The sequence below is a fragment of the Rhyacophila brunnea genome, unplaced genomic scaffold, assembly GCF_057557595.1.
Source record: "Rhyacophila brunnea isolate RB1 unplaced genomic scaffold, BYU_Rbru_1.0 scaffold_12, whole genome shotgun sequence".
Taxonomy (NCBI): Eukaryota; Metazoa; Arthropoda; class Insecta; order Trichoptera; family Rhyacophilidae; genus Rhyacophila; species Rhyacophila brunnea.
In genome coordinates, this window is record NW_028232774.1 from 18,791,298 (window position 1) to 19,079,655 (window position 288,358).

General features: G+C 31.8%; 5 protein-coding genes across 10 annotated transcripts in view; 4 read left to right on the forward strand and 1 right to left on the reverse strand.

Annotated features, from left to right (window-relative positions):
- Positions 1–90,410: 90,410 nt before the first annotated feature.
- Positions 90,411–217,028, forward strand: TfAP-2 (transcription factor AP-2). Its single transcript, XM_085940088.1, has 9 exons — positions 90,411–90,650; positions 157,586–157,828; positions 158,483–158,656; positions 165,279–165,440; positions 173,085–173,139; positions 187,264–187,459; positions 212,088–212,206; positions 213,038–213,357; positions 216,921–217,028. The coding sequence occupies exons 1-9, from the start codon at positions 90,411–90,413 to the stop codon at positions 217,026–217,028; spliced, it is 1,617 nt and encodes a 538-aa protein (XP_085796214.1).
- An 11,284-nt stretch (positions 217,029–228,312) lies between these two features.
- LOC147077865 (nuclear transcription factor Y subunit gamma-like) lies at positions 228,313–242,870 on the reverse strand. The gene is made up of 8 exons (XM_085960899.1): positions 242,629–242,870; positions 241,335–241,467; positions 240,795–240,980; positions 240,208–240,345; positions 238,549–238,638; positions 235,119–235,367; positions 232,136–232,252; positions 228,313–228,857 (listed from the first exon to the last, which is right to left on the reverse strand). Exons 1-8 carry the CDS (start codon positions 242,649–242,651, stop codon positions 228,801–228,803), a joined length of 993 nt encoding a protein of 330 aa, XP_085817025.1. The 5' UTR covers positions 242,652–242,870; the 3' UTR covers positions 228,313–228,800.
- A 651-nt stretch (positions 242,871–243,521) lies between these two features.
- Positions 243,522–268,248, forward strand: LOC147077866 (zinc finger protein ubi-d4-like). Of its 5 annotated transcripts, none has more exons than XM_085960902.1 (10): positions 243,524–243,588; positions 243,750–243,859; positions 245,101–245,194; positions 248,942–249,140; positions 249,995–250,252; positions 251,444–251,525; positions 251,812–252,111; positions 252,664–252,963; positions 264,518–264,630; positions 265,895–268,248. In XM_085960902.1, the coding sequence occupies exons 1-10, from the start codon at positions 243,533–243,535 to the stop codon at positions 266,024–266,026; spliced, it is 1,644 nt and encodes a 547-aa protein (XP_085817028.1). In that variant the 5' UTR covers positions 243,524–243,532; the 3' UTR covers positions 266,027–268,248. The 5 variants fall into 5 exon arrangements, 4 of the variants coding, with proteins under 4 accessions (XP_085817026.1, XP_085817027.1, XP_085817028.1 ...); XM_085960903.1 differs by having other exon boundaries at positions 251,812–252,081; XR_015072248.1 differs by lacking the exons at positions 264,518–264,630; positions 265,895–268,248 and adding an exon at positions 256,607–257,618 and having other exon boundaries at positions 243,522–243,588; positions 252,664–254,112.
- Positions 268,249–278,363: 10,115 nt separating this feature from the next.
- LOC147077867 (uncharacterized) lies at positions 278,364–284,885 on the forward strand. The gene is made up of 3 exons (XM_085940089.1): positions 278,364–278,367; positions 281,574–281,814; positions 282,016–284,885. The coding sequence occupies exons 1-3, from the start codon at positions 278,364–278,366 to the stop codon at positions 282,116–282,118; spliced, it is 348 nt and encodes a 115-aa protein (XP_085796215.1). The 3' UTR covers positions 282,119–284,885.
- Positions 284,886–284,909: 24 nt separating this feature from the next.
- LOC147077868 (S-adenosylmethionine mitochondrial carrier protein homolog) overlaps positions 284,910–288,358 on the forward strand; it is a 13,957-nt gene continuing 10,508 nt past the window's right edge. Inside the window, exons 1-2 of one of the 2 annotated variants that reach the window (XM_085960905.1) lie at positions 284,910–285,034; positions 287,688–287,954. In XM_085960905.1, the coding sequence (XP_085817031.1) occupies positions 285,017–285,034; positions 287,688–287,954 (285 nt within the window). In that variant the 5' untranslated portion in view covers positions 284,910–285,016. Of the gene's footprint in view, positions 285,035–286,619; positions 286,800–287,687; positions 287,955–288,358 lie in introns of those variants that run through there. The other variant, XM_085960904.1, reaches the window with a different exon arrangement.

The following is a 288,358-nucleotide window of genomic DNA, read 5'->3' on the forward strand; positions in this document are numbered from 1 at the left end:
ATTTCAGCGTGCTACTAATTCGGTATCTTAACGTTTATTTCAGTACCATAACTTAAATATTAAGTAATACAACGTCAACCGAATTATAAAAAAAACATTATAAGGTATAATAGATTTTTATTTTTTTTTAATTTGTAAGCTTTTGATGTGATATCGGCCAAGATTAAAACAATCTATGGCATGCCACTACTCCACGAAGTCTCTTGCGGCAATTACGGACGATGATAGAGCAGTTGTTACCAATATATTTTAAATAAATAGTATACAAATTAAATTTATCACCACGTATTATTAGCTTGATTATCATCTCACTTTACCATTATCTCTACACTATATTATGGAGAATTTGGTATTCCTACAACAAGAATCCTTCTGAATTATCTTGGATAGAAATTATTGGATAGAAATATGCTAAATTTTAATAGTATACTAAAACTATGAAATTAATACGCCAAAAAAGCCTAAAATCATCTAAAAGTATGTAGGTATAATAGTTAATTATCATGTTACCTTTAAAATGTATCAATCGTTGAAGCATTGCCGTAAAAATTCGATTCAATAATAAAGTTAAATCAAACAATAATATTAATATGTTACTACTCCTTTATGTTGTGTACTTACGAGCACAGTTTCAATAAAGTTCATGTATAGGTACTGTCATACTTTTTACTGAAACACTTGAATAAAATGGGCCCTAGTAATGATCGTGCCCATAGAAATCTGGATGTCCTCATACAGTATTCATTATTTCATATTTGGATGAATAGGTACAGACGACTAACTATATTTGAAATTTACCTTATACCTACTCCACTAAATGTACTTTAATCCTTAAATGCATGATGTATAGTCTTTATTGTACATATTAAGTACTTTCGTAATTGATTATATTTAAGTAATATTTCATATTATTATAAATTACAGAGTGGCACATGTGGATAAAAACTAAAAGTTGGTACACTTGCAGAGAACTTCATGTTTTCAAATAAAATTTCATTCACACACAAAATATAAAGAACAATACTGATTGTTACTGAAAAGCACCGCAATTCTTCTTATGAGTTCATTTAAATAAACAATGCCACATAGTGGAAAGATATAGTGGAACCGTTTAACCACAGAACAGTTAACCATGCACGCAGGGAATACATCAATAATTTTATGTTCTCTGTGCGCATATTATGTGATTTCTTTCCATGCGCTAGAAGAGGGCAAAGCTAATGTGATTATTGTCTATGGTTGCTATCGTAGAATTACATCGCTTTATCTTGATCGGCACCTCTCCTACTAAACCCTGTTTTGTGTCAAAGCAATCAACTCTTACGATAATGTTATGGTATATTTATACCTATATAAAAGTTATTTATGTGATTTAAAAAATCTACATATAATATTATACGCGGGAATATTTCAAATTTTCTTTAATGTCGTTGGTCTATTCTGTTTACGTATTGAAGATTAATATTATAAAAATGTAACAAAGAGTATTATATAAGTTAATAATCACGTTTGAAAAAGTAGATCACAATATAATATACCACTATCTCTCAAATATTGAATTGAGTTGCATGATTATTGAACATTGACTGGTCTCCGTTATATTATTTTATTTTACTTACTCTGTGGCCATAATCCTACTTACATATTCATTTATTAAGATTTTTTAAATTTAGATTGAGAAATATCCTGTGGAGGTATGTAATTATATAATTAAGTACATTTGTTTTTTTTAATAAATTGTATAAAGTAGAATATTTGAGTTCCTAATATCAATGATGTTTAAAATGGTTATTGAGAGTCAATAGTGATAATTTATAAATTTTTCAATGATATTTTATGTTTTTAAAATATTTTTGTTTTATTTTATTTATTTGACATCCACTGACGCGATGTCTGCCGGGTGGGGCGGCGGGGCGGGGCGGGTCGCGGCCTATCGACATCGACATCGCGTGCATCGACACGACACCAGACCAGCAGTGGCGTACAGCCTCTAAAAATAAAACAGCTTCTTTAAAAAAAACACAATTAGATCCACCCCTTTCAAACATTTTAATTCTTCTAACATACACTTTTTTTAGTTAGCTACTTGCTCAGCCTATTCGGTCCATACTCTGACTCCAAACACAAATTGAAAAACAATATGTGTATTTGCCAGACCCACTTTTTCAACCTGGGATTCACGACATTATAAACTGACGTGTAAGCCGCTCGGCCATTGTGGTCGTGTAACATATACACTGCATTATAGACTTATCTACTGCAAAATAATATTTGACCACACTCCACCAAACCCAACGGCGATTTTTTTTCGACGCATGTAGGTACCCATATGACGCAGTTGAAACCAGTCGAACAATAATTATTAAATTATACCAAAATTAACAAAAATGGCCCTTTCCATAGTCTCTATAGTCATAGGCTCGATTCAATGGCTGGCTAGGTTAAAATATTCATACTTACTATTTTTCCGATATATTATATAATATGTAATCTAGTATAATAGGATGATGGGTTGAGAGAATGGGTAACAACCGTTCATCATAAAACATTTATAAGATTCGCAGTAAAAAAGATGTTCTATTGAATTATGCATAGATTATATATTTCGCTATATTAACCAAAAGTCGTTACTATGTTATTTTGTGAGAGAACGGCATGAGTCAGTGTATATTTAAGGAAGTAATTTTGTAAAACACCTTCGTCTTTTGGTGCTGTTTATTATCGAAAGTTATCGACCAAATTGCAGTAGGTACATATTATTTTTTATCAAATCATGAACGCCCTGGACATTGAGCATTATGGAAATTTCATTAGCAAGAGAATCTGTTTATACCTACGCATCTGGTATCATTTTCTTCTCTTTTCATTTTGAGTTGCAGTACATAATAATTCTCAATGCAAAAAATGTGGACAATGGATGCAGCTTTTCTACGTTTAGTGGGAACTATAAGTTTTCTGTGCCAAGATGTCATCCTAAAACCTCTCATTTGTATGTATTTATATAATTTTAGACACCCACGATGTCCGCGCGGCTTAAGCGTTGGTCTATTGCGTCGTGGTTCGAATCCTGGGTCTGACAAGTACACATATTGTTATATTGTTTTTCAATTTGTATATGAGTCAGAGTATGGACCTAATAGGTTGAGCAAGTGGCTGACATCCATTTCTCGTAAAAACAAAATCGGTCAATACAAACCTCCACTCTGTGGAGGCCCATATGATCATATTAGGATCGGACATGGCCGAAAGAAGAAGAATATAATAATATGATGTTACCATCGTAATAATACATCAGTATGACATGTAAACCGATGTATTGTTGTAATCATGTATAATTGTGAGATTGGTTTTGTTTGAAATTCGCCCCATTCAGCGCATCAGTGAAAAAGACGCGATAAAAGCAGTTAATCAGCTGTTAACAGAACCACATTTTCTCTTTTTTATCAATTGTTAATTGACAATTAGAAAGCACCCAAATAATGTGGATTTTCCGGGCTTATTTTTGAGACTAGAAAAAGTGTTGTAACCTCGAGCTCCTATCAATAATTGAAATTAATTATATTATCTTTTATAACCATCATATAAATTTGATTCTGTTATTAATTATCTCCCACTCCACATCCTTGACATTAAATCATGAGGAATAGTTTTCTGCAATATACCATAAAGTAGGCACAATATATCATAATGTTACAATAGGTGTTTATTTTGTCGGGTAAAACTATTATATTTATTATGTATTTAAATAAAAAAAAAATAGATAACTGTATTTTATGAAATTGTTTGCTTTTTACTTTTTTAAAACTAAATCCTATGATTTAAGTTTTGAGTTGATATCACCATAACCAATAATTACATACCCGTTATATATCTACAACTATATTTTAAATGAGATATATTTTTAACTAAATAAAAAATAAATATCTCACCCTTTTTTGAGTAGGTACGTCACTGGAGCTTAACCACAAACACAACAAAGACGACTAAATCCAAGCAAAAAAAGTAAAATAAAAAACTGAAACAAAGCGAACGACCAACAAATCCCCATCAGGAGAACAAAGTCAGAAAAAAATAATAAATTGGACCGCGTGCCGTCATTATGGGAAGAGCTGGTCAACCATTTGTTACAATTAGTGAATTACTAAATCTAAATATACCTAGATGGAATCAAACCTATTTTAAATGTATATTCCATAATGATTACTTAAATCGACTCCAGGTTAATACTTTACAAAATACTCCATGTGACTGAGTTGGCTGAACACAGGCAGCAATTATGGCATCAAAAATGTCAGTTGCTCAAGGCATACATATTATGGCTGTGACAAACTTCTCGGCTTTTTAGCTTTGTAAATTGATATTTCCGAATCGTAGCCCCGTCGCACATTGAAAATCGTCTCGTCTGGGATAAAGTCATAGATTAAAATTGGGCACAATATGGAAATTTTCTATTTAAAGTTGATCTCATTAAACTTAGTATTCTCTCACACACTCATATGAAGTATAGGTACCCGCATAATACGTACATGTCTACCTATACTTGTATGGAAACGTTATCTACACAAAATGATATGTACCGTACCTATCGTGCAATAAACTGTGAAAAAACTATTATTTATCACCTAAGTGCTAGAACGCAGTGGTCGGGCGGGCGGCGGCGTGGCAGCGGCTTTCGCAACTCAAACGTATAACCGTGTGTGAAATATTCGTAGACAGTATCTTTTTTAAGCATATTACACACAGTTATACGTTTGAGTTGCAGACGCCGCTACCGCACCGCTGCCCGCCCGTCCACTGTGGCCAAGCACTAACCTAACCAACATTTAATTAATTATATAGGTAAAACAATGATTATTTTTATAACTAGTTTTGGAAATTTGCGGAAAAATGACCGCTGCGGAGTAATTGAATGCAAAATAAAAACTACCTAAGCTATAATTTAATTCCAGTAAGTGTTTTTTTCATTGTATTTGTTTATTTTATGGGTACCGTATTAATCAAGAATGGATAAGAAGAAAAATTCACTGGAGCTACATATTAAATTAAATTTAATGTTAGCTTGAATTATAGTTTTACAAGATTCTAAAGGACACACTTCAATCTTTAGAAGACATTAAAAGTTATTTGTGCTGAAATATAGAGGTAAATAAAAATATCGATGTGTATTGTCATAGTTATTATTGATTTTCTTCAATATAGCAGTGATTATGTAATATTCTTTTAAATAACCTAGTGGATTTGTCCGTTGGCGCAATATCCGGGTACGCTTTCGGATATCTACGAAATATTTTGGGACCAAAGCCATAAGTATATAGTAGATACGTCTTGTACAAAATCTTGTGATTGTTTCATAATCTGAACGATTTCATCAAAATCAATAGCTAATGAAGTAGACTAATAATAATTATTTTAAATTTCTATTGTAATGTACTTCTTCTTCTTCTTTGGCCATATCCGCCCCTTAATTGGGGCATATGGACACCACGTGGAGCCGCCAAGAATCCCTGTCGCTCGCCAGTCTTCTTGCTTCGTTCCAGGTCAAACCAGCATCCCGTAGCTCCGCCGTATACACTCTAATGTACTTATGCAATCTTTATTATGTATTGTCAGAAAACAAAAAATAAACTAATAAAAAAAACTTGAAACTGAACAGTAAGTAAAGCTTAATGTAGGTATCAATTTGATTTATTATTTGTGTTTTAGAAAAAATAATTACCGGGTTTGTGTCTTGACCGCCCGTTGAAGTATTTAGTGTTATATTGGAAAACTCTACTTATAAACACTCGTGTCTTGACGATATAATATTTTATTATTTTCAGTGAGAGTAAATTTCTTATTGCAACAATTAACAAGTCTTCAAGCTTTAAGAAAACTTATGTAGGTGTGTAGATACATAATATATAATTAATTAGTATAATAAGGCAGTTCGACATTTTTTATCTGTCCTAATCAACATTAAAACTTATTAAAGCGACATGAAATATAGGCAGGCAATTAAAAGAAATTTAAAAGTAGGCTCTTACTTAATTAATGTTTTTCAGTGATATGGTAGTTGCTACAAAACTATATAACTGCGTTTCGGAAGGTAGCCCGGGGCTTGTAATATTTTACTCAACCATGATTTACTTGCAGGAATAAATTTTAGAATCAGGCAATATTTTATTGTTCCATCTATCATGTCGAATTTAAATATATATCTACTTACAGACTTATGCAATGCTAAAAAAATAACGATCGATTAGGTAGGTACATATATACAGTAACAGTAAAGTTTGGTATTAATAAATTCTATTATGTTGTGAGTACATTTACCTACCGAATGTTCTAATTAAAGATTTGTTCAATCTAAATATTAAATTTGTTTATTCTAAATTTATTCAAAATTTCTAACTAGAATTTACCTAAACATTAGGAAGATTATTATAATAGAGTTCAATATTACGAAGATTAATTAATTGTTAGCCATCTATTCAATCTATTTGGACTGTGGATCTAAACACAAATTGAAAAAATAACATTTAAAGTTGATCAAGTTGTGGGTTTTGACTCAGTAACTGATGAATATTATCCAATGCTCCTGTAGTAAGAATATAAATAAATATACGTATACATACTTAAGTACCTTTATATATATGTTTGATGTAAAATATCCCTCCATAAAAAATAAGGCTAAAAACATACTTATACAGATTTAAGTAAAATTATTTCACATCAATTATAAGAATGTATTTAAATGACTTATAGATATGTTATGCCCACGATGGTCGAGCCGCTTAAGCATCGGTTTGTAATGTCATGGGTCCCAGGTTCAAATCCTTGGTCTGGGAAATACACATTTGTTTTTCAATTTGTGTTTGAAGTCAGAGTATGGTCCTAATAGGTTGAGCAAGTGGCTAACATCCATTTCTCGTAAAAACAAAATCTGTTAATACAACCTCCACTCTGTGGAGGCCCATATAATCCTCGTAGGATCGAGCATAGAGAAGTGGTAGTATAGGTAGTTAGTATTTTTGTTAGTTTGAAAACAAAGTGTTTTTTAATTAAGCCTTAATAATTTATTCAGTAAAAAGGATTTTTAAGAAAATCAAATAAAATAAGTAATTAATTGATTAAACTATAAGGAGGAAGGTATTTATTATGTAATTGATTAGGACAGTTTTGATTGTGACATACAATCTTTGTATAAGTATTACTACATCGAGATAATAATATATTAGCTACCAAGTTGAAGTAGGTAACTATCAAAAATGTAGGTAGGTACCTATAACCTATGTTCGGAAAAGATAATATTGTGGTAGGTTTATATACTTATGTACGTAAAAAGCATTTATGTAGATACCTACTCGTATTCTTGGGTGACAAATTACGAATTGCTATTCCAGTTTTGGTTAATAAATTTAAAATTTTCGAATAGTAGCTAGGTACCTAAGTATCTATATAGATATATACCTAATACTATAGATTAAGTTTAGTATTTTATCACTGCTAATAAAAAGTAATAAGATGCAGGTATTTAATATAATATCTGGAACTATCAATTATTATCGATGCGATTCAATTAAAGGGCTTCATTAGACTAGTTGAATCACAAATATGTATGCATGCATACCCACATGAAATTAAATTGTATCATTTCAAATATAAATTGTTAAGTCAATCTAGTGTATTAATTTATACCTCCCTTTATAAAACAAGATTAATCATGGAACATATAGAATAGATATATTATAGATGTAGGTAAGTATTTAATAAATCAATAAACTAAAATAAAATTATCATTCTGGAATCATAAAATGAAATTAGTAATAAAACCGGTGACGACGATCTTCAAAGAAAAAAATCCGATGCAATAATTGATTCCTCGACACCTCGTCCACCCACGCGGCAGTGTCAATTGAAAGAGCGTCGCGAGATCAACAAACCGCTGCAGGTTCGTAACGCTGACACAGGTGAGGAGCCCCCCGCTGCCGGGCCAAGCGGGGGCGTCTTAGCCTGAGGTCCAGCCCACGGCAGCCCGGGGACTGCCCCCAGAGAGCCGCCAGACCTCGGCAGCGCAGCCCCGGGCCGCGGCAGTAGCACGTCGGACCTTACGAAGCCCGGTAAGAGGCTCTTCGAACCCGCGAGTGAAAATCCGCCGAACCTTCTCGCAAACAACCGCGCGTATACAACTTTATAATGTCACGTGACGTGTGATGACTGTAAGAATACCCCCTCCCCCGTCTTTACTCTCGGCTTGCAGCTTTTCTCGTTTATTGACCATGAAAATATCGCTGATGGCAAGCGTCAGATAAATAATAATTGATTTAATTTATTGTACGGCATGTGAACTTTATGACTAAATCGATTTATTGTCGGCGGCATATGTATGTAGTAACAATAAAACGACTAGAAAAAAATAACTATGGAAAACAACGGTTTTTTCAACATGAAAATTGATCACACTAATTTGTGGCTTTAAATGAAAAATAAATGCTGAAAAGTGTAGGTAGATGATTGTTACGAGACAACGTTCTGCTTTTGGATAATAAACGCTCATAACAAACACTGTTTTTATCCCACATTCACCCAAAGTAAGTTATTTAAATATAAGTAATATGTTAATTATTGGATCATAATATACATTGAATTATAAATGACAAGCACATTAAAATATCCATTACGTTAAATGGATACAGGAAAATATAATATATACCTACAACATCATTTATGAGAGCTATGAATTAAGCAATATCGTCAAGTTTATAATGTTTATACGCACATTTAAATCGTACATTCCAAACGAACGTCGCTTACTCCAGACTCGAAACTCTAAAGATACCTATTAATTTTAAATGAATTTACTTTAAAAGTAGGAATTTACTATTATGTTATGCTTTATTAATATCATAACGCTTTAAGAACTTCATTCAAAAACGTAGAGAATGTGTAAGTAAACGTTGATTTTTGTATTTTCTCAAACAGGGTAAACGATTTTTTAACCCTGTTTTAAAATAGGTAAATATGTAATGTAAAGTATAATAATATTATCTAACCATCTGCATAGTAGAAAATAATGTATACCTACTTACAGTATGTTAAAAAATCAGTCGGTTATTTCGACACCGCGCCTGGAAAAATTTCCTTATTGTTTTTCAATATGTGATTGATCCAGAGAAACGTCTCATAAAATAACCTTAAATATGTAGATCGCATAAATGATCTAGTTAGGTATAACTAAATAGTGTTTTTTTATCGTTTATTAATTAAAATTAATGTTCTTTGGCTATTATTGATAGTGTGTGTATTATTATAGAATAAAATTTCGCTAAAATGACATGTGACATGCCCAGTTTTGTTCGTTGACTACTGAAATAAATAAAACCCTACATTCTTTGATTATTAACATACTATTTAGGTAAGTAAATATTTATCTAACAAGAATATCTCTCATTGTACCTATCTTTTGACTCTTACTGAGGATTCACATCATTGCAATTATAGGCATTAGTTATCAACAATCTCCTTCCGTATAGAGTGATACTGCGCTGATCTATTTTTTCAGTCATTTATTGTTAATTCAGTTGCTTTCTTGATAGTGTCGCCCATTTGGAAGACGCACTCCCTCGCAACTTACTCCCTTCGAGAATAATATAGCGTGATAGGATATTGTAATATTATTTACGAGCATTAATTATTAAATCAACATAATAAATATGCACACATACTATGAAAATATAGCAATATATCTAATCAATTGTATTAGTAAGTAAGTATATATATAATTATTAATAATAATATGATTTCATTTGCCAAAACTAACTTGGGCAGAACACAAGTCGTGCCATGAAAATACAAATAAAGGCATTCAAGAACTATAGCTAATTTAAGCAGCCAAATATTCGGCAATAAAAACTGTCTAAGCCGCATTTTTTCACGCAAGCATTAGCACATTGCGTGCGTGGAGAAAAGCATGCGAACAGTTTTCCCCGGGTTTCGCGCGTGAAATCACCCCGCGCGTTGAAATACCGGCGACAAAAGCAGCCGCAATTCTTCGCCAGACCTATATTATATTAAATCCATCGAATTAGGTATATGTTATATACCCTGGAGACAAAACGATCCATCATATTGTTATGTTGTCCTTCTTGTAGGTATGAAATATTCGCCTGGGGCCCGTGTTGAATTACTATGAATGCGGTGGAATGACTTTTTTCCATTCGCGGGTTTCGCGCTTTTGTTACCTCGGGCGTTTAATGCTCCGCTATCGCGCAAGTGATCTGTTACAATTGAATTAATTGAAAAACAACGTGTAATAGTAATTTGTTTACTTTTGGGGTGTTTTTTGCTACATTTAATTATCTACCATTTCTATTAAATTAAAATGTAATTTAATTTGGTGTGGGTTATTATTTAAATTTAGTTTGTAATAAATAATTTTAATACATGTGCATATGTACCTACATCTTGTTTGTAGATAGGTAATAAATCATAGCATATTCATACGTACATTCTTTAAAATAATTTTTGAAGGTAACTTAGGTAGGCAGGTATGTCTAATAGTAAAATAGGTACTAATAGTAAAAGTAAACTGTAACAAAAGCAAACATTTCAGGAGAAGAATTTCAAATTTATAATCTGTAATACCTAAGTGCCTAACCAAACCTTAGGTATTTAAATATGATAGTAAGAAGGTATATGTATATTTTAATTATTAAGATGAAAAAATTCTGCCAACTTAAACTTAAAAGAATCTCCATGTGATTTATTGTGTATGTATATATTGACGCACTCAAAAATCTGGAGATTACCGATTTCTCTCATAAATTATTATACCTAATCATGATTTTTTTTGTTATAAAATTTCAATGCAGAGATTTTTAATCCCAAATTATAAATTTTATGTCTTGAATTTTCTAAAAAATGTAATTTTTACGTATATTTGGGTACCCACTTACAGTACCTAAGTCAAATGATAGATGTTAAAATTTATAATAATGTAGTTTGAATGTGTATGTAGATACACACTTATTAATATAACATAAAGTTTACAATACTTATTTTATTTTTAAATATGCAAATAACTACCATGTTTTAGTTATATAAAGCAAACCCACCATATTTACTTGTCTTGACCTTAGGTCACTAGAAATATTATGTCTTTATAATAATAGGGAGGAAAATAAATTTTATCATAAATAAAATAAATGTATAAACTATTGTTTGTTGATACGTTTTGTACGATATTATGTTATATTTAAAAAAAAATGAGAGCGTGAGACAGTATATCTGAATGCGATCGGTGATATTACTTAGGACATTATAAATAATGCATATTAAACATTAATTAAATATAAACAATAAACATTGCATATTCATGAAAATATATTATTTATTAATTGAACTAGCAATCACCTAGCAGAACTCTATTCTAATAATTTTGAAAAAAATAGATGTAATTCTCTACAATATTTGAATTATTTATGCCGACATTGTTGTTTTGGGCAATAAATTATTCATACTCAGAACGGTGTAGATATAGGTAGGTAACTACAGTTATCTTTTTAATTAAAAATAAAATGTCTAAAAACATTTTAATATGTTAAAAGTTAAATGCTCGCTACCGAGTTTCAAATATTGCAAATCAGTTATTTTTAGTTCAGCTCAATTTCTATATCAAATTACTTTTAAATGTTTTCATAAAAAAAACTCTAAAAGCAAACACGTAAAAAATAAAAAGTACCAAATATATATTAAACACTCTTTTTACCGGTACGCATTATTTTTTGAAATTTCTCACATATTATTAAGCAATTTTTCTTTCCCAAAATTTTCGCATTGTTGAAACGCATACATATTATTAAATTCATATTATTATACCAATAAATTGTACAAATGCCCCCACAGATATGTCCGAGTGACATAATAATCCACTGTAATTTCCCCTTTACTTCCACATTTGCTTTACGATGTAGTCGAACCTGACCTGACGTATTCAGTGGCGGCCATTATTCACAATTTCGGGTGGGAGTAACTACATAATATCTTCCATATCTGTGATTTTAACTAACGTCTAATTTTATTGTATTATTAATATGGATACGTATTATAAATAAATAATCATTTATATCAAGTAGGTATTACATGAAGATTTTTTACGTAGTACCATATCTACCCAACAATTAATTAATATCGAGTTGTATTAACTTATATCTACATATTATCAGCGCATTATTACACTACGTCATTTATAATATGACAAATACGATTATAGGCGGCTCTCGTGGTGCACTGCGTACGGCGGTGGCCTTCCACCCGAGAGTTCTGGGTTCGATTCAAGATGAAGACACAAAAGTTCATGTGATTTTCTCAAAGCCTGGGTGTTTGTAATTGTTCAAAAATTACTAACAACCACCTTGTACGAAAAAGAAAGGACATGGTTATTAATAATTTAAAAAAAATACAATTATAAGAATTGTTATCACCAATTAAATTTGATATTTATTTATTTATTTATTTATAAAAAAGAGTATTACGGCATTACAGCTTTTGGCCAATGCGCCATAATACATACAAATATATAAAAATATCTTAATTACAAATAACAACTAATATGACAAGAAAGTGGAAAAGACAGCATGTGTAAATATTAAAGAAATATGATAATATATACAATTATAAATTTATCCTATTTAAAACGTCTACAAACATTATATAATTAATAAAAAACAAATCAACCTTTATGGTGCCATCAAATAAGCTAATTGCACGATACACAGCATCATGAAACATAACATCTGTCTGGATAAAAGCCTCTCCTTGCTCCTTACACAGGTCAGTCCCTAGCTTGTCGCTATTTCTCACAAATTTTACCAATTTATTTGTAGGCATATCACTGTATAAAAACAGTTATATAGCTAATTATCCATTCATGTTTAGTCTATTGACAGTTCAGCAGTTTATCTACAACTAGCTAAATGAATACCTATTTTTCTGCTTTCTTAAATTTACATGTTATACATAAATTCATTTTGGTATTACTTGGTTCATTAGAAAAGAGTCTTTTGACAAGAAAAGTAAATTGCGATAATTATACGTAGTGTAGGTATATTTCAAATTAATGATATGTCTATTTCAATTTGTTTCTGACAAATACAGAAAGTTAAGTTTAATATTATTTTTTCCGTGTTGTCTTCTAAACCAGCGTAGACTATCATCGATCCTATTATCGTCATTTTTATTATGGCTCTGCATACTTTGTATTGTGGACGAACCCGTAGGTACCACTGACATAAATTCTTTAACTAAGAAATGTGTCTACTTCTACCATTTTCTGTATAATTTCATAAAGTTTTATATAATCATTTTTAACTGATAAGCGTTGGTATTGAAATGTATTATAATTAAAAAGGTGTATTAAATTTACTACTCAAAACTTAGGAGGCATATTTTAATCTAACCCAACCTTTCAATCGCTATCGAGTGTTATAATATAGCATAAGCTAACTATGTTTCTTTAATTAAAAAAAAATCTTTGATTGCACTCAGATTGTAAAAAATAGACACAATTCTAAGATTTTGTTGCTTTCTGACAATGTAACCAACTCAACTTCATGAGAAATTACTATTACACTATTTAATTTAATGGCATGCGATATGAATTTACACAATAATTAATGTATGAATGCTACACACAAGACGTATACTATTAAATAATATATTTTTATTTATAATATAGGCAATAATAGTTACATATAAGACTAAGATTTTCACCGGTTATAACGAATATGAGTAGATATGATTTGAATATGATTTTCAAGAAAACTTGACCAAATAAATAAATAATAAATTCAAATGTAAGTAAATATCCAACAGAAGTGCCCCTATTATGATATATGCAACCGACTGTCACTGTTAAGCCAGACACACAGACGTAAATAAATGCAGTCCCCCCATGGCAAAACGGCGACTTGCAAATAAATATCTAAAAATCAGTGAACATAATAATTGACGTACGAGATCTAATGCGAAACATTTATTATGTATGATATTACACTCACTGCAAAGTTTCATGTTTACGAAACTTAACATACCAAGCGGTTGGTAAGAGTATATATTTTTACCACATTAATAACATTTGATTAATCATTCGTTCATCCACCTCATAGGAATTGCAATTATGTATTTTAATCTTAATGGATTTATTTTCCTCTACTAACAGTTGCGCGTCTAGTAATGTAGAGGCCCAACACGCCTTTAAGTCCCCCTACGATAAATAAATAAAAACTTCGTGTAAATGAAATCTACTATAAAATAATATGTAGTAATAATTATATAGTTATTACAATTTCTCCGCTAGTTTTCTTTCTCTTATCAACGCATGAGCCGCATACTCTCACAAAATGTCGTGCAGTACGTAAGGCACTGGCCTCCCATACCGGAGATCTGGGTTCGATTCCCGGTGAGGTCAAAATATATTTAAATAAAAAAATGGTTAAACGTTTCTACTGTGAAATTTAAATCGATATTATTATCAATTTGTAAAAAATACACAACTTTTACAAATGTTGGTATAATGCAATGATTTTATGACTGGTTTGATCTGTTTAGAGGCCCCCTTTTAAATTTTCTGACGAATTGGTTGCGTCATTTGCGTAAAATAAAATCGCCGCGGTCTACTAACTAATATTTCCAAACTTATCTATACTTACTGTTAGTAATTAATAGTGTTAAATATTTGTTATTTGTATTCAAATTTTATTTGGATATTAATACATTTTTAGCATTGCGATATTTTTTTGGATTCAAATCGATATTGTCAAAGTATCTAAGTATATCGTTCGTCTGTCCTGTATACCTCAAATTTTGATTTAGAAATAATGATTTTTATGAAAAACTCTAGTATTATCGAACTAATAAATCTGTGTAAGATGTTTGCACCCAGAACACATCTAATCATTTTTTAAGCCAATCCATAAAGACTGAATCGTGTGACAAAAAAAAATGAAAAACTTCTACCTAAATAACAGAAATGTCTAGTAATAATTATTCGAATTGCTAAAATAATGAGATTGAAACAGAATGGGCAAAAATGGGCCAAAGTGGCATATACCTAAGTAAGAAAGAATATCGAATTTATGCTAAAAATAAATTCTTATTTAAATTGAAAATTGGTATTTTTATATAATAATGTATCAACAATTCTTTAATAGGTAATACTTACTAGGTAAAATTATAATGTACGTATTCAGGAATATTCTACATTCAATGGTTAATTACCAACATTTCAATGTTGGTAATTAGCTTGATACCATCGTTCAAATTGACGATGGTTAAGAAAGAATTATTTCAGGTAGCAACAATATGATTGGTTTCGTAATTTTGGCCAAGTACATAGGTATTTGATGTCTAATCAGTCAGTCAGTTTTGGAATTTGCTCAGGGCATGTCGCCGGCGGCAATACTTCATCACTTAAATCAATAATATTGACACTAAAGCAGGAATACTTATTTTATAATAAAATTTCTAAATAACATTTAAATATTAAAAATAATACACTTACATCATTTTTTAACCATTTAATAAATGTAATCAAATATAATATGTCATTTATTATTTAATTTTATAGTGATAATTTTTTGTTGTTGTTTTAAATATAGATTTTTTTGTTAAATAAGTCAATACTGAATTTTAAAATATTTATGGTGCTGTTTGTAATTTTATTTACAAAAACTTATGTGAATACAAAGAATATTAAGTCTTTTTGAAGATTTATTTTTGTGAAGTCTTCAAGACTGCAAGAAGAGTGACTGTGAATATGGTAAGTCTTTATAAATTTATTTATGCATAAGTATGTTTAATAAATATCTATATATTTTTAGATTTATATGTATGTATATGCAACAAACTAAATAATTCTGTACTACGTGTATATAGATACCTAATATTACTAATGCACACAGTTAAATGATAATTTATCGTAAGTATGTATAACGCATTAATTCTATGGTTTCGGAGTAAAGGTGCTTAACTTAGTTTAGTTGAAGCTGAAAAAATCGTTTTTGAAATAAATCACAGTTTTCAAAATACTCTTGCTTAGAAGTTTGGTGTATCTTTTTTATTTCCTTTACATTATTTATGTATAATTAAGTTGTTGATATTGTGTTAAGTATATTTAATGTATAGCATAAGTAATTTTACTCAGAGTTAAAAATAATTTTCTCAATTTAAGCTAAATTAAATTAAAATATCGATTTATTTTGCTTACACGGACAAAATCTATGATTCACAAAAAAGAGCGCAATTACAGCGTATTTTATATTGATAGATTAATACTATTTATTACTTACCTAATTATAAACATGTAAGTATGTAATAATTTTGACTAGGTACTTTTAAATATAATATAGAAAAGAGAACTGTATTACAATTCGAAATTGGATAGTATTCACAAAAAATAATGTATGAATGTGAAATTTAGCTGAGTTGATTATAAAACAAAATCAAAAAACTGCTTTTTATTAATAAATCATGACATATTATTTTTAGTAAAATTATATCTTTAGAATAATCATTTGATTGAAAAAGAATTATAAACAATTATTTATAATAATATATACTTACGTTTGTTAATAATCAATACCAACATTGAGTTTGTTAGTACCCGCATTCTAAGAGATACGTGTTTAGTGAGACCTTTACATTGTAATATAATTATATATGAAACTACTGTTGGCTAATGATGAAACATATTATTATGACATCAATAATTCACAGGTAGACAATACATACTTTTCTGATAACGATCACGTTAATTCAGGTAAGTAATTAACATTCTAATAATACAAGTGCGTCATTTGCCAAATGCAGTTTTAATGAACAACTTTCACAAGCCCTTCCTGGTTGGCAACTCAATTAAAGTCAGTCATTCATAATGGTTACTATAATTATTAAATATTATGCTGAACTTCGTTGATTATATCAGATTTTTATCTGTGCATATTTATTTTGTAAACTTATATTAATATGTTAACATATTTATAAATGGAGGGGAAAAACTTTACCAATGACAGTTTTGGGAGAATAAACAATTACTGATACCTAAGTAGATATCTACATCAAATTTATAAAGTTTTCAGGGACATTTCTCATCAACACCACGTCTGAAATAATATTAAACCAAATAAAGTTGTCTTACAATAATCTTATGTACTTACAATGTTTTACAATAATATTTGTATTAAAGAATACACACTTTGGTTGTCACAGTATTGTTATGATTAACATAGTTTCGTATAGATGGCATAGGTTTTCACAATGGTGTTACAACCAAAATAGCTGTTGAATAAAAAAAATACATAAATACAGTATTAGTCTATATACCTACATTACTTTAAGATAATACGTAGATACATTAACTTATATATATTTATATGACTTTAATTCAAATTTATTAATTTAGATAATATTATAAATAACTTTACAAGTTACAAAATTAAAATGTTCACAACATGACAAGAAAAAACAAAGAAACAGTAAATATGTATTAAATATATACCCAGTACTATTTTATATTGGAGAATTTTTGTGTATTATTATTCTAATATATCACATCATTATAATATATATATATAATATAAAATCGTATAATATATTACATTGCGTTTATTATTACAAAATTAAAACAAAACCTTACACATGAACTGACTTATTTCAGTTATTATAAATATTAATGACTTACCTGTCACATAGGTATACAGTATACCTGCTTTGTAGTAGATATCTACTTAACCTGAGTAGTCGTTTAACTAATAATAGCCACGAATAATATTGCACTTCCTGTTTTTATTATTAATATTATTTTAGTTAATGATACGATTATCATTTCCTTGTATTATCACTCTCACTTTTGCTAAGTACACACTTAATAGAAAGTATTTCTGATTTTATTTTCAAACTTATATTATCTCAAAGTGAATATGTATAATGAATACAATTAATAACATTAAAACATTTTGTAACTTTTTATCATTCTTTCAAAAAAGGTAAATTGCCAGCAATAAGTTGAAGAATCTAGTAAATGATAATACTTGTTATGTTCACATACTTACTATATAGTTGTTAACAGCCTATCACTATAAATCGCTCTCTATCGATTTTGAATGTGCCTATATATATTAATGTGAAGCGAACTTAGCTTATAATGCAACAGATAATATGAAAATATAAGTAAATCCATAAAATAAAACCTAAAAGAAAATAACGTCAAAACATTCATTTAAATCATAAACACATCTTCACAATGACCGTAGCGATTTGGTTGATCATAGTCGTTGATTTCCGAATTGACATTAGCATTAACTCTGATCCTTGAGAAATAAATTAAACAACTCATATATCGGTTTCTATTATAGTTATCAGGTACACAAAGGAACAACAATGACACAGTTCTCATTTATATCTCGTATTACTCGGAAAACATAAATATATTATATACTAAAAATATATAATTTTATTACTATTAACCCATTGGAGACAATGTTGATTTTGTAGGATCACTTAAAAAGGCACACTGATTACTAAAATTGATATAGACAACTCGTTTATTATTAATTTTATTAAAACAATTTCTTTAAATAGTGATAGGTATTGAATTCTAATATTATTTAATTATATTTTAAGTTAATTTTGTGTATCAGTGGAACCAAGAAAATATATTAATATAGCTTTTTGTGTTTTTGAGTTTTTTTATACAAAATGATAAAGGTGAAAAAAAGTCTATGATAGAAGTAAATTATAAAAAAAGATATACTAAAACTGGAGCTAAATATAACACTCTTCAAGATATTCAGAAGATAGAGTCATTATAATATTTTATTTGCTCTCTAAAATACCTCATACCTATTGAACTGATCAATATTTTGACATATTTACATTAAAATCGATTTTATAAAATAAAAAAATACTTGAAAAATATATCGGACTTTATATAACTAACATAATAAAATGATAGCTACGAGTACTTTTATTATATAGTAATTTTGAATTAAAAAAATCAAACAGCAGCGTCAAATTAGCGCCGATTGTTTCCAATAGCTTAAGTATAGCTGCATAGGTAATATTTGAAATGGAACTCTATGGAGTATACGACATCTCATTTATTTTTAATTGGGTGAAAACACACTAACGCCTGAGTTATCTTTGGTCTGACTTTTCAAACTCTGCTCGGCATAAATCCAATAAGTCTCAGTTATTATGCGTTTTGTTTTACGCTCTTAAAAATCGTCGGCGTCGCCATAAATCAGTGATGATTGAAGGATGCTACACATCGCGTGATGATGCCAGGGTTTTACTTCTGTTGTAAAATCCTCAAGAATAAATAAGACAAATTATAATTCAGCGAATGCTATAAATCGCCATAAAAACCTGGCATATCATTGTTTTCACACTTTTATTTTTACTAGCTACTCTAACACGCTATGTCTTAATATTTATTATTTGATAAAATTCAATAAAACAAAATAATTAAAACACTTATATACCGGTTGTTTTTTGCAACCAATGTTTCTTTTTAATGCATATTGATGTTGTATGTAGGTAGGTACCTACATTCAAGCTCAATAAAATAATTTCTTAATTAAAATTAAAGAATTTTAATATTTATATTTTTACTTATTGTACATTTTGTTATTATAATCAAGACCTTACCTTATCTGTCAATATAATTGCCAAATTAATGTATGTTTGATAAACAAAACCGGTCAAAATAATTTTTGAAATTCTTGAACGTCAAAACTAGATAGTTTGTACCCTGTATATTCAGTATTTGTTTGCCGGTTGAGCACATAATTTTCTGCGTTTTAAGAAACATTTCGATCAAACCTGAACTTTGAACCCAGTTATGTGGCAAATAGAAAAAAAGTAACACAACAAGAAGTAAAATCCAATACAATCAATAGTAGTTATAATTAGGTTTATTAATCAGTCTTATCTTAATTACGCCTAATACTTTACGTATTATTTTTTTATATATGTATACGAAAATAATCTCAATATTTGTGATATTTTACACAAGCCATCGACATATTAAATTTATATTATCATTATAAGATATTCTGCTCAAAAGTAAAGGTATTTAGTATTAGATACATAGATAGTTACTATAATTTGAAATTATAACATATATATAGCAGGCTTACGTTATATGCGAGTTAATCATATTAATTAATTTTCGTTTGTACGTTTAAGGGTAGTTCATGTAATTATATCAATATTTAATTAACCGTTCAAATTTAATTATCTAAATGTATTAAGCCGGAAGTATATAAAGCACACACTGACCATCGTTTAATTAGTAACCAGGGACCGTAACCAAAATAATGGGAACTGAAATACACAACGGGTAAGGCGATAGCAGGTAACCGACTCGAGTAAAAATGAATCCGGGTTAAACTTACACATGTGTCTAGAATACGTTTAACGTCGAATACTGAAAACTGCTCTCGGTTTATGCATTTACGCTCATTTGATGTTGGTGTATTACACACACTATTGCACGTGCATAATGCGTGCTTCATTTTTGTAGGACACTCACACATTCAAAAGCCTGCTTCACCATGCGGCGTATTGAATATAGCCTATTGGTATTATATTTATTATCTGTTCTGTGTTAGTAACATTGTGATAAATTAATATACTTAATAATAATATTAAATAGTAAGAGAGAACAAATAAATACCATCTAATCAATAATATTATTCTTGTAGGTATGAGAAGATCCTGATGACGTCTATAAATTAAACCAATGTTTATTAAAACCCTCGTTGACCAATGATTTGCTTATCTATAAGACATTTCACACTGTAGATTGATTTTAGTAAGGTTTGTACATGTACTTTCATATGTATTTGCCAAAGCATATAATGTTATAATTATCTATATATATAAAAGTGTAAAAAAAACCATTATTTAGAAGATCGGTTAAGTTAAATTCCTAATAATATTAGTACTTCAGTACTTAATCAAAGAAAGACATTAATAATAGGTAGATATTTTTATTTTTTATTTAAAACCAATGCATTCGAATGCTGCCAACCTAGAATTTTTATAGTTAAAAAATCAACAATACTAGAGTCGTTTTCAAATATAATGTTACTAAAAGTTTGACCCTCTCGCTCTTAAATTAGGCTTGCTTTCAATAAATCTCCATCTCTAGAATCAGATAAATATGGTTATATTAAGTTATGACCTTTATAATAGTATAAAAATAATGGAGTGAAACTTACGTAGATTTCATTGATGTATTAGAATAGAATAGAAATGTATAAATAGTCAGCAAAAGAAAGTGGATATTCTCTGTTCAATATGAATTTCAATTATAAAGGTACTTTTATATATTACTTAGGCACTCTTGTTTCGTGTCTATGAATAATTTCATGTTAAATTTATGAATTTGCAATAAAGTGACTAGGTACGTAACTATATGAAACTCGTTTTGCAATTTGAAATATCCTCATCTCCCATAAACTCACAACGTTAATCGAAATTGCCTCCAAAGCCCTGCAATTAATTACAGACCAGTTGTAATAATCACAATAACAATAAAAAACGAAATAATTGCGTGCATTTGTGCATCCATCTCTTGATAAAACCTTTATATTCTTCCATTTTATGCTTCAAGTGATTTGAAAAAAGTTAGTCTTTACTAAAATACCTACCAGTTTGTCAATCTACTACTCACTACATCTCAAGCTGGACATATTGCATAGCGTAATAAGGATGTCACAGTTATTAAGAACTTGTGTTCACTAAAACCAGGAATACTTTCTTTATACTCAGCAGGGCAGAGTAGTTGGGACTGGTCACTCCAATCACGCATATTAAAGTGACTATAGAATAGTGTTCGTCTATCTGAAAACTGTCATTCTTCTTCATCTCTTCTCATTGTTAATCTCAAATTGCATGTGATTTTTTTCCCCTCTAATACTGTACATTATCAGTTCTCCAAGGCTATATTGTAATAATATTGCAAACTTTCATGGCTTTACAATTATTACGGCATACTTATTGTAGACGTTAAAAAAGCCAGATACCTACTTTAATTATATTTTTAACGAAGTATCCATCATTATTAACCCGGATTAATCCACTGCGAGATGAAAGCGTCTCTAAGCTGGTTTAATTCCTTTTAATCATACGTGACACGTATTTACACATAACTACTTTCTATATATACATATATCTTGACGGCTTAGAAACCTAGAGCTTTACTTTTCTGACATGTTCTACCTCGATTTACCATCATTTGAAATGGTACCAAAGACTACATATTTATATACCTCATACGTTATTTACTTATTAATTAACAACTTGAGAGTGTCAGCGTCAGATCGTCCTTTTTGGTGGAGACAAAGACCCGTCAAGGGTTGTAGTGTTATAAATGATAATGATGTTATTAATTTATCTGCAATAACTTAAAAACGAGATATTGTTGAGGACAAAATTTTTAAACTGGAGGTTTAAAGATGTCACTGAAGGACATTTTTAAAAAAATCAAAATTACCATGAAGAATAATTGATTACTGCGCAAAGCTTTATCGTAATATTTCGTAATTAATGAACAATTTTCGTCATAACTTTGTTTGTTATTCAAGCATACGTAGCGTAATTCAAGTAACTCTTTCAGCATAATCGCAACTTGCCATTGCGTTTTCGCGGCAATGTGAAATCATATTCCATATCCGCAGGTAGTCCCCCCAGGTTAATTGCATAATCCAATATGGACACTGTTTGTTCCCCGTCTGTACAAGCGGAATCTGCCCTGCATGGGGCGCCCGCCCCCTGCCGATAAAAACATCGCTTCTTTGTGATACCGTTATCGAGATCCGTAGGTTTTTATTCCTGAAATATAACATGCTATTTTGTAGAGTATAGAAAATTGTATTTCAAGGTATTTGTTTTAAATTCAAAACAAACCGCGCGTCATACAACATGCAAAACGTTTTTTTTGGCAAATTAATTATTATTAAACGATAAAATACAATGACCTTAAATACATTCTAATTATTAAAAAGTACATTTTTGTATTAGTAAAATAATTGATGAACTTTAGCGACTTGAGATCTGATTTCCGATGATAACCTAATTTTACAAGAATTATCAAGTGAAAATGACGTGAAATTTTATTTATTCAGACTAAAATTAAAAAATATTTCAACAACCAAATCAAGAACTCATAAATAATGAGAACTAAAATACCCAACGGGTAAGGAGAAGCAAGCAACCGATCTCGAGTAAGGAAGAATACGGGATAAATTTTAACACGTGTCAAGAATTCGTCATACGTCGAATACTGACAGCTGCTCTCGTTTTATACATTGACGCTCATTTAATATTGGTGTATTACACACACTATTGCACGTCTATAATACGTGGTTCATTTTTGTAGGACACTCACACATTCAAAATCCTGCGTCAAACTTTACTGTATTGGTATATAGCCTATTGGCAGAGCTGCTGTGTCGGCATTCGATATAGTATATATTCGAGTCGGCATGTAATTTAAATGTGGTAATTAAGTAGTAATTAAATGATCCGCGGTGAATGACACGTAATGACTATTGTTGTACGGCGTGGCGGTATCTCAAAAAAAATGATGAGCGGTATCAAACTCAATATAAACATTTAGTGATACTCAAGTTGTCGCCAAAATGGAACAGTATATAAAAATATCACCTGGTTTTGGCAGGGTTAATAGTAATTGACTGTTAAAACAATGAAATTATTTGTTTCAAAAAATTAACATGAAAGTAATCGTGATAGTATGGCCGTCGCTGATTAAGTTATTAGTTATCCGTGTTAATAAATCGATGCGTTAATCAACCGGGGTCATCAGTTCAATCGGAACCTGTTACCAAGATCATTTACAACGTTAAATTCTGATTTATTCATTCATCATGTTGGTAGACTTGCATATTATGAAGATGTTTAAGGATCCGAAGCCACTGGAACGGTGATCGTCACCTGCTGCGAAGGTTTTTGTAGCTGTATTTAAAACACATGCATGATTATGCTATGAAACAGAAATATGTATTTATAATTCATTCGTGAAGCTACATAATGACGTATGCACTAGTCTAGAGGTTGAAGCATGTACAAATAAAAGTCCCCTCGTGAATGACCCTGTAAAATGCTCACCTGGATCTTCTCATATAGATTTCAATCTTTATTAAACATAAATAATTAAGATAAAAATAACTTTTTATATATCACGTTTTTAAATTTTCTGTTGAATCATATAAACTTTACAATTCTTTGTATAAATAATTTAGGACAAATAAGACAATTGTCAACAAATCATTTTTTTTTTGCTATTTTGCAACAAACAAACAAATATAGAATACTGAAATGTCATTTTGATTTCCATAGTAACGCACCTATATATTAATAATTTAGTTGCTAGGACCATCCCCTTAGCAACCAATAATAGTAGATTGGATTACGGATTTCTTCCGAAATAACTTTTCATACAAAACTAAATTAACTGAAAATGAATTCAATTCTACTTAAAGATGGCTAAAAGTATTAAAAGAATGCATTGGGACCGTGTTCTGATATATTCTAAAAGTTTCAAATGTCTAGATAGTCGGGAAGTTAGTTAAAAATCGATTGCAAGATTTCTACTAGATAAACAACCACCGGACAAACAAGAATACGAGCTAAGAAAAACGTGGTAAAATAGATAAACGTGGTTTAAAAATTACCGCTACGTAAATCTATATTTACGTGTTTACAAAATCATTGTTTTTTTTCATTATAACGTATGAGTAATTGTTCCGGGCCGTTGAAATCTACATACACCGAGATCGCAGCGGCGATTTTCTTTGACGCATATAACGCAATGGACTCGTCAAAATATTTTAAAAGGTGCCTCGAAACAGTTTCAACCAGTCATACACATATTAAATTATACATAAATATTTAAATGCTGCGTACTGATCACAAATTGAGTACACAATATTAGCCAAAGCTTAACAAAATCACTGACACCACCTTAGACAGATACGACACAACTAACATCAAATGGGCACCTAATAACGCAAGTCAAAATAGATACGTACGTCTAAACAAAATAATAAACCACGCGGCCAACGCATCGGCTTTCAATTTAGTGGGTCCCAGTTTCTAATCCTGGGTCTGACAAATGGTTCCACGATAAAACAGAACAGTGACAAAACAGAACATGCCAAAACAGAACAACGATAAATATTACTATGACCTTTCAGGAAAAATATAAATTTGATATTGAAATTGTCCTTATCTCTATTATGTTGACAAATTTTTAATTGCACAGATTTTCAATACGCCATAATAAATCAAATTATGTACATAATTTCTGCATTCCTAATCGCTAGAAAGCCTCAAATAAACGGGCCTTTGCCGGCAAACTTAGGATATCTCATCTTAATCAATATAATATGTTCAAAATGATTGGGTGACTAGGTACAACGAAATAATGACCTAACCTAACCTAAGCTAACCTAACCTAATCTAACATAACCTTACATAAATAGATTCCACAAAAATTAATGTTTCATTTTTCCCCTGGCTGTTCTGTTTTGTCCGGTCACCCTGACAAATACACATATTGTTTTTCAATGTGTGTTTGGTATCAGAGTGTGGATCTTATAGATTGAAAAAGTAGCTAACATCGAAGAATCGAGCATAGTAAAAGAAATCATGACGTGTCATCCCTGTCCCCTTCGATAATAATTATTTTTAGTTACAAGATGTGATTCTTGAAGAGAGATTCATTGATGTTTCTACTAGGTACGTTGATAAGTAATTGAAATTTATGATTTTATTTTTTTATCGTGGAGGGCGTCAAAATCAGTCAGTGTTTCAGGCCTCCAAGTCTCTAAACACACCATTGCTAGATTGCAATAAGATTACAAATTTTTATTCCTAATATTTTACTAAAGTATCTACTTTAATGTTCTGTGTTGTACATATCTGATGTATTCATTGTCCTGGCAATGCCATAACAATAATAGAGCTGTGTATAATAATAGTGTGTGATAGATGACCAAAGATAATAGTGCACACTGGGATAGTCATCCTTATGATAATATTACTAATATGATATTAATATTATTAATGGCGCTACAGCCCAGTATCGTCCTAGGCCGCTTCCAGAATTGCTCTCCACCATTTTCTCTCCCTTAGCCTGGATTCAACGTCAGTTAGACACACAATAAAAAAAAGGATTTTAAATTACATAAGTATACATTTTTTTTTATATAAACATAAATTAATCAAAAATCTTTTCTACACATTAGAGACAACTTAATAAACTAAATTTTAATAATAAACATGACCATAAAATAATATTAGGTAAGTATGTAATAATAATATGAGATCTTTTAATGATTTCACATTTTATATTGTTTTTTTAATAATTTTAAATTTATCTTTGACATTAAATAAACAAATATTTTTCTTTTTAATGTTCATAAAGATGTTTTTGTTATTAATTATAATACTTTAAAATGTATATTATCAGAAAATGTCTCCAATTGAAAACTTCGTATTTTCCGCTAGGTGCATCTGGTAAATAGAGTTTTCACCTTGATTTATAAATGAATATAAAAAACAAAATGATTACTCGTACTTATAGTATTATTACAAGTATATAGTAAGTATACAAACTTAAAAATAAACTTTTAATAAACCAATTTGTTATTGATAAATATACGTTAAAGGATTTTATCGTTTATTTAATTAACATATTGAATAGGTAACTATTCGATAAATCAGCAATAATGTGGAACGTTAAAGGTGTATGTAATGAATAAAATATTTTGTGAATTCACACATTATCCGTAACTAATCGCTCACCATTTGTTATGAAATTCATACATTATCATCATTCGTAGGTAGGTATATACGGTCAGTTCAGCACCTGTGGTGCTATGTGCAACCTTGCCCTGAGCTTTCGGCCAGATTCAAACCCCAAAATATTTGTTATACATAATAATCATTAAATTAAGCGAGAAGCTTTTAGCCCAAGGTGTCGAAAAGCGAGTTCATTGGTCGAATCCACAATTCCAATTATGAATGTAAACAATAGTATTCATTTTACTACAAATTTATTTCTATATCGGTAGCAATAATAAAATATTTGAATAGTAATTTCGATTGTTGACGCTACATATTGTATCAATATCTAAGCTAATACTATGACACTATAATAAATTAATATTCTTTGCTTTATATCTTTATAATAAACCGTCGTCATTTTTGTTGAAAACAATAATTCAAGAATATCTCTGATCGTAACCAATGATTTTTTTTCTTGGTATAGCACTTTTGTGATTTTACTATTAAATCGTCATTTTTACAATTAATATTATTTGTATTTAGTCTACTGCAACAAGAATATTTCATAATCATTGTATCAATCGTTGGCTTTATTATTCAACTATTACTGGTGATCGGAAACTGCTTGTCAAATCTTTTCGACTCAAAGTAATATTATAAGAATACGTTTGCCTGTATTTCTTCTAAATATATTTATTATATTTTTAAATTATTATCTAGCCTATACACTGCTGTGAGAAAGTGAATAGTTTTTTTTTTATTAGCGACACAATGATTTTGTTATGGTTGACTTCGTAAAAACGACGGTTACTAAATAATGATGGTTCATTGTATAAAACAAATAAATTTTAATTCATTCCTAGTTATTTATATCCAGCTCATTGCATTTTGTACAGTATTTTTAAAACATATTATTAATTTGCATAGAATATTATATAGATACTAATGTTTATTTCATAACTCATAGGTTTATTTTTTGGCCAAAGCCTACTATTGCCAGACGGTGCCACGAAGCTGCAAACTTCGATAGTATTGCTAGTTATTGCTCATACTTAAATTAAAATATGGTAAACTGTTTGTAGAAAATGATGATTGTTGCATATTCAAATAAATGAAATATAAAATAAAAAATTACTTAAGATTCCACGTTGCATTCGAAGCTAGCACTACAACCTTAATTCTCAATCCAGTACCACGGCCTGAATATAGGCTTCCTTTTTGTATCACTAAGTCCACTGTGAATCTATGTACCTTTTTTTATTTCAACAGTTTTTTTACATTTGTCAAATAAATAAATAATAAATATGTTTAAATTGAATATTTTAACAATCCAATTATTATTAAAATGCATTTCAGTTTAATGTCTATTAATATTTTATAAATATCTAATAAGTACTATTTCCCCAAAACTTTATCCTGGATAGATACGAAACCCCATAATTATATTTATCGTTTTATATGACAATATTTCTAAGAACACGTTATAAAGTTCCAAGCTTCAATAATCTAAGGCAGAGCGCGGTTAGATTTTTTTTGTTACCTTGGCAACCATTATCAACAATAAACCGTGTAATTATATAGTCCCAAGTGATGGGGAATTAAGGGGGTCAATTAAACCCAAAAAATATTATATTTATTTCATAATTGAACCAATTATTTTCATATTTACAGCTAATGTGAATTCAGGACAATGCATTCTGACGGCCGGTGTAAGTTTAGAAAGGAAATTGATCATTCATAAAGAACCACACGCAAACACGTTGTTCATATGTGATGTTGTGAAAGGCCTTCATTGGTCATATACTTAAGAATAGATATCTCAACATTGTCATTTTAATGATAGTATTGTGGCCTCTAAAGTATGTATAGAGATATCTTCTTTCCGTTCCATGTCCTCCCTATCTCCTACTTCTAAAACCATTCGCTTTAACTGCACTCGTACTAACAACGGAGCGTCTTAAGCCACAAAATGCGGTGTCGTCTTCTGCCACGTTTAGCGTTGATTAATCTTTGGATAACGAGTTGAGGAATGCTGTAATTTTATCATCTGATAATGTCACTGAGGTTTTATAGTTTCTAGTCTTATTTTATTAACTTAGTGGTTTATTTGGAATTAACATAAACGAATATAAAATCCTTGACCAAAAAATCTCCGTTATTCTTAGTGATTCGTTCAATGCACGGAGAAAATCCACTATAAGATATAAAATATAATAAATACTTGGAGTAGATATATAGACATAGTAGTCCTGGTTGGCAGAGCGGCTTACGCGTTGTTTTCAATTTGTGTTTGGAGTCAGAGTATGGACCTAATAGGTTGAGCATATGGCTAACATCCATTTCTCGTAAAAACAAAAATCTATTAATACAAACCTCCACACCGTGAAGGCCCATATGGTTGTATTAGGATCGAACATGGTCAAAAGAAAAAGGAAACAGATATAAATTATGGTGCTTTAAGAATTCAATAAAATGCAGTCGAGTCATGAAAATTAGTACAGAATGTTGATAAGTTGAGCCCATTGTTCGTATCAACAGTTTTCAGAGGAACTATATTGTTAAGTCAAATATTAGCTCAAGCATAAGCCAGGTAATCGGTGATGGAGGGCCGTACCGAAGCACAAAATTTTAAGTAGGTACCTCATTTAGATTTCAGGAAGAATTTATTAATCTGACTATCATACTTTTATATAAATTGATAGCGCGATTAGCAGGAAAGAAGTAGTCAACTAAAATGAAATTAACTTTCGGTTAGCGATATAAGATGTCATAATATGGAGAAGGAGACATAATATATTAAAAAGAAGGTACTCCCGGATGTGGGTAACGGCATTAAAATAAAATTTTAGACTATTATAATTAAGTATGCATATTTATAAGGAGCAATATTAATAGTAAGAAGATCATTATATTTTTCAAACAGACCCTAAAATTAAATGTGATATTATTAATTGTCAAAAAAACACAATAAAGACGATGAAAAATCAAATAGATAAATACTTTACCCACCTACTTACCTTTTGTTAAAAACCGCAAAGTTCGACGTTAAAACAAACCAATTTATGCGCCGCTCTGTGGCCACAAAGAGAATTAAAAAAAAACTATCTGTCCATAAAGTGAACGCAAAAAATGGCGGCAAACCAAATACGTCAAAATGACGTTTTGTAGGTGGATAATGAAAAAAGCGGGAATCGGACGTCCCGCTGGCAAAAAGGCGCGCTTCTTTGATAAAGTGATACTTGGTTGAATGAAATGGGATTCTATTTTTAATTTAAATATGCATTTAATATATTTTATGAATGAACTATATAAGGAAAACATTTTAAAATAACAATTTATTTGTTTAATTTACATAATATTACTCTAAGGGAAAGGTCGGGTCATTTATGGTTTTATTTTTAAACTTTCACATCAACATTTTGAATTCATATTATCCCTTAAATGAAATTCATTTTGGCCATCTCTACCAGACACCTCTAATGCTTTCTTTCTACTCCTAGATCATTGATCCCCAGCGTTTGGATGGTTTCTGGATATATAAAATATACCACTAATATTATTACGTGTCATCATTTTCGCCATCAATAAAAATTGAATAAGGAATTGTTCGGAGATTTTTTTTCGCGAAAAGCACCCCAAAACCACGAACTTTTAAATCCACAGACCAGGTTTGTTTGATATCAAATATGTTTGATATTTTAGAGATGCCAGAATTGGTCTGTAATTATTTTAAACTTTTTATTGATTAATTTGTTAATTTACATATTATTGGAAAATGAAAGATTATTTATTTATTTGAATTTATGAAATTCCTTAAAAAAATGGAGCTTTTATGGTATTTTCAAAGCATGATCCTCGACGTTCCTTAAACGTTGTAGATAATCTATGTATATAATTTTAAAGCCTTAATATCCCTTATATCTATTTTAAACATTTGATGACTCCATAAAGTATTTTTATTACATAAATTAGTATTCTGTTAAACCTCTCGATCTAATGTTTTAGAATATAGTCATATTTCAGTACATCCATGTGCAGTGGTGTTAAGATTTCTTGGATTTATTAATTTTTAAATGCATTTATAAAACCATTAGTAAAATTAATGTTAACATTATATAGTGAAATATTTACGATAAAAAATTATATTTTATAATCCCAAATTTGACAAGAATTAGACATTTTATTATTCAAAAAATGGGCACGATTAACACATTTGAAGTTAATTCTAAAGATACTGATTATAAGCTATGTCTTTGACAATTCAAATGTGATAAACATCATACGAATAATGATTGTTTTATAATAATTATTGACCTATGCATAAGACAGTATTTTTTTGAAATACGCTATTTCTATTGGCATTTCCCAGTGGTTAAGCTACAACATACGGCCGTAGCCATAAATTAACAAACGATAATTAATGAAGTAGGGAGTAAAATCATGTTAACGCGCGTGTTTAAACATGTATTTCGAACTAAGTACTTTTTCGAAGTAAGTACCTACCTATAGTTTTGATGTGTTTTCAAATTATATAAATACATAATTATATTGCAGGGTTGCTGACAAAATATGGTAAGTCGATAATTTAGTTATTTCGAGCAACGGATTATTGTGTCTATATATAAATATGTATGAAAAATCAAGGAATGGAAGAAAGAAGGAAGAACATATCGGATATATGTAGAATATACACATAAAGCACAAAGAAATTGGCATTGTGCCTGCATTTTAGAAGACATGTCAAACTTTCAATTTGCAATTACTCCATATCAAGATTTCGATAATTAACAACTTTTGGCAGTAACCCCTCCTAATAGTATTATACTTAAGATGTCAATACATTTTAGCGAAGCGAATATCTCATAGCGTCGTGAAAAACTACACTGAGCAAAAATTGCGTTAAAAGTTGATTGGAATGAATTAAAATTTGCATGGAATTGGAATACTTATTTAATATTGAATTTCATCCTGTGGATTCCCAGGCCAAAACAACACAATAATTGCAGACCTCTCTATTATTTTTGTCTGATTCAAAAGTTGCTAACATAATTTGGAACAACAAAACCTGTCTTTCAAATTTCGCGTTTCACATTCCTCTGCGTTGATAAGGCATCAATAACTGCTATTTGTGTTCGCCAATTGTCAGGAGAAGATAATCAGACCTTCTGTTTGAATGATTGTTACCTGTAATTTGTAGATGCCTAATTTAATGGGGCGCAATTTGATTTCTGGTGGCACGATTTCACAATATATATTATATACATAATTAATAATAATGTATTAGTTACAGAGTAGGTTTGTTTGCATCCCTTAAATAAAATGTATAACTAATTAGATATACTGTTTTACTAACTTACTTCACCATGTTCGATCTAGCTTTTTTTTGTAAGTATTATATTTATAATTAAATTCATTTTCTCTTATGTTGGTTCTCCGTGCCTTTCTCTCCCATGGCAATTTTTATTAACCTAGCAAACTCAGTCAAAGTTCACTTGAGAGCATGGTGACCTCAGTTTTGGGTATCTACTCCTGAGACATTACCAGGCGTAAAAATTTGCTGATGCTTTACTAATAATACGCTCGATTAAGACCGAGTGTGGTGCAAGGCGGATTGGTTTGGAGGGGTGTTTATTTGTGTTGTTCAATTCACTCCATGATTTTTCTAATTTGTCTGTTTTTGAGGTTTTTACAAACTATTTACGCCAATGGCCAAGCGGTAGCGTGTCAGTCTATAATACCGTGTACAACTTGTTTTTTTTTAATGTGCTTTTGGACCGAGATTATGGACCTCATAGGTTAGGCAATTGACTAACACCGATTTCGGCAATGCAAAAAATGCTTTAATTATTACATCTACTAATGCTTAGAGAATCAAGATGCAGGTACACTTGTCAGTACCGCAGGTGAAAAAATCTCATTACTTAGCAATATTTTTATTAGCTACTTCCTATATTAATTGCCGCTCATAAGCAACGTATGACTTACCTTCCCTCATGTTACGTCACTAATAGTAAAATTGTAACAAACTTTCCACAATAATCTACAATGAATAATTTGAATTACTTCTTTTTCTATATTATGTAATCGGCGACACCTGATCAAATCTGGAGAAAATAGAATTAAATCTCAAATTATAATCTGTATATTATTATGAAATACTAAAACTCAGAATTATCGATAAAAATAATTGAATAGCAATTATATTTAACGTATGTTTTGTATAATACGTACCTAGATACTCGTATGATTGATATTCCAAATAGTTTCAATATCACAAGTGGTTACTTTTTCATGAACTGTCCGAATCGCCGTACCCACACACGATCACAAAGCGCAAGTATTAATTAGCGATTCTTTCATTGTGTTCGTGAAATATAATTATTGTCGACCAGCGCCGCAACCCCCCAATTTGTGGAGAAAGGTAGACAGTCTTCGGACAGAGGAGAGAAAAAAACAACAAGCCAAACTAAACTTAAGCCAGGGTTGCTCCGTCTCTCTACTGCGTTACGTACAAATTACTTTGGATATCTCGGCCGTGTCGAAAAATAAAGGCGAGCAGTGGGCGTGTACCTTTATCTTTTACTTTGGACATTAAGTAAGACGGATTTTGTTTGTAGAAAAAAAATGCAGTTTTTGTAGAATGTATTTTTTGTATGTTATAATGAATGATTGACATTTTGAATCCTAACTAAAAAACGACGTAAATATCGATGTGGAAAATTGCAACTCTTGGCTGTAAGTTATTTTGCTAGCATTCGGTTCCATATATTATATTCGGATCTATTATACCCCGTTTACACGTGCATGGATTTACTGCTAAATGTACGTATTATCGCGGCTATAACAATAAAATGCACGTGTAAACATGTATTATCATGCAAGTTGCAAGACTGCATGCATGGATCAAAAAAGTTCGGAAGCTTCTGAATTTTCACGTGGCAGTTGAATTTGTTCGATATCTGCGCCCGCGCAGTCGAACGACAGTGGCAAACCTGCCGGTAAAAAAACAACCCTGTTAAATAGTAGTATAAAATGACAACATCGCGTCTCGCTTACTCTTGAAGAATGAGATTGGCGAGACAATCGGCACTTTTCATGCAACCACAAATCCATGCACGTGTACAGGTTCTATAAATATAGCTTCTTAAAGTCCAAATTTTTAACGGAATTTGCTCTCATAAGATAAAGTCAATAAATAACCTGATTAAAAAACATATCTTCGGCCATGAGTGTGACGATGAAGCAGATAATTTAATTAGATAAGTGCTGAATAATGTATTTATATATTATATTTAAGATACAATAAGATACTGTCAAAATTTACAATATAATTACCTAAGTATATTAACTGACATAAATAATAAAATTTATACTTAAATTTATGGTTACCCCATTTCTTACGAATCTTGAACAGCCACTCAAATTACTCAGGTAATTAAATACAGGTAATTTACCGATGTCCATTAAATATTTATGACAAAAAAGTTTAATATAGTGATATAATCATTAATGTAAAATATGTATAATATTCAGTAAAAAACAGTAATTAAAAACAATACTAGACTAACTCAACCACAATCATGTAAATCCGTTCAGAAACAAATTAGTCAAAGACGTCTTGCTGTATATTATTTATTCTCTATGAGTTCATTATGAAATTTTTAATTATCCTTCTAGTCGATGGCTTGGCATAAATCACAATAGACAATAATGTAGCTTCATTGGTTATGGTTTAGATTTTAAATTATAATGGGGTCTATATGCGATCGGACACCATAACGGCAAAACGACCTTTTCAAAACGATTTAGAATAGGTACGTAGGTATATTCATTATCACACATCGTATTTTGTAGTTAAAATAATAATGGATTAGTAGGCAGTTCAAAATAACATGACCAGTTAAAGTTAATAGCAGGGTATAACTACTATTTTATATAAATTTATTGTATCTCCGATGTCATCATCATCATCAGGGGCGCGACAACCCGATGTGGGTCCTGGCCTCCTCCAACAGCTCCCTCCACCTGTCCCTATCCAGTGTGGCCGCTTTCCAATTTGGTACCCCCAGAATACGGTAGTCACTGGCAGCTCCATCTGACCAGCGAATCTTTGGCCTCCCTCTTCTTCTACGTCCTATTGGATTGCTGGACATCACTCTCTTTGTCGGTTCATTGTCATTCATACGGTGCACATGACCTAGCCATCGCAGTCTCCCAATCTTAATTGATTGAACTGCGCTGCAATCTTCGTACAGTCCGTAGAGCTCAGCATTATATCTTCTCCTCCAATTGGTGCCATCCCTGATCGGTCCATATATACGGCGGAGAATTTTTCTTTCAAAGATGTTCAGGGCTCGTTCATTTCGCAGAGTTAATGTCCAGGTTTCCGATGCGTAGGTGAGCACTGGCTTTACAAGTGTTTTGTAAAGAGTGCTTTTAGTTCGACGAGATAGTAAGCGGGACTTAAAATGTCTTAACAGACCAAAGTAGCAGTTATTCTCCGATGTGCTTATATATTTTGTCAATTTTAATAAATAGCTTGAGACTTTCAAGACTATTATTTGTACCTAATTATTGTATTGTATTCTTAAACTATGTGTGTCAAAAAATGTTAGTAACAGCTGACAGCGAACGTTGCTTGGAGTAATTATTACATTTGCCATGCTATTTCTTGACAATAGCCTCTGCAACGAGTCTGAAACATCAAAGAAAGGAAAGATAGAATAATTGTATGGTGACATTTCATAAGCAAAATACAATTTGTAAATTACATTTTGTCAGCTGTTTATGCTGTCATTGAGGACAGTGTACACACATTTTCCTCGTCGTTTCCATCATGACTAAGATTGTGATCACTTCGGAATAAGTACACCTGGACTCTAAATCAACCTTTTCAACTTTCTCTTTTCTCTACAAGTCTTGTAATAATGGTGAAAATTTTCTTGGCTAACCGAATTCCCATAGTATTATGTTAAATTGTTAAATATTATATATAAGGGTGTTTTTATTTATAAATAAATAAAGCATAATTGTGTAAATATAATTACTAGTTATATTCTCACAATGTTGTAGAGATTGTAGTAACATGAATTTTAATGTTCACATCATAAAATAGATAGTTTATGATGTTTTTGTAACATATACTATTTAGGAGACCTGGATATTCTCCTCTTGACCATTGTCCGTGGGAATAGATCGCAAGTACAATAAATCTTTATTCAGTATTCAACCTATATATTGAGTATGTAGGCAATGTAGAAAAGACTTTTTTGGTAGACGCCATACCGATATTATTATTATTCGATCATGTCCGATCCTAATAGGATCATATGGGCCTCCACAGAGTTAGAGGTTTGTATTAACAGATTTTGTTTTTTTACGAGAAATGGATGTCAACCATTTGCTCAATCTATTAAGTCCATACCCTGACTTACACACAAATTGAAAAACAATATGTGTACTTGCCAGACCCAGGATTCAAACCTGAGACCCACGGCATTATAGTCAAACGCTTAAGCCGCGCGGCCACCTTAATACAACATTTTCTCTGCGGAGGCAATGAGGCAAATATGATCCTATTAGGAGCGAACATGGTGATGCGTGATTTATCAATGAAGTGATTTTACAATTATTAATAAGTTTAATCAAATACAGTATTTTAATAAGATAAAATCATAAATTACTTATTTTGGATATTTATAGCAGCATGATTAAACCGTGATATAACAACATTTATAAAAAAACTTATTAACCATATTTTCAGGCAATATAATCCAATTAAACATGTCAAAATTTGATCTCAATTACTGACATTGATTCTCGTTGACTAGCCGATATTTATTTTTTCAGTCTTGCATCTTCGGATAAGTCCGGTTTTGAACTAGTGTAGATACTTACAACAAAATCATTTACGGACACTTCACCGAAGGAGCCGCGATAATTGGCTCTCCGTATTTTTAATTTTACTCCCGACCGACGTGACTGCATAAGTTATAACGAATCCGTCAAAATATAAGTCGAACGCTTTATGTCCAACAAAAAACAAAAAATAGCCAGATCCCATTAATATTTTACTGGTTTGGTTAGTGACTGACTGACTGATCGTCTGTAAACAAATGCTTGAGCTTTTTAACGACTTGTTGGTTAATGCTTTGAAAAATTGGTTATCGCTTATCCAGGAGAGAAATGAATTTTTATGGTACCCACCTAAGAAATGTTTAAACCGGATATAGGTATTTAAATAAAATAATTAAAAACTTTTCATTATATAATATGCTCATTATATTATAGATATGTATATTCATAGATCAGTAATTATGAATACAATAATTATGTTATTCACCAAACTGTATTTCCTTAGTCAAATTGAAATATCTTCTTTCGACCATGTCCGATCCTAATAGGATCATATGGGCCTCCACAGAGTAGAGGTTTGTATTGACAGATTTTGTTTTTTAGGAGAAATGGATGTCAGCCACTTGCTCAACCTATTAGGTCCATACCCTGACACCCACAAATTGGAAAACAATATGTGTACTTGCCAGACCCAGGATTCGAACTTGGGACCCACGGCGTTATAGTCCAACGCTTTAGCCGCGCGGCCACCGTGTAACTATTTTCATGTCAATACTACTTACGACTTATATCATTGAACAAAAATCAAATGAATATAGGTATTTGCTATTTACAGTGTCATGATTGCTGAAAACAGTATATATTTTAAGTGTCATTTTAGTTACATGTAAGTTTTTCGTGTATTTAGTGTAATTTTGTATGTAACCATTTCTTGGTGTAAACTGAATGATCCACAAGCCGCGTCCGACCCATCGCCTTTCGTGGGTTCTGCAGTTTTAGAAGACGTTGTATTTTCGTTAAATGGTCGCGCCGCTCCAAAATTGTCGCACGCGCATCGCCCTGCCACCTCCTGTGAGCTATCCACCGAAAAAGAAAAGTCGTTCATATTAGACGACAATCACAGTTATCATCCGTTGAAAATGCCTTCTTGAGCGGGCGAAAGAAGCCCTTTTCCACCAAGATTCATAAATGTCAATTTACAGCAATAAATAGATATTTTGACTATAGAATCTCTTTCAGTTTAATATAGTATAATATTATATAAGATGGCATCGCAATGGAAAGATGTTTTCTTTATAATATAAGAATATATAAATATGTTTTAAGTACACATTTTCCTCTGCTTGCATCGATAATAATAATATGTTAAGCATTAATGAATTATAGTGGTTCAATTTATTTTTTTCAAACAGTAACCCATAAAATATGACAGTTGGGCTTTGAACAAATCGGTGGCTTCAAATTTTATTTATTTATTACCGCCGTTCTATACTTACAGGCCTCTATGATTCGCCCACGAAACCGTTCGGAATTTAAATTATTCCAGACCGCGTTCCAAAATTTCAAATTCGAAATTTGTATTTAAATCATCACTGTTTTGTTTTACGGACGAATCTGTTTTTTTGGCGTGTTAAGTTGGTAGCCTTTTTCAGTTTTAACCCTTCCGAACATGTGTACCTCTTGTGGCAATTTGAGGCCTCCAAATCAAAAATATTTACCACGAACCTAATAATATTTAAATTAGATTATTTCTGTCAACATAATATAATAAACTGAAATATAAAATTCCGCTACATAACCGATATTTTAGTAATTTCGGCATAGATCAACCCTATACTTAAATTATTATATAATACAAATTCCAAGTGTAGAAAATTTTGTACTATCTTAATATAAATCGGTTTTAACAACCCGAGTTTTACCTATCAGCATCTTCAGGCTCTATGTATATATTTGGCAAATAATATACTTATAACTGATATTGATTAGAGTTTCTTACTATTTATATATTATGGTAGGTAATTCCTTAGTAATGGTTTATTTATTGTAATATCTAGGCTCACAAATCGACTCACAAATGGTTTATATAATATCTTCGAGAACAGTATCAGTAACAAAAAAGAATTCCCAAAAAAAGCGTTTCACAATACCTCTTAAAAAAATTATGACTTAGAACATCATTTCATCACTCTTATACATAGTTACATATTTATAATAAAAGCAGACTTTTATTATCCACAATAAACATAATAGTTTTGTATTTATTAATCATTTAAACAAGTACATATTTAAAATATTAATGGCTAGTTCAATTGGAACCTGCGCCTATCACATGTTGATTGCTAGGATGCTACTTCATCACATAGCAGATTAATCTTACTTCACCAATTTTATTATTGAGGTACCTACTGAAGGATTTTTCAGAATAAGATTTTTTTGTTATTATTCTTTTTGATTTATTTTCAATGATGAATGGTACATTACAAATTTTATTCAGTTTTTAATCTACGCCGAGATTGTAATCGATTTTTTTCCGCTTAAAAGAACACTATCAATTTTGATCTAGATCGTTATAAGTTTCTGTATTATTTTATTTGTTATATATTATACCATTTAATGCCATGGCTTTCAATCAATAATTGACTACTAAATGTATTGTTATAATTAAAAAATATCTTCTGAAAGTACTTAGCGTCAACAATTACGTTTATTTATGTTATATTGAGCTAACCTCTTTTGTTTTTATATCCATGACGCTTTGTACATATTTATTGAAGAGACAGTTTAGAAAATTGACGACCCCTGTAATATAATAACCACGTTACGAGTATGGGTAGCACAATTACGTTGGTATGAAGGAATTCAACGAATGTCAGATTGGGCGTATAGGATCAATATATTATTATTTATTTTTAATAACAATATTTAGAATTTGAATATTGGAGATGTATTAGTCCCCGATCGTATTATAGAAATTCCTAGACAATAAAAATAATAGCTTCCAAAATTTCGGGTGCATAGAAGAGAGTTGAATAATTATTATGTATGGATCAATCAATTTTTTATTTATTCTGAATTGTTTGATAATTCTTGGAGAAACCCCTGAGTTTTGTGGTATTTCAGTACAAATCTTATTAATTTTATTGGTTCTTGTGTTTAGTGGAAGCCAGCGGCAAACAAATTTTTAAAATAGCCAATATACTGGATTATTAAATTTGTTAGGATAGGTTAAGGTTATCATTCTTGAAATTATGAATTTTGGCGAAATCGGCAATGAAACTTGCCGCTGTTCCCGCCTGGCTTCCAGTAAACAGACTTGTACCATTTTATTTTATACTTTCATAAAGTATACTTACCTTATTACATATATTTAATAGGTTTATTACGAGGACATACCCTAAAATAATATTATGTACAGTACATAACATAACATACTAACAATACAATTAGTGTCCCTGTGTGTCCGCTTGTTCAGTTTTAACTCAACAACTATTGTAGATCAACTTTTACAGTTGAACCATTGGCGCGTTTAGTTACATAGAAGCCTGAACTAATGACTAATTTTAAGGCCTCCTATGATTAAAAAAATTACATTATAATCATTTTGCATGAAATAAGCATAATTTAAAAATAATTCAATATAATTAAAAACTATGTGACTCGTTTTAACTCGTCGGACTTTCTGAGGTCCCATTTGAAATTTTCTGACGAATCATTTGTATTATTTGCGTCAAAGAAACGTGCCTGAATCAATTTTGACTATAATTATTAATAAGATTGTATCAATTTAGTGGATTTTTATTTTAATTCTCGATATTTCAAAAGACACACGAAAATAAAGCGTCTGCAATAATATAGGATAAGGCTCGGATATATATAAATAGTATAATTAATACTATGATGCAGTTTATTTTGTCTTTTTGTCGTTTAAGTAATGCGTAACAAATATTAGTACATGCATATGCTCGTATGTCATGAATATGATACGTATTCAGTAGTTTTATCTACATATTATTTATCAAGCATGCTAAAAAATGGCCAACTATTATTATACTACTAGCTGACCCGGCAAACGTTGTTCTGCCATATAAATTATTTCTAGTGAATATTTTGGTTGTTAAATAAAAAATAACGAATGTATCGTAAGTGTGTGGGGATGGGATCTATGACAGAAAGAGGAATAGAGCGCTGTAGACGATGACCGCCGATAAAAACAAAAAAACATCAACCATTCATTTTCTCAATTCAAAATGAGTAATGATGTTCATAATGAATGAATTACCTGTGACAGGATCTCGTTATTTAATGTTTATGCAATATCCGTCTTGTCCCTTCCAGAAAATTAGTGGATATTGGAGAGCGTCGTATGAACGGTGTGTGTCAGCGATGAACTCCAGATTATTGTTTCTTCTTCGAATCACGATTTCTCGCGTCGATGTGCGGTCGCCAACCATGATTCCAGCAATGTCGTCAACAACAGGCACATTGAATCGACGCACGTGCTCTCCAGCTGGTGTTTTATCAGTATTGATGACAATAGCGTGATTGTCACTTTGAAATTCGTGCATGTGTGCTTTGAAGAATTTCAATAATTCATTGTGCTTATTCAACAGGGCGTCCAGTTCGCCGACGATGCGCCTGGCATTAGGCGAATTGAGGCTATTGTAGCCGCAACGTGCATCCACATGATTGATGTCCTCACCGCCCATGAAGTAGATTTGTAAAAATTTATGTGGTTCCTTTGGCATTGGCAGCAATGAGCCTACTTTGTGGTATACTTGGCCTTTGATTTTGAACGTAGAATGGAATTGTTGACCATTTGCCGCAGTATTGTGAACTATTTCTGTTGCTCCGAACGAAGTCATTTGGAAGCATGAATTGAATGTGCGAATGGACTTCAGGAACAGGTTTGAATCTGGAACTGTGCCGATGAGCAAGCCGTTCAATGGTTCTGGTGGTATCTCAATTTCTGGTAGTTGCACTTTTCCTGATGCGCAACACATCCCGGCTGACTCATGTTTGAATTTGAGCGCATGACAATGGGGACATTCTTTGTCCATAGCACCAGTCAGCACTTTCGGATGAGCGGAATATTCAATATCTGGCTCGTACTCGAATGCGAGACGAAGGAACGAAGCGGATATAAATGTTCGATGTACTTGTTGGCGTTGTCGGTCATTTGCTCTGCGTGTGTTAACTACGAACCGGCGCGCTTGGCTCCGTTCCAATTGTCGTTGTTGATTTCGTTCAGCTCGTGCCTCTTGTGATTGAGATGCACGCAATTGCGACATGCTTACATGCACATTTTTGTTATCTTGTTGGATTTGTTCGTCTGTTCTTTCTGCTCTACTATTTCGCATGTTTGTTGCTTTATTCGATCGACGGCCCAAAAGGCCCCCCTTGCGTCTTGCTGGCATTGTGACTTTGATACACGCACATAAAAATAGATAAATTAAAATAAATCGTACAAAATTTTGCACGCACTGCGTTGTGATATGCCGAATGAAATGTCAAAATGACGCGACGCTTCTCTTAAATTCTTCTCGGATGTAGCGCCATCTGTCATTCAACAACATAAATAATTTCGTTCTGTTTGAAATACGAACGACGGTTAAATTTGTTCATACAAAAATAATATAATCGCGACTAAAAAATGGGAGGGTGGGGGTAGGAAGGTGAAAATTTGGAGTTATAGGTATCTTTTTATGCCAAATAATAAAAAAAATACAAAAAAAAAATTGTCGAAAAAACAAAAGAAAAATTTTCTGGATAGAGATACCCTAATCACTTAGCGGTATGAAATATACTTGTTGACCTATTCTCATACCTAACAAATATACATAAAAAAATTCATAAAAATCGGTCGAGCCATTTCGGAGGAGTTCGACCACAAACATCGTGACACGAGATTTTTATATATATAGAGATAATCTTCTTGCTATAAATAAAAAAAAACTACCAGAGTTGGACAGATCGGTTATAGTTATCAGAATATGATATGCTTGATTTTTCATATTAGCCATCACAACCTCACGCACTTTTCAAAATAATCATTGCACTTTCGAACACACTTCTATATTATTCCAAATTCAAATGATCCCTCAGAAAAAAATGCATTATTATTTGGTTCGTTACAATTCCGCCGATTCGTCACACTCCAATCGATTAACGAAAGCTCTAATGCACCGTCGATTCGATGGGAATGTATCAAAAATCGTATTCACAATCCGATGATTTATCGTTCCGAATAACAAAACGCATTAGCATGGAGTTATATTGTTAACTCGCGCGAATTATGCAATAATTGCGGATTGAATTATAACATTCCAAACGATTTTGATGTGGAATAGAACGCAATGAGAATGGTACCTATTAGGCTATAATAAAACTCTTGGACACCCATGTAGGAATTCAATGATCATTATCTTCATCAGGAGAGGAATGCAAAACTTTCATATACCTATCTCTATCTTCAACTTCATTACCACTATATTCTCAGGTGGATATATTCCAATACATTTACATGGCGACAATTCATGACTTAAATGCTCAAGTTTATTTATTTGACTCGTTTATTTTGCTTCATTTATTATTTACCAATTGATTTCTATTATGATCATTCTGCGTTATACCCAACATGCACCTTTCCATGGCACATTGTGCAGCTCTTAATTTGAAGATCCACATATTGAAAATCCAATACCTACCTTATTTTGCATATTGTAAACAAGTTATTATACATCTAAGTACTATTTTCTCTCCTAAGCGGAGTATATATCTCCACAGAGTTAAAAATATATGAATATTATTTTTTTTACTGGGAACGGTTATTAGCGTCCATGAGGGCTTTGCTCTGGATTAAATACATATTGAAAACAATATACCTATATTTGTCAGGTGCGAGATTATGCCTGCACTAGGCTACTAAAACTAAGGATAGAGAGAAATAGCTAAAGGACGCCTTCATCTATTAGTGGTCCATACAGATAATGATGATGGCATTACTATTACCAGATGAATCCACTGTCAAGCTGCAAGCTGTATGAATTTTACTTAAATGGTGGTTAAGCTATGTACATTTTCAAAACTCGTAGTCAAGTACGTAAGGCGATAGCCTCTCATTCGGAAGCTCCGGACTCGATTCTCGTAGAGGTCACAATATAATATGTATGTGATTTTCCCAAAGTCTGAGTGCTTGCGATTGTTTCACCTATATTACTGATTTTATTACTGTTTCACTACACTACTGTCATTGGGTTGCATGGTCTATTGTAGTGGTAAAAGATAAATTCTCAGTAATAAATGAATGAATAAATATATAGGTAGGTACCCAAGCTTTCTAATTATTTGTGTAGCCTAATTTTATCCATTGTCATACTGTATATTAAATTTATAAATGTAAAGGAAAAATTTAATATTTAATCACACATTTTTTTTAAATCTTCAGTCTAAAATCAAAATATTGCAACTTGATCAATAAAATCAAAATAAAGTTTGATGAATATTGTATTGAAGCATGTATTATAAATTAACAATTTATCACACACGTAAGCAGTGATGTGCAAACATTATTTTCTTATTATTGCTTTATTAAATAAATTGTAATAAAACTCATTTTTTTCCCACTTTTAATCAATAAATTAGGACCGGTTTCATCCCCCTCAGAGGGACATTTACAACTAATTATTTTCATCATTATTTTCCTGGAAAATACCAAAAGAATTATATAATAATTAACTACAAGATCAATCAATTAACTCTGTCAATATAACTCTTATTATATAAGGGGTTTCGTTAAGAACTGGTGCCAGGGAACTCAGAATCTGTTCTGTGACTGGTGCTCTTTGACCGTTTCGAGATTTTTCGTGTGTGTTTCGAGTGTGGAAGAATATGGGATAAACTTAAACATGTGTCAAGAATACGTCATTCTAAGCGTGTCCTTTGTTCTGACAACTGCTCTCGGTTTATGCACTGACGCTCATTCAATATTGGTGTATTTGAAAGTTGCAACTGTTGCACGTTCATAATGTCTGTTTCATTTCGTAGGACACTCACACAGTCAAAACCCTGCTTCAAAATGTAGCTTATATGAATTGTATGTATTAATCTATTATGTGGTCGTAGAGCACCAGTTTCATATTAGAAGAACTACGGGGTAATGATACCAGCAGATCAAAGATATTAACTTTTTTAGAATCCAATGGATGATCATGGATCTTTTGAGTATTTTCACTACCCTAGATTCGACAATTTTAATGAGTCTAGTCACTAACCACGAGTGTGTCAGTACGTTGTTGAACTGTATGCCGGATACATAGAAAAGTATTTCCTGACCTCACCATTTATTAACAAAATGACAAACACAGATGAATGGAACTATCAAAACATGGCGGTAAAGGTTTTTAATACATAACCTCAATCAACTATCATCATTACTGATACCATATTGAAATAAAATCCTTTATTTTTAACACTCATTGATGGTTTGATATCAGTTTTTCACACAAAAGATCGGTTTTGTGAGTTTTATAAGGTGAGGAAGGGTTGTATAGTGTCACGGAATTGGTGCATCAGCGCAATAAGGGCTCAGAGTGTTGCACTCTTTAGCAGTATCTAATGCACATAATAATATTATCTAAAATAAATGATAAGCGTACTTGGTTCAATGAGCAATGATTCAACATATTTCTGCCTTTGATTACTTTGAAAACGTGTATTATTTTTTTCCGTACTTATGACATACTTCGGCACGCATGCGGTGGGTTTCTAATAGCTATTGTAAAGGGTTAAAATGCGATGATCTATAGATCATTCCGATCCATGATCTACTGCAGGTCTTATCCCGTCAACTGTTTTAAATTTATGCCCCAGTTCTAATTATTTTTCGATACCTGTTTTTTGAGCGCGCACAAAAAAACTAACAATATTTTCAATCCGTTTCTGATTTTGATAAATCATAATTTCGGCGGATATATGGCTCATTTAGGTTTCAATTTTATATTGTAGAATAAAAGTTGTTCATTCAGCGATGATTTTGATTTAGGGGGTCTCTTTCTGACGATCGCAATTATTAATCACAGGTATCATATGCTATTAAATTATTTTATAATAATATTGGGAATATTACTTTAATGTTATCTGATAATTTAATACCATATTTGAGATATTTTTCTGTTATTTATTTATATATATACTTATATAATTGCAAATCGCAACTTTCCATATATCAGAAGCGAAAGGAGATCGCATTTTCATTGTATTCTTTTATCACTTGTTGTTTTTTTCTTTATAAATATATTGATTTCCATTCAAACACAAAGTTGATTGGCTATTCAGATTTTATTTCAATGAAATAACACTATAAAATCAAAACATTTTGAATTAGTAATATTTATACAATAAATTTATTGATTACTGTCTTCATTTACTTTCTGATTCTAAATGATACGTTTGCACTATTTTTTACTAAGTAGATGGGAATCAAGTCATGCAAATTTCCACGGAATTTATGATTGAATTTAACATTAATTACGGAAGACAAAGGTCGCTAAGGTGATTGATTGGCAACGGGTTGGACATATCGCTCGATGAGTGGATAGCACGAGTGGCCAATTGCAGTCATACAGTGATAGCCAAGTAGCATTAAACGACCATGGAACCTCCCTAAAACCAGCTGAATTAACAAACTCATCAAGTTTTATAGAAGTACCTACGTTACAGTCAAAAATTATCGACCGAAAAGACTTGAATAGATTAGTGGAGGTCTGTATGTAGCAGTATATATTATTTGAATTAGTTTCCACTGTATTATCAACGTTTTGTTTTATGAATAAAAACTTTTTATTTTTTAAATAACGTACATTAAATATTAACATGGTAAAAGCAATGTAATAATTTATTGACCCTGCATAATTGCCCTTATTAAAAATAGTTTTTATTTAATGATATTTAGAATATAGAAAAATAATCCGCGATTTATTGAGCAACTCCCGACAACAGAACAAAAAAAACGCGCAACGATCAAAAATCAAAATAATAAAGCGTACACATCTGAAAGATAATATTATTTCTCACATGGAAAAAAATAAGGCACGTCAAATTTTGATGGTGTAAAAATTTATGGGGTCCAAACGGACGTGTGCCATGACTTATGGGTGCCTGATTGCCTTATAATTTGGCGTCCAGGGTTTTCAAAATTGCCGAAAGATTTTTTTGAATTAGGGATACGGTGAAATTTTACGCTCTTGTGATATCATAATGTTGTTTTGATTTAGATAGATGAATATGTAGGTAATATTTAATATTTTTTGAATTTTATATGTTTCTAAAATAAACCTATTTTTGTATTATTATCATGATCACCAACCTGTATGGAAGGTCACTGCTGGGTGAAGTCTTCTTCCAGCTTTTTTTACTTCTATCGATTGCAAAGTGTCTGCTGTTACATCTTTATCAATTTGCCAAAGCAGCGGCGTTTATAGCAACATGTTTTGTCACTTTACTATACACTTTTCAATATAGGTGGTGTCGGTACTGAAATACATTATTTGTTTATTTTTATTATATTATATGTATCACTAGGCGTTTGTTTTATTTTTCATTCGCTTCCACAGAAATTACGTTGTTTAGTATTTTTAAAAGAAAGTTTATTCTCTTATATTCTCCTCCAATACGTAGATGTAATATGTTATTGACTTTTGTTATTAAAAACAATAACATATTATTATCTTGTTGTCGTGAAAATACTTAAACCACGAGCGTTAGGTACTTACGATATTCTATGGAAATTGAAGTGAAACGAAAATTGCAACCACGGAGCTTGCTATGGTGAGAACAGCGCACAGTTGTCTTTCAGTCACACTTGCAATATTAGTTGGTTGAAGAAATGACTAATTTCTGCATCAGTTGTTCTCAATGACATTAATATGGACGAAGTATCTGGAAAAAATGACACTCACTTTTTTGTCGGGTCTACCGAATGGCATAATTTGTTCTAACGCCATTACAATAAAGGTGATATTGCTATAAATTCCCGATGCTTTTTGTCGGGTCTGGCGTATGGTTTGGTTCGAACGGGTTCGCTCATATGAACGTTGATACTAGAAACACTGTTCTAACGCCGTTACAACAAAGGTGATATTGCTATAAATTCCCGATGCGTGATATCCCATAATGGAAATTGCGTGTCGCGCGAATTTACTTGCTAGCTACTGTATTGAGTGCGTTGTCCATTAATAATGTCATTGGTTGTTCTATACGGTTCGAATGAGGTGGACTATGATTTACACACGTTTACTATATATTTATAACAATTACAATCGGTAAATTATTTAGGTATCAAATTTTAGATAAGTAGGTACCTATCATTAATTGATAATATAATTGATATTTTTTCTAACAACATATGGATAACTGTGTATTAGAATTTAATTTACATTTAATATTAACGGCATGTGCCACTATTTATGATTGTTACACTATACCAATTATTTTTGTTACAAATCGTGGTACTTTAACAATTACCTATCTATTATAATTCAAGATATACTTACTATGGAATGCAACAAGCTAATGCCAAATGCAATGCCAAACTCAAGCATACAACGCATTAAAAAGTGATGTGATCAGATTTATAAGTTTCACTACCACCATGCGTGTTAAACACACAACATTTTATTTTAAAATTACGATGGTCTTCCGCCGTCCACTACCTAATTATTAACAGTATACAAAATTAATTATAAGTAATATATTAGGTACATACATATAACAATATATTAATTTATCGATAATATTATTTATTATCCACAAACCTATAAGTACATCTTTTTAGTATGTATCACTAGGTACGTACCTTCCAGAATAATTATAGAATATTGATTTAAATTTAAATGTTAATGAACATATGCAGATTATTAACATTTAAACTGTTGCGTCGTGAAGACCTACTTACCTCTAATACAAAAGGCCAAGTGTTTGCTGACAGACTCATTTCCAAGGGAGAGATCTCCTTCTACCTTATTATCAGTGGCGTCCGTATTATACAATAAGGCTAGTAGGCGGGTTTCAATTAATCACAATTAATTTAACTATGTCGCAGTCGCAACAGTCTTCACATTGTTTAATAGTTTTAATTAATTTCAATATAATATTAAGATTCGTGAATTCATACCGTCAACTGGTAGCAACTGCAAACAATAATTTTCCATTGCAATTATTTTAGCTTTTAACTCGTACGTCCTAGAGAAAAGGCGGACAAGAATATTTTGGATAAAAAATACGTTTTGATCCAAATAACAGAACAGCATGTTAAGAAACACAAGTCAAAATTAGAACGTATTGTATTGTATACAAAAATGTTGTATTGTAAAAATGTATTGAATTCAAATATTGTGTTCCAATAAAAACACTAAAATAAGAATAGATTAATAATAATTAGCATTAGGTATTAAGTTAGTGTGTTATTATGCTGTTTATACGATAGTTTCTAATAAATTCTTGTGATTATATTATTACCCTCATAAAAATGTGACCTTGTCCTGCCACTGGCTGGACCACCGTTTCATTATTACACTTGGCGCTTGCGTCCTAAATTTCAATTTATTTTCAAATTTCAAAATAGTTCTTATTTTGTTTTTGTTTCAGATTTGTATAATATAATATTTGAAACGAAGCTTCACTTGTTTAATCCCCGGCCAGTTTTATATTTTATAAATCTATGACGTAATGATTTGAATTTTTGTAAATCTAAAACAAGGTACTACGTATAGAATAAAAAATAAATCATTAGGTCGTTGTAATGATTAGTTTCTTAAGACTACCATTTAAATCATTTAAATATAATCTGCAGTAATGGTGATTATGTCAAAATTGATTAGTTACAATTTTAGTTCAAAATGGAGCTTATATTATCAGACTTTTAACAAGAAAAGATTTTCAGCTATTCGTTTACTTTAACACGGATGGTTTTTGCTCATGAATTTGTATACGATCACGAATCCGGTCTTTTCACCACTACTCTACCGCAGGCGCTATTAGAGGTAGAGGGTGGAGGTTTGAATAGAAGTCCATACCACCAAAAAGTTTTGATTACGCGTAGAAAATTTGACATATTGTTACAAGAAGCGAACGACAAAAAAAAAACCACGCAAAACAATTAAGAACGGTTAATTTCTTTTCTCGATTTCATTAAAATACCAATTTCAACTGTCCTTTATCCCGGGCTAGAAAAAATAATGAATGAACGAAACGTATTATAAATAATTAAAAACAAAACAAAAAACACGGACGGGCAACATGTCAAGTAGAATGCGATGCCTAATTTAAATTTTGATTTATATGCATTGTTTCTCTTACCACCGCAAGATGGCAGCTAATGAGATATTTTTTAACACGTTGGGTACATTATAATATCTTCTACTTAATATATTTTATGCTATAAAGTAAATTTTTATAATACCTAAATATACGGAAAATTGCAAATTGTTGGGTATTAAAATAACAATACGGAATATATTTTCAATTAAAATAACTGTTCATATACCAAACATAATAATATTATATACATGACAGAACTCAAAATGATTAATTAGTACGATTTTTTTCATAACTATAAATAAAAAACAAAACGTAAAACAAAACAATTAATTTTTAAATCACTACCAATTAGGTACCTACTAATAAATTCAAATTATAAACAAGAGAACAATAAAATTTAAATGCAATACAATGCCAGGATAATATAACCCAAAGAGATATTATTAAGGTGAAGCCTTTACTGAGCCGTTTTTAAAGAGGCACCTAGCGGAAAAATACGAAGCTTGCAATTTGAGATTTTTTTTGTGATAATTTACAATTTCAACTCTATTAATTAATAAATATGTATCTGAAAAAATTAAAAAGAAAAATATTTTTTATTTTAAGTTAAAGATAAACTTACAATTGTAAAAAATGTTATAAAATGTGATTTTTTTGAATCGGACCGCACCCTATTATTACATTATATTTTATGGTCATATTTATTATTAAAATTTAGTTTATTAAGTTTTCTAAGCATCACCTACGAGATTTTTGACTAATTCATAGTTTTAATATTTTTTATATCTATTTTAAAAAACATCGATTTTTATAAAAAATATAAATGTGTATAACTTGAAATCCTTTTTATTTCTTTTTAATGTTTTCAGATACATTATATTTATTAATTGATACAGTTGAAATTGTAAATTATCAAAAAAAAATCTCAAAATGCAAGCTTCGTATTTTTCCGCTAGGTACCTCTTTAAAAAGGGCTCAGTAAAGGCTTCACCTTAAAGGCAATAATTAATAATACAGCGACATTTTCCAGAAATTTAAATAATTAATTAATTGTCTTCTAATTTCTTAATAATGTACTTATACAATTGGCGATATGATGGCTATTTAATTGTTTATAACTCAGTCTAAAGTGTAAAGGTTCTACGAAAATTCTAGAAATGCATAAAGACAACTTTTTTTATATCCGTCAAATATCATGTCTAAACCCATTTTAAAATACATTTTTACAGAATAATCTTTTTTGTTCACATATTCTATTGGTACTAATTTTAAAGAATGCCTTTCGGAATTTTTGCATACAACTTTACTGTAACACATTGGTCGTACGAGTATATCAGATACTTACTCTTAAATAAGAATAAAATACTTATATATATTAATTATAAATATATTTCGGGTTATTTGCCGCCCCCTGTGAGAAGTGCAGCAGGCAACATGGTAGATACTTCATATATTTTAATATAACATTCAGTTTATATAGGTACCTAATTGAATTTCAAATAAGTAAGTAAGTAGATACCTATTATTTATAATAAAATAATTAAAAATATTTTTCCGGCCTTCCTGCCGTCACTTGAATTCTGCCGCTCTAATTCGCACCTCCAACACCCCCGCTTGACACCCCCTTGCTATTTATATAAATATATGAATAAGTATCTTATTTTTATAGTTTGGTGATTTTAATTTTGACATTTTCTCTGCATTATAAGTAAATCTTATACTGTCTTTTCGGCAATTGATTTCAATGTATACCCAATCGCAAAGATGGCAGTCTTTCATAGAATAATATGACAGCTTAGAAGATGGCGGTGTATCTATTACTAGTAGGCATCATCACTAGCTTACGTACCTAAATGAATAATCTATCACTCATGTCTCGAAGTGTTGAGAAAAGTCGTATAATAATATTATGGCTGTTGAGTGCACGCTTATGCGGCCAGGTGTCTCCCGCCTGAAAATGGATTGCCATGAAACAAAATCGTATCAATCATCTCCGTAGCGATTTGATATAAAACCTCCGTAATGACTCGCGGCTAATGTCACATTGTACTTTCCACTCGGTTCAGTTCTATTAATTTGTCGTGTCATGTTGACAACGTAATGCTGGCGGGAAATTTGTATGTCTAACTGTCAAACTGACAGAATGTAATACAATATGCACGTATTGTAATAAATTAATTTAATTTACCATTTGAATAATTGATTGATTGTTGTTCAGATAATATTGTGTGGGATATAATAATGGCTTTGGTACAAAATTGTATCTACAGATAACTAATTAGATTAGATAATAGTTTGTGTTGATAAAACTAGATTATTATTACCTAGTACAATCGTAATTTAGTTAATTTTTAATTATAGTGTATATAATTGTATGGCAATAGCAAGACAAAAAAGCAGGATTGAAGCACGTAAGGTCCCATTAAATTATGTAAAATATAATCATGCCTAGAATGTCCACACCGGATTTGGTTCTTATAAAAGATATGTCTAAAACTAGGAAGCTTGTCGAGTATATCAGAAATTGCGATAGAAGGGAGTACCTCACGCCCGATACTACTTGTCATGCATGTCGCCAGGCATCCCCTGTTCGTTATCGGTCTAAAGAAACTTCTCTTATGTAATCCATAAAGGATCTCTCGAACGAAGACGTATCTTTGGTGGATAGGTATAGGGCCATGCGTTGCTTGGGGGCTGAAAATTAACGAATGAATGGATCATTAGGTATTACTTTTGAAAGGAGTTGCGATTGGCAAGTGGCAATTTACTAGTCATACAATTATTAAATTAAACAAAAATCTTTAAAAATTGTGTATTTCTTACAAATTGATTAGGTATAAGTGATTCCACGAAAAAGATACATTCGTATGTTTTATCGTAGGGCGGCTCAAATTCGGTCAGTGAATCGGATTCCGAAGTACCTAAATCCACCATTAATTATTATAGTATCAGTCAAAGTCCCTTAAACTAAAATTTATTATATTACGTTGTACCTATTTTCTTAATTAATGACAAGTCTTATCATAACGCTATTATATAAAGAGTAAAAAGAGTATGTATATCAAAACTCATTATTTATGAAGTTTTGGTTGCAAGATTATATTCTACTTTGACTGGTATTAGCAGCGACGTCCCTAGGCAAAGTGCCACCCTAATTCAGACTTTGAATGCCGACTCCTTTCATTTTTAGTTTGAAATTGTAAGCAAAATTGTTAGGTACATACACACATACTTATTTTTATGTCTTAGAGGCCATCCATGGACTGAAACCGTATGCGGTTTCGATTCGTGTGCCATGTTAAACTTATGAGTTTTGTTCATGAAAATATATTTTCACTAAATTTGTAAGTGTAAGTGTATAGTATAAACGGATAGGATCAGATGTTTATAATATACTTTGTGAAAATATATTTCCATGAACAGAAAAGATAAGCTCAGTATGGCACACAGTTCGAAACCGCATACGGTTTCAGTCCATGGATGGCCTATTAAACTGACAACTGCAACAAAAATTTTGGAAAAAAATGAAGTACATATTATCATCACCCGAGGATTGGAGCATTTCTACAAAATCTACTCACATACAGCGATGGTTTTAGATATGCAAAGGTACTGACAAGTTTGGAGACCCCCTTGTAATTTATTCATAATAAGATATCAGCACTTTCTAATGAAGCGGCCGCATCGTCTCCATTGCTCTCAAATGTTGTAATATTTATATTCGTTCCTTCATTCGCTGTCCTTTATAATGTGCCGCCCCTATGGAACGCATGGTCTGCTTACCCCTACGGCAGGTCACTGCTTTTAACGGCCATCTTTTAAGATGCACATAATATTAACTATTCCAATATAACAACCACTTCAACTCAAAAACTTGCCGCAGTCGTTCAAACACTTCAGCCCTATACCTACTAACATTTTTATGTTAGTCCGTTTGATAATAAACCTATTGTAAAACTATTTTTAAACATTTGTTTTAATAATTAGTTAATTATTCTACTTTCATTTGGTGAATTATCTACCTACTAATTTTCTAGTTGAAGATTCATTCTGTAGTATAATATTATTTTATATCACAGTTACGCTTTTCTGAAACACTTGCTTATGCAGCCAAAGCAACCGATTAAAAATGTGTTATCGAGATAACGATCGTCGAAGAGCATCTTGTAAAAGAGGGGCGTAAAGTAAAGCTACCTTAAACCAGCATGATCCTCCGTGGTACCAGGCTACCATGAGGCTACCGGGCTTTCGAGGAGTCGGACGCGCGCCACGGTCGTGACCTGCTACCGACTCCCGAATGGGTGATCCAGCAACAAAATAAAACACCCTATATACAATATGTAATCAGTGAGAAATTCGAAACAGGGTTATCGATAATTCACTCATAACTAATCCAGATTAAGTTATCGTTAATTCAATTAAAATATTAAATACTTACCTAGAAGTAATTTTGCGTTGGTAATGAAAAAAATAACTTAATATGACAGACATCATGTAAGCATGTAAAATTCCAGAAGGTAAAATAGCTACATTTAGTCATGGCGTTTGCGAGCTTATATCAGCGGGTATTTAGGATGTGTTTAAATTACCCAAACGTATGTAACAGGTTATACCAGTCAGTGACGTCCCGTGGGGGTAGGCAGATTAACCGTCGCTTGGGGGCGGCAGTTACTCAAAGGGCGGCAAATCGAAGAGAATCATTTAGAATATACTCGTATAGAAAATATATTTCCATTAAAAAATTCAGCTCACTGGTTTTGTCGGGTTTGCGATATCTAGTTTACTTCCGTTGCCCTTCGACGTCCTTGGTGACCAAAAACGACACGTGCAGATTTTCGAATAATTACAGTCTGATATTTTGTTAGTAATGTAGGTATCCATAATAACACATAATATCTTAGATATTTGGACTCATGAAAAAATGATATGTATAAAAATACTAATAAAAATAACGGGGCGGCATTTTGGCGCTGCCTAGGGGCGGAATTTTATCTAGAGACGTCACTGATACCAGTATCCAGTAGCTCCGCCGTATACATTCTATAGAATACTAAATATAGTATTTAGCGGCCTTTCAATACGCCCCTATCCGTGGGATATGGTTGAGGTCCTCTTCTGCCATCAGTACCACGTGGCCGAGCCAAGACCAACGTTGCATCTACACACTCAGCATGATGAGAGTCTCCTTGGTTTCTTGTCTTATCTCCTCGTTACTCCTAAAGACATACCACCCGCATACCCAGTACCTATTGCGAACATCGACTGTTCTCGAAGCTCAGAATACTGATGCTCTGAACCTTCGCAAGGTGCCATGATTTGCTACCGTGAAGCAGCACCGTCAGAATGTAAGCGTCAAATAGGCGCGTATAATATTCCGCTAAGCATTTATTTAAAATAATCAAGTATTTTAAATACAAAATGTTTTGCACATCCGTATAACTTATAAAAAACGCATATTATGTAGGTAGGTAGGTACATAGATTCAAAATATCGAAAAAATTTAAGCCAAATAGTCGTAAAGGACCATTAACAACTTGTAACAGACAGACACGTATTTCGTAAAAAGTTATATTTTGCAATGCCAGCTGATGGCCCTGCAAGCTGAAATAATTCAAAACACGCGCCGAAGCCTCGCCGAATGGTCAGTCTCGAAAAAAGATAATTAGGAATGTAAAATAAATTGGTGGGAGGTTCAACAATGTTGTACCAGTTGTACGTGGATGCTGTACCTAAATACAGTGACGTCCAAAACAAGACATACTATAATTAGTAACTATCAACTTATTATTTACTATCAGAAGAAAATAGATTATTTTCGACGATATGAAAATACATTATTTCGATAATATTCCCCATTATTATTGATATTAACAAACGTGTTTGTCACCGTCAATAACCTGAATCAATTCACTAATGTATGAAGGCTTTTCATGGCCCCCACATCATAAAGAGGGCCCCCTACCTCTCGTTAAGTCACAGTCTACAGTTGCGTACTCCACATTTGGACACCATTATGTTCGAGGTAAAATTAAGGGTATTTTTTTTTACCAATTTTTTGTATTTTTTAATACACCCACTTAAATATTATGGAGTTGTCAAATATCGACAAACTATAATCAAAATTGCATCCCACAATAACTTATTACTATTAGTAATTAGAATATTTTTTTACTATTGGGGCAATTTTGTGATGTGTGTTTATTTCGCTTGGCAGGTCGATAAGCCACGCCGGGCCCCCCGTAACCCCGGGCCTTCAGACTAGTGTCAGCCCCCCCCCCCCCCTTGTGGGGGCCATGAGGCTTTTCCAATCGTATTTAATTTCTTTGGGCATTAGCACGCATTTTCAAGGATTTTAGTTATCTCGTCGATCACTATAATATTTTAGGTATATTCTTCAGACGCGTTACACGTCTTGAGTACCACTGGATGACTAATTTTTTCAGTGATTGTCTCGAACTATAATACGTCATCATTGTCATACCAATTTAAATATACAATTTTAATCGGTACAACATTTTTTTGGATACATTTATATTTAATAATAAATTTTTTACCACATTTGGCTGCTTGTTGCATACATCGTTATTAGTACTTACTACCAACATGGCCACTAATTTACGGCTGGCCGTTGTTACTTACGTTATACAATATTAATTTTATAACTATATATGTAACTGTTGTTAAATGTCAATTATTTCTGATTGATATACATTATATTATGCTGCATTAAAGAAAACTAAATAGGTACAAAGTCTTTCATTTCTTTTGCTTAGACAAAAAGCCTTCAATGTGGACAAAACCATCCCTGATTATTAGTGGTACACGTGGAAAAAAGATGCATCTAATGTATATTTTATTTATCTAGCATAGGTACTTATTAATTTTCGTACCTTTTCATACCTATACAAGTGCCGAATTAAGTTCACGCGGATGACGTATTATATATCGCGACCGTCGTAGCCTAAGCCCAGTCGCACATTGAAAATTGTTTCGACTATGATGTAGTATTTTTTTTAATCAGACGCAATGTTGCAACTGTCTTGTGTTCTAGCGACTAGCCGAAACGAATTAAAAATAATTTTCGGACCTGCGTCCTATGTCGAGTAAAATGTGTTTCTTGCGACACCAGCTGTTTTTTTTCGAACTGAAATATCGCATTCGAACTGTGTGCGGAGGTACATTAAGTTAGATGTGTTTTGTAAAGACCAACAAATCATATCGCCATATTCGATGCGTTGCAGTCGAGACGAATTTAAATGTGCGACTTGGTTAATGCATACACTAGGTACCTATTGCCTTCTCATACCGGAAATTTGGATTTGATTTCGGTGATGTCACTATACATTTCTCAATCTTGGGTAGTTTTACCCACTTAACTGTTACCACTATTAATACATACCACTCTTTCACTTATATCATAGCAGTGAAATTGTGCATCGTGGCATGTTGCAGTGTTAAAAAGACAAATTAAGTAATATGTATTTTCGATTGTGGAAATTTATCGACATACCAAAATTAAGTATGTTTGCCAGTGATAAAAAAATATTCAACCACATCAAAACTAATAATTTTACACGTCTGTCATTATAATAATATTTAATAAAATTTTCCTCGGCTACTATGGGGGGGATATAAAAACATTTTAATATTGTTACCTTGTCATACAATAACCTGTACGCAAGTACCTATTCAAAATGTATCATTAAATCCACAATAGATGCCGATGATAATATCAAATCTATTTCTCTTTTCAAAAAAAATCAAATCCTTTCGAATAGTTTTATCAAATTCGTACAGGTTTTTTTGATAGGCCATTAGCATTTCTAAAATAATCCGGGAACGCCTCTGCATAATACATCCTTAAAAAACAGGATTCCGATATAATTGAACTAAGCGCAAGACTGGATCATCCATTATGAATTATGATCAAAAATATTTGAAATTCTTTATGGTTCAATGGTTTATTCATTTGATTGAATAATTATAACTCCATTCAGCTTTTTGTTTAATTACAAAGAGTAGCTAGGTAGGCACTAATTTCATTCGAAACTTTACGCCATTAATTTTTTAATTCATTAATAAAAATTCCTGAATCCAATTAGCCTCATAACTTATTCATTGTAATACATTAAAAGAGCCAATAGTAATTTATTATTTGTAAATAATTATTTCAAATTGATTTTAAGAAATTATTCTTAGTTAAAGAGTAATAACAGAGTACTTATATTAATTTGTTGTATTATTTTGTAAATACCTACCTATCATCTACTCCTTTTTTTAGGCAGATACCTATATATGCATTATTTTATGTAATAGGTACAAAGATGTTGAAAAAAGCCTTCTTCTAAACTATAGAGATCTATTAACTTGAAGCAAAAAGGGACCTCTGATCTATTGATTAAGTTAGCTACAAGTGACATAGCATTGCGGGTTCATTTGAAGATCGCTTCACACTCTTCTACTATGACACTCCATTACAATTTCAGATTCACCAAAATATATTGCCAAAGTAATTATTGAATACTTATATTTATAGGATTGGGCAGTGTTTAAATTAAATTCGACTTCAATTTGACATTCCATGCATCTCACATATTGCAATATCAAGGCATGCATTTGAATATAAAATTTAGCCGTGATACTTTTCCCTCAATTTTATGTAGATTGCCATAGGCCAGTGGTCGGCAAACCGCGGCTCGCGAGCCACATGTGGCTATTTGGCCCATTGAGTGTGGCTCTGCCACAAATGCCCTCTGCTCTCTGCCCTGTTTGACATCGCTACAAAGAAGAAGCAAATAAAAACGAATGACGAAAACCGTGAATTTAAAGTTGAATGGACTGAGACTTTCGCGTTTATTCAGAACTTAAATGGCCTATCGATCTGTATTATTTGTCGGGAAAAATTGGCGCATAGCACGAAGTCAAATTTGGAGGGACACGTGCGTCATTTAGCACTAAATATCCTGTCGATGATGTAAGGCAGAAAGCAGTTGAGGAACTTTAGAAGAGTCAAGAAAAATCAAGTTCTGTATTTAATTACTGAATACAATCTTCCAACGATGTTAATATTGCATTATTTGTGGTTAGTAAAGCGATTTCTAAGAGAGAAAAAAATCAATAGTAAATTGGGAAGTCGTCTTATTGATGAGAACCTGGAATCGTACTTAATATTAAAAACATCAACATACAAACCTGACACTCAAACTTTTCAAGGAGATGCAAGGCCATTATGCAGATTAAGTGTTAATAAGATCGTTATTAAGTATGATATCATGTTTTATTCAGTCTACCTATAGTTTAATTAAGACTTAAATCTTTACCTAAAGTGAACTCTTTACATAATATTATATAATTTCAGTTTAAGAAATTTGGCTCTCAAAAGAAATCTCAATCGTTGTACTTTTGATATTTGGCTCTGTTGACTAATGAGTTTGCCGATCACTGCCGTAGGCAATTATTACATTATTTTCAAGCTGAACAATCACATAGGTATTCCGCAAAATGCGTATTCAATTCAGAAGTCGGGTAAGATACTTCCAAATTATGGTTCTTTAATATTTAAATAATTATATAATTATAATATTAAATGGTGATAATTCGAAACAATTATATTATGTGATATAACTATGTGTGGCAATAGTTACGATACCAATAGTTTAAATTTTAAATCCATCTATCTAAAAACACAGATAATCAGCTGCCAACTTAAAAACACATTTTTGTCATAATATCCTGTGGCGGTGTTCAATAAATCACATGAAGTAGTCGCTACGACTGAAAGAAACAAAATCTTACAAAGAATAAAATTATTATATTTATTTATTGAAATCTATGTGTAAAAATCAATCAAGGAATTTTTAACAACTATTATTACTTATCTTTCAAGTAGGTAGTTAACTAAAACCATATATACAAAATGAATTTTATTCCATTGTAATTATATTGTATCTGAAACATCTTCTCCAAAAATATTGAAAATACGATATTTAGTTTTAGGATATAATTATTATTTAAAAATGTAAACACTTCTGGATAACATTGTAGATAAATTATTGGTTTTTTTTAAGATTTTTGAATTCCGTTTGTACGTTTCTAAAAATTAAATGCCCTTGCTTTTTCGTTCAAGGTACGTTTTTAGGTAAGGTTAGGTAAAATAGGTGTTAATTATTGGGATGTAAATAAATCACTAAATTGACTAAATGCAAAACAAACAACATTTTAAAATCACTAATGGATTTATTTTATTTATTTCCAGATATGCTGTGACAAGAAAATTCATTAGTGTTGTCGATTTCGACAAAAAAAAGTGTCAACTTTTACGTGAAACATTTAACAGAGACATCTAGCAGTACAAAATGACGTTTCGATGTGTTCCGGCTTTTCAGCCGATCTCCAACGATTGCAGCGCTCCTTGGGTAAGTTTTCCAAACTAACATCATATTTTACTTGTATTGCTCTGTACTCTAGATACAGAAATCTGTTTTACCATCACGGAACATTGGGTTGCGTCTACGATATTCATTGCGTAGCGGTTTGTTTACGTGCTAGGTATAGGTATCTCAGTGTACTCAATAGAGGGCAGTGTACGTTACGGCCAATGACTTGAAAAACAACCCTAAAAACGTTGTCTACGTCTACGCCATACTGCCAATATCCTTAGTACGGCCAAAAAACATAATATTCAATTGAATGATCCGCCTAACAATGGCATATACCCAAAGGGAAAATACGAAGCTTGTAATTTGACACAATAAATTCATTGATAATTTACATTTATAAAAATGTGTTTTAATAATTAATGAATACGTAAAAAAATACTTTTTAGTCAAGTAAAGATTAACTTTATAATAGAAGTTATAAAATAGGTATTTTATTACTTATTATATATTATTTTATGATTATGTTAATTCAAATATCTAATTTTATTTCTTTTAAAAATTGTGTATAACTTGAAATTATTTTTATATTGAGTCGAATTCTCATATTATTATGACCATACCGAAAATTGATTCGATATAAATAAAACGATGAATTTACCAGCAAGTTAGCACCGACTCGATTCGTACAAGTCTTCTACTGAGATTTATTGCTAACCCTTGGATCAATCCTTATTCAGAATGAAATCTCATTGGAAAGTGTCCCATATTATGTAGATAATTAAAGAAGGGAAATAATAACAAGACAAATACATGCATCATTATATTCGATGTTTCTACAATGGCTACTTTTATCCCTTTGGAATTCGAAATCAGTGTTTTTTTTATTAAATTCTTAAATAAAGGTTAGTTTGCTTACGTCATTTGGCAATGCGGTATTTAAAATAAAACAAATATAATTATTATCCGTTCTAAAAATATTTTTCAACATTATTATAAATAATTATCATACTTACCTAGTTAATTAAAAACAATAAGTTTCAACACCTCAATAAATAGATATTATGTTATGCAGGTACCTCTAGGTAAACTTTTTGACATATTTTTTTCAGCGAAAAGCTATTGTGAAAATGACATCTCATATCGCAGAATTCATTGTGCTCACCCTACATCCGTTGACGGTTTGAAAAATATGCAAATCCACCACCGAGAAAGGGCTCGCAGAAATTGTGATTGAAATAAATCACCTGATTAATGTACAAATTATCATAATATTATGGTTTTGTAAATAAAAAGCAATAATTTTTGTTATACTTATAGATAATAAGTAAGTAGGTACTTACTTATAATAAATTAACTTTTGATGTTGTCTTCACAATATGTATGTATGAAAGATATTGAATACAACTTACGTAAAAAAAAAAATTATCATTATACGCATTGTATGCAAATCCTGACAACCTTTTCGGAGAGAAAATGTATACAAGTCTCCGTAAAAACTCCCTTAGACTATGGCCAATTTTACCGACCGGTACCGTTGAGTTATAGCTTAAATGTCAGGGTAGATATTATGTTCACTTTATACGTAAAAAAAAATTCACGGCAAATCCCAATTTAGAAAATACACCATTAATTCTATTGAATATACGATGATAGCATTATATTCAACACCATAAATAAATGTAACATTTACTGTCATTTCTTGCTTGTGGAGTGGGCAATCTAAATTTTTTCACTATTTTTTCTTACGCTCAATGGCCAATCCCAACCGGAGCTTTAAAAACTATTTTTTTAAATAAATAATATATATTTAGTGGTTCACCCCTATAAATATCAAATATGCACACTTCCATCATTGTACCTTACTATAAGTAGTGTCAACGTATCGAAGTTTTTGTATGAATTGTGTGTTCGCTTTTCAAAGAAGATCCCGCCGTCCCCGTAATATAGTGTCGTCACTTCCGGCCGCGATTGCGCGCCATTCAACACACAATGGTGTCGGGTTGCCATTTTCCCCCGCGGGTAGGTCATTTCCAAATACGCGCACTTATCAATTTTCACAAATCGCTCTGCTTATAATAGCTAGGTATGCCACATACCTACCTATCAATGATTCAATTTTATTCAATATGGATATTCGATTTGTGCGTCTTGACTGGTTTCTTTGTGATTTTTAAATGCGGAATTTTTGACTTGAATGCATCATATAATATATTTGAGGATAGGTACATATCATATTATTATTATTATCATTGTTGTCGAATTATAGATCAGTCACTGAGTTTATATGACTAAATGAAATTGTACATCTTTTAAACATAGTTCTTTTCAAATGTTTAATTATAAGTGTTAATATATTTCCAAAGAGAATTATTGATAGTAGTTTGATTTGATTTAATTCGTACGAATGAAGCGGGCCGATAGCTCCAGGGACAAAATCAGACCCACTCTACATTTCTACATTTCAGCAATCAACCTGTCCACTTTTTTTAATTCGTATGTTTTCTGTGGTGTTTCAAAATGGTGTATTTTCAACGATAAACGTTATAAATTACAGTTTTATGTCGTTAACCTTTTGATTTTTTGACAGCAACTCTTCTTCTTGGTCGTGCACTCATGGCTAAGGATCGTAATCACATTTGAATTTCGCCATCTTTTGAGCGACCAAGACTTTCCATCCTTCTCGATCTTCCGCTTCTCTCAGGGCAGAATAGATGGTGCCAGCTCTTTCACTTGGTCGCTCCAGCGCGCAGATGCTCTTCCTCTTCTTCGCCTTCCCTGGAGGCCACCCAAAGCTACCAGTCTCTCCAGGTTGTCCGGTCCCCGCCTGATAATATGTCCAAAAAACTGAAGAATTCTTCTGAGACATACTGTCAAGAGCCGTTCCTTTATCTCCAGTCTCTGGATGATTGACTGGTTCGTCCTGGCTCCGTCCAATAAATACGAAGTATTCGTTGCCAACACCACATCAAAGGCAACAATTGCCTTCCGTTCCCTTGCCTTCAGGGTCCACAGCAAGGGTTGACAGCAACAAAATTCTTAAAACAAACACAAAATGGGTAGTTACATGATTTACTTAATTTAATCCCGATCAGGACCGGTTTCATCCATTTACTAATTGTAAATTATTGAATTGTCGATGCAACTCTAGAATTAAATATGTTGGTGTTGTATTACTGAATAAAAAATATGAATTATAATCTAGACTCCAAGACGGAGCATTTATGGATATTCGCAACATATCCCTTATTGCGACAACTGGTTATGACTCCGCCATTTCTCTCCATTACGATCAGTCCGGGGCTCTCCGTATCAAATTCAGTCATGTTGCTCGTTTGATATCCTACAAACATCCAGTACCTAGGGGTTTTCCAATACCTACTTCGAAATCTCCTCTGAGGCTTAAAACTGCTCCTAGAACTTTTTCCAATGCATTTTCATATCCATCAATGGCATTTTTGTAAAATCGTTTGACCGTTCCTTCGCTCACTGTGTCACACTTAATTTGGGCACTAGGCTGGCTGTCTACGTCTCTAACCCCGCAACTGTTCCGATCTGTATACCATCACGGCAAGCGTGTATTGATCGAATATATTATATTTAAGGCATTGCGGTAGATTGGACTACGTGACATCTTTTAGACACTCTACCATTTACGACGTTTCATTGCATACCTATTAACTTTTAATTATTACACGTATAAACTGCATGGTGTCAATATGCTTTAACTGAGAAGTGAACTTGGATTATGAAAAAAAAAGAAATTATTTTTATCGATAATAATAAAGAACACCTCGCTTGTTAGGAACAAGACACATTACAAGGCAAAAAAAAATATACAATTGCGCATTCGTTATTCGCAAAAATGATTATAAGTGCGTATACCAAACGTTAATAAAAACGTGTGTTTTTTAAGTGTAGAAAAGCTTTAAAAACGGGAATTTAATAATAAATAATATGTCGGTTCCGCCGTAAAGTTATTATCTGATTTATTAAAGCGTTGATTTATTTTAGTGCTGATTTAAGATAGTTTGCGTCACTCTGTCTATAACTCCGCGTCAAAAAATACTGCATCGCCTCTCTATTATCGCAGGTGCTGCAAACATTTATTTATCGACCACGCTGTTGATTATATTACGGTTTAAATTCATCACATTAATTTTCATTACATTTATAAAAAATCCGTAATATCGATTCACGCATTTTCACTTTAGCTGGAATCAGTATTACAACACTTGATGGCAATTACTTAATTTTCTGAGTAGTTAAATTTGTAACCAAAGCAAAATTAATATTCTATTCTTTGACACATTGAAAATTATGAAATATAATATCATATTCGTATGACATACATATGCGATTTTGGTACTGTTCGGTTATCAGGAATACAGCGGAAAACACATTTTGAAAATACCCGATATACTGGATTATTTATTAGTTTGGGTTAGTTTAGGTTAGGTTAGGTTTGGTTTAGTTAACCTAACAAATAATCCAGTTTATCGGCTATTTTCAAAATGTGTTTTCCGCTGTATTCCTGATAACCGAACAGTACCGCGATTTTTTATAAATGTTCTTTTAAATAATATTCTAAATAATTATCGGTGTGTTTTGCTATCTAGCCTTGTGCAAGTATTGCCATGGTGTATCTTTTCAAAAGCAGTTAAGCGCATAATTTATTGTATAAGCTTTTGTTCTTATAGAATCTTTTAGGCTCGGTCCACACGTAATGCAAATTGTTGCAGTCTATACTGTAACTTTCGGAGCATATGTGGACCGACTCTAAAGGTCGGAAGAGAGTATTTTTTTTAAGAATTTGAATAATAATAATTTGAGTAGGGCGTAAAGTTGTCTATACAATGTTATTTTGTGATACGATTCTTTAGGCAGTACCAACACCAAACTCATATATAAATAAAAATGTGACGGTGCCAATAAAATTCAGGAAAAATACGTCATGTATGACAACAAAAGTCTTTGATGACACAAGACTTGACTGCGGTTCCCAGTTGAGAGCACCGGAGGTCCGGGGCGCGGCCGCACTCGCCTATTCGAGTATGCTAAGAACCTCACTCTTCAACTACTTGGCTTTGGGTTCGACGACCGGCATCTACTATAATTCTCCATGTGTATGTAGACACTAGTGATGTCCTCATATTAATCGTGAATTGCACGGGTTCGCTTTACTCGATAGCGAAATGCCTTCAATTTTATGTAATCGTAATATTCAAAACAAAATAATAATACTAGTTCGTATTCATATTATTACAACCAGGGCTCGAAATGGACCGGAACGCACCGGAGCGCTGTTCCGGTTCGTAAAACATTTTAAGTTATCGCTCCGTCTCACTGACAAAATAATTTGACCGTCTAAGCTAGATATTCCATAGATATAACAAAAAATCTAGCACACTTATGTTTATAATATACATATCAAATTTGATAACCTTGTTTATATCCTCAGAAAATTTTATACCGCTCCGGTTCGTAAACTATTCCATTTCGAGCGTTGATTACAACATACCTACTTAATAATATTCAATGCCCATTCGAGGTTTAAATTAATTATTTACGATACATAATCAGTCGAATGTTGTTAAAAATCAATAAGATTATTTTACAAATTTAATTATAACTAATGAAATATTACGATAATTTTGATAACATTGATTAGTTTATTCTGATAAATTGCTAATATTTGCAACTTTGACTAAGTACCTACCTACTAGAAAATCACATGTTTAGTAGATTTTCTACCTATAGATTGTACAACTTTCCGGTATTCTAGAATCTAGTAAAAGACTGTTCACCGTCTTATAAAAAGGATTAGGACTTTAAAAATGAATAACCCTCAATTGTTATCATAGAAAACAAAGTAGTTTATATTATTTAATCCACGATTTCAGGATTTGTTTTTCTGTATGTAGGTGCATGTGTGTATATTTTTGAATATATATGAATCATTTTACTGTAAGTCGGCCTTAGTCGTTTTCATATATTATTTATTTTTATTTTGTAGGATTCCCAGGCAACATTTTCGTTCATTCGACTTGTTATCGTTGCAATACGGTTGGGCGAAGAAATCAATTTGCACTATTTCTACCAACTACTTATATAGTATACTCTTGTATTTAACAAACTTTCGCAATACAATTATTTTTAAAGGTAAACGATAAATTCTTTTTTATTAACATTAATACTTATAATAGTTAGATTCATTTTTGTAACGCATGTCTATTAACTATTTGTAGTTGACTCCATGTTGACCGAATAAATGACAAATTATTTATCATCAAAATTATTTTTTTTATTTATTTTGGTTTTTTTTCGCGACCCAGTTGATAGCAATATGTTTGCGATACATCACTAGTACACACATATTCGTGCACATGTGTGATTGATTGTAGGCAAGATTTTATGGTTCATTGTGTGCGTGCGCTCACGGCAGAAGTAGAGATGTGGCCTAGTAGCCAATCTATGACGGCATAGGTCCCGGGATCAAATCCCAACAATAGGATAAATATTTGATTTCATTGACCGAAGACACGCCGCTTCTTAAGGGTCATTTTTTATGATTAATTAAAAATATAAAATCGATTACAGAGGGCTCGTCATATAAACATTTATTCTGTAACACTTTCCATGAGTATAATACTAATATACCGCATTACGATGAATATGTATCGAAAATTATCGATAGACAAAAATATCGAAGCGGCGGGATGGTAAAGATCAATACGTTTTCCCATAATCACTTTAAAATTGAACTGATTAATCGATTTTCTCGAAATTTTCCACTTAGTTGGTTCTCAATTGTCTCTAAGTTTAAAATTACAGCAGTATAATTGTCTTTATTCTCATGACTCAAAAATACTGCGACTTGCGTGTATCATAATATTGAATGAAAACTGTGTGCTGAAGTGCCAGAGCGCTGCTCCTGTGCGCTCCGGCTCATCTAGAACCCTTGGCTGGTATTGGTCTTCATTTTCAATTCTGAACGATCCAGCGCCAATGCTTTCTGATTGCTTTAGCTGAGCATCTTTAAATCCCCCTGCGACAATCCAGTATTATTCCAAATGAATCTACTGACGGAACAAATTAATATGTTAGGTAGTAAATAAGTTAAAAAATAAGTTCTAGAATATTTTCATTGAAGCTTTCTATTCCAAGTGACAAAAAAAATAACGTTCTGGATTAAAAATATCATAATATGCTTTTTACATAATATTCCATCCCTGTTCGGAGTAGCGATGGATCGAATCTCCAAGTAAATATTTCTGAAATCGTAGCCGAATCCTGGTAAAGACTTTTTGTCACAAAAATAAGCACAGCTTTCCCGACCAGAGGTAAAAAAATCTTGGCAAAGGACTCGTCACCATTGCTTCAGTCGCTTTATTGATGACGTCGCTCCATCTGGAAGACACACAACCTCGCAGCGTCCTCCATTCGATGACACCAGAGATCACTCTTCTCTCCAGGCTGCTCGGATATCTTCTGTCAGTACTATACTAAAGCACAAATGACGATCTCATTAATGGCTCAATTATTATAGTATTTTATAGTAGATATACTGCGATATTTATAGGAGGGAATGGGAATCTACTACACTCTAATAATTTCCCCGAAAATATCTGAATTATATAAATGATATTGAATCGGAGGTATCAATAAGTATTTTTTTCTAATTAATCTATAAATGCTTTTATTAAACTAAGTTGTGTAATATAAATGGACATAACATAATATTATAAAATAAAACAATTTTGACAAACATGTCACATTGGAGATTTTGACAACTCTACGGCGATTTTGGCGTTTGTTTCGTTTTATCAACCGTGTGGCTTCAATAGATATGACGTTGGATAACGACTTTTGGTTTGGGGCAGTGGGGTATTTATAATAGCAACAATAGATAAAGTCAGCCAGATATGTGACCCAAATATTTTGAGCAATTTCTTTTCGGCTGCTCAGTCGGCAGTCGTCATAGACATGGCGTATGGAATTTTAATTTGGCGTTTGTCAAAAGTTTCTGCGGGTACCTACTCGCCCGCCAATCTATTGCAGGCATCTCGGATCGATTTATCACAACCGGACTGTGTTATAAATTATAATATATCGTAGAATAACAATTTACAATTTATTTATCGGTAGCAAAATTAAGACGTTCACTTATACTGGAAGCGATGGCAAACATTGCGGGCCGCGAAGACGTTTAGGTACTATAATATATTATAACCTTTCATGATTTTGCTCCTGCAGCGCTCGAAATGAAAATTCTAGCAAACCAGAGCTCTCGATGATTTTCAAAAAATAATAACATATTTATGTAAGCTTATGTAGGTAGATTATATAAAAATAAGAATGTTAGATTTTTACAACGTTTTTCTTAGCTCGTATTCTTTTGTCCGGTGGTTCTTTGTCCTGTACAAATCTTGCAATCGATTTTTAACTAACTTCCCGACTAGCTAGACATTTGAAACTTTTAGAGTATATCAGAACACGATGCCAATTCATTTTTTAATGCTTCGCTAATTTCAAGTAAATACAATTTTTATCTATCGAGGGGTCAATCGATGCAGTGAATAGGCCCCCAGACTGATTAAATCCGCCCCTGAGTATGCTATTTGTTCGGTTGTCGACTTCTGAATAAGTATCTGCCAATTTTATCCCGTTCACATACTTTTAATGAGCTTTATCTGTGTCACACATATACTCGTATGGCATACGTATCTACCTATTTGTACACCTACTTTATACTATTATGTTTAAATTTGCAATTGATAATAATATAATATATGGATAGAGTGTTTGTTAACCTCATTACCGGTACTTATAATGTTATCAACATTAAAACAGAAGGATATACTAGGTATATTGTTATTTACAATGCTTTATTAAAATATCATAAATAGCACATTGTAATTTGGAGGCATTTTCTTCTTATTTTCTTTCCTACCATTGACTTACACTTGCTTGAAAAATAAATGGGGGCTTGTAATCATTCGCTCATATAAATGTCATTCTTTCATAAACATTATGATTGTTGATTATTTACTTAGGAGTACGCCAACCGGGGATGTTAGGGGTACGCGACACCCTGACGGTAGGGATTAAGGACCGACAAAAGTCCCGAAAACCAGTCACCAGAAAATGAACTGAGTCATAAAGGTACAAAATTTTATGAAAAACAAGTCGTCTCGTGAGCTCGTTTTACGGATAGTAAAAAAGTTGCAATTTTCATCAATTTCATTAAAGATTACTTTAAAAATGTAGGCTTGCGTGCTCCATCTATACAATATATCGAACATTCCATGTCGATTTGCATTATAATTCAGGGTGTGTGTATTTAATAGGTAAATATGACATGGTTTATGTTATGAATATTTTGATGACAATTAACTATTTTTTCAACTTTTCTTTGACGTTTTCTATATTTCAAATAGTAAAGAATAATTTTGAATTTGAAGAGTAAGCAATTTTGGGCTAGCACCCGGGCGGGAAATGTCCTTGGCGCGTCCTTGTGTTTACATATTATATTGCAGGCATGTCCAGCTTTAAAAAATATCCTGTGATTTATATTATCCAGTATTAAAACTGGCAGTGGTCTACTATCGCACATTGTCGTTATTCAACTTAAATAAACGCATTATATTATATGACCAAGCTTTTCTTTCATTGTCACATAGAAATACTCAGTTTCTCATTCGTTGTGAAAATGATAAATTTTGGTTTTATTTAAGTAGTTAAAATAGTAGTAAAGGATCATTTGAAAATACACACCATTTACATAATGTTGAAAACAGTTGTGTAATACTTATAATTGTGTACTATTTATCTTTGGAGACGATTTTTACTCAACTTCGTTCATATTTCAGCACCGTATGTGTATGAAAAAATAATTCTGCCAACCTTGTATTAGTCATTTTTCAAGCGTGTCCACATTAGATACTATTATATATTTTTTAAATATAATTTCTACTATATAATATAAGACAATAGATCCTGCTGTAAGATGTGTATATTATTTTTAATATTCATGTCGCATACCATAAGTTAACATTTCAATTGGCTCACGTAATTGTCTAGTGTCAAAACTATCCAATCATACACTTGAGTTTAAATATATTCAGATCACGTAACTGCGTTATTTAACCAATAGCTTCTGGATTTGTTTAAGGCCAGAAATTCATGCCAGAAAATATAATAAAAATGACATCTTGTACTTGTATTATTTGTTTAATATCTTATTACCCTTTTATAATTAAGTAATTGTTAAATTTTTCTATAACATGGTAATCTGTTTTAGTTCTTAAAATAAAATAACTTTATATTCCTAACGCAGTGACATTTTTTTTCTTGTACATTTCTGTTAAAAAATCAACCTGCATATTTTACTCTTTCTTCTTTAGATACTGTCCGTAGATAGTGTTAAGTTGAGTACAATATCGGATTTGAAGACTTCGGAATGACCTTTGCTAATACATATTAAGCGTTTTAATAAGAAACAATACTCTACTTGTCATTTATTCTTATGGCAGGGTAAAGGTGACAGATAGAGATATTTACAAAACCAAATACAAAATAATGTTGTCAAGACAGCACTAGAAACGCACCAGTAAAGCCTCAATCTTTTCCAACAAGTCTTCATCTGTTTGATAGATGGCATAAAGTCCCCCAGGGAACGTATACAAGACGTCGGACCCAGCGGTTTGAATTTCTCCACACTTAAGTACATAAAGTAGAGGGATTAATCCCCACGTGTTCTAAATTCAAACTCTATGGTCTGACTACTTTGACCCAGCAATATTATCATTTGCGTTACGAAAAAAATGATATCATTAATATTAAATGTATTATAACTAGGCGTGGTGGCGATGTTTTTAAGGATCCTATTGGATGCTCGATAGTAGTATTATTAATGACAATAATTTGAATACTCACTTGCCCAACATATTATGCTACATGAGTAGAAAGTCTAGATATATGTGTAGATACGATGTGCGCCGCCATTATTAATCGATGCAGAGTTGAGAGGATACTTAACATCGACCATCGATCATGTTATCAACAAAGAATTATTTCTAGAGTTCTATTAATTATTTGCCGAAGTAACAATACACGCATACTAGAAATATAAAATATTACAATAGCCACTATTTATAAAAGGCAAATTGATTTATACTAGTAAAATAAAACATATCTACGTATTCTGGTGCTTTTGAGAGTTTTATCAATAATAATCCTTAGTTATTTAACGACTTTTTCGACATTGTTTTTCGAAAATACGGGAATGTTCAGCAATCTTCGACTTAAGCAGATTAGCAGGTTGAGAAAAAAATACTTAATAAATCAATTTGTCCCATGCACTTACCTTACACTACACCTACTTAGATATAATATACTTATTGAATATTAACAAGCTAATGGTTCTCAGTTGCAAAAGCTCTTTTGTTTCTAAAAATATGTGAATACTAATCGTTTGTGTGTTTAATTTTAAAGTTATATAAAATGTATATTATTCCATCAGTTTATATTTTTAAAAATATAAAAAACTAATTTAGAAAACTTTACAACCACATATCTTGTGATCTCCTAATATGGAGATAAGTATTAAGTGTATAGATATATATATATATATATATAAGTATGTCTAAGGGCAGTTAGTGAATCAAACCGTCCACAAATTACCGGAGTTACCTGATCATTTCGACTTATTGGCTCATTTGCCACTTACTTGATCATTGTCAGGTATAGATTTATATGCAGTTGTGACCAGCTCGACGAGCTGGTACCGTAGGTACCTATAACTCAATTTGATGAGGTAAGTGATAATTTCGAAGGCAGTAAATAGGCTCCTATATACTTTTTTATCCCTGAATATAGAACGTGACTTCGTTGATTATGTCCGTTCATTATTAATCGCCTTTAGCTGATCGGAGAGTGCGACGTTGCCACTGCAAGGAAGAGGTGATAGGAAGGTGAGACAGAACGGGAACGGTGCGTGAAATTTTATAATTTCAATGATATGCGAAAATATCCTTTGCGTAAACTGCATAAGAAATATTTTTTACTGTAGGTACAGGTGCTGGAGACGGGTCCATTGTTTACACCTGAATGAAGTGACACCATTATCAAGACTATTCAGATAGGCCGTTTGCCTTTGCTTAAATACTATACGTATAGATGAAGACAGAATACATTTTCTTATTCGTTGTAACAATATTATGACTCTGTATACTTATTATTAATTGTAATATTATAAATACTTTGAAAACCCTAAGTGGGTTTTTAATGGATATCAAAATACTTTTAGTATTTTGATACTTTTTTGTTTAGTATTTGGACTAGAAGTCATTTCAAGCAACGTTTCGATTCTGAATTGTTGTCTTTCACGATATTGAGAGTATCCACCGCTCCGGTACTTGCCGCAAGTATACTATACTATATTATTTTATAGTAATTAAACGTAAAATAACACATATGAATCAAATAAAATTGACTAAGCACACCGCGTTCGAACACGCGATCTCCGGATTCGTAGACGAGAATCTTAACCGTTCGTCCACGGAGGTCGTCAAATGATTCGAATAGCAAAAAAAGTGCGTAATAATTGTATAGACTACATTTTAGTAGATATGTGCTTAACTATAAGCATACTATTAAAGTTGAAATAAATGGCACGACCTACCAGATGTTTTATTTTTTGCTTGCTTGTATTGATCCAATATGAATACATAAATACACTCAATAAATAAACATCTTTGAATTAACCATTTCTTTTATTCAGTGAATAATTCACAAGATTTTGAGAATGTAACATTTCATATATTGAACATACATAACTTGAAAACACCTCAGATATATAACCACTAGAAAAAATCATATTTGAAAACAAATACGAAACTCGACGAGATTTGAACCCGTATAACCATTGGTTAATGCATTTAATGCAACTTGGCGCGACATGGAAATTTCGAAAATTATTTCCGACGAAAATAATTACATAGGTATATGTTATCAAAATAATACCAATCACTTTACTTACACACACGCATCACTAAAAAGGTATTTTGTTTTTCACTTGAAAAAACAAAAATTTTACAGTTCGTGCACTATTGAAAAATGATGTGAAAAATGTTTTGTTTTGGTACCTGTAAATTTGACTGTATTTAGGGTTTTTAAGAAATTTTGGCTCTCATGTTTTTTCAAATATTGCATATTGGTTAAAATAACAAAAAATATAACAATTGATAATTATTATTATAATCTCTTGTTTTTTAATGATTTGGGTTCTGTTGGTAGATACATAAGCTAGATAACATTAAGATCTTCGTTGTTTTTTAGGTTTGCATTTATTAACAAAATAATAGTACAAAACAGGCATAATCTTCACTGTCTGGAAAGCCCACGAAAATACTCTTGGTATTCCTCTGGTATGTATTTAGCGTTGTCACTAAATCACGATATTTGAATTTAGAAATATGATTTCTTTGGATTCTTAATTATTATAGGTATATCTGGAACAATAACAGGAATTCTTTCTATATTTCGTCGTTAACCAACTACCATAAAATCATTTTCTTCAAATGATGTTTACATGGAAAGAGTCTCTCAAAATCATCTCTTCAAACGTGAAACCACGTCATATTGTATATGGGAACTATTTTACCACACAATGTTTTTTTGTAATATAAATTAAATGGTGCGTTGGGTTATCATATTTAGATGCGAATGATTTAAAAACCTGAAACGTCATTGATACAATGAATTTCCGCATTCTTTGACAAAATTACACCAGTCATTGAATGTGAAAATTCTCATCGTAGACAGTTTTTTTTTTTTGCTTTATTATGCTTTGGCCATGGTCCCCACATCCCGAACCGGGGCCCCATGCCAGGATGTTTGGCGTGCCCCTTTACCTATCACTGAGGTTAAGGGCAGTATGATGTTCTACAGTAGTATTCCCCATATCCCCAAATGATATTCCGTAGAATCCCTGGGTTTGGCGAGGTAAAATGAATGGTATTCTGTGTATTTTTAGCGATTTTTCGTAATTTTTAAATAAATCCACTTGAATTATTAAGCTGTTGGCTTATTATGAACCATTGATCGCGACCCTCTTTCACGGTAACATAATAACATGCGACCCTTCTACATATTGGATAAATAGCCATTTATATTAGTCAGGAAACACACTACAGATAATTATAAAATAAAATTCCAAATGTGAATTATCATCAAATTTAGATAATTTATTATATCACATCAAATTGCATCACATACATACAAATATTATAAAATCTTGGGTCAGGTTGGCGCTAAGGTACAGATTTGGATTTCGCGTTATACACATTTTTATTTATCTAAAAATTCAAAAAAATGAATTATTCAAAATCATTTGAATTTGCGCTGCACAAGAGAGAAACCAATAATCATAGGGTGAAAAACATAACCATAAAATAAAATTTAATAATAAGATGGTATCATTTCACAAATTCAAATTGTATGGTACTTTTATTAATATGTACCTTTTAGGTGGAGAATTTATATTAATTAGTTATAAAATAGTTGGGGTGCATCAAAAAGATTTACAGTAACCATAATAACAGAATGATTTAAAAAACGCCAAATATAAAATTTAATACAGTTCTAAAATCTGAAAAGTTTTTATGAATAAGCACGGCATAAAAATAAATGAGAATCTCGTAAAATGAGTAATTTTTCAATTATTAGTAAACGAAAAAAGGTAGCGATTGTTTAGTGGAAAAAAAAATAAACCCAAGCAGTACAGTGGTAATAATGCTATGTATTGTTCCATTCCATATGAAGTGCAAGATAATTTTATTCATACAAAATATTATTTGGTAGTATGGGTGCCACTGGCACTGGAGACATATTTATAATTGCCGAAAAACTAATTATAATTATTACAGTTCACACCTTCATCTGTCTTCTGCAATAGTATGTACATATCCTTGGTGTGGACGAATTATTTTTTTGCATGTACCTACTTACCTTAATAATTAAGGTACAAAACACCGTACACCACGCATGTAAATCATTCATTTAGGTACAATACCTATCGTCTTAATCATTTCTAAATACTTTTATTCATGATTTTATCAAGATACCGACTAAAAAGATATTTTTCTTATCGATAGTCAAATTTCATTTTTCAAAGCAACAAACTCATTCCAAAATATATCAACTGTATCAACTTGATTTTTTTTGTAAATGTTCAAATACTTATAATGTTAGTACACAAATTTTAATTTTATTTATTTTTCTAATATTATTATCTTGTAATTTACATTCAAATATAAAAAGGTGTTAAAAACTCTCATCATAACAATACAACAGCTGTAAACATTAGTTGAACAAAGCTAGCTCTCAAGATAATTTGGCAACGTTGCATGAACGAACAAGTGTGTTGATCAAAATGATCAATGTAGAGACATTAAAAATAGATGATATTTTTTTGGGTATAAACATAATATTTATAGTTAAGTGATAGCTGACCATGTTTTAAATATAACGAAAAAGACAGCAAGTTGCTACCTCATCCATGTCATTATATATGACATGTGAAATAGTGATCGACGAAGGTCGTCTATTCACACATGAGCCGCTAAATGTGGTCGGATATAAATATATATATATATTATATATACATATATATATATAAATATGTAAGTATTATTCAAATGTTTCAGAAATTAATAAATAAATTAAATTTTCACGTAAACGCTGAATCCACTGGTTGTAATATAGTTAATAAATTACATATTGAATAAGAAAATTCAACTTATACGAGTAGTTAAATTTGACCGTATACATTAAATCTGTATAGGGTAAAATATGAAGTAGGATTAGGCAATAAAAAAATAATAACACTTTTTAAGATTATAGTTTACATCAATGGCGGTTTTAGTGGCATGGAGGCCCAAAGCGATGACTGATTTTGGGTCCTCCTACGATAAAAATTGTAATAATCAAATTTTAACTTTCTAATGATTGTTTAATAAATCGTCATATGTTAGATGTTACAAAATGCAATAATATGCAAAAGGCAATATAAGTCAAAGTCACAAAATCCAGCATACCTATACGTTGCAAAATACTCCAGTAATAAATACACTAATACCATTTGTTTTATTGTGTTATCTATCAATTCATGGTGGAACTGCATTGTATTATTGATTAATTTAATAAAACGCAAACAATTTTAGTAGGTACTTTTTCCACTTTAATTATTTAATAAATTTGGACCGGTTTCGTCCGCCTCAAAAGGTTAAGTTGAAAATGTTTCTTTGATGCGGAATGCAAAATTATTAAATAATAAAAGTGGAACAAGTACTACAACATTTACGTTTTATTAAATTAATCAATAATACACTAATAATTTACATCACCTATCTGAAAAAGAATACATTTTTGCGTAGATCCTATCTGTTTCATTTAGACAAAACTTTCGCGTAGGCAGGCTAAATTATAAATCAATATTCCTGTTTGATATTATCAGTTTGTATAATTATATTAATTTTAAATGTAATTTTAAGACAACGCATAAGCTTGCAATGTTTGATTTTATCTGATTATAGTTATTGTTGAAAGGCATACACTGGCTGATAAGTCGTTAGCATAAAAGATGGATTAAAGTGATTGATACGAAACCGAATTCTCAGAACATTATTTTTAACCAGTGCGATGCTGGGCACGCGATATACCGTTTTCAACATAGGCAAAGATTGTATTTTATTTCTCAACAATAATTCAGACATACAAATTTATTGAGACGATCAATATTCGCCATTTAATTTTTATTTCAGATATTTTTGAATATTTTTAATTGTTATAACATTATAAGGTTCCTATAAAACGTAGATAGGTACTACAATACACTTGTAAAATCAGTACCTATACAAATATTTTTCTGAAATTTGGACGTGATGAACATATTATTACATTAACATAATACATGAATATTGCCAACAATCAATATTAATATTTCAGTCTTAAAATTCACTACTAGCTACAGAATAGGAAACACGCAATTTAATACAATTTATTGACGACGAAAGTACTTTAAATAAATGTATTTCTTATTTAATTAGATAAAACATCGATTTTGCTGGAAAATAAAAAATGTATTTTACTTCAAATCCTTTTTATTTATATCGAATGGTATTGTGACGAATTTGGTATTGTGACCATTTTCATAACGTCATAATAATGTACGATGAAGAAGAAGATAACATAGCGTATACACCCATCTGCCTACTACTGGTATACCGTATACCTCACTTCCCTAGGTAAACTCACATCGATAACATTGCACGTAGTATGTAGAAAAAAGATGACAATCCATCGCGTAGCAGAAACTTGAGCTAATCAAAAAGAAACATCGATGCATGGGCAAGCGACAAACCTTTAATATTCTGATTTTAGTAATACTGTATTGAATTAGCAGAATAATTATTAGCCTATTAATTGTCTATCTTGATATTATATTATGAAGTTTATACGTTTATAGAGTTAGTTTTTTTGTTGTTGTAATACATGTTGATATATTTACTATTTTTTTTAATATTATAAACGTAACCAATTTAGAAAAGTAAATATTACAAGCGCGACTTACCTAAATGTTTTTATTCTGATCTTTCCGATTCGTACGTGCTGGAAAAACTTGGATAATAAAATGCAAAATAAAAAAAGATGCTGGAAAAAATTTTTCTTTATAAGGTATGCTTTAAATAACCGCCAATAGTAGCAAAAATCATTTATTTTTCGTGTGTCGTTTTTACGATTAAAAACCACTGGAAGGCAACATATGAAAGTATTCGTAGTTCGCTTCCGGGGTTGTAAACAATGCATCTGAAAATGCAGTACCGCGAGAGAAATGAATGCGCGAAACCTGTTGGGGGTTCAGATCACCTGTAGAGGGGGAGCGGGTATTACAACTGTAAACGGATCACACACCATAAACTTTTGAGCTGTTTCCGATTTGATTGTGCGGCGTCTGAATTGACGACAAGTGTAAAAAGGATTTACTGATGCTTTCAGCATTTTTATATAATCGTCTTAATAAAGCAATGTTAATAATATTCAGATACCCATATCAGATTTTTTTAAATCTAAAAATTAAAATAAAAACTGCAATTAATAATAAATGCAAAATCTACACTGCTTGAAGACCAACAAATAGAGAAGGCGGCCAAAAAAACTATCAAAGCCATGAAACTACAGTAACTCTGTTACACTATGAGAGGATAAAGGTACAGGGTACAGTGTATTCTAACCTGTTATCAACGGTGTCAATGTATATCAACATCAATGGTAAACGTAGCAGAGGACAACACCGCAATTCATAGCTTAAGAACCCTCATTATAGGTACAGGTGAAGCTCAACCGGACTATTCGAAGTATCTTGTGATAGAGAAAATACCTCAATAGTGGCCGACATCCGTTAGGCTTAGGGGATGGTACGCTATGACGACAACTTTACTGTGGAAAACTGTTTTTTTTTGTTATATCTACAATCCACAATACCATTATTAATAATAATATAATGTAGTGTTTCGGCCATTTCCAAAAAAAATCAGTATCCATAGCCTCAGGTACCTATTTTGTTTATTTTTCTAGGCACTACAATCACTACATTCTATGTCTCTCAATCACCCTTTTCTGGTATATTAAAAAAGAGCCTTTTGGGTAGCTTAGTGTTTTTCATCCTACAGACGTGATCCCAGATGAAGGATTACTAGGTATACAATGTACAGAGTTCATGGTTGTACCTTTCTGGTTACATGACATCTTCACACAAGTATACAAGTGTTTAAAAACTCATGTCGATATCATTCTTTCAAAGATAACCAATTTTGTGTTTGATAATGTGTGGAAGTTTTATAGGGCTATAGGTATTTCAATTATCATTATATTTTCTCAACTTCACGCAGTAATATTTCAAAATAATCAACAAACCAACACATAAAAATACAAATACGTTTAAATTCTCCTTAATTAATTTTGCCAAAACTCGTCGCATGCACATACTATTACATATATACAAGAGGTATTGTTTATAGCCTTAGTTTAGAACAAAGAAAAAGTTTCGGTGATGTCAGATTCGCTTTACAAAATTTATACTTAAAAGAGAAAGTTAAATAAAAATGCTACTTACGTATAATAGAAAATTGGGTGAATAACAAAAGGCAATAAGGTTTCATATTTGTTTAAAATTATTAGTGCGTATATGTAAACACCTTTAATTGATTATATGACGTTATTGACGCTGATTTTAATAATTAATATTTTTCCATCATTGCTTATGAACGTGAATATATTATTATGATAAATATTGTACCTACCGATGTATCGAAAAAATCACAAATAACATAATAATCTGTTACATTGCCACATACTGATATTATCTAGATAATATTATATTACATTATTGATAATTTAAAGTTGTGTAGAGTCATTATTAAAGTAATATTAACCATTTAAGAATTATATCTCGGTGACATTGACCTATTGCGTATTGGTTGAATCTAAACGTAGAGTAAAAAAAATAATAACAATAAATTGTGCACCAGTGTACCATTAGGTTCATCAAAACCTACTATAGTCAGGCCGTGACACGTGAAAATGTAAAATGTTAATGATAGTTATTGCCCATACTTGACATACAAGATGATAAACTGTTTGCAGAAAATTATATTTTTTGCATATTGAAATAAATTCTAATTATTGAAACAAAATATACAATCCAAATCTTCATTTATTGCGAACAAGTTATCACATTACAATACCGAATAAAATCATTAACTAGCACTACCATCATATTTCTAAATCCAGTATTACGGCCTGAATATAGTCAGCCTTTTCAGTGCATATAATATATAGTTATGCTTGATAAATTTGTACGGTTAAATGCTGGATGGTAAATTTTTCTAATATACGTTTTTGAATATTCCTGAATCTTTCTCATTTCATCATAGTGCAGAGCTTAGACTATAGATACATTCACATAAACATACAAATAAATTATCACGAACATGTATCAACTTACCTATGAAACGATATACCATCTTCTTACTTATTAATACAACACACAGAACCATCTTTTCTACTTAATTAACCAAAAATATGTACCACTGACTTTATGTTTAACACAACAAATATCAATTTTAGCAACACGGTTATCGACGCTTAGTTAAGCAATAAAGTAAGATTTGGCGACGACACCGTAGCAAACCATCTCCCACATCTGTAAACCTTGTATGTTAATCTATCGTGTGTCGCAAAGATTATAAGGGTGCCGAATACTTTCTCACTCGCACTTATGCATTGTTTTTGTTCAGGCCTTGGTGCAGAGTTACTTATTTTCATACATTTCTAACTCAAATTTGATGATAATTAGTTTTGACTTGTTTCCATTGCAATTATATTTATAAATGTTGCTTGTTTGTGTCATTTTTATTGCAATAGATACATATTATAGTATACCTAAGATGCGTAAATAATTAAGTTATGTTTTATAAATAAAGGAAAACGTTAATTTACCACTCAGTAGAGAGTATACCATTGTGATCATTTTATTAATATAGAAACTTTATAATATTCCAAAAAAATATAGTACAATAAGTGGTTAACTGAAAATTTCTTTGTTCACATTTCAAATGGTAGGTACCTAGGTGCATAACATGTACAAAATGTAATTTGTAATATTAATAATGTACTATAAATACTAGGTACCTACTCACGTTATAATAGGTAAAATTAATCCGTTGTAAATAAGTTAAGATTATAATAATATCTGGATTAATTGTTGTCAATGTTTACGTGTACGTGTTTTATTATTGTCACCTGTTGCGTGCGAAATAGTTAACCTTTAATAAATCAGGTGTGCTGGGAAGGTACGCCGGTACCCTTATTAGGCAAAGGGTACCGTCCAGAAGGTACCCAGCGGCGAAACAATGCGAGAAACAGACTTTTCGGATCTCTCTGCCATGTCATAATGGTAACAGGTACGTTTTCGATCTCACCTCAGCGAATCGTTCCCAAACCGTTTTCAAACAATATAGTCGATTGTTCATGCAAAGGTAAAAAGATTTATTTTAATAAAAAACAAAAGTAAAGTAAACTTTTAAGTATTAGGATTTCAATTATCATTATATATACAAGGCTTTTTAGTTTCCATATGAATTCAACCTACTTTTTATTTTTTCTTAATTTAAAAAAATTAGTTATCAACATTCAGCTTAGTTTGTTGGATTTCAATATAAATTTATCCATAATAATATTTAATTATAATACAAGATAATAATTAATTATGTATATCCACTACATTTTCAATTCTGTTTTTGATATATCGAGATAACATTTAGGTACTTGGTATAATTTTAATTTGCAATTGCTAATATTACATTTTTTCACCAATTTAGTTTTTCATAGTAGTGAGCTCAATGTTAATTATATTATTGTAGCCAAAAAAACTACAGAGTAAAAAATTGTATTTATAGAAATTAATTATAGATATATTTGTTGTGTATTTTTAATGAAATAATAAAATTACAAAAATATCAAAGGGTTTCCACTTTTGTACCTTTTGAAACTAATCTGGTTAAATATCTGAAATAGTTTATTTATACCTATTTTTAAATTGTAGTGATTTTTTTATAATTAGGTACCTATTACTGCATTTTATTTTATTTTACCTGTTTGAAGATTACCATAACAAATAAATTATAACTTAACAGAAGATTTTTCAATGTTGCCAACATCTAATATTATAGGTAATCAAGTAGGTACTAATTTGTTTAGGCTCGGTTACATGTTTTTTATTATCAGTTTATCATGTGAAAAATCAACGAAATTGGATACTCTATTCTTTATTTATTTATTTATTTAAGAATCGATTAATCTCATCACAATATTATTTTTGAGTGCCATTGGTATTCGATATCTCGAGATGGAGAGGCGAGGTGGGGAGGACATAATATACGATATCTGTGGATCCAGTCAAACTTCAAGAATACAGCCTTATCGTAAAGCCTCCTAAAGTTTTATTAAAATTACAACTCTTTCAATATACAAATGAAACTGTAATATTTGACCGCAATGGTACAAAATGATTTTTTATAGATATGTATAGCAAACATTATAGATTCAATGTAATATCTAAAAATATTAATACAGATTTAAGTAATAATAATATTTTTTGAAGTTTAAACAATAATATTCATACAAAAATGTGAATAATACTTGACACAGTAGGTAACTAGGTACTACATAATAATATAAGCATGGATTTATTTGAATATTTTTTTCGAGATCTGAAAAAGAAACGTTGCTCGTAGAGATACTGTTCTAATTGGAAAATGTGGAACAGGGTTGACATAAGTATTTATAAGTAGGTAATTTAAAAATGAAATTATTATGAAAATAATACTACCTAATTTCGAAAATACAAAATGAAAAATAGTTAAATATAAGAAATGAAATTCTACCAAGTAAATGCTAACTCAATTAATAGTTAAATATATTTGGTTTTATTCATTCGGTGAGTGTATTTGTTCGTTTTTTATTTATCATTGATAGATAATTTGTATTTTTAAATAAAACTAAGACTTACACAAAATAGACTTAATTGAAAGTTTTATTTTGTGTACCTATTGATTTTTATGCACATATTATGAATTTACCGATAAATTATTTCCAATCGCCTTGTATTGACACCGGATCAAAATCAATACACCCAAACTCAACACGCCTATAAAAATACACACACTCAAATCGAAACGGACCCGTCCGCGAGCGAGACAAAAAACACGGCCCACCGGTTGCTCCGTCCTTGTCTCGAAATGCTCGCGGCCTGCAAATGCCCAAGGCGACAGTAATCGCCGGACCGCCAACATAACCGCAAGAAAACGTAGCCAACATTAAAATAATAACAACACGTGACCACCATAAAAAATAACAAAATGTTCGGATTTTGAAAATTCGGTGACTTTTTAATTGTGACAGCCCTTAAAAGTGACAGATAAAAAGGCGGGAAAGTTTGTCATGTGGCGCCGCGGTTTGAACGAACCGGGAAAATGGCGAACTGTGAATAATTCCAATTCGAAAATGGATAAATCGAAATAAGTTTGTGATAATATTAATTTACCGAACACAATGTTTCAAAATTTATTTAATTAGGTATAGTGTTTTGACATCATTCAACTAATGACCTGTATTTACTGTCGATTACCTTTAAAGATAATTAATTGATAGTGTATTAAACCATTCCAAAAGTACATTATTATAGAACCTACGTGTATTTATAAGAATATTGTATTGTTTATTTTGATAATATTATTAATTTGATAGAACACTCAAAAATAGCACATTAACTGACACTTATTAGCACAAAATGTGTCATGTTTTATTGCTCTTATAGACAATTATGGGTCGTAAATGTATATAACTGCAACAAATATTCCAGTAAGATTTATGTTCATTATAAATTTTGTATTTTAATAAACGTGGCAATTTCAAAAGTGAGGTTATATTGATTCAACGTTTAATCTCAACTGTCAAAGTCATCCACTATGACAAGACAGTTGATAAACGCAAAAAAAAAACAATTTATAACCAACAGTTAATGGCATTAAAATGAGATAGTAATATTTAGAAAATACTATTATTATAATGACGCTCTCGTGTATTTACATTATAATTTAAGTCAGGGCTCGAAATGGACCGGAGCGCCGTTCCTGGTCGTGAAATCGGTAAAATTATCGTTCTGTCTCGTGGAAAAAATAATTTGACCGTCTGAGCTAGATATGCCATATAATAGAAAATCTACCACACTTATTTTTATAAAATACACATAGAATTTGACAAAAACTATGTAAATATCTTCAGAAAATTATCGGTAAATTCTGGTATAAAGTTTACTATATAAGATTAATGGTTAAATTAGTTGAAACCTATTTCTCCAAGGGCTGCACTAAGATAAACTTATTTTTCTGTAGGTATATGTATTATATAAATAAATAAATAAAAATGTCATGCATTAGTGTTACATCCTTGGCATTATTTTTATACAATGGCCAATAATTCTTTTCAATATTTAGATGAAGGATCACGAATAACTGCAAAAATTAAACTAGGCCACCGTCTAGTCTCAGGTATATATGTAGCGTAAACAATGTTTATTATTTTGAAATTGCTATTAAGGTTGTAAATCAGGCCAAAGGCTATCCATTATTGAGAAACCCCTCATATTATTAGGACATCTCGAGAAGTCCTAGAGGCTATCGTTCCATCCCGTTGTAAATTTAAAAAAATGCGTTCCGGTTCATTAATTAGGTAAATAATTAAATTAAATTAGGTAATTAGGTAAAAAATTATTTACTTTACATTTATAAAATATTCGGGGTTTGTGGATATACGTCATATGTTGTTACTCAAAAAAGTAATTTGACGATCGTATGTATATAGGTATATAATACAATAATTATTATTATTTTGTAAATACAAAACAGTGACATCCTGTGGGAGCAGCTAGACCATGCACCTCAGGTATATATAATATAATAAAATAATTGAATCTACCTACTTCAATATTTTCGCAAAATTATTGAGCGTTCCGGTTCATGAAACCATTCAAGTTCGATTGCTGGAACAGTATTATGCAAGTCCATTATTAGTATTTAATTATTTATTTCGTGTCATTGGTTGATTACCTGTTTAATTTAAATGATACTTTTTTCAATTATTTACATGTGGCCAAGGTACGCGCCAACGCAGGTCTTACTTAATTTCAACTGAATATTTATTTGAAATCAAGTACCTAATACCTCCGTTGCCATGTATCTTGGCCCTAAATCAACCTTAGCTGGTAAAGAGACTATCGGTTTTTTTTATTTTTTTCCAAGGAGGCCAATTTAACACCCTAGATACCCTAGAGGTACTTACAAGCATGATTCCTGAAGTCAAATGATTAATTTTAATGCATCAGTATTCCTAGCGGCACTTTATTTTTTACTTCAATTAATATTAAGCCACTTCAGTTGAGGCATGGTCTAAAAAATCGTGGCTAGGCGATGAGCGGATTGTGCAAATGACGCGTGCCGAACGAAATATAATTTGTCATAAAAATCCAACATGCGTCCATTTAATGTTATGTTTATTATTATATTACTAATAATAATAGTATATTCATTGACATGTTTTCTTTTTTAAGTACTTACATAAGTAAAGTTTTTTAGTCATCTTTACACCGCCATGATAAAACAAATCGACGTGCAGACACCTCGACTATCGGTCTCCGATTGGCGACTAGTGAGAAATTTCGTCGCACCTACTGTTGAAAATTATTTGCCGTTTCACTGAAGTACGCTCTTAAACAAATGAAAATCTATTATAGTTTCAATTATCAATGGTGGTCCAAGAAAAAAATATTCTAACAATTCGTATACATCCGTACATATTATTGTGTTGTAAACAACCTGTGCAGATCTTAAAAACTTGGCTTCATTTAATTGTACCATAAATACGACGTGAATATCGACTTTCGAAAGGAAAAATGGCGTAACCCTCATTTTTCCAAAATAGGTTTTATTGGATAATAACGTACATGACTAAATACATGTTGTGTCCAAAGGACGTAAGCTGCAAACGCCTGATTTATTATCCAAATTTAGCTTGCAAAGTGAAGTGGGAAAAAACGGCTTAATTATCATTTTTGTTGGTTTTTCTTTAATTAACTCAATAATTAATATCAGATTAAGAATAAATAAACCAAATTATTAATTATCGTGGTAATGGTAATTGTTTGTATTTTAACTTTGACTGAAAACCATAACAAAAACGTTTTTTTGCCTCCTGTAAAATTAGATTTGTGTGGATTACGCCGTTTTTCCTTTCTAAGGTTGATATGCTCTATACTTATATATTTATCTATTATATAATGTACAAATGCAATACGATTGCATTCGATTAATTAATGAATAATCGATACTAGGATTTAGGCTACGACGAGTCATGACGTAAATACATGGTGTAGTATAGTATAGTGTAGAGACGTCTATAAGCATGGTGCCATTAGGTTTAATTATAATCTTCCATTTTGCTGAATAGAGTTAATACTAAATGTCCATTTAAGTCTTGTGCCGGAAATCGATAATTGAAATCGCACCGCACCGCTTTCAAAACGTTCAAAATAATAATTTGAAAGAAGAAAAAAACCTTATAATAATTGTAAGGCGTCAATTTTGACATCATCAATCATATATCCGAAGCATTATTAATTTTTCTCAACAGTTAATGAACTCTTTGAGAATGATGAATCGATGTAACTAAATGGCTACTTACTATTAATTAAAATCGGTACCTATACCTATGCTGAGTTGGGTAGTTAGATATTCGTTTTTAGCTAAAAGTACATTAGGCGCAATTTCTTTACAAACTTTCTCATTTATAAAAAAAAAACTCGTTTTCAAAACACTAACTTTAACGTCATAATCTAATGTTTGTATGTTGAATAATATGGATATATGTACGATAAAAAATTACTTCCAACTAAATAAACAATCTGTCACACAAAAAAAAATATAATAATTTATCTTTTAATCAAATCTAAATATCCAAAAGATGTTCAGAAAAGTGTTCTTCAGTGTAGTCAAAATTCTTTAAAATATACACAAAAACCATTATAACTTAGCAGAGCTTAGAAAAGCTTCAGAAATATATTATAAGTAGATATTCCCAGAGGTCTAGGTTTCGATTCCAGTGGCTGTTAGACGAGAGGGTTGCTTCGTTAAAAATATGTTTTCAGAATCTAGAATAAAAACTTAATGTAAAATAAATATACTGCCAACATAACACTCAATGATGGTTTATCAGATGGGTAATAGAATGCTTGAATGGTTAAAAGGGTTCCTCCAAACCTGTTAGAGATTTAAAAAACCTTTGACGGTATCTTGAAGGGTTTTGCCATTTCTTTTTCGCAGCTCCACGCGTGTACGCTGTCACTGTTAAAACTTAAATCAATTGAAACAATGTTATCAATAATTACACGAAAAAAATGAAAATAATAGTCTAATTCAGAATAATAAACAAACTATATCAGAAAAGACTATGCAATAAAAATTATATATAATTTAAATGTATCCCTAATCAGACAGAAATCTTCTTTGCCGACTTAATCAAATCAACCGATTGTAATCGATCAGAGCGATTTGATTCGAAAATCAAAACGTACGCAGTGTTGCCACAACAACCGAATTTAATAATAATAAATAACGATAATTGTCGGCTCACGTAAGGAGTATTCGCACGATTTTAAAATGTCGGTCAGCCGAGACATGAAGCCCGTCCGTGTCTGCCGCAATGCGAAAATATTTGAGTTGATTCGATTAGCGAGCGCTTCGGTAACATATTTGACACATCGGCACGGACTGGTGGATGTGACTCTACTAACATCACAATATTAACTTACTGTACTTATTAAAATCACGATGGACGGCTTTGAGATTCTTAGAAAATATTGCTAATAGTTCTATCATCCACATTCCGTGAACTCCTTAGGAATTTCACAGTAGTAATTAAGCTACATACATAAAAAAAGTATGCACAAACTAAGTGTTTCCCAAAGTTTGTTACGCGTACCCCATGGGGTACGGGAAGAGTTTGGTGGCGGTATGCGCTGCATCGGGCTTTGGCTGCACCTGGTGCAACAAGCATTAATACATCAATACAACATCCATGCTAGAAGGGTTAGCGCATGCGGAAGAAGAGAAATTGTTGGAAATAGCTTCACACGGATTCTTGAAAAATAAATATAAGGAATGTACGTTAACATCATTATGGTTGCAAATGCAACACGTGTATCCAGTTTTAACAGATAAAGTCCTGAAATACATCTTGCCTTTTCCAACTTCATATATATGTGAAGTTGCTTTTTCAGCATTTGTAGACATTAAACGAAAAAAAGGAACAGGCTTTTGGATGTGGAACCGCATCTCAGATTAAAATTAACACAATGCTTACGGGTCCTTTTAATTAATTTTGTAATTAACATGTTAATTTGCATTTGAAAAGTAATTAGCAAAAACACAATTTTGTGCGGCCCGTAAGCTATGGGTTAATAACCAGGGAACAAATTACGATGATCTGTCGTCTTAACTCTCAACATAAACAATGTCATCCTTCTCATTGATTATAATGAATGTTATTTATAATATAACTTTTATTTATATTTTATTATGAATGAATTTTATTTTTCGTTTATTTACTAAAAAAGAAAAAAATAAATATATTTTGATTGTTATTAAAGTATATGCAATTTTTTTATTGACGTGGGGTACTCAGTGTCACGAAAATTATAGAAGCGGTACACAGATGTAGAAAGTTTTGGAAACACTGCTGACTAACTGATAAGTCACGTGGAAATTTTAATGAAATGCAAAATAATCACAGTTTTTCAAAAAACTATTTAGCATAGAAAACGTTTAATGAATGAATTTTTTGAAGGATATACGAGTATATTTCTGTAAATAGATACTAAATATTTTTTCGGATTTTGTTTAATTACCAAATATTAAAAAATGAAGTATTGAAGAAATAAAAACGGTAATCGTATGTTTTATACACACTTTAGTCACGACTAATATAGAGCCTTAATGTGTAGGTATTAAAATTACAAACTTGGTAACCATTTCTTGGCGGAGCTTGGAATACCTCAGATAGTATATATATTAGATCATGAGTTATTTACAAGAAATACTTAGATAGAATAACTTTACCTTGCACTGAATAAAATTATAATGTGTGTTAATTAAATCATTTATTCTGTATATAGGTACTTTGTAAAATATAGGTAATTTATCGGTTATCTGCGGATGATTATTTTTTTATATTCGTCTTACTAGACTCAACGATTTTTTAATCCTTCTAAAATTATACCTATTAGTTAAATAAATTCATAAAAAAATATTAATATTTTATTGTTTATACCTATAGACTGCGAGCTTTATTATTCTACTCAGTGCTATATCACATGGGGTTGCTAGTTATCATGTGACCACCGCTGTGAACAAAATCAGTCAAATTTAATTCAAAACTATCCTTATGGTGGATGGGCTTACACTTACTTACTATAATACTCTATATATATGTTATCATTATTTATATAAAAACAAATCTTTTCAATCATACAAAAAAATTTAAACAGGTAATCGCAGGTATATAATACAGGTTTGTCAGTTAGTAATGTAAAAGAAATATGTTCACATAAAAAAAATATCACAAGATATTCTACCAACATGTTAATCAAATTTCCATTAATTTTCTTGAATAAGAATGCAGCATTGTTTTCTTATTAATAAAAACTTTTATTAAAGTGTGAAGTAATAAATGAAAAAGAAGAAAGCTTCTATGTCTACCGCAAAAATTTTAACATCTTCTTCAAACAACAACATGAATGACATCCCAAGTTCTCCTGATTCCTTAGCGTCAGATCACCTAGTAGTCGCTGACATGCTGAATCATAACATTTCCACTTCCATAGTAAAGAGACGAAGACTAGGAAGCAGTCAAAATGGGATGGATATTCATTCTGATCTACTTAAAACAACACAAGCCCATCTCGACATATTGAAAACTCAAGCACAACTTCAAATACTAAAAGCGGAACAAAGTCAGAACGAAAGCAGTGACGTAATAGAGATTAAACACATACTTCTACAAAAGAATTTAGATTTGTTGAAGAATCACCAAAATATTGATCAGTTAGATTCCTTGGATTTAAGACAAAGCAGTTTTAATTTTTTAAGAAATAATTTGGAAATGTTGAAGAATAGTCAAAGTAACTCGTTGGATTTGAGTCAAAATAATAACACAGATGACAATTTAGATTTGCGTCTTCAGATTGTTGACTCAAATCAAGACATGAACAGCAGTCAAGATGAGAGCGAAATAGACAATAAGCAAGACGAATTGGTGTTGCGGCAGAATTATATGATGAGTATCAGACATGACGAGGAAGAGAGTCATATTGGAAGAAACGGTTTAAATGAACTGCAGGATGAGGCGAGTTTGACAGATTATGGTGCTAAGCATTCGGATTTGGATAATTCTGCGAATGAAATGTCGCAGATTTCGGATATAAATGAAAAGGAGATGGCGTCGAATCAATCACAGGAAGATGGCGTCACGTTTGCAATCATGGACGACGGCGCGAAGACGGAAGATGATGATGATGTAAGTTATACATAAATATCTTATTACTAACCATTTTATTTACCGACCTACAACATAAATTATATTTATTTCTCTAAGTGTGCATAGTTTTTACGCTACAATTAGTTCATTCAAAGTCAAATTTATTTACTTTGCATGTAAACTATACATTCAATACGTTCTCAACGTGCAGTGACGTCCCTGAGTAAATTGCCACCCTTGAGCAGATTCACAAAGTTGTCCCCTTTTATTTTTAGTTTCAAATTATCTGAAAATGTTATTATTTATTTTCGGCTACCTAAAGCCTAAACGCCCTAAACAGACGAATACGCCAATAAACATGAAATTGACGAACACGCCATGTACTGAAAATTAGAACATTTCCACGAAACGTACTATCGAAAAGCGGTGGTTTTAGGTATGTTTAAATCTCTGGTAGTGACAGGTTTGAAGGCACCCTTTGAGAAAATCTTATTCTCTCTCTTATAAAATCTTATATTTATTTGTGCGATTAACCGGCATTACCACTAAAATGTCGATACTTTCATATGAGGCGATCGCATGGCCAGCTTCATTGAAAACCATCACTGTTCTCAAAAGTAGTAATATTTGTATTTGTTCCTTCATTAACCGCCCTTTATTATATGCCGCCCCTAAACAAAGCATGGCCTGCCTACCCCCACAGTACGTCACTGACAACATGACATGGAAGCTTTCTGATGTAACATCACTACAGTATGTGAATATCTATTGTGTGAACTTGCATGAATCTTTTTTTGTATCATATATGAAGCGTAGTTTTATTTTTTTTACCACAGAGGTCACCACGGTTTTTTCTATTTCTTTTAATGAGTGTTTTACTCTTAATCTAATAGACAGAACAATATGTAACTCTTGAAACTAAATATATTCTATAACTAATTTAAATATAGAGATATAAAATATTATTCATTATTGCTGGCAGTACTTTCAATATTTTGGTTAATAAATGCACGTAATTGGATTATATATTTACAAGTTATTTGATTTGGCAACTGATTCCATTTGTTAACTGTCATTCAAATATAATAATATTTGGTCATAAATAACTATCTTCCCGAGTCGATCCCAATTCAAGATACGATTCGATCGAATAACGGTTCCTTCGAAAGCCCAAGAAGTCGCATTCAGTTGCGCCATTTATGGAGCTCGCCACTTCCCTTATAAGAGTTATCTCGCCTGTACCAGTTACATATTAGGTAGGAATAAATAAATCTTCAGCAATGGGGCGAAAAATTCAGCGCGTGGTTTTCCGCTGGTACGGCCCGCTTGAAATGCGTCATCAATCAACGTTGACTTCGAATCGACTTCCGTTTACGATTCTGACAAGTTTTACATAGTCTTCTTATTCTTTTTGTACACTATTAGCCCAGTTGCACATTAAACATCGTCATTAAATATAGTAATAAATCAAAACTGGACACAATGTTGCATCTTTCATCCATGCGCATAGGCGATTCCATGCCAGGATAGTCACGTCATGCAGTTTAACTAAAATTAATGACGAAGTGCAACATTTTGGTGTTATACCTACTTGCATCACATGTCAGATACAATTTGTTGCTTCTGTCACTAGTTGTTTTTAAGTAAGTAAAATGTTGCTTTCGAGCTGTGTGTGAAAACGAAGGTACATTAATTTACATGTAGGTATTTTATAAATACCAATAAAATTACATCGACATATTTGACGTGTTGAAGTCGACAAGAGGTTAGGTGGGCGACCCAGCTTAGGTCTGTTTTACGCAGATTTTTGCAAAATTAAGTAGGTACTAGCTATATTTCCATCTTATAGGAGGTGTGCAGCGATCGTAGTTTCGGTCAACCTTTCCACATGTGCATTCTTAATTATTCTTTATTTTCATCCATAACTTCTCAGATTTGTTTATATGTCTTTTCTGACGGCTAATATGAATTTGCTCTGATAAAATCACATTTCCAGTTCATTTCAACAAGTTCTAGTTTTTCTCTGTTTATTTTAGTATTTATTTATAATAGGAAAGAATGGATATCGAGAAAATGGTTTTTTAAACCTTCATAAAATACATATAGGTATATACGTTTATAATGTCAAACACAAAATGTTTCAATTTTTCCAGAGTCAATTACAAAGTCAAATGGAAGTTTTCCGCTTGTCTTTCATTCTATAATGTTCAGCGCTTGAAATGGAATAGTTTACGAACCGGAGCGCTCGACAAATTTTCTGAAGATATTTACATAGTCATCAAATCGTATGTGTATTTTATAAAAATAAGTGTGTCAGATTTTCTATTCTATGGCCTATATAGGTCAGACGGTCAACATATTTTTTCCACGAGACGGAGCGATAATTTTACGAATTTCAGGAGCCGGAACGGCTCCATTTCGAGTCCTGATAATGTTACATGTTTAGCAAAAGAATATTTTTTTTAAATATACTATAACAACAAACATTAGCTGATCTACAAAAATATAGTTTTATTAACAATTTAAGACTACGATATTAATAATATTACCATTTTTTGCTATTAATACTTATCTTTTATAAATGTATATGATCCTGAATAATGACAAGCATTCATACCCTTCCTACAATATCAACATAATCTGAAGACATAGCTCTCAAAAATAACCCAAATTCTCAATTCACACAATCTCTACATGGCATCAGTGCCGCGATTATTTGACGCAAATGTCGCAACCAATTTGTCAAAAAAATTAAAGCGGGCCCCCAAAAAGTTTAAACCAATCAAAGTCATTAAAATATATTTTAATTAAAAAAGATACGCATTTCTCAAAAATTGAGTGTAAAATATTACCCAAAGTATAACAGAATTCTTGCATTTATTAATTGGAAAGTCGCACTACATTGCCATTTTCTTATCGTATTATCGGCCTCTATGTTACTAAACGCACCACTTTACAGCATATAAATTATAAAATATATGCCCAAATGGTAAAATGCAGGACTCCCAATTCTAAATATACTTAGGTACACGTTTTATTAGACTTTATCTTTATAGAAATCTATAGACTTATGATTATGATTATTTTTTATTTGTTAAGTGCTGTTATATTTATACTTCCTTGCTTAAATTTAAACTACAAGCACACTTTTATTCATAAGTATTTTAAAATAAACAGAAATAAAAACGTGTTATAATAAATGTTGGCCGATAACAAAGTTATATTTCCAGATAACTTACTAATAAAAGTATCAATTTATTCAAAATCCAATCCAAAAAATGTAAACGTATTAATTAATTACAGTTTTTAAGTGTCGATGTTAGAATTAATTCAAATAGCTGACACTAAGCACTGCGGAATCACAATTAATTAGCTAAATATTTTCAAATTCCATCAGAATAAATGAATATTGATTTTTTCCCACAGAATTTTTAAAAATTTTCATGATTTTGTATGAATAATTATAACATGCGAACGAGTGCATGTTGTAAATTTAACACTTTATGGCTGAAACACATGCAATACAATGAGCAGTAGGCAATAATTATTTACAGTAGTTTTTTTATTAAATATTATTTAAATTAAACCGATATTATAATATTAACATGTGTTTATGCCACAAAATATAATATAAAAAATCATACAAGTAGTTTTATAAATTGAGACATTGAGTTACAAAACCCGCTCTTGAGATTTTTTTTCTATTTAATAAATAATCACGAAAAACTGTTTTCTCTTTATACATACTACGTCAATATATAGAATTTTATTTTCTAATTATATTTACTAACATAGGTAAAACGATGATGGCAAATACCCCAATTCGTAAGGGCATGTCATGTCATACTCTTCATTTTGGATTTCTCTTACTTTAAGAGTCCATGTGTTACATGCATACGTGAGCACTGGTAGCACACATTGGTTAAACACTTGACGCTTAAGATACAAACCATCCAACTACACTTTTGATTAAAATGAGATTTTGATAAAAAGCATTTTTTTATGCTGCTCACACAAAATTTCAAACTATATACTTAATACTATATAATTATAAACATATATAATATATACTAACAGGCAAATTCACAGATTAAAACACATATTATTCATTCTATGGTTGAACGCATTGTGGTATCTTGTTATACATTTCAGATTCAGATCCACATCTGTAAGTCAAGAGTCAATAGTTTAAAGTGGCTAGAATACTCTTTATAAGAGAAATATTCGTGCTGGAATCCCAGTTTTTTTTCTTCGTCCTGTCAATAGAACCCAATATGGATCTTATCCTATTTCAGTAGGTTACATGTAAGTTGTACGTATGCAGTTCATCGTGGGACACTTATTCGTGCGCCGCAGTACGTGAAACATGAGTTCGTATAACATTTTATCGAATGACGAGTTCTTCGTTGAACATTTCACCGTGGAATACATTTGTACATATCTTATATATAAACTATACTATACTTATAAATGAATGCGTTATCGTTCTTCAAACAAAATAGCCAACTGCAGGTGCTAAATTTCTAATATCGTAAATGGAACAACTCCGCTCTTTATATATCTATATAATATATAAAAGGGAAGCTAAAATAGTGTATTAATTCATAGTGCAGCGTATTTGGTAAAAAATGTGTATTTTTGGAATTTGTTAAATTCCGCTCGATAGTTAATTTTTTTTTTCTCATTCCTGTTTTCCATTTAACAATTTGTCCAAATGGAGTTAGCTGATTTGCAAATTAATCACTCGAATGGGAGGTCACTTTTGAAGATACTATTCAGGCGTCGAAATTTATTCCATGCCTGTTTTGTTATGCGTGCATCTCGTCATACATACACACCGTCAACTGATATTAGTTGTCCAAGAAAGACATAGTTGTTGACTCCAGTTTGAAACCAGTCATGAAATTATACCAAAACCTTAAAATATTACCCAAAGCATAACAAAACTCGTACTACTAACATCACAGGAGGCCATAACATAACCTCTCAAACAGATCACGCCGTGGGTCCCAGGTTTGAATCCTGGGTCTGGCAAGTACACATATAGTTTTTAAATTTGTGTGTGAGTCAGGGTATGGACCTAATAGGTTGAGCAAGTGGCTGAAATCCATTTCTCGTAAAAAAACAAAATCTGTTAATACAAACCTCTACTCTGTTGTGGCCCATATGATCCTATTAGGATCGGACATGGTCGCAAAAAAAAGATAAGAATTATGCTATAATAATAATAAGTTCTCAAAATCAGTCAGTTAGTTGGGTATCCACGTCCCTAAATCCACCAATGCTCGTAGATATAAAAATATTGGCAAATCTTATACATAATGGACCCTCTGCTCATTGAGCTACGACGCCGTGTTGTCTATCTATTATTAATAATAAATTTCCGTGAAATAAAGTGTTAAGCACTAATATTACTATCGCAGATGCATACATACAAACAGAAAAACCTGTTCTATTGATGCAAGTGTACTATGTAAATATTTCACCTATAGTGTAAGCTTCACGGACACTAACAAAGTTCATAAACACAAGAATGCACACTTACAGAGTCAAGAGTCATTGAATAAAATAACGTTATCTGTATTATACACGGTGTTTACAAACTCGCAGCACCTACCTACTTTGTAATAACGTTACGGGTCAAAATAATGCTGGTGACATATTGTCACGTCACTATAACAAAATAATCGTACTTACGCTCAATCTGTGGATTCAGCGGCGATTTTGTTTGACGCAGATGAGTCAATCGAATTGGCAGAAGATTTAAAAGGGCCTCGTAACAGTTCAAACCAGTCATGCCAATTATTAAATTACACAATAATTTTGAAATATGCATATTAAATACCCCCAAATTGAGTTTAAAATATTACTCAAAGGCCAAAGCATAACAAAACTCCTGCAACTACAATCGAAGGAACCCATAATATAACTACAAACAGATACGTAGAGGAAGGGCGTATTCATCTGGCATTGCTGGCACGACGAAATCACTTTGCAATGATGTTGGTGTAGGTAATTTGAAAATAACTTAACCAACACCTAAACGAGTCGTCTTCACTGCCAGAAGAGTTCGACACTATTCTACCTAATTTTATATAAAAAAATATTAATAAAACACTAATATTATTTTAGTCATTCTCGATAATAATTATTTTTGGTTAAAGGACGTCAAATGTAGTTATTATTTTTTTTATCATTTCGCCTCAAAATTAGGTAGGTCGTCAGGCTACTACGTTTCTACATCCGCTACTTTGTAGGTATGCCCTTGTTGATGAAATGAGGAGTTGCTTTTACACTTGACACAATATTTCCAGTATCAAATATTGTTCTCCGAAATCGTTACTGCAAGGATGTCAAAATATGGTCCCATCTAAACTGGTATTAAAATGTGATGACAGCCATACCAGAAAGCAAATAACAACCTCCGTGGCTCGAATTCTTACAATTCAAAATTGCAAGATTCGTCAAACGATTAAAATCATCAATTCTTGAATTTTATGTCAATACGTGACTACGTCTTTATGCTTGATCAATGTTTCATAGAGAGCATTTGGATCCAGATCTAGATCATTGATAAATTATGATATTCCGTTAAAAATGATATTAATTCTTTTTATTCTGAATTAATCGCATACAAAGTATAAACCTCGTTTGCTAAGCGGAAAACCTGTGTGCAAATCATGCTCAATCTAAGATTTTCCTTAATTGGTATGTTCCTGAGGAGTTTTTATGAAAATAATTATGGGGAAATTTAACTCAATATCACAGAAAATGTAGTAGTAAATACCATAGTATAGTCTCCGTTACCAATGAAATGCATAAACAGACATATATTAATATTTTAAATACGTCATACTAAAAAAAATAAACGTCTTCAGCTTTATCCCTCATAGAAGGTTTTTATTACAAGACAGGACAAAATATAACAAAAAAATATTCAGTTATTATTTATTTATATACTGGATACTACGAGATAAAGGCATCTAACATTATGTCATATTCCTTTCTGGTAATAGGACATTCCTGTTATCAATTCCTGTTACCATCATGTTATCAATTTTATATTAAAAAAAAAAACAAATGTTGAGCATCCTTCTATTTATATTTTCCATGTTATCAATAATATTTTACAATGCTTTAGTAGATATATTATTATATTATCATATATTCCAATATGTATCTTTCAATAAATTGCTGTAAAATTACAGCCAATTACAAACACCGATGTAAATTTTTACTAAATATAATATTTGTTATTGAATAACGTTTATTAAGCATTAAATTAAATGAATAATTATGCAAAAGAATACTTTCAAAAGGTGCAACAACAATAAATCGTCTCTGTTCTGACAGAACACACTAAGTGGAGAATACTAGTTTTGAGTAATTTGAATTTGAAGATGTTAAAATGTTTGAAATGGTCTATCATGTGAGTTTATTAAGTAATCGTAAAAAGGATGACTTTAAAATAAAGACTGTTTATTTATTAAGAAGGTTTCCAGACGGTAAAGTTTGAAACAAGGAACATTTTGTTATAACTAACTCAATATGTCATTTCTTCAAATTAGTGTCTTCTGCCAGAACAGTGACGAAATGTTGTAGTAAAAATCTTTATATTAAAAATGTTATATCATTGTTTATTTTGGAATGAAAATGATTTACCATTAATATTTTTCTTGCATAATTATGAATGCACAATTTAAATTAAAAATAAAGAAACTCATGTATACATATGATCTAAAAACTTATTGCGCTACCAACTACCAAATTATACAAGACATACATAAGCTTATCGTTTATTGTTAACATAGCCACAGATTGTATACCGACGTTGCCCACCCAATGCAGCGCGAAATAATTTTCCCATGGTTTCCCCTCCCCGTGACCCTCCGAACCTCCGTCTCTCTTTACCTCTTCGTGCAATACCTCACCTACCCACAGTGAAAATGTTAATAATTGAGAGATGTGGTACATCGGTGAGCTTTTGAAGTTATCAAATAATTAAGAATAATTAGTAACAGTCAGTATTTCGAGATAACTATAGATTGAGAAAGCTTAATTAACTTACATTTAAAAAAACAATTATCTACAGAAGATTATTCTTAGATAAGGATTTCGATTTTATTAACAATGTACCTAGAACTAGTGAGCCATACTGTGATAACATTTTGCATGTAAAAGTGAAAAATTAATGCAAGTTTCAATTGCTAGTCCAGTACAAGACGTAGGTACAATTTTTAGCGTCAAATATAAACATTCTTAAAAATTGTCAAAACATTGGTTGGTTACTATTTTCAATGTGATACAATAATATTTATTAAAAACATATATATACCCATATACTGAAACTGATCATCTATCTGCCCTGATCGATCTCCCGATCTTCTGCGATTGCCCCTGATTGTGAACTGTCACTTTGGATTGTTTTTTGGAGTCGTGGTAAGATAGAGCAATTCCTATTTTTCACGCATGAAATGATCGGTGACAGTCAGGTTGACAATTAACGGCAGCGTACGGTAATCGCTGACCAGGTGGCAGACCATCTACGTGAGGATCTTTCAGTGTAATTTGACCTTTACTTATTTTAAAATAATACTTACGTGAATGATTATTTTTAAATTTGAAACAAGATAATCGCAATATAACGTTTGTAGCAAAATCTTTTCATGAATAAAAATTACAATAATTTTTTGGTATGTATACATTTAAATAGTGTATAATACAAAAATATGCGAAATACACCTATTAAAACATGCTCTTTAGTTTTCGTATAATTTTTTCTACTTATGTAATAGTAGATAATATTATCTACATTAATCTATCTGTTAAGCGCACATTTATAAGCCTATCATTTAGTATGCGATTGGAGTAGCGCCGTATCCTTTGCCTTTAAGATTGATTGTACAAAAGATAACTGTAGAATTCACATTCCTGATTCTTTTGGGCACATGTGAAGTCGCAAAGCGCAGCGCACCACGTGGATGCTGGACATGATGCAGTGGTTTTAAACATTTTTTTTATAATCATATTTCAATCATTATATTAATTTCATTTACGACTCTCGAGATGCTCGTTTTAAACGTTGATAGATGAGGCAGGGTCGCAATAAATCTAAAAAATATTTTATCTGAATGTAGTGATATGTGTTTTAGACATTCTTTTATAGTGTGTTTCGAAGGTATAGCTCCCCTTTAGAATTCGAACATTATCTTTTAAAGGAGTTTGTAATAATTATCATTAAATATTACACTGCAGGTAAAGTTCATTTTTAACTAGAATATAAAAATGACATTTTAATATTGCAATGTGAAGCCACTTCTATTGTTCGCATGCTGCTTCCATTAGTAAATAAATGATTTAATATTTCGGATTCCACACGCATTTTAACATGTGGAAACATACAGTTGCATATTAGCCATTTTTATCATAGTGTCATAAAATCAGCTAGACCCTGATATCAGCACATAATGTATCATACATACTCTTTGATTTAATCTTTAATATGTGAGATTAAGAATTTAATTTTATTGATGTAATACCGAAGGAATTTTAATTTTTTGTCACGTAATTCTCCATAATTCGATTTCTTAGTTATATACGAATTTATGTGTATATTTATTTAATGAATCAACTATTATAAAATATACACTTACCATAAGTTGTCAATCGCCTATTTTATTGGGCGATACCTGCAAAGCAGGTGAATGAAGTCTAAAATCAAGCTTATGCAGTTTAAAAGCCGAAAACTTAGATGACGTAATATCAATCTGCTATAAAATAACAAAGGTTCCGTTAATAGGTCGATGAAGGGTCACAATAATTCAATGTTTCCTTTACACTTTTGACTAGCACCTACACGTTAAGTATAAGTAACATACAATAATGTCAATCTCAACTATTGTGGATGTTGTATATTAATATATTACATATAATATTCGACACGTGTCCCATCACTTTATAGATACCTGATATAACTGAATATCAATGATTCTTTAGGAGCACTAGGAAGATCATAGAACCATCTTCTAACTAGATTAATATTGCGTTAAAAGCCGTTTGTGATTCATGATATCTGATTTAATAACAACATGAAGCTGGTTAAATTATTTTTTAAATCAATGTTATGAACATTTTGATAGTTATGAAATAGGTCTATGAAATTTGGCGCGAAAATTTGTATACAGCCTCATATTCAAGGTAGTCATGGTTCAGGATAGTTTTGTGCTACCTTTCTCCTTTCTCCACTTCCATTTTGTTTCACTGTACATTTTAAATGAGTTGCAATTAAAAATTGTCCAAATTCACATCAGAAAATATATCGTTTCCAAATGTTTGGAATTACAAAATTTTGTGAGAGATATATACAGAGAATTACGAGAGAGAAATAAATATGGAAAAAAACGTACTAAAAAGGGTAGTGAGAGAAAAAATACACGTAAACTCAATAAACGAATCGTTTATTTTAATCTTCTCGTGAAAGAAAACAAATAATATAATACTCTTATAATAGTTAGTCTCGGGTTTGAATACCAGGTCTGGAAAAAATTCATATATTGTTTTTCAATGTGTGTTAGGATCCAGATTATTAACCCAATAGACTGAGCAAGCGGCTAACATTCGTTTCTCGTAAAAACAAAAATCTGTTTATGCAACCTCCACTCTTTGATGATCTTAGGGTCGAACGTGGTAAAGAACACCACATTGAAGAATGTTCAATTTATCTAGCTGTCTATATTAGGAGTATAATGTTCAGTAAACTATTTGAAATGAGCAAATACATATATTGAAAAACAACTTTCAGTTTGTTCGTAAATGACAGTATTTTTACTTTGGAATTAAAATTTAATTAAGTTACAGTACACTCAGTGGCGTAACAAGGGGTATGCAAGCGGGGTTGCTGCCCCAGGCGCAAATTGTAGTTTCGTTGAACATGCAAGAATAAAAAGTTTAGGGAAAAAATCATCCTAAAACGACCAAATTATAGGAAAACAAACGTCCTTATGATTATGATAAAAATTAAAGTTTTATCATACAAAATCGCCTGCGGCGCAATTGTTTTCAGTATTTAGCATTTTTAAATGTTTAATTCTTACTAAATATTATCGATTGTTTAGTCTTTCGTCTGATTAATTATGGGTATGTAATTTTAAAAATTCATTATCTTTCCTTCATACACATGTTATTACGCGTTCTATGATTTTTATACTAATAAAAAATCGGGGGTCTTGTTATCAAATCCGTATTATTTAATTATTTTAATGATAGCCATCCAAGTTAGTAGTTATTTATTATAGGTTTGTAGTAAGTGTGCATAGGTACCTATAAGTGGTAAAATGCCTTGTTACGCCCCTGAATTATTCCTATTATTTCACATCAACGAGAACATAATATACATAGAATTATATTATGAGATAGCATTATCAATTAGTATTGCAATGGCCCCTTCCCGGTCCACGGCGTTGTTTTAAAAATGGCCGTGCAAACTCATTATCGGATTGCGCACAATGGCGGGTCTGCTTTAATTATTTCGTCCGGCAGGTATTTCATGTACCTACATGCGAACAGACATAAAGCATTACCGAAAGTCACTAAGCAGAAACAAATGGTCGATCGATATGTGCATTATTTATACCGTGTGGTCAAACATTATAATTTATTTATTTAAAAAATACGCATCAATCACATGACAAACTATTAATTTAAGACGTTCACAACATGACATTTAGAATAAAAAATACAGGTAAATCAAATTAAGTAATAGAGAAAAAATCCAAAATATAATTTTATAGCAAAATAAAAAACAACAATAATTCAAGAAAAATACAAATTATCAAACAAGATTTATTTTTTAAATATCATAATATGCATGGTAGCAATTTTTGGCTTGTAATCAAATACTTAACTTTATTACTTAATGACCGCTAGACGTTTGATATGTGAAAATGTACACCTAGAAAAAAATACCGGGTGGCAGTGCCGTCTGTTAACGTTCTTGTGGATGTGCTCAAGAAAGACGCAAACTCTTTCTTTCTTTATTTAATGCGTCAAATACCCATCCCTCACTCAAACACGTTTACATATTATGTTGTATCTCAACTTACCCCTTTTAATACATATTCTCCCTCTTTCTCTCTCTCACACGTTTACGTGTATATTCTGCCTAACCTTACCACTATATTCATTTACTCTCTCTTACACACATGTACGTATGTTTTATCTCACCTTACCCATTTTAACATTTCGTGTCTCTCTTGCATGATTACTTTTTCTCCCTCTGCATTACATAAGTAATGTTTTCTGCATCAAAAAAGTATAGTCACCTGTCTGACTTAATTTTAAAACTCCACCGTTTACATCCTACAGTATTTAGTGGCCTTCCATAACGTTAGAATCCAGTTGGCTCTTATAAAATGAAAACGAGGTTAAGACTCCCTTAGGGCATATGTAGCACATAGCCGATCAAGGTCCAACGTCGTATCTTCACATTCTCACTTTCGATGTAACCTCTCGTCTGCATGCCCTGCCCTCTTATCTTCGTATCTCCTCGTTACTCTTTTCGCAGACCACCGCACACTGGTTACTCTTACCTTCAATAAGGTGCCATGACTCGCTACTTTAAAGTAGCACCTTCAGGTCGCAATCATCGAACAGATGCCATTTTATTTTAACCGAATTAAGTGGTGTCTCAGTCTATACGGATCAAGTTAAAATGTGCATTAGATATTATCATTCGGATAGTTAGCTTTTTCTGCAAAATAGAAACTAAGTACTTTACAATGATATATAAATAATACACTCGTACTAACGTGTTTTAACTTAACTTAGGTATTAAGCCAGGTCTTGTCAAATGTGGACTAGGTTTTCGATGTTGCGATAGGAAATGGGGAATATAATCACCTACAGTGGCTTAATGACGTACCAGATAGACAGATTCCCGATTTCTTGTTGTCATGGTGATATCGAAAAATCACCATGACAACATGAAATAATAATAATGTATTGACTTCATTGTTTTACCATAAATAACATTTAATAATAAAGACTGAAATACCTCATTAATTTTAAATAAGTTTTAGGAGTGAAATTTTCCTTCTATGTATTTCTGAGTAAGTCAACAAGTACAAAGAAAATAAATCAATGATAAAAATATCATGAGATTACAATATACATATATATTTTTGAATACACTTAATTTGACCACAACGATTAATTTTCCAGCTTCTAGGTTACTTTGAAGCTTTGGTTGGTAAAACTGTAAGAACCACTTGATTGCAATGCAACATTGGGTTCCACATACATGTTTTAAAATTGTATTACAAAAACATAACTCGTAAACTTTGCCTGGTAAAATTTTAATTCCAATAAACCAACTTTAAATATATTTAGGACAACAATTTATTGTTATTAAAATAAAGCATTGTACAACTTTTATGGCATCCTTATTAAGTCTACATCTCCCGAAAGTGGCACCGTTATTTCTGAGAATGAATCAACCTGTACCGAACCGGATTGGTTTTTGGTACCACAAAAGACCACTAGGTACCGCTCACCGAAAGTACAGGCCTGTAATTAAAATTTTAAATAATAAAATATACAGGTCCCTCCTCTTACACTATAGACACAATCAGAAATTCGCATCTATATTTTATGACGATGTTTAGCTACATTTTTTTATGCGATGAGTCATCATTAAAAGATATAAAAAATACATTGCATAATTATATTACTTGATGGGGACATAGTGTTATTATAAGATACTGTTCGTTTTTTTATCTTCTACGCTTGTTCCTGTTGCAAATCATAAATTGACTTCAGACAGTTTGACATATTATTTTTTTGCACATCTAAAGCAGTTTGAAAATTACTTACACGACTGTGTCATTTGTAAATGAAAAAAAAAATAATTATTTAACTTTGCAGAATTAATTTTATGTATCGATAACTATTTTATTTAGTTTGACATCTGTCAGTTTGACTGTTAGCTGATAAGATTAATTTTCAAGCCCCCATTCTACTTATTTGTCATATCGGGTCTTCAATGGATACAGTGTGTTGCTCCAGATTCCAGATATTGATAAAGGCAACAAAATTGCTCCCGGCTTGAAGGTCCTCGATAAAGATGTAATTCAGTAAGCATGCCTTGCATGAAAATATACATCGCCTACATTGATTTTGTCGCACATGCATGCATGGTCATCAAAGATCCTCTATTTAACAAATGTTGTTTTCCTAACTCCACAAGACTAGCTCCAAAGAGGATAAATTCGTCTGGATTCACGATTTTTTGTAGACACCCAGAGGTTAAAATATCAGCTTCCCAGCCTGATAATGTTGCGTAGAGATTAAATCAATTCATGAATTTTATGAGCGTTTATCCATTTGCAACTATTGGACTAGAGAATAAAATTAAGCCACAGTGAAAATATTATGTTCATACTGACGGAAATACGAAGGAATTACAACGATGTTTTATCGTCAATATTTACTCTCTAGGTAAAAATTTTACCATCACACAGTTCTTCTAAAAATCCCTATAGTTTTCTTAATTACCGCGTAGTTACGGTGTATTTTGTAAACATTATTCTGCCCAAAGATGTTGAATCTTCTTCCAGGATGAGCTTACTGTAGGTTTCACATAAAAAATACTGAAACAAGTTTCGATCTAATCGAAGTGATACCTTAGGTACTTTAGGTATTAGGTACTTAATTAGTTATCCCACATGTCCTTTTTGTATCAAATGTTGATGTTCCATTTCTATGGAAGAAGGTTTTATTAAATAACTTTTATTTAACACCTTAACCTATACATGCACGATAGCAACACTCTAATATATATAATAGTTTTCTAATTGATCACATTATTTATTCATTAATATTATTATTAATTAACAGTGGCATCTGGGAATAAAAACTGTAATTATTTTGACAGTTTAGTTTTTTTCAAATAACAATAAATATAAAACATAAGGAATATGGTTCGTTGCTGAATGGCAACACCATGCAATTAAGGCTTAAATAAACATGCATATCATAATATTGTCATGGCTGAACTAGGTTTTTTGTCGTCTTATAATGTATCGTCCCTTACTTAACTGGCGGTTAAGATGATCCAAGTCCATGACCGACTGCACAATATTAATCATTAATCTTTCAAAGTGATGGAATAAATATCGAAAGGGCGCGAGAGATGGAACCACGCAGTTTACCCAATGGTGCCAAGCGAAAAGCTTTGACCTGGGATAATGCACTTTCCAGTTTGGGCTCTAAGATATCTTAATCGCATCGAAGTAACCAGACCCGAGGAAAATATGAAAAAGTGAGAAAACGTCATGCAAATGTGGAGTAAAACGCGAAATAAGTGATGGTCTGTTCGTTTATTCAATTGTATCACTTGAAAGCACATAACAGTGTTCAAGGCGCGGACCGGAAAAGTTTAGGGGAACTTTCGCGGACACGACAGATTAAGTAATTTATTCTCAGAGTAATAGCGTGCGGGATCATAAATTTAACAGCATTAATATATATAATAATATATCTAATATATATTTCTTTCTATGACACTTGCCGTATAACGGTGAAAATATGCGTGAACATATTAATATAAGATAACGTATATTAATAGATTTAGCAGCGAAGGTCAATATGTCATGCCTGCGGACCGATGGAAATATTTCGACTACCTATATAATAGACTTACACGTACACTGAATAAACAAACACACAAACTAATTAATATTAATATGGTTCATTGGTAGGTAGAGTACCTATATGCTTTATAACTTTGCACTTTGTACTACACTGATATATATGTAAAAAAAATATACCTATTACATCATTTTCATCCTAGAGCCGGAGTGCAAAGTTATGAAGTGGCAACTTAACTTCATTTTCCATAAAAAGGTTAGCACATCATTATTTTTTTTTCATAATTTTATACTTACATAAATAATATGCATTAATACTATTAATATAACCATGTTTGAAATGAAATGAAATGATGAAAACTATGAAATCTTAAATAGCGAAGAACAAAAATAATAGCAAATAATTACTTAGGTACTTACTTCACCCTGTCACTCTCCAGTATGGCTCCCACACCTTGAAGCGGGCTCCCAGGCCAGGATCTTTGGCGGGCCTCCCTACCCATCACAAGGGTTAAAGGCAGTGTAACGCTATACAATCTACAGAAACGTTTACCTGTAGTGATTTTTTTGTATTGTTTTTAATAAATCTACTTGAGTTATGGAGCTGTTGAATATCGACACACAATTAATGATCAAAAATTGCTTCAGACAACTAGATATTTTATAATGCTAATAGTCTATAAGTAAAATAGCGCCGCAGGCGACTTTTTCCCATTAGGTCAAAGTTGTGATGTGTGGTTATCTCAATTATCAGATTGATCTACCACGCCCCCCCCCCCCAGAGACCGGGCCCCCAGACTAGAGCTCTGTCACTCCCACCCCCTTGTGGGGCCATGCTCTCCAGTGTTGGGGTATAAGGAAATCACAAGATCGAGCTATTTCCCTCGGTTCATCGCCACGTCTCGCTTTTTTTCGTATTATTATTGTTATGTTATTACTACTGTTCAAATGAATAACGTTAAAGCAAAAATTGCAAAGTCAATCGTCAACATGATTGCGCGACAGTGGCGCCGTAGTTGTATGCGTCAGTCACGGTAACACCTTTGCAGGCATAATAATATTGTGTATCATGATAGATCTGGCAAGAAAATAGGAACTGGTGTATTTTATTTCAGACTCTATCTCAGGCGTTTTAATTAAAGCATTAGATTGTCAACCTCTGGATAATATATATATATATAATATATTATCATGTACACATATAGTAAAGTTGGGTTACTCATGATCCGTTTTTGGTTTTAATGATTTTTTTATAGTGTCGAATATCTTAGATATTATTATTGAGGCGCAAGCCTCGCCCATACAACTTTGCTTACAGGTGGCCAAAATAAGGCTACTTTAATAATGCACCAAATGCCATTTATTTTCTTCTACAGTCAGACCGTGACACGATACCATACAATTCGATTGTAGTCCTAGTTATTAGTCATACTTTTCAAATTCAATATGGTAAACTGTTTGTAGATGATTGTTGCGTGTTGAAATAAATGTTAATAATTTGTACAGAATATTCAATTTAAAATCTTTATTTATTGCAAACAGGTTAACGCATTGCATTCGAAGATAATAATTATTAACTAGTACTACTGTCGTAACACTCAATTCAGTGGTACTGCCTAAATATAGTCGGTCTTGCATTTCTTTTATACTAATGCTCACCACGGAACAGACATAAAAAATTGTTGCAGGCTCAAATTTCTAACTCTGTAGCCGGGTTAAATTCACACGTTTATCACTTTCAAATGCTTTAAACCATAATATTGGACCGATCTTCATAAAAGATTCATAATATACTCCGTCTTGTTGTGAACATGATAATATTTAACTTTACATTTTGTATATCAGTTATTTTACGATATATACAAGAAACTGTTGAAATGTTCACTATTACCATAAATAGACAGTTTAGATTAGTTTTTAGTTTCACTACCTATTTATATAATATATCCACGCAAAATTTTTTAATGACAATATCTATTTCTGATATATACTTAGTAATATTATAATGGGAGTATATTAATAAATGAAGTGATTAAATTGAACCCAATATATGTTCATCAATTTTTATTTGTTAAGAAGAAAGTATTTTTTTAATATATTTAGTTAAAAAGAAAAATGCACTAAGAACGATATAATTTAGATATAATAGAAAAATGACATTAAATAATGTTGTTTCTCAGTCTAATAAAGAATATCTAATAGTCAGTCAGTTGTTGGCGTAGATAGTCAGTTTTTCTAAACTAAACGTTATTCGTTATAAATTATTGTATTTGACGATAACATTTTGATTGAGAATTTGTTCGTATTAGTTCGTGTGCGCCCACCATGGACGAATGGTAACGTCTCCGCTTATGAAATTGAGAGTCTCAGGTTCGAATAAGAAGTCTGAAAATAATCAAATACTTACCTATATGTTTATTATTTTTTATTCGACATAATCACATTAATGTAATATGCCAACTGCCACAAACATTATTCAGGTAAATTTCGAGAATCTTCCTCAATTTGTATAAATCATTCACATCAAAAATGTGATTGCGTTCATTCAATAGTATACCTATATATTTTTGCATTGACACCACCATGTAATTTTTTTTAAATGAAATATGGAGTTAGTCCAAAAATATCGTGGCTCGTGGACGCAACATCAAACATACCAACGGGCATGCGCCGACCGAAAATTTAATGCTCCAAATTTACGGTTTCATTCTTTTAATTACCAATTTCGAAAAACAGCTTCCGTGCTCTCAAATTATTTACTGCACACTAAAATAGTCCCGCAACTTTTTATTTTTCGCTTAACACATCTTTATAACTTTCAAAAACCGATAAGAAGGTTTAAATAATTTAGAAATAGAGGCTTTTTAACGCGCCATAAATAGTTAAATTAAAATGTCTCGAAGCCGAAAATTTTCCGTATAAAATAATTTGAATTTTTAATATTACGTAACTATAATACTATATAATACTATATAATACAAACTCTCATTAATCCAACTTTAAGTAATTATTATGGCTAATATAACGTGTTGCTTTCCTAATGGTTTAAAAGGTCGTTTCACTTTGTTTTTTCCACACATTAAATTCCATAATATTTACATGGAAACTTCAGTTATGTTACCACGTATTTCATAATTATTAATGGTATTCTTGATGATGATTACTTGATGACTTCGATATCTCCACGATCGCATGAATAATTTAGATTTCTCCCTTAATTGCATTATATTTGTACATTTTGATGTGGTTGAACATCACTATGTATTTGAAGGGAAGTTAGGTACCTGAAAGCTCCGTCAGTTATATTAACATACTATGCGAGTTCCACACCGCAGATACCCGTCATTAATGATGCCAGCCTTATCAAAACGCATGATTCTTCTGATATAGTATTAATGTCTTATAATACACTTACTTATTACGACACTAAAGCTATTAGGCATTTAGTCAGTGCCAACAACACTATCCTTAACACTGTCAAAATCTTAAGAGAAAAAATGCGGTGAAAATCTTTGAAATTCTGATATAAAAATTAATCGAGATTTACAGCTTGTATATCAACTTAAATTAAGATCTCTTGATCATGTGAATAGAGACGCTTGGTATCCATAACAATAAAATGAGAGCACAGGTCAGGTGAGCGAAGAGAAATTACCTGGAGGCAGTCTACATACATACCCTATTGTCAAACCAATGATGACGATGCTAATTGTAAGAAGGAAAAAAAATCAATGATCTCCGCGAAATTCTTACCCCTTCATGACAGCACTATAATATATAACTATTTATACTATAAATCAACCAGTATACCTACTATAAATCTCAGTTTTAATATAATGAGCAGGTACCATTACAACGATTACAATGAAAATACATTCAGTATAATATTATAATATTTTACATTTGCAAAGAGATTACTCTCAAAACAATTCTTATGAAAGCGACTAATGACTTATTTTTTGCTATATATATTATATTATAATATATATATATATATATATATATATATATATATATATATATATATATTATGCTATCTATCACAAATTCTACAGGGTAGTATCTAGATATTAAAATTAATTCAATAAAATTTCCCACATCTTTTCTTCCTAGAATGGCCCTTAATACGATCTTTGAATACTATTTAAACGAATGGTGATTTTTCTTTTAAATCAGTTCTTTATGGTTCTAAGTTTGTTCATTTATATATAATATATTAAACTAACCAGCAGCTGATATATGTTTTCATATTACGACGAACGCCATTTTAGTAAGATTATTCTGTACTTCGTAATGGGAAAGATAGGTATCCAACTGTAGAACAGATGCGGATTTTCATTTTCAGTATTTTATTACACCATTAATATAACTACATTTACAATGATGTCAACGTTTGATTGAACTAATGTTCGAATCATGTGTCTGGCAAATACACATATTGATTTTCAATGCGAGTTTGGAATTAGAGTATGAACCTTATAGGCAGAGCAAGTTAGTGGTTAACATCCATTTCTCGTAAAAAAAATGAATATATTTCTCCATTCTATGGAGGCCGATATGATCTTTTTAAAGATCGGACATGGTCAAAAAATATTGATGTGTTTTGGAATTCATTTTTTGAATTATTATCTTGACTCAAGCTTTTTTTTTATTTTTTTAATGTTCTATTTTTGAATAACACACGAGTATTTACTTGCTGTATAGACAATTATTAGACCCCTTGTATTTCTAAATATGATTATTATTTATTTTATCGGCTTACATCAAGTTTTCATATACTATACAATTCCTTCTTCCATGCAAAAATTTAAATCACTGATGAAACTGATAACTAGACTAAGTATCTGTTATTTCTAATAACATCGTTACATCAAAAACTAACAGTGAAAACAGTTATTACAACTAATTTTCCAGAGTTATTTATATTCAATAGCTAGAATAGATTTTTTTCGGTTTTGCCTGTCCAATGACATACTTTAATATTATTTTGTATATATTTTTTTTCCGAGTATTCCTTGAACACTAGCCACAATTGTCGGATATCCAATATGATTGAAACTGATTCATTTGTGTTTTTTTTACAATTTATATGATTATTTGTCAACAAGATAATGTAACATAATGAGAATGGAATTTATTAAACACCTGCTTGCCAATGCTTTTTATATAAAATTTTTAAAAAAATCTTTCATTTTAACCCTTCAATATACATTTTATATACAGAGTTCACCACTGTGTTATGGATATCTAAGTATAACAATATAAATATGATATATCATTTGCTATATGTATATTGTTCAACTCACTCACTCGAGTGATCAATATTTTGAGTTCATTGTCTCGAAGTAAGATCGTTCATCAAAACATTGATAGCAAGCGATTTTTTACACATTCACTTAAACATAAAATAAAAATAAAACACAATATGTTTGCAGACGTAGGTAAAATTAACTTTGTAATTTTAAATTTAAATTAAGCTTCGTACATAAGAATAATAATTTAGTCTTGGTACAAAATATTTTAACCTTACTTGATGAAGCTCTGATGACAGCTATGCACTTCATATTATTTTATTTTTAAGTTAGTTAATTATTCTTCTTCTTCCACCCTATCACGTCCCAACATTGGGGCATAGGGCAAGCACAAGTTGGCGCCACTTTCCTCGGTCCATCGCCAACTCTTGCGCCTCCCGCCATGTCAGACCTGCAGCACGTAGGTCGTTTTTGTAGCACCGCTGCAGGGTGAGGGAGGGCCGGCCACGGCGACGGAACCCTTGAGGCTATGCCACAAGGGTACGAAGTGCCGCACTCTTTGGCGGCATCCGGAATACGTGTCCCAACCACGTAAATCGTCTCTTCGTGATAACTTTTGAGCTTTGAGAATCGATGTCTCCGCCGAATCTTAGGGGTACATTGGTACGACCGCGTTACAAACACCCGAGTTCGTGAGCAGACACAACAGCCTTCGGTGATTGAAGTTATTACGAAGAGACGATTTAGTTAATTATAAAAATATATAATACCTTAACAAAAATTTTAATCTTCATTCCATAATTAAACAAGGCTCGTCTCTGAATTCGCCATTGAGGGTTCGATTTCCGCACATATTAAAATGTGTGTTAGTTTCAGACCCAATAGGTCAGGCTAAAGGCTTGTTAGTTGTCTCGTAAAAAATGGCTGGCAATATTTTTAACATGTATTAATCTGTATGTGCATTAATTTTAGATTGATACCTACAAGTGATCTTCAACAGAAAATAATAATATCAACAATGAACAACACGAATTATTACTCGTATTTGATTTTTTTAAACTCTCAAGAATAGTGAATTTACCAGATTCGGATTATTATTAATCTTTATATATCTTATGCAACATACGGTACGTCATTGCTACAGTAGTAATTGCTAATAGCTTAAAGGGTCGAGGTCAGCAATTCTTATGGCTTAAAAATAAACCTAAAAAATTAAATATAAGCAGCATCAAAAAATCCATGTTATTAACAGCGAACCGATTAAACGTTTGACCCAGTATAATAAGAAACATTGGTCAATGATAAATGGGATCAGTCTCAGATAATTAAAATAAGACTTGAGATAGCAAGGAGTACCTAAATGAGATGCCTCCTTAGCAATCGAAATCTTAATCTAGATTTGAGACTGCGTATGGTTCGCTATTATGTTCTTTCAATCCTTGTCTATGGTATGGAGATAAGGATGCTAAACCAGGAGATGTCACGTAAAGTTGTTGTTTTTGAAGTGTGGCTGTATTAAAGATGAATCCTCAAAATTCCATGGACTGACTGGGTGACGAAATGTTGATATTCTCAGTCGAATGGGAAAGTTATCCGTAGTATGAAAAACCAGAAAATTGTCGGCATTCTCCAACTTGTCATCCAACAAAAGGTCAGTGGTATGGATGCTAAAGTAAACATTGCCCTGGTAGTGGCTGACCTCCGTTAGAGGATGACACGATAAGATTAAGAAAAAATATGTCGTATTGAAGTTAAACAAATTATGTTCTTTGTACCTAACGCTAATAAAAACGTAGCTAAAATGTATTAATGACAGTATTATAGAAGACCAAATTAACCTTGAATGTGCGCAGATACGATTTCTTCTGATGCGCAGAAATTAGACAGATATAATGTGAGTATTGTTACAGTTGTTTTCATGGACTCTACGTATATCAACAATATTGCATTGCTTTCTCTCACTCAGCGCCTATCCGTATGTTTCTGGTTTTCTATCAAAACTATCACATTTTATATTAGATTTTGAATATATTTACACTTATTTATTTTTTGTAATTATACATCTAATTTCAATTGAGTTTAAATTTTTTCTTTTGGTGTTACACGTTTTTTTGTAAACGTATTACATATTTACGAAGTGTATAAAAACCACCCCTCAGAGCTACAACCTTACAAAAATACACGCATTCGGCCTGTAATTTGATTTTAATTGGGCGGATCTCGCATCCCCAATATTTGACACCCCATTCAAACGTTTAGGAGTGCACCCCAGTGCAATCGGAATAATGACAAAGTGTAAATGAAGTTCTCTCAAACAGTCGGCAAGTATTACATTAAAACACGAATAGACACGGTGGGGAGCATATTCAGTAGTCTTTTGACTTTTGTTTGCAGAGTTTAACCGATTATTAACGATAATTTTGCAGTTTCGTTATATATTAAAATATAAGTATATCTAGTGAGGTTTTATTTCATATATTTATAAAACTCTTAAATAAGAAACTTGCACAAATAATCTGCATTATTTACTCATATAATTATGCTTATAGTCTAATTTTCTGATTCTCCCAGCCACCGAAGATGGTTTCGTTCACTATTTGACATGTATTATAAACTTTCCATCTGAGTTTGTAATCGACTCGTTATTATGTTATGTATTTGCTTTCATCGAAGCTTTATCGGAATTATTTTACAAAATAATGCTAAATGACATTCAAATTGAAGATATGTATAACGTACGTATAAAAAAAATGAAAAAAGTACTAAAACTACTTTGATATACTTAATATTTCTTTATGCTCAATTTTAACTAGATGACGCTTAAGAAATATCATATTATATGGTAATAATAAATTTTGTTGACGCGATAAGAAAAACAAGTAATCATAATGACACATTATAATATGTCTTTCCTAAAAACAACAAACTGATTATTCAGCGCAAAGATCTTCACATGGCACCTGGGCTCTAATAATGATCAAATTTGACCTCGATCACAGTAAATGAATATGATAATTGGTATATTTTAAATTGTGACAAACGTATTTTTATAACCTACTCGTATATTACAAAATCTCACGATGGCCGAGCGGCTTAAGCATCGGCTTATAACGTTGTGAATTCCAGGTTTGAACCCTGGGTCTGGTAAATAGACATATTATTTTTCAACGTGTATTTGGAGTCAGAGTATGGACCTAATATGTTAAGTAAGTATTTCTCGTAAAGAAAATAAAGCCAAAATCTATTAATACAACCTCCACTCAGAGGAGGCCCATATTATGATCTTCTTAGGATCGGATATGTTCAAAAAAATCCATTTTGAGAAAAATATAAGTTACGGCTATTTATTTGGAGTGGCTTTGTTAGAGTTTTGTATATTATAGTTATATTTTTTGAGTTTTATCTTTGATTACTACTGGATAAAGTTTTCATATACACAACATTCTACTCGAAAGTTGTATTTTATGTAGCATTTTATTGTGGTGACTATTTTTCCACTGTGCCAATTCCTCTTAATCTCCCAAAATCACCGTTAATTTCCGCACTTAACAACTTTATTAAAACCTTTCCCCCTATATCGCTCCGGCTTCCGATTCGATGGTTCACGGGGCACCTTCAGAAGTCTTGCTGTGAACCCATGGCGCTGCGAGCGGATGCCATGCCCCCGGGCGACGCCATGCTGCCAAAACTGGCCAATAGTAACCAAACTAAATGGAAGTTATTAGAATTTAATCAAGCGGAAAAATTCGATTCGATGAAGTTTATCAATAGGGTTAATAATGTTACTCAGTTATGTATTAACTTCGTGAACTGTGTGCATGCATGTATTCGTTTGTATTTACAATTTATTGAACATCCACATGGCCAAATATGTTGGTTGTTCTTCGACTTATCAATTTATTGTACAGACAGTAAATTCAAATCCCAATGCAATTGTCATTATCTATCATACATTAAAATCGAGAGAGATATTTTGAGATATATATTAATTTTTTTGTCACGCCGGATATTCCGATTTTAAAATACTTTACTTATATTTATTATTAACAGATTTTTCAAACAAATGAATGGAGCCGTCAGAGGTCGCTCATTAAATTATCCATGGATATAATATTACAATAGTTGACAAGGCTTCCATAAAATAATGGGGAATTATTTCCAAAGCAATACTCATAACATACCTCATGTTGCCCCCATATGGACCAGTATCGGTCACATAGTAAACGATTAAACTGACTGAGTACCCCTATTTTTATATTCCTTCTACAAAAAATGATCTACTATCTATATACACATTGTATACATACAGCGACGACTTCTTTTGACGCAGATGACGCAATCGATTCTTCAGAAAAAATAAAAGGGGGTCTCGAAACAGTTCAAATGTGTCACAAAATTATATCGAAATCTTAAAAATAATTTTAAATATTACCCAAAACGTATACCTACGTAGTTGTACACATAACATCACTGCCATCGTCAATATTAACAATTTTTTAGTAAAAGGGTGTGATTTATGGTTTTAATTTATATTTTATCATGCCCCCTATCCATAACCCGCCACTAATTGCATCGTACCTATATTTATATCATGTCTAAAAGAAATTGAGATATTATGTCACATTTTTTGTCCACTACCCAACTGTGGACGTATTTCCCTATTCCCATAATTGAGAGAAATGTTATTAATAATAGACTAGAAGTTGTTATATGTACAATGAACCAAAGTCGAATTTTGAAAATATGCGCAAATTGTTTACAACGTTTTCACTGTAAAAACTGAAAACAAAATGAACCAGTTAAATATTTTACACGAATAATGTATGTAATATTTAAATATACCATACCATTTTGATCGATCCAAGATATGCACCGGCTTCAGTATGCAGATATTAATAGTTTTTCTGCATTCAATTTAACATTACAAATCCATTCAAACTTACGTAGGTACATTCAAGAATACTTTAAACCTTTTAAACTCGGTCTATGGCCTATGCATCATGAAAGATAACAGAATAGTGTATTGTCACATTAATTCACGCGGCACCGCATCATAAAAGCGGCTCCCTCCTCAACGATGGCCAGGTGTTAAGATTTAACTGCGATAGGCGAAGATCGCAGGTTCGATATTCCCGCGCAAGTGAATATTTTAATGTACACCATCACGCACTCCCGTTGATGGCGTGAAAGCATAGTGTCATAACGCGTTGAAACAAGTGTAAAAAGACCATACTAACATTGTAGGATTGCTTTGATGAAATATCGCAAACGGAAATTTAATTTAATCTTATTGAAAAGGTTATATACTATTATAGTAGACTTGCTTGGATAAAACAAGATATGGATTCAATTTGTAAACGTTATTACAAAAAATACATACATAAAAAAAATGTAATTATTTGAATTCTGCGTTACGATGTAGACAGGGACGCGCCAGATGGAGGGGTTCAAAACACCTTGGCGGCAAAAGTCCGACAAAACATTTTTAATGATATTATTTAAAAAAAAAAAAAAAAATGTTTATGTACAATGAACTCTATTTAAGGAAAAATTCTTCCGTGTCATTGAATGCAATTCATTTATAAATGTTTCCGCGCTTTACCGATGGGTAGATATCTATCAATTTATTAATATAATTTGTATTATAATTCAGAATATGATATTGCTTAATAAAATAAATCAATATTTTGATGACAATAAAATAATTGTTTTAACATTTTTTTTTATTTGAGGGGAAGTGGCAATTTTGAGCTGGCACCCTGGCGGCAGCCACCCTTAGCACATCCCTGGATATAAAGTAATGATGTCCAATCATTTTGAGTTAAGAACTACTTTGATAAAACTATATTTCCTTTCATTTTAACCCCCTAGATTTTTTGGTGTATAAAGTAAACTTTCTGAGAAAATCTAATGAAAACGTGGCTCTATACTGATTGTGAGAGAAAATAAGATAAACTCTAATTTTTATTAATAGTTATATTGGCTCTGGTTGAAAGCACAGATCAATAGATTAATAAATGCAAAATGAAGCGTCTCTATGAAAACAATAGAGTAGGTTTATAAATAAAAATGTGAAACCAGTCGCAATAGACCAAGAGTTTGAAGCGTTTATAATCCACTGCATATTTTGATTTTGTATCGATGGATTTCCATCACTCTAATTGTAAAATATATGCATATTTTTAACAATTTAGTACTTTTTGTAAAACCATCATCTCAACAGCTAAATAAAAGACTACCACTGCTAATGATATAGCATTTCATCCATAAAATACTTTAAAAAGAAATAGCATGCGTATTACAATCCAGGATTTAAAAAAAATCCTAATTTGATATAGCTGCAAAATTCTCTACAACGCTGTCTCACAGTAGAATAACGACATGCTCCCGTCTCAGAAGCTGTGGATGCATGTTTGAATCCCACATCTGGAAAAATCACAAGTAGTTTTTTCACCATATCATGGAGCAAATGGCTTACATTTTAAAACTATTCGTAAAGACTGCCTGTTATTATAATATCATTCTTACCTAATATAATGTAGTGTACTTTATGTATGGCTCAGTTGTTAGTATAACTTGATTTTACGCGATTCAACGAAGTACCTACTAGAAGTTTTTATTAAGTTACAAATTTCTTTAGCAAATGCTATGATTGACGATACTCAATATAGATACATACCTATACAAAGTATTTTGAAAGAAGACATTACAATTTGATTCAGCACTCACTCTTAACTCAATCACGGTTTCATAAAACACTTTTACTAATAATATAATAGTATATAGAATATATCTATAGATACATTATACTTACCGGGAATATTAAATTTTTCATTACTCATAAATTTGAGTTATCTCGTCGTCCTGCCAAAGAAACGTGACGTTATGGCGATAAACAATTTATGAGCTATACAAAATTTACTACATAAAACAATCCTAACTTACTTATTATTTGTAAAAAAAAAAGCTTATGTAGATAGGAACGCCTCCGTGGACGTTAATTTTATGACCTATCTGACATATCAGATGTGGAAGAGAATAATTCTATCTAGTGATAAAATATATAACTATCCATTTGATCGTGGTAGATGTAGACTTTGAACCATCATGCATTCAAACTTGCAGAGGCTTTTAAATTACCCAAAATTAAGCTAAATCACTTATTTTGTCTATTTTCTTCACGGAAACATGTATATTCCGAGCACAATTAAAATCAAACTACACTATATTATCATCATTATAAGTATCCCAGCAACTCAGGGTGGGTCTTATATTCCTCTAAGAACTTCCCCCTCCTGAATGCGGTTGATGTTAATTTTTGTTATTTGTGATTCGAATGACTTAATCAGTAAGAACGAGACGTGAAATGTAATTGACGCAAAGACTCAAATTTAAGTGACTCGTTTCCCATTGATCGAAAAAAACAATAATAATTACAATGTTCAATATTTTAAATATTTTATATAAGCATACAACATGTCAAAATGAAAAATATTTTGACAGCTGTCAATGAAAATCGAATCCAAAATATGCAAACTTTATTTGTCGTGAAAATTTAAAATTGGAATTAGCAGAAAGGTAATTTGAACAAACATTTTATTTTTTCAGTTGGGTCCAAGAAGGAAAATGAAATCAAACATATATTTTGACTTTTATATAATATGTTTATAGATAGCAAATACTCGTTTATTGTGATTATACTTAATCTTACTGTCTAGTGTAGAATGTGGGCGCAAGTCGTATGATTTATCCATAATAAAACTCGATTTAAATTTTCAATATAATAACATTATCAAACAACGGGGTATAATATGTAATTAAAGTCAAAACGCATTGATAGTTTAGCAAGTCATAATATATTATCCAATAATACGTCGTATATCCATTACAGTTTATTACCTTTAAAGGAAGCTTATTCTAACCTTATTTACGGTTGATTTTAGGCTGAGATAACAACTAGATTTTACTATCCGTTAGGTATGGCAACTAGAAAGGAATGATAAAATATTATACCAGATATGTCGGGAATATATTGAATAAATTTATAATAAACCTGCGTTTGAAATAATAAGACAATACCTACGATACTGGTTTCAGCGTTATTCAACCTGTTTTGTTGGCGTAGGTACCTTCCTACCCCCCAAAGAACCTCGTTCTTATCTTTGTACCCCCGTATATATATGTGATATAAGTATACTATAAACTCCTCACTTGAATTCTCAATACATATATTATAGTGAGTTAACTTTTTTTGATGTACACAATGAAACAAAATACATGATAATCTATTTTATACACTTGTTTTGTGTACAATTAATAATTAGAACAATACAAAATATCGTCAAGTAAAAATTGGATAATCATCGCTTATAGGATATTACAACGTTTTTATTAAGTCGTATTCTTATTTGTCCGGTGGTTGTTTATCCAGTACAAATCTTGCAATCGACTTTTAACTAACATCCCGACTAGCTAGACCTTAGACTATAGAGCTAGACATTTGAAACTTTTATAATATATCAGAACACGATGCCAATGCATTTTTTAAATATTTTTAACCATCTTTAAGTAGAATTGAATTCATTTTCAGTTAATTGTGTTTTGTATGAAAAGTTATTTCGGAAGAAATCCGTTAAAAGTAAAACACTTTTATTGGTTGCTAGGGGTCTGGGGTCCTAGCAACTAAATTATTAATATATACGTGCGTTACCATATGAATGTCAAAATGATATTTCAGTATTATTTCTATCAAGTACATTTTTTTTTGATCGTTTAAGCAAGACAAGTCAAGTTTATATTATGATTCAACAGAAAATTTAAAAACGTTCTTATATAAAAATTCTTTTTATCTTGTAATTTTATATATATTAGATTATAATGGAAATAAAATAATCAAGTATGACGGAAAAATACATTTTAATTGTACTAAAATTCACATTGGTTGAATAATGCTGATTTAGAGCAAAACTTTTCATAAATTTTCATAAAAATGTTATAATAACATACTTATTAAATTGTAAAATTATGATAAATCATACGAAGATTTATTATATTAACCAGTATAATAGAATCGTTAAAATTAATTAAATATCATATTTGAATAATCTATTTAAATATTCTGATTTCATGTAGGCTCGAAACACATGAATACGAAATGAATTATCGTCATTCCATCGCGGATGATCCAATTATTTTGGCAGACCATCGTCACTGTCATCACCTGTGAGATATTCCAGCCATTTTAATGTCGCCTATCTTTGTCATAAATATATTCTTCGGCATTTTATGTAGGTACATAGCCAATCCAGCGCAATCTCTATTTTTCTATATCATGCGACTGTTGCATATTAGAAGGTTAAATCCGAAAAGGCTTTTTTTCCATTACTTACACATTGATATTATATAGCTATACATAAAGATAATAGCACAGTTTTGAGGGGGTTTTAGGTACCTAAATTATATGTTTTATTATATTAATAGACAAATATAGTGTTTATATACTTTGACTATTTTTTTAAATTAAAAATAATACAGTTATTTTAATATTTCAAAGAGTGACTATTGTGCATTTCAAAAATGGAGAGAAGCCATTATTTTTCTTCTTTCCTACTCATATGCCCAATTAATATTTGCGAAAAACGTGAAATAACCATCACAGTATTCGTCAAAACCTGGTGGTGATGTCAGACAATACCATCATTGACAAAAGATTTTACAGCCATCAAAGAAGAAGAAAATGCAATTGGAACTACAATAAATATTTTATATTTATTTTAAAAAATGATCTCTTTGCTAAAATTGTAAAACAACGATTACCAGTCTTCTCCTTGAGCCGGTCACTATTGGGGCGATCTTCTCTTTGTCGTCTACTAACAAGAATAATTCGGCAGAGCTGCACTCGTGCCAATACAAAATGCGAAGCCTTCTCTGCTACGTATACCGTTGAGTTTTCTTTCGATAATAAGCTGGGGAGTGCTGTACTTTTGTCATCTCATATTGTGTCCGAGGTAGATTACCTCTCTACTGTAGTTTTCTATATTGTATTCTATCTGAATTATTTTCAATGCTTTAAAATGACTCTAATATTTTATAATAACTCATTAATTGACATAAAAGCACAATATTTCTTATTGCGATATGTGTACTTAGTACTTATTATAAAACAAATAATGTGATATTGTTTGCCTTCTGAATTGGCAGAAATAACGTGACACTGTCACAGCTCTAAATTCGAGATTTAAAATACATTATATTATTTTAATGTGTCGATACATATAATTATTTAAAGTAGTTACAGTAACGTTGTAATGTCGAGTTATAATAGTTTGCTCCACTTCTAGCAAAGTATGAATATATTTTTTGAGAGTGTTTAGTTGTAAAACTATACATGTAAAATTCTCTTCAGTCCATCCTCTTCGGCCGTAGTTTTCCGTCCTTTTAATAATATATTGACAATTATAGTTACTGAGGTTGTCATTTTTATCTTTCTGAATGGTGTCCAGAATATGGTTATTGAGTCACAGTTTTATCACCCACGTATATTTTCCAGTTACGAAAGACACTGAAAATCAAAAATATGAAAGTTTAAATGCCAATTTCTAACTACAATCAATTAATACTGTTTACAAAAGCCATATTTTAGTTGGCATTTACTGAATTAAATTCCATTTAATAACAGTATAATATTTTTACAAATAATTCACAAGATTTGAAAACGTAACATTCTTTATTGAACATACATAATTTGAAACATTTCAAATATAAAGGTAACGAGAAATACTTACATAACCTAACAATCAAGGTAAGTATCTATTATTAGTATTTAACTCAAATCACAAAACCTCATTGCCATAATCAATGCAATTCATTAATACCTTCAGATTTACCCATACCATCTAATTTCGTTGTAATTATAGAAGACATTCGTGACTCCATTTGAAGGGCACATTAGCGCCAATTCAATGGTTTCATAGCGTTAAAGCTTGCCATGTTAATAACTTGTTTATATAAGGCGCATGCACTTATTTGCATGCATTTAATTATTATGATTTATTATATTTTGCCATAGTAATTAAATACATCGATTTGATATACTTTAGAAAATATTATTATGCTAATTTCCAATTCGATTCCGGAATCTATAGACAAACCTAAACAATTATCGATGTGTGATAAATTTAATATTTAACATACAAAAATCAGAGAAAATAACTTTTGTACGATTATACGGAGGTATTCTATGTTACTAGTTGCAACTTGTCATTTTAATAGTGATAAAAATACACTCGAATGATACCATTTTTTGAATCTTGACAACTCACATACGTTTGTATTAGGTAGGTACATGATATTGTAAAGGTGAACTGTCATGCGTTAACTTTTTGATTAAGCCGGCGCACACGTGGTCGCTACATAGCAAACATTATCAAAACGTATACCTCAATTTATGAAAGGTGATTCAAATATGTTCCATTTTATATTTAACAAAAAAAATTTCGGTACTTATAAAAAGCTAACCAACAAAAGTTTTCAAAAAATATAGTTATTTTTAAATTACACCATAAAATAGACGATAATAATAAGAAAATAGTACAAATACATTAATTTAACTAGTAATAATATTTACAATTGTTTTTCTCTGAGGTTCCAGTGTATTATAATGAATAATACCATTCATAAGGGAATTTATGTTGACTTTTAATGTTTTATTGATTTTTTATTTTGCAAGTATTATTATATTAATCATGTTTTTACATACCACGCTGTACCACGCTTAGGTCGCCTAATTTAGCCAAAAATTACATGTGCCTATTATCAATCTATCCAGAGGTTTATTTCTAAATAGCACATTTACACATTACTGCATTTTGTCAGTTGACAAAGCAGATATTTAGAAGTATATTTAATATTTTTCATGCAATTAATGGTTCATATTTAACAACAAATATGATTATACATATATTATAATATATATTGATGATAGCCCGCATATATGATGGTTTATTAACAATGAAAACCCTAGATAAAATCTAAGGAATAGTTGAAAGTTGGAAAAAATCGTAATAAAAGATAAGACCCATATATTAAAAGCTTTTTTTTATAGCTTGTTTAATTTGAGTGTGATTCATGACCATATTCTATAATTTTCAGAAAATATTTTCCGGCTTAATCTGCAATCATTATTTTTGTCTTTAATTATCTATGCAACTTAAGTATCAATCTATAGTTATTAACACTCTATAGGGGATCTCCGTGAATTCCGAAAGGAGTATAAATTATAGTTATTTTGTCACTTACAACCATGTAGGTATTCAGTCTACTAAACCGTTATTAGTTTTATAATAATATGATTATAATTATAATTATTGTCATCGTTCATCTGTTTCGAACTGAGTAGCATGACGGTGTAGTGTAGTCGGCCGGTGGGCGGGTACCGCTGGAAGGCTCCGCATTAGCTCAGTCTTAGTTTGCTCTCTATTCGCTCAGCATCAACTGTCAATAATTTCACTCTGATCAATTCGGAACGCGCCGTGACGCTCGCTATCGGACAATCGTCGCGCAAACATAAACCGACGCCCTAACTTAACACCAACTTAGCTCGTTTGATTCCTAAGTGTTCGAAATCAAAATATTATCACACGTTATAAATGCGCGGGAAATTTTTGATTAATAGAGTTTTTATTGTGTTGTAATAAATTTTATATTACTAATTACTAACTTCAAATTGATGTAAGAATAATTTTAATTAGGTTTTTTGCGTAATTGCATAGTAGATGGATACCTAAGCTTTCTTTATTGTTTAAACGTATACTTACTGTCACCCACACCTCTCTCATAAAATATTAGTGATTAATATAATATTATGTTTAATTATACGCAAAATACACTTATCATACATTCTCTACCCGAAATCAACAGTGAGATAAAGTGAAAAAAAAACGATTTTGAGATAAGTATGCCAATAGATTGCTGAAAGCTATACCTACGTAATGAATCACTGAAATTTCAAAAAAAATACTATACCCTATTTAAAAGAAAAATGTCACTGTTGCATTTATTTAAATTATTATCCTGCATATTCAAAGTAACAGTGGGATAACTAAGATTACCCACTGTTAATAATGGTATACAATTGTTTATACCATTATTATCTATTATAAACCGCAGAAAAAAAACAAAGTAAACATTTAATTACATTAATGTTCAATTATCTCGAAGCTCGTGTTTTTGATTCACACTGTTGCTTTCGGGTAGATAACTATCTGAGATATTTTATCCCAATAACATTAAAGAAACAATAAAAAAATAGGTCAATAGAGTTTTAATACTCTCGATATATATGTAAAATATAGGAAAATTCTACTGACTCTGATATATTTTACCTGTTCCTTGTTAATAAGAATTATAAGGTAATTAGCGTACATTTTTCAATGGCATGTTGTTTTGACCTGTTTTGACACTTCCTTGACCATACAGATATATTATTATAGAAACAATTTAAATGGGTATTTAATAGTTTAAGACTATATAAAGAGGTAATTGTATCTTATTTAATACAGTGACGTTTGACTAGCAATTTAAATTTATATTTATTACATTTTATGTTGCAAATAAATTCGCAATTATGAAAATCAAAATCAATCAATTTAAATGTCATAAGTATTAAAAATAATATTATCTTTACAGCATCAAATAATATTCTCATTGGAATGGGTCTCACCTTTATAAGCACGTGTGAATTGAATTGCCGTCGGCATTGTTATGTTTTGTACTACGGTGTAGTGTGTACTTACATTTATCAGTTACACCTTTAAAAAGTTAGTTGTTTTCAATAATAAAACGTACCTGTTAATAACTACAAATTGAATGTGAAATTATTTAATTAACACCTTCTCAATTATTTTCTACTTTGATATTTTTTTCATTTGATTTCATAAAATATTCATTGGGTGGATAACGTAATTGCGTTTATATTCACAATTTAGTATGTACTTACTGAAATAATGCATTTACTAATTTTCTTATAATGAATATACTACCTGATTCAAAAAAACTTTAAATGCGTGATTTCTCTATGACTTATATTATCCTTAATACAAAATACCATATTATAGTGACTGCATTTGAAATGGAAGATATTTGAAATAAAGATAGTATATATTATAATATATTGCACATTGCAAAGTTTAGTGGCACCTCGAAACTACTAAAACTCAATAAATAAAATCAATAATGTAGCGACAGTACTTATGTTGATCTCACGTGGAATAATATTAGGCAATAATTTTCAAAATACCTACGCAATTAATTGTCAAGCTTTCTGGCAAATTAGAAAATTATAACAATTTTATTCAATCATAATTCATTGTATTGTTGTCCATGCACGATCATAATGATAGATTCATATTCTCCATTAGCTGTTTTCTTTAGGTGGTTACAAAAATTGAACACGACATATTCTGCCCCGATAAGTAAAAATACAGTCGAAATAGATTATTGGGTTTCCACCACGTGTACTTCTTACGTATTTTTCTTGATAATGGCCTCTGCAACGAGCCCAAAATGCCGAGGAAAGAAGGAAGAAGTACACGCGGTGGATACCCAAGAATCTATTACGACTGTATTTTTACTTAGCAGGGCAGAATATATATCGTATTGAATTTTTGTAACCACCTAAAGAAAACAACAGTGAAAGTCTCAAACATTATAAAAATACAGTATTTTTGATTTTAGTAAAATGAGAGTTAAAACTACCGTTTTTCTTATATTGTGTAAAATTATTTGATTGTTTTGTCATTTTCTCTAAATTTAAATATAAGAGAAAGGGTAGTTTAAAACTTGGGTTCTCATTTCACCAAAACCAAACACACTGTCTTTTCACTTCGCAGGGCAGTTTTTCTCTTCCCTTATAATATATATTACACACGGTAAAAAATCAACGTTTATATGTAAAAAAATTAGCGATGTGTAATTTCTTACCAGTCATCCATCCCACTAATTGTTATTTTTTTTCATATTGCTGGAAAAAAATCTTTATACATTAAAGGCGCCATTAAAGAAAAAAGTTTAAGAACCACTGCCTAAGAAAATACCAGTATTATGCGGGTCGCTACTAAAATTTACTAACAATACGGAATCCACTATTATAGTCACTATTTTTCAATTTATTGTTACCTTTTATCTCTCATTCAGATAAATTTTATAATTTGACGTATTGTTCCGTAGATGGGCATGCTGCAATGGAATATTTCTGTAATCTGTTCTAGGAATCTTTGATTGCTGTAAAAATAATATTCGGGACTGGTCTTGCGGTTGGACGGTTTAAGCCGCTAACCGAAGAAAAAATCGTCCAATCGACAGGCAATTATTTACTACGAGGAAGAAATGAAAATATACCCTTTTGTTTAAACTGTAACAGCGATGAGTAATGAAACAAATTATGTAGAATAAGAGAAAATATTTTGATTTATGTGGTAATAGTCGGAATCAATTGGGAAAACTGATGCATTTTGGAAATACCGTGTTGAAAAATATTGTAAAATTAAATCCAATTTAGTATGTACATTTCAATATAAATTAACTTTGTTGATAAATTAATATTCCAAAAAATAGGTTTTAATTTTTACATAATAATTCTGTGGTTGCAGGGTAAAAGCATTTTTGCGAAATTTAAATTTAAATGCCAATTTATAAAGAATTGTGCTTTTTTTTGTCAACATGTAAGCAAAATAAATACATATTTTAATTTGAAGAAATAGCTTAAATTGTGAAAATCATTTTTAACTCTAAGTAAAATTACTTATTCACAGCATTGAATATAACACAATATCAAAAACTTAATTATACGTATATGTATTATATATTATTTATAATGTAAAATAAATTTAAAAAACAGATACACCAATTAACTTCTAAGCAAGAGTATTTTGACAACTGTGATTTATTTCAAAACAGATTATGTTAGATGCAACCAAACTGACACTTGTACCCCGACACCATATAATTAGGAAATTTTAAGTATAAGTATAAGTATTATGTACCGGGGTGTCGCCTACACTGGGAATCACATACAAGGAGGTACGAAAAAATATCGCAATTCTCGTTAATTATTAGGAAAGTTATATTGACATCGATATTTTAACAGAAACTTACAGAAAAGGATTGACTAAAATCCCTTCGTTATAATGAACGATCATACGTAATAGAATCATTATTTTTTATCACTGCCAAGAAAAATGCATTGCGTGTCAAAAAATGTATTATTTCCGCAATTAAAAATAACGAAGTTATCAAAAAATGGCCAGAATGCATTCTAAAACTTTCCATCATTTTTGATGGTTTGCAAAATGTTCATCATTTTAACCAACCATAATACGACGTATATGACTACGAACTATTTTTCATTGCGTAATACAATATTCAATTGTTTTATCCATCTGTCATTAACGTTACAAGATAGGTAATGTTTCATTTTTTACAAAATTATAAGAAAATAATGATATTGAAAAATATAGTGTTGCCATTGATAAAAAAAGAAAAATGAGAAAGCGTAATCTCTAACAATTTAATGACACCGCTTGCAGTTAGTGACCATTGCAAGCTTCTCAAACGCTTATATTATAACATATTCTGTCACACACGCTAGAATGTATTTATGATGATTCTAAAAGTGAATAAAATATCCAAACACAGGGTAATTAACACATATATTAATACAATTAATTATTGAAACAGGCCGTTTTCAAATTTTATTCTTGTATTCTAATAAAAGCTCAACAAACAACAATGGCCTTTAAATTATATTATCAACTTAGACATACTTAATTTGGCTTAAAGAAATTTAATGGCATTTATATTATATATATACAATAATCTTCTCGTTTTACATATAAAGAAATCCTTTTTTTCTATAAAAATAAATCCAAATAATTATCACAGACACCACAAAGTTTTTAGTATAATGAAATTGGTAACTAGATAAATATTAACATTTTTATCATCAAAGAGCTTTTTTGTACATTTTAAAAAAGTACTTATTTATGTAGTTTCATTTGATTTTTTTTATGATTCTATATTCAAGAATCCTGAATGAATGTAGCACTAATGTAAGGCGTTTAGTTCATTCGTAGCAAACATATCTCATATCGAACGTGTTTGTCTTGCTAAAAATGAATCTGCTAAGTAGCTAATTTAGTATTGGCCTTAATAACTGATTTTGAATTATCACTCTCATTTATAATAGACTAATCAAAAAGTTTTTCTTCATTGGATAAGTCACTATTTCTTCTGCAATGCGATACATATTATTATAAACCTCCACGTTATAAGGGTATATTAATACTCAAATTATTAACTCGACATAATTGTAGCAAATACACAAACGTTGAAGTATAGAAAAAAGGCAACAATTATTATGATACAAACGTGTTAACCTCTGCGCCACGATAGGCACTGTTTTATTAAACTTTATTTATCAATTCAAAAAATATTGTTTTATCGGTTTGACAACCGTTACGCAATGTCCATTATAAACTGTTACCTTCGTAAGGCTTTTAATGCAATCTTTCTTGATGACACCATAATGACACGTTTTGGTAAACGACTTGACTTGTTCCAGTGCTCATTCCTCGTGGATGATATGTGTAAAGGTAAAAGCGGATGTTGTCTCAAAACACAGCGACATTCTGGCGATGTTTTGAATTATTTATAAATCATTTTTCGTCCTCAACGAATGGCCAGCTATTAATAAGTAACATCCAGTAGTGCCTAATTCAATTGTCGCATCTATTAATATTATACTTATTAACAACTACGCTATCTGAGGTGTTTTAAATTTTAAAAAATAAATTCCACCAATTTTATTATTTAAATCAAATAAAATTTTAACTAATATGATTTATAGCTAGCGTGAGAAGTACCTAATCCAAACTTTGATGTGACGTCGTTGCACTTGCTTTTAATAATAATCACACTCGGTACATACTTATAGAAATATATATTGAAGGATGATGAACACCCAGAAAATTTGAAGGCAGCATTTTATATAGAAAATTCTGACGTGAATAAAAAAAACATTACCAAATGCAGTAACGATAATACTAAGCTTGGACTAATCCATATATGAATCAAATAACTAATTTATTACTTTGATTTAAATTACAAAGATTATAGCCATTAATGACAGAATTTTAAAACCTCAAATGGTATAGTCATAAGGTACATTATATATACAAAATTAGTACTTGGGTTCGTATCTTAGTGGCTACACCACATTTTAAAGTTGTAACTCCCGACTAAAATTATATTTTTCCTTTACAAAAATAATCTGTACTTACATCCACTGTGTACATTAATAAATTCTTATACCTACATAGGACCGGTTACGTCTACTTAATAAAGCCATGATGATTGTTAACTGAATATGAAAATCCTGGGAGGGCCTTTAACTAACAGAAAAATATGCAAATGCGAAAAAATCATTTTCTAAATTACGTTTTAGTAAGTTGATTTTTTTGGGATCTCTTATGCGTAAATCCTTAAGTGTAAATCCCACCTTGGATCCTAGTCATTATTTTTATAGTATTAACAAAATGATTGCCAAAACTATTATTACGTATTACGAATGTGGGTTAAAACACAACTAACTCTACAACATTATACTTCTTCCTTCTCCCAAATATAGTTGAAGAAGATGTAAGAATAGCCAACAATCATTCCTCGTAAAAATATCGTTGAGAAGGATTCATAAATCCCAAACAAATAATGAATACCTACGGTTGTTCGAGAAACCTAAGAACCTCAGAGGGTTATGCCAATCATTATGATGAAAGATAGCAGCACTCAGCAGGTGTTGGCTTGCAGTGTAGCAACATTCTTGCGATGATCGTTATTTAAATATTATTTAAATCATTTTCCGCATACGGCAACACTAACTGCATATTGGAAGATGAAAGGGATTTGAGTCATGAGCAGATTTTAAAAATTAAATTAATTAATTTACATTTAATAGATATAAAATATTAATAACACCACATATTATGGCAATATAGTTTATAAAGAGGTTATAATTCCAAAATGGTTATCCATCAAAGGCGTTGAAGAAACCTTTCAATATATAGCCTAAATAAATCACAGTTGAGCTTAAACGCTACCCACGATGGCCACGCTGGCTTATAATGTCATGGGTCTCGAGTTAGAATCCCGGGTCTGCTGAAAAACACACGTTGTTTGGACCCAGGATATAGTCCTAATAAGATGAGCGAATGGCTAATATCCATCAAAATCTCAAGAATTTTAACTCAATTTTGAGTTTACTCAATCAGTCAATTATTTTAATATTATTACAATTATAAGCTTTTCAACTCAATTTTACGTTTATTCAATCAGTGAATCATAATAAATTATTACATCATGGTATCTGAAAGATGATTTTAATGTTGAATTGTGCCAAAACCAACGCATTCACATTATAGTAGCTATAGTAGATAATTGGCCTCAATTATTTTACGAAGATAGGCAACACAAACATGGATCCCTCCAAACCAGCCCGCCCTGCACCACACTCGATCTTAATCGAACGTATCACGAGACGAAGATAGGCAGTAAAAGATACCAAAAAAATAATTATTTAAATAAACACCACGTATGCTATACATAGGGAAATAGATATTAAAAAAGTTTAGACATCGGCAGCCAATTTAAAATTATTATTTTTTTTGTATTGTTACCAATTTAACCTGACAATTATACTAAAAATTACCATGAGGTATTTTAATATAAAATGAGCATAATATGAATCCCTCCATCGATAGTCCAAACTATTTGGTTTCGTCAATGGTTAATAATCTGCCTTCCATACAGAAGTCTGGTAAGATACCTCCAAGTTATGGTGCTTCAGCGGACATGGTGATTTGCCTACAATAATAATGATAATCTACGAGTGGCAAGGTGTGGAGGTGGATTCGACATAAATAGTGCACACTAAACTTTGTCAGTCATACCTATTTGTTTCCATTTAAATAAGAATAAGTACAATTATTTGCAGATGGTGCTGGTTAGTTTCTAAAATTCAATTAAATCCTACTTAAGCCATACCATAATAGTTTAGGTATACTATGGGCGACAAAAATTACGCACACTATTTCAGACATCCATATTTGTTTCCGATGAATTAAGAATACATATTACAGATGATGTTGGTTAGTTATTTTTAATTCATTAAGCCCTGCCAAAACCAAACCATAATCAATAAAAAATATTCTTCTATCTATAAAATATTGTTTGATTATTATCTACTATGGCTTGGATTAGGCAGGGTTCAACTGAATTTTAAAAACTTACAAACATTTTACCTTAATTCAATAAAAACAAATACATTTGGCTGACAAAGTTTAGTTGTGTATTAGTTTTATGTCAGATCTTAACAGCCTACCTTCACCTTTCGCCACTGGAATCCACCTTATATGCCGCAACTACATTATTTAATGTTTTATATTATACTTAATTTGCAACCCTAATAATTCATAGATTAATCAACATAGCGAATGTTCAAAATTTTATCATGTGTTTATTTAAACTTGGCTGGAGCTATTTTTTTCTGTTTTTCTTAAATATAATAATTTTAAATCATGTCAAGAAAATACGTTTGCTATAGCATGCTAAAAAGAATCACCTATTAGCTAGCAAAGAACGTCATTTCGAAATCGTCTAAATAAAACATGACAAAGATATTTTATGTTTGGCTAAGTTAATATTATTAATACGGATATAGTTTTAGTATATATTTTGTCTATTTATCGTTCTCAAAAAATCAGATCATCTAAATATTCAATATCATAAATTGAAAATAAACATTTCGATAAAATCTTTTAAATACTTCATTAATATTCATAGAAATGTTACACTTTTAAATTAGTATTGACATGACTCCAGATAACGACCGTTAGTTTCCTATAAATATTTAAAAAAAAAAAAAAAAACTAACCAGTTGCATAACTTTTAGAAAATAAATAACTCATTTGATTGATTGGAAGCTAATTAATATTTACTAGATACATTTTTTCTTAATTTTATAAATGACATCGGATTGATAATGTATGTCAAGGCGACATTTTTTTGTCAAGTATTCCGTTTTGGCTATGTTTACAAATTCATGTCATTCAACTCCGTGTTAATTAAAATCGACAGCTCTTTACGTCACAGATAAAAAATATCAATATTTTAATAAATATTATTCATCAAACGGACCAAATGGATATATTAAATTTAAATCTTTACTTCCGACTGTCATATATATTTAGCCGTAGGGTATAATAGCCATTTAATCGTAGGGTAAATAACCATTATTTAATTCTAAACGGAGTATAATATGGCTCTTCACAAAGTGGAGGTTATTAATTGTTTTGTTTAAAAGGAATAATTTTCAGTCATTCTCCCAATCAATTGGATCCGTTATATTGAAAAAAAATAATGATACATGTTATAATATCATGATTTTTTTTTTCTAAATTTATCACCTACAATTTTGGTGTTTATTATCCTACGATATTATGAAATTTTGATTGTGTTTATTCAGAAGGTACAAACCTTAGAATACTGAAAACTAGAGACCGACAAATTTAACGTGAGGCTCCGCTGCATAGCTGCCGTTTTACCGGGGAGCCTCACGTTATACTTATCGGTCTCTATTAACAATATGTTCTTCAAAACTAAAGCTTAACTATAAAAAAAGGTTGTAACACTTAACAGCTGAGACTCGACCTTTGTTTTTTAAAGATTCTTTCTTTTGCCAATAGGGTAATACCTAGGGGCGGCAGGTTATATAAAAGTATGGTGAAGGAGGCAAGTATGGGGGAAAAGTATGGTGAGGCAGGCTGGTAATCAATTTGCGGCAAGATTTCCACATTAACATTATATCATATGATTACGTTATAATGACCAAAGTAAATCCTCCGTGATGCCCTGCATTTTTTTTATCGGGTCGCTATTTCTCGTAAGTTGTCGGATATTGTTGGCCTGCTTCATTCAGTTGTATGAGAAAGCCGATTCCTAGCCCCTCTTTATATTTAATACCTCTATGGGTGATACGTATTAAATCACATCATTAAAAAAAACAATCAAAGATATCAATTAAACTGAATACACCACCGGAAGATTCTTTATTCGTGTTATAAGTCCGTTGTAAACATCCGGTTGAGATTTTTTGACACTTGACAGCTGTAAAGTGCAGTGGCGCCATTTGGAACTAATAAAAAACTATTTCGTTTTAGCAGTGAGTGCAAATAATTTATTAATTAGTGTGTGACATTATTATTAGTTAAACGGCGTCTCGAGTGCGTTTAACCGATATAGCGGATGCATGGTTTCGCAAGAGATCGCGGGTGATTGGTGATATTAACAATTTCCTGCCGTTTAGTGGTTCTTGGTTTCCAAAAGGGAACGTGAGAAAATCAACGTGGCGCTGGCATACGTAGATCTATCTAGTGTTATCGAAGTACAGGTAAATATTTTCCCTAATTTTCTATATTAATTATGTATAATAAATTCCAATCCTCCAATCCTAGTATCCATAGTATCAAAAATCAATCATCCCGTAAAAAATCAAATCATACTACATATTTATAAATGTCATTGATGTATTACTATTAATATTTATCCTACAAGAAAATATTCACAAGGGGCCTCTAACTATACCTATCTCTAGTCTCGGTCTACCTAAAACTGACACTGATTAAGTTGCTGATGATGGTAATATTGATTTCTAATGATGGTTAAATCTTTGGACTTTGCTTTTACTAGAATTAACTTTAAATTTACTTTCCTTCAAGCACCTTTATATTTTATTTTAATTTATATGCACCATACCAAAATTTATATAAGCCTACGATATTGTACTGTAAAAGACGATAAGTGACCTGAGTAAAATTTGACATTACCGAGAATTTTTTTTACCCACATTTTTTTGTGCAACATTACACACATTACACCTAATAGTACATTCCCCATAATATTTTTTAAGAATAGCCCCTGCATTGAACTTTAAAAACACCGAGAAAGGAAGAAGACGACGAAGCTTATTAATTTCAAAGAATTCGGACTCTAGATAGAAACAGACTTATTGGTAGGTACCTACACATGCCGTATTAGGAAGTTTGACGGTTGTTCGATTTTCGAATTGAAAGATTGATTATTATAATACGTGTGGTTATATTGGTAACGAGTTCATTATTTTCTTCTTCAATTAGCAATCCTTAAAATAAAATGGTGGCTCACATTCTGGTTTGAAGTATTTTGCATTATTAACATAACCTATGTATGCATTTCTCTGTGTCGACCTAACCAAATTATTATGTAGTGGATGAGGGTCGATTCCTTTTTCCTGGACGCATATTTGACAGATACTTCAATTTTCAAAATTAAATGCTGAATTTAGATTATAATTTGACATTGGCGGCATACTTCTTTCTTACACAACGTGTAATTTAGTTGTATGCACTGTGAATATCAAATAAAAACGCTTTTAGAAAAAAAAACCCTTTTGCCCAAATTCAGTCGATATAACAAATTTTAATCGATATAAACAATAATTATTACTTATAATTATTCACATCAGCAAATTTTAAATGATACTTACGTTTACTAATGTATCTACAGTGCTAAATATAGACATAGTATAACATGTATGCATTTAAACGGTATCCAATTGGATACACATGTTACAAGTACAACGTCCATAAAATGTATGAAATATTGCAAACGTATCTAATACGTAGTTTGACAGCTAACTCCGGTATCACAATCTTTATGGTCTGTTACCTTTATGAATTTAATCTATTTATTCGAATTGATAGTTAACTAATGCAAAATAGATTAATGAATTACGAATTGATACACTGAAAGTTTTGGTGTGGTGTAATCGTTATTTTAAAAATGTCTGTTGATCTATTGATCAAATAAATATAATAAAGCCTAAATCGAGCTTTGAATCAAATTATTTCACTGTTGATAATAATATTATATCAATATTTGATTCTAATCAGTAGAGGCACTATTTTGATTTTGTCTGTAACGATATTTTGCCTAAATATGTCAGTGAAAACTGCAATATTATAGTATCGATCAAACTCTAAAATCTTTTCCACACAATTTTAGATTCATAAAATATTAAATGCACAGACAAACCCTAAGTCTTCGATGTATTATGAATTTGAATATTTTATTAATTACTATCATTGATATATATCTACATGATACACAGTTCCATATATTTTTTAACAGAAAATATGTACTTTTTGCACAAAAAAATCTGTAAGAATTACTTCATATTAAAATGTTCGTAGAGTTAAGTTTTAAGTGCATACTATATGAATTTAGAACAATTCTCTCTAAAAATATCCCATCAAATTTAATTATTAACTTTCAAATAAAGTTAACATATTATTATTATTTATCTAGTTTGAAAATTGACCTTTTTTCTTAATATAATATAGGCAGAGCTGATTTTTCCGTCATTTTAATAACTATTAATACTCTTCTATTTTAATAAAATAATAAAAAAATATATGGAATGAATCTGGCGGACGAAACTCCAAGACAGATTAAAAAAATCTACACATGTCCTCATTCATATTACTTTATTATACAATACATGGACCATTTCAAATACCAAATAATATAGTTATCATGCAAACATCTAACAACAATTGTTGGAAATGTGAAATTGCAATTCGCGTATAATACACTGAACTATCATAGTTCACAATATTTCACAGATCGCGTATATCATACGTACTAACATAATTCCAAAACGCCAAAATATAATAGGTACCACGTTTCAGTGCTAACATGGTTATCAACACAACCACACTAAAAAACGTTGAGTAGTTGAGCTCATAATTTTAACTCTTTGGTATCGAGCAACTTGTTCACCGCAAAGTCCCCGAAGAAAAAGAGGAAAGAGATTATCAATGCGTTTTATTCAGCGCTCGAAATGGAAAAATTTACGAACTGGAGCGTTTGACAATTTTCTGAAGATATTACATTTTGTGTGTATTTTTTGTTGTGTGGCTTATCTAGCTCAAATGGTCAAATTATCATGAACCGGAACTGAGCCCCGGTATGTTTATTTCTGCTATTTCAATTCACAGTAATAATACAAATGATAATAAGAGAGTATTATCATTATCATACATAGTGATAACGGATATAACTATATAACAAGTATCTTCTTTAAATCAAAGTAAATAATACTAAATACATTATTATGTTAAAGTACCTATAAAGATGTTCTAAATCTTTACACAACTGGCACGGAAAGATGAGTCATTTAGTTTTTTAATAAAATAATTATGCATGTGCCATAAACTAAGAATTATTTTACTCCGAAATCGTGACTTAGCCAGCACACTCAGTGATTAGCAAAAATGCTAAGGGGTTTTTTTTATACGTGCACATAATATATGAACCATAGAGATTTTTTCATATATTCTACTAGTTTTTTTTTTTATTAATAATGATTATGGAATTATTATTATTATACTTAGCTCGTGCCGAATTAGAGCGGTTTATTTAAGAAGAAAAAATATATTATTATTAGCTTTAATATCTTCATTATATTTTATAAGTACTTCTACCTGACAGACGTGTTCGCCTAATTCAGTTATAAATCTTCTTATATATTCATGATAAAAATTACAACCATTTAAAACTTTATCACCACACACTATAGGTATTCGCGAACAATATTTCACTTCTCCAGGTCTTCAGACTTAGTTAGTTATTATAATCACTGATAGGCCAAATGTATGTAATATATTTTATCGTCATCTCATTAGTGCTAAAAATATTATTTAAGCCAGATATTAGTTATGACTTCAGCATGGCAAGAAACAATTAACATGTAAATAAAAGTCTAAAAATATGCAATATCTCAAAATATTTACATTGCTACAAGTATGTATGAAAGGTTTATCCCTGTATCCATATGCTTCGGATTATTAATAACGCGAATGGCTAAATCGACTGACAGCTTCCGCCATTTTTTTTCTCTTTACCGTCTCTCAGCTAACTAACTAACTATCTGTCAATTTCATCATCATTTTACTCTTTTAACAGTACCTACAAACAGCAGCTATTCAAATAAGCAGCAGAATCGTTTAGAAAAAAAACCAATGATTTATTGTGCGGCCGGACCTTATCTGTTACACTTATTGATTGTAAATTCATTTATCATATTGTAATGGACGCTGCGGAATTTGAACGAAATTAAATATTTAGTTGTCTATTGATATTGAAAAAAATTATGCAAGTTAAAATATAATTTGCACCCATTCGATCAATGAATGTGCTTTATTTATCTTTCAATCAACAATTTTCATTGCACCACTTGAGTTGGCTTTACAGAAGCCAAATCTCATAGACTTTCTCAAATGTATTTATCATTCACCCAACACATTTGTGGTCGAATTTAAAATATATAGTTTAACGTATTTATATTTAAGTAGGTAGATACTCAAATAAATTTAATCCATCACTGTTTTAATGTTTATTAAAGAGTTGTAGAATACATATTATATTTTTACAATTTTACAACACTGCACCAGGAAAAATCTTCAATAGTAGGTATACAAACTAAAAATTAAAATCGCACCGTTATGAGTATAACTAAAATTCAAATATCGATTAAAAGTCAATATTTTTTTAATACAACTAAATAATAAAACCCAAGAGATATTGCATCGCATTTCTCATTCGCACTATTTGCCAACGTTTTTAGTATTTCCATCACCTTTTATAATAATTGCTGTATCCTACGACTCCCTCTTTGCCTTCAAGATTTTTATAAAAAGACAATTTAATTAGATACATAAAAAAAATCATAAAATAAAATGTCACATGGGAATTGCCAATCACCACAATATTTATATTAATTTCTATCTCTGTTTCTTTAATATTGTACTTTTTCACACTACATTTGTTTCCATTTTTATTTCACTTTATTTATCAATGTCTATTTACTGTCAAACATTACACTTTTTCTAGTCTCTTGAAGACTATTTTTTATATCTTGGCCAACAGTGAATTATCTATTTGTAAATTATGGATATATTCATCGTTACATATTTATTAATTAAATACTGCAACTGTTTGTTACCACAATTTCTTTGTTTTGCCCTATTCCCTATCTCTATTCTTTGATTTTCGGTCAATGAGCTTAATAAAATAATTGAGTGTCGATTTTCCAAATCTTACATAACTTTTTCACAACATTAATATGAGATTCCCTTTAAAAACAGCTCATATTCAAGTCTGTTATTCAAAGACCGGAATACGGACAAAAATATTTGTTTGTCATTATCAGTTTACTATTTCGTTATTTAGTGTGTAGAGACGTGACATGTGAAAAAGAAAAATGATTATAAAATCACATGTTCTTCAATTAAAATCGAACATGTTAACTTTCCATATGAAACTATCTGAAGAATTCTAAACTCTTGTGATGCAAAATAAACGTACTGTAAATATGCCAAACGATGCGGAAGAACTAACGTTAGGTCAGGTACATATGTGTTTAGTTTTTAGCCTATAGTAAGTACTGTGATTACTAAACCTTACACTATCTTTTACGACATACAAAGTAAACTCATTCGAAAGGATTACTGCATAATATGTATGTATATTATTATGTTAGGTATATGTACAGTATACCTATGTATTTCTTAGCAGAAGTGCTAACCACACCCGGAGTATGTTGCCACATACTTATTTATATTTAATACCATATACTTACTTATATTACAGTGAAAGAGTTATACTATTAACTAAATTACAATTTAAAAAAAACGTGATAATTAAAATCCGCATAATTTTATCCAATGTGTTCTTTATAAATAAATGACTGTAAACAACCTTTTTGTATTTATATATAAAATATTGTCAGAACTATTAACGGTCTAGGGCAGGAATGGGCATACATGAGGTCAACGAGAGCCACATTCTGGATTTTCATATATATATAAAGAGCCACACCAAAGTCACATTTAGAAAGGAAAACTCGTGTAATGGGGGAAAAAATACTTATATATTATTTTACTAAGATATTGGGAGCCCTATTTGCCCATGTCTAGGGGTCATAATTATTAGTTGAATATTGAAGACCCCAGAAATGTTTTGATCGTATTTTTATATAAAAATATAAAGGACAACAATGAAATGGTAAGAAACTGACATATTATGCTATATAATATATAAGGATACAACAATAGTAGCTCGTAGCATGTGTCTGTTTCCTTGTAAAGTGTAATTTCGCAATTTTTTTTTTTAATATCACGGTTACATATTTAAAACTATAAACATATTTTTTAAATATATTCTCTTTAGTGCTGATAATTATTTGTATTGAAATGCGTGTCCTGATACGAAATAATGCAACTAAAATGATCCATTAGTCTATTCTTATCGAAAAAAGCAAACCATTTTCCATTACATGACAATACTGATTGATATTTTCCCGCGGTGTCAGATCGACAGGGCTACCAACAGCAACGTTTAACTTCTAACCCTCGCGTACTAATGACGCCATTACAGCACGATTTTCGCTCGACTTACATACACATAATACATAATACCAACTTCATTTCATTTCGCTAGCAGCGCAGGTTAGTGCTTATAAATTAAAATCATTATCACAACTTCATTGGTCTGATTCAGAAGGTTTGAAATTATGTTTAGAGTTTTCCGATCAATTTCCAACCTGATTAAAAAATAATTGTTATTTTTAAACTATATCCAGTATTTTATTTACGACATGATTCTCGATTTTGGAATTTCCAATCATTATTGTATAGGACCACATGGGATGGGGGAACCACTGTCGAAAACTACCCAATCAATACTCGAAACTGGACAAAATCTGAGATTCGAATGACATTTTCAAAACGGCGTCCTATGGTAGTTCCATTTTTGGCCATTCTACAGATAAGTTTGTCGGTCTGTACTAGTGTTTGTGATATATTATGATATTATTTACCATGTGGTTGTCTATAGCTTTTTTTCTTTCTAAAATTCTCACTTATAGACTTCCCATTTTCAGGGCTCGAACTGGACAGGAGCGCACTGGGGCGCCGTCCCGGTTCATAAAATCCTCGCTCCGCCTTGTGGAAAAATTAATTTGACTATCTGAGCTAGATAGGTCATTTAACAAAAAATCTATCACATTTATTTTTTATAAAATATACATAAAATTAAAAAACATCTGAAAATTATTGAGCGCCGGTTCTTAAAATTTTCCATTTCGAGCGCTGTCCATGTTTTATTTTTAAGCAAAATAATATTTGATATACCTACAGCTATCAGTGTTTAATATAGTACGTTGCGGAGAGAAGAATGATTTCTATAAACGTCTGCAAACCAAATCGTGACACATTAAAACTTGTAGCCTATAAATTTGTGTATCATGGGGTCGGTTCCCGGGTCTGGAAAATCCACATATTATTTTTTCAGCTTGAGTTTCGACTCGGAGTACTATATAGACCCAATTGGTTTTTCATATGGCTAATACCTTCTCGTAAAACAAAAATCTGTTAAGAAACCTCTTTATATTGTGGTGGTTAAGATAATTAAAATAAATCTGTTATATTCAATTTCGCCTACTTGTATTCGTGTCGACATTACTTTGATCTAACGTGATTTGTCGATTTCAAAATAATATTGTATGTTTATTAGAAGAATCAGAATTTCAAAGAATCGTATTGCCAATTAGATTGAAAAAATGTATTCGAAGAATAGTATTCTAAAAAAATTCAAATTAAGCCATAGACAATTTTCGCGTCGTATACCTACGTGACAGTGCAAAATATCTACACAATACTTTATCACCTGTCTTATGACGATAATTTATTACATAAATGGCATTTGCTATGATATATTTTTATGAACGATGAAAAATGTATCAATATATTTTGAGATTAAAAATTAACCATATAAAATTTGTCTGCCCACGCCGCACATAGAAGAGTTGACAGTTAGTAGCCACAAAGCCAAATATGTCTAAAATAATGATGCAGATAAATAAAACAAGTAGAAACGGCATTCGGACTCATTGTTTAACGCTACAATCTATTTATTAATCTTCCGTGTGTGTAATACAAAATATTAAAAGTCGCTCGCAGTTTTTGTATCGAAGAAATTTATGATTACAAGATGTGAGAGGTGCTCAATCTTTATAATATTAATATATCCATAATTAATAGTATCACCGTTTTGGTAAAAGTTCTTATGCGGCGTGCAGATACAATTACTAACCATAGTCACCCATGGTAATGAAACACTGCGGACTCTATTTTTTATACTGTTTGTATTTTTCCCCGCACACCACCTTACCGCACCTTGTGACTTCTGCCGCTGGCTGATTTTCTTGATTTATCTTGTTCTGTACTGTACTGTTCCTGCTCTCATGCTCTGGGTCTTAAGTACAATAATTCAAAGATCTTTCGTCAATTAGGTATATGTAGGAAATCGTTGCGGGTAGCTAATGTATAATACATATTAATATGTTGATGAATATAGAAATATTCTGATTCTTATTCAATACAACAAGCACTAATAATTTATTAAATCCAATCTTCTTATTGATAAATATATATTTTTACCACCAAGTATGTTGGGCATTATTATATACTAGCAAACATTACCAGATAGCAGTACCACCTGTCATCATTCTAATACGTCTTCTCCCTATCTCCCTCTCTCACATATGTTTATGTGTAGGTCCTGTCATACTGTCATTGTTCTGGTCAGTCTCAATTATTTGTCACCAGCCTGACGGAGCCTTTGTACTTGTCCATTTTGTCAAACGGCGTCGCTTAGCTGATTGTCCTTCATGCATAACGTTTCTATTTTTTAATTTATTATGTCTGGTGCCTAAGGTTACAGTAGTTTACAGCACCCTACCCCTATTATATTTCTCAATAAATCTCATAGTTAACATACCGCTTAGTCACATTAAGATTATATTTTATTTTCGCTGTTTTAAATAAAATACACATCAGCCGTAATCAGCCTGATCGCTAAAAATGTAAAAACAGACCCAATCGTAAAAAAAAAATTAGGATTGGCTCAATTTTTTACAAGCACTGAGTTTATAATATGTAATACAATAAACAAAAATGTGAACCTATAGCTTGTATCAGCTAATGATTTGAGAATCGTAAAAAATGGCCTGGTTTCGAATAACGGGACATTTTCGTGTATTATTGTGTCATTAGCGGACATGTGCGATAAATTAATGTCCGAAACGGTGTGCAGGCGAATTAATAAAATAATAATTGTCGATTGCCCATGAACTGACAGTGACAAATACTAAAACAATGAATTAAAATAGTTGCCATACGAAATGCTCATTGATCTTGCTCATTTATTCAAAACATTTGATTAACTGCTTAGCAGGAATATCCAGTAATACTAACCCTTCTGCTAGGAAAGAAGTCTTGTCCATTAAAAATCTCGCTGGTTCTAGATACCACTTACTTACTGCCTATGTAAAATTAATCAGTTACCTATATTGCTTGTATCTCTATAAATAATAATTATGTTTGGATTTACGGTATGTGCTCAATAGGGTTGAGCATATTAATAGGAGTTTAATTATTCAAGGTAGATCTGTCAAGAAATCTCTACACTGCATAATATCAATGATGTCTTGATGTGTGATTATTAATGGATACTTACCTATTATTCGTATTGTTTTATACAATAATTACTTTTACAAGAATATTTGTAAATAATTACAAGATAAAAAGAACTTTTTGTAAACCACGTTTTTAAATTATCTGTTGAATCATATAAACTTGACAATTATAAGTATTAATAAATAATTTTTTTGTACTTGCTAGAAATACTGAATAAATATTATAGAATACTGAAATGTCATTTAGACATTTCATATTGATTTCCATAGTAACGCACGTATATATTAATAATTTAGTTGCTAGGACTCCCTTAGCAACCAATAATAGTGAGTAGTAAATATTACTTTTAACGATTTTTTTCCGAAACATACAAAACAGAATTAACTAAAAATTAATTAAAATCTGCTTAAAGATGGTCAAAAGTATTAAAAGAATGCATTGTCGTCGTGTTCTGATATATTCTAAAAGTTTCAATTGTCTAGCTAGTCGGAAAGTTAGTTAAAAATCTTCAATCGTCCAATTCAAATCTTGGACAAACAAAAAAAAAAATTGTACTGGACACATAAGAAAAAATCTGTACCGGAAAAACAAGAATACGAGCTAATAAAGACGTGGTAATAAAATACAGATCATTTAGATTGGTTTAAAATTAAAAAAAAAACTCTTATTTAACACCGATTATCAAAGCAAATCTCGTATTGCACTTTTTATTTATTTTATTTTATCTTTTGTTTTACAGTGTATCAATACCTATTTTATTAAAACAATAGCAGTAGGTACCTACTTACTACATTTTTCTGAGAAAAAACGGCAAAATATCTTGTTGAATGTAGTCCCGCAGTATGAAATAATTGATTATCATTTATTTCATCTCGGATGGCAATTAAAATGATATCAAATTTATTGCCAGTAATAAAATTCAGCATTATTTTTTGTTCGATGATAATTAAAATCTAATTTGGTAGCAACATTACAAACACCTAAAAGACCATAATATCGGAGTCTTGGACATTAATCATTTTTAAATATGGCAATAATTTTAACTATAGCGAAAGTAACTGTATGTTATCAAATAACAGTACCTATGTAGGAAAATTGCACCTACAAATATTTTCCCGATAAAATTATACGTCGTCACCCCATCTCTAAGAGGAAAATGGCTTTTGATTTTATTTTTCTTCGGTAAGCATTGGTAATATTTCATTAGCATATTTAAGTCTTTGCTACCCAGTATCCTTACTCGCGTTTAGCCATATTGTACTCGTACATAACAATATAATATTTGAATTCAACCTTCAAACTCAAGTAACTAACTCAAAACTAACAAATTGCACAAGAAAGTATAATAATTGAAAACTGGAAATAAACAGTAATTATATCCTACTTACTATTTTCCTTCAAACACATAATTTACAAGCAGGTATGATTAAAAATGGTTGATTAGTAATTATTTATTAACTATCTCTGTATTTTCTCAGTCTCAACGAGTCAATGCATACATTTTTTGCTCACAGCTGAGATGCGAGATGCATTTTTAAATTGATAAAATACCGCGAGTCATTTCATTTCATTCAACCAGGCAATAATTGTTAATATCACAAAACCAGTTTCACAAATAATAATTATGGGTAGGTAGTCAGTATTAATAAAGAAAAAATGATAAAGAACCAATAAAATAGACAATTTCTCCGCCTGTGTGGACTGTCGTAAAAATTCTTATACCGACAGCCATAAACTGAGTGAAAGAAAAATAACAATCCAAATGGTTGACATTATAAGGAAGTGATAATTCGAACACTTTTCAAATTCAAATAGTTTTTTATCGCAACAGAAAAATATACCACAATAAATTAGCAGTGAGATTATTCGAAATTTGATTGAAATTCATTTGGCATTATTACAAAAATGCGCTTGTATATAGATAAAATTTATAGTCGGCATGTATGATTTTTGATTGTATATTTACAAATCTGAAAAATCGGAAATTATATTGTGTTATTATTTTATTAATTTATTTAATCTAAATATGCTTCGTGTGGATAATCCATGAACGCAAGATGGGTAAATCGTGCATTTATAAATTATCAATAGGTATAATTTTTTGGTGGATAGAGAATCGGTCAACCACTGACTAGTTGGATTAGTATTAAGACAAATGTATAAGTTTTTTAAAGGACGATATAAGTAATTTTATAGTCATTGCCGAATATAGATTAATTTAATAACATTTAGCATAGAACATAGCATGCCCAAACAAGGTTTTAAGTAAAGTTGCACTATAACTAGAGGAATAACTTGATGACGAGCCAAAAACATTTTATTATAGATTAACAATTGATGGCCTTTTGAGGTCGATCGGTTTAACGATTTTGGGTATACGACTGTTTTGTGATTGTACGTCTAAATATTCTAAATACCTACTGATAGTTTTGCTTATAACCTTAATGCAATATGATTATTTCAATACAACCGGCCGTGGTAAATAAATCTCAGATTACAAAATTATGATACCATAAATAATTATTTTCTCATTTGCCTTAATAATACGATTTTCAACGTCACATTCATATATTTAGGCTCCGTCTCTCTCAAACAAGGTTTTCTTCAATGTCTTTGGTTTTAAGGTTATGAAAATTTCATAACCTTAAATTTCTCGTTTCCGGAAACTTGTACGTATGCAATTCGCCGTATCACACTTCACCGTGAAATGTTGTATCGGAAATATATAGTCGCTGACCAGATAATTACTAATTATTTACCACATTTAAATAGCATGCTAATTATAATATATAATGGCCATCTAATCGTCACGCGCCTAGCGCGTCTTTAGCCCTGAAAGACTTAAAGACCGTCCAACCTCTTAGGGTCGTATAGTACTGACATAAAATGCATGTCTAAATAAAACACGGTCCTTGTCGGTTTACACTGTGCAAGATACCAGCAGCAAACAAATTTTGAAAATAGCCGATACATTGGATTATTTGTTAGGTTAGGTTATGTTTTCATTCTTGAATTCATGAACTTTTCCAAAATCAGCTATGAAAATTGAATTAATGTTCATATCGAATGTAATAAAATTGGAGACCGTATAGTATACGGTCATTTCTTTCCGATAAGAAAGCTCACGGCGAACTATGCCACGGTTAAATGTTTTACGTACAATTTACATGTAACCTAAATTTCAAAATAAGAAAGAAATAATGTTGGTCCGTAATTGAGACTTAGGAATTTTGCTACTGACTATGGCATGTGTTTCATAATGGCTGTCATCATGAGATTTTATATTTTAGTTGATTTATTATAAGCCAGATATCATTATCACAGTTCAAATTAATTAAGTGCCAAATCGTGATTTTGTATAATCTTATATCTTTATCTGGAATTTGACTTCTGTGAACGTTTAGCAGCGCTTGACTGTAAAATTTCAAATTACAGATCATGAACTCGTGATTAATTGTTACGGCTTCCCAATTTCGAAATCAACAATGATAATTATTTAAAAAATGTGACTTTGTTGCACTAACTGTGGCCCAGTTTTTTTTTCAAAACTCGCTTTTATGAATTTATTGATCATGTGGTCCGATGAATTTTAACACTTGTAGATAGTTTGGTGGGGTATTTTAAAATATTATTAACAAAAGGTTGAATTCGTGAATTTCACAATAAAATATTGTGCAATTATTGTTAATTTGTAATAAATTAGTAGTTAACTACTTTCTCGTTACTAACTTAAATCAAAATTCAAATATCATTATTCCATAATTGTTCAGTATTCGTTTAGACTTCAATTACATTTTGACGACCAATAATAATATATTCATCATCATCAACTAGAGCTGTTCTCAGTCCCTAAGACTATGCTGCCGCGTACATCCACCGAACTTTATGAGTTAGTCTATCCAGCTAGTTTTAGGGCGTCCCTTGGGTACCACTTGATGACGGCATCTGTCCAGCGGTTATCCACTCACCAAGTGACATGTTTAGCCTATTGCCATTTAATCTGTTTAGTGCCTTCTATAACATCGTACACGTATCTGCTTCCTTATCCATTGGCTTCTTTTGAGATATTTCCGTGTTATGCCCAAGATTCATGCCACGTTGCGCTACTCGTAATTTTGGGATTTCTTTTACATTAATAATACTTTTATTACACGTATATGCAAACGCTGGTAGCACACATTTATTACAATACTTCAGTTTGCAAATTAAAGCCGCAAAATAAGTTTAAAGATAATGGCTCGAAGACAAAAGTAATTATAAACTACTTTTCTGAACCAAAAGCGATCCTTATCAATGGCACACAAATCGAGCGGATTAACAACTACATCTATCTTGGTAACAAACGTCAATTGACGGTCGTATGTATGACTAGGGTGGTCACAGAATCAAACTGGCATGTAGTGCATTTGAGCGCCTGAATCGTATCTTCAAAAGTGACCTCCCATTATGTCTTTATCTATTATTTTTTTTAAATATCATAGTTCCCATAAAATTTACAATATTATTTTTTTTCCTACGCCATATAGGAATAAATAAAAAAGAAAATTTTTCTGGTGTAACTAAATTAATTGATTGTAAAACATATTTAGTTAAAGTTGTTTTACGTAAGTATATACAATAAAATTCATTAATTTCCATTACCCTCGGATGTTTCTCAATCACGTATCATGGTGTTTTTATTCCAAAATATTATATCTAATCAATAAAATTTAATCGTTTTCCTTCAACTCACATTATTTCAAATTATGTTTATTCCTAAACAAAACGTTTTTGTAAAATATAATGATTCTCCACCAAGACTAAATTTGACGACATGCACAAGTACGAATTATGTATTAGTATTACTTATGTATTATTTCAGTAAATGAATAAGTTAAACCGGTAAGACTTTACGTGACAGAAGGGGTTAATAATAACAGTTTATCTTTTTTCTTACCAGGTTATGTATTTATTATATTAATATATTTTTTTGGTTCTTTCTAATCTTATCGAGATGGCGTGTGTTGGTCGGAATAGTTTGCATAAATTAAATACTCAATAAACAGAATCTGGGCTAATATAGCTCTTGCTCCAATAGTTGAACTGTCTTATAAGTACTCACTATTATTTTTATTGTTTCTACATATTAATAAGCTGTTTTGGAAATGTACTTATTTCATACACAAATATTATTAAAAGATCCTATAGATCTACCATCATAAATTGGCATTTCAGCGAGGGCGCTAGTATGACATTGAGAATATTACCATAACTAACAAAAAAATGGTAATTTATAATTTTTTATTGGTAGAAGATTTCTGTACAAATATTATGCAATCCATAATTCGAGAAACATGTTGTAAAATTAAATGGCATTTGTAACAAATTTATCCTCGATAGACAATTTTAGTTTCAAATTCGACCGGCTGCCAACTTACGATGGTAGATCTTTATATAACCTTAGTTTTGAGACAAAAACCATTTATATTTGAAAATATTGTTCGAAGTTGCTAACAAAATCAGTAGAGGGAATAATATGGCCTGGAAAGGCGGGAAATTTTCTAGACTCAAAAATTAATTATAAATATAATATGTACAACAATAATTTAAAAAATATTTTAAGCAAAATGTTGACATGAAACTGAATGATTTTTATTGTTGAATATTAAACGGCTCATAAAGCAATAAAAATGTAATAAACATAACATGAAAAGGCAAAGGCGGCTCTCGTGGTGCAGTGCGTAAGGCGCTTGTCTTCCACCCGAGAGTTCCTGGGTTCGATTCCCGGTCGGAACAACACAATATTTATGTGTTTTTCTCAAAGCCTGGGTATTTGTGATTGTTCAAAATTACTTACAACCATCTTGTACGAAAAAGCAAGGACATGGTTATTAATAATTCTAAAAAAAAAGAACATGAAAATGCAACAGGAATGATTGTGTATAATTTCATTTAACAATTTCAAAATTCCTTGATACCATTTTTAAAATCTGTATATTTGCATAAATGTTTCGCGATTTGCACTAAAACTATTTTAGTAACAAAAAGAACAGAATTCATTGGCTTTCTGAAATATCTCCTGGTGTACCGTCGAAACATTCCACCTCTAGAAGGATGTGGGTAATAATTACTGAATTAATTATTACTATAATCAAATTAAAAATAGAAAAAGTCTTACTAGAGGTATTTTTTATTTTACGTTTCCTAATTATTACGAAATCCGTGTGTATTCTAAGAAATAGTGCCCGATGAACGATATCTACAATTTTTCAAATGCAATTAAAGCTCACTTCTTGTGAGCTTAGTTTTTCAGGTGATTTGAATGGGGCACGCCCGATTTTCTCCAAATTATTTTTGTGATATTATTATTGCAACGTGAATAACCTGTTCCGAGCAGCGGCGCAGTTTGTCTAATCAACGCTAACCCGCTCGGAACCGCGGCCGGAAATGTACGGTTAATTTATTACTTTATGAGGGGCTATCCGCATTCAACAGTGCTCTGTTAATATAAAATTTTACGAAATCTCAATCAATATTCTAAAATCAATACAAATTAGACGTATTAATTCAAACGAGTTATTGAATATTACTATAAATAATTCATCGTTTTATATGGCTTAAAGAAGGGCTATTATTAAGTTAACTATACATCCGGATTATCCGTACTTGGCATCCTTATTTTGATCCATACTTCGGTCCGAGCTTTCAAAAAGTAGTTTTACCATTTTTCAGTATATTATGTATATATACCATTTTGTGCATAGCAATGGTTATTTGATATTTGTACTTACTTGAATGTTCAAAATTTATAGTGTAGATGTTTTAAAAGAAAATAGATCGATCTTATCGGACGTAACCCTCAGTTTTTTCATAATAGGTTTTATTGGATAATACACGTTGAGTCCAAAGAATGTATGCAGCAAATGCCGATGTATTATCTAAATTTAGCTGACAATTAAAAAAAACGAGCCTTGTGCTTGAAGCCGAATGAACTTTGACCAAAAACCATAAGAAAAACGTTTATTTGCCTCCTGTAAAATTTTATTTGTGTGGATTACGTCCTTTTTCCTTTCTACGGTCGATATTGTGTTATATATTATCTACCATTATCTAGCCATTTAGTAAAACAACTTCAATGAAGTATCCCAATTTCAGTGGGTCATAACAAATCAGAATTACATTAGATGAATAATAATACTTTAATTATAAACTAGATGCCGGAATTGATTTTAATTTTTTTTGATAAGCCTAGTTATAATGATTTACTTTTTAAGGTTTTTGAACTACTTAAGGCAACGCTATGCCGTTTAGTAAATTGGAGTAAGTATACCTTGCTATAACCATTTCTCAGTCAATAACACTATTCAAAAGAATTATTTTAAATTATATACAAAAACACATAGAAAAAACAAATTACTTTTCTATCTACTGTTTTTTTCTGGAGGTGAGGGAAATCAGTATACTATAATATTATATAACATTTACTTTACGCAGTCGCGCGCACAGGGTCGCGCAATTTCCTCCTGTTCATTGCTATGTTCCGTGTATACTGCCATGTAATGACATGCAGTTCGGTTATATATTACTTACTATACTATAATATAACACATTTTTGAGTATCTATTTAAAATATCATATCAATGATATGATACAATTGGCACGACTCAAATAATTATAGTACGTCATGGTCTCCAATTTTTATACAAGAGAATAAGAAGCAAGAAAATGGACATTTTTACAATTTCGTTTGTCCTGAATATTTTCTTCCAATCAGATATACAATAAGTCGCGATATATTATTATAATAACACATTTGTTAATTAGACTAGTCGAAAGAACTATGCAAAAGTTATGTATTTTAATCGTTGAAAATGCGGCTAATTAGTTGGAAATAATTATAATGTATTCAATGTAACTAATGCACGCGCCCTTTTAAGTCGAAATGTGAGTATGGAGTCCAAACTGTTAGCTATCGCCATACGGTAAACAATCCATAGGCTTACTTGGTCTAACTGCGAATGTGCCAAAGGCGTCGCTCAATTTTCATATTAAATACCTTTTATACGACAAGTTAAGTTGTGATTATATTGAGATGCACGTCGCGTACTATCACATGACGTCACAGTAAGCTGCCGCTGTCGGAAAAAAAGTGTGTGATGTTGTTTTTCTTGGTGTTAAAAATATTATCAGACTGATTCTCTCATCCCGTAGCACATTTTGAACCTTTAAACGAATATTGGCAGTTAGCAAAATCTGCCGAAATCACCAGAACAACAATGAGGTCACCTCAGGCCGTACCGCACTGCGTAGACACATGCATGACTTAATGAAGCATTTGCACAATGAAGGCACTATGTATTTTCTGTAAGAATGTTGTCTATTATAATAATAAATGGTCTGCAGGTTGGGTTCTGTTCAAAATATTATCTGTCAATAATGTAATATCGCAAGTAATTTTTACATTCGCACACGTATAAACTGTTAAAATTAATTGAAATTTGTATGAATAATGTATAAAATTTCAAAATACTAATACATTAGAGTTGGCATTTTCCAACATTGAATTTACAGATGTGGTGATCGTTCAAAATATTCTGCAAAATACCGAAACCATAGACTATATTTGTCGCCGTTACAGCGTGACAACATGCGTCGTGCATCTCAATATAATTACAATTTTATTGCCAACACGTAATCAATAAAAAAAACCTAGATTTTTAGCGGGAATAATATTTTTATACTTTCTGATACAGGGTTACTTTGTGGAAATTTAAATGGTTTTAAAATAAAGATATTTTAAAAACCCTTTGACGGCATATGCACAGCACTGTTGCAAATAAGGCATTTTATGCGGAAGATTTATATCGCTCAGGAAGCTCGCGACCAGCTCTCAGTTGACAGCGTCCAATCAATCCGATCTTGTTAGAAAACCGAACCAGATTATTATTTTCATTTCTACTTTGTTATTATTGGTCTACAAATACATGAATGCTGCAAATTCAACCAATAAATTAAACGTATCAGTAAATAACGGCTTGCGACTTTCATAATACTATCTTTACCAATTATCGACAATCGTCAATCTAACGACATATTATATATTATTGTCTATTCGCTGATTTAATGCACGATCATTTTATTTTATAACTATCATGTACTTTCATTTTATCATTTGGTTTGAATTTAGAACTTAGAATTTAGAAGTAGACATTCATAATTTTACATGGTAAAAACGAGGATATTAGCAAATTCTTATCAATTTAATTTATGACCAGCACAGTATGATAAGTTTGCACCTTAGATAATACATTTGGTCATACAAATGACATGCATCAATAGCAAAAATCTAGCCACGTATTAATCACAGATTTTTGAGTAAAACAATGTTGTCATCAAAATGAATTTTGCGGTAATAAAAAAAATCATAAATTACAATGCCTAATTACCAAGTAACAGTTTCATAGATTGCGGTCAACAATTGTATCACTATTCTGTTATTTTTTTTTGATTTAATGGAACCGTATCAATTCTTGGATACTTTCAGATGAATACAATGATTAAAAATATGAATAGATATCAATTGCGAGCATTGACATTTCGTACACATGATTTAAAACATGATTTAAACAAGAGGTCAACAAACTGTCTCTGTAAAGGGCTTCTTATAAATATGGTACCTAATCCCATTTTCATGTTCTATCATTGTCAAGGTAAATAAATATCTTGCGTTTGTAAAAGTATTATTTCCACAATTAATAATTTAATGAAGCCATTTAAAAAGCAAGAATGTCTTCTAAAACCTTCCAATAAATCTTTTTCATGCTTTGAAAAAGGTTCCTCATTATTATAAGGAACCAAAATAATATATAGTTATGCGTACAACTATTTTTCAGTGCGTAATGAGAAACCATTGATTTATCATATATTATAGGCTTTTAACTAAATTCAGATAGATTTGATGCATATATAATTTCTGACAGTTCATAAAGCATAACTATTCATTAGTATTATACGGTATGCAGCTAATGAGGTTGTGGCGCAGGTTTGCCCAAACTGAAGGTGTTCAATGTACAATGCTCTGTTATAAGGGCGACTGTCCATTGAAAAAAATGAAACCTTGTGGTGTGAAACGGTGTTGTCATTTGTTTTGTTTATTTATCTGTTATGAACTTTACAATAATGTTTTAAAAATTAAAACTGCGCAGAAGAACCGTACGCATTTCAGGCTACAACATTTGTAAAATATAAAATTATATTATTATATAAGATGTAAAAAAGTGAAGGTAATTGACATCGCAACTAACATCCTCAGTTTGTGTTATGTTATCACAACATTAAAGCTAATTCTCGTTGCAATAAATTCACATTAAACAAATCCATCGTCTATTTATCTCAGTCATTGCAAAACGCGCGGCAATTGAAAATTATCACTCGAATTCGCGGGCCGCCATTATCGAATTAATCAAACAAAACAAACCATCAGCAATGTTGACGCAAAGATGCATCACTGTGGGTGCTTGATGAGCTTTCTTTCATCACTGCTCATGATGATTAGAGGAGATTCGGTCATTTAGCGTTGCAGAAAAATAACAATTTCGATTACACCGGTTGCGAAAAAAATCCGACGATAGATTATGCGCGATATATCCATAGAAGGTTCAATGGACCATGGAATCTAAATGTATTTAGCATTAGATTAGGTGCCGTAACGTTAAATACCTTCTTGCAACTTAATTTAAATAATTAAAGCACTCTGGTATAATGTATAGGTTTTTTACGAAAGAATCTTTATACAGCGTGTCAAAATATTATTTATAAAAACGATTTTAAGTGAGGATTAACATAACTATACAAGTGCACTCGTTAACAAATTGAGTAAATCTATTCAAAAGTCAAATATTCGTTTATAAATTATATACAGTAAATCATGTATTGTTTTCAAATACTTCATTATACGAGAGATGTTAAAAAACCTTCATCTACAGAGATGGAGCCTTAATATGTGAAATTGAAGCAAACAAAGGACTTCTGATTCTCTGAATAAATTCGCTACAAGTGATTTTGCATTAGAGAAAACTTCATACTGCTGCTATTAGATTTATTCGCCAATTTGTAGAGCGTATTAAACAATATCTACAGAGCTATTCTTTATACAAGGCGGCTATCGACGGTAACTTATCATATTTAAGTATCTAGGCGGTTAATTGTTACAATAAGGTAACAGTCTAAACTGTCAAAAAGTGCTATGTTTCAACAGCACCTCTTTTGGATGTGTTAACTTTTAGAGCGAGGTAGACCTCAATACATAAATATGATAAACTACCCTCGATAGTAGCCTTGTGTATAGAATAGATGCTCTAGTCTTCTGAATAAGTTACCTACAAGTGAATTTGAATTACAGATTCATTTGAAGAATACTTCACACTACAGCTATGGTATTTATTTGACAATTTGCAGAGCGTATGAAACTAGTATAACAATATAAGCGAAACAATTACAAATTACATTTTTTGCACTTAGCTACGAATTTTATTTAAGCACATTGAATTTCTGACGTATTGTGTAGTACCAACCTACCCATTATTTAGTAGATATTTTTTTTCTTACTTCATTAAAATATACTCAAGATACAAGTTATTATTGCATCTTTTATTTTCTAATAAATAATTTGATTATGTTTATTATAATTGAATTTAATCACATGAAAATACAATCGCAACATCCATTTGATGAAAATAAATAAAATCTGAACAAAAAAACACATAACGAATTACATCTGATTACAACAAATCGACTGTAAATAAAGGTGTGATATTTTAACATATGAAAGTTTTTGTAATTTCGATTTAACAATTTAAATATCATTAGATTATTAAAATGATTTTTACGCAGCAGGATGTTTTAAAATATTATTCATTGCATTCGTTTCAGATTTAAAATATTGCATCAAATTTTGTAACATCAAATAATGATTATTATATCTTAATTTGCCATCAAATTAGCTTGTCAATTTTGACGGTACGTATAGGGTTACCATGCTTTGCGGCAACACAGTCGTTCAGTTACTCTATTTACCTATGTATTAATATGTTTGACAGATTAGCTTATAGTCTGTTTAATTTAAATCCGTTAAATCCGGCTCCATACACTAGTAAAATTGTGTTCAAATCGGAAGATGGTTGTATTCACTAGTTGATATTGATATACCTAGTATTTATTTGATTGATAGCAAAATATTGTTTTCTAATAAGCACAACGTAGAATCTCGAAATAAAAATGAATCGAGATATCTGACTATCCATCTTGTATCTCATTTTTTTGTTATTTCAGTGGTAAAATAAAGACTTTTTTTCCAATTTAAAATTTATAAATATTTTTTTTATTTTACTATACGTATGTAGTAAAATTGCGCAATCATATAATTTTACGTGAAATTTTGTACATAATATCAATAATTGTGTTATAATCTCTACAATTCTATGAAATGATTCAAGTAGTTCCATATAACATTAATATATGTACATATTTGACAAAATATTATGAAATGGTAAATGTAAAAACCATTTTATTTCTTAGATTTCGATACTGATTTTTTTGACACTACGACAGATCATACCACCTAGTGATAGAAGTGTACTAGTATAGCAATAGTAGTAGCAGTTAAATAACAACAGAAACACAGACATGAGGAAACCGGATGAGAAGTCATCATCATATGCAGTAGAGTGCAAGGGCCTTGTTTGATAGATTTATTGTAAGGCCTGGAAAAATAGATACTTACAGTCTAAATACCTGTCATTATTTTTAATATATTCAAATATTTTCAACCAGTATACATACTATATTTTGTGGAATATTAACCCTACCTGTTTCGGTTTAATACCAATACATATAACGTATTTTTTATATATCTATTTGCAATATAACAGTACCTATGCTAGTATTGTAGAAGATATCTTGAATTAACATATATGTATCAACACTGTAATGTATTTAAATCCGTAAATAGTTTTATAGTCACCCTATCGTTTATCATATTGTGTATTGCAATAACGGGAAGTCGTATTTCAAACACGATTAATTAATAATACGTTTTTTGTGTGGAGATTTTTTCACTCTAGCAATACTTTTTTAATAGTTTATATCGGCATTCGATTGAATTGAATTAAGAATTCACCATACACAGAAAAATGTACTTGTATCACAATGACATAAGTAGTATAGTATCAGACATCTGCTTGATGTGATATTTAGAAGTAAATTAATATTTTTTCATTTCATAGTGTCAACTCCAACTTGTAAGTACCTACCTAATATTATGCTGTATTAGAAAAATAAAAAGTACTTATTATTTTCAAAATTAACAATTACTGTGATCCAAATGGCCAGTCTTCTAAAACTTTTCAATGAATATTTTCCACGATTTACAAAATGTTTTCCATTATTTTAATGAACCAAGACAATATAATAAAATACACATATCATTTAAAAAAACAGCTATGTTTAGTGCGTAATGCGAATGACACCTAATAAGATTTTTTTTCTATAAAAGTGAAAACTGGATAAATATGAATTTTTCAATTTGTTTTAATTAATATCACGGTATCCACGTGATTAATATAAATTATTTAAAGCATTTAATAGATCGTTTAATGTGTGTATTTTGAGAGGATATTTTTGAAGCTTTTTAGCATACCTACCTTGGTGCATAAATTTTAACCTGACGGTGTAATTATGAGCATTTTTTTACTGTTAATCATTTTATTTGATGTGTTGTTTATTACCTATTAAAAATGTAAAAAAAATATATATATAATATAATATATACGTAAATTTTGAGTATAGATTACCGCGTTGCAACGCCTGAAATAGCAGTTAAATAAATTATTCCATAATGTTGATCTCCTTCAACGGATTATAGATTATATCAAAATACATCAATACATATTATTATTATTATAGCTCTAAGTTGATTCATTGATAAACAAAGATTAGAAACTATATATTATATTGTAATGGTAACTTTATAAATAATTATGTTTCAGACATGTTCATTATTAAAATACAGTACTCAGGAGCTATATAATTTTAAAAAAACTTTGTTGGCATAAGCGCAGCACAAAATTCAAAATATGTACACTTGTCTTATCAATTTAATCTGTCTGACTTTGAAGATGTCTGTAAATTTTATTAAGAAAACTTTTATACAATTAAAATATACACGAATGTTGTTAAATTATGTAGAATAAGAAGTACTACATAATATTGTCATGTCTTTCCACCAATAATAAAAAATAGTAAAATTATAATCAGTCGTATTTTTTGACCAAAGAGCTGCTGGTCCCGATTATTGAGAACTGATTAATTTTAATTGATAACATCTTCTGACCATGGCTATTTCTCTTTGATTTCAGGAGCGCCTCACCGGTCACGGCGGCCTAGCAGCGGTAAGCGGAGCGTACCCTCATTCGCACTCTCACGCGCACGGAGCGGCGCGCGGAGCGGGCGGCGGGGCGGGTGGCGGCGGCGGGGGCGGTGGTGCCGGCGGGCAGGGTGCCCCCCATCATCAGCCCACTGCCGCGCCGCAGCCTGCCGACTTCCAGCCGCCTTACTTCCCGCCTCCGTTTCACCATGCCTCAGCACAGAGTCCGCCACAGGTGAAGAATATGAACATAATATTATCCATCCGTCTGTTCGTCCTCACACAAGACCGGTTAATCAAGCAGAGATGGTATTTAACAATAGCATTTTAAATTAGGGACAACTGTTTGTCAAGAAAAACTAGCAATATTTAGGACTAAACGTCAGAAAACATTGCTCGTTGAATCAGTATAGGATTACGATTTTTAAAAACAGTGTTGTAAAACAACAATAAAGGCAATATAGCGCCTGTACACATGCATGGATTTACTGGCACCGATAGTTTGTATCATAATCATAATCACGATAATAACTGTTTCAACGTTGTCTCTAAGCCTGCGTGTTTTGTGATCGTTTCACTTCAACTAATACACTACTGTTTCACTATACTACTGCCATTATGCCTCACGCCTTGGTTTAGTGTTAAACAAACGATCCTATTATGGTACTGACTATCGAGTATTGCGGAACTGAATAAAAAAAACCTAGTTTTTAATTTGTTTTATGTTAGTATGTGTAGTTTCCTAAATGGATTATTCTTTATTATCATTTATACAAAGTATCGTATCATAAATACAGTTACAATAAAACTCATGATAATTACGTTTCATTATTTTTCGAGTGATTTTAATATCCGAGCATACCAATCTAAAACGTTCATTTCTCTCCAGAATCATGGCCCCCTCGAGTATCTCTCCGCAGACCCCTATGGCCAAGCCTTGGGACCCCTACACCACGCCGGATCCTTACAGCATCACTACAGTCAGCTAGCGTCCCTCCGACCATCGCAGGACCAACTGTCACTTCACCGGGGGCACAGAGATGCTGACCTTCAAAACCACGTGGTGAGTAACATATTATTTAGGTACACATTGATATTTAGGTGATTCGTGTCAACGGATCTTTATAAAATAGTGTCGATTTATTTTTAAAGCTTTCGTCTTTGATCCGATTATTTTAACTTCACCGGTGACTATTTTTTTGATAAGAGATCTATTTTTGATACCTACTATTAATGATTTAGGTATATGAAAAGTATTTAATTTGTAGGTACTGTTCGGTTATACGGAATACAGCGGAAAACACATTTTGAAAATAGCCGATAAACTAGATTATTTGTTATGTTAACCTAACCAAACCTAACCTAACCTAACCTAACCCAACCTAACCTAACCTAAACTAACCCAAACTAACAAATAATCCAGTATATCGGGTATTTTCAAAATGCGTTTTCCGCTGTATTCCGTATAACCGAACAGTAGCAATTTTTATTTTACTTACGAAAAACATGACAATATAAAGGTAGAAAAGACTAAAAAACGTCTCGAATTTGATCTCAAATCAAACAGAAAATTTAGGCCGGATGAGTAATACAGAAACACAGATATTTCTCGAGAATTCTCGAGTAAACAAATATCATTGAATTCGATAATTCTCGAATATCGACAAAAAGTCGAGAAATCACACCATTCCTGCTTTGAAAGCTAATTAACAGATTTTTATTTGACTTTGTATAATTATATTTTACAATATTTTAATAAGTTTGTTAAAATCTACAAAACTGTTTTTTGGCCGATAACTATTTGAACTTTCACATTGTTGAGTAATTTAAAACAAAAGTTTTTCATACGTATTCAAACGTTTTCCTTTGAGAAAAGTGGGGAAATCATATAATCCTAGTTAGATACTCTATAGTAATTAATTTAATATTTTATATTATAAATCAAAGAGACAATCTTGTATATTTCTACAATATAAATATTTTGCTAAGCAACGACAATACTTTTATTTTTTAAAGTCTAATAATAGCGTTCGGAAAAATTATATCTTATTTTTTTCAATATGAATTTGAACCCAGAATGTGAACCTAATATTATATTAATCGATTAACTATTCTTCGAAAAAAATCTGTTGAGAAACATCCTAAAAGAATGCACCGAAACTCCACACTATATTTCACAGATATTGACGATAGTAGTAATGGTGTGAAAGAATAAATACCTATTGACTGCAATACTCCAATACATTCCATTTTTCTTCAGTTGTTTAAAATTTAGTTTAAGTTAGACCGATTAAACGCATATTAATACAGTGTTGTAATTCTCAACAAGTAACCGGGCCACACCGCGAAACGTGTAATGGTATAATAACACAATAATCTCGGTAAGTTCTCCTTGTAAGACGAGCTAACAATTCAAAGTATGTCTCGAAATCCGCAAGTTTAAGGGTGGCAGTAACAGGGGGATAGCTTGTGTACTTACATATTGAAGGTAAACCACGACTGAATAACTCTGTAAAATTATAGCTAGCCATTTTTATAAGCGCTGCTCGTCTAGTATATATATTATGTACTCAGTCAGTTATTTGAAAAATTTATGGATAAGAATATGTAGATATTATCTTCCATTTTTATAGCAATTTTCTTGTCTTGAATCATGTCAATCATAAATGTCATGAATGACCATGTATACAGATGTGTACAAATCAATACTACGTTAAAATCGGTAACCAAATTGCAGTACTCTTCCCTATCATGTGTCAGTTAAATTAATTATTATAAAAATATTGAACATTGAACTGTTGATGATGGGTAATCAACAGATTTTCTTTCTTTTTTATGTGTTCTAATAAGTTAAACTGGTAGACAAATATTAGAACAGTCTACAGTGTTTCTACGTTTAGAGATGATTAATCTCTGAAATTCTTTTCTCATCGTTCCATTGGTAACGTGATTGAATCATACTAACATATTTAAATTTTTCAAATAAGACACATCTAAACTAGAACTTGTAATTTCTCATATTGTTTTCTTTTCTTGAGATAATTCTCGAAATCATGAATATTTGTTTTCTCGATAATTCATTCGTATAGGATTTTCTGACGAAAAAATAAATTACCGACAAACTTAATAAATCAAGTTCAAATCCAGTCGAGACCCTTTTTACCTATTAAATCGAGAAATTTAAGAAATTTTGTGTAGAATTAAAGTTGTTTTTACCGATAAATCTTATTTTCTTGATTGCGATCGGGCAGCTTAGTGTAGAGACGATTTCTCGAGAATTTCATTGATGACATTGATACTTGAGAATTATCGATTATAACCTCTAATTTAGACGATCTCATTTCGTTTGATGAGACTTACTTTCATTTTATAATAGCGTAAAACATTGATAATATCCATTTCTCACGATTACAAAGGACAGTTTGAATATAGTCTCATTTATCCGACGTAAACAGGGTTTCAGGAGAATAACAGATAATCAGGAATTGCTGAAAACAAAATTTGTTATAAATGTTTATTACAAAAATAATAAAAAAATTCAGTAAGTTGTTTCAAAAAACTCTTTCCTCACAAATTTCAAATGTAAGTTAGAATAGCTCTGCATTCAGCTGACGAAATTATGTACAGTAGATCAAACTGATATTTCTTATCTTAAATTACAATAAGGAAATTGCAAATTATAATCAAAGTTTTCACAATATGGTATTTATATTAAAAAGAACAAGTTATAATAAAGTAAATTAGGTATAATATAAATATCTATAGATTAATCTCGTCATAAAAAAGACGGGTAATCCAAGACTACTGAAATATGAAAGCCCTGTAATCATCTTGATTTGTCCATTTAATTTTTAAAACTCAAATGTAAATGCGTAAGCACAATACGATAGAAAAGTAATCCCATCATATTAACAATATTATCTCGCGGACCCTTTTTCAATAGACTCGCCCCTCTCTCATTTTTATAACATACTATCATCCCCCCGGCGAAATTTTTGAGATATGACGGCACTGCCTCCGGGGTTATATCTACTCCTTTAGCCTGGAGGAATTTATCTCAAATTCTCATAATATACAGGCTTATTCAGAAACTATTGGATATTTTAACAAGTTATTATACAGTTTTTTTGCAACTATCAGCCTTGAGCCCTTGGAAATGGTAGAAACTATTTTTTTAATAGTATTAGTAAAACATCTAAGTAACATTAGCATATGAATTATCCTGCCTATTACATCAATCTCTTTTTATTAGCTAAAAAATTACATTACTTGGGATATTTTTATACATTCAATTCAATTCAATTTTAATTCAATTCAATTTATTTATTTTTAACATATTGTGGACATTACAAATTATAAGTTTAAGACGTTCACATGACATAAAAAAGAGATAGATAGTATGTTATTAAACAGTAGAAATATGTACATACAAAAATATTAATTAGATAGGTACATGTAAGTACACCGGATGAGTTAAGCAGACCCTATTTTAAAAATTTATAAAATAATGTATATATAATAATGTACATGTATATTATGAGACTTTTTCAATGTTAAATATGTGTCACAAATATATTTCAATAAACAAAAAAGTCCCTCATCTATAACTATGGCATATTTACGGTGGTTATTATTTAATTTTTAAATATTAGTATTGTTATGGTAACTAGTTTGCATTGTATAAATTTGCTTAACTTTATAGATGATTTTGCTAAATTTAAATTTATATTTTAAAATATTGTGCTAAATTTATATTCACTGTCATATGTCATGTGAATACAGTCATATCTCATCTATAATGAAAAAAATATGTATTTATTCAATTTAAAGCTAGATTTTATTAATTTATCAATTTGTTAATAATTCAGTATTTGAAACACGCTTCACGATCTATGCATGTGCCATTTTTTTAAAAATTTCAGTAATATGCATTGATACTAGATACATTCTGTAGTAAGATGGCAAAATACGATATGTCGGTTTTTCTAAATTGTTCAGGAGAACACTTTCGAAAGGACAATGGACATACCATAATAATATATTGACACGGCTTATTTCTCCCAACCTATAAAACCTAGACATACCATATTTTGATATTTTGTAGATTTCACTGAGACGAGTGTGAAAGTATAAATAACTCGATTTTCCAAAAAACAGACATATCATGTGTTGCCATCTTACTACAGAATTATAAAATAAAAAAATACTTTATTAGGTAATTCAAGTAATAGTTTATTGAGGATATGAAAATTTTACGCGTTCTTTGTTTTAATACGTAGGTACGTTTAAAAATAATGAGTATGTAACGGTAGTTAACTGCATATTATATTATGCGAAAAATAATTCTTATTTTTGGTTACACTGTATAACATCCGTGGCTGTACTTACTACATACATTTGAGTATGTTAGCAGCGCGATGTCTTAAGATGTTTAGAAATCTTGTGTGTTTGCGGAAAGTCTCAAAATATTTCCAAAATAAGCCATTCAACATTGTTGTGGTCCCCTTATATTACATAGACATACACAGAACAATATTTCAAAAATACTTCCATCATAATATTGCAACTGTCGTTTTATATGTATTATTATACTCTGTTCGCTTTTTAATACAAAATGTATGGATATCGATTGAATATCGTATATTCGATCAGTAGCGAGGGGTAGAGGTAGGCTGTTAAGATTCGGCATAAATAGTGCACACTAAACTTTGTCAGTCAAACTTATCTGTTTTCATTGAACTAATGATACAATTTGCAGATGATTCTGGTTAGTGTTTAAAATTCAATTAAACTCTGCCTAAACCAAATCACGAGAGTTTAAGTATATTATGGGGGATCCGTCAAAAATAGTGCACACTTTTTCAGTCATATTAAGTTTTCGTTGAACGCACGATGGCCGCGCGGCTTATGCTTCGGCCTATAGCGCCGTGGGTCCCAGGTTCGAATCCTGGGTTTAGCAAGTACACATATTGTTTTTCAATTTGTGTATAAGTCAGAGTATGGACCTAATAGGTTGAGCAAGTGGCTTACATCCATTTCTCGTAAAAACAAAATAATAATAATGCTAATACAAACCTCTACTCTGTGGAGGCCCAAATGATCTTAATAGGATCGGACATGGTCGAAAAAAAAATATTATTACAGATGGTGTTTGTTAGTTTTTTTAGTTCATTAAGCCCTACCTAAACCAAACCATAATCGATAAAAAATATCTTTCTATCAGTAAAATATCTAAAATTATGTATGGTTTAATGGCATAATTTTAGATATTTTATAGATAAACGAATATTTTTTTACTATTATCTACTAGGCTTGGATTAGGTATGGATTATTTGAATTTTATAAACACTGTGTACACATTGTAGTCTTAGTTCAATGAAAACAAATACGTTTGACTGACAAAGTTTAGTGTGCACTATTTATGTCGAATCTTAACAGCCTACCTCCAACCTTCGCCACTGATCGATACCACCATTATACCGGATACTCAAATATCTAAGTATCGAAACATTGTGTATATCCCTACTTATATAGTTATCTAATGATTAAATTATACATAATCGTTATTTAAAAATCTAGACACAATAAGCCCGAATTAATTTTATGCAACAAAACTAATTTGACTGACAGAACATTATTAACCAGTCTAAATAAATCTAATCTGTTTATTTTTTATTGACTCAAGAATCCGGTATTATAGGTCTTGACCACCTAGTGAAGACATTTCTTATCAGATTCTTTTACTAAAGATATTTCTTAGCCATACGATAAAAAAAAATAAGTGCACACTCTGGATTCAAATGCACAGAGATATTAATTTACTTGTTTTTTTGAAATTTGCGACTCGTGGCTTCGTGAAGCGTGCACAGTAAATGAAGAACACTAGTAAATAGTATGTGCCGTGCTTCGATTTTATGGTTAATATGTGATGAACATGGTTGGCTTTTCTTAAGGGGATAGAGAGGCTGTTCCACACTTGTTTTTAGTTTATTGGGATAATAACGTCAAACGGAAAATGCAGTTCAAATCGCCTAAATTACTTAATCTATATATTCGAATTCATACATTTAACAGACACACCTATTATAATTATAAACAGTTTTTTTTATAATTTTTTTTATAAAAATTAATTTAATTTAATTTAATTAATTTTTTAAGGTATCTGAAATAATATCAATATTTCTAATGGGTTTAAGTTTTGTACTATTCCATTTGAGTCGTTTTTTACGACCCGGGCTTAGCATAATATTATGCTTATCGAGTGTGTTATTATTAATAAGAGAGGGAGTTTTTTTTACTAACATTTCTTTGTTATATTTTTTATTGTCACCCTTGATTTGATAGGTAGGTAATGGAGTTTTTACATACTTTATTGTATTGACTTAATTTATAAGTTAGAGTTAAGAGTGTTCGATGTCAGTGTGTGTTTACTATGTCGAAAGGCGAAACCCGGGGGTCGCAAAAAACGACTCAAGTGTAATAGTAAAAAACTTAAATCCATTAGAATTTAAATTAAAATTCCATCAAGTACCTTCGGTCGATAGTATTAATATAGTATCAATATATTTCTAACAAATGAAAACGTTAGTTAATCTAATTTTATAGTTTTTTGAGTATCTGTTATCCTTATATGTGTATGAAAATATTATGTTGTCACATAATTTCCCCCCTATTAACGTATGCAGTTTTTCTCTCAGCTGCAGCACGGTGGTTTCCCCTACGGCGGCGACAGAGGCCGGGACTTCGGGGGTGGTGGCGGCGGAGGGGGTGGTAGGCTACCCCACCATGAGCACCACGACCCCCTATCATTACACCAGGCACTGCAGGCTGCCGTTGACGATGGACAGGTAACGATTAAAACTCTCAATAATTAGTATCTAATACAATAATATATACATATTCGAATCGAATACAATCAATGCGATGGGTTATTCAAAAATAGAACTATTTCAGTTTATACAGAAACAAAGAATATCAATAACAACGCATATGATTTTATTTTAAATGCGTAAAATATGATTTGTATCGTAACAAGTTACTTACAAATAGTATGCATCACCAGTGGCGAGTTTAGGTACATAGAGGTTCGAGGCACTAACTGATTTTGAAGTTTTTTTTTAATTTTGAAGCTAAAATCATAAATAATTGCTCCTTGTTGACCGCGTTGCATTTAATTACTATTTAATTACCACATTTAAATAACATGCTAATTATATCGAAAGGCCAATTAATGAAGGCATAAACGGGTGTGCCATCTGCTTGGAAAGGATTATACCTCTTTCCTACGGGTATATTCTATACAAAAGGCGACTATCGACCGCTAACGTGATAATGTGTTAGTATTTATTACATACATTTTATATTGAAATATTATAATTGTAATTGTATTGTGATCAGTTAATCAGTCGAAACTGTCTCTCTCTCGCTCTCTCTCTCTATCGCTCATGCTCTAAATTTTAGCACAGGCAGGGGGCATGCCGTTAAAATATAGCATTTATTGCAACAATTAATACCAGCTAATTGTAATTGTTACAATACGTGTTAATAATTTGATACAAACATACCCTACTTAGCGGTTTTAGCGGACGAAAGCAGCCTTTTGTATAGAAGAGACCCGCTAGAATTACATCATATAACTAAAAATAAGTATTGTTAAAGATGACAGACATTATTTATTAGTGATTTATTGTTTTTATTATCGGTCCCTTTGACGTTAGATGCAGGGATTTTGTTATGCGTTGGGTAACATTTTATATTCGCTTTGTTAAAAATACGCATCTTTTTAGGATTTTGGTATAATTTAATAATTTTATGACTTGTTTGAACAGTTTCGAGGCCCCTTTTAAAGTATGCTGGCGAATCGAATGCGGCATTTTCGTCAATAAAATCGCCATTGTGAATCGCTAGCTAAATGAACGGCAATGGGAAACAATTTGGTATTTTGCTTCGACTGAAAATGTCGCACGCGTCGTATTGTAACACAATTTCCATAGTCGGTTGAAATTAATGATTAAAATACCGTACCATCATCTTAACTGTGACGGTCCAATATTAGTCTATAAGAATTAACTTCGAAGATTTATTCACCATAATTCTTGTTACTGTCATTTTTAAGTTAATTTAGATATTTAAAAATGATGCCAGGTATATATATAATGATATATAATATATACCTGGCATCATTTTTAAATATCTAAATTAATATATTATATACGCTCACGATGGCCAAGCTCCTTACGCGTCGGTTTATAATGTCGTTCGTCCCAGGTTCAAATCCTGGACCTGGAAAATACATACCTACTTTGTTTTTCAATTTGTGTTGGAATCAGAGTATGGACTTAATAGGTTGAGCAAGTGGCTAACATCCATTTCTCGTAATCGTAATACAAACTTCTACTCTGTGGAGGTCCATATGCTCCTATTAGGATCGGACATGGTCAAAAGAAAGAAGAATATTATATACATTGCAAAAGTACAAAGATATAATTCAATAACTTATATACTATTTATTACATGAAACATCTTGTGGCAGTTGAGTTTCAAGAGTGTTATAATATAAGTGTATAAATAATATTTATTGTCCAATATTTTGTGTCAAAAATAAAACCTAATTGAAAAACCATAATACTATAATTTACTTCCTAATAATAATTAATTAAATAATCACAGAATATGAATAATACAGAAGAGAGTGCTTTTTAAAATATTAAAGAAATATTCGAATACCATACACTGATTTCAGAATATTACAACAGCCAATATAAATTTCAAGAATGCAATAACTAGTCGATACGAGAGAAAAAAATATATATCAAAATTTTCCCTTTAAGATTATTAAATTCTTCGTCCTTCATACATTAGGGTGACAAGGCCTTCTGATTTTATCGGGAATGAATCAATAGAGTTCAATAAAAATCAGTACATACCTACTTATTTTTATATTAATTCATTCAGTGATACTAAATTAAATTAAATTAGTTTCTTACAGAATATTCTTTTCCCTGCCTTGGTAAATCAATTACTACCATGTTCAATTTGTATAAAAAGCTGTAATCATTGTATGTGAATATCCTGATCATTATTAAGTGTGAATAAATGGAAATATTACGATTAATACTACGTAATGTTATTTTATAATACTTTTATAAATACAATATTGTTTCACCAAAAAATACAGATAATACCATTAGAATGGTACTAACATAAAATACATCTATTACCCTGTTCTCACTCTTAATCAAAACATATGGGTTTAGTACAGGGTAGAGATTACTTAGGATTAGGTTAGGTTAGGATTGATCGTAATACTATCATATCTGAATAGGAATCACGCACACTCTAGTATACACATACCAATTAAGGTCTTGTGAAGTTGCTCTTGGGACACTCTCAGCACAACTTTCAAGGGCGCCTAATGTTCGCTACGACATGTCATACACCCGTTGGTGTGGAAACGTGAAGCGTGATGAAGAGAATATAAATTTATATATTCGTGCAACTCATTGGGTCTTTGCTCCGGAAACAAACATCGAAAACAACGTGTACATACTTACCTATATTCTGCCAGATACGGGATCGAGCTAGCACCACAGTTTTAAAGACGGGCGCTTTATCAACTATGCCACCGCACAACATTGATTATATTATCATAACACGGCAATAAGTAATACCGTAAAATTTAATACTAATTTTAACTCTATACTTACTAATAATAATAGCTATACAAAAACAAAAACTACCTTTTCAGGCAATTGCTTAAAATGTAAAAGAAACATGCGCCGTACACAACTAATACAAAGTGAAATGATAATAATTTTAATAAGAAAAAACTATTTCCTATTGTATTATGTAACATCAACGGTGTGTTCACCCCATTGAAGAAAATTCCTCTAGCTTCGTCGAACTTACATCTTGTATTCCCCACAATATACTTAATAGAGTTCCTATGAATTCTGTTCTCCGGATAACGTTATTAGCTAATTTGTTTTCCGTCCAATCTTTTTTGTGTTGAAAAATTTGGTTTACTTTATATTATCTTCCCCACTTAATAAAAAAACTAATGGAGTAGTTAGGTACTTAATGTATATTGACTTTACTTTTAGACAAATTTAGATTGATAATAAAACATTATACATTAGCAAACCTGCTAACTATACAAGATCTCATTGGATGAGAGTCATTCCATACTAATCAGTCGATACCTTATTGGCTGTATAGCGTTTAATACAAATATTTTGACCAATAAATAAAGCTTTACGAGCTGTCAGATTTTTTTTACGCATAAAATCTATGCAAATTTAGTTAAAGTTATATCCCAAATGATAAATCGATAGTGTTATATGTATGCTTTAATAAATACTCATATTATATTAACTAAACTACTGTCTTTTATATAGGTTGGAAATAGCGAATAGTTATGTAGGCTATTGGTGTTAGTGGTTAGGTAGTGTTATGTCTTATTGATAGGTTTAAAGGCATCCAATAGAATATTAACTTGTGTTTTGTGTTATAAATCTAAATAATAATTATCTTCTTTCCCCGCGTTATTCTTCAACTTCGGTAACCCAATACCACGTCCAGGAAACATACCGACTCCCTTCCGTCTGCCACAAGCTACATCTTCTATCTTAGCCACTACTATGTCTCTTTCTAGATAGGTAGTCCAACAATTGGAATATTCGTCTCTCGACCATCCTTTTCCCATGTTGTCTATTAAAGACGAGTCTATTCGATGACCGGGTCTTCCATCTTTGAGACAAAATTAAAACAATTTAATATCTCTATTCCAATGATATCCAGCTTCCTCCTGTATATTTATGATAAGGTCCAGCATTTTGATCCATAGATAAGTCGCACTTTAGGTTCCCACGCTACTATACCCCGAAATAACGATTAAATAAATGTGTTATAAATAATCTTTGTAGAAGAATCTGTCAAGTTATCCCTTATATTGTAAAAATGTATCGTATACTGTCGCACTGGAAGAATATTTAAAAAATTAAATTCCATATTTTTACGTATATACTAGGTATATAATCGCTAATAATTATTATTACGCTACGAGATTTTGAAAACTTTTGTTGATCGTCAGACACTTTCACTTATATTTATTTACATCCGTGAAATATTTACATTGATAAGCATATCTTTTTAAATACATTGACAATTCAAGAGATACCATATTTGAAAAATCGATTTTCCTTTGCAATTTCCTTCTTTTCGGCACCTTTCTATCGATCTATCAAAAACCATTGCACAGTTGCTTACTAAATTTCGTTACATAATATCGTCTCTGTTCTGGCAGAACACACTAACTGGAGAATACTAGTTTTGAGTAATTTGACTTTGAAGTTGTTAAAATGTTTAAAATTGCCTATCATGTGAGTTTATTAAGTAATCGTAAAAAGTATGACTTTAAAATAAAGACTGTTTATTTATTAAAAAGGTTTCCAGACGGTAAAGTTTGAAATAAGGAATATTTTGGTATAACTAACTAAATAATATGTCATTTTTTTCGAATTAGTGTCTTCTGCCAGAACAGTGACGATATTTTCAGACTAACTAAGGCTTTAAGGGTTTTACGAGAATTACGAAGTGATTAATTCATAAAACCATTTTACATCTTTCTTTATATGTTGGCCTGATTTTGCAAAGAAATAAATCAATCAAAATCATAATATATAGACAGCTTTATCCAATCAATGAAACTTAAAATTTGAAACTTGTATCCAGTAAGCCTAGAATTTTTTTGGAAATCTTCTGTATATCAATCAGTTCGATGCATTACAACGTTCCCGTAACTGTTAACAATTATTTTATTTCATTCATTCCTAATAACTTAATATTAAAAATTAAAACAAAACCTCTCACCGTAATGACTAATGGGAGAAAGCACTGATAACGTTATTATTATCTGCGGTAAATGATCATCTCTGTTATATGATTATTATCGATAATTTAAATAAATAATAAATGCTCATTATTGTACATCTATTTGCAGTAATTTTGTGGTCAAGCATGATCTAATTTCGGTTGACCGAAATTCACGAGCATTTATTTTTAAATTTGCACGCAGTAACACTGCAAAGAATGAACACACTGTTTTAATATAATTTTTAAATTGGAATAAGTACTATTTCTCAGTATAGTATACCGACATAGTAACTACAATAGTAATATTTAGGTATATAATATTGTCTTTGGCTCAACGATTTGCTTTAGATAAAAATAATCGTAGATTTAAAGAACGAAATATTTCTTCAAATATATACAGGCTTAATAATGTGTTTACTACTAATAATAAAAATGACACAATTTGAACCCCTGTTCATGGTAATACAATATAGATCTCAGTTAAGGGCGGACGTGCCCAGCGTGGATCAAAATGGAGCTTTTTTTCTATTTTCAAAGCATAATCCTGGACATACCTTAAACGTTGTAGATAATCTATTTTTATAATTTTGAAGCCTTATTATCCGTTATATTTATTTTAAACATTTAATGACTGCATAAAGTATTTTTATTACATAAAATAGTATTCTTTTAAACCTCTCGCTCTAATGTTTTAGAATATAGTCGTATTTCAGTACATAAATGTGCAGTGGTGTTAAGATTTTTTACATTTATTAATTTTTAAACGCATTTATAAAACCATCAGTATAATTTATATTTTTTTAATATATTTTATAATTATATGCTTGCGTACAAAAAGGATTAAAAGCTTACCGTAGAGTAAATTATTGCCAAACGTTGAAATATCAATTATTAATAACTAAAATTAAATTAATTTTTACAACGACGTGTCAATAATTGACCGCTAACTTTGATTTACATTATATAAATTAATTCAGGTTCATTGTAGGTACAGATAGAAACAGATAGATACTAAACATTGTTTAATGGAAACATTTGATCACTTGGTCTCGAGTAAGTACGATTCATTAACCATGAGAGCTACTTGACAATAAATTATTTTTTACAGTCACTCGTTATCAATTTTAATGCATTTACCGTTCTACGGGTCTTCAATCGTCATCATGGGCTGTTTCTCGCGATGCCGATTGAAAACAAATATCAACAAAAAAAATATCGACAATATTAACACACATAACGTTTACTTTAGGAGCTTTATTGAAATAATTCCCCTTCAATATCAACGCAGAAAGCTCAAATAGACATGTGATATTTTTTTTAATTCCCCTAATGCCTCGTCCAAAATTCCTCACATCGCGATGTCCAGACATTCCTGGAAGCGTTTTTTTATCAGATATTTTTTTTGTTTTAATAACGATGCAAGACATTTTTAATGAAAGCTTGCCACAGCATTTCGCATGGCTGACAACTTTGCGCTGGAAAATTTTTGAGCTTTAAATACTTTTGCGAAATTTCTGAAGCGCCAAGTTTATCAAACGAGGTCCTGTTTTTAAGTTTGCAAATAAAGCTACGTCATATAATGCATATTATAATATATTTTTAAGCACGGTAATATACGGTATATAGTGATTCTCTGAGGGGTTGAGGGGGAACTGGGGGTATTATATAAGGTGATGATTTGTGACGAAACAATTGTAGAAAATGTAACGACATAAAACCAACATAACATTAGTTCATTATTACTAACATACATACTTTGAAAATACGTCCCTCAACGGGTCTGGAACCCGTATCCATTGGATTCGGGCTAATGTACTTTACCAATTGAGTTACCTGCATCGTACATAGTAGTTTTTACATTATTTTATTATTTAAGCTTAATAAATTCCGTTCATTTTGTAATTCAAGGTATCAATTACCTTAATTACTAACCGGCATCAGGATATTTCCAAACATTCTATATTGAAGTTATCAGATATATTTTCAAATTATGTATGCTCTATAAAGAATTTTACATTCTCAAATCATGTAAGTAAATTGTTTGTTAAATAAAAAATAGCCTTTTCAATTTTATCTAAGAATAAAATATTCCGTAAATCATTTTACCGAAATCGAACATTTTTCGGAAATGGAGCGTAATTTAGACGAGGGTTGTACAAAAAATCTATTAACATCATTTATGGTCCACCCCATATAATTGAAGCGAGTACCTATGGTACTGACGCTCGGGCTCTAGTTGCAGGGATGGAATTTGTATCATATTCATACGTTATGTTGTAGATAAATATATCGTGGGTCTGTATCCTAGTGATTGCTTTCACAGGATATATGTTAACTGATCAACGATTTGGACGAATCTCTAATAAAAAATAATCATTGTTAAAAGTCTGTTAAACTACCATCACACTGTTAACGTCCATGTAAAAGTGGTCTTCGTGATACACTTTGTCTAAACATTTATTTTCATAATACATTACTTACTACTATATAAGTCTTATACTTATAAGTAAGATATTGATAGGTATTAATATATTTTATTCCACAAATTAATGTTAATCAGTTATCATGATTGTATTGATTTAATTTTTACTAATAATGAATATTTTTCTTTTCCTCAGAATACCGGACTAGATGATAATACAGGGTTCATGTCTGATCTCCCCTTATTAAAAAGTGAGTACATACTTTTATATTATATTATTTAATATAAACTAATTGTGTCTTATAATGAATGCTGTCTGATTTATTCATTTCTACATTTTAATACCATAGCTTTGAGTATCCAAGCGCCACATGAATATGTTAATAAGTATTACTTTACTGATCAAATATCATATACATATCAAAGATGCAGCCTTACCGAGCTCTCCAATAAAATCTCTGAGACCGAGTTTCAGTTTTTCATAACTTATAATATATTACTATGCAAGAAACAGTGAATGACATTCTGACTATTCATTCATTGTCCAGAGTTTGTATTAAAATTAGTAAGTAGACCACTTACATACATTTTGGTTCACAATTCTATAGTACTTTTGAGTAATTATATATCTGGATACGTATTGTAATCTTTCATTGTACTTTTATTCGTAAATAGCTTCACCTTATCAACGCCAATCATGAGAAGTGTGTTTGAGATACTCGTACAGTTGTAGCACTTATAGTTTCCTATGAATTTCCCCGTGCCTGCAATTTACATTAAAATAGTTTCATACGTCTTACTCTCATGTGTCGATGTCTTTATAGTTTTTTTTTTTGCTCTGGTCGTCCGTTTTTCTTTTTTTTAATTTTAGAATCACCAAGAAGACCATAGTTTGGGTTCGTACAGATATATTTAAGTAATAAAGTACCAACAAATTAAACTACAAATAAACAAAAACGTTGACTTTCTTATACACATTCGTTTTCTAATTATTTACCAATAGGCAATCACATCGTCTTACATTTTTTTTTTAATTGGTTACTTATAAATATTATTGTATTTCTTTATTTAAAAAAAAATTCATTACCACCTTTCGCCATAATTATCAGAAATGATAGCTTAAATATACATAATTTGAAAACACCTCAGAATCATACATATTAGAAAAATCAGGGACTGGTTTTGGCACCATATTTTTTTAAGATTGTTCATAATAATGTTATGTTTTCAATTTAACACGAATAAATAAATAAACAATAATTATTTAATACAAACTGATAATAATATATTAAACAAAAAGTTTTATTTAAGTATATTTTTTAATCTGTTACATACGTTGATTCTTTTTAATTTAATTATTTTATACATACATACAGTCATATACAATAAATAATGTTAATCTGTATTATTATTTTGACAGTCAACCTTGAGATAATTGTGATTTTTGTGCATATATAAAATATTACTTAAAATAACGTATTTGACTAAATTTTGTCATTGGAAAATATTCATAATGGTATTATAAACACAAAATTTCAATGGTTTTGTATATTAAAACTCATTTAGTGCTAACAACGCGACTGGCGCGTTTGCAGTAGTTGGCCATTGGATATAATTAACATGATATTTAAATGTGGTAATTAAAAAGTAGTTAACTGGTCGGCAGTGAATGTATTAAGCGCCTAAATTTACACATAAACTTCAAAAATATCTTAAAAACATGTATTGGACTTGAAACGAAATGCTTCAATTGTATATGTTAACATGAGTCAATATATCTCTTCAATACAAATCGAGTTCAAAGATCGATATCAAAAATAATATCATCTATTATAATATTATAGATACAACATGTAATTACAGGTAAGTAGATGGTACCTGTAGGTTCATAATCATACTTAAAAAAACACGAAAATACAAACACATTATCGTACCGTTTATATTCGATCATAAAAAAGCTATTTTATAGTCTTTTGTGATAGTTTTTTTGTTGATATTAGTTATTCTGTAACTCAGTCTTCATACATCACTCATCTATTGTCTAAATTGGTTTTATGGTACCGTAATTTTCAGTGCCTCTCAACCTGTGCAGATACGTCACCTGAGTGCATTTTATTTTGTATAAACTATTAGACGCGGAAAATTAGTCATAGTTTATTCAAAGAGTTTCTAACATTGGTACCATACAGCCAATAAAATGTATATATTATTTTTTTAAATATTACCTATATACTTACGTAAAACTTATATATTATCATGACAGTTCTAACATTATTTGATTAGGTTTAAATAACATTCAAAATTAAATCCAAAATAGGTTATATTACACTCCCTTAAATTATACAAAATTATTTTTTACTCTATATATAGCTATTTCGGCCTATATACCATTATACAGACTATATCAATGTTAATATATTTAGTTTAAAAAAAAAACGAAAAGAATAAGTATATTATATTATAATAGATATATAATTAAAATTATTTGTTCGCTTTTCATAATTATGTATTCAATAATGTTTATTTATTAATTTATTTTTGTTTAAATTAAGACATATATATAATATTATGCATTCGAAACTTTTAATCTCCACCTTAATATTTTTTTTAAATATTCTAGCGAGCAATATTTATTTAATATATTTTTTCAACTCATTTATTGATCTATTTAAAATCATTCTATAAAATAGTCAATAATAATTTTGATGTCCTTACTAATGTCGCTCGTAGTAAAACTTTACAGTCTTCTAGTTATCCCATCTCAAGATAGACGTGGAGTTCCATGATGATGTCTATCGTTTGGTTGACATATTTGACAGAACCATTAAAATTCATCAGCTTTTTATATATTAACTGCCATGCTGTAATAATGTATTGTCATAAATGATTAAATAAAACATTTATAAAAATATGCTTACTAGTATATAATTGTCAATGTTATAAAAACCATTGAAAATAGTATTATGTATCGTAACAATCTTTAATTCTAAATGAAACTAAGTACACATGACAGATGTGTGTAAATACTTTTCTTCTTGAAAAGGATCTCGAAATCTAAAACATTGAGAATCTCTCGGTAAAGGTATGAGAAACAAATGGACTCAAACGTAAATTGCTTTTTTTTGCTCCTACCCAAACCTAATTGCAAATGATACTACATCGCTTTGTAATAGATACCATAGCTATTACCTACCTATCTACCGCACATACCTATCTTCTCTACCTCTCGTGTATTAAAAAATCATATCTTTGAACCTGATTGCAGGAAGAAATATGTAGGTACATTATTTATTATAAATTACTATTGAACTTCGGAAATTATAATAACGAGGAGGTTTTTTTTATCGATGAGATTCTGAAATATCATGAGAACATTTTGCATGTGTTAAGAAACGTTTGATAAACTCATAAATATAAAAAAAATGCTGTGTGTACTAGGTGATGTGTTTTAATTTTTTCTCTCTTTTCGATCTTTTCCTCGTGACTGAGGATCATGACCATCTTCAAAATGATCAAGATTCTCCATCGATCCTCCTCTGTTTATCTGATGGCTGAATGAAGACTACCCTCGTAGGCTCCTTTACTTAGTACATCATTCACGCCGACGCTTTTCTTCTGCTTCTTCCTCTCTAGACGCAATTATCTGGTCCGCGTCTAACAATATGTCGTCATTCGTCACGTGCTATGTCCAAGAAAAACGTTGCATTCGACACCAACACCACATTTCAAAAGTATCAATTCACTTAAGTTACCTTGACTCGATACCGTATAAATATATGTAAAACCCTAATATTTGCAAAATAATCATTCAATGACTGTTTGTATATAAATCGTGTTATATTAAATTTTAATTTGCTCGTATAAATTTTTCATTTGCTCATCGGGATAGGCCTGTGTGTGAGCATACACTTGCAGAAGCAGAAGCTGGTATCTGCCGTTGATTCGAATGATCAACCTAGCCATCCTATCAGATGAGCAATTGAAGCAGATAAGAGTACGCGATGTGATATAGGTCGCTAAGCAGATGAAATGGCAATTAACTGGACATGTCGCTCACTAGACAACCGCCGTCATACAGTGGTACCCAAGGGACACTAAATGCCCACAGAATTGCCCTAAAACCCGATGGATAGACGAGCTCATAAAGTTCGGTGGATGTATGTACGTGGCGGAAAATAACTAGAGACTGAGAAGAGTCAGGATAGCTAAGGGAGGCCTTCATCCTGCTGATGGTGATGATCATAATATTAAATTTAAACCTGAATAATTAAATATTATTTATTTCAATTTTAATCCCTTCGCATTAAGTATATTATGCGTTCCGTTTTGACTTTAATTTGACGGAATGTCAATCAAACTAAACGGTGATTCAAAATTACGTATCAATAAAAATACATTGCTAAGTAGTTATATCTTTTGGGATGTTCTTCGCGACACTAAATAGAATCGCGAACCAGTTCTTGCGGAGCTTAATTGTTCCAACAGGTGTTCGAACGTTCGCAGACATCCTTTGTATGTGTACAGCTACCTATCAATCTGGATCAGCTGGTGTGAAAAAATGGCCGCAAAAAACGTCCAAGCAATCAAAATGCCCGTCGCATTATTTCATCAATAAATGCTGTTGATAAAAATAAATATCACCGTAATATAATTTCCAGTCGTATACATTTTAATATTCTTTCCTGTTGTTATAGAGAATATGTTTTTTTGTGTCGTTATTAAAGACCACAGTATGTGTGGTGGCCACATGAGGATAAAAAGTATTTTAAATCTATAATGACTATGGTTTCAGATCAATTGAATTCGATTTTTATTTTATTTTCATGCAATGTACAAACGGACGTTACGAATTTTCAATCTAAAACATTCACAAAGTCAACATGTTGTTAAAATAGATATAATTTTTGTCGTTGGCAATCAATTTCAGTTTAGGATATAAGGTACAAAGTCAGTAACCTACATTTTTTGATTCTATTACTTACTTTTAATAATTTTCTTTTTAATTACGTTTTTCATGAACCTTTGAGACGTTGACTTCGTCAGAAAATACTAAAAAATTAATCAAACCATTAAAATTCTGGTAACATATATATGTCTACTCCATGGCGGTATATAGTATATACAAAAATGCAAGGGGGTCTCCAAGCACTACAGTGCCTTTAGTTTTCACGCACCTTAACAGACACTGAAACCCAACTTCCTTACTGGTAAATTGTATTTTTTTTTAAATGTCCATGTTTCTTACATTTTAATTTCATCACTTAGGGGTGGAATAATATATTACCTGTTCGCACTATTTATAACAATTACATTGTAAGTAGTATGCTCAACTGATTCTAGTATTTAAGCTATTTTTACAACTCATTATAAACGATAAATAATCGTCATAGACGAGTACTTATTCTCCACTTAACAAACGATTAATTTAATAATTATGATATATATGAATACATTAAAATTAAATCAACCGCATGATAGACAGCGTCATGCAATATCTCGGTCTCTTGCGATGGGATATTTTTATTATTTACGATTTGAAGCGTTTCCACAATTCGCAGGTGACTAATCATAATATTTTGAGAAAAAAACGTAATAGTGAATTTTACAATCAATTAATATCAAAATCATGAGTTAAATACATTTTATAGTATTATACAAAATACGTTTTTTTTTTATTTCATGGAATATGACGGTGTACGTACAGACTACAGTGTATACCTACCTACTTGTCAAAATCTCTGAATAGGTGTTGCCACAATGAATGTTTTTTTCCTGTTTCATATTATTATTAGGTAGACCATTATACTATTTGACACCCCATGGCAGTAAATTTGACACCTTATTATAAAATACATATCTAATTGTGTTTTAAATATTAATAATACGTTATTGGCCTTATCGTGGGGTGAGTTTTGAATGAGGGTTATAAATAAAATTTATTTGTGTTTAACAGGGGGCTTTGCTTTGTGATATTATTTTTATATCCATTTAATTATGCACTCGTAGTATCAATGTTTCATATAGTTCTAAATACGTACAAAATGTCGGCAGTATAACGCCTATCTGAATCCAAATTTATTCGGTTCTGAAATAAAGTCTGTAGAAGCGATTATTTAACACTTGCGCTTGAGAAAATCTCCTACTCTCTAAACACAACAATGTTAACGTTTCACACATCGAAATAACACACGAATTTACAATGCGATATATTTTAAAGTTTTCCAGTGAAACCTACAAACTTTACATGTCATTACTAAAAAATCTGGACTCGTGATAGAAGGAGTCTTACACGCATTCCATATTAGGAATCTTGAAAACAGTTCGATTTTAGAACCAAACTATTATACGTGTGGTTGTATTGGTAACAAGTTCATTATTTTTTTTTATTCTATTGGCAGCCTCAAAAAAAAAATGGCGGCTTGCGTTCTGGTTTGAAGTGTATTGTCTTGTTACATAACATATTATATAGAGCGTTTATCGTTGAATTACCCAATATCAATTGATTGAGCTTTACATTAATAGTTGACCTCAGAATTATATCTTCTCCTCCTGATTATATAGTCATAAACAGATAAAGTGTTTCAATAATAACAAATACTATAAATAGTTTGCCAGTCAATTTAAACCAATTCAAAGAATCGACAATATTTTATTTTTCTATTCCAATCAGTGCCAACGTACGTACTAAAATGTACGCAGTTTTCAATCGATCTATGCTCCGTGCTTTGGATATTATGGCAACAATTTTTCTTTTAACCCTCCCGTTACTATACCTAATGTCACCTTAGGTTTCCAAGTCCATTAAACTGCTAATATTTCAATTAATATATACTTCGTCATCTTTATATTTCGGCTAGAATCAGCAATATAACATATAATTAAAATGTTATTATTTTCAAAATCGGTAGAATTGTCCAGCAAATACATATAATTATTGATAAATATCCATAAGATTTAATTTACCTGTCAAAACTTATAAATTCACATTGTAAAATGTACAATAACTTGTAGGCTGTAAGAATGTTAAAAAAATAAAAAAGAGTGCATGAATATAATTAAGTATTAATGCCTTTTTGCTAATGTTACATATTAAAACAGATATGTAGCAAATAATAATGATGAAACCTTATTTGACTTATTTATGTTGACGAAACAGGCATTTCCTTTTTACCTTTTTTGTAGGTAATATTCTCAATCTTGCATGGTAACCCAAACTGATATTACCAGGACGGACGGAATTTATCAGCATCTTTTAGAAAAGGGCTCGTTCATTTTAGTGTTGCTAGTCGATTTACAAAATTCTCAAATATATTAATTATCTTGTAAAACATGCCTTTATTTCCGCATTTATTTTAGTAAATATATATATAGGTAAGACATGCTAAATATGTTTTCATAACTTGTAGTGTATTTTTTGATGGATGGATTTATCCGGGATATAAAACATAGCGTATGACATACAACCTATTAGAAACGCATATGAGCCACGCCAAACCGGCTGTATTATCGGTGAATTAATAATCCGCTATCAGTGATAATATTAAATTAGACGAGGTGAAAGCGCCATTTTACTATTTCCTTCTCAGTATGTTATGTTGCTCTGATAAATAATAATAAATAATGAACACACATGCGGTGTAAACATAACATATCAAAGATTCTCAATTTGATACTATTAACGCCAACGTTAATTGCTAACCAATTTCTCTAACGTGTCAATTATTAGTATTGTAAGACAGTAATTAATAGCCAATTATGTTTTTGAAACCTCTTGAATTTAATAAAGTCAAACTAATCGCGTAGGTACCTGGCCAGGAAGTATTCTTGCATTTGTGTAGAAATGTTATGTAGAAATTTCATTAATATATCGATGATTGTATATTTTTTTAACTCTAGAATATGCCCCGAGGTTCAAATTACAATTAGTAGTGGTGTAGTCGCAATGAAACTACTACACAAATACTCAGACTTAATAAAATTAATATATGTAACTTTACCGAGACGACTTTATAATATAAGAGGTCAGTACCTTACCAACGCGAGATTCTGTAAAATCTTTCCCCATTTTTATGTCAATAACGTTTTTTAAGCCATATGGCCGAGTGGTTTATGCATCAACTTATAATATCGTGGGTCCCAGGTTCGAATCCTGAGTCTTCCAAAAAATACACATAATATTATTTTTCAGTTTGTTTTTGAGTCAGCGTATGGACCTAATAGGTTGTAGCATGGCATGTGGCTAACATCAATTTCTCGTAAAAACAAAAATCTGTTGATTATTTTAATATCTAACCAAATTAAGCAGACGAGAATCTAATTGAGAATAGGTACATTGTTTTTAATATCTTTCTTCTGGAATAAATTATATTTAACATACATAACAAAAAATCATATTTGAAAAAAATACAATGCTCGACGGGATTCGAGCCCGTAAAACCACTGGTATCGCGCCAACTGTGCATTTACCAATTATGCTACGAGCCTCATATCTAATTACAATTTAAACTAGTAGATCATACATTAAATGCTTGTCAAATTGTGTTATTATTGACTATCGGTTTTTGTGTATTAAATTAAGGAATATTAATTACCTTAACTACTAACCGACGCCCGGCTCCCGCCAAATATTTTAGTTAATAACGTCTACTTGAACTTGCTAACGATTTTTAATAAACCATTTCTTTTATTCAACGAATATTGTTCAATATAAATGGAATGTTAAATTCTCAAAATCTTGTGAATTATTCGTTGAAATGGTTTATGAAACATAATATTTCAGTCCGCTTCATGCAAGGTTATTTATTGTAAAGTTTACCATCGCAACGCTTACGAACATACCACGTGTGTTATGCCATGGAGTATGGCCACGAGGGTGGAGAGGTGTGTAAGGAAGTGATTTTTTGTTTGAAACTAATATTTATTGGCAACGAGGTGGAGCGACTAAGTGAAAGAAATCACTAATATCAACTGGATATAGATTGTCAACAATAAGAAATGCGTAAAATAAGAGAGCATTCTACAATGTAAAAACATGTTAAAGATTTAAAATATTAAATTTATTAAACGTAACATGCATAGGATCACTGGTTAAATGAGTCCAGCCCGGGGGCGTAGCTTAGTAGCGAAATGTTTAGCCTACCGTGCAGCCGGCCACAGGTCAAAACTGGATTTTAATTTATAATATTATGTCTACACACGCTACACACATTGGAAGCTGTTTAATTCAATAATTTTATGGCTATAGACCCCGCATGCATACAATGTCGTGATATTTGTGTTTGGATCAAATAATATTTCACTTCAGGCGAATTATTTTTTTTTCGCAATTTATACTCGCAGACGGAAGTATATGGCCGTCGCAAAGCGAATTGTTTAATATCCCAATGATGAGTGGTAGAGATCGTTATCTACTTTTAATATATTTTTTTTTCATTTCCGTATTATGTAATTAACAATCAAGGTAGCACCATCTACTACAGTCCAGTTCACGTAGATCGTTCGTGTAGAACCGCTGCAGGGTGTTGGATAATTTGAAGAGTCTGTATACCTAGATGATAAATCATTCATGATTATAACAACAACAAAAAACAATTGTAATCGCGTATTTATTGTAGTTTTCTGATAACTAATTTGTAGCTACTCTGAAATATTTCTGAATTACAAATCATCTGTCACCATCTTTCTGTCAGCCTTGGAGCAAAAACTAATGGTAATCTAACGAATTCTTCCACATTCTCTTATCTGGAACCCTACTCCTCCTAAAATACAATTAGTTTTAAATGAAGTATTTCAAATAATAAAAAAAAACATAGGCAACACTTCTCGTGCAGTTAAAAATCGAATAGTATGAAATATAAATAATATAAAAATACCCTCATAGTGATGAATTCCTCTTTTTTAATCAATGTCCACTCCTCAGTTAGAACATATTGTTATGGACACCACGCTGTGTCTCCAAGAAACCCTATTTCTCTCCCAATATTCTTGTGTCATGTTAATTATTCATGCCAGCATCTCCTAGATCTGCATATTATATAGGTACTGCCCTGCTAAGTAAACAGACGGTGTTTTTGAATTTGGTGAATTTAGAAGCCAAGTTTTAAACTACGAGTACATTTTCTCTGTCAACAAAAATACTGTTTTTTTTAGCTAGCAGGGCAATATACTATATACCTTGTTGGTGGTATTCAAAGACTTTCCAAGACACCGAAATTTGGTTGTCTGAAAAATGCAGGGAAGATTGACTCTCTGAGGTATCCTAAACATGTGGCCGAGCCAACTCAAACTTCACCTCTTCGCTTTTTCTTGACTCCTCGTGAATTTAATGACTTAACTAATAATATATATTATACTTAAGTAAGTGAAGGTACACTTAACACTAAAAGAAGGAGCATCGCTTACTAAAAGCCTTTATAACAGTTTGAAAACTCATCAAAAAATTTCCCAAGTTGCTGCAGAAGTTTTCGAATGGCGGGCACAAAGGGAAAATTATTAAAAAAGAAAAACAATTATTATTATTCCAGTAAAGGAGATCTACATTTTCATTCTCAAAAAGAGCAACCCTTTTAAGTCAAAGAATTTTAAACATTTATTCATTTTTATTTTTACGGGGGGGTTGTACAATAGGGTTGTACAATAGGGTTGTCAGCAGTGCCGGAACACAGATTCCGGTTTTTTTTCACCTAATAATGTGAATACTGAAAATATGCATCATTAAATTGGAATAAATAATTACAAGATAAAAAGAACTTTTTATATACCACGTTTTAAATTTTCTGTTGAATCGTATAAACTTGACAATTCTATGTATTAATAAATACGTTTTTGTACTTGATAGAAATACTGAATAAATATTATAGAATACTGAAATATCATTTTGACATTTCATATTGATTTCCATAGTAACGCACGTATATATTAATAATTTAGTTGCTAGGACCCCTTAAAAACCAATAACAGTTAGTAGTAAATATTACTTTCAACGAATTTCTTCCAAAACATACAAAACAGAATTAACTGAAAATGAATTCAATTCTGATTAAAGATGGCTAAAAGTATTAAAAGAATGCGTTGTCGTCGTGTTCTGATATATTCTAAAAGTTTAAAATGTCTAGCTAGTCGGGAGGTTAGATAACAATCTTGGATAAACAAGAAAAAATTTGTACTGGACACACAAGAAAAAATCTGTACCGGACAAACAAGAATACGAGCTAATAAAAACGTGGTAAAATAGATCATTAAATTCAATATTGATATATGAGAGCTTCACACCCTTCTCATAGGGTTAGATTTCTCTACTTAAGAACATACGGGTTCTTTCCTTATGATAATGACAATAAAATGAATTTCTCGATTCGTTTTCTTCTGGGTATGCTATCAATGCAATCCCTGTCTACCCGAAGAGTGATTGTTCTTTTAAAGCATTTCTTTTTACTTCTTCGTGGGTTCATTTACAATCCGTATATACTGGCAAATATTAATTTTCATGTTCCCACCAATATCACTCGTAGCTCCACGGTCTTCAAGATACCTCGTCGCAGGACAGATGTTATGTTTCATGATGCTGTGTATCGTGCAATTAGCTTATTTGATGGCACCATAAAGGTTGATTTGTTTTTTATTAACTATATAATGTTTGTGGACGTATTAAATAGGCTAAATTTATAATTGTATAAATTATCATATTTCATTAATATTTACACATGCTGTCTTTTTATTGTTATTTGTAATTAAGATATTTTTATACATTTGTATTTATTAAGTATTATGGGGCATTGGCCAATAGCTGTATTGCCGTAATACTCTTTTTATAAATAAATAAATAAAATAAATAAATACTTATCCTGTAGCCGTTTAACGTAACTACATTAAACAGTTTTATGTTTATTGATGTAATAGTAGTAACAATTGCGTAAGACTTGGTAGCTTAAACCAGACTAGAGGATTAAAAAAAATTATTAATAATCAAAATCCACTTATTCTTCATGTGAACTTGTTTTCTCTCTATCAACTACTTACCATGTTACTACAGTAGGTACTATACATCCTTCCGACTATATAGTGTGATATAACAAACTAATACCATTATTATACTGAGGGCGTCTCAGAAAGAACTTCCCAAGACCCTGATCATGAATGGTGTGCGTGCACTAACTTACAAGATCCAATGACTATGATTATTTTCAATGAGAACGCGTAGATTATAGACCCTTGATCTGAATAATTAAATTGTGACTAATGTTCACCCTAGCATCCCTCTGTCAAAACGGTATTTTTTTTAATTGACGCTTCACTGTCACTTGTGCGCAGTTTTAATCACGTGAATGATTAGCAGAGAAAGGATGTGATCGGGTCAGATTGAAATTTTGACAGCGGTTGTATGAATAAATGAGACTTGCTATCAGTGATTTTATATTATCAAATAAAAAATACAATTTTTTCAGATTACCTTAGTAGCTATCCCAAATGCTACACGCTGTAATGTGTAACAGTCAGGATCGAAAACTCTTAAAGATTATCCCACTTTCTAGTACCTACTCTAATATTTCATGCGCAAAATACGCCAAGTCGCTAATATTTTTTGACTTCTTCTTTCCCATAGACAGCGCCAGAGTAATAAATAGTATTATAGTTCGTTTAATGCCAATGATAAACACAGAGTGGAAGAAATTTTCTCATTAATTACTATGAATTATTATTATACGTAATTTTCATATTTCATAAATTTAATCGATCTGAAATACCGGTAGATAAAACTACCGTGGCTCTAGAGTTGTATATTTATCGATTGCAAAGTTTAGTTGGTATATTAATAAAAACATGCAAAGCAATGTACCCGTAAATGGTAATCGTATGTAGATATTTATTTTGATTTTTACTATATGCTAATGCGACAATTATCTATGCAACTATTATTTTGTCGCAGGGACTCTCAACATATATTTTTTAATTCAACATTTGAAGCCGTCTCGTGTTCACAAAGTTTTCTATTATACTTGTTCGAGCTTTTCATTGTGACGGTATCTTGCGCTTTAAGACTTTCCACCTCCAGGAAACGGGGTCCTCCGCTGTTCCCTTGATTATCTCGGGGTCTCTTTTTTCTTAATGATCTTCTTTGAAATTTCGTTCAACTTAGTGAAAACTATTGTATGCACTTTTTATCATTCTCAATTATTCTGCTGTAAGTGTTCTATCTATTTGCGACAAAGTTTTCAAATTATGTATATTCAATAAAGAATGTTAGATTCTTAAGTCTTGTGAATTATTCGTTGAATAAAAAAAATAGTTTATTAAATGACGTTATAATTACTGCTATAGCTTGACGTTCCATTTTCAATAAATAATATGAAAAAACTTGATTTAACGTTGGCTTTCATATACATGGTGGATAATTATATATTATATTCGAAGACTCACAAGTTGCATATTATAGATGTAAGTACTTCTTGAGGAAAATGTTGAAACCACCTTCCTCTTACGTAAGCCCTCGGCACGTATGATATAATCAAAAGTATTTAATTAATTCAGGCGACATGTTACAAGTCTATTCTGCTCAACATATATTTTATGATAATATTTATGATACCATAGTGAGCGCGACTATTTACAACGTATTTCTACTATCATTATAATGGGTAGTTAGAGAATTAATGCAACGCAATTTTGACAGATGGGTTAGGTAACGCAGGCGACGCCATTATGGCTAATATGATAAACGAACATAGAGATTTTATAATGCAGCATTATAGAGACGAAATAATGATACAGTTTATTAACTGTATTGATTTGCAGTAACGCATTACTATTTATAGCATGACAATATATTATATTAAATATCATTCGTTATGCTCGTTAGATATTGATATGAATGGATAAGAAAGCAAACAAGAATTATTAATAATAGACACACGACGCGTACTTAAGGAAGTATACTGAAAGAAAAAAAATAGTTACTTGTATTGATATCGTGATGAACGTATGGATTTACTGCTAACGTGTTATCGTGCAAGATTGCATGCATGGATCAAAAAAATCAGAAGCTTCTGAATTTTCACGCGATAGTTGGAACTACCATGACATGCATAGTAGAGTGATAGTGGCGTCACTGGCGAACCTGCCAAAAAAATACGAACTACACCGCGCAGCGAATTTTAACGTTTACCAATTTTCACAACCTATCAAAATAGCACCATATAATGACTAATGAGATTGGCGAGACAATCATTACTATCACGTGTCCACAGCTATTATCGCAACAGCTTAATTTACACACTTTTTGCGCCAGTAAATCCACCTGTTAATAATCAATGTACAAACAAAACTGACAGATAATGGACATTAAAAACATTAAAATATTCTTATCGTTTTTTTTTCAGATATGAAAGGTAAAGACATGGGAGTCCTAGCTGGCGGAGGATCGGGTGCACCAAGCGACGTCTTCTGTTCAGTCCCTGGGCGGCTGAGTCTGCTTTCCAGCACCAGCAAGTACAAAGTCACAGTCGGTGAGGTGCAAAGAAGACTGTCACCTCCAGAATGTTTGAATGCGTCGCTTCTTGGGGGCGTACTCAGAAGGTGAGTTTTTTTTATTATTGCATCATTAACTTCAGATATTTCTTCGAGTTACACTAAGATCACCACAGTATGATTTTTCAAAAGCTAGTCACATCACTTCTTCAATATTTTTAATTAATACCTGAGATTGTGTAGACAAGAATGATTTACCTACGATTTTCTGTCTTAATCTGCTTAATGAGTTGTATGCAATAATTTTTACTTCTCACCAGACAAAATGTGTTAGGTCTATACAACAGTAGTGTGCGGTGACTTTTGATATGGAGAGATGCTCTCCAAAATTAGTCGTTTAAAATATATTACTTGAACTTGCTACATAATATATTATATAACTAATGCGGAATTTATTTGGAAAAAATATATTTAAAATATATATAATATAATAGCAATGCAGCATTTGCAACAACATACGGGTATTAAGTAAGCAGGTATATAATTACTAAATATTTATTTCTATAATACGATATATTAATAATATTAAGTACCTGATTTCGTGACTTTATATACCTACAATGATTTTATTTATAAATTTTGGTTTTAAGGATATAATAAATATTTGAATTATTTTGAAATAATTTAGGGATGCGCTGCATCCACAGCATCTATGAACAGCAAGCCACTGCTATACAATTTTCCTGTGGTTGACAGCAATTATCGGTTGTATTGGTTATTTTTTCACATAGCTGGTCTTTGTTTTTTATATTATAACGTCTTTATCGTAGTTTATTCAATGCTGAATACAAGCAAGATTTAAGATTGTTGTTTATTAAAGAAAATGCATAATACTTATTGAAAAATCTTCACAAAACGAAGTTTTTTGATTGCGTTCTCTATGTAGCCTTTAAAGCTTAAACTATCGATCCGTCAATGATTCACCCGAATTACTTCTAATATCTACATTTTATCTGAGCTACTTTAAATTCCGCCAATCAAAATGCATTCTTAAATATTGTGTGTATTCAGTATTAATTTAATTAATAATTATTCGCGAGTACTTGTACATGTGTTCATATTTGAATGCTTCTGAAGTTTTATTCAAAATTGTTTATTTCTTATTTGGTTTTCATTATATTTAGATTTCTTGGCTCTGAATTATTTATTAAAAATTGAATTAAAAATAAAAAACGTTTGACTGTCGCAAAAGATTCACCTGCGACGTTACTTAATTTTATAATAAACCTCCTTGATAACAATATTTTTATTGTGCAGTTAATTTTTGTGATGGTATTATAAGAAACGTCATCAGTTACGGATATTCTTAGATTTAATACTTGTACATACCTACGCCAGTTTCTATAAACATTTGGATTACATTATATTAGTTTCGTAGCAATAAAAATAAAATTAAAATTTATTGCTTATTGAAGTATCTAACCAGATCTGATTGAAATGGTTTAGTTTAGAAAGCTAAACGTAAGTAGGTAGGCAATAAAAAAGATTACAGTCTACATTCTAAAAAAATAATACAGCTAGTGACGACTTAATGATAGAGCAACCAGATGAACAAATTTGCATATTTCTGCCTCAATTCGATTAAATAGTAATATATTATTACACGACCTGACCAAGCGATTATAATTTCGATTTGGTGTATGTACATATAAATACCGTATTGTCATAGCCATCGATAATTGGGAGTGAGACAGGCTTCCTACGACATTTCTCTTCACATGTCTATATCTAAGATTTTAAGGTATCTATCTACTCTCTAATTATTATAAATACGACAGTCATAAACAGATGCATCTAACCAATATACTATTTTTATAGAACACCTTATTAGAATGCTCAACACAACTATCTTTACTGGTTCATTTTAATTCATATAGTATACATAACCTAACCTACGCAGTATCCCAATATTGATTGATTGATTGAGCTGCGTTGGCATCGTCATACAACCCGTAATAATGTACTTACGCCGCATTCTCGCGTTGTCATTACTTGTCGTTCAATTGTAACGTATCGATTTAATTTGAAACCAATGACATTAATATGGACGAAGCATCTGGAAAAAAATGACACTCACTTTTATGTCGGGTCTGCCGAATGGCATAATCTGTTCTAACGCCATTACAATAAAGATGATATTGCTGTAAATTCCCAATGCTTTTTGTCGGGTCTGCCGAATGGTTCAGTTCGAAAGCGTTCGCTCAAATGAACATTGACACTAGAAACACTGGTCTAACGCCATTACAATAAAGGTGATATTGCTATAAATTCCCGATGCGTGATATCGCATAATGGAAATTGCGTGACGTCTACCTATGCATGTGCGAAAGTCGCTATGCGCGATTTACTTGCTAGCTACTGTATTGAGTGCGTTGTCCATTAATAATGTCATTGTTTGAAACCATAATCGTAATCAAGATGGCGTCAAGTTTGACATGCCAATGCGAGTAGTTATCACCATGTCTAATTGCCTTGGCAACCAGTCGAATCAAATATTGAACGACTAAAAGTAGAAAGGATTTCAACTTCATTCCTTTCAACTTGCAAGTCTATCAACGTTGTTAAAATAATGTGGTTTCCACTAAATTTATCAATAATTATTGATGTTCAGCTTTCATTCAACACACTGTTGAACGATAAAATCGCTACGTGAGAACGCGATATTAGCATCTTTTCATTTCTTTCTTTATATGTAATGTCTAGGTATTTCCATAGCATTATCAATAATTCACGTGCTGATTTAAATACTTGTACATCACGTTGTAATGGCAAAAATAATAAAATATCCCATGGAATTCACCATTAAATTTATAAAAATAATGGTCTCTAGTTTTGAAGATACGTTGAACTTCTTCGGTCTTTTTCTGTTCGTTTGATGACATCAACATTTGTCACTCTTCATGCTAGGAGTGTTGAGTGTCCATGACATTTTATCCCTGTTTAGCGTTCACAGATCCATGCATTAGAAAATAATTTACTTAACAGCTAACCATTCAGCGTATCGGGTGTAAATTGAAATCTCTATTACTAAAGAGGCATCCATATTATATGTAGGGTATTGCAATGTCACCTTTTAATACTAATAAATTAAATTCTCTATGCATAGCGAGCGGGAAAGCTGTCAAAAATCTGTCAAAATTCAAAATGAATAACGCCTACCAACTTACGAAAAAATAAATGATCCAACATCATCATTGTCGTTGTTTGTTACCGTTAAATCGCTCAAAAGTGATTGGAGCGATTTCACGCCGTTTTGTTTATAATTCGAAATGCAAATTTCGCTCCAAACTGCACTCGATCAATTATAATAATAATGGATATAATGATTTTAATCGGAGCTATCAACTCCACACAGGCCCGAAATGGATTACGTTGATTATAAATTGTGTCAACAGTTATTCTACCCAAAAATAAATGGCAAACCTTTTTATATGTGAATAGTCGGAGCCAGAGCCAACATAATATATAAAGTGAACCTGAAAAAGTGGCAAAAAGAAAATATATTGAAGGAACCTAAACGCGCGATAGTGATAAAAAGAGACCAATGGGTAAGCTGAATTAATTTTGCCTAAAAAGTGACACTTACGTCAATTCGGCGATTTTGATTTGAAAACCATAGGAAGTTCCATCTGGAAGAAGTTCAACATCTTCAATTAAGAAAAGAAAAATTAATAAATAATTAGCTGCAAATTATTCTACCTGCTTTGAGATTTATTTTCCTGGGACGGGCGTTTTACGCTTCGCACTATTATTGACCAATATTATAATACGGTGAACGATCATTATTTATAATATTTAGATGAACAATCAGAAAAAAATCACAAATCAACATAGCATGCGTAGAGCACGATTACATCAAAATATGGGTCATTTATTTTACATCACCAGGTATCTGAATACTGCCAAAGCATAAACTATGCATACATATTTACCTGTAATGGCTAACCAGTTCAATCATACTGAAAACTGTCATGAATCGAGTATTTACAAATACAATTAGTTCATATGAATCCGTTTAAAATTATTTAATCAACAAATGAATTATTATATATGTCATTTATATTTTCCAATAACATATTATAATTTAATATTTCAATGGAATACCTATTTGTTTATTTATTTATTTTCGATAAATATGGGAATTCTTGTCTTCATGCCAAAGTCTTCAAAGAAAATTAAATCCGTGTCTTACAAAATTAAAATAATTACTAAACACCGTAAAGTTTTATATAATATTGAGTCTTCTATGTTTCTTTGTAACTTGATTTATATTATCTGTATGTCTTGATCGATTCTTTAGTACTTATACAAATTTTATTATACAAAACGAATGAAGTTAGTTACCTGACTTATGGTACCTAGTATTTTACAAAATAGATAAATATCACAACTGTACGTAGGTACAACAATATGTACGTTTTGATGAAGAACTCATAGCCCTTCGTCGTGGTGTCTAAAAGGGAAAAAAATATACGAAATAATTATTGGGGTTGTAGATACATTGTACATGAGGTTTGTTTTCGGTTGAAGCTTTTTATACCCTGCGTCCATCTCTGTACATGCGCAATGGGTGGACGTCGAAAAAATTTAATATTGAAGGCATTTGTCAAACATGAAAGTTTAAAACATTACGTAAATATGGGCATGCGGTCTGCTCGATGAACCAGTTTTTCATAACATCTTGTCGCGTATGACATGCATGTATGTCTTCCGCAACCACACGTATAAATTAAATTATTAGTATTCGGGGCCGAAAGTGTTATTAGATCTAACATTATTAATATTGATTTATTGGTACTGCTATATTTGAATGAATTATCAAAAATAAGCTGGTGTATAAATTAAAGAATTTTTTAATAATAGGAGATAACCGACTTTAACATAGATAGCCTATTATATTGGGAGACTGCTGGCTAGGACATAAGCACTATATGAAAGACAATTTATTAGCAAAAATAGTAATGCGCTGGTCAGTTGTTAGAAGAATCCAAAACTCACCCCGGATTGCCTCCTGATTATAATGTATTCATTTAAAATCACAATATTCAACGTCAATATAAGAAAACAATGAAATGAAATTGTTTTTATGCAAAAATAATATATTACATGAGTAGGTAGTTATCACCGTAAAATGATAATAATATTTTTTCAAATCATTAATTATATCCTATAGTATTTTTTATTACTATCTTTGTCTATTAATAGTTTTTAAATAAAGTAAAACATTAGGTAAAAAATATTATTATTGTTTTATTATAACATTTTTAACTGGTATTTATATGTTGATCTATGATGTTTTGTTTTCTTTAGGCTTATCTATGGCTTAATGATTAATGTTTTCTTAATCCTAGCAACACTAAAGCCTAAATTCCGTCAGACCAGTCTCAAACTAAAATGAGTATTCCATATTCAAATATCGACATGTCAAAAACGATCCGAAGATGGCAGCCTATACTTACCACGCCCAAACTGAAAATAATCGACAAAGCACTTAGAGGCGTACAAAAAAAATCATATTATTGCTTTATAATGATCAATATTCACTTTTTCCAATGCTGCGATTCAATAATGTCGAAGTTTGATTTAATGGCCGGCTGCTTAGCTCGGGAACGGGGATTGTTAAAATGATTTCCGTGATTTAAAATCAATAAAACCGGCAATAATAGTCCATGGTATTGTTAGGATGAACGGCTGTTGGGCTAATCAATGGATGTATTAAGGCTGTGGTACTTTTAAGTGCAAAACTTGATACTTCTTGACGGCGTTTACCATAAAACTTCGATTGCCAGATATAACAGCAATAAATAATCATAGGACTTCGACATTATTGCCATCTAATTTTATTACCATCATCTGCTACTATACATGATATAAGGTATCCTTATTTAGATACACAGGTAACTATAACTGAACCATTTTTCTGTGCTTGTACTCTGTAGTATTCTGCACATAATATGAATCTTTTTCTTATGTGACACTTACACTATTTTTTTAGATATTAATGGTATAAGTACATACACAAAATAATTATAAATGTTCATATATTATTAAACTATTTTTTTTATTCAACAAATAATTCACAAGAGATTTAAGAATGTAACATTCTTTATTGAACACTCATAATTTGAAAAACACCAGTCCTACATGTCTCACCGGTGTTTTCATATTATTTATGACATCGCTTAAACTAAGTCAATACCTATTTTCACCGCCAAATATTTATAAAATACCACATTAATTACCACCGACGGATAGAATGAATAAAAATTACTTAAAAATCATAATAAATATCTATCGAGGCATTCTTAATCAATCTATAAGCGAAAAAAAATCAATTTACAACAAGCTTTTTTTCATTATTTCATTGCAATTGCGAATATAATTTGTAAGGCTTCGGTCACATAGGTAGGTGATTCGCTTGTGTTGAGCTATGTGCTATGCTTGTCTACTAAAAATACTACAGCCACATTGCACGCTACGTGCTTAGGTACAAATTCATTTGACATTTGGTAGCGCTCAAGTCAACAACGATGACACTCTCAAAACTAACCGGTAAGCTACTTCTCAAAGAGAATTTAAGTTTAAAATTTCGAAAGTCTCAAATCCAAAATTGTTGGGTGGATAATGTCAATTCATATCATGCGTCTTTATTCATAACCTCAAAATATACGGTGTTTGACGTTTGTCATACTGAAGAAATATTTGCCATCTTGCAAAATCACTAGGTGACACAATAAAAATAACCAATACGTTTGTTCACCGGGAGACTCGGTGACTTATAATCACATAGCGAGGCGCGAAGCGTGCAGTGTGACCATTGTGATAGTATAGTGTGCGTCATATTTTTTAAAGCTGTTTGTGGTATCAAAATATGATATATTTGGCAAGAAAAATGCTATGGAGACATCGTTGCTTCCGAATATATTTTTATAATTTTATTACTGGTAATAATTTATAGTGTTCTCAAGATTTTCATTGACAATTTCTGAAAAAAAAATTTCGAGAAACGAGAATCAACTTTCACATTATTTCTCCAGAATTCTCGGGATGCGATCTATACTTCAACTAAGGAAGTGTAAGGCGTCAGACAGAGGAGATAGGAAACGTTTATAGTGGGTCGCCTAGACTGCAGCATCGATTATGATTGTCATGATGATAATTGAAATGGCGTTTATTGATAACTATCATCATCACCATCAATATCCAGGGTTGGTCCACTGTTGGATGAAGGTCGTTCCCAGCTCCTTTCATTCTTGTCGATACCTAGTTATTCGCTGCCACGTACAGACCTCGTCTAGCCAGCGGGTTTTGGGTTGGATTTGTTCAACAGTAAATTGTTTGCTCGCCAATCGACATGTCAAGCGCATTCCCATTTCATCTACTTAGCGACCTCTGCGATTCTTATCTGCCTACTTATCCATTGGTTTGTATGGTCTTTCGGCGTTATGCTCAACATGCTCATTTCCATGCCGCGCTGGGCTACTCGTAATTTTTGATAACTATAAAAATTCAATATTATGAAGGTATTTGTAACGTTCGACGAGTCATAGCAACATCACAATTTACTAGTAATTTTGAGACTGTCTAAAAGCATAATTTAATTATGAATACACCACAAGCATGTTTCATATTGGACGTATCGGGAAAATATAATAATGTATATTATGCATTAAAATATAATAATATTATGGACGGTATTGAAAATCAAATAACTCTATGGTTGATTTTTCAGTGGCGGAGGGTTATGAATGTGCGTACTTAAATTCAATTGATATTTGGTTGCGAGAACAATGTTTTTTTACATACAACGAGTATAATGAAATATTAACTGTTTTTGTTATAATTTCTGGCAAATTTGAGTTTTAAAATTTCTTTAAATATACGATTTTTATCCTTACATTCCTTATAATTTTACATTTGGAGAATCTAGAGATTTTTCTTGTTTTAAGTAAGAAAATTTCTCATCCCCATGTTTGACTATGACACAACATTTCAATTTATTCTGCGACAAATTCAATATCTTCTAAAATCAATTCCTACATATCGATCGAATGTGTTTTAAAAATTGATTGCAAAATACTTCATCCTATCTCGTTTTGCGTCTTTACACTTTCTGGTTTTATGAATGTAATATTTAGGTATATATGTATACATACGTCATGCTGTGTGTTGGCATCTGAACACTATTAACGGTAAAAAAATATTTAGGCATATGGGGGTTATTTGCACTTACTGTCTAAAATTTAACAGGGCTCATCTAATTGTTATATTCAACAAAATACCACAACTATACTTACATTTTTTTTCAATTATTTAAATGATTTGAACTCATGAATATAATATATATATATATATATATGGGATTACAATAATATTTTATTTTAGTTGCGTGGATAAATTTTCTTCAACACTTTTGCGATGTTACCCCCTTATGTCTGCCACTGGATGGGCGTTTGAATAAAGAACTAGAAAAAAATCGGACATGATTGTTCGTTCCAAAATTGAATTTGAAATTGAATCATACTGGAATGATGCCGTGTGACAGCTAGCACACAAAGATGGCGGCTTCGTTAATGGAATAATGATAATTTGAAAACACGGCCAGTGTCTGCCTGCGTGCGTACGCACGTCAGACTTAACATGGCGTGTTTTAAATTGAAAATTTTCACATTGTACACGTCGTTATATCGCGTATGGTTTGGCGGGAATTTATTTGGCAATTGCTCCAGCGCCGTAACTGCCCACTGGAGTGCACTCCAAACAGTCCAAACGAAAGCTCATCATGATGATGCACATTTGAAAAGTCAAAGACAAATATATATGTGGCAATACCAAATAGGAATGAATACACATCCTATCAGCTTAACCCAAACGGGTATGAGTAAATAAATATTCACTATACAATTCCCTGCCTCAAATACAACAATTTCTTTTTCTGTAATCAATACAATACTTCCTAACGAAACGTCACGGAAACCGCCACTCTACCACTCATCACATACGTGGCACATACGGGTGGATCCATTTTAGCATAATATAAGATTAGCTTTCTGCTAAATCCACATAGATTTAATATATTATATATAATTTCTGACATTCCGTAAGACAATCGGAGCCGTTCATTAGTCGGTGTATTGGCGTTAGGCGATATGCAGTCATTGAGGTGTCGGCTGATTAGTATGGAGCGGTTTTCATGCAATTATGTTTTTATCGCTAAGAGGTGAGCCCAAACTAAACGTGGACTTTCTAAGATTTTCGTTTGTGACGTATCCATGAGTTCAACGATATAATACCTCATTAGGTGGATCATATTAAAGTAGTCTTGTAGTAGCTCCTCATCGAGGATTGACTAAACTTAATCGAAAGATATTGAAAGTGAGAAGTTAAACTATAATGACACAATCACTTTGATTTCCTTAGTCGGGGTTAACCCAGAGCTTCCAACCAGTGCCCTTTTTTACCATTCAAATATTTGCCGTCTATCGACATAGTGTCGGTGTGTTAACACACATCAAAGTACGCCAATATTCGCCTAGCTTAAGCCTTTTGCTTGTCTAAAACAGATGTGGTAGGGAAATATCGAAGATTGATTTTTTATTTGAACTTACTTATTTTATTAACCACAAGATAACAAAATCTGTGTAGATAAAATCAGTACTACCAACAAAATAAAAAAAATCTATCTATGTATTTGACATACTAGTAAACAAATAACACACATTATTTTCTTACTGGCCACTTCACAAAATACGTCGTTAGCCATTCATGGGTCGTCAGCACTATTTTTGATTTGTATACTTCTTTAAAATATTGTTATTATTGATATAAGATGCCGAACAATATTGTTACGTGGATGAATCTACTTCTTGTTAGTAGTAATCCGAGATCAAGATGTTCAATATTCACAGCAACAATATTATAGATAAGACAATAAGACAGGGCCGTCGTAGTGCAAATAAAGAATGATTAATTATTGTATTTGAATTAAATTTCGTTAGATTTGTTTTTAGATGGGTCATAATGGTTAATAAATTCTACATTATTGAAGGAATCTCAGCACACTATCATAAAAATTGTTATCCATTCGCTCATGATTTAGGTCATGGGAAAATATTGATAAAGAACGATGTTTTTTTCCATCCTAGACGATACAACGCCTACGCTTTTCGGTTGTATTTTACCGAGCAGAATATACAATATTTTTTCAATGCATACATGAAGGAATAAAATAATCATTTCAACTAAATAAAGGGTAGGTATGAACCTAATATTAAATTAGCTACAAGTCATGTTGCACTATACATTTTTTTTCGAGCAGCGCTCGAAATATAAAATTTTACGAACCGAAGCGCACGATAATTTTCCGAAAATATAAACATAATTATCTATTTTTATGTATATTTTATAAAAATAAGTCTGTATTTTTTTTTTTTGTTATATAACCTATCTACCTCAGACGATCAAATTATTTTTTCCATGTGAGGTAGCGATAATTTTGCAGTTTTCATGAACTGGGACGGCGCTCCGGTGCACTCCGGTCCATTTCGAGCCCTGACGTAGAGTACCTACAACAAAACGTCAAAATTTACGTTATTGTATTCATGCAACCACCTGTATGCCATGTTTAAACGCTTTCAAAGCATAAACTAAATAATTATTATCATCTGTAACAGCCTTAATAATATCATCTGAATCCATGGTGAATTTATATTAATGTTATAATTGTAATTTCTTCCGTATAATACACGAACAATGTACATGATTCATACGGGAAATGATATTATATGTAGGTATGTCAATCAAATTCAAATTCAACGTAATTAACATCATTTGTTTTTCTGGAAAGTTCTGTATAATTTTAAAATACAACTTTTTCGTTGCATTATCTATGGTTTTTTTTAAAATCTAACGATGATGGAACATTTTATGCATCCAATTTCTATATGTATTATACAAATATATTTAGCCATGATTGATTCAATTTTATTAATACTAAAGAGTCAGTTACGGTGCTGAGGATTAAACAACTAGGAGTATAAGGAACAGCGCTCGAAATGGAAAACTTTACGAACTGGAGCGCTCAATAGTTTTACGAAAATATTTACATACCTAGCTATCTAATTATACGTGCATTTTAGAAAAAAAGTGTGTTATATTTTTTGTTATATGGCCTATCGAGCTCAGATGGTCAAATTAATTTTTCCACAAGACGCAGAGATAATTGTGGGGATTTTATGAACCGAAACGGCGCTCCTGTGCGCTCCGATCTATTTTGAGTCCTGATAAGGAACATTAATTTATCACATCACCATAATATTGTCCTAGTTGGCCAAGGTATCTGTTAAAAGGATTAAAGATGTAACCGCTCTGTATGAAAAATGATAAGCATTTTTAATATATTCCATGGATATATTGTTATTATTTTTATTGCAATGTATATAATACAAATGTTTTGAATTATCAAGTTTTTTTTTAAATATTGATAATGGATTATTTGATAACAATACCTCATTTATAGGTTGAAAGCAGATTTGTCGATTTTACAGACGTGCATTCAACTTTGAAGTCGATTTTATTAACTTAACACCGGCCCAATATTGTATTCTTTCAATTTTCACAATATAAATTATTGTTATGCGTGTGGACTGAAAGATAGTTCATGTTCCAACCCTGTGAAAATCAAGCACTCGTGTAGAGGCAGGTAAGGTCAGAGCCTCATCCGTCAATCGCGTTTGATTATTTTTCGAACCACCTCGCCGGTTACTTACGGATAATGCTTAACTGTATAACGAAATAGTTACCTACCTATAATATAACTAGGTACCAGAATATCTCATTGCTCATCCACTTCTTCGATTACCTATGCTGCTTGGCGAGGTTCGCACTATGAGTTATAATAAGAAAATTATATGAAAACTCTTGAAGAAAAACGTCCTTTCTTGGCAGTTGTCTTTTGAATTCCCATTCATTATATTATATATTAATGATTATAAATCAAAATGCACTACTTATATAAAAATATAGATGAATTGTATAGTATTCTTACAGTTACTCTACTTAAGATAATACTTATACATACTATAATCATTGTAACCGGTGTTAACTGTATATTTGAAAAATATTTTATTTAATTCAAAGAATAATTATTATAAATAGGTTTCATCGGGTGTTTACCTTTTTAGTTTCTATTAATATGTGGAGGCCTATAATAATGCTTCGCTTTTAAATTCTTCAAAATGTACAGAGGGTAGTCAAGTTGTCAAGAGAAATGAGTAAGTACTCTTGACTACGTAGCCCCATAAATCGCTTCAACATTCAAGACTTCCTTGATTTTATACAACTTATCCGGGATAATGAGACTCCTCCAGAGTCGCTGATAACCAATTATCTAAAAAAATATGAATTGATAGAGGATGCCAGATAATGGTATGTCAGTAAAACTGCCTCAAATATTGATATACTACACTTATGTGAAATGTATTTAGATGGACGCTACTTTATAGAATATTACCATATGATCATTTTCAACTACTCAATAAACTCTTTACTGTGTTCAGTATTCACTGCGTATTTGTAGTGTTTTAATTGTTTACTATTGTATCTTGCTATTTATTTAAATTTAAATGTAATGTTAAATTGTGTTCATGATATATTCAAAATATATTTAAAAAATTGAAACACATATCCGATACTACTTGATGTCGGCGGGTCTAACTTTGTCTATCGAAATAACATCTCAAATAACAAGGGAAGTTAGGCCCCCATCAACGCAGGATTTTTTTGAAATTTCAATTGAGTGGTGAAAGTTAAGTATTTTGATGCTTTATATTCTATTTTAAACAACAATTTAATATAATATGTAGTTTAAATTATTAAACTTTTAAACAGTTCCTCGAAATAATTTGAAACGTCAATGTTTTTAACATACACCATCATCTAATCACAAGCATTGTTGAAAGTCGAACGATGATTGTTGTTCAACGTTGCTCACGTGAGCATTCGCATCGATATATTGTAAATCATTGTAATACATCACTTGAATACAGGTATTGATTGAACATATTAAAATATCCGATGCTTAGTTATGGTATTAATGCTAGCTTTAAGTTTAGTAGGACCCAACAACTGCCAATTAATTAATAAAACCTGCTGGTATATTATAAAGCCTGCATTGACACTTCCAAACGACATATCCAAAACAAAGAAAAGTTATTAATGGCAGTTTCCAAATTAATCAATTAATTTTTTTAATTTAGCCAAACAAATAAATTCATTTTTTATAGATTTTTTTAATGAAACTTCATTAGACTGATTGTCTACATATTCAGTAAAATGATTATTCAAACCTGAGTCTTTAAATTAACTGCCTAACTAGGTTTTGTGGGGGGAAAATAGCTAGCATTTGCTTCCTTCGTAGGCAAAGATACATAATGATAATAGGTATGATATAAGTATTATATATGTAGATGAGTACCTAATAATATAATATTATGATGACTAATGGTGATGACCTAGCATAGATTTGTAATTAAACCTGTAATGCATTATTATTTATGATACGTATCTTTTGTAACTATATGATGGCCACATACACTACAATAGCCTTTGTTTCTAACCACACGGCAATGCCCAAATTCAAACGGTTTCAAAAACTCATTAAACTCGGACTTTCTCCTCAATCAATAATGTCCGTTTTTGTGCTCAGTTTTTCAGCCAGCAAATTAAATTAATTTATGCATCTTAAATGGGATAGTTTCTAAGTTATGGCGGGCGTTATAATAGTGTAATGATTGGCAGATTTCCATCGTGTTTGCACATGCCAATCAAGCCTCGGAGCCCCGCGGCGGCCATCTTTAGGCAAACGTCAAAATTGCCGCCATAATATTATATGTGAGAGCGTGTCTATGATTTAGTGGTCGACAACTTTATAGGTTATTGAAGGCGTAGGGTTTTCAAATATAAAAAATTTTATTATTGGTGGAGCAACAGCCTGGTGTGAACCCCAGTCGCCTCCAACATTTCTCTCCTACCTTGCTCTGGAAAGCCAGTCCGACCAAGAGTCTGGACGTCCTATTCTAGTAGGTACTTCCACACACTGGTTCATCGGAGTTACGGTCTCCCATTGTGGTCGTCGTCCCATTATAACAACAGTGTGAAAATGTTAATTATTTACCTTAGTATCTACCATCACTTCACATATTACTATTATAAGCAGGGCTCAAATGAAGCGAAGAATACGAAACATATCGGACGTATGGTAAAAAATATTATGACATTAGTAAACCAATATTTCTTTCTACGAACTTCTGTGTTATTTTGGTAAAACCTTAAGGTAAATGAAAATAAAAAGTGTCAATGTTTTTGGATTTGTCCGCCCAATTTATAAGGAAACAATTGTACATAATTCAATATTATCGGAAAATTATCGAGCGCTCATACGTTATACTGCATGCGAATGTATCTATGTAATAATTAAATTAGAATTTTTCAGGGGTTCGTTTGCTAAAAAAATGTTGATCTCAACTGGACTGTGAAGAAAGATAACTAAAACATAGAGAAAACGGTGCGTTAGAAACAGGTTTATAATATGATTCGGTCTCATTTTCACCCCTTTAACGAAAGCTCTCGACGATACACTATGAACATAATAATTTCGCTTTGAATATAATCTTTCTAATACGTTTATAAGCATATTTTTATATTAATTGTATATTTAATAATGTTATCAATAATATCGATATGTCATGCGTATTATAGTATCAACGCCATCTGTCAGTTGGCTTTGGAGTAGGTATTTGAATTCTGAATATTATTAGATAAGTGGGTATAATATTTACGAATACTCATGAAATGTTATAATTTTACTCGTCAAACCCGGACGCAGAAAAGATTCAAATTAAACAACATTTTTTTATCTCATACTATTTACACATTTCAAATTTTAATCAATAAAAACACCTTCAAACAACGTGGAAAATACCTATACAAAACTTTACGTTTTAAAAACGTGTATAATCATAACTTTAGTTAATAAACCATATATTATTAAATATAATAATAACGATGAATTCAAAGTATGATTGGAAACATTTTGATGCTGCAGAAGAGTGACAAACATAAATTAAACCTATTATCGTTCCTACAACCCGTTCCCGTGACGTTCATCTACATATACAAGTACCAACTGGGTGTTCATCAAATCTTTTGGAAAAAATTCAACAAAAATAAATCGATTATTGCTATCAATTATGATACTGTGAATATATCATTATTATTATTATATTACTATCACATGGGTTCCTAAAAATTCCTTAAATTTTAATTAACCAAATAACTTGTTACGTAGGTACCCAGTAACGTCCCGTGGAAGTAGGTTATGCGTTGCATATGGGCGGCACATTATAAAGGGGGGCGAATGAAAGAATAGATACAAATATCACAACTTTTGAGAGCAGTGGCGGTTTTTCACAAAGAAAACAATGCTGTCGTTTCATTGTAAAGTACCTATCGACATCTTAGTTTAAAAAAATCGCGACAATATAACTATTCTTTGTACTGTAATATCCGTAATAATATATATTTCAATGGCAGTTTATCGCACGGATAAAATTTTCAAAATGGTACTTTCAAACCTGTCAGCACCACAGACCTCCGCGTACCTGAAACTACCACTGTTTGAGAGTAGATTTCGTGAAAATGCTTTAATTCACATTCGACGGTGTGTATGTCAATTTAAAGATTGATGGTGTATTTGTCTGCTTAGGGTAGCCGAGAATAAATAATTAAATATGTATGTTGGTACCTAACAAATTTGCAGACAATTCGAAACTAAACATGAAAGGGGACGGCATTCTATTTCTGCATAAGGACGGCACTTTGCATAAGGACGTCACTGTAGGTACCTACCTACTTATCATACGTACGTACGTATGAATCTGTTTTCGTATATATATGTAAGCGCATGTACTTAGAGCTATGTATCGTTACAATGCAATATTTTAATGGATAATTAAGTGGGGTCGCTGATAATATCAATAGCCGATCTCTGTCACAAATTATGATGTTTTTAAACACGTAATTTAATTATTAAGTAAACCTATTTCCAAGAAATTTTAACATGACCCATCATTAAAAGAAGACGGACAGGTTTCCTCTATTAAAAATATTTTTAAATAATTTTTAGCTATTTTTCACATGGTCATTTGTAACATAGACCAGTATTAACATAAACAACTCATTTATATTGATTTTTTAATACCGTGTTATTTTAAGCACATTTTTATTCATCTAATAAGATAAGTATGACCTATATCTCAAAAAATATGAAATGACCCTTGATGTATTTGAGAAAAGTACCCTAAACGGATTTTCGGGGATATTGAAAAAAAAATGGGTCTAGCCATTGCCGACTCAAGTAGAAAGCCGATAGATTCACGACGACTGGTCCTACTTTTTCCGCCCCTCCCGTTGTTGTATATGTATGAACTGTCATTGCCTGTCATTATTATATCTATAGAGTGCTCATACTGACGCGTCTGTCGTGTTCACAAAGGGAATGGTTTGATTTGAATAGGTATAAATAATACACTAGCATTAACACACCTTCTACAAATGTAATGCATAGATCAATGCTACATATTTTTTGGAAATCGATATTACCACCGGTTTTGTGTAAAGGACTAGTCTGACTTTGACAGCTGATGAATAACAGGAATGTATATTATTTATTAATAACACTGATAGTCAATATATTTGATTTGAGATTTTTTTATAATTTAATTTGAAACGAGAAAGAGCGAATCAATATGTCAAGTAATCTGGGATCTGATTTTGACAGCTGAAAAGTGGACCACTCGTTGCTTGTGCAATAAATTATGCTCAGGCTTTATTAATCTAGAGATGGCGGTGGTTTAGCTAAAATATGCATCTTACTCTGAGCTATATCGCATGACACATATTATATAAAGCGATTTTATCAATAAGTGTGTTACAACGTGAATTTCGTTTATTTAATTTGATACTAAGGTTTCCAATGCTTGATAAAATATCACTTCTTAATGCTTGTATAATATTATTATTATGTTTAATAAATTAAACTTCTAAACATTCTTCCCGTATTTCCTTTGCAATCGTTTGAAAAAATAAAATATGGAATTAGTTTAGGGATACGTTTGATACCATGGCGAATACTATAATAGTAATTTTTAAACTAATTGAGAAATGTATAAACATATTTTATAAGACCCCTGTGGTATAAAAGTTCGCTATAAATTATTGTCGACAACCTGTTACTGCCGACATCTATTTATAAGAGTTATAAGTTTTGATCATTAGAACCTTACAAGACGTTACATTTCCACTTCAGTGAGACGTTTTACATACAACGTGTTTTATGTTTTATATTATAACATATGCGAAAGTTTCGAACAAATTTATTATTACTCGCTTTATACGCTCGGCTAGAACATTAAAACAATAATAATATACCATAGAGAAACGATATAATATGAATACGTGTATTAATTAAGGCGCTAAGTACCAAAAACATAAAAACTGGCATTTTTATAGAAAAATGTTCTACATACCAACGCCAATAACTTCAACTATAGTCTAAGTGCCTCAAGCAAGTCAAAAAAATACAGCAAAATAATTAAACCTGTCGACGTTGTAAGTCCGTTGGCGTGTTTTATTTATAATGGTGTAAGTAGCACTGCAGTGGTTAACGGCATTCAATATTAGATAGCTGACGATGGTGTGTTGACACTTGCGAGTTCTTAATACCTAAAATTATAGAAGCTGCCGTGATTGCTTCACACTGTAAAACTACATTTTTCAAAAGGTCTGCTTCATGAAATTTTACTGCAATGACTCGGTATTTTGTAAATACAGGCAATACTACTTTTTGGTACTTAGAGTCTTATTTAATACACGTATTCATATATACAATAACTTTTCCTGGAAGATATCGATTTCATGTTTAAATACATCATGCAATTTAAAATAACTAGTGTTATCAAATATTATTACAATAATACATAAGTATTATCAAATATAAATGAAAGCTTAGAAAATTTTTCCTTATGAGTCAGTAAAACCCTTTTGTATTCAAACATTTTTACGTCTACCAGACTGCCAATCGAAATTTTACCTTTCAGAATCATATGTCAGTGTTTTTCTTAGAATGCCTACACATAGATAGGGACATATTAAATAGAATATTAATGGAAGGTATAGGTCATAATAATTTTTATTAGTAGGTACCTATCAGTGACGTGCGATGACTTTTGAGATCAGGCATGTTTTTCATTATAAGTTTGTATCTATCAAATCCGCCATTGACTGGTTAGGTACTATATTTACTTTTATTTTTTGCTTGAATACTCTACAATGATACGAGGATAAACGCTACGTCGTTTTGTTTTAAAAATCTTATAGAACTGATTATTCAGTAAAAAAAAAAATATAATTAGGATATTCAAAATTGGAATATTGCCGTGAGAAAATTTTTACATATTATAATATACGAGTATCTGAATATACCCGTATGATTTTAATATATTATATACGATGATAAATGACATTTTCTTATTTCCAACATTTCTATGAAAATTATGTTTGTTTTACGCCAACGATGGCCGAGCCGGTACGCGTCAAACTTATAATGTTGGTGGTCCCATATTCGTTTCTCGGATCTGTTAAAAATTCACATAGTACCCAGAGTAGGTACGGACCCGATAGGTTGAGCAAGTGGCTAGCATCCATTTCTCATGAAAACGAAAATCTGTTAATACAACCACCATTTTGTGGATACCCATATTATGATCTTCTTACGATTGAACATGGTATATATTATATTATATAATATTGATAGCTTGGAATAATTTAGGAATACGCCGTATCCACAGCATCTATGAACCGTACGCCACTGGCACCTTGACGATAAATGAAAATCTTTTTTCGTAGTGCCGAGAGAAACTTTATTCGAATTTTCAACAAAATGAAAGGCCTACGCTCTTTTATCAACCGTCTTGAGTGTTTTCTTGAAATATTTAAATATGGGTAAGTAGATCAGTGGGCGGTTTTCCATCTGATGACATCATATATCGACATTATGATATACATCAAAAATCATATAAGATTATCTCGAAAGATGGACCAACCTCTATCAGTTTTGCAATAATATTGTTTATTACCAAAGTATTTCCTCTCGATAAAGATCATCTCTATATCAAATCATACCACCCACTTATCTGGACCGTGTATACGTGTACAATGGTAAAATGGATCGTTAAAAAAGTATAGGTATTATCTAAGATAAGATTTGAGAGATCGATGTTGGTTCGGCTGAGAGATCAATAAAAAATTACAAGTCCGTCAAAAGGCGCCGGTCGCTGTCGAATAAAATTTACGGCATTTCACATTTTTATAACACGTCGCCGTGTAATTAAAAGTTTTAAAAAAAAACAACACGTTTGACTTTCTTAGTGTTGCAATAATGTGTCAAAAATATACAATAGACAAAATGGCCGAATATTATACGAGCTTTTGTTTTAAGACGATTGCGCGGATCGCGTGAAAATAATTATGGCTTGGTTCGTTTTTGGCAAAGTTCAAATCACCATATAAATTTTGTTCTATCAGCTATGTCATTTATTTTTCAGTTGCTTTATTCATATTAAATGCATTTTGGGAGCTATTCATTTTTTAACATTGCTAGAAAGTTACATATTATACACACTTGTAATATCAAAGCAGCTGTGTTGTTACACTATTTTGTTTCCGCTGCAAGTGGTTCAAGTCAGTATGACATTCAATATAATATTATGGATGACAACTATTTGATATCGTAGCATTGATGCTTCACCGTAAAGACAATTGTATGGTTATGCCGAATGTCAATATGATGCTCATCGGAAAAATTCTGAGTAATAACATTGCAAGGTTCTATTATGTGAAGAGTACCTACGTTAAGTGAATTTGTCTCCAATCAAATCACTACTTCGAATGCAATATGATGATTGTTTCGTATTAAAATAAATGGTAATAATTTGAACGAAATATAGGTACAATAATTGAAAGTCTTCATTTATTGCTAACAGATTACGTACAACTAGCACTACCATTATAATTCGCAATTCAGTACCACGGCCTGAACATATTCGACCTTGTAAGAAACGCAGTTATTACTTTATACCACCTTCAATTGATATTTCTGTAGACAATCGCGTAATTGCTGTAAAAACAATCGAGAATATAAATAACTTCGAATTTCATTTATTGTCTTAATTTTAATATTTAATTAAATCACTTTAATTGATTTGTATAATTCTACCTTTCTCGTAGTGTTACCAACATCATAAATTTTTGGATTCGAAAAAAAAACTTATCTCTTCATCTTGAATTAAATGGTTACTTGCTTATCCCTTGATTATTTTATTATAATATGACCCCGTCGAGTTAAGCAGAATGAATTTATATGGAATTTTCTTTTTTCTTAATTAATTTACTGCTCTCAAATAAATTTCCGTGTTTCGGCATTACCCATTACACACAAAAGGATTTAAGTTAAGTGGATATTTTTTTCCTCCATTCTTACTATTAGTTTTGACACCTCTGATAACGGCTCTCAATCCGTGGCATCATCTAAGTATGTAGGTATACTTAATCATAAAAATATCTGGTTAAAATATTTTTAACAGGTTATTGCGTAAAGTTTTTCGGGACTACAAATAATTTAATTTTTACCGTGACTCAATCGATATAAGCGGAAAGATTGCAGAAATTCAAAATTTTCTTCATTGACGTTCATTTTTATTAATAAAGGTCACCCAAAGGGAATCTTCACAACATTCGCGTCAAATTTTGCGCTAGATTTAAATTGCGTGACCGTCCCAATAACAAGAATCAGACATTTCACACAGTTATTTCGTTTTTATGAACAATAGTTTGTTTTCAGTGAGGCAATTAATAGAACAATATAGTTTCATTTGATCACTAATCATTCATAGACTTACAGAGTCGAGCCAATGGACTATATTATCACTATACTATCCCAAGATTGGTTTTGTATGAGTGAATGTTTAATTTATCCTAGAGCAATAATTTATTTTTCTATTTGGGAACAATCAAAAATGGTTTTTCTTCTTTTTGTCGTAAATCATCTGCCATTCCTATTATCCTCCCCACTGTACTAGATAGTCTGCTCCAGCACACCACCTGATATCGTCCATCCACCACCCTTCGCACGTCTCTAACCTTCATATTTCAATAATTCTTGGTCACCACTAGGGATTCCAATCCCGGGATCCCGACCTATTTTCGATACCTATGAATCCCGGGATTGATAAATATAATCCCGAAACTTTCGGGATTGATCTTTTTATCATTTTTTTATGGAAAATAAAATAAAAACAAAAATATAACACAAAAAATACTTTTGATAAAAAATAACAACATTAGAAATAAACTGAGTTTGAATGAAGTTTGATTTATATCCATGTTTAAGTTGCCGATTCATTCTATTTTTTCACATAAATTAATAAAAAATAGAAAGATTGGAAAAAAACAATGCTTAGCACTATTAACAAAGTGATTCCACCACGATCTCATACGTTTTACGGCAGTTTCATATTTGGCTGACTAATTAGATTTATGAAGCGGAAAGGCCACAAGTACCTACATCATGATTTGCTTTACTATTTTAAATCTCGCTAACCCTTTCATTAAGTCTTTACTATCAGAAACAGCAATCTCATATTAAATTCACATTATTATTTATATTACAATATTATTTACTCCATTAAACTTATGTATTTCCAAGATTGAACGTATACAATATTAACAATAAATGTCTTAAATAGTATAAATTATACTAGATTAATTTTTGACCGATTTTATCAATGTTATTTGTAAATATATTTTTTTTATATTAACAATGGAAAAAAAGCCAATCCCGGGACCAGTCCCGGGATCCCAGGATTGTCAAATTGTAATCCCGAAATCCCGGGATCAGAATTTTGGCTCGGGATTGGATTCCCTAGTCACCACTCTCTCCTTTTCTGCGAACCGTCCGTGAATATTTATCTCGTTATAAGTCATATTGAGGCAAATTTGTTGATTGTTTACTGTACGTACTTATTCGTAACATAATCGATGTATTCAATTAAAGCGTTGTATAGGTAGGTAGCTACTTAAATGCATCTTCCAATTTTTCATAATATATCTTAGTTAGGTAGGTACCATAATTATCATTATTTTATATCCAAGCTTATAGCGGATATTGAATAAATAAAAACATACTTTGCTTCAATAAATTGCGAAACAGCATAATATTTTGAAAGGTAATTAAAAGTTTTAATTATTATGAAAAGTTTGGCAGCCGATATCCATAGACAAGAACAATAAAATCGGGCGAATAAAAAAGATACCAACTTCATAATAAATAAATTTGAGGCATGCGAGTGGCCCCCATATCCGGCCGAGTCCGGACAATTTTATTGAACCAATAAAATAAAAGCCATAAAGTGTGTTTTATAAATATGTTCCCCGGCAAACACAGCACAGTCCAACTTTGCCCGACAGAATAATATAATCTGGGAATGGTGTTATGTTATGTTTTATTGAAGACATCTCGGCGTACCGTTATTTATATATTTTTTATTCGCTGCGACGGTGTTATCAATAAATCTCGAAGCGGCGACTTTACAATTCTAATCTTCGTGTTGGCTAACCTGTGGTCAGAAAACTCAGCGAGTGTGTTCACTGGCTTATCTCTAGGTGGTCCATGTAAACACTATAGGTATGAAGGGATAAAATTTATAAGAAAAACATATGCTTTTGATATCTGATTAATTTCTCGTATGCCTTTATATTTGTCAAAATATATGTTTAATGTATTTTAATGAACGGAATACTCAAGCTTTCCTTTCACTTTTTTACGACATGAAAATGATAGGTATGTAATTAAATTTTAAACGTTTTCTTTCGACTTTATGATCTTCGACATAAAAATAAAACGGCACATAGGTAGATACCTACTAGGAATATACATTATCTACTTATTTTTTTAATTAATCAACATTTCGGATGTGTTTTGCCTTAACTCATGAAATCCTTTCCAACTGAAAAAATCAACGTGGAGGTGGATTTACAACCTCATTTTTATAAAATTCTATCAATAATGAAAAAAAAAATACTTATTACCTACCTTTATAATTATACAAATTTCTTGAAATCGGCTTGATAAAAATATCGGGTTTTCTACCACTTATAAAGGCAGGAATGCGCAAGGTGGGGGTGGTAGGGTGTGAAACTCTCGGGCGGCAAGATTCGGCAGAGGCAAGAGTCCGAAAAAAATATTTCTAATGATATTATTAAAACATAATATGTGTTATTCGATTACACAAAACTTCATGATAAAATAATTACAAGATAAAAAGAACTTTTTATATACCACGTTCTTAAATTTTCTGTTGAATCATATAAACTTGACAATTATAATATGTATTAATATATGCTTTTTTTGTACTTGATAGAAATACTGAATAAATATAGAACACTGAAATGTCCTTTTGATATTTCATATTGATTTCCATAGTAACGTACGTATATATTAATAATTTAGTTGCTAGGACCCCCTTAGCCACCAATAATAGTGTTTTACTTTTTACAATTTTTTTCCGAAATAACTTTCCATACAAAACAGTATTAACTGAAAATGAATTCAATTCTGCTTAAAGATGGCTAAAAGTATTAAAAGAATGTATTGTCATCGTGTTCTGATATATTCTAAAAGTTTCAAATGTCTATCTAATCGGGAAGTTTGTTAAAACAAGATTTGTATTTGACAAACAAGAAAAAGTTTGTACTGGACAAACAAGAATACGAGCTAACAAAAACGTGGTAAAATAGCCTGCTGCGCAATTTTCTTATGTCTCATTAAATATTCTTTTATAAAATATGCTTCTGTGCTTCCGTCGATACAGCTCTATAGATGTAAATCACTCTACATTATTTTTCAAAATGTTATAGTATAGAATAGATAAAACATGTAATAATTTTTGTTATACAGTTTGATGACAATAAAATAATTGTTTCAACATTTATTTGATTTCTATCATATTTCCACTAAAAATTATTAATTTTATTTGGATGGGCGGTAATTTTGAATTGGCACCCGGGTGGCAGCCACCCTGGCACGTTCCTGTATAAATACATGATAATAATATAATGTGATAAGGTCTTGATTATGTTATAAATATGTATACAGTTACATAATAAAGATGTTAAAGAATAGCCTCTTTTTGTAGATGGACTTTTTCACATGGTTTCCCTATTTAAATAGCTAAAACGAGTTTTAGTTTGTCATAAGCGCCATTTTATACAACAAACAATGTATGCCTTTCTGACCTCTTCACAGTTTGTATAAAAGTTCTAGGTTAGCATTACTGCTATACATTAATTAGGCTCCATTTCAATAGAAAAAACTTACTTACTTACCTTTTACCAAATATACATAGGTAATAATATAATTATATTTCATGTTCTTAATAAAAAATTCTTCTGCACAAATTTCACGATATTAATTAATTATAACACCTACAAAATATGTGCATATTCGTAGTAATATTCCATAGTGAATCATCTTATTTATCTGAGTTTTTCTTTATTTTTACAGAGCAAAGAGCAAAAATGGCGGCCGGTTATTGCGAGAAAAACTGGAAAAGATCGGTCTGAACTTACCAGCGGGTCGCAGGAAAGCTGCCAACGTCACACTCCTAACTTCATTAGTAGAAGGTATATTCTTATAGTGATTTATTTATTTAAAATAACAGTATGTTAACATAACAATGATTGGTTAAGTTTGCAATAAATATAAACTAAGAAAATGCGAGCTACCAATTAATAAAATAATTCTTAACTTACCTTATTGAATAAACAAAAAAATCAGATAATTTTTCAAACTAACAGTACCTACTTGATTACAAAATAAATATATGTCAAAAAGGTGTTTTACAATACAAGGGTTGACATATTATTCCAATTACAGTAAGGGAACTATTTTTCCAACATTTAATTTTCTTTGAAATTATGGAGATTTTGTATATTATTATTTATTTCAAAGAAATGAAATAAGTTTTTCTCGATATTTTTCGATTGGTTCTCAAACTAAATTCGAGTATTAGAAAATTGATGAATATTTGATCATCGACAGTTCAAGAATCTTTTTTTCATTTCTTTCCAAAAAAAAACCATTTTTTAAAATCAAATAAATTTGAATAAAGGCTGAGAATTTTTTTAGGTTCTCTTTCCTATTTTTTTTTCATTTAGCATTAAATTTGAGAGCTTTTTCTTTTTGTATGTACTTGTAGAACTTTGAACTATAACTTGTGATGCGGTGGTTTAGAGAACGAATAGTTTGCAATACATCGACAATACTCACATCACGACACTCAAGTTCTAGTTGTCGGTCCCAACTACTTTATTATCTAACGCAACCTAAACTTATAGTTATAATCATTGACAAAACATGCGTTTCCAAGGTGATGGTTTACACCCCGAAATAAAATGTCGAGAGGCGTTACTTAGCTATTATTTAATCATCACACTCTAATATTTTCCCTACAGCTGAAGCAGTTCACCTAGCCCGTGACTTCGGCTACGTGTGTGAGACTGAGTTCCCCGCGCGGCAGGTGGCGGAGCACCTCTGCCGGCAGTACGCCACGTCAGAGCCCCACGGAGGCCAGCGCCGAAGAGAACTCCTCCTCGCGGCCAGAATGGTCACTAAGGAGCTGATGGACCTCCTCAACCAGGATAGATCACCGCTCTGCAACACGAGGCCCCCGCATCTGCTCGACCCCGCCGTTCAGAGGCACCTCACTCACTTTAGTCTCATATCGCATGGCTTCGGAGGACCGGCGATCGTCGCGGCCTTAACTGCCATACAGGTGAGATTATTTTCTGCCTCCTTTTTGGGTATAGGTTCTTAATTTATTCATTATGCTTATACTAAGAAATTGTAGAGTTGTTGTCTAGTATAACGATTCAATGAAAACACGAATCCCCTGTTCTGGGGAGTAGGCACTAAAATGGGATCTCCAAGGCGATTACAGCCCTTGAAGGAAATTCTATGCGAAAAGAAGAATGTTTCGCAAACAATTTCATCTGAGAGTCGTCGGCCTACCGGTATTCCGCCGGACCAATCCGTCCCTGACTACTTACTTCTTCGCACAGTAGGTAAAACAGAGTTCTCATCTCGTAAATTTGTACATGGATGTTTTGCTTATATGATTCATTACGAAACGGTAATTTCTCTAAAAAAACATGCGATAATCCTGCGTAGAAGCCACAAGTCAAAGACTATTTTGCCATTAAGTTCGTCATAAAATATGATTTTATAGATTTATTGCCCCAACACACTGGAAGGTTATTATTTTTATTGCAGTAAACTTTGCTAACTACTTACTTGATTTCTTGTAGCTATACAGCCAACCTACAATGTTGCATTTTTTGTGGCTCAGGGTCGCCAAAATAAATTACGCGAACATAATATGTGGAAAATATTTGTGTCACCCAAAAATCTTTCATATTTCGCACACTCGCCACTCTGATTCAAGCCTTTTCTATTTGAAATACATTTACATAATATGTAATAATAATAATATTAATCCTCTGTATCTAAGCGGTTACTGTAATATTCTCTTCTTTAATTACCTACCCTCAGCATGAAGGCTTTTGGTTCGAGGGTTGATTAAATAAAAAAACAGTCTATAAGCGTTGATTATGGGCCCCACATCGTGAAGCGGTCCCCCCTACCTATCGCTAAGAATAAAGACAGTGTGTACGCGGTAAAATTAATCTCTATATTTAGTGTTTTATTGTATATTTTAATACATCCATTCGAATTATGGAGATGTCAAGTATTGATACACAATTAAAAATTGTATCGTACAACCACATTACTTTAATTTATTGAAAGAAAATAGCGCCGCAGGTGACTCTTTTTTACTATTAAAGCAAATTTGTGATGTGTGTTTATCTCACTTATCTGGTCGATTCGCCTCGCCGGATCCCTCCTGAGCCCGGGCTCCCAGCCCAGATTATTATTTTTGGTAACCTCATCATAAAATGAATACGTGTATTAATTAAGGCGCTAAGTACTAAAATAATAAAAACTGACATTTTTATAGAAAAATGTTCTACATACCAACGCCAATAACTTCAACTATAGTCTAAGTGCCTCAAGCAAGTCAAAAAAATACAGCAAAATAATTAAACCTGTCGACGTTGTAAGTCCGTTGGCGTGTTTTATTTATAATGGTGTAAGTAGCACTGCAGTGGTCAACGCCATTGAATATAAAATAGCTGACGATGGTGTGTTGACACTTGAGAGTTCTTAATCCCTAAAATTATAGAAGCTGCCGTGATTGCTTCACACTGTAATACTACATTTTTCAAAAGGTTTGCTTCATGAAATTTTACTGCAATGACTCGTATTTTGTAACTACAGGAAATACTACTTTTTGGTACTTAGAGCCTTATTTAATACACGTATTCAAATATTAAAGAACTTTTGAACGAAACAAGTCAGGAATTAGTCATGTGGCATGTGGCCAATATATTAGCGTAAGATGTGTGTAAATTACTGTAAATGATCAAATCGGATAAAGGGTTTGAAGGAACAAAGATAACATTTTTTCAAAATTAGAATGTTTACTCGTTTATTAGACTCGGTACTAGTCATTAGTACTCACTTTAATACGTATTTTAGTTATTGATTTGTTTTGTATGTTAAAACTAACAATGACACAAGTTTCTGTATTCACGCGATTGGAACTTTTTGAAGAAGTGCAGGACCATCGACCTTCTGTAACAAACTTGCTGTATTTAACCGTGTCCGGAAGTTTATACGTATGCAGTTCGCCGTATCACACTTCACCGTGAAAATTGTTGTAGGTATCGGAAATATATGGTCGTATATTAAAGACCGTCCAACCTCTTTGGGTCGTATAGTACTGAAATAAAATGCATGTCTAAATAAAACACGGTTCTTGTAGGTTGGTCGGCAAACATACTTTGAAAATAGCCGATATACTCGATTATTTGTTAGGTTAGGTCAGGTTAGGTTTTCATTCTTGAATTCATGAATTTTGCCAAAATCGGCTATGAAAATTCGCGCGGTTCCCGCCTGGGTTCCTGTAAATCAAATTGTACCTAAAACACAAAATACGTAATAAAAACTACCGAAATACAAGGGAAAGACAATAGAAAATACATTATGTAATTAATTAATGACTAATATCAAACAATATTAGTCGTATTACCGCACAAACACATTGTTTTTAAATACTGATATACCTACACTAATGACTAAACAGACTTGCACCTTTTTTACTATATTAGGTAGAACAAATTTGTAAGCAAAGAACATATTATATAGAAAAATTCCATGATTTTTAAATTAAATACAATTAAATCTTGCGGCACACCGATTTGAAAGCTTTGATTATTCCTAGATGTTCTAATCAAATTTTACTCGTGTTTATCTTTAATAAATTGTTTAATTTACGCAACCTTTTAAAAACTCCGCATTTTCAAACCATATTCGAAAAACCCGTGCGTAAATAATATATTATATAAAGTATAATTTATTTTTAAATTATTTTGATGTACTTATAGAATAATAACCCTGATTCGTCTAGCATCATTGGTGTACTTGATGGCTGAAACTCAAGTACCGCTAACAATAAAATTACAGGTTGAAGGTCGGATTATCTCGGCATGGCGGTAAATCAATTATTTTTGTTACGTTGGTTGATGTAAAATATTATTATAATTTGCAGGTTCTTAAAAAAACGAATGGCTATAAATTTCGAATAAAGGGTTCCTCCGCTGTCAGCTTAGCTCTTTCTGTTGTATGGCTTCGCAAATAATGATGTGAGATGTCTTCAAGATTCGCAATGAATAGATATTATTTTATTGCGATGCAATGTTGAAACTAACATCATCAGGGATGTGCGAAATTAAACGTTACAAAGACACACCACACGCGAAACCCAAGCTGGGACCATAACTAAAATAAAATTTGATATAAATAAAAAAGATTTCAAGTTATACACATTTATATTTTTATAAAAATCGATGTTTTTTAAAATGAATATAAAAAATATTCAAACCATGAAATAGTCAAAAAAACCTCTTAGGTGATGCTTAGAAAACTTAATAAACTAAATTTTAATAATAAATATGCCCATAAAATATATGTAATAATAAGGTGCTTTCCGATTCAACAGATTCAAATTTTAGTTTAAAAAAGTTTATCTTCGACTAAAAATAAAAAATATTTTTCTTTTTAATGTTTTCAGACACATATTGCAGTTGAAATAGTAAATTATCAAAAAAATGTCTGAAATTGCAAGCTTCGTATTTTTTCGCTAGGTACCTCCGGTAGGTAAAGACATCGCCTGGTTTGATTTAAGTTACTTTAATATTATTTGCTTTCTTGTTACAGAATTTCCTCAATGAATCGCTGAAACACATGGACAAGCTGTACCCTGGAAGCGGAATGGTGTCATCCTCCTTAGATAAGGGCAAAATGGAGCAGGACATAAAGAAGTAACGCCACACGGCCTGGGAAAGACGTCATTAATCACAAAAAACAATGGCAGCACGTCCCAGCCTGGCAACACCACCGGCAGTCTTGCCAACTGAACCTGAAACATATCATTATTTAGAAGAAGAAGACGCGATCCAAGGATGTGTCATTCTCGAATGAATTAAAAACAATAACAATTATGAATTTTTGCCGCCTGAAAAGATGCTTTCTTGCGAAAAGTGCAATTAAAATACTCATTCCGTGTAAATAATATTATATTTAATTATCATCGACTTTAGGCGTTTACGTACCTATGTATCATGTATTATAAGAAATCTCTCTATAATAAACATTGATAGAGACGCTGTGCGGTAGCCATGTTATTATATTTTTTGCAACCTATTATTTATCTTAACTTTACTCATAAACCTTCTCATTTGCAACCTATTATTAAATTTATCTCAAATCATATACCTACTCATTGGGTGATAAAACAGCATTTTTATTTAGTATTCAAGTAAAATACCATTCATTTTTTGAAGTATTAACGTCTTTAGAAATTTCTAGAATTAAAATAAGCCTTGTTTATGTCAATATAAGTAAATAAATGCTGTATCTACTTTTCGGTAGCTGGTATCTGAAGTGACATAAATATCTGCTTTTTGCCTGACTATATTAATATATTATAAAGCTGTGAGAAATATCAAATATTATATTAATGCTCAATTTTTTATTTCAATGTTTGACTGTGAATTATATTGTAAAAAAATAATTAAAATTCAATATGCCACGGTTATCGCCATTTCTTTTGTATATTGTAATGATAATGAGATTAATAACAAAATTTTGTTATGTAGATCTCCCCATAATTTATTGTAATCATCGGCTTTATTATTATGCCGAGCATTGTGATGACTTGCCATAATTATAGTTTGGACATTTCTAACGTTTAAGGATGATTTCAATTCTCACGAAACCTAAATAATAATATACATTGCTCAGAATATTTTGATGTACAGTGATAAAAATGTTTTTTGCCATATTTTATTTATGAAATAGTGTAATTAGTGATGATTGTGCATATTTTTGCATGAAATACAATCGAATAATAATATCGATGTTATTTAATTTGTATTTAATTTAATTTTGTAAAAATGTATGTTTCTATACACATAATTATATTTTCTATTTTAGTACCTACCTATACTTATGACAGATTCCTTACCTACGTATACAATATTAAGATGTCACAAATATGATTTTGGTTTATTATTTTCAATTCACTCTATGATCACCCCGATTGGAAATTATTATGTAGGTACATTATAATAATTATTCACTATTACATTCTAAAGTTAGAAGACAATTCTGTTTATTTCATAAATGCCAACTTAAAATACACAATAAGAAATTTGGGTAAATAATTTATAATTATTATATACATTATAACTTTTCATTAATTTCTGTAATTTATATTAATATGTTTTTGAATTTACAAACATATGGAGAGGAAGGATATTCTTCTGGCATTGGCACATGACAAAATCACTTTGTAATGGTGTTAGTGGCATGTCAACACCTAAATGAGTCGCCTACACTGCCTGACGAATCTGACACAATTGTAACTTACATAAATCTACTTACCATCAAACTTTTCCTAATTATTGTAATACCAGATCATATTATTGTATATTAATCCATAACGCCATCTATTGACTGTAATCCTTATTATTTTAGTAATTCATTTATGTTTTCTACTATCTTCTATTGTCACTTCTTCAAAATGTTGTGATTCCATTATATCACCATCAGCCTCAATTATTTTCACGATAGAATGATGATTAATTCCTACCATATTATTCTCATCTAGATCAATCGTAAAAAAATCATTTATTTGCTCAAATCTTGTCAAATCTCTTGCCATAATCATTATTTTATTATGGGTTTGCCAAAATATGCTCAAAAACATAAAACATTTATTTAAAAACCTGCAAAACAAACATTACATGTAACAAATTGCGTAGTAGGTATTATTATTTAAATTATTGTAATACAAGGTATTCTGTATTATAATGTGATAATTTATTATTACCCATTAGTTTAGGAATTTTAGTATTTTTAGATAAGTCTGTAAGTGCCAATAATAATTCTCAACACACTTCAAATAATAATTTTAAAATTACAGGTAGTTATTGCAAAATATTTTTTATACTTACTGTAATAAATCTCACAAAATGTCATTTTGGAAAGTAAATTAATATTGCCGTATTACATAGTTCAAATTGGCTTGTGTTTATGTCACAGAGAACAGAATAATCAACCACCCTACAATAAAATATTTTCACTTTTCTGACAGTCGTAATGATTTTAAAATTAAAAATCTTTATTTATATTATACAAAATTAAACCTTAGTCTATTGCACCCATGGTGGCAGAACAGCCGTGTTTGAAACCGTGGGTTCAATTCCGCAACTAGGCAAAAAATACATATTGTTTTGTGTGTTTGATATTATAATGCAACGACCCAATAGCTTGGGCAACTGTCTAACAAACATTTATTGTAAAATAAATCTATATGCAATATCCACTCCATGAAACCCCATAAGTATTATGTTTCATTTCGGAGCAATAATTGTAATTTACGTATATTAATTTTAATCGCTGAAGATAGATACACAAAAATACTATACACGATATTACTATGGCAGTATCTGACAGGTCACAGATTTTTAACGACACATGCTGAATATAGAGCAAAGCTCTTACGACAATCCCTGTAATACTGATAATTTGTGGCTAGTATTTCATAATTATTCAAACAGATCGGCACTGTGTGTTTAATTTTTTAGATTACGCAAATCAATTGACAGTGGGTGGAATTTGACTTTAAAGTCTGACGAGATAAATCGCGAAATTTGTATGTGCGGCCTGTCGATCACAGCCTCATAGAACGAGAAACCTCGCTGAAGGCATAGAATGGTTAACCAAAAAATTCAATCGTTTTAAGCAATATGTACTTTAATAAGATTTTTTTCATGAAGTGTTTTAAATGAGGTGGTTGATTACTGTTAAAAGTATATATTGAACTATGGAAAATATTTAAACAAATGAGATCATGTATATACTTAATAATTTTAATCTCAAATAATATTTTTGTTGTGATTTTAATTTCTTTAGATAAGAATTTTTTGAAGTATGTACCTTTACATGTTCATTGCTCATCGCTGCCAATACAATATCCACAAAATCAACAATACCTATTGAGTACAAGGAAGTTATATTTTTTCACTATGTTTGTGTAGATGCCTATGTGCATAAAACTGCTCCATACCAATGGGCTGACACCTAATTGGTTGCATAGCGTCTTATACCAATAGGCCGACCAATGAATAGCTCGAATTTCATTATGGAATGTCAAACACTTTGTACGCACCAAACCTACATAAATTTAATTTAAAGCCTATATGGTAAATGGTAAATTAATTATTGTTTAGTCAATGCTATGTCAAGAACACTCAAATAAAGCAGGAAACTTGGTAATTTAATATTAATCAAGTATAGTGTATTCCAATTAGCAATTCCTCTAAACATAATATAGAAGCAGAAAAATGTTTGATAATATCATAATGGTTTCTAAAAATCAAATATCAAGAGCTGTATATCATTTCTATGGAAATTATCAGGATTTATATAACTTTTCATTTCGTTTGTCTATCTGGTAAAACTCAAAAATGCCAATGTCCTCTGTTTCTCTCAGGGCTCTCTGAAGGCTGCCTCCAGTAAGCTCCTTTACTCGGTTGCTCCAGTGCACCGAAGGTCTTCCTTTCGCCTTACCTAAAACCACCAATCTTTTCAGATTATCCGGTCCGCACCAAACAATATGTCCAAAAAACTGCAGAATGCATCTCAGACAAATTGTCGAGAGCCAATTTTTTATTTGTAGTCTCCGGATGATTGACTGGTTCGTTCTTTGCTCTATCCAATAAATACGAAGCATTCGGCGCCAACACCAAATTTCAAAGACATCGATTTCTCTTTCGCTCCCTTGCCCTCAGTGTCCATGACTCAATAATGTACAAAAATATGGAGAACACAAATGAGTGCACAAGCATTAATTTGAATTCCCCAATCTTTCCATATACTTAGTAGTAAGACGTATTATAGCATTTTTTTCAATCTGTGCACACCTTCTTATTTCTTTTCATCTATCTATTCCACTCTAATGATCGATTCGAGATATCTACACAAACTCGTCCACTTTTTCTAAGAAACTAATTAATATACCAAGTAAAAATCATTAAACATAAAGTTACTCCACACTTATTTTAACAGAATATGCCCATTTTAAAGATTCTGTCATAAAACTTTATGATGTATTTATCTCTCCTGTAAAGTTTTACAATCACAGTCAGTGTTGCAGGCACAATGATGATATTTAACCAGACAATTTTCAACACCATGCCAAATTAGTATAACCAGAGATAATTCAACCTAATTTCTACTATGACGTGAGCCAGTGCTCACTAGCTCTCCCTACGACTACAAAAAATAATGAGAAACCAAACGTTGCCGAATATCTCAATTTAATAGAACAACTCTAGATTGACTATAAATTCGTAAATATGCTTAAATTATTGAAAATGCTCCAAATTAAATTTGTAACCAAAAGACATTAGCTGTAGAGATCAAACATCTTATAAAAAATATATCACAATGAATTTATTGATTTTATAATTAAATTTGTGTACATGTGCCAATGGATATTTAGTTTTTAAGTACAAATTGAAGAAACCAACTTCTGAATATGTTATCAAATTTACATAAACAATCAAAATATTGTGGGAAAAATAAATATCACACTTTTTAGATTGGGTAAATTGTTCTAGAAACGCTGAGTTCCTTTATAACTAATTCAAAATCAAGCGTAATGATTTGTTTCATGTGATCTTTGTATTATTGTAATTATGTGAATTGGGTGAAACAATTAGAATAAATCCCCTAGCGTTTTAATTACATAATGTCAAATGGTAAATACATAGTAAAACTGGGACACGTAATGCAATGAGCTTTAAAAAACTATCAAAGAGACTTACATACATCATTACGAAGAGAAATTCTTTGATATTGCTCTACACCTCGTAATTTTTAAGAACCGATGTGTGACAACTATTCAGAAGTTAAGTTCTTCGATTCCACAAAATGAATGTGCAAATCATTGCCCATTTCAAGTATTATTTTCATCTTGTTTGGATAACAAAAACTGTATAATAGTCTTATGAGAAACTCTTCCACATAAAATACTCGTATAAAAAAATATCATACGTATAGTTAGCTTAGTGTACCATTTAATTAAATTATACTTAAACAAACATCGTCTAAGTACAGTAAATATATACATATTATATATATATATTGTTTTTCTTTAGTGCATAAAGCATATTTGGGGTATTTTTAAAACTACTTGTGTGTATATATTATAATATATGTAAGATGACAAACGACATCGCCATTGTTTTGCCATATCTTTTATTATTTTTGATTCTCGTACTGTAACTATCTCGCCGTAATGAAAACATGTCCTTCTGTATGTTTATAGAGATTATTTAAAGCGAAGGTGATATGTATATGTCCGAAGTGTGTTTTCTGTACTTGTTTTACATTCCTTAAAATAAAAAAAAGTTACTGAAATAAACTTGTTTGATTCAATCTTTAAGCACGATTATTAATTTTGCCAACAGATGGGATGCATCAGGAAAGACCAGGCATGTCCAACGCGTCGATCACACCAGGAGTCATGAAAATGTAAAAAGCGTGTTACATTCAGTTGTAATTTCATAGGGATTTTTAAGAGGAACTATTTTCGGATTCAGGATTATTTAAGTAAATGGCATCTTCTTCTTCGTCAGGACCTCGCAACTGAAGATCGTGACCCGGGTGCTTTGACTTTCAAATAACTTTCTCAATGGGATCACCCCACACCTCTCTATGAGTCACACAAGGCCTGTGGCACTCATAAATCGGTGCAACTATCTGAGGCATCAAATGTTTGCTTTAATGTTCCGATGTGACAACACAGCGCGGATGACACAAATGGACACTAACAACCTCAATAGTAGAATAGTTGAAGCAACAAGAATCTATAAGTAGTAGGTGGGATAAATGTGGCGCTTGCTAGATTTTAGCCCCGCTCTCTCCACTGCCTTAAAAATCAATAAAAAAATATTATGGGTCATTTTTCAAAATAGTTCCCCAAACCATCTTTCTGTATGTGTGCCTGAAATATTGCGTACATGACAAATCTGAATTCAGGACGTTCACAACATGAGATTTAAATTGAATGAGAACTGGTTCTAATCAAACGAGTTGGATAAAAATACATACCAAATATTACTCTCAGAAGAGAGATTCCTGATATTATCTCCTTAAGGGCCCACATGCCCAACGTAGGTCAAAATGGAGGAAATGGATTCAGATGTGGTAATCTTGCCCATTTTTTGAATAATAAAATGCCTAATTCTTGTCAAATTTGGGATCACAGAGATTATAAATATAATTTTTTGTTGTAAATATTGCATAATAATGTCAACATAAATTTTACTACTAATGGTTTTATAAATGCATTTAAAAATTAATAAGGCTAAAAAGTGTTAACACCACTGCACATGGATGTACTGAAATATGACTATATTCTAAAACATTAGATCGAGAGGTGTAAAAGAATACTATTTTATGTAATAAAAATACTTTGTGCAGTCATCAAATGTTTAAAATAAATATAAAGGATAATAAGGCTTCAAAATTATATAAATAGATTATCTACAACGTTTAAGGAATGTCCAGGCTAATCCTTTGAAAATTCCATAAAACTTCCATTTTGACCTTCGTTGGGCATGTGGGCCCTTAAGCAGTCTACATGAAAGTCGATTTCGAATTAAACATGAGGAAGCCCGCATGACCTCGTCGTATCACAAGATTCATATTGCATCGCACAGCCTGCTGCAGTGCTGTTATGAGAGAAAAACGTGTTAATGTTAAACCCCATGCTTTAAATTGAGGCATAGTTTCCTCTTACAGTTGCACAGTAAGAAAACAGTTTGACGATGAGTGCAATGAGTGCCGAAAAGAAGACCAAATCATTAAATTTTCAGGACAAATGGGAAATTGAGTATTGTGACCAGTGACCAGTGACAATGACCAGTGTGGTTACCATATATAAGAATAACAACGGGAGAATGTCACCGCCAGTTTAGATGCTGGATTGTAGATCACAGCCTATTTGAAGTTGGTACATGCCTGAAATAAACTATCAGCATTATAGATGAGGTGCAAACATTGGAGGCACTGGTAGTACATAACTGGAAAAATTGAAGAACAAGAAAACACAAAAGAATATTATGTTGATTAATCACAGCCTTACTTGATATTTCCAACACTAAGCGGTGAATGGCCGGACCAGCATATGGGTCAACTGTTGACTGATCTTGGGGCTCAGTTGGTAAATTCTTGCAGCGTGGTCTATAAATCTCTAAGACTATGATCTGCAAGTTGCTAACTAAATGCTCTGGGAATATCCTGAAATGTGTACTGAAAGATAAAAATCTAGTTGCTGCAAATGCCAACTTTTAGACTTAAAAAAAAAAATGCAGCGTTGTACGACAGGCAGTGGTTTCCAAACTTTGAGGCAGTGGTTTCCAAACTTTATGTTACTACGCCTCCTTTTTAAAAAAAGTCTAATCTTGGCGCCCCCCCCTTTATTTCATTAAATAATACAGACACCTTTTTAAATAGTCAACAATGTACTAATACAAAATGAAAAAAAATATAAAAATAAACAAGTTTTTACTACTTAGATTCATTTTTTAATTAATTAGATTAAATTAATTTTTTAATTAATTTGTTTTTCATGCGACAAGTGAGCTTGTTTATTAGCACAATCAATTTTAATAGAAGTCAACCAAATTCATCATCGTTCATTGACAAATGGATTCTATCATGGGCTCCACATCCTGAAGTGGGCCCCCAGGTCAGTATCTTTCAACCACATATTTAAAATATTTAATAGCCCTGAAACAAAGTAACCCGCAGGCGACTTTTTTTTACTATTAATAAAATAATATGAAAAGTGCATTAGCAAACTAACCAAGAACTCAAGAAATAGATTTTTGTTTGCTTCAATATATCTTGTGTAGAAATCATTTAAAAGTGGAGACATGGCGAACATATTTTTATTGTAATTTTGATTTCCGAAGTTCCAATTTTTTATGAATGCCTTTATGCCACTTTGTCTTTTTAAATCAGTGAATGCATTAGTGGTCCTTGCATTGATTTATTCACTCAGTTTTTTTTAAATTTCAACCAATTAGACAAGTTTAACAACAAAATTATCATTCCTAAACAAATTTGCCTCAAATTTTAACATTATGATTTGAAACTTTCATTTCATTTTTTCACGATAGCCAGCGCGCTTCACAATAGTTTAGAAGTGATGTATTATAAAATTAGTCTCCATATTTTCAGACTGGTTTGCAAACAGCCTTTTATAGGACTGTTTTTTGTGTAGTTTATAACTCGCGGCCTTTTTATAAACTATGCATTTGCAAACTGCAAACTTGTGGCTACATTAATTGTGTTAAACTTTTCGCGCCTCCCCTGGGAGGCGCACCTCCCAGTTTGGAAATCGCTGCATTAAGGTCTCTGCACTTGGTCAGCTCGACCTGTTTTCTTTGCTCTTTTTCCTATCTTGAATTGAAATTTGAGTGTAAGCGTTGGCCTATTGCGTCGTGGGTCCCAGGTTCGAATCCTGGGTCTGGCAAGTACACGTATTGTTTTTCAATTTGTGTATGAGTCAGAGTATGGACCTAATAGGTTGAGCAAGTGGCTGACATCCATTTCTCGTAAAAACAAAATCTGTCAATACAAACCCCCACTCTGTGGAGGCCCATATTATGATCCTATTAGGATCGGACATGGTCGAAAGAAAAGAAAAGAAAGTGTGGCGAATGCTCTGCCGCTTTTGTCACATTAAATAATGAGATAAGGGACAGAATAAAAGATCATATTATAAATCACTTATTTTTTTATTCACTTACTTTAAAAAAACACTGATGTATTTAAAGTATTATTTACAATGTTTGGTACCTAGTATTTGCTTAGTAACTATACAAAAACAGTCTTTTAATTTAGGTTTAAAACTGCCAAACGTGCAGAATGAGTTGTCGGCCAGTTACTATTGCTTTGACTACTGCCAGAAAACTATTGAACATAATAGTATTATATCATAAAAATACACAATACTAAGTCAATGAAAAATTGGAAAATACATAAATTGATATTGTCTATATAAACATGCCCGAACGTGTATGTGAGTGACGAAACGTGGGTTTATTCTAAATGTTTTTACAAAAATGTTTAAAATACCTAATACAATTTATGTTTATGTAAAATATAGAAAAGATAGAGCTTCGTAATAATGCAATTATCTTCCTACAAAGTTTAGAGACTGCTCCAAATTTAAACCCCAAATTTACACCCAATTTTTCATTTTTAACCTATTAAAGCGTTATAAATAAATAATACAATATGTATATTTCAAGCAGTGTCTTTACAATCGAGTAGGCTCCAATTCAACATAATATTCTGTAGACTCATTATAATATATTGATTCCATTGAAATAGCTTGGGAAAGAATATTCCGATGATAAGTCCAAACCCTGAAACTGGTGTCAACATCCAATCAATTTTGTATTTCATCATTATTCATAGCTTGCTCAAATTAGTTTATTTATATTTTGTAGCTAGTTGTTACATGTAACCACCCAAGACGTTAGGTTCAATTACAAGCTAAATTACATATTATACATATTACAGTAAGCTAGTTTTAAAATGTAAAGATTTCATGAACAAAATACAAGAATAATATTGGACTCTTTGGTAGGTACCTACGGTCAATTTTTCATGTGAATAAAAAATAAATATATGGAACAATTTATCAAAAAATTATAGAAATAGAGATTCACAACTATAACTTGAGGTGAGGCGGTTTGAAGAACTGATTGCTTTCAATAAACCGGCCATGGTCGCGCCCAAGTTATAGTTGAGGGTTTATAACTAATGCAATTTTCTTGGTGTTTTTAAATATTTGGCCCATTGGATAGCTGTATTGCCGAATCTTATAAATATATATATACTACATACAAACTGTTATGGAACTCACGTATAATCCAAATACACATATTATTAAAACGAGACCAATCTATTGTTAAGTATTGCTATTCCCTTATAAACATACCTATGTAACAAAATAAAGCCATCTTTTATCAAAACTATTTCAGTTTCCGTAATAAAATTATCAATAATGTATTAATCAGCAACTAGGTGTACTATTCTTCAAAGATTCCTATATTAGAAACATACACAAACTCCCTTCGGCATTAATCAATGCTGGACCAACACTATTAATATAAGTAACTCTTATTAACACTCGGGCACCCGGAGCTTCGCACAAAACTTTAGCGTAAACCCACAAATTTTACACGCACAATCAGGCACATATTTCGAAAAAAATCATCTTCTAAATAATTTGAGGAAGTCTGTTAGCTATAGTTTTGTATATAAATAAATACAGATTTAATAAGATGTAGGAAAAAACAAAATGAATCATTTGCATTTGCCTATTTATGTCAAGCATGTCAAGTGTGTTGAAATATCTGCTCCAGGAAATCTCAATTTGTATTACTATAGTAGAACAACTTTTGCGATTGTGAATTACAGAGGGTAAGTTTAAATATTGTCACCATTATTATTTCTGACTGCTCTTACTCTTAACTTAGGCTTCATGCCTATCGCATCGTTTTCTCTCACTCGGCGTCACTCAATTTTCTGTCAAAACTATCGAATTTCACGCTTATGTCGTATGTTTATATTTTATAATATAATAAACCTATATTATAACATAATAAAATATACAACACTACCGGTAACTTGTGAAGGCCATAAATATGTATAAACTCAATCGAGTTCTTTAAAGTAGTGTAATAAAAAAAAAAAATACCCAAGTGATATTATATCTAACGTCAGCATATGACAATTATTAGTCACAGTGTATACAGTGACGTCCTGTGGGGGTAGGCAGATTGAGCGTCGCTTGGGGGCAGCAGTTACTCGAAGGGCGGCAAATCGAGGAGAATTATTTGGATTCTAGAGAAATAGTAATAACGAAAATATCTTTCCATTAAAAAATTCAACTCAATCATTGGAAACAAAATGACGTATTAACTAACATAAAGGGTTTAACAAGACTGCATTTTTTGTCGGGTTCGCAAATGTCTAGTTTACATCTGTCGCCCTTTGACGTCCATTGTGAACATAAACGACACGGATGATAAAAAAATACTGTATAAAAAATGGGGTGGCATTTTGGCGCTGCCCAGGGGCGGCATTTTGTATAGGGACGCCACTGAGTGTATAAAACTACAATGGTGCGGGACTGGGCGTGAACACAAAATGATAATTTCTACATTAGTGCGGGATCGGGTGCCTGAGTTCATTGCTTTAAATTTTTAGATTAAAATAACTGAATGAATAGAAAATACAATAGAATCAAGATTTCACTATTAGTTGGCTCGACAATAAAATATGACCATTGTCGGCATTTTATACAAGCTCCCGGGTTTAGTGCCAGTGACTTGCGTACCAATCATCTAGTTATACTATTACTATGATTGAGGTGGTAACTAACTAATTTTGATTGTATAACAGCAGTCTGCTGATGACAGATGAATGTTGTCAATCTCTCAATTACTCTCCTTCCACCTGTGTCAGGTAAACTTGTTGTGGTTGTTGCTGTTGACCCACCTGCAATAAGTCAAAATATATAATTATATACATCATTAATATAAGACGACTAAAATAGATTTGAAATGTGCGGGTACGCAAAATGCAAAATTATTATACCAGAGACACAGACACATTAATAGGGATCCCAGGATGGAAGAGACCAATAGGGAATTAGCAAACAACATTTGAAAGTGAAGCCATAAAAATCTTCAATTAGAAACGGTGAAAATTAAATGATTCAAAATTAATGAACAATCGAATTATGAAAATTTTTGAATATATAATTTATGCCTAATATCAACTGATTAGATCAAACTCAATAAGCAAGTGAGCTAGTTTTGAAATTTAAATTGTCTGTCAGACTACACCTACATTTTGTACACTGGGACCAAAAAATGGTCATGGGGGATTCAGTTTAAAAACATTTCTTAACCTTTCTTACGCGGCAACTAACTTTAGTCATTTCGATTTTCGTTTGCCTAGTACTGCTTTTGGCCACGCGCGAAAATTTCGAATATTCATTTTATTTATTTAGAAATCATCCTTCTCCAGACATCTGTCGATGTATAGTCTAAAATTTTGTTCTATCTAATTCAAATAAATATTTTTCGGGAGCGTGTCTCGGATATAAAAAATATCCGTCATCGGGTCACTTTGAATTCGCCGCCTATATTGGCCTTATCGCTACTCAGTGCATGTGCACCGAAGACATTTTACTGACGCGTTTGTAACGATACAAGTTCGCGATATAATATGTCATATTGTTTTTTAGTGATTGAAAAACTATTTGGTGCGTAAACTGTTAAATAGAATATTCGAAAGTTACATTGATCAAAGTGAATTTACAAAACATTTTTACAAAAGGAATGCTTTTGGAGATTGCATTCATTCGTCTATCTGCTAGTATAATATTATCCATGAGTTAATAGTTTCAGAAAATTATTTGAACAAGGTATAATTTAAATATACGAGTCCGCGATTTAATATTTCTCTTTCGTTGAGTAACATTTTTAAATACTATTTTCTGGTTATACTATTATGTAAAACGGACAAAAATTGTTTATTTACCCCAGTTATCAGTCAGTTATAAAGAAAAGATACGTTGAGTGAATTGAATTAAGTGAATAAACATTTTCACACAATAGAAAAAATTAAAAACAGTTTTTGTGATAGCTACGTATATTTTGCCTGTTTGATTTTTTATGATTATTTTAAAATGGATATCCCTGCTAATTTGTGCGATGAAATGGGAGAAGCAATTCATGATCCTGAATATCCGGATATAATTCCTCCCACTAATAAATGACAACACCCTTGCAGAATCTGTCATGTTTGTGCAAATTCAAAACATAAACCAAAAACTAAAAAATATTCAAGATATAATGTGTTCCGAGTGCAATGTGCCATTATGTATATACCCGTGTTTTAGACAATATCATGAAAAGCTTAATTATTGAAATTTTGAAGTGCTAAAAAAATATTATTACGTATAACATTGGTGTAAATAAATATTTGTCGAAATTTATTAAGTGGTTTGGGTAGCCGGTAGACTACAAGAATACTGAATCGTTTATCATCTGTCATCGACCCACTTGTCCAGCACCGATACGTCACTATCATGGCGGCACTCGGGTAAGCTGGCATTTTTTCTATGAAGCAAACTTGTTCGTGATTTCTTATCAGATTTAAGCGAGAAATGTTTATTTTTAGAGTCCCATAAAATATTAGATTCTGTTATAAACATTTTTGAAATTGACACGATTTTTTACGACTCTATTTGTGTATGTTTGACTGACATTTATTACGATTTATTGATGCTTGAAATCAGAAGGCGCACTGTTGTATGAAGCCGGGATTCGTAACGCTTTGAAAGGTTTGAATTCACAAAAAATACATACATCAGTTGAAAATGATTTAAGGGGATGAAACCGGCCCTCTTCAGTATTAAATTATGTGGAATAAGACTAAGTACCAGTGGCGAAGGGTGGAGGTAGGCTGTTAAGATTCGCTATAAATAGTGCACACTAAAGTTTGTTAGTCATATGTAATTGTTTTTATTGAGCTAATACTACAATTTACAGATTGTGTTAGTAAGTTTTTAAAAATCAATTAAACCCTGCCTAAACGAAACCATAATAGATTTGGTCTAATTTGGGCGATACGACAAAATGGTGCACACTTTTTCATTCATAGTTATTTGTTTTCGTTAGATTAAAACTACATATTAAACATATTGTTGGTTCATTTTTTTAATTCATTAAGCCCTGCGTAAACCAAACTATAATAAATAAAAAATATTATTCTATCTATAAAATACTCAAAGTTATGTATGATTTAATTGCATAATTTTAGATATTTTATAGATAGACATGTATTTTTTGACTATTATCTATTATGGCTTGGTTTCTCAGGGTTTAATTGAATTTTAAAATTTAACCAACACTATCTGTAAATTGTAGTCTTATTTCAATGAAAACAAATATGTATGTCTGAAAAAGTTTAATGTGCACTATTTATGGCGTATCTTAACAGCCTACCTCCACCCTTCGCCACTGCTAAGTACTACATATGAGGAGCTCATTATCAAACACGGCCAAGTCATGTTTTGGCCGATGTTAACTTTTTTATTGATTCCGGTAGGGAACTCATTTTAGTTTCAAAAGCGGCCAAGTCAACACCTTAGTATCAAACACGGCCAAGTCATGTATTCAAGCTGATTTTCTGACAAAACTAAGCACCTTCAATAAAAATGTATCTTTTCGATTGTCTTATTGAGAGTATATGAAGCTTTATAGATGGAATAAAAACATAAAATGTCATGGTAAAGTAGTCAAACAAACTTTTGCCTCTTCTGAAAAAAAAGTAACACGACTTGGCCATGTTTGATAGTGAACTCCTCACATGTGTTTTATTTTGATGAATTCTATTTCTTTCCACCAAGAATTAAAAAGTGAAAAAATGTCACAACTTCTGGATTGTGCGAATTGTGCAGTTTTTGTTTGATCTATTGAAATTATTAAGTGTTTTTTGATCAAAAATTGTTTCGTATTAATAAATACAAATTAAAACATAAATATCGCTGTATGAGAAATTAAAATTCATGAAAAAATCGAATTGCAATAAAATGTGAATAACCGAATTATCGGTGATTGTAATACAAAGTTTGATTTGCATTGTCCAAATATAACAATGAGTAGTGACTTTGCAACAGTTCTACAAACAATATTTCCATTTATAGAGAATCTTCGGTTGTACTACAAGACCCGTGACTCAAAAAATTATACATGCATTATTACCTGTATAATTTGAGACTGTCCAGCAGCAACGGTAGGCGCCTGAATGATGATTGGTTGATTTGATCCACTCTGCATCTGCATTCGTATCAAATTCAACTGCGATTGTGTTAAATGAATCTGCAAATTAAAGAAAGATTATACTAAGTATTGTTGTTCATATCTACTCCAACAAGCAAAAACCATCATCCACAGTACGTACATATGTGGCAATATCATTACAGTATATCGTCTCTGTTCTGGCAGAACACACTAACTGGAGAATACTAGTTTTGAGTAATTTAAATTTGAAGTTGTTAAAATGTTTGAAATGGTCTATCATGTGAGTTTATTAAGTAATCGTAAAAAGGATGACTTTAAAATAAAGACTGTTTATTTATTAAGAAGGTTTCCAGACGGTAAAGTTTGAAATAAGGAACATTTTGGTATAACTAACTCAATATGTCATTTTTTGAATTAGTGTGCATGGATTTACTGCTAACAGTATGTATTATCGCGGTCATAACAAAAAAATGCATGTGTAAACATGTAGGTATTATCATGTAAATTGCAAGATTGCATGCATGAATCAAAAATTTTCAGAAGCTTCTGAAAGCCAGCGCAATAGAACGATGGTAGCGAACCTGCCGGAAAAAAACGAACTACACCGAGCAGACTCATTTAGGGGTTAAACTATTTTCATGACTTGTCAAATAGTACCATAAAATGATATCATCGCGTCTTGCTTACTCTTAAAGAATGAGACTGGAGAGACAGTCAGCACTGTTACGTGTAAACAGTTATTATCGCGATAGTTTAAGACAGTGCTCCGCAACCTTTTCTCACCCACGGCACACCAAAGGTCTTCCCATAATTCCGCGGCACACCACAAGTAAAATAATGTATACACCAAAACATGGATCCCACATCCTGAAGGGGGGACTGGGCCAGGATCTTTGGCGGGCCTCCCACCTATTTCTAAGGTTAAAACAGTGTGATACTCTAAAATAGCGCTCTTCAAATGGTGTTTGAGGTAAAAATTGTTGGTATTGATTGTATGTTTAGTGATTTTTTGTATTTATTAATACATCCACTTATGGTTAGTTGTCGGGTTAAGAATAATTGTGTGTCGAGTATTGACACAATAATAATAAATTGTATCGTACAATCACATGTTTTAAAAAATGAATATGAGCGTAATAAAATAGCGCCGCAGGCAACTTTTTTACCATTAGAGAAAATTCGTATTTTTTTTTATCTCACTTATTTGGTTGACCTGCCACACCGGGCCCCCAGGCTAGAGCCCTATCAGCCCCCCTTTGTGTTTTTTTTATTTGATAAATAATTCAATATACAAACAACTTAACACACGACGAAGAACCAAATGTACATATTTCCATGTATGTATTTGTATTATCAATATAATAACTAATTAAGGGGGATCCTTATACCAGCAGAGGCACCTAGCGGAAAATGATCTCCTTGGAGAATCTTCGAAATTGCAAAATGACAAAATGCAAAATGACAAAATGCAAAATGACAAAATGCAAAATGTAGAAACTTGACAGTGTATTCCATGGTTTTATTCAATGAAATATTATATACAACCAGCGAAAGTATTTTGTTTCCAACGGGTATTGTTATCTTAGGTTATGTTACAGCTTAATATTAAAAAAACGAATTTTCACAACACTTTCAAAAATAGGTTATAACCTTGTGCACAATACAAAACAAACAACGAAGTAAAGACACCGTGCGTAGCGGAAAGTGATTGTGTGAAAAGGCGCCTTTAGGAGAAACGTGCATGTGTATGACAACCACAAAATAACACAACAAATACCGAGCAGGAAATCGGTAAAAAGGTTTGGTATTTAATTGTTTCAACAGTTTGGAGATGTGGATATCACGCAGGTGTGCGAATTAGACACAGTTAGACAAGGCACACCCGGGAAATGGGGGTTATCCAACCGGACTATGCGACCATAGTTAATACGAATTCCATGGTACCGAAAATCGAAAAAAAATTCGAATTACGAAATATGAAATGTATGGGGGGGAAATATTAAAATTTGAAAAAAAAATATGATTTTCATTAATTTTGTTTACGATCATAGATATGCCTATGAAATTTCTGATTCCGTATGTGTTAATGGGTCATAAAATGTCAGGATTATTTCTATTACCTTCTGAAAATAAGTAATTTATGATGTTTTAAGAAAAATCTGTCACAATTTTCAATACTGGCTAATGAAATAGTGTACTTTATTAAGATTTATTGAATATTTTTGTATGTTAGGACTCTGTAATCATTTTGAATTACGAAATTCAAATTAAAGGTAAGTATGGTTTTATATGAAATTAATGTTCAAGGGACTTTTTTTTGCGAAAATTTCGAATTATGGCGAATTTCAAATTATCCGTGTTCTTATTAACGAGGTTTTACTGTATCTACATTTGATTTCTTCATCTTCCACTTCACTTAAACTTTTTAATTCTGGATTTAACACTTTATTATTATTGCACACTTTAGATTGAAAGTGTTACGCACTGTGTCAATTGCCTACACGTCTTGTACGTTAAATAGTTTTCAATATTTCAAGGGAAGCAGTGTTGTCATCTTTTTATAATGCTGATTGTAATACAATGATGTAAAAATTATTATATATTTTGAAAAAACTATAGTACACAGAACATTTATCATGTTGAATCCTTCAAAATTATATTATTTTTTGCTTATTTGCTACATGGGCTGGCACTTTCATCATGAAAAATGGCCATTTATCCGGTTTGAGACAGGCTACACATGGACAGCAATGCGTCCATCTCCAAATCAGAGCACAAATGTAGACAGGACTTATGAACAAGTACTGTGACGTATCGTCGGCAGACACCCCCCAATTCCTGTGTATCCCTTCTCTACTAGACTGATGACTCATGACTTTTTGGGGTGACGCAAGTTAAGAAGTTGACAAAATAAAATGAAATATTCATGATGTAATCCACTCACAGGGATGTGTTGAATTTCTCCGTTGGGTGTGACAACCTGGTGAACAATCTGGATTGCGTTCTGCTGTGTCTGTTGCTGAGATTGTTGCTGTTGTGGTTGCTGCTGCTGCTGTTGTTGTTGTTGCTGTTGTTGTTGCTGTTGTTGTTGTTGCTGCTGTTGTTGTGCTACTTGCTGTTGTTGCTGCGGCGTAGCGGCTGTCACTTGAATTATCTGAGGACCGGAATTCGTCGCTTGGGTCGCTTGCAAAGTCTGGAATAAATAAATAGATTACGTTCAGTCTGACTATGAGTTAATTAGCATTACATAACTTCTCAATGCAATTTTAATTCAAAGAATGCATTACAATGGTCAAATCTCTTGCGATTTTAGAATTAACAAAACACATTATTTGTGAATCAACAATGATTACTTTTAGCATATTATAATAAGTGATATTATCACTCTTCTATGATGTGCTGTGAAGTACCAAAAAACACAACGATTATGTGCCCATAGTAAACACAAAATCAGTATGTATTGTAATCAGTTTCAGAATCAGAATAAGAACTCTTTGTATTACAATTTTTAACCATTCCAGAGTGTTTTGGATATGGTTGAATCAGTAACTAACACAACAACAAAAATGGTGGGCTGATTTGATTTTTTGCTTTGGTTACATACCGTAGCATTTCTATAATCATTCTATAAAAAAAAACAGCTTAGACTTAAAACACGTTTTCATTTTAGTGTGTGACCCTGGCAAATAAATCACAAAGCATCTGAATCAAATGAATTTGAAGAAAGTTGTCTACAACATCTTTGGTTTTGTCGATAATCAAAATGTTTTTTTTCATCCTTCGCCAATAGTCAGCAACACTAAAAGCAACAAATACACTGTGGTCCTTGAAGACGTAACCACAAACAATAATTTATCATTATGAGTATTTTTATAATACTAAAACAATATCACTATTTAACCTTTCTAACGCGGCAACTGACTTTAGTCAGCCTATACGCGCGAGTCATCCGCGCGTCAGCTGACTAAAGTCATTTCGATTTTCGTTTGCCTAGTACTCCTTTCGGCCAGGCGCGAATAATTCGAACATTGATTTAATTTATTCAGAAATCATCCTTCTCTTGACATCTGTCAATGGATAGCCTAAACTTTTGTTCTATCTAATTTAAATAAATATTTTTCGGGAGCGTGTCTTGAATAAAAAAATATCAGTCATCGGGCCAATTCAAATTTGCCGCGTATATAGTGTCTTATCGCTTCTTAGTGCATGTGCGTCGAAGACATTTGACTGACGTGTTTGTAACGATACGAGTTTGCGATATAATAAGTTATATTGTTTTTTAATGATTGAAAAACTATTTGGTGCGTAAACTGTTAAATAGAATATTCGAAATTTACATTGATCAAAGTGAATTTACAAAATATTTTTACAAAAGGAATGCTTTTGGAGATTGCATTCATTCGCCTATCTGCTATTATATTATCCGCGAGTAAATAGTTTCGGAAAATAATTTGAACAAGGTGTCATTTAAATATACCTAGGAGTCCGCGATTCAATATGTCTCTTTGTTTATCATTGATTAACATTTTTAAATACTATTTTCTGGTTATAGAATTAGGTGAAACAGACAAAAATTATTTATTTACCCTAGTTATCAGCCATTTATAAAGAAAAGACACGAACAATCAGATGCCCGTTCCCGCATAAATACGGAAATTGTCGTATTACGCTACACCAGGTCCCGCGCTACTGAATTTTTATACACTGCGCGGCAAATCATCGTCTGCTGGTGTGAGACAGACACTTGAGAATTATTTTTTTCGTAACACTATTCAAAAGGGTTTGATTCATGACTACTATTTTTTTTTATGGAGAATTCTTCTTATATTTATAGTCGAAAATAACTCGAGTTACTTACTATCATGTCATTATAATAAAATAAGAGATTACCTATTCTAGTACCAGTGGGTCTATTCTATACTTATCGACCGCTAAAGTGATAAAGTAATAAATATTATCATACTTAGGGTAGGTTTGTATCAAAATGTTAGCACTTATTGTAACAATTACACGAAGTTGGTTTTTATTGTTGCAATAAGTGCTATATTTTAACAGCACCTATCTTGCTGCTGTTGAAATATCGCACTTATTGCAACAATAAAAACCAACTTCGTGTAATTGTTACAATAAGTGCTAATATTTTGATACAAACCTACCCTAAGTTTGATACTATTTATCACTTTAGTGTTCGATAAGTATAGAATAGACCCACAGGTTATTGAAGTAATATAATAAAAAAAAAAACAAATGAACTTGAAAATAAAATTGTGGTGACTATAAAGCATTTAGAAGTGCAAAAAGTGTTTGAAATTTAATATTTTACGAATTGTAATAGCCTAATAGGTATTCGAAAAATAAACCGTTTTGTTATAAACTATGTGTCATTCGATTCCATTCAGTTCGGGGTCAATGGTAGGTACAAACCAGGCACTGGTGGTAAGTACATTACTCTCAAATAGCCAGTAGTTCTCAAGGATGATTTATTTATACTCGACCTGCAGTGCTGCAATGTGTATGGGAGTTCAAATAAAAGTTACACAGTTTGAGATGTCCTGGATGCTATAAAAATGAGCTATTTATGACTGATATTTTTTTAACACACTCAACAAAAATGCTCATAAAAGTCATAAACCATATTATTATTCATTATGTGTATGACATATTTGTCGAAATCGTAGCCGTAGACTATAATACTGAACTGTTCTTACACTTGTTAATCTGTCATCGACGCATTAGTCCAGCACCATTTCGTAAGTGTCATGGCGCCGCTCGAGTAAGCCGGCATTTTTTCAATGAAGAAATCTTGTTCGTGATTTCTTATCAGTTTTAGGCGACGAATGTTTATTTTTAGAGTCACATAAAATATTAGGTTCTGTCATAATCATTTTTGAACTTGACTCCGATTTTTTACTACTCTATTTGTGTATGTTTGACTGACATTTATTACGATTTATTGATGCTTGAAATAACAACGCGCACTGTTGTACTAAGTCGGGATTCGTAACGCTTAGAAAGGGTTAAAAAAGGTGGGCAGAATTTGAGTTTATTACTATAGACCAATGATACTCAACCTTTTTTTTCTTCGGGCCAAATACATATATTTGTAAAGTAACGCGGGCCGCATCACTACTGGTGTGACGAAAAAAATCATTACAAAACATTTTTGAGATTTTAAAAATTATAAACAAAAGTAATGTGTATCCAAGCGTTTATTTCAAAATTAAAAATCATGTTCCTGATAATAAATGTGTTTCGGACCGCGGGCTGCACGTTGAATATCGCTGCTATAGACCCTAATGTGATATTACCCTTATGAGAAAACAAAAAAAAAAAATATTTTCTCAGTAATGAAGAGACCGTGGAAGTATACTGACCTGTGCCTGCTGAATTTGAGCAGTGCTAACAACTTGAGGAGTCTGAAGAGCAGCTTGATGCTGTTGAGCCAGTTGGAAATAATATTGAACCTGTAAATACAATATTACAAAAACATAAGCATTAGTCAGTGAATAGATGTTTCAGTACACATCTATAAATATCTCCAATTATATTATATTCTACAAGAGAATGGTTTTCAAACTTTTTCGCTTTACGACACTCTTATTCTGCAAAAATTTTCTATTAAACATGTTGTTCACCACAAAGGTTCTCAAATCTTGAAATCAAAGAGACACAGCCACCTCAATTTCTCTTTAATCCATATGAACTACTCCATTATTAATAAAAAATATTCTAGAAACCAGTTGCTAAGCTTAGATAGATAGACAGCCTACTCCTCTTACTCTAATTCATAAGGGAGTAGCTTCTCATCCAACAGCACCAGGTTCAATTCTCAGTGATTTGATTTTAAACAAAGCCTGGATGTTTCTGTGATTGTTTCACTAGGTACATTACACTATTAGTAGTGTTAAAAGAAAAAATAATGTTCTTCGATTATTATATTGTGAGAAAATAACACTTATTGGAGGTCACAAACTGATGCAACAAATGGGATCTATCAGTGTGACTATGCATCAGTGCCTTGAATTAAGATTTAAATTTATTATTTTTATCAAACTGTCTGTACCGCTTCTATATAAAATGTATAAACCAAGTTGACACTAAAATTTTACAATATTGAGGGTCCTAAGCCAAAAGTGATTTTGGGGAAAATTACTTATGAGGTTCCATTATTTAGAATGTCACCTTCAGCATACTGAAAGTTTGTCCGCTACAGTTATTCCATGACAAACATATAGCTATTTTTGATGGGATAAATAGTTAGACAAAATCAATAAAATTTTATTATTTCAAAATGCCTATGTAAAGTTTCAAGTTGTCAATTACATACATCCCATATATTTACGACTACTACTTCACCATTTTCGATCCTTAGAAGATCATATGGGCCTCCACTGATTGGAGGTTGTATTAAGAGGCTTTTTGTTTTTACAAGAAATGGATGTTAGCCACTTGCTCAACCTATTAGGTCCAACTCTTGACTCCAAACACAAATTGAAAACAATATGTGTATTTGCCAGACCCAGGATTCGAACCTGGGACACACAACATAATAAGGCGACGATAAGCTGCTCGGCTAACATGGGCGTATCCCATATATTTAACAAACACAATATTAATTATGGTACCAGAGTGCCTGTCTCTGAAGAGACTGATGCAGAGTAAAATCTTGTATCACATCCCTGGCAATCACATGTTGCTTTTTCAATGCGTGTTTGATCCAAAACAAGGACCCAATGGATGGGCGAATGGCCAATGACAATATCAATCAACACTAGCTCACTCTATGGGGGCATATTATAAATATGTATGCCAGAAGTGAAAATGGTAATTTACTTATTTTACTGACATGGCATATTTTATATATATTTTTTAAGAAGTTTTTGAACTTTCAATCACATACTTATGAGTAGTGCGAGAACTAGCGAGCGACAAAAAAATATGTTCCTGGTGACGTAGATTACTCAAATCTGACATACGAGATTGGCACAATTAGCTACTCTTATTAGATTAAGAACAGACTCGCAAACGCTTACCTGATCTTGGCTGACTCCAGTTCTGGCAACGTTCTCCTCCTTGTTTAATTTAGGCATTTTAATTTCCTGACGGGGCACTATGTCGATCAAGAAGTCAAATTGGTCGGATTTTATTATTGCCATTGCGATGTCGTTCCTCTGAAATGAATATATTTTCCAACATAATGTACACAAACCGTTCAAAAGTTGTATTCAAAATTGTGAATCAGTGGCAGTTTTTACAAGAAATGGATGTCAGCCACTTGCTCAACATTATAGGTCCATACTCCGACTCAAATACAAATTGAAAACAATATGTGTATTTGCCAGATCCAGGATTCGAACCTGCGACCCACGACGTTATAGGCCGACTCTTAAGCCGCGCGGCCATTGTTGTCACCACACTGTGCTGACAAAGTTTAATGTGCACTATTTATGTCGGATCCCCAGAGCCTACCTCCTCCCTTCGCCGCTGCTGTGAATATTTACATACATATATTGGTGAACATTTGATGACATATTTTTGTATTCACGGATGGAAACACTATTTATGTAAGTAATGGTTTTCTATACAAAATTGATAATGCAACGAGAAATAACAAATATACCTGCAAAGTCCTTCTCTTATTATCCTCAGTGTGTACCCACGCCCTGAGAGTGAGCTCGTGAATGAAGATCTCAGCGGCCTTAGCAAAAAGGAGCGGTGCTTCGGCCGATATCATCTTCACGTCTTCGTCCAGTTTCATGATCTTCTTCACACGAGCCAACGGTAGAACTTGCTGCTTGTAATCATCCTAAAAAAGAAATATTATCATTAACAAATTACAACCTTCACTGCAGCGCTACTTTCAATTCTTTCAGATCTTGAATACATATTGTGTTCTTCTCTATAATATTTTCGTGAAAGTATTTTTGAAATCATTTACTAAAGTGAGAAATGAGCCTTCAAAATCAATTTTATATCGGAAAATGAAGCATTGGAAGTCACAAACTGGTGCAACAATGAGGTCTGTCATTGTGATTATGTATTGTTATAAGAAAATTGTCTGGAATTATAAAATTTGTCAGCCTACGATGTCTAATGTACAATATTTTTTTCTGTCCATATTAAATCAGATGACGGTATAAAGTAGAGTCGATATACTTACAGTGCTGACTTTCCTGACATCCTCCATGACCCTCTCCCAGAACTGTGCGAGGGCAAAGTGAGCTTCTCCATTTCCTCCCTGAGATTCCTCTTCCAACTGTAGAGTGTCTCCATCTTCAGTTGTTGTCTGATCCCTGGAAACCGCGGTTTATTTTGAAGAAATAGTCAACAGCAAATTATTTTTCAGGTTGCACCGAGATAATACGTATTACGGATACAAGCTACCAACACATTAACAATTCATTAGTAAAGCGCCGGCTAGACACTCATGCTTTACCACAAGCTTACCTGCGCAAACCGGTTTGTATCGGAACGCCCACATGTATGGACGGTAAAAGTGTAGCTTGCGCAAACCGAAAACCGCTGTAAAAGTAGATTGCACAAACTATACCGCGCAGGCAAGTCGCTGCCATCTAGCCGGCGCTTTAGGTACCAGTTCAACAACACTAAAAATGTTCTAGAATTGCTATTAATTGTGTTTTAATACAAATAATCTGATAGGTCACCACTTTATTACTACAAATTCTTTAGGAGCAATTCATTAAAGGAACATGTTTCTCACATAAACAAATTCACTCTCTTCTGGGTACAATCAAATATCGTTGGAAAGAATGCTGAATTTCTATTGCCATGACGGAATATGTACATTCTTTGACAATGAGCAGTTTATTTACATACTTATCGCTTGTATAGATAAATACCTAAAAAATGCTAAAAGAGGAAACTCATACAAAAGTTTGTGACGTGAACAAAACACGTATTCAGTATTTGAGGACAGTCGGCATGCTTTGCGTTCTTTGGGCTGGGTCAAAATTAATAAATATAGCTCGGCTTCAAAACCCCGGTCCAAGGTAACTGGCTTTCACATTTCTATCTCATTAATCTGTTCTGTGCATACATACATAGATAGGAACATTATTATCAGTTCGATGATTGGTGGAAGTAATCGATTTTCGGATGAACATATTTCACAAAGCCAAATAAAACTATTATGAGGTTGTCTTTCAATGATTTTTGGATGAATTCCAATTTAAAATATCAAGAAATTTTGTGTGTTCGAATATTATTGAAGTTACATTCAAAACTTCCTACTGTTTTCTTTAGCAAAACGAAAATAGAATATTACGCAGAATACAAAAATAGTTATAAGTATCGTAAGGATATTGTAGGATGTCATCTCTCGTGATAAAATAATGTAAAATAGGTACATAATTAATTAAAAGTAATTATGAGGTGCATGGTGCATTAGGTACTACAGTAGAAACGTCATGCAAAAATGGTAATAATGTACTTACGTTGACACGAAGCAAACGGACATTTTGTTTTCCTGCGACAGCGATAAGGATATTTTAACGAAGATGGAAAATCGGAAACCGAAAAGGGGTGAAAAATCAATTTGTTTTAATCGAAAAGTTTAAAAACGCTCCCGGTCAAATAAGTCGGTACAAGGAGCCAATCAGCGAAATAACTCGAAAATCTCCAATCACCAATTACAAGAAATGTGATTCGTCCAGGGGTGGCCACTCACGATGACACCACATGCTAGTGTTGTGCTCACGATCGAATTATGAATCGACTTTGACACATGGCATACCTACGATTAATTTATAATTTTTAGCAATATTTTTTTAGTAAATCAAAACATTATTTTTCCTGGAACTTTCAATATTAAATATTATTTGACTCGAGTAGAGGTGTGTCATTTTCGACTATGATGTGTCGATAGGTATCTATGGTTAATGGTTACAATAAAAAAGTCGATTTCAATAAAAAAATAATTATTGCCATTCGCTTAATAGGTAGGTAGGTAGAACATGAACAATATAACATTAAATTTACTAATTTGCATCAATATAATATAGTATAATCAAACTTTTCAATATTTTTTATTTAAAACAAAATAAATGATGTTTTGAAAATTCTAGTCACACTTAAATGAAAAGAAAAAATGTAAAATCCTAATATTCATATTAAAAATACACAATAATGCAAATCTTTTAAAGTTTTCTTCACATAATTTTTATTGTTATTAGCACAATTTATAAATGTTATCACTAAAATACAATCGATTATTTCGTTTGATCTCGGAAACCAAAGTGGAATCGAAATGTGATTGCAAAATGATTAAAGAAATATTTATCCATCTGCCATCTGGCATCCCCAAATACTAGAATTAAAAAATATTGTTTATACCTGAAAATGGCGGCCGCCGAGATTCAGGTCGTCAATCCCGAGAATTTGCAAAGAATTGAAAGGTTTCTTATTATTATAACATAAAAACTATCTGTAAACGCAAACTATTGATATACGAAATCTATCCATTAAATATTTCCCTTGATATGTTGTGTGAATTGTCAAATAAACACCAAAACAAGAGTGCATCCTCACGAGCGTTGCTTACTTTTCTTCGTTTCAGTTTTTTCAATGATTCTGCATATCGGGAGGCGATCGAAAACTCGGCAAGCTTTAACACGAGACTATGCGTGGAACGGCGGCTGAGGATGCCTTTCTTAGATCCGCAAACAGGTCAGAATAACTCCACATTTGTTTATCGTAATGCCCACATCCATAGATTATCTTATCAGTATCTAGTAAGTAGGAGTAGATAGGTAGGTACCTAGGTACATAACTTATGTTCACAAACATGCAGATCAGCATTTTACCTTTGTAGTATTGAAGTTACCGACAACTATATTATTCTTTTGCTGACGCCAATTCTTATAAATCATTTTATTACACAACAAAACAAGACCTTCCTAAATCTCCCATAAAATAAAGTATTATTTACCATTTTTTTTTTAACAAATCCTTGAATAGGCGGATAGTTAATAAAAAAATGATACAAATTTACTGCATAAAGATTTTACGTATTTGAAGAGATTGACGAAAAACGTAAATGGTGAGAAAATTTAATTATCATTTTAAAAAATCGTTTAAATTGGTTTAAAGCATATTTTTGGTTTGTTTATATCTCTTTCAATATTATAAATTGATTTGAAGGTTTCATCTTGTACGTCATCAATGTTGGTAAAATAGTTTTTATGTCCACTATGTACCTCGGCATCTTCCCGCAGCATTGATTGCCACTGGCCGAATACGTTACGTCATTGTTTTTAACTGAGCGCGCTAACATTAGAACCAAAATGAAAAATCTCACAAAAAATACCTTGTGCTTACCAAAGTCAAAAAATTGTTCATATGCGTCAGCACGCCAACCGACTGCGCTGCAAACATTGCCTTGGACACGCAGGCGTATTTGTTAAAAGAAATTGATTGCCGTCCATTTATGTACAATGTACATACGTAATTAAATTTAATGTGTTTAATATGTTTTCTAATTTCGTATTTCTGGCTAAAATTACCAGGAATAAAAACGTTAACTGGGAATTAAATGTATATAAATTGGGACTAGAGAAACTACATGCAAACAGTGGGAAGTCGTGAATTCCAGGCACGTAAAATCAAGGTCCTGCATCTCTTTTAGAAGCCGTGTCAAAAACATGAAGATAAAATATGCCATTCATGAATTTGAAGTGGTTAGTTAAATAAACTACACCAGTGCCTTTATTCCATCGTACCCACCGAATGTGTTGCGTTGGATTATTGAGTTGTTATTACCTTGGTTACTCAATGCAATTATTGCCTATCGTAACCAAGGTAGGTAATAACAACTCAATAATCTCGTCACAATATATTTCGCTCGCAGTGGAATGCAATGGAATAAAAGCGAAGAATGGACGGAATGTTAAAAGATATTTTTTTCATAGGCGTGGCCCAAACACACTGCAATCTGTTGATGAGCATACGTCAAAGGATGCCAGGGGCCCGAGAGGGACAGCTATACACATATCCAGCCGCCAGGTAACTTTTCATTTAAATCACATCTTTGTCACATTAGGAATAGGGGATAACGGAACTATGAAATTAAACTCTATTATGCTTTACTGATTTTTGAAAACTGCGAATTTTATTAACACAATGCTTACGGACCCTTTTAATTAATTTTGTAATGAACGTGTTATTTGCATTTGAAAAGCAATTAGCAAAAACACAATTTTATGTGCCCCGTAAACATTGAGTTTTAAAATATTTGAATTTTTTTCATTGTACCTAAATGATTATTTGTAAGTAATAATCTATGCTTATACAGTAAAACCTCGTTAGTAAGAACACTGATAATTCAAAATTTTCCTGAAAAAAAGTCCCTTGAACATTATTTTCATATAAAACCATACCTTTAATTGGAATTTCGTAATTCGAAATGATTTTACAGTCCTGGCATATAAAAATATTCAATAAATCGTAATAAAGTACACTATTTCATAAGCCAGTCATTGAAAATTGTGACAGACTTTTCTTAAAACATCAAAAATTACTTATTTTACGAAGGTAATAAAAATAATCCTGACATTTTATGACCCAATTCGGTAGGCACATCCACGGTCGGGAACGAAATTTAACAAAATCAAAATTTTTTTTTTTTTTCAAAATTTTTATATTTTTCCTCCATACATTTCGTAATTCGAATTTTTTTTTCTATTTTATATCCCATGGAATTCGTAATAATGAGGTTTTACTGTTATAGCGGTTTTCCCAGGGTTGTCTATGCTCAAAAAGTGGCATTTGGATGGGTTCTGGTATAGACACCTAAAATCTGACATTTATCCGCGATAGGCTCTCAGTACATCGAGCCCTTTTTTTCATAAATTTAAAACTTTACCTACCGCTCCCGCCACAGTGGCATCCTGTCGCAGCCAAACACAATGCACCGCGTACGCCAATTTGACATCTTTAGACCTGTAGAACATTGTCATACAAAAGTTTGCTTTAAAAAAAACTAATAACATACTTAAAATAAAAATTCACAGGAAAATAAATATATATTCTGCATTTTGTTTGTTTTACTTGCATAAGATGTGCTCATATATAATATAATATATCACCTCAATACTACAACTAAATAACTTGATTTTCACTGTTATTGAGATAGCCATTGAATATTATCATTCTAAATCTCCTTCTCTACAAAATGATAAAACTATGTAAGTCAGAAGTCAATGGGAACTGTATCAATTTTGTGTTTGAAAATATTAGATAATTTTAAAACCATAAATGCGTTCAATAAATAATATAATTAATTATCTACAATATTTTTTCATACAATTGAACATTATTGCCTATTAAGGGGGGACATGCTCGTCGAAGGTCAAAATTGAGTTTTTATTGTATTTTCAAACCATGATCCTGGACACTCCTTAAACGTTGTAGATGATCTATTTATATAATTTTGAAGCCTTATTATCCTTTATAGTTATTTTAAATATTTGATGACTGCATAAAGTATTTTTATTACATAAAATAGTATTCTTTTAAACCTCTCGCTCAAATGTTTTAGAATATAGTCATATTTCGGTACATAACTGTGCAGTGGTGTTAAGATTTTTTACATTTATTAATTTTTAAACGCATTTATAAAACCATTAGCATAATTTATTACCAGATAATTTTTGTAAAATATTCACGATAAAAAATTATATTGATAATCTCTGTGATCCCAAATTTTACAAGAATTAGGCATTTTATTATTCAAAAATCGGCAAGATTAACACATTTCAAGATGATTCTAAAGATATTTATTATAAGCTATGTCTTTGACCATTCAAGTGTGATAAACATCTTATGAATAATGATTGCTTTATAATAATTATTGACCTAAGAATAAGGTAGTGTTTTTTTGAAATACGCCATTTCTTTTGTCATTCCCCAGTGGTTAAGCTACAACATACGGCCGTAGCCATAAATTGACAAACTATAATTGAAATAGGGAGTAAAATGATATTGACGCGCGTGTTTGAACATGTACCGTTTAAAAAAAAATAAAAAAAAAATCAGTTAGGTACATGTTCAAACACGCGCGTTAACATAATTTTACTCCCTACTTTAATTATAGTTTGTCATTTTATGGCTACGGCCGTATGTTGTAGCTTAACCACTAGGGAATGACAAAAGAAATGGCGTATTTCAAAAAAACACTACCTTATTCTTAGGTCAATAATTATTATAAAGCAATCATTATTCATAAGATTTTTATCACACTTGAATGGTCAAAGACATAGCTTATAATAAGTATCTTTAGAATTATCTTCAAACGTGTTAATCTTGCCGATTTTTTGAATAATAAAATGCCTAATTCTTGTCAAATTTGGGATCACAGAGATTATCAAAATAATTTTTTATCGTGAATATTTTACAAAAATTATCTGGTAATAAATTATACTTATGGTTTTATAAATGCGTTTAAAAATTAATAAATGTAAAAAATCTTAACACCACTGCACAGTTATGTACCAAAATATGACTATATTCTAAAACATTAGAGCGAGAGGTTTAAAAGAATACTATTTTATGTAACAAAAATACTTCATGCAGTCATCAAATGTTTAAAATAACTATAAAGGATAATAAGGCTTCAAAATTATATAAATAGATTATCTACAACGTTTAAGGAGTGTCCAGGATCATGGTTTGAAAATACAATAAAAACTCAATTTCGACCTTCGACGAGCATGTCCCCCCTTAAGTGCCGGGAGGTTTTGTATGGCAGCAAGTGAGAGGGCGCGAATTTTTTAGCAAAAATAAACCTTTTTTTTTTAAGTATATTGAAAGTTTATCATAAACACTTACCAATCATATGCTAAATGTATCATTATTGGACCAGTATTCTTCTGAATTTTAAATTATTCAAAACAAACGCCTGAGACTGGCATTCTGTCTTCAAAGACAGGCGAATAAGTCCGCGTTTTTTGTATGGCCGGCACTGTACGCCCGGCCATATCCGCCAACATGTTCGCTTTGGCACAGAACTGGCTAATTACCTAATTGTTCCTAATTAGACAAGCACAATTTTCGATTTTTATTTTAAATAATAATTATAGCCTAGTTTATGTTAATCAAGTAAAGTTTAAATTTCAATTTCCCAACAATGACTAAATCAGAGTTATCTAGTTGTAGTATTGAGGTGACGAATTATATATATTGAGCCTTCAAATCCTGCCGGCACGCATGCCAAATGTATGAATTTTTCAGTATGGACATAAATGGCATGAGTGGCAAGTGGCAAGTGGCTGTGAGTAAATACAATAAACTATTTTTTTTATTTATCAAATAATTCTCATGATTCAAGAATGAAACATTCTCCACTGAACAACCATAAGTCGGAACCACCTCAGAAATATACCTATTCTGAAATATAAAAAATATGGTGCCGAGCGGAACTCGAACCAGCACACATCGGATTCTGGTCAATGTTCTTTAGAATCCTTTTTAAATCACCAGTATTCACCAGATTTTTTTTTAAATAGTATATTAATTGCTGTAGGGTAAAGTGTATGCGCCTGCGTCCACTTTTTCCACAAAGAATAGTTGTTAACCAAATAAATTTGCCAGAATTCAGGATTCGAACCCTCAAAAAGCGTTATGATGAGCATTCCTAGAGTCGTTTTGGTATATGTATTTGTGAATGTTACAATTATATTCATGATTAGTTACCTATTTTGAGCATCAATCTTGAAAGTTAAGCTAACAGTTACATAATATTTCCTATTTCAGATGGCGCAAGGCCCGAAGACAGTACTTATCGTTCCACTCCCGCAGTCGCTGGGGCCCTTGGGGCGGCGGCATCGGAGAAGGAGTGTCCGGGGATGGATTCGGAGGGGAGGGAGACGTGTCCATGGACGCTCACGATACCGACAGCAAAGACAGCCACCACGCCAGGGACGGAATGATGCTCAAGGATGACTTGCCTAAGGTAAAGTACTATTATTAAATTACTGTGTCATAATTCTTTTATCTGTATTATACTATTTGGCATGGAATAGTCTACTAAAAAAGGATTGTGGTCCTGGCTGACTGGTGATGGATAAATAATTGGTTTAATAATTTTTGTCTGTGCTTTTAATATATGTGACTGGGTGATAATTTTGGTAGCTGCCTTGGTACCTGAAATATAACATGCTGCTGTATAATAATCATCATAATCAGAGTTAGCCATACGGTAGTTTGATACGGAATCATCAAATGACTGAGTTTAACACATTCGCGGACATGACGTCTATAGACGTCCTGTACTGTACAACGTAATACGACACGACGTGTATAGAAGTCGTATTTTGGATTAAAACACCGTTCCCTATCTACCTGTGTCACGGTGCGAACATATTTCCATTAGATAGTGTTGTATCTTACGACTTTACTCATTTCTATATATCTAAATCGAAAATTTTAAACTTTTTAATATGTGTCATATCACCAACATGTATTAGCTATCATGTGTCCGCGAATGTGTTAACAACAATTTACTACAATTATAGCTATTGGCGACAATCTGTAAATCCTCTCCAGCTTTGATTTATTCATTCGCTCGAGGTTGTTATTGTGAGGACAAGAACTGAAACACCGGTGAGTACACTGAAAGACATGATGTACAAAATCACAGCAATGAAATTCGATTCAAGCATTTTGCAGCACTAATTTAGAATTTGGCAAGGTTTTGAAAGTGCTTTAAAAAAGACAGATGTCCACTGAAAAAGTTTACTGTCACCGACTTGTGCATGTTAACCGAATTCTTCATGAGCAATGAATAGCATCTTCTCTATTTTAAAGGAATGGTTCTACGACGACATGGGCATGGATGATATGGAGCCATATGATGAGAAGAAGCCTGACTCTGATGAAGATTATTGTGACGATTCGTACTCCAGCCGAAGAAGGAAAGGCGCATCGGCAGCGCAGGCTTCCGGGAGTGGACCGACCAAGGGAAAGAGGAGAGGCGGAGGCCATGCGGCCAGTCAGAATATCAGTGATGGGGTTCTCAAAGAAGGGGAGCCTGTCGCACCGCCTAAAGGGCGTGGCAGAGGGGGGGTATGTTTATTACAATCTTATTTTGTTTGATAATTGACCAGCCAACAATGTAATGGCCATACTTACAGATGTGACATATCTATATATATATCTATCTTATTTTTCTAAATGGCTGAACGGCTACCGCGTCGGCTTATAATATCACGGTCCCGGGTTTGGCAAATTCTTATGTTGTTTTTCAATGTATGTTTGCAGCCAGTGTATGGACCTAATAGGGTGAGCAAGTGGCTAATCCATTTCTCATTAAAAAAAAAAACATGTCAATACACCTCACACAATGCACATGAGTTTGATTGAAGGGTGAAACACGGGTGCTGTGTTAATTATTGAACTCCTAGAGTTGTCATTTATTACGACGTTAGCAATAGCGCACTGCGCAGGCGTAACATCACGTGAACGAAACACACAAGTTTGTATGAAGGGTATGAAACACTACCAACTCAAAAATTTCACCTTTGAGATAACTGTTTTGCATACAGAATACATACAGTAGAACCTCGTTAATAAGAACATGAATAATTCGAAATTTTCACGAAAAAAAGTCCCTTGATCCATTATTTTCACATAAAACCATACCTGGCCTATCTATTCTATACGCAAGGCTGCTGTCGAGGGTAGTTTATCATATTTATGTATTGAGGTTTTATAATTGTTACAATAAGTTAAGCTGTCTAAACTGTCAAAACTGTCTTTTGTCTCTCGCTTTAAAAATTAACACAGTCAAGAGAAGTGCTGTTAAAACATGTCACTTATTGTAATAACTATAATACATACCTCAATACATAAATATGATAAACCACCCTCGATAGCAGCCTTGTGTATAGAATAGATGCGCAGGGATGAGGTATTATATAGCTATCGCCTTACCATAATTTTGTGGATTGTTATTGAATTTTCTATAATTTTTTTTGAAGACTATTCACGAGACTTAACAATAACACTCTTCATTTAACATTCATTATTATGACGACCCCAGAAACATCCTAGATTTTTTTTTTTGACTGAATGGTATTTGAACCCACATGCATCGCAATCCGGGTGAGTAGCTTTATTATTTAAGCTTCAATTGAGTTATTTTTTTCGAGAATTTTTCTAATAGGTTTGCTTCTGAGATTGTTTCAAACTAAGTCAATTAAATTCAGTAAACTTCTTTAGGTGTGTATTTGAATTAATTTTTCTTTAATTTTTCAGGGTCGTGGAAGGAAAAAAGCTGTCCAGCAAACGCTACCATATGAAGTGGCAGGAGATGCCGACAAACCATTCGGTTGCGAATGTAAGTTTACTCCACTGTCCTCATACAAGTTCTATTTAACATCTCCTCATATGTAACTGAACATACGTTGGCCTAGTTCATAAACCGCTACTGGTCAAACAATTCATGTTGTATTTGATCCAGTGCATGGGCCCAATAACAACTATACTTTAAATTTAAATAAATATAATTTTAAAAATTTAATACAACCAACATTTTGCGGAGGCCTATATGCTCCGCTTAGGATTGAACAAGATTACTTCTATACCCGTAATTCTAATCACCATGTTTTTTTTAAATTAAATAGTATGCGGAGTACGTTATAAGACCCGCCCTGGCCTAACGTACCACTACACACACTCACACAAAGAAGGAAACTCGACGGGGGGAGCTACCCCCGCATCGGCCGGCAGCGACGGAGATTCCCGTGACACCACACAGCAATCGCAGAAGGACATCTCCGCCGTAGGTTCTGCCGCGACTGTCACCCCAGTTGGCGCAGCCTCGACACCTCCCCCGGCAAGCGGTGCAGTGGATGCTGGCGCAGCGGCTGGACTGGCTACTGAGTACCAGGACAGTTACGTGACGTTCCTCAATAAACCGGCCGGTATGAATGTGTGCATATCGTGAATATGTACTGTGATTGCTTTCGGTTATTATTATCGTCTGCCGGTTGATAGGTGATAAGTAGGGGAAGTGGAGAAATATCAGTCAATTTACTTTGTCTGTTTTTGTGGTTCTAATTCCCAAAGTAAAAACTGTTCATATTCCTAAATCGTAAAATATATGAATTCCTAAGATTAACAGAAAAAAGACATGGCCAGAGCGCCACTGAAGGTGCAGTTAAGCAACCGTGACAATAGTCATTTCTGCGCTTCCTAATTGCTGTGCACTGGAAGAAATTGCATCTGTGCATTTTCAAGGATAAATTGTTTCACTATAATTGTGTGAAAATATTCCATTCCAGAAATGAAGCATATAAAATCGCCTTCCTTCTCTAGCATACAACTAATAATACCCATTTTAACACTTATAGACCTCTCTATAGATAGATATTATCTACTGAAATTGCCACAGAAAACGAGCACCGCTAAAGGAGTCACAATATACTATAACTTTACTTGTTACTAAAATTCCCAAATGTTTGTTGCGATCCCAGGTGCAGCAGGCGTTCCATCATCGAATGCCCCTCGAGGCAGCCGCCCTCCTACCGCTGCCGTTCCCCCTTCTGCCGTTTCCGAAGAGGGTGCGGCCCCCGTCGATCCACCTTCCCCCGCTCCCGGGACTGCTGACGACGACGCCAGCCGCTCGAGCGACCCCTCCGCTAGCCCCAAGAGAGGACCGGGGGGCAAGCAGCAGTCCTCGCCCTACTGCGACTTTTGTCTGGGGGACCACCGCCAGAACAAGAAGACAGGGATTCCAGAAGAGCTCTTCAGTTGCTCAGACTGCGGAAGATCAGGTAAGTTTGCCCGACGAAACATCAATAATAATGACAAAAGAAAAGTCAACAGAGAAAACGGTCCCAGAGATCATAAGCTCAAGACTAATTGTGCCGTCGTGCTCAGTCGCGAGACGAGAGGACGGAAGAAGAGTCAGTCGGACCGGAAGGACGCCGCGGTGCCCGTATCCAAATCCAACGGCATCAGTAAAAATATTTTAAAGACAGAATCGAATGTCAACCGCGAGATTAAAGTCACAAATGAAATTTCAACGCGGACCGCCAATAATTTATCTCATAATTCCCGCGACTGTTCCCCGGTGCGCGACGAGGACCCGCCGCGTATCACCTCGTATCCAGCTGACGATTTCGACAGATTCGCCGACATGCATCTGTCAGAATGCGGGCGGCGCACCTCTTGGGGACGCAGCGAATCAGAAGATTCACGCTCTGCTGGAGCCGGCTCCCCTCCGCCCGAACTCCCCGAAGAGGCTATCGGTCCCCTACGCAAGAGCCCACGAAAAAATAGCGCTAGCCTTGTGACCGTACCTGTCAAACGCACCCGCCGAAAGTAAATATCGATTGCGTCTATTGTATCTCGACAATAGACTGATTCGATTTTTCTCAAATTACTATTTAAGGGCGGCGATATTTTTGCATGACGACCACTACAGTAGCTTTTTTACTTACTTTTTGTATACCTATTAGAATAGTGAAGTGACCGATGTTCTATTTAAGTTTTGCATCAGTTTTGAATTTCCAGAGCTGATTAATCTGTCAGCCGGCACTTTCCCAATTGAAGATAAATAAATTATACGTTAGTGATATCCATTTGTTCTTTACTACAGTAATTATTTTTTATTAGGAACATGCAATTAGATTGTTTTCTAGGATTTCCACTACTTTGTCATAATACACACATAATAGACACATTTAGGTACTTGTATTCATATTATAACCCCTCGCAAATTATTTAGATTTCTACTAGATAATAGTTTTATCTTAGTTTTATTTGAAGAAAACACCAATTCAAACTGTCGCCATTTTAATTAGCTCATTGTCTATGTTAACTTTGTTTTAATCTTTAGATATAATAATTGTATCATATCATTGATTTGGATACGGGCCCCGTGTGGGATTTCACAGCACCGACTAATTATATTTTTTATTGTACTGCCTGCCAAAGAACATTACAGTTGTGATTTCACTTGTATTCAGCATCGCGCATTCATTTGAATTAGTTTTCAGCTATGCGGACTGAACACGAGTGGAATCACGGTTTATGCTTGTCTAGATGTTAAGAAAAAAAAGCCTTCATGAGTCGACATTTCCGACTCGCACAGACTGAGACAAAACACCATTTTTCTTTTATTATTCATTGATATTTGACATATTCAATTTGATAACAATTGAAACACTCTGTCTTCACTTGTATTACAAAGAGAAAATATTTTTTCATATATTCAGTGTTGAATTGTTCTCGAGATATACATGGAAAAATAGAGTTCCCCTGTATTATGTACTTTACCTATGTAACCAAATTTTTAAACAAATAAAATATTATAATTTTGTTAGTGAAATAAATTCCCTCTATCTAGTTAAAATTTATAAAAAAAATATTATCAAAGTTTATCATTGTCCTTGAGAAGGAAAAAAAACGTAATTGTTTTATTGTTAGTCAATGGTTACCCTTTATAAATAACTAAAATAAAACGTGTTTGGCCATTGTATGTTTGACTGATTTTTATATTACTATAGGTACTAATTACATTATAATAACTTTGTACCTAAATAAAATAATGGTTTTAGCTCGTATTCGTTTGAAAAAATTCTGCCCATGGAGAATATTATACTTTATAATAATAAGTATTGTTACTATCTTCTCTGTGGTTTCGGATAATGAACACTTTTTGCCGACCGTTTCTTTGTAAATTATAAAACAGCATTGTGTTCTAAAAATGTTATTAAATATTGTCATGTTAATTAAACCAATTTTTTGTAAAGGAATGCTTGGGATACTTTTTTTATAGAAGTTATCACGGTGTGTCTTGCATGTCACTTATCTGACTTCTATTACAAGCCCCTTAAATTTATTCTAGCACCCGTTTGAAAATATTTTATGAGACATTTCAAGTATCCCTACCGATATTGTACCCCTTAACATTTAATTTATATCTACCTTTCTGTGCCTTGTTAATAATTTTTCACCCATAACCAAAAAACATTTACCATAGATAATATTAGTGCCTACAGTAATTTTATTGTCAATAGAAAAGGATACAATCTAGTTATGTAGTTTTCAACCAAAATATGTATATAATATTAAAAAATACAACATAAATATATCTACATAATAAAACTAAGACCAAACACAATACATAATATTTAGAATATACAATACTTTTTTATTATCATTTTAGGGTTGCTTTGTACTAGTACAATTTACGGCCAGTAAAAAAATGTTCGACTTGAAAAAATTGTTTTTTATCACAAACATACGTACTTGTAGTATAATTTATTAATATTATGTATCTATATTTACATTCGGTTACCATAGTAGTAATTACAACACTCCCGATGAATGTTATTCTGCATATTTTACTAATACATATAACAATGTATTCGGACATAATGTGTGTTACTTATTCCTGCATGTCAAAGTAACCAAAACAGTTTTTAAAATATTCTTTCAAAGAGTGGTTTAACAAATTTAATTGGCCCGATCGATTAATTACTTATATTAATATTTCTTAAATATACCATAAAGTGCCATTTTACAATTACTGTCAAATGTTTATGTTGAATTTACTATCAAATTTACAAGCTCGATATCTGAGTAGGTATTGTTATCTACGTACTGTTATTTTTATTAGTTGAAATGAAAATAAACTTTATTGAAAGCAGACATCCTGTTATCAAATAACCAAAATAGAAAATATCTTCCATATTCGGTCATAACACACTTCAAATCATCGATTATATCATTGTAACTGAAAAAGCAATACGCAATTGTACTGCTACATGTATTTATAGATCAAGTGACATGATAACACAGTGAAACCTTTAAAAGGCCTAATGCATAGTATGTAATACTTATTTATAGCAGTGGCGAAGGATGGAGGTAGGCTGTTAAGATCCGCCATAAATAGTGCACATTAAACTTTTTCAGACATACATAATTTGTTTTCATTGAAATACGACTACAATTTACAGAAAGTGTTGGTTAGTTTTTAAAATTCAATTAAACCCTGAGAAACCAAGCCATAATAGATAATAGTCAAAAAATACATGTCTATCTATAAAATATCTAAAATTATGCAATTAAATCATACATAACTTTGAATATTTTATAGATAGAATAATATTTTTTATGTATTATAGTTTGGTTTAGGCAGGGCTTAATGAAATAAAAAAATGAACCAACAATATGTTTAATATGTAGTTTTAATCTAACGAAAACAAATAACTATGAATGAAAAAGTGTGCACAATTTTGTCGTATCGCCCAAATTAGACCAAAACTATTATGTTTTCGTTTAGGCAGGGCTTAATATATTTTTATAAAATAACTAACACCATCTGTAAATTGTAGTCTTAGTTCAATAAAAACAAATATATATGACCAACAAAGTTTAGTGTGCACTATTTATAGTGAATCTTAACAGCCTACCTCCACCCTTCGCCACTGATTTATAGTAAGTGGGCTTATACATTCCTTAGCCAATAATTTTAATAAATAAGAAATAATGTAATGACAATCTACAGCCCCTGCGGTGAAATCAAAACAAAAGTAACAAATTATTCAATTTATATTGTGCAGTTTTCACACTTGTGTCATTGTTATGTCAATATTCTATGCATCAGGCCATATTTCTATAAGCTGGCGTACACGTCGTCGAGCACTGCAAATAGAATAATTTATTTTTGCAAACAGCTTAACGCCATTACAATTAACAAAAAATTATCTTTAAGTTAGTCATATTGTATAAAAAATGACGGCTGATGAATATAAACAACTTTGCAGTCAACTCCCGGTTAATTCTATTTAACCAACATTTTGGATTTGATATTTTAAGAATATACATATGATTAAATAGTACTTACAAAATCAGAATCAAGAAAATTAACAAAAAAAGAAAAATGGAGGTTATCGACTTTGAAACTGATGTCTCAAATATTGATCGGGAGATAGTTTTCATTTAAGTGCCATTGCGCAGATTACGGCTATTTTTGGTTTCTCAGAAACATCACTTGATACATAAATGCATGGCGCAGCCCAATTGTTGGTCACCAAAAATGTGAAATATTAATTTGATAACCGATGGCAACATTAAAAAAAATCATCAGTCAAAATACATAGTAAAACCTCGTTAATAAGAACACGGATAATTCGAAATTTTTGCAAAAAAATAGTCCCTTGAACGTTATTTTCAATTTCGTAATTCAAAATTATTCCTGGCATTTCCTAATAGTCCTGGCATATAAAAATATTCAATAAATCGTAATAAAGTACACTATTTCATGAGCATGTCATTGAAATTTGTGACAGACTTTTCTTAACACATCATAAATTACTTATTTTAAAAAGGTAATAGAAATAATCCTGACATTTTATGACCCATTAACACACACGGAACCGGAAATTTGGTAGGCACATCTTTGATCGTAAGCAATATTAATAAAAATCAAAAAAAAAAAAAATTCATTCTTCCATACATTTCATAATTCGTAATTCGAATTTTCTTTCGATTTTCGGTCCCGTGGAATTCGTATTAACGAGGTTTTACTGTAAGTAACCTACCTACTGCCAAATTTGCATGAGTTTCAACGACATTCACTGGGAAAGTTTTATGTTATACAGATTTCATTACATGTCGCCAAATACAAACAATTGATTCATTCATTTGTCAAAAAAGCACCAAGCGAGCGACCAATTGATATGTGCTATAATTTTAAGTAATGCAGGTGCACAGAATCTATTCAGTTTTAACACGCATTGGTAAGTGAAGCTAGCTGGCGTTGACAGCAGCAAAGTCCGTTTTACATAACTTTTACCAATTGAGACATGAATAATAAATACACTACCGTTGATTAAAAATTGATAAGCATCATGTATTGGTGTTGTGTTGTTCCACAAACATGATACTTAAATACGGCCTTATAACTCCCCGTTTCCACATTTCTTTAGTGTGCATAAGTAACCTTCTTTACCGTGTGTTCTATGTATATTATTTATTATATTATATATTATCTTACAGAAATTTCAATTTTAGGATATGTAATATTATTATAAGTATATTATATGAGGGACCTAAAATGATATAAAGTCTTAAGTCGTGTGGCTTATTATTCTGATGTCCAACGTGCCTTTTGTGCCACAGATTCACTGTATATAATCAACCGCCGTCTTTGCGGCGGAACAATCTTTTCGGGGACCTGTTTTATTTATTATTTGTCATCCTCGATAACTTCGCGTCATATCAAAGAATATATTGTACAATTTTATTTCATTGACTAGTCAAAATTCATTCCAAATATATAAAACACTGCCTCGGCCGGTGATATAATACATAGAATGTTTTATAGTTTAGTATTCGCAGGGCTCGCGTCTGCGGATATTGATACGTTGTTAATTTCTTGAAAGATTATAAGTTTTGTAGTTACTTTGGTTTAAATGCAAATAGACTATACTACTATTTTGTTTAATTATTAAAAGTGGATTTTATTATTTAAGGCCTCGAGACTAAAATGGAATGTTATTCAGGGCGCTGTACTAAGTTATAATGTACCGCAGTTGGAGTGTTCATGGTGACCATTTCAGTACCCCATATTGAATTAACAATACTTTTATACTATTTTATAGTATATGATATTATATTCTCAGGGTGATTTTTGATATCTTACCGTTGAGCAGTGCTGCATGGTGTCCATTGTTCTTTCGCTTTCATATTATTGTTATACAGTGAAACCCCCGCCCCCCATTTATGTGCCATAATTTGGGTTTTCTCGCTAATCGTGTGTACCCAAAGCAGCCCCGCTTCATTTTAGCACATTTTATTTTTCCCGCAATTTACATCTGAAATATTCACAAATTAATTAAAAATACAATTTATCACACATTTATTGCAATGCATGACATCATTGAAATAAATTCCAGGCGCATGCATGCGTTCTATTTATGGACGTCATATCTGCAGTGCCTGAGACCAAAGTTACACAGTGTGATTGTATAAGTATGTATTTTTTGTTGTGTGTGCTTGTCATATAATATTGTCTACTCATGAGAAAGGGTGAAAGAACACGTTGACATAATATGCTCCAAACCAATTTGTATGATTTTTAATAAAAAACAAATGAAATGTTCAATTTACGTTTTCTCTTTATTCAAGTTTTTTTGGTCAGTCCCTTCGAAAACATAAAATTGGGGTTTAATTTTATAGTAAAAATACTAAAAACAGGCTTTTGTCAATTTATAATCTTGCATACTTCAGATATGACTTTTTTCACATTTTTTTATAATATATGACGTCCACTAAACTCATACTGTTATCGTCATCAAATATCACCCTGAGCATATATTTATAAGTATTCCTGAAATATTCTCGAACAATTGGTTTGTAGATAATTGTAACAGAGAAATCCACCGTGTTCATATTGACAGATCAAGTCACTATCTGCTCGCATACATGGCCTTCATCTTTATTTTGAAACTTGAAACAGTTTTTTTAATTACATGCATATTGCAAAGGAAACTGTAAAAATATCTCGATTTTGCAAAAGGTTAGCTTGATCTGTAAATTTACGACGGTCCAATTAAAATGGTTCACGAATACGATTGTATCATACAAATGTCGAATGGACCTTCGTTTTGATGCTGCCATTGTTGACATGCATAATAAAATAGGAAATACATTATTTAAGTTGATTTTTTACCATTTAGAGAAGTGTGGAACTGCCGGTTCCAAATTTTTGTCCCAATTGTGTGTGCCATTAGTGTATTGGATATTTAACAAAAAAAAAGTGTGAATGTTTTTTTTTTTTTTTTTAAGAAAAAAGAACTGTTTTCTCGATTATGCTTAGTCAATAATTTGTTTATTATCGCAAACTTACTATTAGTGGACATGTTAACCGTTGTATAATGAAATGTTGTTGTTTTGATGATGAATGTTGCTATCGTAATACTATGTATATATTATTACTGTCTGATGAAGAGTTGAATTAAAATTATAAAATCGGGCTCGTAGTGCCAAAATATAATTATATTATTATAAAAACCTTTTGAGGATATTCAAAGTGCCTAAAAAGTTGACACTTGTTTTTATGACACGGGGTGTAAAATAAATTCAGTGTTTTAAATTAAAAAATTTTAAGAGTGTTCAATTTATTCCTGCTCATGTTTTAGTTTTTTTTTTCTTTTACGATCTCACAGTGTCAAATTATTGTTATCACACTTTAATATTTGTTCAAATAGATTTGCTTATGATCATGAGTAGGAGTGTGTTAAATCCCAAACACCGCAGCACTGATAGTAATTAAATATTAGATACATATTTCCTTAATTGAATTTAAAGATATTAAAAAATGTACCACTGAGAACATGCCTTAAGTCCCGATGAATAATTAATCTGTACAATGTTACAGATTCTGATTGTTATTAATAATTAAGAGTATAACGGCTACCCCAATGTACTTTTCTATTGAAGGGGCAGAGGCCCGGATTAGTAAAAGCAGGGTCATCTGTTTCATGTATTCATATCATATTATGAAGAGCTTAATTGGGTTCATCCGGGAATAATTATTATTTTAGTCAATTTGTACAATGAATTCTGGTCAGGTTGGTTTTTAGCAAAATATTCCTGCGGCGTAAGGGAAAAACATATTTGAAAGGGTTTTGATTATTAAGTGTGAATCGGTTTTATATGTGAGGAATGGAGAATTTTTTAGCAATACATTTGCTCGTGCAATTTGTAATCGGAGATGGTCATTATTGTGTCACTTCTCGTCTCATTGTCAAATGTATGGCAAGGAAACCGGCTTGAGACAAAATTAGGCACTTTCTTATTTAACTTTTGTTACCCACATTATTTATAGATTAGGTGCAAAGTATTGCTTTCAAATGCATTGTAAAAATCTTTAATGAATTGGTCTGAATGAAACTTTATACGGAAATGAATACTTATTTTCACGGTAATAAATAAAAGATGTATATTTTTATCTTTCTCATATTTACATTTGTGACACACTTTACGAATATTAATGTTATCAGCCAGTGGCATCTATTGTTGATATATTTTATTTTACACAAGAGTTCAGTGTTTCAGATAACAAGAAGCATTGGAAGCATTTTATCAGACTTGTATAATATTGTGTGATTAAGTTTTTCCCTTACGCCAAAAGAAATATGATAACAATTGGACGATCTCTTATGCTAGAAAAACATTACAATCATGCCATGTGAGCTCACAGTAACCTCACCGCACCACAGGCAAAAAGTGTGCAATATTGTTTAACTTGGTACTTAAAATGATATCAGATAGATGCTCCCATCCCGTAGCACATTTTGAGCCAAAAATGAATGGTGTCAGTTACCAAAATGTATCACAACCAAGCATAGGTCACCGCACATGTATCACGCCATATCACCAACCTACTGTGTGATGCAACATTTTTTTTATTTTACTGCAGGTTTACACATTTTTAAGTCGCATTATCTCACGTATTTTTGTTATGTGGTTTGGAAGGGAGCTAAAAATGACAGCTAATTGATACAATGTTTTTGTAGGTCATCAGTTTTATTATTGAATGTTCACCGAGCTCATGTGACATGATGGTAATGTGTTAATAGTCTATTGTCTAATATTATCGTCCTTGAAAGGTATGGTGCTTCCGCAAAACTCTTGCATTGTTTAAATATAGCCGTCTGTATTAGTGCACTGGTTATGTTTCTCTAACAATGCACTAATACGGCTATCGTATACATGGACGATACAAGACGTTCATGCGGTTCCTTCATAATGTACGCAATGCATGTTCGCAGACATTCCGCAGAGCAAAGTTACGTCTTAAGTCTAAACTAAGTTGGTTTGATACACGTCAGTTGTATTACTGTGTGCGTGTCGATATATATACTATGACACAATGTAAATGCACGATGTTTTTGTTGTTGATTTTAATATTATGTAAGCTGGAAATACTAATTCACATACGCCGCAGAAGGTACTGAATTCTTAACACGGCGTGTCTAGAAAATGGACACATTAAAATGAAACCAAAAATATTTAAGCTACGGTCGAGATATCCCTAAACAAGAAATCAATCGGTGACGTCATTAGCTCCTAAGCGACAGTTTGACGTGACAATTTTATTCGTACTTTCACTTATTATAATAATTGGCTTTGTAAACTCTTGTTTTTAATTTGCGAACACATAAAAATTCATTTATTTGATTTAATTCTACAATAGCTAGATACGTATTTTTTTTAAGTCAAAAAAAATATAGCCTAGCTGGAAAAAGGATAGACGGTACTTTCTGTTACGTTACTATACAAAACTAGTATAATTTTAATGTTACAAAATGTTAATAAATGGAAGTGCAATCAGCCAATATTCAGTTTTAATTATCTATATCCAAAGGAAAACCTCTATAACGCAATTTTAATGGCTCGCCACACATCATTTTCAAGATGTGTCACGACAAGTTTTGTTTTACTCTATATAACGATATATTAGAGATATTTTATTACAGTTTTTCCTTTCAGTATATCGATAAGTTTTTATTATTTCTGTTTAAATTTTATGAACACACTTTTTAACATTATATAAATAAAGTGGAATTTATAATATATTATCTTATAATATAAACCCAAGAGAAAAGAAGTGCCTTTGACTTTGACTTAGACTTATCCACCTCCATATTATCATTTTGTGCTGAATAATAGTGAATGAATGCACTTCCAATTGAGACATTTTTCTGATAGCGTAAATTTAATTTTAATTTATCAGTATCTCTCAAAGAAATGTTACAGTTCATTTTTGCTACCACTACTGACATCTGTGTATCTCTTTCATAACTCATCTGTTATTTGCTTATGTTTTTTTTTTGTTTTTTTCGGCTGTCGGAAAACATTCACTATTGTTCGGCACAAATATTGCTAGTTCCTTATCATTCCTTTTGAAAATAATCATTGTATGAAAGCTGATTAAACAAAGCTGGCTGCTATTAAAGATATGCTATGGGAAAATAAACACAAGAAAATTACCACTGACACACTTAACACATACAAAAAACAATTATAAACAGATTGCAGGAGAAAAACAATATAAAACACATGCAGACAATTTATCTTATTATCATTCTGCATATTAAAACTGCAAAATACTTACTGTCTGCAATGAGATTAGATTCTGTGTTTGTGTTTCATTGGCATGTTGGAAGCAATTTCGCATTGGTTCAGGGCTGCCAATCTAACTTTATTTAAATGACAGCTGCAACATTCGAAAAAAGCACAATAAAACAACAATGACCTTCATTGGATAATAGTAATATGAATACTAATGAAACCCTCATTAGTGTATGTAGCCCCGACACATGTGAATGTGTATGTTATATTTGCATATTACCAATGCTACTTGTGTATGTACTCTGTTATTATTATCGGTAATAAAGTCTCCCGGCAATAAATTAGCAACCACACTACAGAATACTTTTGCCATATGGCAACTCAAAGGCAATCACCCCACTTCACAAACTTTTGTAAAATTATTCAGCTAATATGATGCAGTCATCGTTTCATTCTTCATATTGTGCTCGCAAACATGGCTATTGCAAATTTAAACATCATAAATAATATGTCAATGTCCCTCGGACACAGTTTTCAATTATTTTAGAAAATTACACAAAAATGTTGCTTGATCTAAAAATGCATTCCACCATTTATTTTATCGATCCATTATATCGATTGAATTTTATAACGCTAATATAACAACTATTGCAAGTATGAATAAGATCGGTAAGTAAACATTTAACCCAGCAAGATGACGAAATAATAAATAACAGGTAAGCAATATTTGTGCCACTAGGAATATTGTAAATGACATTAAAATTTGCCGTCAATCAACAAAGCTTCAAGATTGAGGATCTCCATCCTTCAACTAATTAGAGGAACTAGGAAGAAAAGTCTTTCCCTGCCGGATTGAGACACTTGTTGGACCCCCCAATCCAAACCATTCCCGCAAGGAACACCTGCCCTACTACTGCCACTTCACCGTGTTCGATCCTTAGATTAACAGATTTTGTTTTTATGAGAAATAGATATTAGCCACTTGCTCAACCTATTACGTCCATACTTTGACTCAAACACAAATTGAAAAACAATGTGTATTTTGCCAGACCCGAACCTGGGACCCACGACATTATAGACTGACGCTTAAGACGCTCGGCTATTGTGGGCGTCACCTGTCCTACATTTAGTGTTTATTGTGTGCAAGCTGTCTTAACATAATTTTACGATGATTGCAATTAACAATATTATGATTCATCGAATGCAGTCACTTAACTCTAAATTAAACATTAACAGGGCATCCCACGTGTCTCCAATTCACTGACAACATGATCGTGTCTGTGCGCAAATATCGCTGGCAGTGCATCGAGTGCAAGTGCTGCTCCATGTGTGGAACCAGTGATAATGACGTAAGTACAATATCTACCACCACTTTTTATTACGTTAGTCGTGGGAAATGAGACACAAAGAACAAAATTTCTCCACGCAGTCACGGAAAATACTGTCTTGCTTCTGTCTTCAGAATGTTATGAATAAATAACGATGGCTAGATAGAAATGTTGCTTTTCAGCCATGATACAGAAAATGATATACAACCAAAGATTTTAAACAATGAGGTTTTCTTCAACATCTCTGTATGACTGACTCATATGTTTCAAGTCAGTCATACATGAATGACAGATCTCTCGCTCGCAGACATGAAATCTCAGTGATACGTTCCATTATTATTTCCTGTATAATTGAAATAATATTTCCTTCTCTTGCGCCATCTATACTATAATGTATGAAAGAAGAAATATTCGACCTGCAGTCAATGAGATTCAACAACTTTCTGCGATTTTAACCATTGTACATTGAAACATATGGCATTCGTATTCTTTTACTGGGAAAACTATATTGTTGGAATAATACACACATTTACTATTGATACAGACAAGTATACAGTATAACCTCGTTTTTACGTGCCCGGAATTCACGTTTTCCCGGCAATTGCGTGTATTTTTTTCAGTCCCGGTGTATTTCAGTACATTTAATACCCGCATTTATGTTTTTCTTTCCCGCGATTTACGTCGGAAATATTCAAAATATGCGAGTTACGCGCACTTGACAATGATTGGGTCGTGACATTCGAACGATTTTTCAATAAAAATTTTAATTGAATGTTGTTTTTTAATAAAACGTTATTTTTTTAGAAACATAAAATTTAAATGTTCTTTTTTTCAATACCCCCCTTTTACATTTTCCCTCCAATTAGGTTTTTTTTCTTCAGTCCCTTAAAAAACCTAAAATAGGGGTTATACTGTAATGGATAATTTCAATGAAAACTGGACAAACAACATCTGTCCACTAACCCATTTTATGTGCAGTTCTATACTTAGTCACAAATATTATAATATGCAGATGAAATTAAATACCTGTAAATACACATACTCGTAGACATACTAGAAATGCAAGCTATTATCGCAGTTCCGTGCTTGATTATGGCTCTGCTGTCTTAAAAAAGTCGAACGGTGGCCTTTCACTTGTAGTGGCACAATACACATGTATCTAATACTGGCTCGCTTTGACTTGACTAAATGTATACATGTACTATATCTAGATCTAGGACACTTGCGTTTAAATCTGGGCTAAAAATGCCAAAATTTCTAATAACCATCTTCTTATTTTTCCTAGGACCAATTATTGTTTTGCGATGACTGTGACCGAGGCTACCACATGTACTGCCTGGTGCCGGCTCTGGCAACTCCTCCCGAAGGCTCCTGGTCTTGCAAGCTCTGCCTCGAGGAGTTCCACGGAAAGAAGTAGAAGTCCACGTCCATCAACTAACGTAATCTGCAGCTAACTCGTGTATAAGCGTTTCGAGTATTTGTGAATTTAAAACAATCTGTCGTCTGGTGATGCCTTGTGAATGAATCTTCACAACCATGAAAATTATGGTTGATTATATTATACATGTCATATTTTATCGATTGAACTGGTATTTACATGATAGAACCTCATCAAAATGGTGAAAAGTCTTTTTTTTTAGTTCTTGACTGAATGTTCTACTGCCAACTTCCCCTATTTCAACTGTAGATTATTTATATATTGTTTCACCCCATCAGATCGTAATAATTATTGTTTTTTTTTATAAACATTAAGATTAGTATCACTGACCAAATAAGTGAAAAGTAACTATTAATTGCAAACATTTAATCTTTTTCTGGTTTCTTCTAATGGTTAATGGAAAACAAATATCATCATGGCACTGTACATCTTGAATGCTTTCGCTTATAACAAGTCGGATATGTTAGAACCGATTTCCAAAAATATTTTTTTACTGTTTGTATAATGTATTGCAGGACGATTTATTTATTCTGGCTGATATGTCAGACAGCTGCATTTAGTGTGATAGGACGAATGTGAGGGAATTTTTAGTTACCCAAACGCATCAACCAGAAAATAGGAGTCACACGAGAAGTTAATTTTTAATAACAATGCATTTACATAATATATAGTCACGGTTATAATTATTGTATCATTTACTTATTGTCGTGGATATCAATGTTAGCAATTTGGTCAAAAAGTAAAACCCCGTTAATATGAACAGGGTTAATTCGAAATTCACCGTTTAGAAATTGGAATAAAAAAAGTTTTCTGTTTTTTTGCCATACATTTGAATTTTTTTTCTATTCTGTCGATTTCGATTTAACGGGGCTTTACTCTAAATATTTGTAACATTACATTAACTCATTCTCCTTCTTCAGTCATGATTCTATACAACCATCATGCCACCGAAGTTACTGTCTTCATTAGTGCTTAATCATCCATACTTGTACCATGACATCAAATAAGGCCAAAAATCATTTGTATGGTTTAATGTGTTTATTCAAAATTTTTGGTATCACCGACAGTTAATGTTGACAATGAACGATAGGAATTTTGATTCTCACATACAGGCAGACTTTAATGTTCCTTGATAGGATTCGAAGAATATGATGGCGGCGATTTTTTTTTAGCTTTTCCAACCAACTGTCAATGAAAATTACTAGTTTTTAAATTCTTATGTGTGCCAAGTGTATATAGGTTTGCTACCGCCGGCCTATAGAATCCATAACATTATTGATTAGTGCGTACAGTCCCTTAAACCAAACCTCATTACTAATATTGTTATCACAATATAAACCTATGATTCAAAGTAGACAAACTCATCAACTGTCTCGATAGATTTGTTTTTCGAAGATTAGTGAAGCTTTATATGTCAAATTCTGCCATAGCCTCATATAGCTTCTCTATACGTATACGGTATCATAGGCTGCCTTAAAATCCACAAAGATTGTGATTGGCATCGAGTATTCACTTTTTTTTGGCTTATTCCACTTTCCTAAAAAGTCAATGGTTAGTTCATGACTACTTAATTATGACTGTGACTGCACTCATGTCAACAGAGACACATAATTTTGAACTTATTTTGAATAGATACTCTAATTTAATTAGTTGTATAATTTATTTGTAATTCTCTATTTCTCATTAAAGCATTTTGTATTTTTATTCACTAACACTAAACAGGGCTGCACCCCAAAGACGTACACAGCAAATGTATTGCCACATTAATCACTATATGCAATTGTGGCATAATCACTTGGACCGCATTTTTAGCCATAATTTCATTGTCAGATAATTCTATATTTCTATTGATATAGAATAGAAATATAACATGACATTGTTCGCAATTACAAAATCGCTAAATAACTAATATAAATGACAAAAAAGATTAAGAATAAAATATCTGAACATAGTTTCAAATTGTCAAGTTTAGTTAGCAGTGAATCAATTTTTCCTCATACATACTCAGAATCGTCTTTAATTTTTAACACAACTGTCGAATTCTGGATAGCGTTCAATCTTGGGATCATGCGGCGTACATGCTACATGTATAAACACATGCAAGTATATTGTTTCATTAAACATGTCTTGAAGTATTTACTGTGTGTTTGCAGTCTGCGCCTTTGGTGTGCTGTCTGCTTAATATTTTTTTTATAACTTAGTTTAATCATATTTTGTACATGCACCGCATGCTTTACAAATATCTTTCATTAATTAATTCATTTTCATTATTTTTAATGTTTACACCAAACATAGCCATTGTTTTGTGCAAAAAGTTAATATTAAATTACCATTTAATTTAGTTGTGCACAGACGTTAATATTGTGCATAAGCATTTAGTCTGCCGTTATATTTTAATATTTAGTCCATCCTCATCGTCTGCCTTTATCGTGAAATTATTGCTTTGATGAAAAGATCACTGAAGTTGTTTCACATCTTTTATCGTAGTATAAGTTAAAAATGGAGATTCCATTATATCCGTGTATGCAAAATTAAATATTAGGTGTGTCATTGTTTATAATAATATCAGAAATATTATACAATGTCCCGCTTTATTATGCTTATCTATCAACTATTGGTTCGGGTTGAAATCCCAAAAAAATGAATTCCAGATAATATCCTGTTTAAATAAATAAATACATAAAAAATATTAACTCGGCTAGAGAACTTATAAGTGGCTATCTATTCACTTGTCTAACTATAAAACTTTACATACTAATCGCCATCCTCGATGAATGATCCATCTCAGATAAAGAATATGAAGAAATAGTTTAGTTCTCTACTCAATTTGACACTGCACTTGAATGTATTTTAGTTATTTGCATAGAATATTATGTATTTTTTTGAGATTTCAGTATTCCGACTTAATATATGGAATATCATCCAGCACCCATCAACTATGGATATTTAAAAGGGGCGGTACATTTAAAACGCCCACTGATGTTTTTCAGTGCAATTAAAAATAATCATATTTAAATCAAATAAAATTCCATCTATGGAACTACATGTAAATGAAGACTTTATTATAAAAAATCAAATAAACATAGATTAGATAGACAGGATTAAGTAATTAGACAGTCAAAGAGAAATCATTGCTCATTGAATTACATACCTAACATGGGGATTTGTGAATCTTTTCGTGAGTTATTTCTTTAAACACCCTATATCTCGGGCGACATTGAAGATGAACCATCCTCTTAAGTGTAATTCATTGCTCAACCATGGAATCGTCTCTTGGATGTATGAGCATCTTAAAGCCAGGGACACCAGTATAATGAATAAATCAACTGAATGTATATTTGGGATCTCATAATAACTAAATCATTTCACTATTAATTTTAAGAATAATATAATATAGTAATCATAAACACATAATATAGTGAACTCGATATCTGAAATCTTATTATGACTGAATATTAGAGAGACAGAGTAAAGGCCAATGTATAAATATTCAGCTATTTATATATAATACTTTAAAGTAACTAAGCGCTAGTCTATAAGAAAATGTAACTGAAACTTTTTTTATTCATTTAATGACTAATATAGGATATTAAAAATAATATGCATTTGATACAAATCACATACACGTATTAACTATTTGCAACCAAACTTAATATAGAAAGATGGAGCCTAAACGTGCGAAAGTAAAGCAAAAAAGGTCTAATTTTTATACAAATTCAGTAAGGAGTGTTTGGAAAGTGGTTAGTTGTATGGAGAAATGGCTCTTACATCAAATTGGAATGTTCTTCAGCAATTTTGATAGAAAAGGCTCCATCTTCTACATGTGACATATTTTGCTGCAATGCCTTTTTGTTTATAAATTTTATCAATTTCTTTACAAATATTTTACTAATCGTCATGTGTATCTTTTAATAAAATTATTAAAACAATTTTTCTACATAAAAATACATTTAATTATTTTGTAGTTTCTCCTTTTCAAAAATTAGCACATACATACTATATTTGACACATTTTTTTTTTTTTTAGAATTATTAATAACCATATCCTTGCTTTTTCGTACAAGGTGGTTGTTAGTAATTTTGAACAATCACAAACACCCAGGCTTTGAGAAAAACACATAAATATTGTGTTGTCTTGACCGGGAATCGAACCCAGGAACTCTCGGGTGGAAGGCAAGCGCCTTACGCACTGCACAACGAGAGCCGCCTATATTTGACACATTGAATCTTCTTGCAAAATTAATATGCATTGCATTTAATGTTGGGCATTTTTTATGCATCTAAACGGAGAGATGACAATTCACATTGTGATGGAATTCCATGCGACCATTTGAAATAAACAGACATTCACAGTCCAAACGAACCACGTCCAGATGGATGCGTACTCAGCATAAAATTCTGTAATATTTTATCATTGCTGTGTTTGTTGTACTAAACAGTTGGTGTGTGATTTATTAAATTAAAAATTGACCAATGTATCGGCTTCCCTGATGTGACAAGTTGGGTAAAATTACGCCGCCTTATTTGTGTTTATAAAAAATATATCTATGAACTGCCTTTTACTGGCAAAACCTTAAAAATAAATTTTCACCGTTGTTTTTGAGAGTTTTGAACAAGGCGCATTTACACATATGGTGTAACAGCAAAAGCGGCAATATCCAAACATGAAAGGTTGAATACATCAGTTTATTTAGAAGATAGCATATTCACAATTGTATGCAAAAATTTCAGCTTAAGACCAATAGCAGTCAGCACCTGGGTCTCTATATACCTTAAAGTAGAGCCTCTTTTGATCAAACGGAATAGCAAATATATATAGGTTTGGGCTCTAACGAAAAAACACAACTGCATACTTTTTTTTTTACAACCATTATATCTAAAATCTTCATATACCTTTACAGTTTATATAGGTCACATAGGGCTTTAAAAAATAAATATCTTGACATTGCTGATAATCTATTGTTTGCAATTCTTGCACCAATTGCACCCTGTTTGTGTACAAATGTAAAGCAGGCCAAAACATCATCGTCTTGTGTACTCTCTTCCACATGTAAATATTTTTTCTCTCTGTGGCTTGAAGTTGGTTTCCCGTATCGTGATAAGTAACTTACGAAACTCTGTTGTTGTAAACCTTCAATTAAGAGCCGAATCATTGAGTCAGAGAGCGAATCCAGTATGCTCTTTATGTAACAATAATTAAGCCCATATCGGGAAAACGAGCGTTATCCTGAAAACGGCGTTCAGAGATATTGGCAGTTAAACATTTTAGTTACGGATAAACAGTGTGCAACGCGTGGTCAGTTTGGATTGTCCACTGCCACCTCTTGTTAGAATATCAAAGTAATATTTGATGAGTGCATGCATAGGTGTATGCCTCGTAATTTAAACCGATTTACCAAAAAACAGCGTTATCACGATTACGCTCGTTTTCCGGATATGGGCTCGATTAGTGATTAATGCTGATTTGAAAATAAAATTCTATAGTTATTCTTCGTTATTCTGTGAATTCCATTGATTATCTTCAGTTGCGTTACTTGTAGATACAATACAAACCAAAAGTTATTAAATTTTGAAATTCCCTCGTGACTTGTGACCCAAATGTATATCGTCACTGTTCTGGCAGAAAACACTAATTCGAAAAAATTACATATTGAGTTAGTACCAAAATGTTCCTTATTTCAAACTTTACCGTCTGGAAACCTTCTTAATAAATAAACAGTATTTTAAAGTCATCCTTTTTACGATTACTTAATAAACTCACACGATAGACCATTATTTCAAACATTTTAACAACTTCAAAGTCAAATTACTCAAAACTAGTATTCTCCAGTTAGTGTGTTCTGCCATAACAGAGACGAATATAAGACAACACATTTCTTTCTTTATCTAGATAAAAATCATTGCATAGAGATAACTTTATTGATATCTATCAATAACTCATATAATAAATGTGACTGCATTATTTAGCCTCGTGTAGATTTTGTGCGTAAATGTGAGGCGCAACACTAGACAGCCTTAATATTATTCGACTAGATTTGATATCGTTAGTAATACTAAATGTTAATATAAGTAAATTCTACTGAATATTTTTTACTGTGAATGCACAAATAGACTTGTTAGTCTCCTCGAATTTAAGTAATGTTTTTCCACTCTCAGAAATATGGACCTCCACCCTCAGTGTGGAGGGTATCTTAATGTACTATTTTTCATGAAGATTGATTGGCCATTTGCTACACCCATTTTATATATATATATATTTTGTTATAAAACTATAAAGATTAATAATTGTGTGTTATTCAAAACGATATTCATATTATAAAAGCTTGTTTATGGTATCTGTTTATAACCTATCATAAAACTGTAATGTGTACAATATGTAGTTTGATTTCTGCCATTATATAATATTATAATATAAACTTTAATATTCTAAATGAAAGGAATCCATTATGGTTATATTTTTAAAATCATTAATGTGCCTAATTGAAGAGAATATAAAAAATGATAATATCAGAAGACGCCAGTTGTGAAGAATCAAATAATGTAAAATATTTTGTGTTCTTATTTATAATTTGTCATTTTAAAATAAATAAGTGTCTTTAAATAAAACTACATACACAATGTAATTATTTAATATTTTTGTGCTTAATAAATTTTCTTACTCATTTTGTGATTGTTTTATTTAAAATGTGTATGCACACAAATGAATTGGGACATGGTTTCCCAAACTATGGGTCGCGACCGAATATTGAGTGGGCCACTGTATACATGAATTTAAAAAAAAATAGGTAGTAATAAATTTGATATTTCATTCATGAAACACTTGAAACTTTTATTATTGAAAACCAAGTGCATCCTAAGATGAACGTACTGTCTGAAATTTCCAGTCATTTATCACTGTTAATAAATAACTTTGGCGACTATTGGGGAAGAGATGAAAAAGTTTGATTCGTTGCGTTGGATTTGTAACCCATTTCAAGACGACTTACCAACTAGTATGTCAACAAAAGCAAGTGAAGAACTCGTTGATTTATCAGAAGATATGTCACTGAAAAATAGTTTCAATCGTAAACAGTTAACGAAATTCTGGCTCTCAGTTGCAGATAAATTATCCTTGCCTGTTCGATGAAGCTATGAAAATCCTTCTCCTCTTTACTACCTAATATCTATGTGAGGTCGGATTTTCGGCTATGGTTAACATTAAAACTAAATACCGAAATAAATTGGATATATCAAACTCACTGCGATTAAAAGTAATTAAAGTTGAAGTTGATGCTAAAACTGTAATGAAGAAAGATAAGAAACAAATACATCCTTCCCATTGAAATAACTTTGTAAAAAAAACCTTGCAGGTATAGGTATTTAAGTAATAATTTTTTTTTATTTAAGTTGTGTTTCTTATTTCAACAGTCTTTGATTCATATTGGTAACACTTATAAAAAATATTTTTTTAATTTCAATTAGAACAAATAAGACAGCATTAACTAGTTCCACGACTCGCTACTAGGGAATCTGAGCATTACCAATTATATTTATGCCCTCTTTTCTCGAAGACATCTAAGAGGTGGGTCCCAAGATTGGAAATTTTTGTTAGATGGGTCGGAGCCCAGTCAACTTTGGGAACCACTGAATTGGGAGATTAGTCTGATGAATTGAAAAATTTGTTGATTATCCCAAATTATTGACCACACCGCTTGGTGGTGGTATAAGTATTGAACAAAGAGTACCTATTCTAGGTGGCAAATCTTATGCTTATGTTCCAAAAAACTAAAATGTTTGTGATACGGCGTACCATGACATTTTTTTTAAAATTAGGATCACCATTTTTTACTTTTAATCTAGATTTCACAAAATTTCGTTTATTTTACCTGAAGAATTCCCACTTCCGGCCAATTTGTTTACCACCGCTAGACTAATCAAATCAACGTCGCTAAGCGGTGCCTCGTGCCGATTTAAAAAAAATTAGGAACAGCATTTTTTACCTTTAAATCATTCATAGTCATCCGAGAGGTACAAAACGTCTGGTGGAAGCAGCTTGAAGAGGCCTTCATCCAGCAGTGGATAGATTCAGGACGATGATGATGATGAAACCAGGTTGAGAGTATTTTTTTACCCAGGAGTTTTACAAAATTTCGTTCATTTTACCCAAAGAATTCCCACTTCCGGCCTATTTGTTCACCACCATTAGACTAATCAAATAATCAACATCGCTAACTTCAGAAACCGAAATTCACATACAAAGTGGTCCAATACTAAAACTTTTTGTTCTGAAAGTGGTTATTTTATACTTCCTATGATTTCCAAACATTCAGATTCCACATATTTATGATAAAAGTAGATGAAAAAGATGTTACCTACCAGTGGCGAAAGGTGACTTTTTGAAAGAGGTAGGCTGTGGGAGTAACCATGCTTTTCAGATATATTTGCGGGAAATAAGAAGATAACCCAATATTACTACTGATGAATAGGTACGCTAAAACGAAGAAATTTCAAAAGCTTAATTGGTTTGTTATAATTACCTAGTTCATAAAAATAAGCAATTAGTTTGAATTACTTAAGTATTTTCCTAAACATTTATAAACGTAACATACGCTCAAAATATAAGAAAATGGTTGTATCAATTCAGAAACCTTTGCGGGCGTGAGCACAACACTTAATCAAAATTTCATTGCAATTGGATGAATGGTATAGGGACGCATACGAATAGAAGAAGAAGAAGATGGTTGAACTAATTCAGAAACCTTCGCGGGTGTTGGCACAACCACTGACAAAAATTTCATCGCAATCGGATGAATGGTATAGGGACCATACGAATAAAAAAAGATAGAATGAAGAAGAAGAAGATGGTTGTACTAATTCAGAAGCCTTTGCGGGTGTTACAACAACAACTGACGAAGGTTTCATCGCAATCGGATGAATGGTATAGGAACCATACGAATAAAAGGAAATAGAATGAAGAAGAAGAAGAAGATGATGATTTTTCTAATTCAGAAACCTTCGCGGGTGTGCATACAACCACTTACCAAAATTTCATCGCAATCGGATGAATGGTATAGGAACGCATACGGGACAGACAGTCAGGCATTCATTTTTATACATAAGATATAGCCTACACTCTTCGCACAAGTGCAAGCAATAAGTTGACAAGTTTTATCGCAATCGGATGAACGGTATGGCAGCGCATAAAACACGAACAAACAAACAAATATTTATTTTTATATTATAGAATACTAGCTGAAGCACCCGGCTTCGTACAGGGTCGCTTCGTGGATACATTTATCTAAGATATTTAAAAAATAATAATAAGTAATTATCTTTTTAATATTAAAATATCTGTGTAATACAATATGGTAATATGAAATTAATTCTAATAGTTAAACAAAAGAACACTAAATTAAAATCGAATCCAAAATATGCAAACGTTATTAATAGTATTAATATGTAGTAAAAAATTCAAAATTGGATGGAACAAACAAACTTTGTATTTTATATACTTAATACTAATTTAGAAACCTTCGCAGGTGTGCGCACAACAACTGACAAAAGTTTCATCGCAATCGGATTAATGGTATAAGAACGCATATGAATAGAAGATAAAATAGAAGAAGAATAAGAAGATGGTTGTACTAATTCAGAAACATTCGCGGGTGTTGGCACAATTACTGACGAAAATTTTATTGCAATCGGATGAATGGTATAGGAACGCATACGAATAGAAGAAGATAGAGTAGAAGAAGAAAATGGTTGTATCAATTCAGAAACCTTTGCGAGCGTGAGCACAACACTTGTTTAAAATTTCATTGCAATCGGATGAATGGTATAGGAACGCATACGAATAGAAGAAGAAGATGGTTGTACTAATTATTCAGAAACCTTTGAGGGTGTTACCACAACAACTGACGAAGGTTGTATCGCAATCGGACGAAAGGTATAGGCACCATACGAACAAAAGAAGATAGAATAAAGAAGAAGAAGAATGTTTTTCTAATCAGAAACCTTTGCGGGCGTGCGCACAACAACTGATAAAAATTTTATCATAATCAGATGAAAGGTATAAGAATGCATACGAATAGAAAAAGATAGAATAGACGAAAAAGATGAAAAAATGGTTGTACCAATTCAGAAACCTTTGCGGGCGTGAACACAACACTTGATCAAAATTTCATTGCAATCGGATGAATGGTATCCATAGGAACGCATACGAATAGAAGAAGATAGAATAGAAGAAGATGGTTGTACTAATTCAGAAACCTTTGCGGGTGTTACCACAACAACTGACGGAGGTTTTATCGCAATCGGATGAATGATATAGGCACCATACGAACAAAAGAAGAAGAAGAATGTTTTTCTAATTCAGAAACCTTTGCGGGCGTGCGCACAACAACTGATCAAAATTTTATCGCAACCGGATGAATGGTATAAGAACGCATACGAATAGAAAAAGATAGAATAGACGAAAAAGATGGAAAAAATGGTTGTACCAATTCAGAAACCTTTGCGGGCGTGAGCACAACACTTGATCAAAATGTCATTGCAATCGGATGAATGGTATAGGGACGCATACGAATAGAAGAAGATAGAATAGAAGAAGATGAAGAAGAAGAAGAAGATGGTTGTACTTATTCAGAAACCTTTGCGGGTGTTACCACAGCAACTGACGAAGGTTTCATCGCAATCGGATGAATGGTATAGGAACCATACGAATAAAAGAAGATATCATGAAGAAGAAGAAGATGGTTGTACTAATTCAGAAACCTTCGCGAGTATTGGCACAACAACTGACGAAAGTTTCATTGCAATCGGATGAATGGTATAGGAACCATACAAATAAAAAAAGATAGAATAGAAGAAGAAGATGGTTGTACTAATTCAGAAACCTTTGCGGGTGTTACCACAACAACTAACGGAGGTTTCATCGCAATCGGATGAATGGTATAGGAACCATACGAATAAAAGAAGATATAATGAAGAAAAAGAAGAAGAAGATGATTTTTCTAATTCAAAAACTTTCGCGGGTGTGCACACAACAAGTCACCAAAGTTTCATCGCAATCGGATGAATGGTACCTATAGAAACGCATACGGGACAGACAGACAAACAGACTGACAGACATTCATTTTTATATATAAAATATAGCCTTAACTCTTCGCGCAAGTACAAGCAATAAGTTGACAAGTTTTATCGCAATCGGATGAACGGTATGGCAGCGCATAAAACACGAATAAACAAACAAATATTAATTTTTATATATTAGATTATCTTAAGAGATTTTGGAAAACGCACCAACGGCTCATTTAAGCGACATTTTATTGTTATTTTTACATCTTCACTTCGATATGCGTGCTACCAAATTATCTAGTGATTGAATTGACCAAATTTGAGAAATTACCGATGATTTCCCAGAAACGTGACGTTTATATCCGATAATTTCTTACATACGTATACGATTCGCCATATTTCTTTTAACGCATAGCAGAATGACGTCTTCGTTGCTTAAGCCCTTCTTATCCTTTATTGACAAACGGAATCGATTATTTTAATTCAAATATCGTAATGTAGGCATTGGCGCACTTTTTTCCGGTGTGTACCTAAACCATAATCTTGGTACAATTCACTACGTAAATTATCTTCTGACAGCGGCGTCCGCCACTGCTATAATTTCATAGATAACGTGATATTCCAAATTTGATTTTTTTTAAATACTTCTTTGTGGCTGTTCACGCACTATTTTTTATTGAATAATTACCTAGTGACACACACTTAATTTTCCGCCCCTGTGGGGGGCGCTCCCATAAGGAGTAGTGCCTCCCAGCCGCTCGGTCTGATCCTGGTAGTCAATGTACCACCGGTTAGATGATTACGACCCTCGACAAAGCAGAACAATATTTAATATATGTAGAAGTCCCGCAGTTTGCTCTGACAAGTCCCACCACTTCTCAGGGTGAACTGTGGAAGAGATAAGTCGGTCACAGACCATGTACATATAGGTAATAAGATAATAGGATTAAATTTTGTCTAAATATCATATGCTTAGGTAAAGGGTTAATTAAGATAGATTAAATATAAAATATGATTTGGTTGTAAGATAATTGGTAATGTATAATTGTAATATAATGGTTAATGAAATGTAATATGCAATGGGTTAGCGAAATAATAAAGTGGGACATATGGACGGGCGTAATAGTATATGGTAATTAATGTAATTAAAGTAATATTAATATTAATCATATTATGTACATCGATATCACTATATGTTTGGTTGATAGACTGACATCTGTCAACCTTATATAAATGTGTAGCATATGGCGGTATCGGTTGGAATGGGTAAGAAATACGACCACCCCTAACGGATAAAAAGGCAAGTTTCTAAAATCCGATCGTCAGTCTGTTCCGTCAGGATTCCGGGGGTCGCTTCGGCATGGCTTCGGCGACGCTTTGTTGCCCCGGGACCCTCGCGATCTCGTCTGCATAACTAATTAGAAATAATTAAGTTAATGTTAAATAATTAGTTAATAATAATCAAGTTAATTTTAAAATAATTAATCAATAATATTTGAATTAATTTTTACGTAATTAGTAATAAATATGGTTATTTTTGTGGACTTCGAGATATAAATAAATCGGACGTTTTCAATTTTAATTTCGAGATTTAAATAAATGGCTTTTCATAATTTACTTGTGAATTTCGGATGCGAACAATTCAGACCTTTTCCTTTTGGATAATTGTGGCTTGTAGACGTTAAATAATTTGGAAATTCGACTTATTGTGATTGTTTAACGAGAATCTAGTTACATATAAACATTATTTCATTGACATTTGATTATAAACTTTTGAATAAAGGGTGACCTTAAGTTAAATTGTGTAACAACATTGATAATATACCAGTTATGAAGTTTAACCAGTGTTTTCTTGAGTTATCGACTTTCTTTCTCTACCGTAACTTCTTGGTTACTCCACGTCTATGAGATTCCTGCCTGTTCCTCCACATTAATGAACCTCCACTTCCAAGTGCCTGAGCTAGTCAGGAAGTCGGAGGCCTTCACTAGGCTACTAATTTCCATAGATCACAATTATAGTCATATTAATTAAACTAACAAAGTTGCCATTGCAAACAATGAGAGAAATTAATACGAATTGTTATAGTTACCAAAATTTGTGATATTGTATAATATCTACCTATTTTTATCATCCTTATCATCATCAATCTGGACCTATCCACTGCTGGATGAAGGCCTCCTCAGCTTTATTCTACTCCTCACTTACACATGAATGGTTATATTTATCAAAATCAGTGATATTATATTATTATCTACCTATCTATATATAATGCCATTATTTTCACGAGCCTCAATAAATCCACTGCTGGATGAAGGCCTCTCTACGTTGATTGTATTCTTGACAGTCTTGAATTTCTATATTTATTAAAAATGCTAATGCTATTTATTTACATATTCATATCGTCATCATCATCATCAATGCTGGATGAAGGGTTCCGCAACGTGATTCTACTACTAACGGTTGAACGAATTTGTGATATTATACCTATTTCTATCATCCTTATCATCATCGACCTGAACCAATCCACTGCTGGATAAAGGCCTCCCTAGCCTGATTCTACTCCTTTCTGTCATTTGAATTGCTGTATTTATCAAAATCGGTGATATTATAATATTTATCTATGTATTCATATCTTCATCATCAACCAGAATCAATCCACTGCTGGATGAAGGGTTCCGCAACCTGATTCTGCTACTAGCGGTTAAACGAATTTGTGATAGTATACCTATTTCTATCATCTTTATCATTATCGACCTGAGCCAATCCATTGCTGGATAATGGCCTCCCTAGCCTGATTCTACTCCTTTCTGTCATTTGAATTGCAGTATTTAACAAAATCGGTGATATTAAATTATATCTATTTATATTGCCCATGAGCCTGAATCAATCCACTGGTGGATGAAGGCCTCTTTAATTTGTTTGCATGTCTGTCGGTCATATGAATTGCTATATTTATCAAAATTGCTGATATTATATTTACCCATTCATAATATCGTCATTATCATCATCAACCAAAATCAATCCACTGCTGGATGAAGGTTATCCCAACGTTATTCTTCTTGTTCATGTAAACTGCTATATTTTTTTTTAATTTGTGACTTTATATACCTACCCATTTATATCGTCATCAACTTGTATCAATTATTCACTGCCTCTTTAAGCTGATTCCACATCTTTAGGTCTTATAAATTCCTATTCTTATCAGAATTGGTCTAGAATAGACTCAGATATTATAATATGTATTGCTTTATTATTTATCAACATTATTGTCTCGATATGAATGTCCCGAAATCAAAATATGATTTTTAAAATATTATTCTATGGCTGCAAGCATTTATTTTTTATAGACAATGAAACAAAATAATGTTTAAATATATTTTTTATGCTGCTAACCTTTTTCTATTATGTAAATGGGACCCGAAAGAGATTAATATTCGCGTTATATTGGATCGCTATTTATAATAATCACGATTGAGATGTATAATTATTTATCATATTTAAATGCACATACCTACCTACACATTATATTGTATTAAAATTAAAATGACAGTGGTAGCAATCGGCGATTGCCAGCTGTTCTGCTAGGCCTAGCAGCCTGAAATGGTGTCAGACGATATTGTGAAGGCCAGACTCCAGAATAGACTACGCATATGACTCCAAATTTGTATTGGCATTGACGACATGCAAATCGTAAAACAGACAAATCAGCGAAATGTCAAACTGTCTGAGGTGAAAGAAAATCCATCCCAAAGGGAAAACTGGAAAACTATGGCGCCGTCTATACATACTTTACAATTATATTAAAATCCAATAGCAAGGTATTATGACGAAAAGCTGTCTGGAGGACCTAGCGAGACAGACTGGCGAGAGCCAGCTGGCTCAGCTAGTTTTGTTTTTAATAGACAAAATTACAGTTCATCGTACTTACTAAGTTTTTCAAACAGAATATTTTGAAAGCTTCGTTCTACCTTTCAGAATCGTGACAAGCCATGGGCTTTTTCCATCTGATTGCAGGCCTGTTGGAAATATTGCAAGATTGATTTGTGGCTAACTTTAATCAGTAGACCAAATGGTAATTTTTTGTTTATAAGTATTTCATATCTTTAGACTCCATGGAAAAAGATATTCTTCAACATCTTTGGGATGGAAAATAAATCTAATTTTATGAATAATAAAAAATAAGTACATTCTTTTATTGAACCAATTCAAAATCCAGGATATTTGGCAATATACTGAATCTACTGATATTTCTTCATTCCACAAAATTCCCACCATCCGGGAAAAAAACGAGTCGTCTTTGAAAATTCGGTAACCTGTGGCCCGTGGCGAAATTTTTTTTCCTAAAACAGAAATCTACTGATATTTTGTCGAATCTACTGAATTTTTTTTACACTTTCTACTGAAATTAAAAATTTTGACTTGGCAACACTGCGCGCCAGTCAGGTCTGAGTTAATGTCCGATTGTAATGAGGTTATGTTTTTTGTTTACATTTAGATGAATTCCTGAATGCTGCCCAAATCGATAAGGTTTTGGAAGACAGCGATTTTGAAGTTGGTGATGGGTACGATTCGGACGATGGGAACGACTTCTACATTTTACACGTGGAGGCAGACCAAGAACTGGAACCAGAGCAAGAAGCCGCATCCGAGCCCGACATTTATTCACAACCTTCGACATCGCAGTCCAGGGTTCTTCCCTGGCTCACAAAATCGTAAGTTTACAATGTTCATAATAGATAAATTTGTTTCATCTATTATCTAGTGACAAGTCATACATGCTTTTTCAAAAGAATCAATACCTGAATTAATTACTTGTAAAAACATAGTTTTGCTTGTGGTCTGAAGAGTTGACGAATGGAATATTAAACTGAATACCTACATTGTTTCATAATTAAATTTTTCTATTGTTTCAGTATGCCGAGTATTGGACCACAGCTGGACGAAGACCTGGAAACTGTGGGGCATGCCGTCGATAATGTGCTGGAGACCTTTTTCGACTACCTACTTCAGCGTTAGCCTTTTTTCGATAGCAGATGAAACAAACCTCTATTCTGCCCAAAAAAGTGATTTACGGTCGGTGAATACTAGCACGAAAGAGTTGATAGTATTCACCGGCATCCAAATAATGATGGGCACGCTAAAGTATCCGCAGATTCGAATGTACTGGTCGTATGATATGAGCCTTCCGGTCATAAATTGGGCGATGCCCAGAGACCGGTACTCAGCGCTCGAAATGGAAAAGTTTACGAACCGGAGCGCTCGACAAATTTTCTGAAGATACGAGGGTGGGTCAATAATTCCTTAGAAAAAAGCATTAAAACAGGTTTTTATTTTTGTATTTTTTTTTTATTTCTCAACATAATCTCCTTGGAGCTCAATACACTTGGTTAGACGTTTCTCAATTTTTTTTAAACCGTCAGAAAAATAAGTTTTCGGAAGGTCCTCAAAATAAGCATTTGTCCGATCGATGACTTCTTCATTTGAAAAAAAACGTTGTCCACTTAGCCATTTTTTTAAGTTTGGGAAAAGGAAAAAGTCACTGGGGGCTAAATCTGGCGAATACGGTGGGTGGTCGACCAATTCGAACTTCAATTCTTCAATTTTAGCCATTGATCGTAAACATGTGTGAACACGGGCATTGTCCTGATGAAAGAGGATTTTTTTCCTGTTTAAATGAGGCCGTTTTTCTTCAATTTTGTTTTTTAGCTGGTCCAATAAAGATGCATAATAATCCCCTGTTATTGTTTTTCCTTTTTCTAAATAGTCAACGAAAATAATTCCACGTGCATCCCAAAATACAGAAGCCATAACCTTACCAGCTGATTTTACGGTTTTCGCCTTCTTTGGACATGGTTCGCCTTTCGCAATCCACTGCTTTGACTGTTCTTTCGTCTCGGGAGTATAGTGGTGTATCCATGTTTCATCTACAGTCACAAAGCGACGAAAAAATTCATCCGGATTCCGTTGCATGAGCGACAACAGGGCTTTGGAGGCCACCACCCTATTGCGTTTATTGTCGACTGTGAGCAAACGCGGCACCCATCTTGCAGAAATATTTTTCATGCCCAATTTGTCATGTAAAATAGAAATGACGCTACCTTTTGAGATCCCTGTAACCTCAATTATCTCACTCAACTTTAATCTTCGGTCACTTAACACCATATCGTGGATTTTATTGATCATTTCTGGTGTAGTCACCTCTACAGGACGTCCTGAGCGTGGTTCATCCTTTGTTGATGTACGACCACGTTTAAATTCATTTAACCAGTTATAAATAGTTGCAAGTGAAGGAGCAGATATGCCGTGAACTAAATCCAACTCATTTTTTATTTCCTTTGCTGTTAACCCTTTTATATTAAAATGTTTAATAACAGCTCTAAACTCAATTTTCTCCATTTTTGTAAACAAGCAAATTTTTTTTTTAAATGTACGAGAAACACACAACAACCCGACCAATCTGATTGAAACTTCGCAGCATACTGAATCGGTAGTGCCGCTGCATGAAAACAAACCGCTTACAGTACTAGTCGCGCCACCTGTCGGCTTTTCTAAGGACTTATTGACCCACCCTCGTATTTACATAATCATCAAATCGTATGTGTATTTTATAAAAACAAGTGTGTCAGATTTTGTATTCTATGGCCTATCTAGCTCAGACGGTCAACATATTTTTTCCACGAGACGGAGCGATAATTTTACAAATTTCACGAGCCGGAACGGCGCTCCGGTGCGTTCCGTTCCATTTCGAGCCCTGCCGGTACTCTAACTGCGGAACCATCTGCATTTTGCCGACAATACTGCTGACCGTTCAGGCTCCACAGACAAATTGTGGAAGGTAAGCCCGTTTTTAAACGAGGTCTTGAAACAATGCCACACATTGCCCAGACCTGCTCATAACTCCATCGATGAACAAATGATACCGTTCACTGGCCGCTGTGAACACAGACAATTCGTTCCAAATAAGCCCAATCTGGTTGGGCTTAAAAATTTTTGTTCTAGCGGCCAGAGAAGGATTAGTTTTAGACTTCCACATTTATGTTGGGAAAGGAACGGTATCAGATGGAGATATGAAGCAGTTTGGTCTGGGTGCTAGTGTGGTAAAGTTGCTCTGTCGGACTCTCCCCAATGACTCCTCCCGCATCATTTACACTGATCGATTTTTTACGAGTTTGAAGCTAGCCGATTCGTTACTTCAGGACGGGATATTCCTTACTGGAACCGTCCGAAGTAACAGAATCGGCGATGTAATAAAAAAGTTAAAAATAGATAAAGATATGCGCAGAGGAGATTGGGATGAGAAGGTTTGACAGGACGACAAAGTCTGTGTTGTCAAGTGGAAAGACAATAAGTCAGTCTTATTGCTTTCCACTGCGGTTGGAAGTAGCCCTGTTGGCACCTACACGAGGTGGTCGAAAGAGGCCAAAAGGAGGGTCAATGTCACTCGCCCGGCTATTGTAAATCATTACAATAAGTCAATGGGTAGCATTGATTTTTGCGATCGGATGATCGCATATTCTCGAACGTCAATGCGAACCTGCAAGTGGCCGGTAAGGGTTTTTAACCACTTCGTGGACTTGGCGGTGGTAAATTGCTGGCTCATGTATATGAGAAATTGTCGACAGGATAATGTCCCCCAAAGGGACACTATGGGCCTGTTATCATACCGAATTCGGTTAGCGAAAGCTATGATTCGGTATGAAGGTCACGTAGCCAGCATTTTAACACCGCCAACACATGGTCGACCAAGAAATGTGCCAAACCAGCCAGCGTCATCATCGCTGGATAATTCTCAAGGACCACCTCGCAACAGAGGAAGGTTATCCCGGCACCGATCCCTGAAGTCCGCTTGGACACCGTCGGGCACTTTCCTCGCTTCCAGGATGCTAAATCGGCATCAAAGTGCAGATATCCTGGATGCATGTCGCGAACCAGGTACATATGCATTATATGCAATATGTACTTGCAGTGGCGCACCCAGGGGGTGGGCCAAGGGGCCCTGGCACCCCCCAAACATGAAAATTATCAGAATGATTTTAAACACCTTTTAGGAAAATTTCTTAGATTTTAATTTCTAACACAACACTAATCTCAGGTTTTTTAAAAACCCAATCCTTAATGGAACTGTCAAAAAATTCTCGGTGTCCACCCGAATTTCGGAGTGGTGTAGGTCATGGCTTCCCTGACAGGGCTCTAGCCTGGGGGCCGGGGCTGTGGGGGGCCCGGCGTGTCGGGTTGACCAGATAAGTGAGATAAACACACACCATAAATTAGCTTTAATAGTAAAAAAAGTCGCCTGCGGCGCTATTATACTTTATGGTCATGAACATTTTCAATTACTTATATAATTGTGCAATATATTTTTTGATTATTATGTGTCGATACACGACAGCTCCATTATTAAAGTAGATGTATTAAAAATCGCCAATAATTCACTGTATAAGTACCCTTAATTTGAACTAAAACACAATTTGAAAAACGTTATGTAGTGTTTCACACTGCCTTTAATTGGCGGTAGGTAGGGGGCCCGCCAATCCTAGCCTGAGGGCCCGTTTCAGGATGTGGGGACCATGGTGTAGGTAATAGACAAAAGACCGATAAACGAGAAGAAGAAAAAGAGCCTATGAGACTAATTTACATTCTCCTCCTTGGGCCCCCCCCAATATAAAATCCTGGGTGCGCCACTGTGTACTTGTGTCCTAAATTCTGCTTTGAGTTGTACCACACTGTGTAGGGTACAGCTCAAAGCAGTTTTCTATTATGTTTATTGTTAATTTGTAATTAATTTAAGTGTAAATAAATTTAATGAGGCTATTTTTATTGTATTGTTTTCTTCATTTTAATCGTATTATTTTCTAATAAAAATGTCTTAATTCTTATCAATGTTTTACTTTTCTGTATTATTTCATATATGTAGTATATCTAAGTTTTATCTGTATAGTGACCTGGGTTGCACATATGTGCACGTAGTGTATTTTACTTAGTATAAAATTAAAAAAAAAATGTTCTTTTTGATTTTTGATTTCACATAAAATCATCAAAAAAAAATTCTGATGGCTGGTTTTTCCTCGGGTCTCAAGAGGATAATACTTTGTGGCATAGACCAGTGTTGCCATGTCTACTGAAATTTCAGTAGATCGACTGATATTTTTTGCCAATATACTGAATTTTTGATTTTTTTTTTCGAAATTCAAGAAATCTACTGATATTTGTGTTTCTCCATAATTGTTAATGAACTGATGATTCTTTTAATAATAAACTTGAAATGATTTACGCATGACTTTTTTTGATGTTATACACTTCTAAATTGACATAAAAAGCTTTGTAACTCTACCCGAGAGCGCCATTTTACCCATTAATATCATCATTGTTTAAAATAAATTAATATTATTCTTATTAGTTTTAAATCATATCTAATATACCGCAAATCTACTGATATTTTATGAAATCTACTGAATTTTTTGTCAAAATCTACTGAAATTTTAAATTTTGACTTGGCAACACTGGCATAGACTAATATACTTTTACTTTGTGGCAACACGCGTTGTCGGCGCTAAACCAAAGAAATTGAAAATATCTGGCTGTCAAAATAACAATAAAATATTGTTTAGATTATGTTAAACCATTGTTAAACGTTTGGTAGTAACCATATCAAATCATAATGGAAAATGTGCCAAAATCTTACCTAACCCCTATAATTGTAAGTTATTTTATAATGCAATTAATATTCTTTTTGACGTTTAATTCGTGCTCCATAACCTCTAAATGTATGAATAATGATATTATGCCTGAAGTGAATTTTAATATTCTGTTATAATTAATTAATGAAAGAATTTAACTAGATAAATATGGAGCTAGTGGAAAAAAATAAAGTTATTCAAACGACCTACTGCCGCGACAACGAAATGACTATAATGATTTTTATGAAATCAATTTTAATTACATCAGCCGCCCCTGCAATAAAATTGTTGGTGTTCACAGAATAAAATTGGGCAATTGTGCCGCAGATGCCGTCATGAGATTAAATTTGAAATTTCATACATTTTGATGCATCATTATCACAAACTAAGATTATATTAGGTTAGGTTTGGTTTGGTCTAAAAAGAAAGTTATAAAATCTCATGCATGCATCTGCGGCACATTTACCAAAATTTTTACTGAAATAGCTAAAACTTTAAAAGAAATGGCAAGAGGTAATTTCATAATAATGTCGATTTCACCAGGCTGTCGAAAAATCAAATAAGCAATCTCGAATTCTCGAGAAATCTAATATTTTTGATTAAAATTAAAAAAAGAAAGAGAAAATTAAGATTAAAAAACTTAATTTTTGATTATCGAAAATTGAAAAAAGTCGTGAGCTCTAGGCTTATGGAACATAGTATATTGACTGCTTCTAATGATCACAACTCATAGTAGGTATATGTGGTAATATCAACACAATTTGTGTTTACTTCAGTAATGTTATTGGTATTATATTCTGTCTGTAGATGCGCCAAGATGTCAAGCTCTTTAGTTGAGTATGAGTATTCATTATTTTGTTACGCTTATAAATGCACCGTGATTATATGCCTTATGGCTTACTTTACAGGCGGGAGGTGTAGCTGGGCTCACAGTAGATGTCATCCTATATCCACTTGATACAATCAAGACTCGGCTGCAGAGCAGTCAGGGTCTTATAAAATCTGGAGGGTTCAGTGGAGTCTACAGAGGGCTGGGAGCTGTCGTAATGGGGAGTGTGCCTTCTGCTGCTCTGTTTTTCTTCTCCTATGAAGCTATTAAGGGAATAGCCGATCCATACATTGAACCGGCGTATAGACCTCTTCTTCATGTTGCTGCTGCTTCGTTTGGAGAAGTGGTGTGTTATAATATTATGAATTTATTATTAGTAGGCTCTCCTTAGTAAAACCACTGAAAACCTCAATTTTACGTTTTTGAAGGAAAATTAAATAATTTTTTTTTTAAATCATACAAATTGATTTGGAGCATATTATATCAATATGTTCTCTCGTTCCTTTTCTTTTGAAGCAATCTTTGCTGTGACATTATTTGAGAGGGCATAATCAAAAAAAAAAACTTCACGAAATACTTACTCAAACTTAAGGCTATAACTTCAGCTGAGGCATGGTTTAAAAAGATCGTTCCTACGCAACGCACAGATTGCGCAAACGACGCGTGCAGAACAAAACATAATTTGTCATAAAAATTCAACATTTAATGTTATGTTTATTGTTATATTAGTAATAATAATAATATATTCAT

Excerpts from the sequence above, each read along its gene's own strand:
- TfAP-2 (XM_085940088.1), top strand. The coding sequence starts at position 90,411 with ATGAGTATCAGACATGACGAGGAAGAGAGTCATATTGGAAGAAACGGT. Across the intron at positions 165,441-173,084 it reads CTGCCGTTGACGATGGACAG|AATACCGGACTAGATGATAA; the intron begins GTAACGATTAAA and ends TCTTTTCCTCAG. Across the intron at positions 212,207-213,037 it reads CCTAACTTCATTAGTAGAAG|CTGAAGCAGTTCACCTAGCC; the intron begins GTATATTCTTAT and ends TTTTCCCTACAG.
- LOC147077865 (XM_085960899.1), bottom strand. The coding sequence starts at position 242,651 with ATGTCCGTTTGCTTCGTGTCAAC. Across the intron at positions 235,368-238,548 it reads CTCAAATTCAGCAGGCACAG|ACTTTGCAAGCGACCCAAGC; the intron begins GTCAGTATACTT and ends TATTTATTCCAG. Across the intron at positions 232,253-235,118 it reads GAGAAATTCAACACATCCCT|ATTCATTTAACACAATCGCA; the intron begins GTGAGTGGATTA and ends TTTAATTTGCAG.
- LOC147077866 (XM_085960900.1), top strand. The coding sequence starts at position 243,533 with ATGGCGGCCGCCGAGATTCAGGTCGTCAATCCCGAGAATTTGCAAAGA. Across the intron at positions 243,860-245,100 it reads TTTCTTAGATCCGCAAACAG|GCGTGGCCCAAACACACTGC; the intron begins GTCAGAATAACT and ends TTTTTTTCATAG. Across the intron at positions 245,195-248,941 it reads TACACATATCCAGCCGCCAG|ATGGCGCAAGGCCCGAAGAC; the intron begins GTAACTTTTCAT and ends TTCCTATTTCAG.
- LOC147077867 (XM_085940089.1), top strand. Across the intron at positions 281,815-282,015 it reads CTTCCCTGGCTCACAAAATC|TATGCCGAGTATTGGACCAC; the intron begins GTAAGTTTACAA and ends CTATTGTTTCAG.